Source organism: Odocoileus virginianus, chromosome 5 (assembly GCF_023699985.2).
Source record: "Odocoileus virginianus isolate 20LAN1187 ecotype Illinois chromosome 5, Ovbor_1.2, whole genome shotgun sequence".
Lineage (NCBI taxonomy): Eukaryota > Metazoa > Chordata > Mammalia > Artiodactyla > Cervidae > Odocoileus > Odocoileus virginianus.
This window is the reverse complement of record NC_069678.1, coordinates 78933629-79221389: the sequence shown is the minus strand read 5'-3', so window position 1 is coordinate 79221389 and position 287761 is coordinate 78933629. Positions and strand designations below refer to the sequence as shown.

The 287761-nt window shown below is 50.7% G+C and overlaps 1 protein-coding gene across 1 annotated transcript; it reads right to left on the bottom strand.

The window, feature by feature from the left end:
* Positions 1-60798: 60798 nt before the first annotated feature.
* TRABD2B (TraB domain containing 2B) lies at positions 60799-280600 on the bottom strand. The gene is made up of 8 exons (XM_070468198.1): positions 279935-280600; positions 277294-277854; positions 100134-100280; positions 93150-93324; positions 91027-91033; positions 79167-79256; positions 75103-75372; positions 60799-66050 (listed from the first exon to the last, which is right to left on the bottom strand). The coding sequence occupies exons 1-8, from the start codon at positions 280034-280036 to the stop codon at positions 65831-65833; spliced, it is 1572 nt and encodes a 523-aa protein (XP_070324299.1). The 5' UTR covers positions 280037-280600; the 3' UTR covers positions 60799-65830.
* Between the last annotated feature and the right edge of the window lie 7161 nt (positions 280601-287761).

Below are 287761 nucleotides of genomic sequence, written 5' to 3'. Positions count from 1 at the left end.
AGTTCCAGAGAAACATCTACTTATGCTTCTTTATTGACTACGCCAAAGTCTTTGACTGCTTAGATCACAACAAACTGTGATTCTTCAAGAGATGGGAATACCAAACCACTTTACCTGCCTCCTGAGAAATCTGTATACAGGTCAAGAAGCAACAGTTAGAACTGGACATGGAACAACAGACTGGTTCCAAATTGGGAAAGGAGTACGTCAAGACTGTATATTGTCACCCTGCTTATTTAACTTATATGCAGAGTACTTCATGAGAAATGCCGGGCTGGATGAAGCATAAGCTGGAATCAAGATTGCCAGGAGAAATATCAATAACCTCAGATATGCAGATGATACCACCCTTATGGCAGAAAGCAAAGAGGAACTAAAGAGCCTCATGATGAAAGTGAAAGAGGAGAGTGAAAAAGCTGGCTTAAAGCTCAACATTCAGAAAACTAAGATCATGGCATCTGGTCCCATCACTTCATGGCAAATAGGTGGGGAAACAATGGAAACAGTGAGAGACTGTTTTTGGGGGCTCCAAAATCACTACAGATAGTGACTGCAACCGTGAAATTAAAAGATGCTTGCTCCTTGGAAGAAAAGTCATGACCAACCTAGACAGCATATTAAAAAGCAGAGTCATTACTTTGCCAACAAAGATCCATCTAGTCAAAGCTATGGTTTTTCCAGTAGTCATGTATGGATGTGAGAGTTGGACTATAAAGAAAGCTGAGCACTGAAGAACTGATGCTTTTGAATTGTGGTGTTGGAGAAGACTCTTGAGAGTCCCTTGGACTGCAAGGAGATCCAACCAGTCCATCCTAAAGGAGATCAGTCCTGGGTGTTCATTGGAAGGGCTGATGCTGAAGCTGAAACTCAAATCCTTTGGCCACCTGATGCAAAGAACTGACTCACTGGAAAAGACCTTGATGCTGGGAAAGGTTGAAGGTGAGAGGAGAAGGGGTTGACAGCGGATGAGATGGTTGGATGGCATCACTGACTCAATGGACATGGGTTTGAGCAAGTTCCAGGAGCTGGAGATGGACAGGGAAGGCTGGCATGCTGCAGTCCATGGGGTCACAAAGAGTTGGACACGACTGAGTGACTGAACTGAACATACCGTTGTTGTTGAATTGCTCAGTTGTGTCTGACTTTGTGACCCCATGGACTGCAGCATGCCACGCTCCTCTGTCTAATGCTCTGTACATTTTTCTTACTTATTTTGTTGACCCTGTTTTTCCTGCTAGGATGCCAACTCAAGGAGGGCAGGGGTTTTGTATTGCTTTGTTCCCTGCTATATCCCCACAGCTGGCATATAGCCTGCCCACTAAATACGTAATGAATAGATAGGTGCCCACTACATATGTATGTACTGAATGGATACATGGAGTGAAGTCTCCAATCCAGCCTCTTCTCTCTGTCTAAAAGCTGCTATCGCTATCTTGTCTTGCTTGGACATTGCAACAGCCTCCTCCTTGATCCTCAGCCTCTTCCTCACCCTAGCCTTCTCCCTGACCTCTCAGCTTCCTCTTGATCCCCAGATGCCTCTTTGATCCAGGGTGCTTTCTTCTTTGATAAATATGACCACATCATTCCTCTTCTGGAAACTCTTTCCTATCCCCCTTTTGTTTTCTCTTGATTCTGTCTTTCCTGATCCTCTAAAGTGACATACAAGGTGTGTCTGACGCACAGCACACAGAAAGTGGTAGGTCCTGTTATCCCTGAAGCGAAGGCATCTGGTTGAAAGTGGGTGAGGAGGGAGGGGACTGTTTCAGGGTGTTGGGGGTGTGCAAACAGCATGGACAAGCATGCGGCGATGGCAGCTGGGTGCCACGAGCAGAGGGGCTGTGGTTGACTGGGCTTGCCGGCAGGCTGACTTCAGTAGGAGAATCCTGACCGCTGGGTGAGGGAAGCAGTTGGGTCAGATCCCAGAAGGTATTGACTACAAAAGCAAGGAGCTCTGTCCCGTTCTACAGGCATAGGAAACCTCTGAATGCTCCTTCACCAACTTTGAACAGTTTGCAAAGCTGCTGAGGAGCCAAGTGCTGCAGTGGACTCTTTTCTTATACAGGGTTCGGGAGAATCCTTATAACAGTCCTTTGAGATCTGTTTTATTGGCTCCATTTTATGTATGGGGAAACCAACACTCCAGAAAGGTCGAGTAACTTTCCCCAGACAACCGGATACAGCAGATATTTGAAACCAGGTGACCTGAAATCTTTGTGTCTTTTTGTCCCCCAGGAGCCTTTGTTATTTTTTGTTATTTAGTCACTCAGTCATGTCTGACTCTTTATGATCCCATGGACTGCAGCCTGCCAGCCTCCTCTGTCCATGGGGTTTCCCAGGCAAGAATTGCCATTTACTTCTCCAGGGGATCTTCCTGACCCAGGGATTGAACCCATGTCTCCTGTGAGTCTACTGCATTGCAGGTGGATTCTTTACCACTGAGCCACCGGGGAAGCCCTCCCCCAGAGGCCTGTATGCAAGCATGCTAAGTCACTTCAGTCGTGTCCGACTCTGTGCAGCTCACCAGGCTCCTCTGTCCATAGGATTCTCCAGGCAAGAATACTGGAGTGGGTTGCCATTTCCTTCTCCACCCCCAGAGGCCTAGTGCTCATCAAATGCTTGTTGACTGAATTCCAGTTTTGCCACAGAGCTATCCCCAACACCCAGGAGGGTGATGATGCTTCACCCTAACAGTGGCGCCTGCCTTCTTCCCAAAACAGCCTCCAAAGCTCCAAGCTGTGAACTGCGCCTTCACACCACCTTCTGTGGCTTTGGGAGTCAAGGGGAGAATTCACAGTACTTTGGAAAACACATTTTCTTTTAAGGAAGAATTTTTTGTTTTCATTTCAAACAGCGCTGGCTGGTGACGAGTGGTGAGGAGAGGTGCCCTGTTTTCCATCCTCACGCCTGTTTCCAGGTGGGGGCAGGGAAGGCTCCAGCCCGAAATGTTATTTCAAAACCTTTCCGGGCCTTGCAGCTCCATTTCCAGGCCACATGCCTCAAAGAAAAGCACAATTTCCCATTACGTCGTGTTTTGCCCTTTCTGGTCTGAGCACCTTTCAAAGGGGGACGACCCAGCCTGTTCCAACACTCCCTCCTGCCCCATAAATAAAGCCGCATCGTGTAATGTAGGACACCCGATGGCCCCACTCCCGATAGGCATGCTTGCCAAGAGCCGCAAACTCAGGTTGCTCCTCCCAGGTCCTCAAGAGAGAGAAGACAAAACTGGTGTGACGTGAATGCTCCCTGCCTGCTCTCTGCCATCTGAGGCACATTCCTGAAAGGAGCAAGGCCAGCAAAATCTTGTCATCTGTCGGGGGTGTGAACAGCAGTAGATGACGTGCTCCCTGCCAGGGAAGGCCACGTTCAGACACTCCCGGATAGCCAGCTGCCACTTTATTAACAGAAAATATCCCCATCTGAACCAGGCTGGGAAAGAAAATATTTATGCTCGCCTGTCAGGAGGACCTTCATTTTTCTTCCAAGGGAGCCAGCCAGGGTGCTGGCCCAGGGATGAAGGAATGTAACATGTCTGTGGAGCTGCTCCAAGATCTTCTGTGGCCTGGGGTTGATGGAAACTCCAGAATATCCTCAGGAGAGCTCTAGACAAGTACGAGGCGCTTCAGGAGGACTGGATGTGGGAGCCCAAGAGAGGCAGGGTCAGGGCAAACAGAACACACCCTGGACCCTGTTAAGCTGTGAATGAGATATCTGGATGTGGATGTGGGAGCTGCAGTTAGAGATCCCATCCAAATGCGTCTTGAAATGACTCCAGTATTGATTAAAAACACGGAGCTACATTAATCTGAGGAGTGACTTTGTGTGGAGAATAAAGTAATCTTGCAGCGTTAGAAACTGTCAATACAGGAGCTGAACCCATCATTTAAGCTGGGTACATATTAAATCCAGTTTCTGTTATTGTTCTGATCACGGTCATTATTTTGTACAAAAGTCACAACCAATTCTTTAACAATTTCAGGGATACCTGTGGATCTGAGCCTGGGAAACCGTGTAGCACTCCTGGAGACAACTTCACATACTGATGATGGTGATTGAGTAATAACGCCCAGAGCTGCACAAGCCACATGGCCCTGGGGAATGGAGGCTTTGGCCTCGTGGGCATAGGATTGAGAGGCTCACCTCCCCTAACTCCCAGTGCTCGATGGCTTATTCCCAACAAACATGCATATTGGAGTTAGGAGAAGTGTGTTACTTGCTCAGTCATGCCCGACTTTTTGCGACCCCACAGACTGTAGCCCTCCAGGCTCCTTTGTCCATGGGATTTTCCGGGCAAGAATACTGGAGTGGGTTACCATTCCCTTCTCCACGGGATCTTCTCGACCCAGGGATTGAACTCTGGTCTCCCGCATTGTAGGCAGATTCTTTACTGTCTGAGCCACCAGGAGGTCAGGAGACCTGGGTCCAAATCCCAACTCTACCTTGTAGAGTTGTGCAACTAACTCTGAGCACCTTATTTAAGATTTAATCTCTTTGATGGGATGGAGCTAATAAATGTCTCCCTCAGGGGGAAGGGGGTGCGCTAACGACCTCTGTAAAACACTCTAGTACAGTGAGAGCTCAGTAAATGATTCCAGAAGCAGTGGCAGGAGTGGCACACCCATTACTCCCCAGCTAGAAGGGTGTCAGTAACTTTTGCTGGTATATGAATTAATACTTGCAAATGTGTGCATGCGTAATTCCTAGTTTGTACCTGTATTAGTCTACTTGGGCTGCTATAGCAAAAACTCACAGATTGAGAGGTTTAAACGAAAGACATTCATTTTCTCATAGTTCTGGAGGCTGAAAAGTCTAAGAGCAAGATGCTGGCAGATTTGTTCCTGGCTTGCACTCGGCCACCTTCTCACTGTGTCCTCACATGGTACAGAGAGAGCAGCTCTCATCTCTCTTCCTCTTAGAAGAACACAAATCCTTCCACAGGGGCCCCGCCCTCATGATTTCATCTAACTTCATTGCCTCCCAGAGGCCCCACCTCCTAATACCATCACATTGGGGATTGGGGCTTCAACATATACATTTTGGGGGAGGACACAAATATTCAGTCCATAATAATATCTGTATGTGACATCTGTTAATTCTTATCTGTATCTGCTTATGAACTGGTGTATTGTCTTAATGTCCACTTATGTCTTGTAAGTTAAAGAACAGTGGTGGAACAGGGGCTTATATACTTTAGTGTGTGCCTCTGTGTAGATCTATGTGTAGATGAGAGCCTAGCACAGGTGGAAGTCATGGGCTCAGGCCGCCTGTGCAAGTGATCCATGTGGGCTGTGTGTCCACATGTGTGTATGAGCCTGGGAAGGGCAGACTCAGACTGCTGCAGGCAGCTGCCCTTTGCCCAGCCTGGCAGGGCTCCTGCTCCTTTCAGCCCATAGCAGCTGCTGAAAGCAAGTGGGCAGAGGGGCGTGGAGGCTCTCTGGGACCAGGGATCTGTCAAGCCTGAGGTCCTCAGCTGCAGGTCTGCCTGTTCCATGCTGCAGAGGAACCCAGCCTGAGAGCACAGCGTGCCTGGAGAGGGGACATGGAGCCTGTCTTTGACATGGGGAACTTTATCAGCTCATCTTCATCCAGCAGGAGACCCATCTTCACCTATTCAAATGAATCATTTATCTCATTTAGAGCCTTCAAAGCTTCAGCCCAAATGACATTTGCTTAGCAATTGGCCTGTTTGAAAAGCCGATGTATTAGAGCCAAACGCTGCACCATCTTTCTGAGCTGGGGGCGCGGGGAGACAGGCCCGTGGGATACAGCAGGAGGGAGGTGGGGGGTGTTCAGTCGGTCAAGGATCCTGTGGAAACAGGCAAACACATTATCCACTCCAATACAGGCAATTTCCCTGCCCCCCCCCCCCCCCCAGAGTGGCTAATTAGCTGGTGGCTGCCCGGGCTCTGTACTTGACTTGCAGAATTAGAATGCTCAGCACAGAAATCCGTGTTTATGCTCAAAATCATCGTCCCTCTTCCCCAACCGGGAGAGGAGCTCTGGCTGCGAGTTCTGGGTCCTGGAGACTGCTCAACTGGCATTTCAGGGGCCTGGATGGAGCTCCTCCTCCATAGAAATGCCTGCCCAGTTGGAGACCTCAGAAAATGGCAGGCTCACCAATGCAGGCACACAGGACATACACATCCACACACAAGCATAAAAATCTCCTCATGTATGTAAACATGATGCTGAGGCACAGCCACAACAAATTCACCCAGAGGCATAGGTACCCACACATCCCAGCACATCTGTTCACAGATACCCAGAGACACCCTGAGACCTGTACCCAGACACACACAAGGAAACACACACCTGCACGTGTGCAAGCAAACACATGCCTAGACTCACAGGTATGTGGTACATACACCTTCACAGGCTCCCTGGAACAGGACATGCTTGGAGACAGGGAAGCTGCTTAAATCTGTAGAAACAAAAATTCTCAGAACCTAACCTCAGTGATTCTCAGTCAGAATCAGGTATCAGAATCAGGTATGGGATTATATGTGAATGATACACCAGTGGAGATAGCTGGTATCAGATCCAGAAATCAAGCAAATCAGGATTCTCCAATCAGAATCACCAGGGAGTTTATATAAATCTTCATACTGGGCTCCCCCAGAATCTGATAAGCCACTGGGTGAGGCTTGTGATACAGGGGTTCAGTTCAGTCGCTCAGTCGTGTACGACTCTGTGACCCCATGAATCGCAGCATGCCAGGCCTCCCTGTCCATCACTAACTCCTGGAGTTTACTCAAACTCATGTCTATCGAGTCGGTGATGCCATCCAGCCATCTCATCCTGTCGTCCCCTTCTCCTCCTGCCCCCAATCCCTCCCAGCATCAGGGTCTTTTCCAATGAGTCAACTCTTTGCATGAGGTGGCCAAAGTATTGGAGTTTCAGCTTCAGCATCAGTCCTTCCAATGAACACCCAGTGTGGTGAATTTTGAAATGTTCCCTTGTATAATGAACAAAGAACAGTTTTATCATTAAAAATAAAATTAAATGGTGCCTTGCTGACTCTTAGGAGAAAGAGCAGTTTGATTGAGAACTGTTAGGACTTTTAAAAAAAGGGATGGCTTTTTCCTTTTGTTGTTTCAAGAACACAGAATAATTCTGAACTTTTTCCTAGTTGGCTTCCTTATGTCTTTATTGAACAGATAGGAGTGGTGACGACAGATACACCTTGCCTAGATTTTGATTCAACTACAGATGTTTCAGATTCACTGTCTAGCCTGGAGGTCCCACCCCTTCCTTCTACAGAGAGGGAAACTGAGGCCCAGGCAGCAAACTACTGCGCAAACTCATCCAGCTATTAGCGGTTTCTGTGCGCTAATGCATGGCACGCACACAGTAGGAGCTCAACAAGTGTTAGCTGCTATATTACGAAGACTATTGTTAATATTACCGCTATTCTAATCATAAGTCATGGTCACCAGCAGAGCAAGACTAATCCAGATCTTCCTCCTGTCTGGTTTATGGTCTTAGGACCTTATGGTCTCAACCTTCCCAGTTGAGAAAAGACACCGAGGGGGTGGCAGAATCTGGGCACACTGCCCAGTCCCCTCTTCTCCAATTATGCCCCTGTTTGAGGTTCTCCAATCCTTCCAACTCCCAGGCAAAGGGGCAGAGGACGGTTGCCAGGAGTGGTAAGGGTGGCAGGATGAACTTTGAGGGTAGGGAAGTTCTCCCTCTCAGTCAGGGCTTCGAAGGACAGAGCTGACTTCTGCGTTTGGAGAACTACACTGCCTTCTGATAGACAACATTTGATGTCCTCTGGGAGAACAGAGAGGCTGCAGGTACCAGGACTGGGAGTGCCCTTTCTCTGCGCGGCTTGCTGGGGAGTTTCTTCAGGCCAAGGAAAGCTTTGTTCTAACCACTTCGCCCTGAGCCAGGGCTGCTGGGTGGTCTAGGGGCAGAAGGGCAGGATGGGGGTGGGGCAGGGCAGGCCCTGGGTGCGGAAGTATGGGGTCCAAGACTAGGGGTGGGGTGGGGTGGGGGAAGAAGGGGGTGGAATCTCTGTGTGGGGGCTGGTGGGGGCTGGTGCAAAGGGAGAGCAGAGGTCAGCATAGGAAGGTTTGGAGGCTTCGGGAGAGGAGGGTCCAGCAGATGCCAGAACCATGGGAGGGACCAGGAATTTAGGTGGGGGTCTATCAGGGTGAGGGCACAGACGAAGTCCCCCTCCCTAGGCTCCGCTGTCCCAGGTGGCTAGCGGGAAGGGTCCACCGCGTGGCGCTCAGCCCCCTGTATTTCGTGTCTGAGGCTACAGAACATATGGCCGACCCGCCCCCCCCCCTCCCCCTCCACCCCCGCCGAAGGGCTGCCATTTGGAACGCATTTGCAGACACATGGATTGTTTTTAAGTTAATGCTTTTTAATTCACTCTGTTTCCCAGTTGTCGTTTTTTATTGAAAAGGCGGATTCTGCCCGTGTGTGTTCTTTTGCGGGGGAGGGGTGGGGGGGGATGCTTCACCAACAGAGATCGGAGGAGAGGCAGAGACAGAGACAAAGGCGGTGCGATACACCAGGCAAGGAGTCAGTGGGGTCAGAGAGCAAGAAAGAAGAGAGACTGGACACGGGAGCCGGGACAGGGGACACACAGACGCCAGGAAAGGGGAAGGGAGGGCAGAGCAAGTGTGCTGAGAAATCCTGCCCCGGGGGACCGGGGCGGACCCTGCCACTTGCAGCTAAGGCTCCTGGGGCTTTCCCCGGCTCCCTGGTTCCCTTCTGCGTAGACCAGGCGAACTGACCGCAGGGAGTGGGCTGGAAGTCGCCACGGATCGAGTACGCAGGACCAGGGTCTTCGAGGGTTAGGGATCCGCGATCCGACAAAGAGGACCCGGGAGTGGAAGCGTTCTGCTCCCGTGTGCGCAGTTCTGTTTTAGAGCCGAACCCAGTCCTGCGCTGCGGCTCTCCTGGCCTGCTGCGCCGCCTGGAACGAGCGCCCCGAACTCTCTGAGTCCTGGCTCTGCCACCTGTGGACAGCGAGGCCAGCTGCTGGCCGAGGGACTAAACGGCTCGAGGGCGTGAGGAGCAGAGCTGCCTCGACAACACCGCGGCTCCGCGGTTAGGGCAGAAATCCTGGGATTTTCGGTCTGGGCCGCTGCCCCAGGGGCGGGGGCTCATGTTTATGCAGGACTGGCGGGACGGGAGACAACGGGGCCCGGGCGCTTCCTGCCTTCGCAGCTGAGAACCATTTGATTCTCCTCCCGCCGCGCCACCGCCCCTCTCCCTTTCCGCGCCAGGTTCGTGCTCAGACGCGTGAGTGTGAACACACGCCCGCGGACACACAAAGACGCTCACAAGCCAGCACGTGGCGGTGGTGTAGACGCTGGGTGGTGGCTTGGGCACACAGGCGACGCGAGGTCATAGGGACTGGGATAGAGCCGCTTCCCTGGGCGAGAGGGTGCGTTCACTCCGGCGTGGCTCTCAGGCCTGGAGCCTACGAACTGAAAAAGCCTGGGATAATTAGAGCTAATTACACGTGTGCACACAGCCGCAGCCTCGGGCGCAGACGAGGGGGCCGAACAGGTCACCCCTTTCACGGCCTGACCCCCGCAATCCTGCCCAGCGTGGCGGGGGGGAGGGCTTCGGGGTGCGGCTCGGAAGAGGAAGGATGGGGGCCCGTGGGCGGAGAGCCCCCGGCATCCGGAGTCGGGGTGAGCCCTCTGCCTCCAAAGAGAGGCTCCCATCACACACCGGGTGCGCTGCAGCTAGGGACGCCCGGGGATGGCGGTGTGGCCGAGCTAGAAGATAGGACCAGAATTGAGGTCCGAGTACCCTTGGTCTTGTGCTGAGCGGGCCCAAGCGGGAGGTCCGGAGCTTTGGGGCCCTTTGGCTTCGATAGTCTCAGACTCCTGAGCACGCCGGTCTCTGCAGAAGGCTCACAGGTACCCAATCCGCAGAGGTCAGTGCTGCCGGGGACCTGAGGCCGCTGGACCAGGGAGGGACAGTCCGATGCTGGTGTCAGGAGGCCATTCCGTGTATGCCCGAATGAGCCACAGACACCCTACAGGGCGACCTCTCCGAGCCTTCGTTTGCGCTTCTGTAAAATGGGAATGCGGAGATCCCTGCGTGCTGACTCCGAGGGGCTTCGGATGCAGAGTCCAAGAAAAGTGAGAAAGGAGCAAATTTCTACGTTTGCATGAGGGTTTACAGTTTGCACTGCTAGTCAGCATCAGCGATCTCATTTTGTGGTTTCAGGAGCCTTTGGCGGACTGGGTTAGAGCAGCATCGGTGGAGGAAGTTCTATTTCTGTATTTTATACGTGATGCTCAGAGAGGTCAAACGTCTCAGGGGAGGTCACACAGCGGGGAGAGGCAGCTGGCTTTCCGGACTTCAAATTTCAAATTCAGACTCGGCGCAACTCTCCTCCACCCCACCTGGTCGCCCTTGGAACGCGGGCTCCTCCCGGCGCTCTGCGGAGCTTGGTTGCTGCGAGCAAGAGCACGGAACGCGATCTCTCGCGGTGGGTTCCGCCGCCCCGGCTCGCTGTGAGCCCACGGCGCCCCCTTGCGCTCGTGGCTGGAGGCGCACCCGGCTCCTGGCCCGGCCCCTGCCGTCTAGCATCTGACTCCTCCGCCTCAGTTTGCGATGGTGCTGGAGAGGGTTGATGAGCTTCAGACAGGCTTACTGGAGGTCACACAGGGATGCGCTTCGTAGACCGTGTACTTCGTAAACTGTAAAGCACGGTACGCACTCGGTCCCAGCGTTTGGACACCACCACAGTTTCCCCTGCGCTACCCAGTGAGGTTGGCAGGGCAGGAATTACTATTCCCCGTATACAAATGGGGCAGCCGAGATAGACCCACAGCCATTAAGGAGTGGAGCCATCATCCAGGCTGCCTCTGCTTTACCGCCTCCCTTTGCTCCTTGCTCCAGTGACGGCCTTCTTGTTCTCTTGGAGGTTAAGGAAGAGGACTTTGGAGTTAGATCTGGGTTGGAATTTCCTTCTTTACTGGCTGTGAGATTGCAGTCAAACCACAGAACCTCTCTGGGCATCAGTTCTGAACCTGTACACTGGGATGCGGGTGCTCCTCGGACTGTTGGGGGAGGGGTGGATTAATGAGACAGGGGTCAAAGCTTCCTGAGCATGGAGTCAGGCAGCTGGTTCTGGAACAGTAGGTGCTTTCATCAGGGAAGATGGCAGCTGCTGTGACTACCCCACTGGGAAAGAGGAGGGGTGGAGGACTGTGCCCCTCCTGGGGTGGACGGTGAGCCTGGCACCTCAGGGGTCTGACCACTTGCTGGGACTTGAGGAGTAGTGCCAGTGACCTACTGCCCACTGCGTTGCAATCCATTGACCTTGTCCAGGACCGTAGGCAGGTTCTGGGAGGTCTTCTCCTCCTTACGAGCGGGGACATGCAGGCCCTAAGGAAGAAGCCACTTCCCTAGAGCCACACAAAGATTTAGGGCTTGCCCCAGACACATGGAGAGTGAGGAGGCCGGGTGAGTGAGGGCTGGGTCTTGGTGGGGAAGTGAGCAAAGTAAGAGGTGGCAGGTAGGGTCCCTGCTCTGTACAAGTAAGACCCGAGAGGCTTCCGGGGGGCAGTCTCAAGGGCAGCAAGGGGTGACACAGTAGAAAGGCAGGAGACATATTTGAGGCAGGTGATAGGAACTGAAAGGGCGGTGAAGCTGTAACCCCTCCCTCTTTGGGTAGATACTGGGGCTCTGGGGCAGGAACCCTCCTCAGGGTGAACCAAAGTCAGTGTGGGGAAGATGGGGCTTCCTGAGCTTGTCGGAGGACAGGTAGTGTGGATGCGAGGAACTAGCGTCGTTGAACCCAGTGGTTTACAATCTTCTGAAGCATCAGGATCACAGGAGGATTGCTCCCGCTCCAGAGTTTCTCATGCAGGTCTGGCGTTAGAGTTGACATTTCTAACAAGTTCCTGGTGATGCTGCTCGTCTGGGGAGCAGAGACTCCCCAGAATCCTCTCAATTCTGAGACTCAGAGAACTTACCCTGAGGCTCTAAGGCTCACCAGCTCCACAGTCAAAGCACATGAGTAACTCTTACTCTGATTGGTTTCAGAGAGCACATACTGGTTTGACCCATCCTCAGAAGTGCAATGTGGCTGGGCCTCCAAGCCCCTTCTCCCAGTTCCAATGCTACAATGGTTCAACGAAGAATAACTTCTTCATCTGCCAGATGGGGAGTGTCTGGCAGGCTTCCTGGAAGAAGTGGATTGAACTTGAAGGACTAGTAGAGGGGAATTAGGGCAACAGCTGACCAGAGGCTGAAAGGTGGGGACTGAGACAGAAGAAGACCCTCCAATGATTATGGATAGTATAGCAGGGACTTGGGGGTCCTGCTCCAGTCTACCCCTGAAACACACATAGTCCAGGACTGGGAACGGGGGCCAGGAGGACTGTAATAAACACTAAAATGAATGAGCCCTTGCCAGCTGGTCTGGCTGGGACAGGCTGGGGTGGCTGTAGGGTCCTTCTGATGGTGCTTCTAACAGAGTCCAGGCAGAACTGGCTTCAGCAGCCACCCTTCCTGCCTTGGTTTCTCCATCTGAGGAATAAGAGTCATGTGTTTGCCGTTTCCCTGACCTTCCCAAGCTGCCAGCAGGATAATATATGGAAATTGCTTTGACCTCCTGAGAAAAGAGGGTCTCCAGGAATAGAAAGTTCAGCCACTAATCCCGTCCCCCCAGACTTCCCACTAATTCCTGCTTCCGATGTCAGCCTGGCAGGTTGAGTTTAGCAAAAGAAAGAACAACTTAGAGGGCTGATGGTTTTTCTAATGGCCCCAGTTCTCCAAACACATCCACACACAATCAGCATGCACACACAGCCTGGTCACAGGCCCACCCTCACCACAGCCTTCCCCCATGCTCACTCAAACACAGGCCTCCCGCCGAGCAGTCATAATTGTGGAGAATAATTCGAACTAACATTTGCACAGTGCCCTGCCGTTGACAGAGCAGTTCCACCCTGTACTTTTGTTTAATCCTCACAACAACCAGAGAGGCAGGGATTATTGCTATTATTAACTGAGGCTCAGAGAGGTTAAGTGACTTGCCCAAGGTTGCTCAGCTAGTAAATGATAGGCGCGGCTCCAACTTGGGTCTCCTGACTCTAAATGCTCTCCTCTTTGCGCTGCGCCATGCTCCTTGCTCCATGCTTTCGTGCACTTTCCCTTTGTTTGCTCATGCATTCACTCATCCACTCCACAAATATTTATTGTCAGTCATGCACCAGACTCTGTACTGCACGCTATCTGCTTTCCTACATCTTCCCACTTAATCCCAGGACAGACTACTGAACTGCAGGCACTTTTGCCATCCTGATTTTACGGTAGAGGAAATGAGTACAGAGAGACTGAGTAAGGAGCAGAGTTGAGATCTGAGCCCACAGTGTGACTCGAGAGCTTGGGCCCCTGTGCCCTCCTGTGCTCACGTACACTCACACCCGGAACCACTCACACACACACACACACACACACACACACACACGCCTCTGCCTGTGCATCTGTATGCACATTTCTAGTCCCCGGTCTCCTAGGCAGGGGCTGTGGCAGCAAGCGATCTGTCTAGCCCCGCGTAGCAGAGCCTCCAGCCTGTCCCTGTCACCCAGACATTTCAACTGAACCAGCCCAGAAAATCAAGGATGGGATTTTCTCCAAAATGCCAGTGGCATCTGTGGGGACACAGTCACATTTTCCTACTGATTACACAACACCGTAGCATTTACAATAGTCACTTGGTCCGTCAATACCAGTCGGAGGCAGCAAGAAATGTCCCCCCCACCCCCCACTCTGTGCTGACCCAGGCTGAGTGCAGAGGCAGGATGCACGGAAGAGGGGACATGGCCCCTGCCCCTCACAGGGCCTGGGATGAAGGAGAGATGTATCCCTCAGGGGTGGCTTGGGGTTACTGTCACTAATGTCCATGGATTTCAGAGTGACACAGGCTTCGATTCTGATCTAGACCCTCACCCCCTAGTCAGTGACTTTGGGAAGTTCAGTTACTCTCCTTCTAGGATCCTGAGTTTGTGTGCAAAATGGGGACAAGGACACATCCATGCCAAGAAGGTCTGTGCAAACTGGATGGGGACCCAGTTCTGAGCACTGGGTGAGCGGGCAGACTTGTAGGCTGGTCCAACTGAGCTGAGACAAAGTCTGAGACCTCTATCCTGTCCTCTCTTGGGAGGGCAAGGCTGACTGTCAAAGGGAACTGCCCGCTGTCTCCTCTGCGCTGTACCCCAAAGAGAGTCTAAGTGAAGGCTGGTGATGAAGGAGGGGGTGACATGTGTCCATGCACTGGTCATGCCAGGATCGCCTGGGGCATTTTGGAGTTTTGAGTCCAGATGTTTCTTTTCCTGAGCCATTGGGTCAGGAAGTGCATGAATTTGTGACCTGATCCAGGCAACATCAGTGAGAAGAGATGGGATAAGACTTTAAAGACAAGGGACAAAGGGCCCATGTCACAAAGACCATGTGTGTGCATACCCAGGTGTGTGTGTCTGTCACTATGAAAACAACATGGGTTTCTGAGGCTTGAGTTTCTCATTTATTTAGTAATGTATGTGTATATTGAGTAAGTTTATATTGAACACCTACTGTGTTCTAGGACTGTTCTAGATGCTGGACCATGAGCAAGATGGGCAAAACTTCAAACCTCTTGGAGGCTGGAATCTAGTCCAGGAGATAGACAGTGTTCATATAAACACAAACACATGAATCCTCACTTTGCTGTGTGTCTTTGAGCAGTCCGCTTAGGCTCTCAGCATGAATGTCTCCATTTGGGATATGACATAATGACTCCTGCCTCACAGAGCAATTCTGAGAGAAGGTATAGACACTGAAAATGTATTGCAAACCGGAAAGTCCTGTGCTCACATGCATGACTCTGGGTGTATGTAAACGTGTGTGCTTGCCAGCACCCGTTTTCCTTGGCTCCGTGAACAGAGCACCTGTGGGACTCCGGAAATAGTCCCAAATTCCATAAAATCCACACCCCTCCCCCCAGAAACGTAGGGAGGAAACCATATGGCTCTGATATCTTGACTTGGGGTTTGGTTTTGCCCCAAGACAACACATCCTTCAAGTTTCTCTGTTTGAAACTTATTCCTCAAGACTCTTGCTCTAACTGGCTTCATTTTAAGGAGGGCAAAGGACGTTGAACTGAACACTGGACACATCCTAAGCCTGGGGATAGGCCAGTTTGCATGAAGTGGGGATAAACCTGGTCCCAGGTAGTGGAGCGGATGCCCAGTGAGGGTGCACTGACAGAGATGTCATTCTCAGCAACACAGTCGTCCTCCAAGTCCTCCTTTCCTAGCTCCCACTGAGCATAACTCTCACTCCATTGGTTGCAAAGAGCTTGACACCAGTGTCCAAGTGTCAGCCCCAGAGCTGCTCCCAGCCCGATTCACCCATCCCAATCCAACCGCTCCAGTACCTCCCAGCCCAGTTGCATTCAGCTCAGCCACACACTTCCCACACCTTCCGATTCAACTCAGTCCAACTTGCCCCAATCAGGCAACCTGGTCCATCTCCACTTATTCCAACCACTCCCCACTTAGCTCAGTAGTGGTAGATAGTATGGAGCAACTCATTCAGTCTCTATTCCTCTCTCCTTGGACTGTGCCTTTTTATCCTGCAGAGGCTGAAAAGCTAGAAACTACATTTTCCAGACTGCCCTATAATTAGAGTTTAAGATGTGATGTAGTTTTCACCAGGTGCCATGAACTCCTGCAAGGCAGTTCATTCAGAAATGGATCAAATGGTCAGAGAGGCCGGGCATGAGATAGCCATCAATATTTGCAATAATACTAGAAATTTTCAAAAAGATGCAAAATTAGAAAAAGCAGTATGGTGTACAATTATGAACATCTCTTCTACTTTTGTGTTATCTAGCCAAAGGATTTCCTTATCATACTTTTTTTTTCCTCTGAAGATAGACCTTGTCATCTTTCATACTGAGTTGTGCATTTCTGCTGGTGTAGACATACAGAGGAGCATGTTTCTGGAGCCAGAAGCTTGGCTAGTGGCTTCCTGATTGGGCAGATGGCTTCCTGATGGTTTTGCAAAAGAAGCAACTGCCTTGGCAGTACAAGTCTGCAGGGCAGTGTTGGGAGCTGGTCCTGAAGATACAGCCTAGAATCTGCTTCTTCAGCTCTTCAACCATTACTGTAAGCCATTAAAAACCCATTCACACATTTATTTTGGCTTAAGCAATCCAGGGCTTCCCTGGTGGCTCAGATGGTAAAAGATGCGCCTGCAATGTGGGAGACCTGGGTTTGATCCCTGGGTTAGGAAGATCCCCTGGAGGAGGGCATGGCAACCTACTCCAGTATTCTTGCCTGGTGAATCCTCATGGACAGAGGAGCCTGGTGGGCTACAGTCCATGGAGTCACAAAAAGCTGGACATGACTGAGCGACTAAGCATAGCACACAAGCTATCCAGAGTGGATTCTGTCTCTGCAACTAAACACTAACCAATCCCCAGCTAACTCAACCCTCAACTGGGTCTAACCTGCTCCAAACCTTTCCAACCCATCCCAGCCTGTTCAGTCCAGCCTGACCCTAACCAATGTAGCCCAGCCAAACCCAGCCTCAACCAAGCCACCCCCCAAGAAAGATAGATGTCTTTCTATCTCAGTTGATCTAAACTCCATGCAACTCATCCCAATCTAGCCCACACCAACACTCTATCTAAACAAGCTGCTTATTTCCAATTCGACCTGTATGATCCCATCCAACTCATTCCAACTCAGCTCTAATCCCAGTCTACCCAGTGACTCTCAACCCAGCCCATTCCATGTGAACTGGGCAGCACAGTGTGTTCACTACCACGTATTTTATTTATTGGGCATCTTTTAGGAATGCTCACAAGGAAGCAGAGCCAACTTGAACTTCTCTATAGATGTAAAGCCTATTCTTTTGTTAAGATTTCTTTCTACCTCTCTCTTTCTTGTCATCCCCACCCTCACCCTATAAACCCTGCCTCCTTGCCTGGGACCATTCCTGTTAGCCCTCACAGTTCTTTCTGGGTGTTCAGGGCCCCTGAAGGGAAGCCCCTGTCCATCACAGTCTGATCTTCCTGGAGGATCCCCTTAGAACCTCTGCTCTACAAAGCCTACGCATTGCAGTGGGCAGAACCTCTAAAACAGCTTCCCAGAAATGTCCTGTCTTAATCCTGGACCTTGTGAATATGATAAGGCATCACTCCTGTGATTACACTATATTTTATGGTCCAGGTGACTTTAAGATAGGGACATTATCCTGGATTAGCTGGGTAACCACACTGTAATCACATGAGCACTTAAAAGCAGTGGACTTTCTCCAGCTGGGGAAGAAGGGGAAGTTAGAGGTATTGGAAGCCAAGAAGGACTTGCCTCACTGTTGCTGGCTTAGGAGATGGGGGTGATCATGTGAAAAAGAACATATGTGACCTTAAGAAGCTGAATTATTCCAGAGACTCCCCTGAAAGACCCTCACTAGCTGACACCTTGATTTCAGCCTATGAGACATTGAGCAGAGGACCCAGGTGAGCCCACCTGGATTCCTGGTTTACAGACTGTGAGATAGTGAATTGCCTTTTTTTTTTTTTTTTTTTAAATATTTGGCTGCATTGGGTCTTAATTGTGGCATTACCACATGCAGCATCTTCACTGTGGCATGTGAACTCCTGGTTGCAGCATGTGGAATCTAGTTCCTGACCAGGAGACAAACCTGGGTCCCCTGCATTGGGAATATGGGGTCTTAGCCACTGGACAACCAGGGAAGTCCCGAGTGTTGCTTTCAGTTGCTAAATTTGTGATGATTTGTTACAAAAGAATAGAAAAGTAGTATGCCCATCTTATGTCCACTCTCTCAGAATTATCTTGACCTTTATCTTAATCAAGATGAGCAATTAAATATTATAGAATATTGAACACAGATACACCTGGGTTCCAATCCTGGCTCAGTTACATACTAGCCACGTGGCTTCACCCAACCTATGTCATCTTTCTAAGCAGAACTTTATTCATTAGTAAATAGGCAGACAGTAACTTTTCTGGTCACTTTCCTTGGAAGATTACATATAATACACATTATTACATTCCTGACACACAGCAGGGGCTTAACTATTTCTTTTGTTTGGGATAGCACTGAGCTAATATTAAGTAATCTGTTCATAGATATTAGAGTAAGTGAAACTGTTGTTTTTCACTACCATTGCTAACAGTAAGGTAATTTTAATAGAAGCGCCCCCCTCCCCCTCCCCCAGTTTAAGCCAGAGGAAGAGCTAACTGCGGAAGGTAGGGCCCTGATGTGGAGGGGCTCTGCGGGGATCGCCGGCTCTGCCTGTGTTTGAGTCCAGGTCTTGGACTGGTGGGCTGAGAGCACTAGGGGACTAGGCCACGGGGGAAGGAAACGAGCCGTGAAAAGGAGCCAGTGTTGGATATATAAATGAGTAAATGCAGTGTTTACGAAATGAACCCACCTGGTCATCTTGTCCGGATCGAGGGACCAGCTGAGCCCAGCCAAGGCTGTTTGTCCTGCAGGCCCTCAGAAATGCAAAGGAAGCGGATATTGTAGCATCTTACTGATCACCCAGGATGTTCCTGCCCCGCCCCTCCACCAAGTCTGACCTCTACAAATCATGGGGCAGTACACAGAATGAGCAACTTGGGCTGCCAGAGAAGGATAGGTAGGCCAACGCCCAAGCCCTGCAGTGCTGGGAAAAAACCGTGATGACCTGAGTATGTGGAGCAGAAAGGCCCTTTTAATCTCAGAGTTCTCCCGGGTTCCACATTTGTCTGGCCCTTTTTCCTTCCTGTGCCTCTGGGGCAGGGACCAGCTAGAGGTCTCCAGGCTGTCATGGTCTGTGCTGTAGTTGGCCATGTTCTAGAGCTGTCCATCATATCTCTGTCTAGCTCTGCCCTTCCGTGACCTCCCTTTAGTAGCTTGAAGTTGGCCATGAGGAGTCTTTACTCCACAAAAGGTGGCAAAGGCTACAGACCAGGCTTTATCCCCTCTGGCAGCTGGTGGTAGACATTCAAGAACACCAAAGCTTTCTGCTTTGGTGGACTGCAGGGGGGAGCTTCCTACTCTTTTCTGGGCCTCACTTTCCTCCTTAGTCAAAGTGTGTGGGCTCTTTGGCTACCTCTAAAGGGCTTTGTCTCTCCACCCTCTTCCCTGTTTTTGTTTCTCTTTTTTTAGTTCATTAGACACCAAGGAAAAGTGAGGGGGTACTAATAACAAAATGACTATCTTCCTGGTCATACTTAAACAATAAAATTAGTGCTCATAATACTCATCTTTGAATTTTCTCTTTGCCTAGCCTCGTGCTACATACTTCATCTCAGTCTTCTGTCTTATTCTGACCATGCACACCCCTTACTCAATCATCCAGTGAGTTCCTTGGTGCAGAAAACACATTACCTCTTGGCTCTGAAATTTGTACACTGGGATATAAATCTGGGCATTACCTGTTTCTAAGTTACTTTGACTAAGGTATTTAATTTCTATCTCTGTTTCCTGACCTTTAAAATGGGAATAATAATAATAGCTTCTACTTCTTGGAGCTATGTTAAGTGAGAAAATCATGTCAAATGCTTAGGATAGTGCTAGTCATATAGTAGCGCTAATTCAATATTATCATCCTTGCACCTGTCCATGGTAGGCACCCAATAGATGTTTGTATAGGAAAAGAAGGAAGGACTGTGGATAAAAGATGATGCAGAGAATATTAATTATCTATGATTAATTACATTAATTCCTTATACTAATAACTAGAATCATTCACATTTACTTTCCGCAGTCTTCCTGTTTATTTTTACTTACTTATCTCACTATCTAGCACCCTTAGAAATGGATGTTTTAGAAAGAGTTGGGAATTCATTCATTTAGGCACTCAGCAAAACTTCTGGTGCCAGGCTCTGGCTCAGAGCTCGGGAATGAGTTCTGGGTTCTGCTCGTGAGTCACCGAGCCCTCTGGACTTTCAGTGAGGGGCTCAGTGAGCTGCCAGGCCTGCCAGAGGCCAGGAGCTTTGCTGATAGAAGTAGTGCCAGGGTGCCCAACTTCTGGAATAGGGCTGTGTTCTCACTGTAACCTGCCACTGTGAACCCAAGGTCAGGTGGTCCTTGGTTTGAACCCTGGCTCTGCTATCTTTGAAGCCATGGTTTCCTCACAGGTAAAATGGGAGTAAAAATCTGCCATGCTGTGCTTAAAGTTTGAGTCTCCCTGCAGGAGGAAGCAAGGGTGCTGCAGGCTTCTGCAGCCAGTGCCCACTTTTCCTGCCTGTGGGCCATAGTCTGAGGTCAGGGAAGGAAGCTGACTCTTGTTAAGCACCTTCTATGAGCTATGTACTTTAATTACAGGCTTCCCTGATAGCTCAGTTGGTAAAGAATCCACCTGCAATGCAGAAGACCCTGGTTCGATTCCTGGGTCGGGAAGATCCCCTGGAGAAGGGATAGGCTAACCACTCCAATATTCTCAGGCTTCCCTGTGGCTCAGCTGGTAAAGAATCCAACTGCAATGTGGGAGACCTGGGTTTGACCCCTGGGTTGGGAAGATACCCTGGAGAAGGCAAAGGCTACCCACTCCAGTGTGCTGGCCTGGAGAATTCCATGGACTGTATAGTCCATGGGGTCGCAAAGAGTCAGACACGGCTGAACAACTTTCACTTTAATTACATGAGAATTTAATTCTTACGATGACCTACCTGATATGCCCCCCATTTTGCAGATAAAGCGAGACCCAGAGAGTGGAGAAACTTCCTGAATTTCCCACACTTCTCCACTGTGTGTAGTGGGGAGCAACATTCCTACCCAGCTCTGGAGTCCAAGTTCTGCCCACAGTGCGGGGGCCCCTGCCCAGGCGGGAAGAGAAGCTGCCAGGGACCCGGGGCTGGAGGAAGTCACCAGATCTGCTGGGCCCAGGCAGGCAAGGGGCGTCGAGGCCCGGCCTGGTGGAGGGGGGCGGGGGCGGGCCTGGTGGAGGGCGGCGGGGGCGGGCCTGGCGGCAGGGGCGGGCCTGGGGCTCACTGGGGACATTCTGGGGCAGGTCTTGAGTTTCACTTTTTGCCAGCTCAGCCCCAGGGTTGGGGCTGCCTGAAGTTCAGAGAGAATATGTGACTCAGAGCTCGAAATTCAGCTGAGAAGTCATCCCTAGGCCCCTCGGCTGGGAGAAACATGTTCAAGCTGTTCCCTCCTCCCCGGGGCTCTCTCCCTCTCTCCCATCCCCTGGCACTGCTTTATGGTGGGGGCTTGGGCTGGCTTCAGCCCCTCCTCCTGCAGGAAGTCTACCCTGAACACTCCCGTTCCCACCAAACGCCCTTCACTCTGATTACAATGAGCACATGGTACATGCCAGGCTCTGGGCCAAACACTGAGGATGCTGAGATGGATAAAACCCTATCAGGTAAAGAGAGCTCATGAGCTGGGCAGGAGAAGAGACAAAAACAGGTGTCCGTACAACGTGATAAAAACTAAGAGAATTGCAGCTTCTACTTAATGAGTCTTGTTAGGAAGTATAGGTTTTCTATGTTTTCTATCATTTGATCTTCAGGAGAAATAGAATCCCCGCAGAGCAGTAATTCCATTTGACAGTTGAGGAGACCGAGACGTCTGGAAAGCAGCTTGTCCAGCTCCAAAGCTCTGCTCTCTCCACCACCTGCTTCTGCCCAGGGGGTGTGGGAAGCCCAAGACCCTCATCTGGCTCCAGGGAGGGAGCAGCACTGAGGAATGTCTCCTGGAGGACATTGGACCTGTGCTGTACTTCGAAAGATCAGAAGTGGGCTGGTTGGAAGAAGATGGATTTCAGACAGAGAGAGGAGTTTGTGCAAAGGCCTGGAGAGTTAGCACTCATCCCCTCTTGGGGCCATGGTCTGTTGCTCTCAGCTGGTTTCTCTCGGGTCTTTTGCTGGCTTGTCCTCTTGTCCTGGGCCCTTACCTTTGTCCTGCTTCTCATCTCACCCCATCCTCCTTCCCTACACGACCTCATCATGCCCTTGACTTCAGCTCTCTTTGCCAATGACATGTCTCTCTCCTCTCAGCTAAGAATCACACAGGCTACTGCCTACTCGAGCTCTTCCCTTCTTAAAGGGACCTGAAACACAAACAGACCCCAAACAGAATGCCCATGCCAGGGATCCTGTTGGTCTCTGTGCCTGGCACCGCAGCCATCCTCAGGACAGTCAGCTTGACACTTCCTGCTCCCTCACCTCCCCACCGAGACCATCACCAGGGTCTGTCAGCTCGCCCTCCATCCACGCCACCCATGCACACCTCTGCCACATCTGAGCTGTCATCTGCGCTTGGATTCTACCATCAACCCCCGTCACTGGGCTCCCCTTTTTTCTCTCGCCTAAATGTGTTGCTAACAGGATCTTTTGAAAATACAGACCTTCCCGCTGCTTATGTACACAGCTTGCTAATGCTTTTTGGATAAGACTGCAACTCCTCCGTGGCTCCCAGGGGCTGCTGACTTCTCCAGGTTTGCCTTTTGCTGTAGTACCATCAGGCTTCCCCAGTGGCGCTAGTGGTAAGCCTTGGGTTGGGAAGATCCCTCCCTCCCCAGGAGGGCATAGCAACCCACCCACTCCAGTATTCTTGCCTGAGAATCCCAAGGACATAGGGTCGCAAAGAGTTGGACACCAATGGAGTGACTTAGCACACACACAGGTAGTACCATCACACCACCCATAGTGGACTCTTCCTAGTTCTCTGAATGTTTCAGGCTGCCTCCCACTCAAGGGCCTCCCAATGCACAGATTCCACCCCTAGGAATGCCACTTCCACCCTCAGGCCAGTCCCAGTCTTGTTAATTCCTCTGTTGATGCTAGTTACCTCCTTAGGAAGCTTCCCCGGGCCCTCAGAATAACCACCCTCGCTGGGGAGCTGGGGCCTGGGGAGATTGGAAGGAAGGCATCCAACCCCCAAAGGCCACCTATTTCCCTGGCTCCTCAGAACTTCAGCTCAGGTCCTCCTGGGCTCAATTGGCATTTCGGTAACAGCATCCCAGGGCCACCCACTGTGACTAAATGTCCCCACACATTCCCTAATGGCCCTGGGGGTAGATGCCAACCCCTCTGGCCCACTCCATCACCTCTTCTGCTCAGAGCCCATGAGTCCAACTGCCTTGGTGTGTTGACTGGGGACGGGGCCACGAGAGGGCCAGAGTCTTGTCCCAGGAGACAGCAAAGCACACATGTCCCAGTGGAGAGACTGCCTGGGTCTCTTTCCCCTCCAAACCCTCACCCGGGTCACATTCACATTCTGACAGCTGCCGTCCACAACCAGAGTCCCTCCCTCAGCAGAGTCACCACAGGCAGCCAGGACCTAGCCAAGCAGCACGCTACTGGGGCCCAGCCATCAGGGGTTTCGTCCCTGCTCCGATGCTGAACAGGCTTAGGCAACTGCCTTTCCCCCTCTGAGCCTGTTTGCTCAGCTGAACACGGGAGATAAACAGATCTCGAAAGAGACCAGAGAACACTACCTAAGCACCCGGGTGGGTGCACACAGCATTTTGCTTACATCCTTCCTGCTGAGGATGTGGTGTTTAAAGTCACCTGTCCCTGGGGTTAACCAGTAGAAGCAGCAGGGCGTGGAGGGAGAATACAGTTTGCATCCCTGTTCCTCCAGTTCCTGGCTTTGGTGGTTCTGGGAAAGTTGTTCTTTCCCCACTCTGTGCCTCAGTTTCCTCATTTGTGAAAAGTGGAGAAGAGAATAGGTGTGAGGATGGAAGGTGATATCACTGCAGCGCTGGACACTTCTGGGCGTCAGTAGGTATGAGCTCAGACAAGTGTCCTCATGTTCACAGGTCGAGCTGATAGATGAAAGAGCCAGAAGGTGCGGGTCTGTTGGCGAAGGTGTGGGTCTGCTGGGGCAGGTGTGGGTCTGCTGGGGGAGGTGTGGGTCTGCTGGGGGAGCTGTGGGTCTGCTGGGGGAGGTGTGAGGTGCGAGGCTGCTGCCCTGATGTGGAGCAACAGGCCCCAGTGGATTCCCAGCAAAGAACAACGACTCTGACCTACTCAGACCTGCTGCTGCCCCTGGTCCAGCACTATAGTCACAGCAGGGGCACAGCCACACCCATGTTCATGCACACAGCCCATGTGTGTCCCCACACTGCCCAGCTCCCCTCAAAGGGAGTGTGAACACTTCCTTGGGGGTTCGGGAACAGGCTCCCCCGGCCCAGCTGTTTCTGGGTTGAGTCTAAGGCTGAGAAGGGAAAGGGCCTGGCCCAGGAAACAAGGCGATGGCAGACTCAGAACTGCACCAGGCTCCTGCTCCCCAGACTGGCCCGCTCCTGGTTTACAGGGGTGAGGCGCGCATCCAGGCACTCTGGCGCCCTCGCCAGCAGATCAAGCATTCAAGCGCGAGACCCTGGTATCACACACATACCACATCACCGGGATCGGAGTGCCTGAAGCCCGGCAGGGGACACGGACCCAGACCAGGGCACCCCGGGGCCCAAAGACCACCACCCAAGGTTGCCCTACTCCTCCCCCGCGCACCAGTGCGAAGGCCTCCGCTTAACCTGGGAGCGCGGGGCCGGCTGGGCCGGGGCCATTATGCGGGCGCATGGCCGGCCGCGCCGGGGCGCAGAGCAAACTTAACCTTCATTTGGGAGCGCCCAGCGGCCGGAGCGCGCGGCGCGGCCATCGATCGCCGCTAATGGCCTCGTCTAAATGCGGAGCCGCTGCCTCCTCCCCCCGGGTCAGCGCGCCCCCGCCCTCGCCTAGCGCTGTGTGCAAAATGGTGTTTACCAAAGTCAATATTGGCTGCCCGCACCACCCAGGGCCCCCGGCAGGCAGCCCCCGCTGGCCTCCCAGAGCCCGGGGCCGCGTCCGGGCTGCCCAGGCCTCGTCCTCGCTGTTGCAACGGACGCCGCCCCGAGGGGATGCCTGCGAGCCTGACCCGGCGGGGCCTCACCCAAGGTTGCCCAGGGCCCTGAGTCCGTGGACCCTCCAGGCAGCGCCCACCGTGGAAAGAGGGGACTTCGGGTTGACTCCTGGCTGGGGTGTCTGTATTATCTGGGCAGGTCCCTTCACCTCGAGCGCTCCGGGCTCGCATTTTTAAACGCCTCCCCCAAAGGGTTTGTGAAAGGATCACATTAGAGATAGTGCAGGGCAGGTGCCCAGACAGAATCCGACAGGCGGGGGGTGGGGGGGTGGCGATGGGGTGGGGTGCGGGGGATGGGGGTGTGTTTTGGCGAGTGGCGGCTGTAACTTCTGAACTAAGATGTCCGCTTCCACTTTTGTCCTTGTCTCCACTCCCCTCCCCCCCACACCCCACTCCCCACCTATGCCCCACGCCCTACCCTACACCCCAAGCCACACCCCGGGTCACACACCAGTGCCGGCCTCAGCTCGTGGACAGAGCACACCCTAGAATGTTCTCTGAATCCCGGCCTTACCACAGAAGAATCTGAGGCAAATCCTTGACCCCTTAGATCCTCTGCTTTCTAATCTGTAAACATGGTGATGATTCCTGCCCTCCCAGAGGAATGGGTGTCTGAGCTGGTGGGGGGTGGGGGTGGGGTGGCAAGGAGGACCATGCGGCTCCCAGACAGCAGGGCAAGCAGCCGATAACCTTCGTGAGAATCTCCGAGCCTGCTGAAGCCCTGGGGTATGGCTCCCCAGTTCCAGTTACCTTTTCAGGCCGAGCCATTAAGTGTTTATATGGCATCATGTTAAGCTCATTTGACAATAAAACCACCTCCCTGCTCGGGTCCCCTTTAATTCCTGCATTGTTGATCTTTGGATTGATAAGAAAAACATAGTAATTGCAGTTTTCCTTCCCGCCTCCTTTACTCTGTTCCCATCAGAGAAAGGAACTTTTCAATGAGAGCCCCAGAGAAGACTTGGGGGCTGGATCCATAACTGAGTTAGGGCAGGACCTGTAACCCGAGACCGCCATCTGGTGGCCACGGCTATGCTGACACTCCTGCAACTAGCATGGGATGCAGGCGGCCTGTGCTGCGCTATGCTCAGTCGCTCCGCGGTCTCTGACTCTTTGCGGCCCCATGGGCCCGCCAGGCATTTCTGTGCATGGGGATTCTCCAGGCAAGAATACTGGAGTGCATTGCCATGCCCCCCTCCAAGGGATCTTCCCAAGGCAAGGACTGAACCCAGGTCGCCCGCACTGCGGGCAGATTCTTTACCGACTGAGCCACCAGACTCATGGGTGACATGGGAAGGGTCACAGAGTCTTAGAATCACAAGGAAGTTTGCTCTTAAAATCAGGGAGTTTTAGATGCTTGAGACATTGTGGGTATGGAACTCTAGAAGAGTAAAAATAGCTACCAGAGGATGAGATGGCTGGATGGCATCACAGACTCAATGGACTGGAGTCTAAGAAAACTCTGGGAGATGGTGAAGGACAGGGAAGCCTGGAGTGTTTCAGCTCATGGGGTTGCAAAGAGTCTGACATGACTTAGTGACTGAACGACAACAGCAATAACTACCAGAGAGCTTTCTCAGTGCCAGGAACTATAGCAAGTACTTTTTAAAGGCTGTTTCTTTTCCTCCTCTTCACAACATCATCCGTTTAAGCTCTATTGTGTAAGTGAGAAAGCTGAGATTCTTGTTAAGCAATTTGTCCAGAGTTGCACTCTGATAAGCAGGGCGGTTGAAATGTGAACCCCAGGTCTCAGGACTCCATATTTGTGCTGTGAACCACCATACCTTGCTATAGAATCTTAGGAGAGTACAATCTAAAACTTCAAAATGTTGGTGTTATAGAATCATAGGGCATTAGAATCTTAGAGAATCTTAGGATTTTTTAGAATCATGAAATACCAGAAAGAGAGTATCTTAGACCTGCAGCCTCAAGAACCACACATGGTTAGGGCTGGGAGGGTCCTTGGGGGTCTCTGGTTTTACACATGAGGTCAGACAGGGCAAGCACCTGCCTGGATGGTGTGGGACAGGGTGGGAAGTCTGGGCTTCCTGTCTCCTGACCCAGAGTTCTTTCCGCTGTGGGTTTCTCAATCAAGGCTTTTCCAATCATGTTCTTTTATAGCCACTGCAATAAAGCTGTGGACTTTTGCTCCAGAGCAGCACATAAAATATCCCATTATTTGCCTCTTAACCTGAGCTTCTGTTTTACATCTTAAGTCTAAAGTGTAAGCCTCATAAAAGGTAATCATCTAAGGCCTGTTCAAAGCGAAGTCATAAATTGGCCATTTAGCCCAATCAGTCTTTATTGCACTCCTACGGGCACCCAACCAGTACAAGCCTGTACCCATGGAGAGGACAGGGGAGTGTACACCCCAGAGGACTGTGAGCTGCTTAACCCTCCTTTGGGAAGGACCACAGAGATGCTGAGTCATTCCAAAGAGCATAAATGACAGGGCATGTCATTCCATGGTTACATATAAAGATGGGAGAGGCCAGTGTGGGCTGGGAAATAGTAAAAGCACATGTGGGAATTTTTGTTTGTTTGTTTTCTTTGCTACTAATTGGTAAGTAATTACTATGCACTAGTAAGTGCAAGTATGCCAAGTATGTGAAATACATTATCACAGAATCCTCACAATAATTGTATGAGGTTGATATATGGGCAAATCAAGGCTCAGAGAGGTTAAGTGTTTCACCCAAATTCACTGGACTTCCCTGGTGGCTCAGTGGTAAAGAATCCACCTGCCAAGCAGAAGGCGCGAGTTCCATCCCTGGGTCAGGAAGATCCCCTGGAGAAGGAAAGGGCAACCCACTCCAGTATTCTTGCCTGGGAAATCCCATGGACAGAGGAGACTGGTAGGCTGCAATCCATGGGGTCACTAAGAGTCAGACATGACTTAGCCACTGAACAGCTACAACGACAGTGACTTCTGGATTTAAGATTTGGACCTGGGTCTATCTGATTTCAAAGCCTTTGCTTTTCATCACAATGTCACACTGCTTTGGAGTTGGGCCTTGAATGGCCACAGTGGTCATTCTAAGAATGGAGGTCACATGGGATCTGCGGATGAGTGAGGCTGGTCTATGGGATGAAGGCTGGCTGTGCTAGAAAACACCTCCTCCACACCAGCTGGCCTTGCTCACTCCAGTCTCATTCCTTGCTTCAGTGCCTCTGAGTTGATCAAGAAAATAAGTCTTCTCCTAGGCCTGGGAACCCAGAATCCATTCTCACCCTGAGGCTGTCTTGGCAGGGTGTGGGCAGCCAGGCTCCCGTGGGCCATCACTCAGGGAGTACTCCAATCCCTGTTCCAAACCCCCTCAGTAGAGGGGCCTCCCCTGCTGACTCCCGTCTCTCACCTCAACTCCCAGTTCTCTCCCCAAGGCCCATAAAGGTATATGAGAGCCCAGGGTAGGGCCCGCTGTCCCCCAACAGGGGGGATGTGCAGGAGTAGAGTTTGGTCAGCATCTCATCTCCCTGAAAGCATCTGCCATGGGCTCTGCTTGTGACTGGGGGGAACTCTGGCCCCTGAGGCTGCCCCTGTCTCCACTCTCTCCCTCACACCCAAAGGGCACCAGATCTGCCCACCTTCCTCCTGAGTTACTCGCCAGTCCTCTTCCCCCTTACTAGTCCCCTAAGTCTCAGCCTTGATTCAGGCCTCATTATTTCATACCTAGAATAGTGCATGCATCTTCACTGTCTCCTGTTTTACCCTCTGCACACAAATGTGCATACAACCCAAAGGAGAGCCCTCCCATTGCCCTCAGGACGTCCTCCAGCTCCTCGTGGGGTTCAGAATCTCTTCACCATCTACATCTGTTGACCTCTGTATGCTTTCCTCTCTTTCGGCTCTTTTGTGTACAGGGTGTAGCCCTGGATTAGAATCTTAGCCTCGCTACTATGGGCAGAATGATGTGGATCAAGTTACTCAACCTGTAAGTCTATAAACTGGGGATAATAATAGAACCTTCTTCATAGGGTTGCTGCAAAGATTCAATAATAAAAGAAAATGTAAAGTGCTTATAATGTTGCCTGGCACCTAGTGAGCACTCAATAATACTCAGGGTTATCCATCATCGCGGACATCATCCTCATCAACTTACACTGTCATCCTTCTATGTCAGACTACCTGCTATTCTCTTAGCTCACTCAGCTATTTCACACTCTCTTTGCTATTTAATGGTTGAGGCAGATTCAGAATGGCTTCCTTGGTCCCATTTCCTTAAAGAGATGGAGTCTGTGTCCTCTTTCCTTAAATGTGGTCTGGCTTGTGACTGCTTGGCCAATAGAACATGGCACAAGTAACACTATTCCAGTGCTGGGCCTGACTTTATTTATTTATTTTTTGGGGGGCCTGACTTTAAAAGAACAGACAAGTACTGCTTTGGTCTCTAGAAACCTCAACCTGCCATGTAATAAGTCTGACTTACCCTATAGGAGAAATCACGCAGAGAGAGACTCGGAGACTTCATAGACAGGGTCCAGTTAAGTTCAGCTCTCCAGCCATCCCCCCTTAAGACTCCAGGCATCTGAGTGGATGTGTCTTGGATCCTCTATCCCAGCCTAGTCACTAGCGGAATACTATATAACCCCAGTTGACACTCTGTGGAGCGAAGGAATTGCCCTGTTTCTCAAATCTGAAATCAAAAGAGAAAATAAAATGTTGGTTTAAACCACTAAGCTTTGGGATAATCTGTGCACTGTAGTAGGTAACCAAAACCATAACCAAGGGGCTCGTGGAGGAAGTCCCACCACTATTGGTATTAACATTTAAAAATATATATGTATATCATTAAATACCTAATAATATTTCTTAGTTAAAAATATGCTTTTAGTTAACTAAGTATATATCTTTTCTTAAACTGTAATTACAAACTTTGTAATTTATTTTTGAATCCTCCAAACTCATGAAACAGATAAAATATACACAAAACAGAATTATTAAAACTTAACGACTATGTTGACATTTATCCTTATCCTAAAACATCTGTTCCATGGGTTAATATATTTCTTCATGATTTTTATACTTCATTTTATGCCTTCCTAGTTTCTAAGATAATTTATTTTGACAGGTAGTGAGGGTTGCAATAACTTTATAAATTGAAAAGTAATACTGACACAGACCAGAATCTGGGTTTCCAAACATTTTGGTTCTTGACTGGGCATGGAGAATGAGTACTTCTCCCAAAGGCTTTGAACAAGAGTTGCCAGTCAATAGATTGGGCTGTTTCTGTTCTTTTGATTTAATCTTCACTTGTTTTATCAGGAGGATTTGTACAATCAGGCCTTTCACATAGCCTTCAGTTTTCTTCTGATTCGGTGTCTCTCCTCTAAATTTTGCACGCTGCAAATCTTACTTGGTCAGCATCACATAACTCATTGTCCTGTTATTGTGACCAGTGGATCTGCTCCATGAACTTTATTTAGGAATTCTTCATTATCTTATAATTAGTGGGGTCATACAGAGACTTCACAGGAGGTGAGGGACTGGGTCTGCATGTTTTTTCTCCTCTATAAAAGGTTTAACTAACCCATCACCATGGACACCTGGCAGAATGCTCCCACTGCTCTGTTACGGGCGTTGCATGCTGGAGGGGCCAGCTCACCTGCAGGTGTCTTCTACCTGGTTGTTAGTGAGGCCACTGTCTGGATTCTCAGCACACTTCCTACCTTTTCCATGGTTTCTTGACTTACTCATGACTCCCTGCGACTTTTTCTTTCTTGTTTATGTAGAGCTAGAAATGGATACATGACAAAGCTTTAAAAAGACATATGTTTACTAGAAAAATAAAACAGGTAAACATTCTCCATGAAATAATAAAAATGAATGGATCTTACCACATTTTAATTACAGCCACCTTTTTATATTGCTTTTATATTGACTTTTAAAAAAGAGTCCTGAGTTCACAGGCTTTCATTAACTTACCTTGCTCTCTCTCTCTCTCTGTATACATATATATATATATATATATATATATATATATATATGTTAGTCGCTTAGTCGTGTCCAACTCTTTGTGACCCCATGGTCTGTAGCCCACCAGGCTTCTCTGTCCATGGAATTCTCCAGGCAAGAATACTGGAGTGGGTTGCCGTTTCCTTCTCCAGGAGATCTTCTCAGCTCAGGGACTGAACCCAGGTCTCCCACATTGCAGGCAGAGTCTTTACCATCTGAGCCAACAGGGACATCCCTTACCTTGCCCTAATAAACTCCATTTCTTCCTCTCCTCTTCCTGTCTCTCTTCTCTTTGATGTTCAGATGATCACAGTTTTGCCAGTCGAAGGCTCTTGAAGCAGACCCCTTATCTTTTTAATGCTCCATTGATATCCTTTGAGGCAATCCTGCTTTCTGGCAACAGCAGGATACTGCATATCCATCCATACTGTTCCTCTTTTTCTCCAGGATATAGAACTGTCTGTCCTCTAGAACACACTGATTCCTTCTAGTGGACAGCAGTGTTAGAGACAGGATGTGGGTGCTACATGGACAGATGTCGGCTTGGTGCTGCTGTGACCCCAGCGCTTCTGTTTGGGACTCATGGGATGCTACCCCATGGAGACCAGAGGCAATCATGCCTCAGACCCACAGTTCTCTGTTAGGACGTGCTGTTGGCTCTGGGAAGTGATGGACACACTCTTCCCTTTACCATGCTGTCTTAACTGTCCCTTAATCTCTTACAGAAATCCAAGATTTTCTATAACTTTTGATTGAAGGCTCGGGGCAGTGGAGGGGCATTCACTGGAGAATTATATAATCTCTACTACTTGTGGATTCTCTTAGAGCCCTAAGGCCTACATCCATTCTAAGATCATTTTCAAAGCGTCGCTGCCATGTCCCAGTTTGTCTCTTCAGAGGAGAGCCTAGCTCATACCCTGCCAGCCCCTGCCCCTAAGCAGGAATCCACTGAGACGTCTTCATTGGGATTTTGGACCAAACATCAAAAGGCCTGATGAGTATAGGACGCCAGTATCAGATTCTATGGCTGCCCAGATGATTGGCAATAGGAATGTCCACTTCCTAGCCTTATTCACAAGGGCGAGTTCTGGTCCTAAGTGCTGCAAAGACAGTCATATCGGAAAGCAACAACTGAACAACAGTCAGTACGTTTCCCAGATTCTGGGTCATTTAGCTTAAGTAGCCTGTGGAGGAAGTTTCCCAGGTGGCTCAGACAGTAGGTGCCTGCAATGTAGGAGACCCAGGTTCGATCCCTGGGTCGGGAAGATCCCCTGGAGAAGAGAATGGCTACCCACTCTAGTAATCTTGCCTGGAGAATCTCACAGACAGAGGAACCTGGCAGGTTATGATCCATAGGCTTGCAAAGAATCAGAGATGACCGAAGCGACTTAGCATGTGTGCAGCCTGTGGAGGACATCTGTAATTAGTTCAGTTTGAGCTCTGAGTCAGCCTGGATAATTGTTAGCACTGGTCCTGCAAATACCGCATCTGAACATCTCTGTTTTCAGCTTAGACTGTCTGGTGAATTATTAAATAAGATCACACACACACATATACACACATACAAGCACAATGAAGTCTAACTCATAGAAAACAAATAAATATTCATATTTTTTCCATCTTTTTGTTTTAATAAAAGAACAATAAAATCTACAGAAATGCAGCACTTACCATTCTGCTTGTGACAATTGACTTGACTACCTACTTCAAGCTAATTAGACATTCCCTATGAAAGGATTTCAGGCAGATTCTTTACTGTCTGGGTCACCAGGGAAGCCTACAAAAGGAATTGGGAGTATTTGCTTTATAAGATGTTACTAAGTGGCCAGTTCTTGTGTTTTCCTCAAATAATTAATTGATTATTTTGCCCCAGAATTATGTAGAGATTTTTTAAATGTAATGCATGCCCATGATGCCAACTTCAGAAGTTACAAAAGGATACACAATGAAAAGTTTCCATCCCACCCCTGTCTTCAGCCACCCAGCCACCTCCACCCAGAGAATCTGTCACCAGTTTCCTATCCCCTTTCCCAGAGATATTTTATGCATTTTTGAATGTATAATTTTGCAATACACAAAAGTTCTACACTATCTTCTGCATCTCATCCTTTTCACCTAACAATGTATCTTGCAGATCATTCCACGATATCTCCTAAAGACCATTCTTTTATTATTTTCCATGCCAAAGAGTAGCATTGATGAATATGCCCCAATGTATTAACTATCTCCTATTGATTGACATTTAGGGTTTCCCTGGTGGCTCCTTGGTAAAGAATCCACTGGCAATACAGGAGACTCAGAGATGCGGGTTCAATCCCTGGGTTAGGAAGATCCCCTGGAGAAGGAATTGGCAACCCACTCCAGTGTTCTTACCTGGGAAGTCCCATGGACAGAGGAGCCTGATGGGCTCCATACAGTCCATGGGGCTGCAAAGAGTTGGACAGGACTTAGTGACTGAGTCCAGGACACACAATACTATTCCAATCAAAGCTACAATGAATAATTTCTGTGCACACACACTTGTATATGATCTATCTGCAGAATAAACCCTAGAGGTGGAGTTGCTGGGACACAGGATATATGCAGATGTACTTTGATGTTGCCAAACAGCCATCTAAGGGAACTGAATGAGTTAGCATTCCTTGCCACCCCGCCCCCAGCCCCCAGCAATGTGGGCTGTTGGTTTACCTATATCTTTGGGAACAGTGTATACTATCAAACTGTGTAATCATGGCCAGTCTGATAGGTGAAAAAAATCTTAGAGAAGTCTCAATTTGCATTAATTTAACTATTATCATGAATATCTTTTTACAAGTTTAAAAGAAATCTATGTAGTATTTCCTTTTCTAGGAATTATTTGGTTTATCCTTTGCTTGTTTTGGGGGTGGGGTGGAGTGTTGATCTCTGTAATTGATTTTCTGAGCTTATATTTTAAAGGAAATTTACTTTTGCCTAAGATATGAGTTGAAAGTATTTCCCCCAGTCCACTATTTGCCCTTCAATATTATAGCATGAATATTTTTGCATACATACTTTTCCACATGAATTTTAGAGTTTGTGGAGTTAAAAAATATCCTATTGATATTTCTAGGAAGTCTTTTGGCCATGAATAAAATTTATATTTTTGTGAAGTCAAATTTATCAACCATCTTCATTTGTGGCCTCTCAGTTTGATCATATTTACAGAAGTCATCCCTGTTCTGAGACTATAAAACCATTCTCCTTCTATGCTTCTTATAGTACTTTTAGGTTTTACATTCAAGTTTTTGATCCTTGTAGAATTTTTCCTCGGGTAACAGCTTCCACACTGTTGTCTCCTGGGTCTGCCTTGCTCCTCTCAATAGATCACGGGGCTCTGCAGCAGGCACTGTGGCTGAGATATGATGTCTGTCGCTAAGATCCAACTATATTGCTAAGCACCCAGGAGATGCTGGCTGAGTCCATGGCAGGAGGCAGACTGACCCAGCTTTCTTGACCTTAAATCTGGTAGATCTTAGAGACTTCAGAGCCCTGTCTATTGAGAAGAAATAGTTCAGAGACTCCCAATCTCTGAAGAGAACTTTTGTAAACTATTCAGAGACTATTTTAACCCACATTTATTCTTTTTTCCCATTTTTCTTTGCTCTGAGGTTATTCTGGTAAATTGTGGGGTTTGTTCCAAATAGTAAAAAAATAAATAAGAAACCAAACTCTTTACAAAAGTTTTAGGAAAGAAAAGGGGGAAACAACCCACTAGGAATATTTCAGTCTTCACTCATAATATTTCACTCATAATCTTTCCCCATATATGTCTTCATTCTATATAATTCAGTAATACTTCCTATACATCTCATCTGCTTTTTTCTACCACAAAATGGCTTATAAGTATGTCCTCACATTATCCTAAAGCGTTTATCTGCATTATTTTTCTTGCTTCATACTATTCAGACAAGGGGATGTGCCATGACTTACTTACCCAATTTCCTATTGTTGGGGCACCAGACCTATTTGTCATTACACACAATGATGCACAAAGAATCTTTGTACATAAAGCTCTGTACACAAGATGAGATGTGTTGGAATGCTTTTTAAATGACTTAGTCCAAACTTCCAAAATAAAGCTTGTATTTTTAGAGGCACAGAAATGACAACTGAGTGCAAGTGAAAGACTTGCTTCCATTCACATCATTTCCCCAGTAGCCCTACAAGTTCCCCTGGAGGAGGAACCCTGCATTGGTCCCCAAATATTGTTGTTGCTCATGAACTGTTTACAATATTTTAATAAAAACTGAAATTATAATGTTAAGTAGAGAGGACTAGAGCTAGAGAGGGGAGAGAAAAGATAGACTGAAGTTTAGAGGAAGGTATCGCTTTGAACCACAGCCCCTGCCCTCCTATTTGCTGTGATTTTCTATCTTAAAGTCCCACTAGGCACTTAGGAGGTTGGACAGATGACATTGTCTCAAAGCAAGGAAAAGGAGGTGTGAGAACTCAAAATGTATCCAGAACACTTGGGGAGCTGGCGGTGGCAGTACTGGGCTGGGCTGGACAGCGGTCAGCTCTCCTAGAATTGGCCCATCTCAAGGATGGACTCTAGGTGGCGCTGTGGCTGCAGGAGTTTGGGGTGAGGAATTTTTGGCAAAGCTGTTAGGACTCAGAGGAAGGCAAAGGAGAGAAGCAAAGGAAGAGGTTAGTGGACTAGAGAGAAGGAGGGTAAGGGAGGGATAGAGAGAGAGTGTAAGAGAGAGACACAGATGAACAGAGACAGAGAGACAGGGGACAAAGAGGCTCCAGCATATGCTTGGTCTACGAGAAATGAGATGAGCCGAGGGTGCATTCCATTCATTCACTCAACAAGCATTCACCAAGGCCCGCCCTCTACCTGTCACTGTGGCAGACAACAGGGGTGAAATGCTGGGCTGAGAGGCTCATCCCCGGGGTCACGTTGCATAGGAAAAGTGAGAGTGACCGACATTAATCAACCCACGCTAAAGTGACCAGTGGACACCGTGGAGATAGGCTGCGAAGGAAGGAATGAGGGCCATGACTAAGGAGATGACCTGGTATGGGAGGAAGGGAAGGACTGTCGGAGGTGAGAGCCCAGTGAGCGTTCTCGAGGTGAGATCTGAAGGCGGTCAAGAGTGCAGGAGTGGGGAGGGGAAGACGGCCATCCAGACAGGACAACGGCTGCAGAGCTGGTGTTGAGAGGAGATGGTGGGGAGAGGAGACGGGGTGTATCTGAGGACGTGAGAGGAGAGCTGGCCGAACCAGAGTCAGGGAAGGAGGAGAGGAGGCTGCGGGGCGGTGGGTCCAGTCCTTCTGGCAAGCACCTCATTCACACCAGAGGTTTTGATCTCTATCCTAAGAACATGGAAAGGGGTGGAGGCTGACATGTTCAGAGTTGCTTTTAGAGGTCACTCTGGTTAAAGTATGGAGACAGAGTGAAGGACTTGACTAGGCACAGGGAGACCGGCTGGGAGGCAATGCAGTAACCAAGTGAGAAGCTTCAGCTAAACAGTGACTGTGGAAATACAGGAGACTCGATGAGCCCAAAACACTGAGGGGTAAGGTTGGAAAAACACAGTCAGCAAATAAGGTGATCCTACTGCTGACTCCTGGCATGGGCACCTGGAGGGTTACCTACGTCATGACTGATAGTGGATCTTGGAAGATGACCATATTTGGGGAAAAGATCATGAGTTGGACTATGGACACATTTGTGGAGACAACCAACCTCTCTTCCCAGTGTTCCTACATCATAGAGTGGGTGCCCCCACGCTTTCGGAAGAACCAGGAAGAAAGTCTTCCTCCTTTTCTGCCTCCTCCTTCAGAAGGAAGTGAAAGTGAAAGTCGCTCAGTCATGTCCAACTCTTTGTGACCCCACGGACCGACTATACAGTTCATGGAATTCTCCAGGCCAGAATACAGGAGTGGGTAGCCTTTCCCTTCTCCAGGGGATCTTCCCAACCCAGGGATCGAACCCAGGCCTCATGCGTTGCAGGCAGATTCTTTATCAGTTGAGCCACAGTGGAAGCCCAAGAATACTGGAGTGTGTAGCCTATCCCTTCTCCAGCAGATCTTCCTGACTCAGGAATCAAACCAGGGTATCCTGCATTGCAGGCAGATTCTTTACCAACTGAGCTATCAGGGAAGCTCTTCCGAAGGAAGTAGATAGGGACTTACCTGTTAGTGAAATGACAACAGCCAGGCGTGACCCAGCCACCTTCTCTTTCTTGTCAGGCTCTGCCTGCAGGATGGCTGAGCTCTGCTCCCTATTTCACATGGACAGCACATGGGACAGAGACTCACCTGCTTCTAGAGGTTATCTGGAGGCCAGACCCACTTTGGTCCCATTTTCCTGGTTCAGTGTAAAGATGTGATTCTGCAGAATTGTGTTTGCTCAGTTGATCCAAATTCCCCCCAGGTGGGTCACCCTAAGGACTGGAGTCAAGGTAAGTTTTAGGGAGCAGGGTTGTGGCTACATATTCAAGCATCATGTCCTGTCCAGATTCACCAACACTAGAGCTGCCATGTTTATTGTCACCTCCATGATTCCCGTGTCTTTTTCTCAGTTGGTTCAGAATGGAAGAGATGGTGTGCCTTATTGCCGTTGAGACATCCAAGTGCAGATGTCAAACAGGTCTGAAGCTGAGAGAAGAGGTCTGGGCCAGAGAGATAAATGTGAATCACCAGAGAAGAGGTCAGAATGGAGGAGAGAAGAGGCCTTTAGGCTGAGTCTTGAGGAGCTCCGGCATTTCAAGTTTGGAGAGAGTGGGGGTGATCTTACAAAGTAGACGAGACAGGAGCAGTAGAAGGAGAGTCAGGTGGCACTGAGGAGGGAGCCTTGTCCCTCCAAAAAGGAGGGAGTGGCCAACAAGGGGCGTGTCTGTTAGACTGTGACAGGGTGGCCACCAGTGACCTTTGTCATCCATGTTTGGAGAATGATGGGGACCACATAAGCTGGGCTGCAGTAGAAGAAGGGGGTGGGAGGCAGAACAGAGTGGCTGGTGTAGTCCACTCTTTGGAGAAGTTTGTGTGAGCTGTAAATGTCGACACCTGTCATTTCCCTTGGTTGCCCAGTAGCTGTCTCACCTCCCTGTATTTGGAGAATTCTCTACTTATGAATCTTGCTGAGAAACAGGGCCTTCCCCCCACTGGAGATGAGGAAGGTGCCAGATACTTGTCTGTCCAACTGGTTTTGAGCTGGGATGAGCAGAGGACTGGACTTGCCAAAGGACGTGCCAACCAGAAGCATAACTTGGAATCAGGAGTTAGTGAAACACAAGGGGAGGGACACAAGAGGAGTGTTTTCTGAGAGCAGTGGTGGTCATGAAAGGAAGAGTTCCTGGGCTAGCGGACCAGCAGGGCTGGTTGGTGACAAAGGTGTGAGTGCGCCTAGATATGGTACCAAAAGTAAGGGTCACAGTGGTGATGGTGGTTATAGAAGCAGACCCAAGCCAGTCTTTTCTTCCTGGCAATTCTGTAAGCCAACCAACTTCTCTACCTACCTATTATCTATCTGTTATCATCTAGCTATGTATCAGTGGTAAAGAACCTGCCTGCCACTGCCACAGGTTCGGTCCTTGGGTGGGGAAGATCCCCTGGAGGGGGAAATGGCAACCCACTCCAGTACTCTTGCCTGGAGAATCTCCATGGACAGAGAAGCCTGGCAAGCTACAGTCCATGGGTTCACAAAGAGCGGACACAACTGAGTATGCACGTACCTCAACGTGTATCTATAACTTTTAAAATCAACTTTAGTTATGGCAGTTTATGTACTCAAAATCAACTTGAGGCATAGTTTAATGAGTTTTTAAAAATGTATATGCCTGTGTAACCACTACTCTAGTCAAGATTTAGAACACTTCCATTACCCCCCAAAAGTTTCCTGTGGCCCTTTATGGTCAACTGCTCCCCCACCTCTGGTCCCAGAGATGTTTCTATATCTTTATAGCTTTACCTGTATTAGAACTGTACACAAATTCAATCAGTATTTTGGGTCTGGATTCTTTTCTTTACCTTAATGTTGTTTAATATTCTTCTGTGTTGCTATAATGTTTACCAGTAGTTCATTTCTTTTTGTTGCTGAGTAGTATGCTAGTCATTAACATACCACACTCACCTATTTGTGCACTCACCTGTTGGTGACTATTGAAGTTCTGTCCAGCTTTTGACTACTATCAATAAGGCTGCTGTGAACATTTGTGTACTAGTCTTTTTGTGGACATGTGTTTCAATTCCATTTAATCAGTTTATCAGTTTCATTTTTTTTTTTTTTTGTTTAAATCAGCAAGAGTTGCCTTCCGGTACTTGTAGCCAAGAAATCTGACTGCAATAGAAGGTGAGAGGAGAAGTGAGCTGGCAGCTAGAAGGGGATGTTGAATCAAGGAGAGGCTTTTATTTTCAAGATGCAAAATACTTAAACATACTTAAATACTGATGCTCATGATCTGCTTGAGAGGAAACTATTGAGACAAAAGAAATTGGTCACATGAATCTATGAAGGTGGGAAGGGAGCAGCTCTGAAGTCCAGTAGCAGGACTGGCTTGGATAGGGGGAAATAGAGCCTCAAATGGAGCAAGGGGTATACCCAGAAGATAGAGTAGGTGGGTATGTAGGTAAGGTAGTTGGAAATTCAGGGAGATTTCGTCTGAGAGCTTCAACTTTTACCATAAACTAGGAGTCAAGGTTACACACCAAGAATAAGGGAAGAGTTAGGGTGTCAGAGGTTAGAGGATGGGGGGAGATATGAAATGATCATTGTAAGGAGAGTAAGAGGGTAGTGATCAGAGAAATGAAGTGGACTTACTGGACAGCACAGAGGGCTTGGTTAAGACTGGTGATGATGACATCAGAGTAATACCAACCAGTCCCTCTGATGACTCCCCCAGTCACCTCTACATAGGTGCTCAGAGGCAAGCCTCTAGGGAAGGGGCTGAGTGCATGGAAGACTTCAAGAAGTTAGGAGGCCTAGGATCTAACACAGCACCCTGCATGTGGCAAGTTAAGTATTTGTTGAATGGATGAACGAGTTTAGAGGGCAGGAGAAATTAGAGCTTAGCACTGGTCTGGCCCAACTTCCTCACTGTATAGAGGAAAAAACCTGAAGTACAGAGAAAGGAAGGGACTTGACCAAGGTCAAAGAGCAAGCCTGTGGCAGAGATAGGATTTTTTCCTCAGGTCTGTCTGATCTCAAGTCCAATATTCTTTCCACTAGTGTTTAGTCACTTTGATTGAATGGACAAAGGTCTGCTTTCAGTTCATGTCTCTGGCACTGGCTCGCTGTATGACTTTTATAAGACACTAACAATAAGATTAAATAGCCATTCTCTTTGCCATGTACTTTTAAATTTTTTTTATTTTATTTTTCTAATTGTGGTGAAATATACATAACATAAAATCAACCATCTTAACCATTTTTAAGTGTCTGATTCGGTGGCACAGTGCACATTCACAATGTTATGTAGGTATTGTCACCCCCCTCCATCTTGAGAACTCTTTTCATATTGCAAAATCAAAACTCTTTAGTCATTAAATAATGACTCCCTATCCGCCCCCCGCCCCTGCTGCTTCCCTAGCCCCTGATAACTATCATTCTGTTTTCTAAGAACATAAAAATGAAATCATATAATCTTTGTCCTTTTATGACTGATTTATTTCACTTAACATATTGGCCTCAAGGTTTATCTGTGGTGTTTCCTGTGTCATGATTTTCTTCCTTGTTAATGCTGAGTAATATTCCATTGTATACATGTACCACATTTGTTTATTGCTTCATCTGTTGAAGAACATGATGAACATTTGGGATGCTACCACCTTTGGGCTATTGTGAATGATGCTACTGTGAATATAGGTGTGCAAGTATCTGTTTGAGTTCCTGGTTTCAATTCTTTTGGGCTCATACTGAGAAGTAGAATTGCTGGATCACATGGTAGTTATTAGTATATAGAAATACAACTCATTTTTGCATATTGTTTTGTATTTTTTGTATTCTACAACTTCACTTAGTTTATTAGTTCTAACAGTTGTTGTTTTTTTGTTTTTGATTTTGGTTGAGTCTTCAGGATTTTCTATGCTTTATCACAAATGGTGTTGATTTTTGTTAAATGTTTCTCTGCATCAATCAACATGATGAGTTTTTCTCCCTTTATTCTGTTAATGTGGCATATTTCATTGATTCATTTTCTAATGTTGAGCCATCCTTGCATCCCAGGAATGCATTCCATTTGGTCATGGCATATAATCTGTTTGATATGCTGTTGATTCTGTTTGCTAGTGTTTTTTTGAGGATTTTTTGCATCAACATTCCTCAAAGATATTGGTCTGTAATTTTTTTCAGTGTCTTTGTCTGGTTTTGGTATCGGAGTAGAATGAGTTTTGAAGGATTTCCTCCTCTTCAATTTTTGGGGAGAACTTGAGGGGGATTGGTGTTAATTTTTCTTTATGCCATGTACTTTTGCAGTGAGGAGAGGATACTTCTTTTCATTGACACTGGGTGTGGCTGTGTGACTTGATTTGGCCAATGGAAAGCTGGTGAATTGACATAGGCCAAACACTTAAAGGAGCTTGGCTTCTGGTGATTGTCATGAGAAGAGCAGCTGTAGAAAGCCACTGTACCTTCAGCCTACAACACATAGATCAGACCTGAACCCAAGCTGCAGCCTGAAGTTCACCCAGATGAACTTCGGCTTGAGCAGATCTACCCAGACTAAACAGTCAATCTGAAGTTGACCTGAAGTCTCATTAGCAGGGGAATAAATGCCTGCTATTTTAAACCACTAAATTTTGGGCAGTTCGTTTATAGTATTATTGTGGTAATTATAATTAACTGATACAAGACCAGATCCTTTGCTAAGTGCAGACTTGGGTACCAGAGATGAATCAGATATTGTCTCAGTTCTCTGGAGCTTACAGTTTAGTGAAGATGAGGATGGGATAACTCAAAATAATTTTTAAATATAATTCTAATTTCTAAAATTCATATCTAAATCAAAGAAGCTTATACAAATTTTCCTAATACTTCTTTTATGGGCAACCTTAGAATATACTTGGAAGGTAAAGTCAACAAATTATAAAAATATTATCCAGTGCAGAAATGGCAGAATCTAATTTGTGATCACAAGAGGCTTCCAAGCTGGCAAGTACCTTTCTTGTATAGCACATCTAATAGCACATTTAATGAGCCTAAAGGCAAACAACTGGTTTAATGATTATGGTTAAGTTGACTTTCACCCTTGAGTTGTATGAAAACATAGATGCTAATTATTTGGCCATTTTTATTTGTTTTTGTTTTGTTTTTACTCAATGTTTAATGATGATGTATGTGAAATCATGTTAGTTTGCAAAATGATTGTTAGCAATTTTCAAGAAAACATGAGTTTTTGGGTGAAGGTTGAATTCACTGGATGAATACATGGCTATATGTGAGCAGGGATAGGTGGGGAGGAAGGGCTTGCATTTAGGCCACTGCATGTGCTCATTTGCTGAGGGTACCTTACCTCTGTGGGTCTGCCTCCCAGTGTTAATGGTATCTTCCAAAGGAGCCCAAAGAATGGATTTTATTAAAATATGCAAGTAGTGATTTTATTGTTTATCTCTTAGAGTAAATTGTAATGAGATTAGAATTGATTCTGAAAGCACAGATGCTCTTTGGAAACCTCATAAGAAAAAGCTTGTCAATGTCTTTAATCTTAAGGTCAAGTTGTTTTATTTGTTATTTCCTTGATGGTTGGAAGAAGTGGTGTGCTGAGATGGAAGGCACTTGAGCCTGATTTTACACAAAAGAGAGGAGCTGAAGAAGAGGGAGAGGCTGAGGATGAAGGAGAGGGAGAGATTGACGGGTCAAGGCCCTGAAGGGGATGAGGTGAGAGTGTTCAAGAGAAGGGACCAGCCTTGAAAAGGAAAACTGATCCCCATTAGCTGAGACTGAGGCAATGATATGAAGTAGTTAGTTTGACATATCTGGGTTGGGTTGGAGCAGGGCAGAAAGTTGAAGAATCCCAAACCAAAGGCCTCAGAGAATTAGGAGGCAAAGATCTCCCCTTGTGAGTGAAGGCCATGGGAGAAGGGGAAAAAAGTAAAGGAAGCAGTAGCAGAATGAGAGGATTGTCTAGGGACCAGGGGCTGAGAGAGGTGCAGCGGGGGTGGTGGGTATCCTGATGAGGCTGCTGAGTTTCTACCTTCCCGTCTGCTCGGCTCTGTAAGTTTGTTTTTTCAGAAATGCTTATTCTTCATGATTCAGCTCCTGCAGTGCCTCCTCCAGGAAGCCTTCTATGATGTCATTCCTGTATATGTATATATACACACACACACACACACTGGGTAGGCTCCCTCTGGGATGCCCTGGAAGCTCCAAGGATTTCTTTCTATTAGTATCCTTCCCAAAGTTTGCAGGCCCCCTTCAGCTTTGCATTCCAGCCTGTGCAGGACACAGATGTGAGCCAGTGCTGGGCCGTTGCTAGTCTGGAAGGGAGGCCAATGCAGCCCAGTCCTGCCTTCCATCAGTCAGACCCAGGCTGAATGGCTGATGCAGGGCCAACCTGCTTTTCCTATCCTTCCCCATCACCTCTCCCACCTCACCTGGGCCTTCTGCTTTCTCTTCTTATATTGACTCTCCCCTTAGCCCTCATATGAGGTGAGTCCCATCATTCCTGCAAGGAGCCCACATGCTTGTCCTCAGGGACTTAATTTTCCCATCTATCAAATGGGGGGTAATAAATGCATCCTGTTTGGGGTTGCGGGGAGATTAAAATGAGGCTTCAAATGAAGGACAGAGCACAGAGTCTGGCACAGTGAAAGGGGGTCCCACTCCCCTCAGCTGCCCCTCATCCCCTTCCCCCTGCTCTCTGGTACCATCACTAACTCACACCCCCTTTCCCTTTCTGGGCCTCAGTTTTTACTGGGAAGATGATCTGTAATCTGTAAATCACCACCCTCAATATATTTATTTACTTTTTAGAAGGAAATTTTTTTTGAATTTCAAATTATTTTTAAAATTATTTTTGGCTGTTCTGGGTCTTCATCACTGCACCCGGGCTTTGCTCTAGTTGCCGTGAGAGGGGGCTACTCTCTAGCTGCGGTACACAGGCTTCTCACTGCGGTGACTTCTCTTGTGGAGCACGGGCTCTAGGGATGCTGGTTCAGTAGTTGTTGCATAAGAGCTTAGTTACTTTTCAGGAGGTGGCATCTTTCTAGACCAGCGATCGAACCTGCATGGGCAGGAGGATTCTCAACCACTGGACCACCAGGCAAGTCCAACATATTTAGTTATGCTTCAGTAGACTGTGAACCCCTTGAGGGCAGAAGAAACCCTGCTGTTAACTGGTGATCCCCTCACATGGGGCCAGAAGGCAAGTTCTTTACTTCAGAGTCCAGTTATTCTGTGGAGTGTGTATGGTTTACCTGTGGGTCCTTGGGGTCTGGCCAAGGACTGATACAGGGCATGCATCTGAGAGCTGGCCAATGGGTTAGTTCCTGAACTAGGGCCTGGGAGCCAGGCCTTTGAATGTTCTATAATGATACACATTTCTTTAAAAATGTAGCCCTAGTTTTACTATAGACAGAACTTTCAGAATTCAAACCATAAACACTTTTTGAAAGTGGGCTTTGAGCCAGACAGTGGACATGGAGCAGAGAACATGCAGGGAAGGTGTGAAACCCGGGAGCTGACATTCTAGTTCTCATGGGGCTGGTGAGTGGGGGCATCAGGCTCAGGAAGAAGTCTGTCAGGTAAGGTCAGGGAGTGAATGTGATATGAAGAAACACACATGGAATTGGGTTGGGAGGCCAAGAGAGTAGCTCTGGGCAGGGCAGAATTCTGGGTTCCAAAAGGCAGGGGCCGGGGCTGGGCCGGCTGTGACTTAGGGTAGTTGAAAAGGCATGGATTAGCATTTTGGAGACCTTAATTCTGGTTTTTGCAGCCACTCCCTAGCTGTGAGGGCTTCCCAGATATCTCAGTTGGTAAAGAATCCTCCTGCCATGCAGGAGACCTGGGTTTGATCCCTGGGTTGAGGCCCTCCAAAAAGTCCCTCATCTTTCCAAACCTTGGTGTCTGTGGTTATATAGCAGGGCAGGTGGTGCTGATTTCTCAGGGCTGTTGGCGGTGTGGGTGAGAGAATGACACCCAATGCCCTGCCTAAGAACTCCAGGAGAGCAAGGGTACTGAAAGTGGGTGTCGACTGGCCTTTGATACGGGTCTCTTTAATGCGAGACATGAACTTGGATGCTAGGTTTGTGAATCAAACCTAGTAAGTAAGACCAAGAAAGCCATTTACTTACTTTAAGACCAAGAAAGCCATTTTCAAGGGTTTCATATGTAGAGCCCTTTGACTAAATGTTTTACCACGCCGGCTAGATGATGACTCTGTTCTCTCTGGACTCCAGAATCTGAACTTCTAATGGTCAACCCAGTTCAGATGTATCCACACAACAAAACCACAGGTTTTTTTTTTTTTTAAACTTGAACTTTCATTTTGGGAATGAAAATAATACACAGCTTACTACATAGTTAGCACAATGCTAACTGGATTTAGTGGTTCTGAAGTGCGACATTAATGACTTTTGAGATGGGACTTCTGTTTCCTTACTAATGAACTGGTAAGAATAATTATCAGAGCAGCCAAAGGCAGAACCCCTGCCATGGTCTGGTTTGGTTTCTTTTTCACCTTGTCCTGCCTGATGCTGCTTGTGTGGCTGACTCCACTGGGCTGGTTTCCTCATGTAAATTTCTGATTTATCTGGTTGGACCTAGTGGGGTGCAAAGAGGACACAGATTTATTATTTTTCCCCAGCCATTCCCTGCAACTGGCGCTATGCTCCCTCTTCATCCTTGAATGAGTATTTGTGTAATTTTTTTTTTGACTTGGGCCATTTTTTAAAAGATTTTATTGAATTTGTTCCAGTATTGTTTCTGTTTTATGTTTTGCTTTTTTTTTTTTTTTTTTTTGGCTATGAGGCACGTGGGATCTAAGCTCCCTGACCAGGGATTGAACCCCCACTCCCTGCATTGGAAGGTGAAGTCTTAACTGCTGGACAGCCAAGGAAGTCCCACCCCTGGATGACCTTTTGTGGAGACCCATTCAATAACTTTCCTGTCACTATCAGCTATTAGAGGAGTCTTCTTTTCACATATTAAAGACTCCCACCTGATGAAAGTCAATCTAAATTTCCCATCAAACTCACACTGTTCATTTTTCCCCACTGCCCTGTCAGCACAGAGGAAGTCCCATAGCTTCTTCCCTTCAGTGGAGGCCCAATGGCTCCTGCAAGGCTGGACCCAGAGGCGAGCTGAAGGGAGAGACACCGCCTCTGTGTGGCAGGGGGCCAAGTGCTGGCTCTTCCTCTGGTTGGGGGCATACGAGTGGATTGTTTCAGAACTCCTGAGCTCCTCCGTGATGTGGGCCAAGTGCCACCCCCCCCCCCCCCCACCCCCACCCCCCCCACCCCCACCCCCCACCCCCCCCCCCCCCCCCCCCCCCCCCCCCCCGGCCCCCGGCTAACATCATCCATTTCCCCTGAGGTTTCTGCTCTAAAAGTCCATCCTCATTGCCTCCATATCTCCCATCCCTGCTCTGAGGGTCCTCTGGCCTCAATGCTACCCATAAATAGGCTGGTGGGGCAGGGGTGGTCTATGGGTGCTGGGCTAGTTTTGTTTTCCCTCAGCAAGTCCTGTAGGAGTGGTCTGGCTTCCTTTTGCTGAATTGGAACACATCAGTCTTTAGCTTTGAGGCTCAGCTGTGACGCCTAGGCACCAGGAAAAGTTACAAGTAACAGTGAATTACACTTTAGTTTCTTTGTCTCAAATGCTCAACTTTTAAGTGTAGAAGAGTGCTTAAGTGTACCCGTTTTGGAGTCTGACATTGGCTAGGTGACCATGAGTAAATCATCTAACTTCTTGGAATCTCAGTTTCCTTATCTGTAAAGCAGGGGCAATGGCCTTTACTCTCCAGGACGGTGTAAAGATTGAAATGTTCTTTGCCTGTCAGGTGGCACACAGCAAGCCCTCAATATGTGCTATGCTTAGTCACTCCAGTCATGCCCAACTCTTTTCGACCCCATGGATCGCAGCCCTTCAGGCTCCTCTGTCCATGGGATTCTCCTGGCAAGAAGACCGGAGTGGGTTCCACGCCCTCCTCTAGGGGAATCTTTCTGACCCAGGGATCGAGCCTGCGTCTTCTGCATTGCAGGATTCTTTACCACTGAGCCACTGGGGAAGCCCCATAAGGCCCCCATAAGGCTTCCCCACTGGGGAAGCAAGGATCTTTGCATTTCTGAGATGTTCTCACTTCATACAACCCAGACTGGATGTCAGTTGTTCTTGCTAATGCAGAGGTGGCTCCCTCCTGCCATCTGCCTGGTCTGCAGGGCTCTCTTTGATAAAAACGCTTAGCATATATTGAGCATCATTATCTCCTTTACATCTCATAGTAAAACTGCAGGATAGATATTAATATCATTCCCATTGACAAATAACAAGATTCAGGCTCAGAGAGATTGAATCCCTTGCACAAAGTCAAATAGCTTGCAAATAGCAGAACTGGGATTCTGATTCTAAAGACTTCATGTGTTCTACCATTTATTTTACTTTCCTAACCTCCTCGTTCTTCATCTTGTCTTCTCATTCCCTCTGCCAAGAGCTCTCTTTTGCTCTATGGCAAATAGATGGGGAAAAATTGGAAACAGTGACAGACCTGATTTTCTTGGGCTCCAAAACCACTGTGGACAGTGACTGCAGTCGTGAAATTAAAAGGCACTTGGAAGAAAAGCTATGACAAACCTAAGTAAAAACAGTACATGCAATTTGCATTGAACTTAAAAATGAAAAAAAAAAAAAGGAAAGCTATGACAAACCTAGACAGCATATTAAAAAATAGAAACATTACTCTGCTGACAAAGCTCGGTCTAGTCAAAGCTATGACTTTTCCAGTAGGCATGTATGGATGTGAGAGTTGGACCATAAAGAAGGCTGGATGCTGAAAAATGGATGCTTTTGAACTGTGGTGTTGGAGAAGACTCTTGAGAGTCCCTTGGACTGCAAGGAGACCAAACCAGTCCATCCTAAAGGAGGTCAGTCCTGAATATTATTGTAAGGATTGATGCTGAAGCTCTTATACTTTGGCCACCTGAAGAAAAGAGTTGACTCATTGGAAAAGACCCTGATGCTGGGAAAGATTGAGGTCAGGAGGAGAAGGGGATGACAGAGGATGAGATGGTTGGATGGTATCATTGACTCAATGGACTGTGAGTTTGAGCAAACTCTGGGAGGTGGTGAAGAACAGGGAAGCCTGGCGTGCTACAATCCATGGGGTTGCAAAGAGTCGGACATGACTGGGTGACTGAACAGCAACAACATAACAAGTCATCTTTTTCAGTGAGGACACTTCCTGCCTGGAGTGCACCCTGGAAATGGATCCCTCACTGCTCAGTACTATGACACTTCCTGTGTTACATTATAACACATTCCCTGTGGCAGCTGCTTAGAGGTGACATTGACATCATCCGCTTCCTGTCCACTATTACTGAAGTTATATATAGTTGCTTTTTTATGAAAAGCATCTATGTAGCATTGATTCAGCATCAATCTCTTGTCCAACACTGGATTAATCACAAGGGGGAAGGTGTTTTCTAAAATTATGCCTAGAATATATTTTGAAAGATTATTTAATGTAAAAAAGCTGCCAGCCATGTATACAGGAGATCTCTGTGAAGGGGTGTGGGAAGTCAATCCCAGGAGCTCAAAGGCAGAGTAGTCTGGTAGCCAGGTGGGTGGGGAGTTATAAGGTCTGGGAGAGGAAGTCACAGAAGTCTGCCTGGGAACTCTGGGGCTGGTCTGAGCCTTGAAAGCAAGTAGGATTTGGATGGGTGAGAAGGAGGCATGGTTGGTCTGTTTGCAGCAAAGAATGAACAGGGGCAAACAGGCAGGAACCCAGCATGGGCGCCGGTATAGTTCTTCCAAAGGAGCCTCTCTTTTATAACCACGAGCCTCTTTGCTCCCTGCTTGGGGGATTTTTATGACCCCATCCATCTGTTTGCAGTCAGCCTCAGGTTTACTTTGAAATTCAAAAGCTGAAAGCGAAGAGCTGTGAAGGAGCCAGAGCAGCGGGCTGGGCAGCTGTCCTCTGAGAAGGGAGCGGCCTCATGGAGCATAAACCACAGCAGGCGAAGCACCTCTTCTGGTTGGCCTGAGTCCCCGGGAAGCTTCGTCCCCTGGAGGGACTTCTAACACGGGGCTGAGCTGGCAGCCTGCGTGCCCACCCACGAGGGTGCTGAGGCCAAGCGTGGACACGCCAGGGCCCTCTGGTCAGGACTTTATGTCTGACCGGACTGCCCTCCTGTGTTCATTTCTCTGGCCTGCACAGGCAGACGGGCCCAGGCCCACTGTGAGAGCTGGCTCAGCTCTGAGTGCCTCCTGAATTCCCTGGCCCACTGCACCCTCTGCATTCCTCAGGAGCCTTAGTACCCCAGAGAGACACGACTTATTTTCCCATCTTCTCAAAGAAAAGACTTTTCGTTGCAGTCAGTGATCAAATCCAAAATCCATAGCAGGGACTTCCAAGTCATGCTCCAGACCCCTTACTTTCCTGAGCCCCACATCCCCTAAGACCACCTCCTGGCTCAAATCCTTTGCCTGGACCCCCACACCCCCAAACCCTGTCTCTCTGTGCCCTCAGACCCTGTTATTTACCCACCCAGCCACTGGGAGTTCATGCTCAGCTCTTGGGGAAAAATCCTTCTGAGTGGCTTCTCTTACCCGTCCAGTCCACATCGCACACTCCCATGGCCTCTCTGCCTGTCTCCCATTCCAAAGGCTCTCCATGCCACAACCAACCACGGTTGCTGGGTGTGCCTTTGGGCTTGTTTAGAGATGGGCTCTGCTGGAATGTGGTTGGAGTGCTTCTGACATGGAGCTGGAGCTTTTCACCAAGCTCTGAAGAAGTCCAACATCCCTTTAAAAGCCAGTCAAGCTGCTGGGCTGGTAAATGCTAAAGGTGGCAGCAAGTTGGTGAACTTTAGCATTTGATGCAAACCAACTTTGTAGAGGGGGTGCTTTCAAAGCCTGGGAGCTGAGCTGAGAGGTTGGAGGGTGAAGAAAGCTGCCATAGCTAGAAGGCTCTCTGAGGCTCATCTACTCTAATTCCTGCTTTCTTCAAGTAGGAAAACTGAACTTCAGAAAGGGGATGCCACTGGCCTGGTGTTGTTTATGAAATCAGTGGCAGGCCCGGAACCCAGTTTGGGGCTTGAATTAACCATCATCTCCCACTTACACAGCTTGGGGTTCCTGAGTGGAGGTTGGAGGGATGGTGAAAATTCAGGGCACCTGTTTCTTTCCCCTTCTGACAACCATAATAACCTGCATTAATGTGGGCTTTACATATCAAGCAGTTCTGATCTGTTGTTTCAGTTAATCACAATTCCAAACTATAAAGTAAGTTATCTTTGTCCTCATTTCCCAGATGAGGCAAATAAGTTGAGGATTAAGTCACTCTTTCAAGGCAAGATAACCAGTAACTAGCAGAAGCGTCTTCAGCCCAGGCCTGTTGCTCTTTGCAGTAGATCATGCCAGCTCCCTGTCCTTTGAAAGGCACTAATCTCTTGGCAAATCATTCAGAAAAGTCTGGTGTAATTTACGATAAAAGATCGTTAGCTTCAGATTCTAGGGACTGGTCCAACATCACAGTTCTTTTCACTTCTCAGACTTGAAAGACATATAGAACAGGGGTTTTCAACCAATGTCCTCTTTTCTTACAAGTACTTTATAATGCTCATTTTTATGCTAAAATCAAATATCTGGATAATACAAAACACTTGCACATATGATTTTAAAATTTAATACGATGCCCTAACTGTAGGGGAAAAGAGAAATAAAAGGAAAGAAGTTGATAATAAAACAGTATGTAATTTTGTCTGTTAATGTTGAGCATAAGAACACTAGCAGACATAATGCAGTGGTCAAAGTCTCGCACCTGTCAACTGGGGAAAAAAACAAACTGTACAACCTAAAAACTGAGAAATATGTTTTATTTGGCAAACTGAGGACTTAAACCCAGAGACAGTCATCCAACAGTGTTGCTCTGATGCCTCAAATGCACTAGCCATGCTGTCCATAAGGTGGCCTTCAGGAGGTCTGAGGGATTGTTCTGAAGAGGTAAGTGGAGAGCCAGGATATTCAATTTAAAAAAGATAGTTGATTTGCATTTCTCTGATAATGAGTGATGTTGAGCATCTTTTCATGTGTTTGTTAGCTATCTGTATGTCTTCTTTGGAGAAATGTCTGTTTAGCTCTTTGGCCCATTTTTTTGATTGGGTCATTTATTTTTCTGGAATTGAGCTGCAGGAGTTGCTTGTATATTTTTGAGATTAATCCTTTGTCTGTTGCTTTGTTTGCTATTATTTTCTCCCATTCTGAGGGCTGTCTTTTCACCTTGCTTATAGTTTCCTTTGTTGTGCAAAAGCTTTTAAGTTTAATTACGTCCCATTTGTTTATTTTTGCTTTTATTTCCAATATTCTGGGAGGTGGGTCATAGAGGATCCTGCTGTGATTTATGTCGGAGAGTGTTTTGCCTATGTTCTCCTCTAGGAGTTTTGTAGTTTCTGGTCTTACAAACCACAGTGAGGTACCATTACACACCAGTCAGGATGGCTGCTATCCAAAAGTCTACAAGCAATACATGCTGGAGAGGGTGTGGAGAAAAGGGAACCCTCTTACACTGTTGGTGGGAATGCAAACTAGTACAGCCACTATGGAAAACAGTGTGGAGATTTCTTAAAAAGCTGGAAATAGAACTGCCATATGACCCAGCAATCCCACTCCTGGGCATACACACCAAGGAAACCAGATCTGAAAGAGACACATGCACCCCAATGTTCATCACAGCACTGTTTATAATTGCCAGGACATGGAAGCAACCTAGATGCCCATCAGCAGACGAATGGATAAGGAAGCTATGGTACATATACACAATGGAATATTACTCAGCCGTTAAAAAGAATTCATTTGAATCAGTTCTAATGAGATGGATGAAACTGGAGCCCATTATACAGAGTGAAGTAAGCCAGAAAGATAAAGACCAATACAGCATACTAATGCATATATATGGAATTTAAAAAGATGGTAATGATAACCCTATATGCAAAACAGAAAAAGAGACACAGATGTACAGAACAGATTTTGGGACTCTGTGGGAGAAGGCGAGGGTGGGATGTTTTGAGAGAACAGCATCGAAACATGTATATTATCTAGGGTGAAACAGATCACCAGCCCAGATTGGATGCATGAGGCAAGTGCTCAGGGCTGGTGCACTGGGAAGACCCAGAGGGATGGGATGGGGAGGGAGGCGGGAGGGGGGATTGGGATGGGGAACACATGTAAATCCATGGCTGATTCATGTCAATGTATGGCAAAAACCACTACAATATTGTAAAGTAATTAGCCTCCAACTAATAAAAATAAATGAAGAAAAAAGGTAGTTGGAACATCAAGAGATTACTGTTAATTAAAGAAAAACTAGACATCACAAGTTAATGAATTTAGCACTTCTCTCTGTATGGGAGGATGCAAGAATCTGGGCACATTCCTTTGATGGGCACCTTAACATGACTTTGAGCAAGCTCTGGGAGTTGGTGATGGACAGGAAAGCTTGGCATGCTGCAGTCCTTGGGGTCTCAAAGAGTCGGACACAACTGAACGACTGAACTGAACTGAGCTATCTAGGGCTGGTATCCTGTTTTTCTCCGTCCTGAATCCCCACAGGGTGCACTGTCTGATGGCTACAGTGACTGATGGCTTGAGGGCTGAAATATCCTGTTTACTGATATGGCGGGAGACATTCTCTGTCCACACCCCTTTTTGTTGAATCACCATGAATGTGACTGCTAAAATGCAGCGGGATACAGGTGTGTTGCTCTGATGCTTCAAATGCACAAGCAGTGCTGTCCATAAGGTGGCCTTCAGAAGTGGTGAGTAGCTCTTGGTAAGGTTTGGAACAAAACAACGTACATTTGTCTTTCAGTGTGCAGGGCAATTGCATTCCTGTAAGATGCAGTATGTATATGAAAAGTTTGCAAGAAACCCCACAACTTTGTGTTTACATAAAATGGTTTTAGACTCAGATAATACAAATGGCGTTTTCTCTCTTGACGAATGTCTGGCAAGATGTGCAAACACTGTGCAGGATAGGGAATAATTCTCTTTGTGGAACTCCTTACAGGACACCGAGCATCCCTGATCCATGATCACAAGCGCCCTCCCAACAAATATATGAGAGCCCAAATCCCCCTGCAGAGTTTCAAAACACCCTGTGGGTGGTGATATTATCCCTATTGACTTGGAGAATTTCTCTTAGAAACCATGCATACAAGAGGGAAGACTCAGACCTGTGTTGTACCCAGAGGTTTGCATTGCTTTCAGTTTTGCTTTTGATAAAATAAATTCTGTGCTAATCTTGGATGGTACTTAATCTTCAGCTGTAAAGTTAATGAACTAGATATCAGTCACAGGTCCTCTATTTTAACGACTTCACTTAGGGAATACAAGGATGAGTAAGGTCTCTGCACCATGGGCTTTGCCTTTTTTTTTTTTTATTTAGAGCAACAAGACATAAGAAAACCATAATCTAAGCCTGCTTATATGAAGCCCATGCTTCAGAAGAGGTGTAAATTGTGAGGCTGGTAGGCCAGGGAAATGTCTATGAGGAGGTAGAACGAAATGAGGTCTTGGAGAACAAGAGGAAAATTTCAGGCAAAAATAGGGAGAATGGGAAATTATCTCTGTAGGGGACAGTGGGGGCTGGTAACTGGAGTCAGAAAACTGGGGCTCTGTCCAGGGAATCTTGAGGAGTTCTATGTGGCAGGAGCGTGGATTTGTGGGGGGAGGGAAGGGGACATGTGGCTGGAGAGATTCGGTGGGTGAACTGGGAAGCGGGATTAGTGGGGACGGAGAGGGGAAGGAGGCTTGAGGAGGAGGTCAGTGTGCTTCCAGGTCGACTCTGAGTCCTGAGGCTGGCCCTGCCCTCAGGGTAACATCACCTGTTGTAGTGTTATTCCTGGTGCCAGCATCCCCAGAAGCGGTGGACTCTGGGAGACAGGGAGGACCAGTTCTCTAGCTGGGAGCTCAATGCACAGCATGATGCAGTCACTCAATAATACTCCACTGAGAGTGTTAGTTGCTCAGTCGTGTCCAACTCTTTAGGACCCCATGGGCTGTAGCCTGGCAGGCTTCTCTGTCCATGGAATTCTCCAGGCAAGAATCCTGGGGTGGGTTGCCACCTTTCTTCCTTCAGGGGATCTTCCTTGACACAAGGTTTGAACCCAGGTCTCCCATGTTGCAGGCAGATTCTTTACTGTCTGAGCCACCATGGAAACCCATTGGGTGCATGAATATTTCTGAAGAAGTTCCAAACATAGGGCCTGCCCTCCCTGCAGATTGGAGCTCACTGGGGGAAGGTGTTGGAAGCTGAGGTGAACCGGATGCTGCCCACTGCCCTACATCCAGGTGAGCCACAGTGTGCTGAGACCAGGAGGGCACCTGGGAGACTGGAAATCTAGACTCAGCCTCCACCTTGAATGTGCCAACAGGACTTGGGTGAGTCTACTCTTGGTGGTCTTCTTCTCTGTTCCCAAAACCAAAGGCAAGCCTGATCCTTTCCAGTTCCCAAGCTGAAGCCTTGCTTTTCCAGGTCACCTGTTTGGAGCCCAAGGTCACAGGCCGGGCAACACCGCCTCCTGGTGGCAGTTATGAGACGGCAGGCAAGCCTTCACCAACCAGCATGATCCAGGTTCAAATCCCAGCTGAGGTTGCCCTGGAAGGCTTCCGGTTCTGCACCTTTGGGTCTGGCCCAGGGGGACTGCTCCTCAGAGAGTGGGGAAACAGAGCTTCACAGTCAGTCATTGTCAGGGTTCTTCCAATATAGAGTGGCCCATGCCCTCCCACCCTGCTCCACCTTCACGGAGGAGAGTCCCTGGGACCATGAGACTTCCTGTCATTGTGTCCTTGCGAGCTGCAGGGCCTGGGGGGAGGCAGGGCTCAGTAAATGCCCTCCTCCTTTGTCATCTTCACTACCTTCTTTCACCACCACCACAAAGCACTCAGAGCACTTAGGTTCTATAAGCACAGGCACATCCGCTTGACCCTGAGTCATCATGGGAGCTCTTCTAGTTTGCTGATGGGAACAGAGACTCAGAGGGAGGAGAGACAGGCCCCAGGCCATCAGGCTTTTACACGACATTGCACTGCTTTGTTCTAAAGCTGCCCGTGGCTTCTGCTGCCCACAGGGCAAAGTCTTAGGACCTTGCAGGTTGCAGCTGCTCACACCAGACCCCAGGCCCTGCTCAAGCCCAGCCTCCTGCTGCAACCTTTCCTGCATCCTCCAGGTCCAAGGCAATTAGATGTCCTCAGGCCCACAAGGGCACAGATCCCTATGACAGTGGGCACATCTCACCCACCCCACATTTGAGAGTGTGGGGTCAGAACCAGGCTCAGGCACAGATTCCTTGGGGTGAAAATAAGGGCCAGCCTTATCCCTCCTCCAACCTTCCCCTTCCTGCCCTAAGCCAGGGTCCACCCACCCCTAAGGCTCCTCCACAGGACAGAAGCTTAGTCGTTTTTAGTCGCTAAGTCATGTCTGACTCTTTGCGACCCCATAGACTACAGCACCCCGGCCTCCTTGTCCTTCCTTCACTATCTCTTGGAATTTGCTCAGACTCATGTCCATCGAGTCAGTGATGCCATCCAACCATCTCATCCTCTATCACCCCCCTCTTCTCCTCCCCTCAACCTTTCCCAACATCATGGTCTTTTCCAGTGAGTCAGTTCTTTGCATCAGGTGGCCAAAGTATTGGAGTTTCATCTTTAGCATCAGTCCTTCCAAAGATTATTTAGGGTTGACTTCCCTTAAGATTGACTGGTTTGATCTTCTTGCAGTCCAAGGGACTCTCAAGAGTCTTCTCCAACACCACAGTTCAAAAGCATCAATTCTTCATCACGCAGCCTTCTTTATGGTCCAGCTCTCACATCCATACATGACTACTGGAAAAACCATAGCTTTGACTAGACGGACCTTTGTTGGCAAAATAATGTCTCTGCTTTATAATAAGCTGTCTAGGTTTGTTATAGCTTTTCTTCCAAGGAGCCTTTTAATTTCATGGCTGCACTCACCATCTGCAGTGATTTTGGAGCTAGGGTGACTTGCAAAATCAAATACCATTATGCCAGGGGAACAGAAAACTTGAGTGACATGCTCTGGGCCACACAACTGACCCGTTGGTTCCAATTACCTCCCTGATAAAGCACCAGCTTCTAAATGTGTGCAGTGAAGTGGTCCAGGTCTGCGCCTCTTCACCACTCAGGCCACTGCCCTTGGCTGTGCCTGGACCTCACCTTCCAGGGCTGAAACACTTCCTGGCCTCCAGTGGCAGCAGCCGCTTCCCGACCCTGCACCTAGCTGCTGGTCTCTGCAGCCCGCAGGGGCAGCAATAACAACTAACCATGTATTGGGGCTTGATTTCCATCCACTATCTCATTGCAACCTCATTGCAACCTGTGCCAGAACTATGTTTATTATGCCCATTATAGAGATGAGGGAAATGGGGCTGAGAGAGGGACTCCTTGGGAGTGGGGGCAAGGTCAGGGCCAGGCCCCAGGACCCCTGAAGACCAACCCGTGACTGGGGCTGAGCCTGAAGAATCTTTGTGGAGGATGAAGGGTGAAGGGACTGCTCTATTGAATGGGGAGATCAAGCAGGGAACTTGTGTTTTTCAAGTTTCCCTGTGGGGAGGAGGCTGCTTGCTCCCAGGAATGTCCCTAGAGGCCTGTGTGTCTTGGCCCCTCATCCTGGGCAGCAGTCTGTACAGGCAGCCCATGCTGTGGCTGCCTTGCTTTCACTGAGACCCTGCTGTGTTCCGACTCCAGGTGGTCTGGTCCCTCCCCCTGGATCCTCTCTCATCGTCGTTTTTTCTTTCTCTCCACGGAAGCCTCTTCTGACTACTTTTTCCTTCTCCTCTTCATCGCTCTCCAGCATGGTCTGTCTGTTTCTCCCTCTTTGTCTCTGTCTCTCTCTCTGCTGATCCCTCACTCCTGGATCCTCACTCCATCTTCTGTACAGTTTTCTCTCTTGTCCACCTGTCTCCTCCTGTGTTCCTCTCCTCTCTCCGTATTACCATCCTGCTCCGTCCTCTTTCCACGCTTCCTGAGTCTCGGGGAACAGGAGGCAGGTGAGAACTAGGGAGGGATCATCTGGGAAGCCTGTGACTCTCCAATCCTTGCCTGGGGACTTGTGTCTCCAGGTTGGAAATTTTATCATTCTTTTTTTGTGACTGATCAGGGAAGAAGAAATGAAAAATACAGAGAGAAAGCGTAGGAACTGGTTTGCAAGCCCAGAACTGTCATAAAACAGGGTTTTATGAATATTTTCTGAAAAATAATTCCTTTTTATGGTGCCATTTAACAGTGGCTGGCCTGGTTTGCCTGGCTTCCTGGCTGCAGCGAATTGCAGCTGGAGGCCCCCAACTCTTCTCGCACCTCCCAGCCCTGCCAGGAATCAGCCAGTCCAGGGTGCTACCTCTGCTGCAGCGGTCCGGTGTGTACGTGTGTGTGTGTGTGTGTGTGTGTGTGTGTGTGTAACGAAGAGGTCGGGAGAGGGGAGGCTGATTCCTGGACAGCTCCCCAAACCCTCAACTCATAGGAGCCCAAGGTGGGCAGGTCTAAGCTTGTGATTTGTGTCCACTCATAACCCAGACACGGCCAGAGCATTCTGGCTCCAACATCCCTGATTAAGATCGCCCTGGACACCGGCTCCATGGCTGACTCCGAGTCAGTGGATTCCCTAGGGCTCACACTCAGGTAGGTGGTCCTCCTGGCTTCCAGCTCCCCGTTGTTTAACCTCATCACCTCTGCTTCACTCCATGTCAGCTGGAGGGAAAAGCCCCTCCCGTGGTCCCCTCATCCCAAACTGTCACAAGCAATGGAGGCTATACTTGGGATCGGCAGAGCAGGTGGAGTTGGGGTTCTTGCTGCAGCCAGGAAATGACTGCAATCTGCAGGTTTTCTCTCTGCCTAGGAGGTGCTGTGCCTACTTCCCTCTGTTTCTCTATCTTCCCAGCTCATCCTTCCTCTTTCCTTCTCCTCTTGCCATCCATTTCAGAAGCAACATGACAGCATTGCTCCCCTGGTCATAAAGATCCTTTTTCCTCCACCTCCTTCCTACCTCAGGCACCCGCAGAGGAATATCTCCACATGAAAATGGAGGTTGCTATTTCTCAAAGGAATTTTAGTGACTACAATCGGCTCCACCTGCTTTCCTGTAAATAAGGAGGCAGGTCCAGAGAGGGGCGGAGCTTGCCCGCAGCCGTAGTGCTGGCCGCAGCAGGGCCTGCAGCACAGGGCTTGCGTCCCCGATACAGGGTCCATGTGCCACAGGGACACTGTGCCTCTGCAGGGTTGGCTTCAGGGCCCTCGATGCTCAGGGCCAGGAAGGAGGGGCCTCGGGGGACATAGAAAGATGGAGAGGGCCCAGAGGGGGAGAGATCAAAAAGAAGAGTCAGAGTCGGAGGGAGCTAGAGATGGCCAACTAGCCAGCCTTTATCCTGGGGTGGGGATCACTTCTCCATGGAGACTTCCTGTCCCCTTGCACACACCTCCCAGAGGCAGAGGACCCTCTACCTCCTCAGCATTGTGTCCTGGTTCTGGGAAGCTTCCCCAACTCCCTGTAGTTTCCTCCCTGGACCCAGCTCTGATCTTTGTAGCTGTATGGAGAAAGCCTCTTATCTGGGTCACTCTACAGAGAGGTGGGGCTGAGATGGGGTTCTTCCGAATCTAATGATCTATTATCAGAAGGAGCATCTGGTTTCTCCCAGGAAAAGCATGTCAACAGGAGCCTGCCCAGAGCTCAGGGCAGGAGAGGTGGGCAAGGCTCCCAGGAAAGGAGGTGCAAACACATCAGTGTACCAGGTATAAACACTGGGTCTCCCCTCTTGCCACCTTCTGCCATGTGGAGAGCAAGGTGTCAGGGGCTCTGATGAGTCCCTGGTCCCCTTGGTCACTCTTTCCATAGTGTCTGAGACCCCATTCCTGGGCCATAGTTTCTTGAACTGAAGACCACATCCCCCAAGGAAGGACAAGGGCTCACTTTCCCACCGTCTAGGCAGGTAGACGTGTGGCTTCCTTTCCTGAGTACAACCACAGCTCGTGGGGCAGAGAACACATGGTCACAGGCTACAGCTGCGATCTTTACACTATTGATGCCAACTCTAAAGACCATCTCAGTGGGGAAGGGAGTGGGTGGGGAGCAGGAGGCTTCCTATCAGGAGCTCTGTCCAGAGTCAGTGGCTGGGAGAGAGGTCTGGGCTGGCTCCAGGACACAGAAGAGGCATTGGGCCTCAGATGGGACCTAACCTCACCCACTGCCCTGTGAAATGGGGGAGGCACTGCCTCCTTGCTCACCTCACAGGCTGTAGCCAGCACAGCAGAGCTTGAGTAAAGGTTAAGAAAACAGTCCTGGAGCTTAACTACTTGGGTTGCACTCCTGGCTCCAGCATTTATAAGCTGTGTGATTGTGAACAAGTTACTTAACTCTCTCTCTCTCTCTCAGTTATTTCATCTATAAAATAGAGATAAGGAAGAAGAGTTGTGAGAATAAAATAATTTAAGACAGAAATGCTTGGAACACTCTCTGATCATAATAGATGCTCAATAAGCATTTGCTTGCAGTTGCATTGTCACCTTTGTCTCTGGGGCGGGCTGCCCAAGTGCAGTCCACATTATTCTTCATAGGAGCCAGTAAGGACTCATTACTACGGTCAATGAATTGGCTCTGTTGAAGGCTCTGGGATTTCAAAACTAGAAACTTTGCCCACGCCAAACCTCGTGGTGACCTGCCCCCTCTGCCACCGAGTCCCAGGGGCCACGCCTCTTCCCTGGTGGATCCTTATAGCATGGTCACCTTGTGCAGAGCCTATCCAGCTAACACTGTAATATATGATATAAAAGCTCTATCATTTACCTGAATGCTTCCCTCCCGTTCTGCTTCCTCCCCTCCTTCACTGACTGTGTCTTTCTTCCATGAGCACTCACTAGATGTCAGGTCCTGTGCCTTGACAACACAGAGATGACCAACCACGGTGCCGGCCTCAGGAAGTCAGGGGAAGGACAGCCACATGCAGGTCATTTCTGCACAACCTGGCTGCACAGCAAATGGGGTGCTGTGGGACAGAAGGACTGACACGGCTTGAGGATTAAGGGAAGCCTTGTGGAGCAGATACCGCTGGAGCTGGGTTGTGCAGGATGTACAAGAGCGATGAATGAGGGGTAGAGATGCAGAAAGACAAGGAGCACCGGGGGAAAGCGTGTGCAAAGGCAGAGGACGGAGATGAGTAGGGTGAGTTGAAGAAACACGGAGATGACCGGCAACCCTGCAGTGCTAGAAACCAGGAGAGGAATGGGCAAGATGTGAATTTCCTGCTGGGGACATGGGCAGGCTGGAGTTATCAGAGCGCCTTGTGTGACCTCGACTTGTGTACTGGGAACAGTAAAGACGTGGATGAATTTGAAAAAGCCAGGGAGGTTTGTGGTCATTGTTGTGGTTTATAGAGCTCACTTTGGCTGCCGGGGTTGTGGGGTTGGTGGGCGGAGTGGGCCAGAGAGCACACAGCCCTAGTTGGCAGGGGAGAGTGAGGACACCTGGACTGGAGTGGAGCTGAAGGAGGGAGAAAGGTGGGAGTGTTAGTGAAGTTGAATCAGTAGGTGCCGAAGAGTGAGAAGTGAGAGAGGGAGCCCCAAGGGTGAAGACAGGTTCCAGGTGGATTGTTCAGATGAACAAGGCTGGAGAGGCTCCGCGGACCCCACTTGGTGGGTCCTCTCAAGCCACTGGACACCTGCCCAAACACACTCCCAGAACCTGCCTGCATTTTTACATGGAAAATGGGCCCATGCCAGGAACTCTGCACCACCGCCTCAGGTCCTGGCCCTCTGAGCAAAGGTGACTCCCCACACGGTCCCCTGCAGGAGGAGGGGGAGCCATCGGCATGCAGAGACACCATCACACTGAAGTCATCATATCTTTTATTAATATATTATGCTACAAAAATATTTTTGGCAAAATAACATTAATAGCATCTTTCTTTGTTTTCTATTATATTCTTAAAGAACTCTTCAGGATAATTCACAGAGGTGAGAGGAAGAGGTGATTAAAAGCACAACAACAGGAATACCTTTCCAATACATTAAGATCTGAAGCTGTGTCACACAGTGAGAGTCGGGCCAGGATGTCCTGCAATCTCTGAGGCCCAGGAATGGCACAGGGGCTCTGGCTTCCCTTGCTCTGGGCTGGAACATCCCTTGACCAACAGTCACCTGCCGCCCCAGCCACTGGGGGTCCAAGATGGCTGAGAGCCCTGCCAGAAACTTCTTAGACTGAGAGTCTTATTCAAAGTCCACTTTCCCGCAGTGGGACTTGGGATGGAGGGGCCCTTCAAGGCGTGCTACTCTGTCACCTTCCTTGCCTGCCACATGCTCCTGATCCCATGGCAGTCCTCAGGTGCTGGGAGGAAAGCCAAGCCCTGGGCTGAGGAGGGGGGATGCCTCACCTTTGTGGAGCCCCAAGATTGCACGTGGCATTCCCCAAGCAGGAAACGAAGTCTCCATTTGACAGATAAGGAGGTGGAGGCTCAGAGAGGGGCAGGGACTTGCCCAAGGTCACTCAGCAAAGTGAAGGAGTATCTAGGCTATCTCTGGCAAGGAAAAGCCTACACTTGGAGAAAGAGCAGGGCGAGCTGAAAGGCTTCCCCAGTGGCCCATTGGTAGAGTCTGCCAGTGATGCAGGAAACGCAGGGGACATAGGTTCGATCTCTGGGTCAGGAAGATCCCCTGGAGGAGGAAATGGCAACCCACTCCAGTATTCCTGCTTGGAAAATCTCATGGACAGAGGAAGCTTGCGGGCCACTGTCTAAAAGGTTGCAGAGAGTCGGACACGACTGAGCACACACACGTGAGGGAGAGCTTAGGGTGTGCTGATGCTCCTGGGAAAGGGCCAGGCGAGGCTCAGTCGGTTCTCAGGGCCCCCCTTTCTCTCCCCCCAGTGTTGGGGGGGCGGTGCAGGGAGGGAAGGAGTTCTGGGCTGGGAGCAGGGGCCTGGGTTCCGGTTTAGCCTTGCCCCACAGCCCAGAAGTCCCCCTGCCCCAGGGCAGCAGGCAAGCGTGCCAATTCGCATCGGGCCCAGCTGGGCTGTTGAAGAATGGGGGTAGAGGGTGGGGGGAGTGAGGCTGGACTGATTTCTGAAACTACTGGTTTAGAGAGCCAGCCCGGGTGATTTTTTTGGCTGCTTAGATGAATTTTTGGAAAAATAACAATGTTCAAAGAAACTGAGTATTAAAGAGCCAGGAGGGACCCTACCCCACTGCCTTGCCAAGACTTCAACTCTCCGACCACATCTCCAGCCAGTGGGCCTACTGCCCCCGCTCACACACCGCTCCTGACAGGAAACTCACCACTTCTAGGGACACCTGCCATCTTACGACAGCTTTGGCTTTGCGGAGACCCTTCCACCAGCAGAAGTAAGGTCTGCCGCTCTCCTTTCCTTCCTTCACTCCTTTCTTACTCTGTCCTTCTCTACACAGCTCTTGGGTGCCATTTTCGTGTCCAGTGAGGATACAGAGATGAATTCACAAGACCGTGGCCACCGAGGAGCTCACAGCACGATAGGAGAGCAGAGACACAGTCAGTGCAGAGGGCTTCCTGGAGGACGTGCTATCTGAGTTGATCCTCAAAGGATGAGCAGTTAGGGGTAAAGAAAGGCATTTCCAGGCCTGAGAAACAGCATGTGTGAAACAGCTTGTCTGTGCTGGGAAGGACAAATATGCTTCAGTCTGGCCACGCTTCATAGACTCCAGACCTTTGACTCTCAGAGCTGGTGGGGCCCTTGGAGGGAGATCAGCAGACAGGGCCATGCTGACCTGATCTAGAAAGCCCCTTGGTCATTCAGTCAGCTGTTCTGGGGGACAGGACCCAGGGCCACCAGGAACATGCTGGCTCTCAGTCCTTGATCTCCTCTGCCTGCCTCAAGGTCAAAGGTAATAGTCCTAAGCCAGGGACTTGCGATCTTAACAATGCTTTTAGAGCAACAGGGGCATTTTGTGAGGAGAGGCACATATCACATGCCGGAAAAAAATGTCAGCAGTGGTGGGTGGATTATTCCAAAGGACGTGAGTGATTGTGGATGGAATGATGGTTCCCTGGCCCAGGAAGAGAGAATTCAAACGCCCCAGCTGTGCAGATTTCTGTCCATATGCCTCTGGTCTTTGGGGGTATAAGTCAGCAAGTTCTCTACTGCTTGGGGAGACTTTGGGATGTAAGTTCCAAATCCTGGCCAGTGGGTGGTTCCTCAGGGACCAGTGGATGTGGGCTGCAGATGTCTAACTCACACTGGCTCTGGCTGTCCCGTCAGCACCTGTCTACCTGATCAGGCGGCCCATCCGTCTGCTGCCCATGTGGCTTTCTTTAAACACTTGAGTGCTTGGTGGAGGGAGAGCTTGGGATCTCCCAACCACCTCAGAGGAGGGATCTGGGGGACCTGCCTGTGGTCAGGGGCCTGGACAGAATGAGCTGTAAAGTTCCTTCTAAGAACCTGGGATTGGGCTGCTTGTTGCCTCTTGATGATGAACTCCTCTAGGCCAACAAAGGCGGCTAGATTTGGCCCCAGCACAGAGCCTGGCACTGTGTGTGTTTGATAATCACACACTGCATTAATTTACCTCTTTGGCCCCATGCCTGGCACAGATCTGGGCATGCGGTCAGGTGCTTGGACTGTTTACCAAATGCTTCATCTTTAATTAACCTCGGGCTCCATCTCAATACATCTCATGCCACACTCTGCCCTTAACAGAGGGAAATCTGGCCTCTGTGTTTCTAATTCCTTTACACTTATCTCATCCAAATAGCACTCCGCGCCATCTATTTGATGTCCAACAGGCCTTCTGAGCCTGCTTTAAAAGTCAGTTAAGCCCCTTCCGGCTCAGGAATAGGAAGTCACATTTCTGCTGAGGATAAATGGACTCCAGCCTTGGCCGGGGTCAAGTTCAGTTTACAGTGTGGTACCCACGGGGCTGGCTGGACCCTATGAAGCAGAACTCAGGGCTCCTGCCAGGTCTCAAGTTCAAACATATTCATCTGGGTCAGAACTGAAGAGAATTCAGCTGCTTGCCAAGATGCCGCGGGACTTCTGACCATCCAGTGGGTTGCCCAGAATCCTACTGTCTCAGAAGGGAGGCAGCTGCCAAGCTGGGCACAAAGGCACTGATGCTAATCAGACACTACCAGGCCTGCTAGGGAAGCCCATGGTGTGGCATCACTTAGGAGCACTGAGCTAGCTGGGGGTCAGCAGACCCGCCCGGTTGTGCAGCCTTGGGAAAGTACCTCGCCTCTCTGGGCCTTAACTTCTCACTGTTCTTTTCTGTCAAATGAGGGACCTTTCTGCTCTTGCATTCCAGGACTCTGTAGCTAACGAGCTGCCAAACCCGTGAGGGCTCAGGGCTGGGACGCAGCCAACCTGGGCCCTCTGTCTTGGCTATCACCTTGGGGACAGAGGAGCCAGTCAGTTTCTCTGAGTCTCGGTGACCTGCCTGCCCCCGTTTGGCTGCTCTGTCTCTTCAGGCCCATCACAACTATCCTCCAGCCTCTCTGATTTGGCAGGAAAGCCTCTCATTGGCTCCAGGATAAGACAAGTTGGGGCATGGGACACGTGGCAGAGCCTGCTGCCAGAGCCCTTTGGCTGGAGGGACCAACGGGGTGACTGTAGCCAAGCGGTCTCTCTGGCTGCAGTAAGAAGCGTGTGCTGGCCCATCTGGGTGAGATCTGCCTCCCTTGGAACTTTCCTCTGCAGAGAGAACCTGACAGATTATGGTCCAAGAGACAGCGTTACTTTTGAATCACACTGATCTAGGGCCAGGTGCTGGCTGGGTGACATTGAACAAGTCCCTTTATCTCATACAGGGGCTCAGTTTCCTCATCTGTGAAATGGGGACAAGCACATCTCATGAACTGGCGTGAGGATCTGTGATAAAGTGAGTGTGCAAAATGCCTGCCACACTGCAGACTTTGAACTAATGGCAGCTCTCATTACAAGTATCATTACCATGGAATTTCTAGAGGCCCTGTCTCTAAAACTGCCCTTCTATACCCACTCCTACCCTTTGGCTCAGCTCACTGCATTTGGTGATGACTTCAACAGCCTCTCCTGTACGCCGAGATGGATTAACGATACCAGCCAGAACAGAGGGGTCTAGACTCACACCCCGGATCTCCCACTTGCTTTGTGACCTTGGGCAACCACCTTCTTCTCTTTGGTGAATTTAACCATCTTAGTTTAACCATCTGTCACTTGGGGCTGGGGGGACCACCTCCCTCAGCACCAACAGCCCTTGCCCCACCCCAGTGCTTTGGTCGGAACACTTACCAAGAGTTCTGGAGGGCCAATTCACAGACACTCAGGGTTTTCAAAATAGCAGCATTCTCTTTCCTAAAGTACCTTCCCAGCCCCAGGATGCATCCAGGGGAAGGAAGGACCGTCAGCGTTCACATCTCTGGCTCCCAAGTCCAGTTTCACAAAAGCTAAGCCTGTCTGCCTGCCTCTCCCTCTGAGGACTCCACGGCGGGAGAAGCCAAACCCGCACGCTGGAGGACTCCACTGATCCAGGAGCAAGCCAGTTCAAAGCCACGGTCCCTGCAAGGTCGCAGTTGTCCTGGCAACCTGGGTCACCTCCTGGGTTGGCGATGGGGCTAGTTATTAACATCGGCCACATAAAAATAGTTTTATCAGTAGAATAAATACATTTTTCTTTTTTAATATAGATACATATTTTACAAAAGAGCCCCATAGCACTATGGGAAATTAAGATCCTTCTACAAAAAAGAAGATGTAAGTCAGGTACAATAAAGCTCTAGTGTTTTAACGGATCCCGTCTGGACTGCCCGAGAGGTGTTGAGCACCCCTGGAGGGTGGCAGGGGCAGTGGGTGCGGATGCAGACCTTCCCGTCGGTTTCTCTGGCTTCTTCCTCTGCACCGGGCAGGCATGCGGCCGAGGTCAGGAGGGTCTGAGGGTGTGCAGCAGGAAGGAGGCTACTATGCTGGCAGCAATGGCGGGGAGCAGGCCCAGGGCGGACGGGGAGCGGCCGGGCGCTGAGCTGCTGGCGGGTCTTGGCTCTTCCTGCTGCTGGAGTGGGTCGGAGAGCTGGAAGGGGGGCTTGGCGGTCCCGGAGCTCTGCGTGGTCTGCAAGGGCTGTGGGGGTGGTGAGGCTGTGCTGCTGGAGGGAGAGAGATACATGGAATGTGGAACGGCCGCTCAGGAGCCTTGTCCTGGGCTGTAATCTTAGGGTTCAGATCCAACTTTTTGTTGAATCTGGTTTTTCTTCCCTCATAAAATGGAGAAGGAAACAGAGGGCTCAGACACGGAAAGTGAGCCACCCAGAGCCACACAGTCAGCCTCAAGTGTGACCGCTCAAGAGAACTGAGTCCCGGGCAGAAAGCAGTGAAGTGTTTGGGGGAGACCCATCTGGGGTCACACTGCAGCAGGCAGCCCTCACACCTGGGTATGCAGGGGCCCCTGGCTTCCTGCTGCCCTCCCCTCCCCAGTCTGAAGTAAATAGAAAACAAAATACACAAATAGCCGCACCATCTCACCTTCATTATCATGGCCACTGTTAACTGAGCACCTACTGGGATTCTGCACTTTACTACCAGCAGTATCTCTGGTCCTCAAAACAAATGTTCATAGGGTCTCAGCAGCCCCTTTCACCAGATGAGGAAACTGAGGCTCCACAAGGCCAGCTCAGAGAGGGAGTGGGGTGGCCCCTCTGGGGGCAGAAGCCCTGGTGACCTCACTCTGCACAATCACAGCGAGTGTTGGTGAAGGTGATCCCTCATGAACTGATCAAAATAGAAGCCAGTTTGGGAGGTCACAGGTGAGGCTTTTGGCTCAAGAGAGCCCATGGGAAAGAGACATGGAAGGATAGAGACAAGAGAGTGAGATAGAGAAATTAAAAGAGGTGAAGTACAGAAGGAATTGGCGGGCCAAGGCCAGCACTTGGTGGCATTGGGAAGTGGAGGGGAGGGTGGGGGGGGGGGCCAGGACCAGGATACGGGCTCAGATCCTGGGGAGATAGGAAATGATGAACAAAGAGAGGGGCAGAGGGCAAGGCAGGGACCGGGGAAGACACAGGACAAGGATGGAGGCATAACAAAGAAAGACCCAGGGGGAGAGGCTCCGGATGAAGGAAAGGACAGGACCCCACAGCTGATGGACCTACCCTTGCCCTGTGCAGCCCCAGGCAGGGGAAGGCAGGTGGAGACGCAGGTGGAGGATCTGACAAGCCCCATCACCCCCAGAATGTCAAGGCTGGGAGGGAAAGGCCAGGGACACGCAGAGAGGCCCCAGTCCAGCATGGAGCCAGGATGGCCTCGCGGAAGAGGTGACACTGTGAAGGCAGCGAGACCAGCTTGCTTATGGCTGAGGGCATCTCCAGGGGTGAGAAGAGCACTTACAAACTGAGGGCCCTGCAGTTGTGCCAGCATGCAGCTGTTGTTGTTCAGTCACCCAGTCGTGTCCGACTCTTTGCCACCCCATGGACTGCAGCACACCAGGCCTCCCTGCCCCCACCATCTCCCGAAGTTTGCCCAAGTTCATGTCCATTGCATCAGTGATGCCATCCAGCCAATCTCATCCTCTGACGCCCTCTTTTCCTCCTGCCCTCAATCTTTCCCAGCATCAGTAGGACACTGCTAATCCTCAAGACAGCACTATGAAGCAGGCAAGACTATTATCCCATTTTACTTGTGAAGAAACAGTCAAAAAGAGGATAAGCGTTTATAACTCGCTCCAGGGCCCACAGCAGGGACAGGATCTGAACTGGGCACCCAGTGGGTGCTCACCAGCAGCTGACAGCTCGGCAGGGAGCCTGCCCCTCTCTGTTTGTCTACAGGACAGGAAGCCTCCTCTCTGTAGAACACTGCCCGCTTTCCAGTGCTTACCCCTCTCTCTGATGGGCCGCTCACGCCCCAGGTCAGCCAGGAGTCCCTGTGGCATCTTGGCTGTGTTCGCACGTGCTGGGCATGAGACCCCAGTCACTGGCCACATCACTGTGGTGAGCCCTGTAACCATCACTGCTGCAGCCCAGCCTCATCTCTGTCCCAGCTGGACCCTCTCACCCACCCTGGCTTAGCCCCGGTGGGGGGTGGGGGGTGGGCAGAGGAGCCCAGGGGTTACAAGCACAGCCTTGCCTGTACATGGATTGGGACCTCTGATCAGTGTTTGTGTGTACTCAGCAGAGAAGGGGCTTGTCACTCTCTGCCCTGACCCTCCGTCTCTGCCCTACTCCCAGTCATGCTGTGGCCGCAGGAACCCACCACATCTTTGCATGAGGTTCTTCTCACCCTGGACTCTACAGCTGTGACCTATGTGTTCCTCTATCTTTAGAAATTCCCTGAGAACTAATCAGGAGAGGAGGGTGCAAATGCCTGTTATGCACCATGGATGGCAGGAAGGTGTTTCTGGGCAGAGACTGTGTGGGTGGCACAAGAAAGGGGGGGCAGACAGCTCTGAATGCTCCTTATGACCCTCCCAGCCCCCCGCCAAGTCTGGCCTCTCCTGCCTCCCACCCCGTGCCAGCCTCCAGAGCACCTGAGACCTCTCACATGATTTGGTGTGGGCTGACCTCACCGTCCCAGGCTCTCTCAGGAACACTACCCTCCCCAGTCACATCTAATGTCACTGCCGTTTTCTGACTTACCTTTGTAGGTCTGATTCAATATCCCCTCACCTGGAGATCTGTTTGACATGTCCTCCAAGCCCCAAGACCCCTGGAAGAGTTGAAGCTCCTATGAAGCCTTTCATATTTCTCACTATCCACACTGCCATTGGGACCTATTTCTGCACATGAGGCTTGAGGGGGTTTTGTACAGGAGGCATTATGTACAAAAAATGCCTGGTGCACTGGGACTGGCATTGGCTGTTTTTAGCATGATTATTACGTTTGTGTCTTCATCTCTCTCACTAATAGCGTCCTCCATGTATGGAGCACTTCCTGGATGCTGGCAGACCCTGTGCTCAATGCTATACACGTGTCATCTCATTATTCCCACTTCCAAGATGGGGAAACTGAGCCTGAAGATGTGCAATGGGCTGTCTGCCTCCCCAGCCTCAGGTGGACTGAGGTGCCACCCCTAACTGGGGAGATGGAGAGCCCGGGAGTGAAGCTTCCTGTCGAGACCTCACACACCTGCGGGTGGAGGCTTGCCAGGGTCAGAGAGGACGCCCCCTGTGGTCTCAGCCCTGGGAGGGGATCTTGCCCATACCCAGCAGGGCCACTACCACAGCCCCTTCCCTCCCTTTCTTTTCTAGGGAAAAGGCCCTCCCAGCTGCTGCCCTATCTTTTTAGCTCAAGCAGCCAGGAAGGCTGGCCTCAGAAGGGAGGCTGGGCTGTCACCTGGGATGCCCAGAATAGGAACCAAGGCTGGCTGCAGCCAGCCCCCCTGGAAGAAGGCAGCCAAGTAGAGATCTTGAAAACTATGTCTCACAACGTGCCCAAAGGCATTTGCTTTCACACTTTGAAAACCAAAGATGCAAGCTCCCCCTTGGAGCCTGAGTAGGGGTTTTATATGTTTGGAAGGAGTCCCAGGGAAATGGAGTGAGGTTGCTGGGGGGGGAGGGGGTGGTGGTCGCGGTGGACAGAAATCCTCTCCAGATGCCCCCACTTCTTGGGCCCCCTCTGCTCACAAAGCCCAGGCCCCAGTCCAGATCCCAGCCCTGCCCCAGGCCCATGCTGGGGAAAATCGTCTCATGGCAAAGCGGCCTCGAAGCCAAACCAAACACCCCGAGTGTTCTCAGGCTTTGCAGACGGCTGGCTCCAAGGGCTGGGTGTGCTCGGAGCTGACAGGGACCCTGGTGTGGGCAAGGGCCCGAGGTCCCTGTTCCCTGCATGACTTTGGGCAAGTCCGGCCCTCGAGGCTTTAGTTCCCCTGTGTACAATGAAGGAGCAGAAACAGACCCTTGGCTCTAAAGTGTTATTGAGCAGCAGAAGCCAGAAGTGGGATCACAGGCAGAAGCTGAAGGTATAATGCACAGGAACGCAGGGCTGGTGGCTGAGATGGGGCAGCTGGCTTCCCTGAGGCCCCACTGCGGGGCTTCCTGGAGGAGGGCCCCATCCCGGCACTAGAGGGTCCCTAAGAACCACCCAGGACTGGGTCTGGGGAGCCTTGGGGCTGTGGCTTTCTTGCAGTACAAGCCTGTGGGCTCCGCAGAGGGCTCCAAGGAGACCCAGTGGAGATGGAGCTGGAGGCATGAGGGCCTGGCTGATGGGTGGCTCTGCTGGCTTGGTGTGGCCCTCGCGAAGTGGTCAGGCTGGAACCATCTGGGCAGACCGGGCAGATGCAGGCAGAGATCTAAAGTGACTGGCATGCCCACAGCTCCCTGTCCTGATATCTAAGGCCCACACCAGCCTCCAGGCCGTTGGCCACATGGTCTTCTCTGTCAGGACTGCCTTCACTTCCTCTCAGCTTCCCTGGGTCGCTTCACCCCTCAGGGTCCCCTCACTGGACCTTCCTCCCCTCATTGGCTGGATTCCCTGCTGGGCACAGGCAGACGGCCGTGGCTCCAGGGCTCTTTCAGCTGCACCGTAGCTGGGAGCGGCCCCTGCCTGGCCGTGGCCCAAGGCCCTTCCTGCTCTAGTCCCCATCAGCGCTGGACGTGGGCTGGGCACCCTGCGTGTGGCCATCAGGCTCTTGTTTAACTGCGTGCTGTTCACCCAGGGGCTCATTTAAGCCTGAGCTGCGCTAACAGCCCAGGAGCCGTCTCCTGCTGGGGGACGGGGTGAATGGCACCCTAGACCCGACTCTGAGAGTCAGCCACCAACGGGGGGACAGCTGTTCCTGAGTGCCACCAGCGGCCTGATGCCAGCTCACCACTTTACAAGCACCATCTTCTCTAAGCCTCAGACCAAGGCCAAGGAGGGGCTGGGGATGCTGCCCAAATTCATCTGAGCTCCCATCCACTGAGTAATCTTATTCTCTGATCAGATGGGGTCCTGGCGTCATGAAGACACGCTGAGCACCCTGTCTAGTCCTGGGAGACAGCCTGGTTGTGCTGTGAGAAAGCTGAGCTGGAGAACCTCAGGGCAGGCCGGCAGGCCAGCAGGAAGTGTGCAGATCCCTCCCAGGGGCCCAGGGCGAGAGGAGGTTCTCTCCTCCTCTGCGGGGCCTTGGGCCATCTGCTCAAACCTTGGGGGAAACCGAGGCCCAGGAGGCTAATGACCCCCTGCTTATGTGTGTCCAGCACCCCCACCCCTGTGTGGTGGCACCCACACGGTTCTGTGTCCACCACATACAGTGCCCACCTCTGTGCTTGGCTTCTGGCCATGCCCAGGGCTTGGGAAATGCTCTCTCTCCTGCACCTGCTCCCTCATGCCTGTCCCAGCGCCATGCTCCCTCATTCATCCAAGTCGCCTGCTCCCTCATGCCTGTCCCAGTGCCCTGCTCCCTCATTCCGCCCCCCGACAATGTCCGAGCACACCCGCCCCCCCCCCCCCCCGAGCAGCCCAGCAGTGGACTGGGGAACAGCAGAGCTGGTGTGACCTACAGAGGACAGCCAAGGCACTGACTGTGCAAAAGGAGAGACCGAGGACTGTCCCAGATCTGACCGACCGGGCAGTGGCCCACACAGAGCCTGCGTGGGACTCGACTCCGCTCTGACCTGGCCCCTGCTGGTCGTGCCACGGCCCTGTTGCCCCGCCATCCGGCTGTCAGACGCAGGGGGTTCCCTGACACGCTCCACCATGGCTGCTCAACCATCTGCGGACGTGTGCCCCACCCCTTCCTCGGGTCCCCATAAATCATCCTGCCACGGGCTGCCGCTTCTCTAAACTTCCTTCGGGGTGTTTACATCTGGGGTAATGAGGGGTGAGGGGAGGCCAGCCTGCTCCAGGTGGCGTCCTGTCGGGCTCTTCGGCCCCCTCTCCGCTCTCTCGCTGCTTCTCTGACTCATGCATGCAGTCAACAAACGCTCCGCGAGGCCTCTGGTGACTTGAAGTCCAACCCAGCTCTGGTCCCCAGGGCCTCCCAGCCCAGACAAGTGAGGAACTGCTGTCTGTGTGAGAGCATGCCAGGACAGGGGCACCCATGAGGCACCCATGGTCGGTGCGGGTGGGGTGAGGAGGGGGCTGTGGGAGCTGGGGGCAGGGGGAAGCACCGGGAACAAGATGTGTGGAGGAAGGGGAGGAGGAGGGGGACGCTTGCCAGGCGAAGACAGCAGGGGCGTCTGCACGGTGCTGGAAGATTGTGACTCTCAGCATCTGACAGACCTGGCTGCAGCTTCTGACTCCCTCCCTGACTTGAATCCTGACTATTCATTGGAAGGGCTGAAGCTCCAATACTTGGCCACTTGATGCGAAGAGTAAGACCCTGATGCTGGGAAAGATTGAAGGCAGGAGGAGAAGGGGATGACAGAGGACCAGATGGTTGGATGGCATCACTGACTCAATGGACATGGGTTTGAGCAAGCTCCGGGAGATGGAGAAGGATAGGGAAGCCTGGCGTGCTGCAGTCCATGGGGTTGCAAAGAGTTGGACATGATTGAGCGACTTAACAACAACAACAACAACCTGATTTGACACACGGTCTTGGGCAAATTACCTGACCTCACTGAGTCTCAGTTTCCTCTTTAGTCAAGCAAAGCTGACTTCTGGGACTCTTGACAGGACTGGGGGTTGTGATGGATGTAAGTGGCTGGAGCTCCTGGAGCTCAGCAAATGTCCACTCGTACCCATTCCCCCCTCAGAGGGAGAAGCAAGGACAAAGGTGGGGGTGGGCCATGCACAGTCCGCTGGGGGGCAGCACACAGCTCAGCCAGGACAGGGCCCCAGGGGTCCCATGGGAGGAGGGCAAAAGCTCTACATCCAAGTGTACCCGGTGAGGGGTGGGGCGGCGAGGGAAAGCACTGAGAATCTCAGACTGAGGAGGGCGCTGTGCTGGGGCGTGACTGGGGCTGGAGACCCAGGAGGACCCCGCTTCAGGATCATGGGTGGAAGATGAGGTCAGGGAGTGGGAATGGAGAGCAGAGGACGGAGCCAGTGGGGTTGACAACTGTTTTGTGCTCGGTCGTGTCTGACTGTGCGACCCCATGCACTGTAGCCCGCCAGGCTTCTCTATCCGTGGAATTCTCCAGGCAAGACTGGAGTGGGTTGCCATGCCCTCCTCCAGGGGATCTTCCCAACCCAGGGATCGAACCTGGGTCTCCTGCATTGCAGGCAGAGGGGGAAGCCAATTGAGAAAACCCTGAATGGAATGAACACTCCAAGGAAAACAGTATTGTCAGAAGGGCTACAATGGACTCCAGTCCCCTCCAGAGAGCTCTCCTCTGCTCCCTCTTGGAGAATGGGAAACTTGGGAACTCTACGAGGATGAGTGGGGTGAGGCCTGGGAGTGACGGAAGCGGGGCCCTTGCACTAGGTTCTTGGGGACCTCAGAGCTGGCTTCCCCATGAAGCAGAGAAACTTGCAACAAACAGGCTGCCGGTTGGTAGAACTCTCCTCTAATCCAACCAGATGGAAGAAAGTTATCCAACCACAGCTTATCTATTGGGACTGAGAAGGGATCCCTCTAGTCAAAGAAAAAGCTGTTTTCTTCTCCTGAAACCAGGCTCTGTATTCCAGAGAGACATTTTGTGAAAAGGAAACCGTTTGGAGTCATTTGCTGAAATTTACCTTTCAGACATGGTTAGGAGCTGGGGGTCTGTGGCTGGAGTTGACAGCCCAGCCTCCCTGCCATCACCCCAAGGGCCAGACCCACTGCTGGCCACGTCTGGTCACCTGGCAGGTTGATTGGGGCCCTGGGTGAATGGCCTGACTGGGGGGTTTCATGGGCTGCCAGCCTCTCCCTGGTGGCCTGCGAGCCCTCCCCAGGGCTGAGGAGCGGCTCTTGGTAATGCTGTGTCCTTGTTCCTGCTTTGAAAGAGGCAGACCACACTGGGCATAGGAGCCAAATGTGTCGAGGCCACTATAGCTACAGCAGTGACCCCGCCTTGGGCAGGGCAGGCCCATGGGACCCCTGAAGAAGCGTGTTTCTCAGTAACCCAAGGCAGGCGCTCTGAAGCCAATGGAGGCCCAAATGAGCAATGGACTCGACTCTCACTGGCTGGAAGGCTCTTTAAGACACTGCACAGGCCGCACACTAAGGTTGTGGACTGGACTATGTCAGCTTTTTGTCTATGACTCAGAGACCTGGGTGAGGGAGGATCTTGAAGGGAATTCCTGTGTGACCCTGGACAAGCCCCCACCCCAGGCCTTGGTTCACCATCGGTAAATTCAGAGTTGGATCCACATTTCCCAAAGCTGCTCAGAAGACTCTAGCGCACGTTCAACAAGCAGCTTTCCCAGTCCCGATGCAACATGTCCCCATATATCAGGTCCACGATGGGGTCTGGGATATCATTTAACAAGAACCCATGGAAATTCTATCTAGGGATGCTGAGGAAAACCCAAGATAATGATCTTTAGGGTCCAGGTGGAGACTCTGAGTCTCCAAGGGCCAGGTGCTGGGCACCAGTGCTGGGCTACCGCAGTGGGCAGGACTCTCCCCGGCGGTCACTCCCTGGGACATCCTGGCTGCTCTGGTGACACTGTTCACCAGATGTGGAGATTTCCGCCCCAAAGTGGAATCTAGGGAGACCACTCAGTACTGAGCCTGCTGGTGGAGGTTGGAAGGCAGCATCTTGGTTACAGCAGGAGCTGTGAGGACAGACAGGCATGGTGCAGGGAGACATGGCAGAGGACAGAGAAGAATCAGTACAGTAGGACGACTGCAGTACCCGCCAATCCTGAAAGTTATCACAAAGCCCTCAGCCCCTCCTGAGAAGGAGCCCACAGCCATCACCTGCCATCTCTCTGACCCACTGCAGAGGTGTTGGCTGCTCAGACCATCCAGGTCTGGAGAGCTCAGAGCCTTCTGATGTAACCAGCCTGTTCCATTTTCTCCTACTTTCCCTTCTGGCCCATGGGACAAATGGGGTCTGCTGTGCACTCCAGGTGCCTCCAGGAAAGCTAAGGGCAAAGCAGAGTTTTGTCCAGTACACCTGAAGGGAGCCTCTATTTGCTCACCTTTAACTATGGGAAACTGAAAAGTCAGGTGTGAGCATGCTCCACAAACCCTGCAGGATGAACAGGGCCAAGACTGTTGCAATCCAGCACCCACCTGCCCCGCTTCCTTAGAGCCAGACTTGTGGATAACAGAGTGTGTCTGACCCTGGGGGGGTCTGAGGCAGGCTGGCGAGAGAGAGGCCCAGCTCCCAGCAGACCTGCCGTCCCAGCTCACCTGTCCTCGATGCGCACCCAGAGGTCATTGAACTGCCGCGGGCGCTGGTGTTTGTTCTGCCTCTTGTGCCACTTCTTCTGCCGCCCAAACTCCTCCAGCTGGCTGAGGCTGTCGGGGAGTAGCAGGTGTGGGGACAGCGCTGGGTCCTCCTCCTCTGGCGGGGCGGTGGGGGGTGCCGAGGGGGCCGCGGGCACCGCAGCAGCTGGGGTCACTGGCGCGGGGCTTGCCGAGGTCCCCTCGGGTGGAGGTGCGGGGCTCCCGGCGACAGGGCTGGAAAGGGGCAATGGCAGGTGAGGCATGCGCATTGGAGCATGTCATTCATGTGTGACAGGGCACGCAATTCAGTGGGTGGGTTGTCATGGCAGAAGGTGCCAGGGTGCCCCGCTGAGAGTCACCCGGGAAAACCATCGCCTGGTGTTAAGAGAGAGAGCTTTGATTCCTTCTCTCATTTTTATTCACTCAATGTGTGAAAGTGAAAGTCGCTCAGTTGTGTCCGACTCTTTGCAATCCCATGGACTATACAGTCCATGGAATTCTCCAGGCCAGAGTCCTGGAGTGGGTAGCCTTTTCCTTCTCCAGGGGATCTTCCCAACCCAGGGATCGAACCCAGGTCTCCGGCATTGCAGGCAGATTCTTTACCAGTTGAGCCACAAGGGAAGCCCAATATTGATTCAATAAATATTTATTAAGCATCTATCCTGCACCAGGAACTTTCCGGGCAGTGAGTGTCAGTAGTGACCAAAATAGGCAAAGGTCCTGCCTTCTTAGCACTAATATTTCAAAGTGGGAGACAGAGAGGAAAACGTGCATGTGATGTCAGATGGTGGTAATTGCTGAGGAGAAAAATAAAGCAGAGTCAGGAGGGACAGCATGGGCCATGGGGAGGGGGCTGGCAGGGAGGACAATTTGGTCCCTGTTGGTGACATTTGAGCCCAGACTAGTAGGAGTGAGCCCTGAGTGGGCATCTGGTTCTGTATCTGATCTTGGTCAAGGTCTTGTTCATTCAACAAGCTCTGGCTGAGGGGCTTGAGGCGAGTTACCTAACTGTAATGTGCTGCACCTCAGTCTCCTGCTCTGGAAAATGGGGATATTACAGCCAGTGCCTCATAGCTGCATCACAATGATTTTGTGAGCCAACAAAGGCAAAGCACTCAGAAATGGTGCCCGGCAAATAGCAGCTGAAACATTCTAGTAATTAACATCCTTAAATATGAAATATTAACATTGTTGCTGTGTCAACATGTGTCTAACACGTCTAACAGGTGTCTCCTGAGCACCTTTTCAGGGGAGGCAGGACAGCTTAGAGCAGGTTAGAGCACAAGCTTTCCTGAGCTCTTAACGTGGGTTCACTCCCCGGCTCTGCACCTTCCAGGCTGTGTGGCTAAGGGCAGGGACACAAGCGTCCAAGCAGCTGCTGGCTATAAGCGGGAGTTAGTACTACTCACTTCATAGGGTTGTCACGAGGATGAGAGAGATGAGGTCTTAACACAGTGCCTGGCACAGATCGGGCCTCTCTTTAGTGTCTCCCACAAGGGAATGGAGCTGGCCGCAGCAGGCTCCGACAGGCAGTGAAGCGTGTAAGTGGAATCCATATTCCATGCAGTGGTGCACAGACACTCTTCAGCCTGGAAACACCCTCCACTCCTCTCCCTTTTATTCTTTCACACAGAATTCCTGCTGGGGACATCTGACCGTGGGGAATGTTGGGCATGGTCCCAAGAATTGTAAAGGCGAGGTGGTGCCCAAGGGAGTCTGTCCCCCGACTCCATTCCCCGCATGCATGAAAGGGGTGAGGGATTTCTCCCTCCTTGAAGGACAGAAGGCCATCAGCTCAGCCTGTCCTCCCCCAGCCCCCACGGCAACCCCAGATTCCCAGGGTCCAGGAGATGCCGCAGCTGCTGGGGAGATAATTCAAAACAGGCAGACAAAAAGATGGATCCAGGAAGCACCTGTGGCCAATGATGGCTTTTATTGTTGGGGCCTCCTCGGCATCCCCGCCCCCTCACCCCACCCGCAGGATTTCAGCAGAGACTCAGGTTGAGAGCGGGCCAGGGTCCATGGGGGCATCCCCCGACTACTGCCTGGGCTCTGAGATGAATAGGAGCCGAGGCAGCATTGCTCAGCTTCCCGCACCCCCTGCCCTGTTGGGACAGACACAGTGAGCTTTGAGGCGAAGGTCCTTAGGGCCTGTGGGGAGGGGGAGCTTGAGGAAGGCCTTGTCCCCGAGGCTACCTTGGGTCCCTTACCCTTCAAGCACATGCCTGCCCTTGACCCAGTACAGACTGATTTGTGCTGGGCTCAAATAGTCAGGAAGCAATCTGGTCAGGCTGACTCAGAAGATAGAAGGGGGAGGAGTCCAAGGTTTGTAAGTTCCTCCAGAAGTGCCATGGAGACAGGAGGGCATTGGCCTGGAGCTGGGAGACCAGATGTTCCAGGCTCCAGGCCCATCGTTGCAGAGTGAAGAGCAAGGCCACAGTCATTTCCGAGTACCTCCCACTCTTGAGCCCCACCCCAAGCCCTTGAGGGAGTAAGGGTTGTGGTGAAGACCTCAGGAAGGCCCTAGAGCCAGATTCCCATTGAAAGGAGGTCTGTGTACTTCTGAAAGTGGCTTCACCTCTCTGGGCCTCAGGTGCCTCAATTTTAAGGTGGGGATACTCATTGTTCCTGCCTCATGGGTTTGTCATTAGGATTTGATAAGCTAAAAGCACTTAGAACTCAGTACACAGTGAGTAGTCAATAAACATTAGCAATGATTATTCAGGGCTTCCCAGGTGGCACTAGTGGTAAAGAACCTAACTGCCAATGCAGGACATGTAAGAGATGTGGGTTCGATCCTTAGGTTGGGAAGATCCCCTAGAGGAGGACATGGCAACCCACTCCAGTATTCTTGCCTGGAGAATCCCATGGACAGAGGAGCCTGGCAGGCTACAGTCCATGGGGTCGCAGAGAGTCGGACATGACTGAAGCAACTTAGGAGGCATGCACACATGACTATTCAAGCTTCTTTTGGACTCTGGATGCATCACAGAAAAGGGCCTAAATCGCTCTGGCCATTGCTGTGAGGAAGGCTCCTGCTCAGGTTGGCCTGGTTTGGGATTCTGTCATTGTCTTCCAGGGCCGCCCAGCATGCGCTGACACCTCTCTGTGCCCAGCCTGGTGCTGGCACTGTGGACCACAGGTAAACCCAGCTGACCTCTTCCCGTAGTCAGCTTCCAGCTTAGAGGGAGACAGGAAACCCCCACAGGAAGAAAGGATGGCCTCTATCTGGCTCTTTGGGCTGAGTAAGTATGCCCTGGCAGGAAAGTCAGGGGTGAGAGACCCAGCCAAGAAGACAGCAACAAGCAGGGATAGTCAGAGGAGGTGGTGAAGACAAGGTTTGGGTGGGGCTGAGACTCAGGGAAGAGGCCTGGCCACTGCGTGTTGTCACTATGGCCCCATCTCGATTCAAGGCCAGGGCATCCACCAGGTCTTCTAGGCAGCAGCCCAGAACTCCTACAGAGTCCCTGTACCCCACCCATCACCAGTCTCTAAATCTTGAAAGAAAGAAAGAAAAGAAAGTGAAGTCGCTCAGTCATGTCTGACTCTTTGTGACCCCATGGACTGTAGCCTACCAGGCTCCTCCATCCATGGGATTTTACAGACAAGAATACTGGAGTGGGTTGCCATTTCCTTCTCCAGGAGATCTTCCTGACCCAGGGATTGAACACGGGTCTCCCGCAGTGTAGGCAGATGCTTTACCGTCTGAGTCACCTAAATCTTGAACATCTCTCAAAAAGTGCTCCACCCATTCCCACCTCCACTCTTCCCCGCTGTCCTGACCTCCTGCCAGGATTACACACTAGCCTCCTTCCTGGTCTCCCCACCTCCAGCCTAGCCCCCACTCTTGGGTGCCTGGTGAAGGCCGGTCCCTAGGAGGCCCCCAAGGCTTCATCATGACTCTGCCCTGCAGGCCTAAGCAGGAAGGCAGGGTAAAACTCTCCGTGCAGCATGCGGTCAGGCATGGCCTGTGGACCAGTAGCAGTGGGCCAGCCAGTCCCCCGCCCCCAGAGGCCCTGGTTACTTACCTATGGATGGTCTGCCCCGCAGGTGTGTGCTCCACCTCCAGCCCTGCCTGCCGAAGGACATCGATGACTGTGTTGTTCCCCAGAAGTGACCTGGAACACAAGAGACAAAGTGGGCTCAGCCACATACCAGGTCACTGGTGATTGGAGAGAGCCTCAGGCCGACGACCTAGGCCAAAGTTAAGGGCCAGACTCCCTGAAAGGCAGTGTGATGTAGCTGGAAGATGGGCCAGTGCCACCCTGCCTGGATCCAAACCCCGGCTCTGTCGCTCATCAATTGTACCTCCCTGTGCCTCAGTTTTCCCATCTGTAAAGTGGTAATGATTGTACTAGCAGCCTCGAGGGTTGTTGTAAGGACTCCAGGAACACTGGCTGGCATGCAGTAAAGGCTCACCGTGTTTCCTGTTGCATCACTGTCCTCCAGACCATTGAGCTGACCCCAGCCGTGGGCTGTCCAGGCAGGGACAGCTTCCAGGAGTCACACAAGGATCAGCTCTGAGAAAACCTCCTCCAATAGGCCTCAAGGTCCAACAGGTTTATGGCTTATCTTTGTCAGTTCCACCAGCAACTCAAGTCTCCCTCCCTAGCAGGGAAACGGAGGCAGGGTTCTGGGTGTACATGTCTGTTTCCTCACTAGACTGGCAGGGACCACATGGCCACTGCCCCACACATGCTTACTACACGTTGTCTGGATCTACGACTTTGAAGATTCATTTGTTCACTATCTACCCAGTATTTATGGACCACACACTATGACCCAGGCCCTGAAGTGGTCCCTGAAGACTCACTTAAGTGTAAGATTCTGGGGAAGGAGAAAGTAGTAGGATTCTGTGTGTTGGGAGACAGACTTCCCAGGTGGCACTAGTGGTAAGTAACCTACCTGACAACGCAGGAGACAGGAGAGACACGGGTTCAACCCCTGGGTCAGAAAGATTCCCTTGAGGAAGGCATGGCAACCCACTCCAGTATTCTCGCCTGGAGAATTCCAAGGACAGAGGAGCCCGGAGGGCTATGGTCCATAAGGTCTCAAAGAGTCAGACATGACTGAGGCGACTTAGCACGCACTCATGTGTGTTGGAAGGGGAGGGGACCAGGTCTCCGTCTCACCCTCCACCCACTAACCATTTATCCAACAGACTTTTAGGACACACTTGCTGTGACCAGCCCCAGAGCAGACACTGAAACACAGAAGTGAATCATTTGATCCACTGCCCCAGACGAGACCAGGTTTGGCCCTCAGGCGGGATGCAGGTTTGAGATCTGGGAATACGGTGGAGGCTCTCCCAGCTTCCAGTTAGGGAGACTCCTCGAGAGGGCAGTCCCTGCTGGGAGTTGGCTCCCAGGCTGGCCCCTCCTCCATGCTGGACCTCAATCTCCCCACTGTTCAATGTAGGCAGAGTGGTGGTGGGCCCTGCACCCTCCCAGCCCGAGTCCTGCCTGCAGCCCCACACCCGTGGGCACTTCGCTCCTCTCCTGCTCACCATTCACCCCAGAACCTGAGGGGAAATTCTTGTACTATCACTCTAATTGCCTGTGATGGATGGTGACAGGTGGGAAGCTGGGAGGTCAGCATGTTGACAGCCCCAGGGAGATCTAGGGAGCAAGGACAGGAGGTGGACAGGCTGCTGGGGAACAGAGGCAGGGAGGTTGGGACTGCACAGTAGCTGGATGCGGGAGTGGGGCGGTGAACCCGGGAGCACCCCTGCCAGCCAGGCCTATACACCTCTGGGCTGGCTTCACGATGCCCCAGCAAGTCCCCCACCTAACAGTCTCCCTTTTGGTGACCTGCCACAGTCCCTGACACCCCACCTCTGGGTCACTTTGAACCACAGGTCTGGGAACAAGAGTCTTTGATGGAACCCCCCACACTCACTCTGGGGCCCTGGGCACCCGGGCACTCTCGGAGTCTCTGTGGACAGGGAGGGACTGGGCTGTACCACAGGCTCCCCTGGCCCACGTTCACGGGAAGGCGTTTGTTTGACCCCAGAGACCCTTAGGAAATTGTGCTCTCCCTCCCTGCTTTTCTGTGTTTGTTCACTGTGTTTATCTGAAGAACACGGACTGAGTGCATATCCAGAGCTGGATGGTGGTGAACAGGTAGGGACCTGTTCAAAGCACTCACAGGCTTGAGAATCAAGGTCTTTTGATCTGGGGTATGCACGATGCTAAGGGAAGCACAGGACGTGGTGAGGGCGCCCAGGAGGTGGTGAGGGCGCCCAGGAGGCATCTAATTCAACCTGGGGGCAGGGTGGACTTCCTGGAGGAGGCATCGCTAGCTGAGGGATGGGATCAGAGTTAGCTAGGTGAGGATGAGAGTGGGGCAGCGGTGGGATGTTCCAGGCAGGGGTAAGGGCATGTGCAAAGAGGAGGTCAGTGAGGCTCGTCTGATCCAGTGTTAGAGACGGTGGAACACAGAAGATTCTGCCAAGGCTGTGAGTCTCCCATATGTGATCCCAAGCAATCAGCTGCCACCTGCCACCTGCCTCAGTTTCCCTGTATGTCAGATGGACCTGGATCCCGGTGGCTGCCTTCTCAGGGAGGCTATAATAAAGTCCTAAGAGGCAGGAGGAGTGACCATCCTTTGGAAAAGCCCAGCATGCACCTTTGAGCAGACTGAGCCAGCCCTGGGCTGGGGTCTGGTGAGTCCTGGTGAGTTGACCCACCCTTGTCTGCCCCTGAGCGTGATTGGGCTGGAGGGGCACTGGGTGTGGCAGCCTCCAGAGCACAGGCTTCAGGAACTCCCTACCCGCAGCTCTTGGAATGCATTCCTGGCAGCAAAGGCCATTCCTTCCCTGTGTCCATGGAGACCCGTTTAAAGACAGGGGCCTCTGGGCCCAGCAGTGGTCCACACAGAGACGTCAAGAGCCACAGGGAAAACAGGGTACCGCAGGCTGCATTGAAGCAGATGGCCGTGTGGCCGCTCTGAAAGGAGCATTCCTGGAGCTGGCGGAGGGGGCATTCAGAGGGGCCCAAGCCTGACGGGACACTGGCTGGGTCCTGAGCACTGCCTGGCAACATTTCAGTGTCTGGTCTGCATCCTGTCTGCTCCCTCATCCTCAGGAGTTCCAGACCCTTACTGTGCCTGGTAAGACCCCAAACAGAAGACTTCAGATACTTCAAGAAGTAGGAAGCGATCAGCAATGATTTTTTTTTTCCAAATTCCTGTAAGCTACACGGGCCTTCATCTCCTTCCCTCCAGGGCGGTGGGGGGGTGCCTGCCCTCTGCAAGGGGCAGCTCCTGCAGGAGGCCCCGCTCCTATGGGGTTCCTGCCCCAGGACTGTCCAGCAGAAGCCCTCATTCCGACCCCAGGTTCCCATTGCTACTCCCTTCCTCTCCCTCTTTGAGGCCTGGTGTCACAGGACGCCACAGCACAGTTCTATCCTGTCCTGTTTTCTCCATAGCTCTCACCGCTCCCTCCCTTAGTGGGTCCCTCTTTCCCTTGCCTGATAAATGTGGGTGTCCCTGTGAACCCCGTCCATGGCCTTCTTTTCTTCTCGCTCTATTCACAGTCCAGGGAATGTGAATCCATCCATTCACATGGTTTCAGTGACTGAAGTTTGGTCACTGAAATGTCACTGACCACAGCTGCTATTCAGGACCCGCTGTCCTAGCCCAGACCCATTTGTCCAGTGGCCTCCTGAGCATCTCCCACCCAACATCCCCCAGAGCCTCACCCTCCCCGCCTGGGTGTGTCTCAGCTGAGCTCAGCTACCCTTGTCAGATGGACCCATCTTTGCTCTTCCTTCTCTATCATCCCATCCCATCAGTTTCCAGAGTTCCCCAAATTTTCCCTCTGAACCATGCTCGACCCTGGCCCAGGTCACCACCACCTTCTGTCTGAATCACTGCATGTAGCATCCTCCCCACTCTCTCCAGTTCACTCTCTTCGCCATGGCTGGAATGAGCTCCCCACACCTCAGAGCTGCCTCTGTCAGAACAAGTTCCCAACAAGCCACTGGAGGGGAGACCAAGAGCTTTGAGAAGGCAAGGGACCATGCCTGATCTATCGTTGTCCCCAAGGCTAAGATCAAATCTGGCACATGGTGGTGGCTTCATGAATGTTTGCTGAATGAATGAATAACAGGATCTGTTAGTCCATATCCCTTCCATGATCTCATCTTCTCCCCAGGAGACCTGAGCTCAAGGATCCCCTCCCCTTGTAGCCCTGGCCCGATCCCTTGGTGATGCTCCCCGCAGATTCCGTCAATCCTGGGAGCTTGGCCCTCAGAACAGCCCCAGTCAGGGCCCAGGGCACACTGTCCCCAGGGGTTGGCAGACAGGGTTTGGGCTTGCCTCCAAGGTCACAAATCCTGAAAGAGGCACCACACCCATCCTGGAACCTGCAGGGAAGGTGTGGAAAGTTTCCAAAGGGCCCCTCGGCGTCGGAACTTAGCCTGCTCAGCTTGCCCAGGCTCCCGGGGTCTCCTGGCCACCGCTCCACAGCTCCTCCCAGCACTGACAGCTGCTCCTGGCCAGCTCTCTGCAGGAAGGCACATCCCGTTTCATTTACTGAGGCTGCGTGGAGCAGGAGAGGAGGGCGGAGAGGGGGTGGGGCGCACAGAGCCACCGGGACAGAGGAAGGGAGAAGGATACACGGAGACAGGCCCAGAGAGGAGAGACTCGAGACAGACCGGGACGGGGGAGAGCTCCAGAACACAAGGAGACAGAGAGAAGAAGAGACGAGGTGACGGGATGGGATGCAGGCTACAATCGAGAGCCAGAGACCCCGAGACAACAGTAGGGAGAGAAGGAAAAGCAGAGATGCCGTGACAGCGAGAAAGAGAGACAAAGAGAGACAGGAGAGAAGGGAGAAAGAGATGAGAGGCAAAGGAGAATCCAGCAATGAAAACAAAGGGCATGGAGGAGAGACTGATACACTGGAGCATCAGGGAAGGCTTCCTGGAGGAGGAGCCCAGGAAGGGGAGGATTCAAACAGATATATGGGCTTGGTCAAGGGGGACAGGCAAGAGAAGGAACAAGGGCTTGGAGGAGGCTTAGAGATTTGACAGATGGTGGGCTGGTTTGGTGGTTGTGTCCCCTGACCCCACAAGCCAGAGCGCCACTTAAAAGACGTCATATACAGTCAGGAAAGGGGTCTGGCTCTGAGCAGGCAGAGTCCCATAGTGTTTTAGTGCAGAGACAAAGGTTCCCCTTCTTCCAGGCATAAGCAGGCCTGTGCCAGGGCACAAAGCTGTGGGCAGAGCCTAGGCTGGGTCTAGTCCCTATCCAGGGCTTCCCTGGTGGTTCCGCCTGCCAATGTAGGAGACTCGGGTTTGATCCCTGGGTCAGGAAGATCCCCTAAAGAAGGAACTGGCAACTCACTCTAGCATTCTTGCCTGGAAAAGTCCCATGGACAGAGGAGCCTGGTCGGCTACAGTCCATGGGGTTGCAAAGAGTGGGACATAGTGACTAAGCAACAAGTCCCTACCCATCAGCTGGGCACAGTCTGACAGCCCCCCATTAATCCTCTGAGACGAAAGACAGGGTAGGACAGAGCTAATAATCTGTCCTGAGGTTAGGACAGACAACCTGGCTCGAGTCAACCAGCTGTGTGACCTCAGGCAGTTTCCTTCCCTTCTCTAAGTCTCAGTTTCCCTGCAAAGGTCTCCAGAGATCTCCCACCTTCATGATTCTATTGTGTGATGACTTGAACATAACCTCCTCCTCCGTGAGTCTCCTGGGCCACAGTAATTTTCAAACATTAATTCATTTCATCCTTGCCGGTACCCCCAGTTTACAGACGAGGAAATTGAACCTCAGCGAGGGGACAAGGCCTGCTCACGGTCACACCGCTGGCAAAGGCAAAGCTTGGACTTCCATCCAGAGATGTCCTAGCTCGCTGCATGCCCAGTACACCCACTCTGAAGTGCTGGTGGCTACAAGGGATCCCGAGCTCATGTTTTGGGGTCAGGGCATCATCAGAAACATGTGTCCCTTGCTGGGCTCACCAGATCAGAGAGGAAAGCATGTGAGTGTTCAGTGCAAAGAATACTCCAATTAACAGGCTAATTTTAAGACAATGTTGGGGGGCCCGGCAGAGGGGAGGAGGGGGAACCAGATGTTCCCACAAAGGCTCCAGAGTAACACGGGCTCCCCTTGGCCAGCACACATGTTTCCTCTCCAGCGAGTCCAACGGGTTTCCAGTTTTCTCTTCCTGGTAGAGGGAATCCAAGCCCATATTTATGTTCCGTCTGAAATTAATGCAAGGGGAACTTTTAAGTGCTAATCTCGCTGCCAGGATCAGTTGCGGGGTATCAAGCAATGGCAGTGTTTGTTTTCCTAAGGAAGTGTGGCAGGAGGGCGAGACGGATGAACCTGGGGGTGGACGGACAATGAGGGATACCCTGGGGCTTCGAATCTCCCAAGGAGAGTCCACCTGGGAAACTGGCAGCGCGGAGCTTTCTTTCTCCAGCTCTGTTGGCCAGGCAGGGCTGGACTGGGGCCTTGTCAGTTCTGTGAGGATGGAGACGATGTCTCCCTGCACCCCGTTCTGTGCCAGGAACTGAGGCGCACGGTCCCCACCCTCCATCACAGTGCCGAGGGGAGACGGGTGCACAGTCACAGGACAGAGTGAGCCAGGCGGTGGCGGAGGGGTGCCAGGGGCTACAGGGCTGAAGAGCAAGGGACAGGATGCAGCCTGGGGGAGGGGCCAGCCTCCTCCTTGGGCCCCACTCTTGTCCCATGGTGAGGATGCAAGCCCGGGGTTTTCTGATGAACCTGCACCGTCAGGGCCTGAAGCCACAGGGTTTCCTCTACAAGCCTTCACTGGGTCTTCCTACATGTCAGGCATGTGCTGGACTGGGGGACCCTGAGATAGGTCAGATATTCTTGCCTTCCCCTCCTGGGGTCTGACACCGCCCCAGATCCAGGCAGACCGTGCAGAGTGACTGGAAATCAGCAGGAGGCACTGTGGAGAGAGCTGCGGAGACAGACCCTGTGATGGGTTCTGTGAACTGCAGGGGGCAGTGCCCAGCGCAGGGCTCCCTGAGTCATGGTGACTGCTCTTTTCAACATCCAGAGGCTCCTTTCCTAGAATGGGAGCACCCAGCACCCCAGGAGAGCGCCTTGTTGGCCAACATGTGGGCAGGGACACTTCTGGAGCCTCACTGTACCTTGGAGCTGAGACTGGCAATGGGGGTCTCTCTATAGGGTCCCAGCTGGGTCCTCAGGGGCCACTGAGCACTTCTGGCCCTTGGATAGCCCTGCTCTCCCCTGGAGGGAGTCCTGTTCCTGGGGGCCTCTGGGCTTTGAAATAATACTGATGAGGCAAGAGCTCATGTGTGCTGGGTGATGGCATTGCACCATGTCTTGAGACACACATGTGCTGCCCAATGCCAGGCTCCTCTTAGATGGACTCTGAGGGTCGAGAGAAGCCAAGCGCCTGGTCTGCCCAGGCTCCTTCCTATGAGGAGAGGCACTGGGCTCCTCATGCAGGCAGTCTGAGTCTGAAGCCCAGGGACACACTCTCTTCTCCCCCTGCCTTCCCCTCACGCCCAGCAGGAGTGCTGAGCCCGAAGCTGACATTTGGACCCCCTGGCTCACAGACACAGCTCTAAGCCTAGTCCAGAATGCAGGGTTGGCTCCAGTTAGAGACAAGCTAGCAGATGGGATGTTCGAACTGGCTGGATGCTCTGGGCTGAAACAGGAAGGGTGACTCTGGCCAAGGACTGCAGCCCAGAGCAAGCATGCCAGCTGCCAGATGTATATACGGTGGGGCGGCAGGGCCCTTTGAAACACCGTCGGAAATTCTGAAACACTTCTGGATGCTGTGTGGCCTCATGTTCCAACGTGAGTACAGCAGGTGATCAGCGTTTGCCCAGAAGAAGAGAAAAGTGGCTGGGCATGTGCTGTTTGCTGCACCCCTTGTTTCTAAGGTTCCCAGGGCCCTGCATGGGCTGTGTGTGCTCTTCTCTGCTTGGCTATGAGCTTTGAGGGGTTTTGTTTCTGAAGCATCCAAGTGGACAACCAATGGGGGAAGGAGGTGGGTATGGGCCTTGCCCTGAGGACTGTGGGGATGAACTGGAAGAGGAACTGGAAGGCAGCTGAACCTGCATCACGGATATTTCAATCAACCAGTTCTCACCTCCTCCAGGTAGCCTTCTCTGACTTACCTTCCCTCCTAGAAGAGTAGATGACAAATGTGCTCAGCTAGAACAGAGCTGTGTTAGGAAATCCTGTGGGGCTGGGAGAATCCCAAAGAGGAGGTCATGGAAGGCCCAGGCAGGAGAGGGGAAGGGCATTCTCAGGTGAACAGAGTAGCAACTAAATGCTTTTTGGTGGAGACTGCCTGTCTAGTCATTGTTGAGCACTGTTTCACTCAGTTCTAAGATTCTTGCTCTACTTATCTGTACCTCGATTTATCCACCCACCAAAGGGAATAATAAATACCATTTCGTCTCCCTCCAAGAGGCACTGAAGACATGAAAGCCACATGAACTGATGGATTTGGGTGTTCTTCAAGCAGGATGGTGCCCACTCTCCAAGGAGCAACGGCTGCTGTTATTAATTATTAAATGTTACTGGTGTTCAGTGTGTTGGGTTTCTGTCTCTCCCTTCCTCAAGCCCAAGTCTTCATCATGAATCAACTTCCGTGTCTTGGCCCCAAAGGTGTATTTTTGGTTATGGGTCTGCTTCATTTGGGGTGTGAGAGAGGCTGGCCTGGCCCGGAGGTTGGATGTGCGGGTGCTTGGGGTAACAGCTACAGTACCTCTGTCTCTGGTGCTCCCACAACCTGACTTCAGACTCTAAATCCTGCTTTAGATTTGAAGAAGCAGATTAGATTTGAAGAAGCAGAAGCTTGGACTTCTGCTTCCTGTGGTAGGGGACAGACAGGTGGCAACAGTCCCACGTGGAGGGATTTCCAAGCCCTGGAGGGCTCTTAGCTCTATCCTCCTTCCAAAGAATTCAAGAGTGATTGACGAAAACTCTGTGAGGGGGTTAGAATGCTATGATGATGGAAGGCTGGGATATGAGAACCACATAATCTTAGAACAACAGGCTGTTGGGGACCAAGGAATTTGGAAAGTCAGAAGTTAGTATTATATTCAGATTGTTGCATGCTAGGGTTACAGGATATATGACAACCACTGTTAGAATTCAAAATGAACAGGCCCTGCAGGTTAACTGGTCTACCCTTGAGTTTGGCTCGTGTCTCCAGCCCAGGTCTGCCAACCAGCCCCTACATTATGCACTCTGTTCCAGATTCTATCTTAAGAAAAAGTGGGTGAGGGGGAAAAATAATACAGTTACCAACTTTCCATTTTGCCGAGGAAGGTCTTTGAAAGCCCCATTTGTCTCATATCACCATCATTTTTTCTTTAAAGCAAAAGATGTTTATCTTCAAACACAGTAGAAAGATGATTTCAGAATATAAGATAAGCCTATAAACTGAATGTTTCATTAATAAAAAATTTACCACCTTGTACTTATTTTTCTCAGTTATGTGTAGACCAGAGGAAATCCAGGGATACACTTGGCTCTTTGAGGACCCTCAGGCTCACCTTGCCAAACTGCATGGGCCCGGCATTTGGGAATCAGCCCTTCTCTCCCCCAACCCCAGGCCAATGCACCCTTCCAATGCAGGGGCCTGGATCCTTTCAGAACATCTGGGGTTGCACCCTGGCCACAGCCACCTCACAGGGAGGCGGGGCTTCCATCTGGGCCTGTTTAGAGTTGTAACACATGTCCATACCCTACTGCCCCTGAACCTGCTAAATAACCTCCAGAAGAGGTCAAACAGTGCCTGGATACAGAAACATCACAGACACCAAGGGCAGTACTCTTCTATGGGATGTGCCAGATAGAAGGACACTTTCCAAAAATATTGTCAACCTTTCTGGAAGTACACAGCAAGGGCACCATGTCTGGGCAGTGGGGGGCAGGGTGGGGGTGGGTGGGGAGGTGGTGGGGGGGTAGGCGGGGAATGGCCTGGAAGAAGACCCAAGAGGCCAGGAATCAGGTTGAAGGTCTGCCTGCCTGTGGCCTTGAGGAAGCCATTCATCCTCCCTGGGCCTTATTTCTACCTGCAAAGTAAGTATAATAGCTCCCATCTCATGGGATTATTGCAAAGAGCAGGGGTGATGCAATCTAAGAGCCTGGAATGGTGGGGCTAGTCCTCAGTAGAGCCTTTTGGATAAGGGTCCATCCACCGCAGTAGAGAGTTTAATGCTGCTACCTAAAGCACATCTAGCACAGTCCAATGAGGCAGGCGTATTATCCCCATTTTACAGATGAGAGATTGAAGTCTTGGAGGTGAAATGACTTTCCCAGTTTCTCTGAATTAACAGTGATGAAGCCTGGCTTTTTATCAGGCAGACTAACTTCAAAGCTCTCACCTTCTGCATCAAATCCCCCCTGGAGAGCAGACCAGAGGAGAGAGCAGTTGGCCTACAGCATTGGGAATCCCAGTCTGTGCTTCTGGATTCCCAGGAAGGGGTTCTAGAGCAGGGCTGAACTGGGGAAGATAGGTGCTGATGGACCAGGCAGGTGGAGACTCTTTCTCTCTCTCACCCAGCGAGCCTGAGGCTGGCCTATGAGGCTGGTTTGCTGTAGAATGGCAGAACCTCAGGCTGTAGAGTGATAGAACCAGCAAGGCTGGGCTGGGGATGGTTGGGAGTCTTATAATTATGTTTCTGTATCCTAAGCTATTTCCTAGGGACATCCATGAAACTGGATTGAGAAAACTTTGCACGAGCAGACACCTGTTGGGGTATAGAGAAGCATATTTCCAGGTATACAGACCCTCCCTCCCACAGCCTCAGGGGCCCTGCACCTCCTTTGAGGGCTCGACAGGGCATGGGCCGCGAGTCAGGCTGACTCAGGTCCCCAGTGCCCGGGGGTCCTGGAAGGCCCGAAATGGAACAGGAACCCAGAGGGTGCCGTGGAACGGGCGAACCTGCAGTTTGCAGACCACCAAAGAGCGCTTAGCCTGTCCCTGCATGTACATCCTCAGCCTGCCAAAGGACACGGGACTCGGGAGCTACATGGACATAAGGACACAGAGAGACAGGCGTGGATTTTTGTCACCACAAGCTATGTAGGATGGGTCCCATGCCGACGCACTGGCTGTCAAAAGTCCACTCAGCTGGCTCCCTGCCTGCCTGCCTGTGAGAGCAGAGCCCCTGACCACAGCTCCGGGCCCAGGCACCCATCCTGGCTCTGTCCCCAACTCACCATGAGCTTCACCCACATCCTGGCCCCTGTGGAACTCAGCCTGCCTATGGCTGTGATGAGGTGGGCAAGCTCGAGCTTGGAAGCTGAGTCCAGCTTTGAAATTCTTAGGATGAGGGTAAATGTGCAGCACTGAATAGGCTTTCTGCTCCAGGTATGGCTGAGCCAGAAGAGGCAAGATCGGCCCACACCCTGGGCCTGCTGCTACAGGGCACAGGGTCTCTGAGAGCCTGGGTGGGGCTCCCATTGCTCTGGCTTTACTGCTGGCCTGGCCCAGGCTCTCCAGGCCCAGGATACCAGATCAACATTCATCCATCTATTCTTGCCTTCACTCATACATTCCTCCATATATTCATCGAGCTGGAAACCTATCAGGTGCTACTGAAAACACAGGGATGAGTAAGTGGAGTGTGCCCTTTCGGAGTTTAGGGCAAGGGTGGGAGATGGACCCAGCACCGCTCACCCACTCCACTGTGGGAAGCAGACGGGAAGCAGGGAGACGACCAGGAGGCTGGAGCTGATGGAGCTGATTGGGCCAGGGCACTGGCAGGGAGGATGGACAGAGTAGACAGGTGTGAGGTCTTTTGGGCGGTCTGCCCAGAGAACTGACCAGGAATCAGAAGGACTTCAGAGATGGGAAGAAACTGGAGGTGGGCCGAAGGCTTGCATGCTGGGCTGTGCCTGAGTGGACACTTGTGCCCTCGTGGGCTTGGGGTTTCAGTGTCAGGGGCTGCCCAGGCCATTGTGATTTTTAGCTCTAGGCTCTCCTGTTCCTACACCCACAGAAAGGAGCTGCTGTTAGCTAGCCCCGGCCCATGAGTGCCTGGTCCTGAGCCCGGGGACAGGTGAGGCAGGTGGAGCGTGCAGAATGCTGGTCCCTTACTGGCCTCCCTCAATGACTGGGCTCTCTAGGGCTTCTCTTGGGCCAGTGGGGGAACCTGGGGGCTGGCTGAGCTCTGAGTGGCTCCTCTTTTGTGGTCAGCTGTGGGTCTTTCTAGCCCAGGAAGCACTACCCAGATGCCCATGGGGGGAGGGCGAGGATGATGAGTGAGGGGCTCAGAAAAGGAACTTGGGGAGCACTTCCTTTCCTGCATGGTCACCAAAACTGTGCCAGGTCCCCAGCAGGAGTCCTGCAGTCAAAGTCCTGCTTCTCCTGCTTCCTTCAGGAAGCCCCTCCCACCCCTACAGGAAACCCTCCCTTCTCATAAATCTGTGTTTGAATAGCTCCTGGAATCGCAGATGACATGATTGAGTCCTGGCTATCTACTCATGATGAGTAGATAGTAAAAGCTGAGTAAATTGGCTGCTGGGGCCAGGGAGGGGAGGGTAGAGGCCACAGTGGACCATGGCACAGCCTCAATGCGAGCCCAGAACTCTCTGTCCAGTTGTATGTGTGGCCCTAAAGAGGCCGTCACAGAAGTCTTATGTTTCTGAGGCCCTCCCGTGTGTCTCTCCTGTGCTGAGGGCTGCAGGGAGGGAAGACAGGTGCAGACACATGAGCCTTGGCTCTTGTCTTTTAGCTATTTGGGGTTGAATGAGTGAGGATGGGGAAGATTTCCAATTATGAATCAGAATGTTCATACAAGCCCTTCTGTGTTAGATAGACCGCTTGGCTTGATCCAACTCAGCCTGACGTAAGCAGGCAGCATGTGGGTATTCAGCCAGGGTAGGGAGGGGAGAGAGCACAGCCAACCACCTCATTTAATTCGCACAAAACAGGAGGTGAATTCATTCAGCCCAAACTGTAAGCAACATGAATAAGAAGAAATAACGTTTGTCTTATAGCTCTGGAGCGAAAGCTTGACAAGGAGGCAGACGTGGTATCCTGGCCCCAACGTGGACAGCTCTGTCCTCAGCAGAGACAGCCATGGAAAAGAAGGAAAGAAAGAGTGAGAGAGAGGCAGCAGGAGGCAGAGAAGAGAGGAACCGGGAGAGCGATGCTGAGCAGGTCCCGCACCTGAGCATCTGGTGATGATAAAGTCTGTATTCACTGCCATCATCATGATGACGCCGATAACTCTGGCTGCTGTTATGAGTTACTGCTCCGTGGTACTGATCTCTGTGACTGTTCTACAAGGCGTGAGTGTGTGACAAGTTCCTGCAGTCATGTCTGACTCTTTCTGACTCTAGGGACTCTAGCCCATCAGGCTACTCTGTTCATGGGGTTTTCCAGGCAAGAATACTGCAGTGGGTTGCCATTCCCTTCTCCTGGGGATCTTCCTGACCCAGGGATTGAACCTGTGTCTCCTGCATTGGCAGGCAGGCTCTTTACCACTAGAGTCATCTGGGAAGGTAGGTCTTTTTGATTCATCACATAATTACTGCCATCACTGCCCGTTCATAGAAGAGAGACTTGAGCCTCTGAGAAGTCCTGGAGCCTGAGGAGGCCATGCCACCCAGAGGGGGCTGGGATCTGAAGCCAGGGCTATGGGATGCCAGAGCTGCCCTCTTCCCCAGTGGGCCACGGGGCCCTCACCATCTTGGCCTTGGCTCCGCAGGGTGGGCCCAAAGCTGGGCTGGACACTGGGAGCTGGCTTCAGCTCTGGCCTCTCAATATGGCCTCCAGGGGCATGAAGGGGTCATAGAAGTCACCCTGCTCTTGGCAGCAGTCACTGCCCTTGCCCATGGGGGCTGTTACAACAGAACCCTAGACCAGAGGCGGAGGACTTGCTTTGGATCCCAGCTCTGCTGAACACTAGGTGGCTTTTCCTGCTTATTTTGGGCCTCAACTTTTCCTTTTATAAAGTAGAGAGCCCAGCAAGTCTCTCAGCCCTGAAGGATTCTGCAGACAATCCCTTCCCCACTCCGGCCCAAACCTGCTCCGAAGGCAAAGAAGCAGATCTTGTCTTCGTTCTCCTGCAGAAGCGTCATGACCCTCCTCCCCATGCGCTCATTCCTCTTGTAGATGAGCTCCTGGCGGAAGTAGCTGTCAATCTCCTGGGCCGTCACCTGCTCGTGCGGCGGGAGGGTGGTGTTGATAAAGTTGGGCAGCTGTAAAGGCAAGACAGAGGCTGCCTTCAGTTCTTTCTGGAGCAAGGAGGGCTTCTAATAAGCACACACAGCCCAGTGTGGGGCCAGGTTGAAGTGAAAAGTAAAGTGTTAGTCTCTTTAACTCATGTCCGACTCTTTGGGACCCCATGGGCTGTAGCCCGCCAGGCTCTTCTGTCCATGGAATTCTCCAGGCAAGAATACTGGAGTGGGTTGCCATGCCCTTCTCCAGGAGATCTTCCTGACCCAGGGATTGGACCTGGGTCACCTGCTTTGCAGGCAGACTCTTTACTGTCTGGGCTACTTACCTTTATTAAGATATTTGATGTTTTTCATCAATTCCAAGATGCTTTGAGATGACTGCTGTTATCCCAGTTTTATGAATAAAGGAAGAAGAGCAAAAGGTCCAGAGGCAGGTGGAGAGTCACACAGCTAGCTGAATAGCAGAGCCAGGCTGGGAGCCCCAGCTGCCGCCCTCACTCAACTTATCACTCCTGCGCCTCTGCCTTGTTGAACTTCAGCTTCCAGACACTGAGGTCCCGGGAGGCTCTCCCTGTGGCACTGACCCTGTCACTGGCATGAATAGCGAATCTGGTTCAGCAAGCAGGTGTAGCAGGTCAGCTGAGCTGCCTCCCTGGTATAACAGAAAGGCTGATCTGGGCTTCAGCCCTGGTCTGATGCTGTGGGACTTTGGCCAAGTTACTAAACCTTTCTGAGTCCTGGTTTCTTCATTTATAAGGTGGGACTGAGGCTACTGTGGGGGATTGCATGACATGATGGGTGCTGTTGTGGGCACCTTTTAGCCCATCCCCCTCTAAAGAGTTTCCAGGAGGAGTCATAGCCTTTGATTTCCCAGTGTATGAGCCCTGGTTGACCACTTTCCATTGCCACCACTATCTTCCCATCCCCAGCTCCACCATTTCCCGGGGTATAACCCAAACCCTCCATCCCTTCTTGAAAACTTCAGCTCCAGGACCAAGGCTTCCTCCCATAATGATGGCTTGTTCAACAATCTGGCTTGGAACTATCCATATTTCCTGGCTCTCAGCCCCATGTCCACACCCAGCCACGTGGTCCAAGGCCAGCATCTCTGACGTGTTCTTGAACGAGGTACAGAGCTCTCTGAGTTCAGGGACAGCACAGCTGTCATTCCTAGGCCCTCAATGCTCAGCACAAAGTCGGTGACCGGCACAGGTTTCTGGAGCCTTGAGTATAAAGATGTACCATCCTTCCTCACTCCCAGCGTGTTGCCTCTCTAACCTGGATGGTGGATCCAGGGCTCCAGTACTGTGTCTTTCAGCATGTGGGTGAGGCAGGAGGGGAAGCCACGGACCGAGGAACCTGAGGCCATGAATCAGAATGAACCCTCTTTCCCCACAACCCACTGGTGTCACTGTAACCTTCAAGCCCTTGCTCACAGAATGTCTTCCACCTGGAGGCCCCCCTTTCATCACTCTGTCTCCACCAACCCAGGCCCAAAGCACAGGCCCCAAGGCCTCGATGACTGGTGGACTAGCCAGATGGAGACTGTGGCATGGGAAGACTAATTTCCTGCAGGTTTTAGCCCAGTCACATGGCTTCTAGAGTCACTGATGAGTTTTCAACCCTCTTTCTGAGGAAAATGTTGGTATCTGTGGAGGCTGAACCCAGAGGGACTCGGGAGGCTGGGAGACCTCTGCCTCTGCTGTCTGCTGGCCAAGGATGAGTACATTCCCCAAGAGAGAGGGGAGGGTCTTCTCTGCCAGAAAGGCCTGGTATGCTGTGCCGGGAGGAACACGACAATGATGTGACTGGTGTTCCCTACACTTGCTGCTGCTGCTGCTGAGTCACTTCAGTCGTGTCCGACTCTGTGTGACCGCATAGACGGCAGCCCACCAGGCTCCCCCGTCCCTGGGATTCTCCAGGCAAGAACACTGGCGTGGGTTGCCATTGCCTTCCCTACACTTGAGCAGTGCACAACCTGGTGAACTGTATGCAGCAACTCTCCGAGTGCCCCATCAGAGTCGGTGCTTGGGGACTGTTTGGTAAATGGATACATGAGGGAATGGAGTTCTTACTCCCTCCCCTCATCATGGGAGAGACTTTCGGCATCCCTGACAAATTGGGCCACGCCTGGACTTGATGCCGCTATAGGAAATTCTTCAGACCTCTGAGTGGGGCTGGAGCACAAGAGAGACTGACTCCGAGGGGTTATTTCTGGAAACATGGCTCTCACAGGCTCCTCTCCATTCCCTGTGTATGGAAGAGAATGTGGGACAATGTTGTACCAAACAATAAATATTTTTTCAATGGGTGAATGCGTGGATGAATGAATAGGCTTGAAGGCAACAGCTCTGGAGATAGTGAATGGGAGTCCTGAGGTCAGACAGCCGGGTCAGCTAAGGCTAGAATCCCTCTTTTGCCATTTACCAGTTGGGGGGCTACTGTAACTTATAAGTTACTTGGCCTCTCTGAGACTCAGTTTCTAAATTGGTCACATGAGTGCTATATACATTGTCATGGTAGAAAGGAAATCTTGACTAAACATCAGTACAACTAGCTTATCACAGTGCGTGGTAGAAAGGAAATCTTGACTAGACATCAGTACAACTAATGCAGAGGATGGAGCTGGCTCCTTCATCTTTCCCCTCTGATGGCAGAAGCTACAGAAAATGGTGGCCTTGCACAGAGATGGAGATGACAGAAAGATGGTCTTCAGGATCATCAGAGACCACAAAGGCAGCATTCCGCTTCCCTTCTCCTCTTCCAAGGGTCCAGGCATATGCCTTCTTCCTGGGACCTGTGATGTGTCCAGCCCTCTCTCCTTGTCTCCCTAAGTATGAGTGTGCATCTGTGGAAGCTGAATCTCCATCTATTCTTTATAGAGATTTTCTTTTTAAAAAAGAACAAGAAGCAGAAAGTCCAATGTCAAAGCTGTGAAAAGGCTGGGTTAGCCATTCGGTTCCCTGAGCTGCCCAGCAGCTGGCTGATATTCTCTGCATGTTTCATGCTGATGGGCTCTGGCTTCATGCCAAGGATGAGGCCAGTCTGGATGGAAGCAAATTAATGATGTCATTAGGTTTGTTGGGAGCCTTAAATCTCTTGCGACAAGTTCAAGTGCAGGACGTATGAAAAAATTTTAAAGAGGATGTGCCAGGTCCCCAGGGCCCTAGAATGATGGATCCAAGATGGAGTGATGAGTAGATGGGCCTGGCAGAACTGGAACAGGGCCGTGAGACTCCCCTGACTCTCAGCTAGGACTGGGTGGTTTAGAGGTCAAGTGCTCAGGTCTGCTAATGTCACAACCTCATCCCTTCTCTTTACCTTATCCATCCAATAGACATTTTCTAAGAACTTCCATGGGTCCAGCCCTCTGTCCACTTAGGAGGCCAGAGAAACCTCGGTCCAGAGAAACATCAGACTGGGTCTGCTGCCCTGGTTGAGGCTCCTGGCCAGTGTGGGGATCAGAAGACTGGGGGATGTGTGCTTTCAGAGAACAGTGAGTGATGTGGGAACATGGACGAGGCCCCTAATAGGGTGGTCACGTGTCTTGGTTTGCCCAGGACAGTCCTGGTTCATGGCTAGGGTAGATTGCTGCATGCTAATTATTCTGAATCAATTATATTTGACCTTTCACTCTCAAAAGTATCTGAATATGGATGATATATATATATATATATATATATATATATATATATGACTATTCTACACCTAACGCAAGCTAGGGGGCTCAGAGAAGGCTTCCCAGTGGATTGCCCTGCTGATCTGGGACATCGACAATGCTAGTGATCGGAGAGTGGTGGGAGGCCAGGGCCTCAGCCATTTCTGAAGGTGGGATGTGGGGTTAGGCGGATGAAATGAAGCAGATCAAGAAGCAGACCAAGCGTGAGGTGTGCCTGGTCCCTGTCCGCCAGAGTTATCATCCTGGGCCCTGCATCAGTCCAGCCCCGGCCTCCAGAGGATCCTCCAGCAACCTCAGCACTGCAGCCAGAGGAAACTTTCTGATCACATCTCTGTCTGGCTTAAACACCCCAGAAGTTGGCCCCTCAATGAGCATTCTCACCCTCACATGGTCTGCCCTCTGCTTTCTGGTCATTCCTCAGGACCCCCCACCATCCTGAGCACTGGCCACACAGCTGGCTCTGCTTGCCAGTCCCTGCCTTCATCTGCATCTGGCAGACTCTATTGTCAAGCCTGGTACTCAAGACTCTACTCTCACATCACCTTCTCCCTGAAGCCCTCACCAGCTGCAGGTGGTGACTGCTCCCCTCCAGCCCCTGGATCCTGCAAGGCCTCCAGCTGCAGAGCCCTTCTCTGTTAGCACATGGGCCCTGGATTTAGCGTGGATACCCTGATGCCAGGCTTGTCTGTGTCTGGGGGCAGGGCTGCCTAGTCCCTCCTGTGAGGGCTAGACTCTGCTTATGCACCCTGGGTGCAGCCTGGATTGCTCTTCTAATCTGGGTGGGCGAATCTATCTGTGTCCTCTAACGCACTTCAAGTATAGGCACTGTGAAGAGACCCCCTCCAAGGCAGTTCACCTGCCAGAGATGTATCAGTGGTTCTGGACACAGGTGCAAAGAAACTCTGAGCTTGTCATGCCCGGGGGTCGCCCCACTCTTCCCCGTCTCAGTTGAGTGTTATGCTTTGTGGCCACAGCTCTGTCCTGCACACTCCTTGCCCCAGGTTCCCCTCAAGCATACAGCTCCCTGGCTGCCCAGGGCTCATCAGCCTCTGCCCAGCAGAGGATGCAGGGCCAGGCGCTATCATGGTGTGACTGGCTGGTGATGCAACTCTGAGCCCTGTGCTGCCAGGGTTCTCCTCCCTCTCACCTCCAGGAGCGAGAGTCAGAGCACCCGGAATCCCAGCCTCCTGTGCAGGGCCTCCTGCACTCTCTGCACCGAGGACAGCGCACGCCTGCGTTTGCCCTTGTGGCATCGCTCACTGATATTCGCTCTGTGCCACCCCCTGCGCAGGGCAGCGTGACGAGGGTGGGTAAGATGCCCGTGTGCTAGTGGGGTCCCTGGTTATGCCTCCAGCCTGAACTCTCACCCCTCCTCCCTCTCTCTCTTGCCTCCAGCTCATCCGTATGGTTTCCTCCACTGGCACATTCTTCCGCCTCCTGTCTGTGGCCAAGGCAGGTTTCTTCTCTGACCTTTCATCTTGCAGAAATGTGTCCATCTCTGCCCAGCCCTGCTCCACCCGTTCCTCCAAGCCCACCTAAATTCCTGCTCCTGCCACAGGCTCCAGGGTCATCCTCTACTCTCCCCTGTGGCAAGGGTCATGCTTTGTGGCACTGCTTGTTGAATCTCCCCTTTTCTCTTAAGAGACCCCCAGTCCCATGAAGGCAGCTGTCTCTAGCTCCCTGCCATATCCCTTTCCATATCCCTGTGACTGGCACTTACAGATTATTTCTTTCATTCACCCAATATTTACTGAGTCTTGTTCTCTGCCAGGCTCATTATCAGTGAATAAAACAGACCCCAATTCTTGCTCTCAGAGAGTTTATGCTTTAGTGGGAATGGACAGATAACAAATAATCACTGATCGATGAATCAAGATATGTAAGTGTGCGAGAAGATGATAAAAAGCCGTGACGGAAAAGCGGAGCACAAGAAAGGTGACAGATGGGGAGGTGGGAGGTAGGCTGCAATTCTAGGCCAAGGAAGTTGGGCCTTCCTCACTGAGACGATGATATTTGAGTTCTATTTTGAAGGAAGAGAGGTGGTGAACCATGGTGAGAGGTTGGGAAAGGCCTTCCTGGCAGAGCAAATAGCCAGTGCAAAGACGAAGTGTGCAAGTGGGCTCATGGGTCAGCGGGGAGGCCCATGTGGATGGAGTGATGTGTTGGGGTAGGCAGAGGACATGGGGTGAAAGACACTTGGTCCACCATGGTGAAAGACCATGGGGCCATGCAGGTCATCACAGAGATTCCAGCTTTACCCTGAGAAAAATGGGGAGCAATTGCAGTGTCCTGAGCAGAGAGATGGCCTGTTCTGACTAACTCAGCTGCCTCTTGAATGAATGGATAACTGAGCACCAGACGCAGAAAGCACAGGGGACCTAGAGGGGCCCAGGAGAATATCTAACTCCATCCAGGGCATCAGAGTGGTTTTGAAGATATGACACTAGACCACAGCCACATGGGAGGAAACCCAGAGGGAGAAGGCTGAACAAAGGCAGAGCAGTGGGAAAGGGCAAGGTGTGTGGGGGTGGTGGAAGGGCTACAAGTGGCAGAGGTCCTCAGAATGAGGCCTGTGTGGTAGGGAACCTGGGCTGTGATGAGGTCCACAGAGGGATACAGACGGGGGTCCTGACTGCCTACGAAGTACCTTAGAATTATCCCAAGGGTAACAGGAGACCTGGTGGAGCCATGGTCCACTGCTTGACTCCCTCCTACTGTCTGGCCAGCCTGGGGTTAATCTTTGCTCTAGGACTCGAATCGAGGCAGAGCGCCCTGGACTGGACTCAAGCCCAAGCTCTGAGCACCTGTGAGCTTTCCCTTCCCTGGGCTTTAATCTTCCCAGATGCTGCACAGAGCCTGGACAAGGGTTCCCTATTCTTACAGGGTAAGCTTGCAGAGTCTAGGTCCCAGAGCCACACATAGCAGGCGCAAGCGGGACTCTTGACGACTTGATAACAACAAAGTGATATGGCCTTGAGCAAGTCTCTTCCCCTCCCTGAGCCTCAGTTTCCCCATCTGTAGCAGGGATGCCAAGAGCTCCTGCTTACCAGCTGCATCTGGCACACAGTAGGTGTCTAATAAACGCCTTCTTAGAAGCCTTGGTTATACTGGCGCCCTGGAAGCTGCCTGGGCCCGGGGAGAGGAGCCTCACCTGGGAGGTGTCGTGGTTGAAGATGACGGCGTTGAGGTCCCCGCAGTTGTAGTGTTTGATGAGGTCCTCGGTGGTGTAGGGCGCCTGCAGGCTCCCAGCCCGCACGCTCTCGTGCTGCAGCAGAGTCTGGTTTAGGGCGAACAGCACCTGAGCAGAGGGAGGACAGGAGTCAGGGCTGCACTCACAGTCCCTGGCTGAGGTCCCCGATCCCGCAAGGATGGGCCCTCCACCCGCCGGGCTTTGGGGCCACAGGCCTGAAACAGGATATGTCAGAATGACGGGAGCCTGACATGAGCTGGTGCTGCTCGAATGCTCCACGGCCTCCGCTCTTCACTCACTGGCCTCTCACCACACTCAGCCTGCTCTCATCCCCAGCCCTTTGCCCTCACTGGTCCCCACTCCTGCTCTGGCCATCAACAGCTTAGCGAAGAAGGTGGCAAAGGGAATCCTAGTTGTGTCAGGGTTTTGGAACGATGGGCGAGTTTTTTTCCTCTTTTCTTCTGTTCTAGAAGAAGCACAAACTCATTTTGGAATCAAAAAGCACCCCAAATACAGCAAAACAAACAGATGAACTAGGAATCAGAAAGCCCATTAGATATAAAGGCCCAATCCAAATGCCACCTCCTCCAGGAGCCATCCTTAAACCAGGCAGAGGGCTTAGGAGCTGGGACCTGAGTCAGCACGTGTTTCCTCCAGCCCCTCTCTGCTCTGGGCCACCATGCCAGGCCCTGGAGACACAGCTGTGCCCAGTCAGACCGGATGGCATCAGGATCACTTGGAGGTACAGCCAGGCTGTGGGTTTTTAACAGGCTTCCTGGGAAATTCTTTAGCAGTCTGATGGCTTCATGGCATTTGAGCACCATGGCTCTAAAGGCACATGGCCTACCTAAGGCATAAGGCTCTGAGAGATGATCTAAAATGTCTCATTTTAGGTGGGGAAATTGAGGCTCAGGAGGGGAAGGGGCATGTCCAATTCTGTATGGCTGGGACTAGAGCCAGCTCCATACAACTGTGCACCTAGACTCCTTTGGTCAACAAAAGGGAGGAGCTTGACCATAAAGTGGGTTATTTAACACAGTGAGAGGGAAAAACAATTGCAAATCCTGTGCGAAGCGTCAGCAGGTAATCTCAGGCCTCCTGTCTTTGTTGTTTTTCCAGCTCCAGTCTACCTGGCAGGGCTCAGGCCCAGCTCATTCCGTCTGGAAACAGGGCCCACCCCAGCCTCTTGGTACACATTGATTCAGGCCCAGGCATCTCTCACTGCAACTCATGCTTTTTTGCAGACCCTCTCCCTTCCCATCTATACCATATTCTTCTGCCACAGCTATCTTTTAAAAACACAAATCTGATTGACTTTTTCTCTTTTTTTGCTCAAAATTTTCATGGATGCCTCCTGCCCTGGAGATAAATGCCTAGCTCTTCACTGGAGCATGCAAGGCAGTGACCTGGCCCCTGCTGTGGTCAATGACCTCATTTCCAGCCCTAGTGTCTCCAAATACTCAGCTACTTAGCAATCTTCTGACTCTGTGCTTCGTACATGCTGTTCCCTGTGCATGAGAAATCTCCCACCTCCGCTCTCTACTACTTGCAGATCTAGACTTGATCTTTCAGGCTCTGCTTAGATGTCTCCTCCATGAAGAGTCTCTGACCATTGGGGGCTGGGTGAAGGCCTTCCCCTAAAGCTCTCATAGTCTCCCTGCATGGTAGAATGACACAGTCATGACCTCAAATCTTAACCTCTCCCTATATACATATAGTGGGCATGTTTGATTGTGAGAGCTGGACTGTAAAGAAGACAGAATGCCAAAGAATTGATGTCTTTGAAATGTGGTGCTGGAGGAGACTCCTGAAAGTCCCTTGGACAGCAAGGAGATCAAACCAGTCAGTCTTAAGGGAAATCAACCTAAATATTCACTGGAAGGACTGATGCGGAAGCTGAAGCTCCAGTATTTGGTCATCTGATGGGAACAGATGACTCGTTAAAGTACCTGATGCTGGGAAAGATTGAGGGCAGAAGGAGAAGAGGGTGTCAGAGGATGAAATGGCTGGACGGCATCACTGATGCAATGAACATGAACTTGGGCAAACTCCAGAGGATGGTGAGGGACAGGGAAGCCTGGCGTGCTGCTGTCCATGGAGTCACAGAGTCAGACACGACTGGGCGACTGAACAACAATATACATACACCTGGCCAGGGGCCTCGGTAGCTCCCTCACATTCTGACTCTGGATTTGCTACATGACAGATGGAGGCCAGCATCACAAGCCTCCGTAGATGAATGGAGAAAACATTACACACGTCCGGCTGCCACTGCCTCTTACATGCCCACATTGTCTTGAAAGCAGCCCATACTGGCCTGCTGGAGGGTGAGAGGCGTGCAGGGCAGAGCCCAGCCGCTTCCATTGTTGTCCCATCAAGGCCGTCTTGGTCTGGCCAGCCAGCTCCCAGGCAAGCAAGTGAGCCCAGCTGAGCCCGCCTGCCTGCACCTGGGCCCAGACATCTGAGCGAAGGCTTCACGGCACAGCTGTGCTGAGACATGAGCGACCCACCCTGCTTCCTCCAGCAGGGCGTGAACATCGGATTGTAACCACTATTTCGCTACCTCTCTCCCTACTGAGGTCATGAGCAGCTTGAAGATAGGAATTACATCCTATGTATTTTTGCATCGGCAGCACTCAGCACTGTGCCTGGTAAAGAGAGGGTGTCACCCATCCTTTCTTTAGCACTTTGACACCTGCTGTGGTCAATTCATCATTCAAGGTTGCTCCATAAATCCTTCACATTACCCCCTACAACGCTGGCATTCCATCAGCACTGGGGGCACGCTGCCACCACGTGGTTCCAGAACACCTAATCTGAGCAGAAAACTCAGGCCATAAAAAGTCTGGGGAAAATACTGTCTTGGGGAACGGGACCAAGCTTGCGCTTGTGAGATCACCTTTGCCCATCCCACTTTTGTTTCCAGCTGGGCAGGGGAGCTGGAGTGCATGGATCTGTGACAGCACAGGCTACTCCCCCTAATAAGCCGGCTGGAGATGAGGTCACGCCCCACCAGCCTACCTCCGGGCCTTCCCCGGGCCTCCAGGTTCTGGCTGTTCCCCCTGAAATCTGATCTGCAGCCACCTGGTGCGGGGTGTCGATGGCGGCTGGGTGGCTGGGGATGGATCACAGGAGGCAGTGGCCCTGTTGGCCCAGACATCGCTAAAGCAACAGGCGCTTCCTCCCGCCCGGCACATGCCTGGGACGAAAGCATCCATGTCGGGCTGGAGTGCGCTCCTCCTCTGGGGGGCTGGGGCACACAGACTTCCTGTGACCACACCCTGTGCTGCACACACCTGCCCCACTGACTCTCAGCGCCAACACCACCTGGCCTGTGCTGAGATCACCGGCTCAGGCGCCCAGAAGACCTGGCTGGAGGGGAAATGGGCCCCCTGGACCCTCAGACATACAGAGTCACTTCCGCAGACATGTAGCCCTCGTGGAGCTGGGAGGTGTTCTAGTGAATGAAGCACATCACAGTCTGTAGGGTGCTGAGAACAGTCCTGGCATGTAGTAAGTGTGGAATAAATGCTTGTCAAATACAACTTGGAAGAAAATATTTAGGCCTAAATATTCTTGGATTGGAGCTGGAAGATCCCTTAGGGTCCAGTGGTTTCTCAAACCTTTTGTAGCCATGGAATCCTTTCCTGATGTTATTGTTTTCCAAAGAAACTTTGCCCGGAACTCAAAATGCATAGTGCATAGAAATGAAAACTTCCAAAACAGCCCTCAGAATGGGAGAAAATAATAGCAAATGAAGCAACAAAGGATTAATCTCAAAAATATACAAGCAACTCCTGCAGCTCAATTTCAGAAAAATAAATGACCCAATCAAAATATGGGCCAAAGAACTCAACAGACATTTCTCCAAAGAAGACATACAGATGGCTAACAAACACATGAAAAGATGCTCAACATCACTCATTATCAGAGAAATGCAAATCAAAACCACAACGAGGTACCATTATACGCCAGTCAGGATGGCTGCTATCCAAAAGTCTACAAGCAATAAATGCTGGAGAGGGTGTGGAGAAAAGGGAACCCTCTTACACTGTTGGTGGGAATGCAAACTAGTACAGCCACTATGGAGAACACTGTGGAGATTCCTTGAAAAACTGGAAATAGTACTGCCATATGACCCAGCAATCCCACTCCTGGGCATACACACCAAGGAAACCAGATCTGAAAGAGACACGTGCACCCCAATGTTCATCGCAGCACTGTTTATAATTGCCAGGACATGGAAGCAACCTAGGTGCCCATCAGCAGACGAATGGATAAGGAAGCTATGGTACATATACAATGGAATATTACTCAGCCATTAAAAAGAAATTCATCTGAATCAGTTCTAATGAGATGGATGAAACTGGAGCCCATTATACAGAGTGAAGTAAGCCAGAAAGATAAAGACCAATACAGCATACTAACGCATATATATGGAATTTAAAAAGATGGTAATGATAACCCTATATGCAAAATAGAAAAAGAGACACAGATGTACAGAACAGACTTTGGGACTCTGTGGGATAAGGCAAGGGTGGGATGTTCTGAGAGAATAGCATTGAAACAAGTATACTATCAAGGGTGAAACAGATCACCAGCCCAGGTTGGATGCGTGAGACAAGTGCTCAGGGCTGGTGCACTGGGAAGACCCAGAGGGATGGGATGGCGAGGGAGGCGGGAGGGGGGAACGGGATGGGGAACACATGTAAATCCATGGCTGATTCATGTCAATGTATGACAAAAACCACTACAATATTGTAAAGCAATTAGCCTCCAACTAATAAAAATAAATGAAAAAAAAAAAGAAGAAATGAAAACATCCCTGATTGATTTAAAGGAAGCAGGCTAGTGCCTGCCTGAAGTCTCACTGGCTCAGTGACCCCTTGACAAGCTCATAGTGCTTCTCTGTGGAACCCACAGGTGCCCTGGAGCCTCGTTTGAGAACCACTGGTCTCTTCCTATGCCCTCTTCATATAGAAGAGGAGAAAGGACAGGGGTTCAGAGCAGGCAGGATGAAGCTTGCCCAAGGCCCCACAGTGAACTGGGGGCACAGTGGGCTCCCTGTTCCCCAACCCCCAACTGAGGACCCTTTGCTGTGCCCTGGACCATGTCTGGGGCTGGATTTCCAGATGGCCACTGGCACAGTCCGCATTTATCCCACACACCTTGCCAGATCCATTTTCTTTCAGAGCCTTGAGATAGCCAGAAACAAGCAGGAAGTGCTTGTTATTAACATGATAGAGACAAATCACTGCAATCAGACCATTCAAGAAGCACCCCTAGGGTGGCACAGCTGAGGAGTGATGAGACTGGGGCTGAAACCCAAGCCTGTCATTCCAGACTCCCCTCAGCCCCCACCACAGACCCCCAAGCTCCCCTTGGTCTTGGCACTTATCCCACTGAAGTGTCCATATCAGGTAATTCCCTGTTCCCTGTCTAGACTGAGAGATTGGGGTGGGTGGGGAGCCTGCCTCTCTGGTCACAGCTGAAAAGGGGACAGTCAAGAACTACTTCAGAGAGTAGGATGCTGACCCGAATCCCATGTGTGACCTTTCCCCAACATCCCCTGTCTTGTACCCATCCTCTGCAATTTGTAACTCGGTCCTCATCTATTTATCACTAGGACAAGTACATTTATTGAGCACTTATCATGTGTCAGGAACCCTCTAAGCCCATATTAACTTATCTAACCTTTACAACAACTCTGAGATAGGTCTAGTATTAACTCCATTTAATAGACTGGGGGAAAAAATTGAAGCAAAGAGACAGTGAGTAACTCATTGAAGGTAACAAAGCTGGAGAAGGCATGGCAGATGCACTGGGACCCAGCCCTCGGACCCAGCCCTGGACCCCATCACCTCAATTCACCACTGCTCTTTGGGCTTCCCTCTGCTCTCCCTGGGAGAGCCAGCAGGGACAGTCCTTATTCACAGATGGGAAACCAAAGAAGCAGAGGGGAAGAGGACCTAAGGCCACTTGTCTCATAAAGGACAGATGCGGGCTATGAAATTTACTTTTGTCTGGCTCCAACCAGGTTCCCACAACCAGAGCTTTAAAGTAATACATGCTTCTTCATGAACAATCTTGGCACTTCCAACAGACATAGGGAAGCTACACTCATTCAGTCATTCAACAAACATTTACTTTCTGATTTTCTGCAGGTATCTGGGATGGCTGGATTAATTGGACTTGGTTTCCACCCACATGGAGCTCCTTTTAGAGGCAGAAAACACCCACTGGCTATTACCATGGAGCATGGTTTGTAAGTGGGGCTTATAAGGCCGAGCACACGGGCATGAATCAGTGCCCTGCCCTGCTTCCTGCTTCCTTGTCATTCATCCTGAATCCCCAAGCCTGGCCCAGCTCAGACTCCCAGGCCTCGATGCCTTCTGCTCCCGGCCACTTTAGAATAACAAACCCTCCTCGCCTGTAGCCCTGGTGGCCCACTCTAGGATAATGTTTATGATAAGCCTTTGACATGAAATAACAAACATGGGGTGAAGGCAAGAGCCACCTCGCTCCCTTGGATTGCTGTATGTGGAGGCCTGGCCACCAAGAGCCCCGAGGGTCCCGGCATCCCCCTCCGTGGTGCCTGCAGGCCACGAGCTGGTCCACAGCGTCTGCTGAGCGTAGGCCCGGAATTTAAACACATCTTCAAACACGGGCTTCGGATGGAGGGAGGCAGGCGCCAGGAGGGTGGGAACAGGTTTATTGTTGGAGATTAGTCTAGTAAACAGTCCTAGAGGGGCTGGAAGGGTGAACACCACGACCTGTGTTCACTTGTCGGCCCAGCAGCGTCATGGTGAAGAGAAGTAAGGACCCGCTTTGTTAGGAAGGCATTTGAAACAGGCCTGGCTCTCAGGCTGGGGCTGCCACTTCTCACCCACCCTGAAGCACAGGGAAATCACAGCCAAGGCCCCAACCCACTCAGTGGAGCAGCCAGCATGGGCCACACGCTGTTCTAGGTTGGGAGATTTAGTCAGGGACAAAACAGACCTAAATCCTGCTCTCTGCTGGAGAGGAAAAGGAGAAAAATAAAATAACTGGCAAAATGTTAATATTTAGTGAGTTAAAGACACAACAATGGTTCCATTTAACTGAAAGTTCAGACCCACTGCCCCCTGTCACTTTGGGCTCCTCGTGCGTCTTAATCAACAGGCAAAGAAGGGAGTTACTGCGTGGGCTGGGGGACTGGTCCTGATGACCGGGGGGAACCAGACAGCTCTTCCACAACAGAGGTGAGGACGAGCATGTCCCCTAGGCAGGAGATCCCTTACGGCATCTCAGATTACCAGGCCCTGTGGGTAACTAATGTTGATGGGAAACGACAATGACCCAATGCAGGCAGGATGTCTGATGGCCCAGACCCTCCAGGAATGAAGGTTTGGGTCATCCCACCAGGTAAAGAACCATGACCAGCTGAGAAGCTTGCAGAAGGCAAAGGGAATGGGTAGTGGTGGTGCTAACAGATGAAGGCAGTTATAAATACCAGCTTCGACCACATGACCAGTTACAGAAACAAGGACTGTCCGGAGTATTTCATTAATTTGTTAAGAATGTGTGTGTGTGTGTGTAAAATCTTTGTTTTCTTCTTTCTCTTCTTTTTCTTTCTGTCTCTCCCATCATGGTAACAGAAGACATATTGACTTTGTGGTTAAATACTGTTAACTCAAGTACTTTAAGTATCAATTCAAGTTATGGTACATCAAGAAGAGTAAATAACTTCCACTCAAAGATTTTGCATTCTCTTTGGGGGAAGGCAGTAGTGTGCTTTGGTTTATGTAGAATTGTTGTATCATGTTAGGATAAATGAGGCTTCGTTATTATTTATTTGGAGATTAGGTACCATTTTAAGGAGATACTGTATGAATGCCACTTGACAAGGGGTGGACTTGTGATGGTTAATTTTGCCAACTTGACTGAAATTGATTGACATGCCAGGTTCCATGGGCCATGATAAGGATGTTGAGAAACTATCCTACACCATAATCCTTCCAGAGAACGGGTTGTTATTCCCATACGACACTTGAAGAAACTGAGGCCTTGAGGCTGGTGAAGGCACTAGCATGAGGTCTCACACTGAAGAATTGGAGCTGGTATTCAAACTCAGGTCCAGCTGACAAGTCCTGGGCCTGACTTGCCAAGCTGCTTCCAGCTAACCAGACAGACAAGTAGGGACCAGCCTGTGAAGCCCAAATTCTGAGCAGTCAGTTGGGAAGGAGCAGGTTTGCTAGGACCTCAGTCATGGGGTCTGCTCAGAGCTGGCATATGAGGAGAGCAAAGAGGTCACTTGGCCAAGGAACACCACCTGGAACGTGGCCTCCTGCTGTTTCTACTCTTTGCCCTGCCTGATGGAAACTTATTCGACTCCTCTCTTATGCTGAACTCTTCTTCTCAGCCTCAGGACCTGCCCCCTTGCTCCCCCTTCTCCCTGGAACCCTCTTTCACCCACCAGCTCCCACTCCCCTTTCACTTGGTTGCAGAGGCTCCTGTCTCAGGAGGACTGTCCTGGGCAGGGCCGGGTGAGTTCCCTGCTTAGTGTCCCCAAAGCACTGTCGCTTTCTGAACCATTGCACTCCCCCTGCTTCATTGCATTTTTGTTGTTGTTTAGTTTATTTATTTCTTAATTTTTGGCTGCACTGGGTCTCATTGCTCTGTGCGGGCTTTCTCTAGATGCAGAGTGGGGGCTACTCACTAGTTGCAGTGCATGGATTTCTCATTGCAGTGGTCTCTGTGTAGAGAGCAGGCTCTAGGTACACGGGCTTCAGAAGCTGCAGCATGCGGGCTCAGTAGTTGTGACCTGCTCACTCGAGGGGGCACGGGTTTTAGTAGCTGCAGCACGGGCTCATTAATTGTGGTTCGCAGGCCATAGAGCATGCAGGCTTCAGTAGCTGTGGCTCTTGGGCTCTAGAGCACAGGCTCAGTAGTTGTACACACGGGCTTAGTGTGCACAGGCCTGTGTAGTGTGCTCTGTGGCCTGTGGAATCTTTCCAGACCAGGGATTGAACCTGTGTCCCCTGCATTGGCAGGCGGATTCTTTGTGCCACCAGGGAAGGCCTGTCATTGCTATTCAATGCTCATTCTTCCTGCTCGGTGGTGAATGCTCGAAGGGCAGGCAAATTGCTTTTCTTGGTCTTGGCTGTTTCTCCAGCAGAGGGCACAGAGCCTGATGCTTACATAGTAGATGCTTGAGAAATACTTGTAGAAAGAGCGAATGGATACATGGATGAAAAGCTGGACCACTCACCCCAGGACCCCATCCTGAACAGCTCCCTGCTGGGACCCCATACCCTCAGGGCACAGAGGTGGCAGCTGAGCCCCTGGACCCTGGGCCATGTGTCTGTCAGCACCGATGTGGTTGGGGTGAAGGGCAGCTCTGCCTTGCAGGAAGGTTTCTCCAGCCTGGGGGAGATTTCCTCAAAGGTTAGAGCTTGCCCGACTCTGACTGAGATTTATTTATTTATTCTCCTTGCCCCATCGGCAGGACCAGAGCAGCGCTGACAAGTTCCCTGCTTCCTTCTCAGTACATTGAGTCCCCTGGCCTCCGGCACAGAATCCTGTCTCCTGACACTGTGCCACTGAGCAGCAGGCCTCCTGCTTTCTGGAGCCGGGGCCTGGCTCTGGGCTGCCAGGTAGGACCAGAACTCCCAGCGCCATCTTAATCTCCACCATAAAGCCCTGAGTGAGTCATTTTCCTTCCCTGGGCCTTGGTTTACCCACCTGCAAAAAGGACCCACTCACACATTCATTGAATAAATATTTATTGCGCACTTAAGTATCAGATGCTGTTCCACGCCCTGGAGGAACAACAGTAAACATAGCAATTAGAGATCCTTGTCCTGACTGAACTTTCATTCCAGTAGCAAGAAGCTGACAATAAACAAAAACAACTAGTAAAATATCTATGTTAGGGAGTGAATGTAGCTAACAAGAAAATAAGGCAAGGAAGATAGGAAGAGTGTGTGTGTGTGTGTGTGTGTGTGTGTGTGTGTTGGGGGATGACATTTTACATGAGATGTCCAGGAAAGGCACAATGAGAAGTGACATTTGAGAAGAGGTCTGAAGGAGATGAGGGAGGCAGTCATGGGACTATCTCAGAGATGGAAGGGTTTTCTGGGCAGAGAGAAGAACAAGTGCAAAGGCCCTGAGGCAGAAATGGGACTGATGGGTGTGAGGAACAGGAAGGAGGCCAGTGTGGCTGAACAGGAGTGGGCAAGGGGGACCTAGTCGATGAGATCTGTCTCAGGCAGAGACCCAACAGAAAACAGATAGTGCACTGCCAGTGAAGTGAGCTCCAGTGAAGTAAGTTCAACTGATTGGGTAACTGAAGAGCACTGGATGATGGGAATATCCACAGAGGTGTGGACAGGGGATGGTGGAGCGCTGAGGAGCAGCAGCAATGGGAAGTTTTCCTGCTCCTGAGCCTTAAAGGGAAAGGAGGGGTCAGAGACCCGAAACCAGCCAGAGCCACAGCCATCAAAAAGGGTACAACAGTTGCTGTCCCATAGTCTGGACCATGGTGGCTGGTTGGAAGGAGGAAGTGGGTGGCGGCAAGAAACATCCCAACTTTCTTCCCCTCCTGCCAGTTCATCCTCTGCCTGTGCTTCTTATTGAAACCAGGATAAGACAGGTCAAGTGATATTTTGTCAGCTCTAGGCTCAGAGAGCATGCAGAGCAGAGGGTTGAGCTGGAGAGGCGAGGGGGATTCCCAGGACACGGGCAGAAAGATGGGGAGCACATCCTGTGGGGTCTGTGGGCCCTGAAGGCCTCTGGTTTTCCCTGAGGGGAATGGAAAGTCCCAGAGAGGCCGAGCAGAGGTAGCTGCATGGAATCTGGGGAGACGGTGGCGTGAAGCAAGGAGATGAGGATGAAGATGAAGGCGGCTGTCTTCCTCCTAAAGAGGAAGTGCTGAGCACGCGCCTCCCTCCCCTCGCCATACACACCCTGTCCCCAACCCCAGCCACAACCCAAGAACTTGGACTTGTCTTCTAATGCAGGCGTTCTCCGCTCCGTGGACGCCCACCGGTTAGACCTCGGTGGAGCGGCCACATCCTCCGTCTGCCCTGCAGTGTGGGCTGGCGGGCCCTCTGCGCTTTCCTGGGCCGGCCGCGGAGGCTGACTCACCCTTGCTTTCTTCCCTTCTTTTCTCTGAATGCCTCATTTCTCCACCCAAAGACCACCCTTCAAGATCCCAGCATTCCTCTTCTGTCCTTCAAGTCATGCCAGGAAATGCTCATAAATCCGGAGCCACCCACAGGAGGAGATTAGCATTCTGCTGGTAGGGAGGCTGATAGCTAGGCTGGGGATCAGGCTGGGGTGGGCGGTGGGGACAGGGCCGGAGGCTTGGGGTCTTCAGGAAGGGAGTTTGTACGGGAGTCGGCTCTGGTGGACGGCAGAGGGGTCCCTTGGTTTTCGGTTTTAGGCACAAGTAAGCTCAAGGGAGGCTGAAGACCTAGATTCTGTTGCTGTGGGCTCTGAACCCAGACTAGGCGTTGGCCCACTTTCTGGTCACAGGGTTTCCCTCTGAAACACGAGGGTGTGGGAGTATCCAGCTCTGCCTGCCATGTTCTATGAGCCCAATATTTTAGGACAGTGACACTCCACTACCTTGAGATTTAAACTGTCTATGGTTCTAGGCACTTGGCATAAGAAAGTTCATTTATTCTTTATAGCTGTCCTGTGAGGCCAACATTATTGACTCCAGTTTACAGACGGGGAAACCAAGGCGCAGAGAAGTAAGTAACATCACATGCAACCCCACTGTTAAGGCTACATGACCCCAATGACCCCAGCCTCAGCTGTGCCGAGGCTTAGCACTCTCTGACCTCAGCATCGACTGTCTGTCATGAACTATTTTTGCTCCTCAGTAACTACTTCAGATCTCCTAAGTTGAATATACACCACGAATGGAGGGAAAAAATAAAAGTGTATCAGGATCCTCTAGGTCTGCCTATTTTCAGTTATAAACTTTTGAGGAACTTCAAGGTGGTAGAGGAGTTGGACAGAGAAACAGGCAATTATAAAACACAGGGATAAGTTAGTGATAAGAAGAAAAAACAGGGAACTTTGGGTCTTAAAGAGGGTTTGTGATGCACCCTGGGAGTTGGTGAAGGAATCGGGCTTTAAGCTGGACTGTCCAGGATAAGTAGGGTTTGCAGAAAAGTCTATTCAAGGTAGAGGGGCTGGGAAGTGCATGGCATGTTTTAAGATGTGTCCAAGAGTTAGGCCAGGAGGGGACCCAGTGGTGAAAAGCCTTTAGTCTCAGGCCAAGGGCTCTGCGCTCCACCCAGCCCTCCCCTGCTGGATACTCAGAACCCAGCCCTCCCCTGCTGGATATTCAGACAGTGGGCTGGTCACCTGTGGAGGAAAAAGTGGGTGGGGAACCACAGATGAACAGATTGAGACCCTCAGAGGGACAATGCTCTATGCGGCAGGCAATCAGTTGGCGGTGGCCATGGTTACCACCATCATCATCATTATTGTGAAGCAGCTGCATCCATTGGTTGGCAGCATGTCATTTTTATTTTTCCTGCTGTCTCAGACCTGCCTGCTGACACAGCTGCCTAGACTTCAAAAGGCAAGTCTCCATTTTCATTTGCAAAATCAGTATGAAATTCCTAGAGGGCTTGTCTAATTCCTTCTGGTCTGACCACACAGCAATTACCAATTTGCAAGGAGGAGGGGGGGAGCCTCGGGGGCCCGCCAGCAGGGAGGGGACCTCTGTTCTGCCTTGGGCCTGGGCAACGGCCAGGGAGGAGGGGTTAGGGGTGGGCAGTTCCAGGTGGCCTGGGGTGGGAGGTGGGGGCTGGCTCCGTGAGCACTCGGTGCTGATGACTGAAATCGTTTCTCTGCTAAGTCACAGGCTACAAGTGTTCAGAGAACAACCACCCAGAGCAGCAGAAGGGGCAGGGCTCTGACACTGACTCAAATCTGGGTCCTGGTGCATGCAGACGGTGTGAAGTTGTCATTCTTTGGGTGGTGTGCTGCCATAAGAACATGGGCCAGACCCTTCTCCTCTCCAGGTCTCAGCTGACCCATCTGCCAAGTGGGGAGAATAATATTTGTTCTCCCTGCCTAGGGAGCTAGCACCCTAAAAACCTTGGAAAACACTACTGTTCTTCAGGGCATTTTAAGAAGCTTCTGTTCCCTTAGCAGCGGTGGGGTGGCTCTGGGTGCAAGGGGAAGGAAGGAGACAATGTACATGGACTGATTCCTATTCACCCCTCAGTGATCACTATGGATTTGTACCAGGCCTGGTGCTGGGGCCATGGAACAATGTCGCACCATTTCTATCCTCAAGGAGCTCAGGGTCAAGGATGGGGTAGAGTAAGGCTGGAGGTACCCAAGGAAGGCTTGCAACGCTGATGTCACTCGTGAAGCTGGGCGCAGGGATGGACACAGTGCTGTGGGAGCCCAGCTAGAAGGTGAGGCTCATCCAGCCAGGGGAGGACCGCACCCGGGACTCATAGAGGAGGCGCTCCGTGGTAGGAGCACACATCTGCCACACAGAGGAGAAAGAAAGAAGAGGAATTCCAGGCAGTGTCAATGTCCATGCAAAGGCTGGCTGAGGCTGGCAAGTTCAGGGGAGTGCCAACGTTCTCCTGGGTTGAGTATAGCATGTGTGGCTGGTGAAGGGCGTGAGCTCGGACCAGAGCAGGGAGACGGGATGAGATCTGGAACTCAATCTTTATCTGAAGGACCACAGGAAGCCCTGGAAGTTATAAAGCAGGGAACAACCATTCAGACTTTTAATTTAGAAGCTGCCCTCTGGCTGCTTCACTGAGAAAGGATCCGAGGAGCCCAGGCCACAGGCAGAAGACAGTCTTAGACCTCTTCGGGCTGGGAGAGGTGAGAAGGCCTCACCTGGGCTGGGGGGGCTTTGGGGATGAACTGAGGAAGTGAAGGCAGGCTAGAATTCCAACACCTTCCTGGCTTGGATGATCTAGAAGCCTACAACTTAGGGCCTGGAGTCTCTCCCCTTGCTTACCACTGGTACCTCTCCCCTGCCCCAAATTTGGGGCAGGGTCCTTACCTTCTCTTCCATTTTAGGAAGCCTTAGTCACACTTGGGGAAGCAGCTGGATGAAGAGGAGCAGGCTCAGAATGGCAAGAAGGAAAGCAGACAGCATGGGACTGGCATGGGACCTGCAGCCTTGACGGCCCAGGGGATTAACAATCTTGCTAGGGTACCTCAAAGGTGACAGCTACACAGAATTTGGCCTCATGGACAAAACTAAAACACAGTCTTAAATTCTCCCGCTTTTCGCCGGTTTAGTCACAGGGGACACTTCTTGGCAGCAAGAGAGCAGGGACTCTGGCTCTACCAAGAGAATGTCAGGTGAGGGAGGGTCCTTAGTTCCTCCATGGGATCTCATTGTCAAAAGAGGACGTTGTTGCCCAGAGAGGGCAGGAAGGTGCCCAAGGCCACACAGCAATCAGGAGGATGAAAACTAAGATAGGAATGAGGCTTTACTTGGGCAGCTTGGGTCTCTTAGGCCCCCTTATCCTTTTCTTCTCCCCACCACAGAAAAGGAAAATGTTTTTTAGACCCAGGCAAAAGAATGTGAAGCTGAAATCCGAGCCCTGGGTCTTGGGAAAAGAATACAGAGAAGTCAGACATATTCTAGAGGAGCAGAGATCTGCTTACCCTGCAGACAGGAAATACTCAGGGCTGTCCAAGGCCTCCTCCTGTGCAGGTCAGAATTGGGAGGGCAGGCCGAGTGCGAGCTGATGGGAACAGGGAAGTGCTAGGTAAAGGGCTAGTCCACCGTGGGCAGAGGGAGGGGTGCTTAGCCTCTCAGTTCCTTACCTGTAACCTTCTCTTGGGGCCTCAGGCCCAGGCTGGCATATTCCACTGCCTAACCTGGACCCGTTGCCAGGGCCCTGCCAGATCAGGGGCAGGGGTCCTTGCTGGCCCCCATTTAGCCACACTCACAGCCTTCCTGCCTTATCTGGAAGCTTACCACATCTAAGAAGGAATCCCTTCAACTCCAGTCTTTGTTTGTCTTCTCTTTTTGCGTGCTTCTGCACTTGAGGAGGGCAACAAAGGACCAGAGTTTCTTTCTGCCTTGCAGGGTCTGGGGCTCTAAGAGTCTGCGGGTTCTGTAAGGATATGCGTGTGCACGTGTGTGTGAAAAAGATGGAGACAGAGATAGATAGACAGCTGAGAGATTCAGGACAGGAGCATGGACTGTCCCGTGTACTATCCACACTATTAAGAGCCCTAACCACAGACTTACGTTCACACATGTATCAAACAACAAATATCCCATCTAGGCCAGGTGCTGTGCAGGAGACCCAGGAAGACGCAAATAAATGTGATTTAGTTCTGTTCCTTGCTGACACCACAGGGCCCTATCAACCATTCTCCATGGCCAGTCTTAGGCTGGCCCACCAAGGTTCTCTGTGATCTGGCCCCTACCATGTTTGGGTCTGCACCTTCATTCCCCTTCACTCTCTTCCTTTTAGTTTTACTTACGTTTGCTGTCAGAGGGCACTGCACAGGAAGATCTTGAGCTCGAGCCTCAGTGTCTGGACTGTTCCTGGCCCTGAGTATCCCTAACCTGATGCACGCCCACTGGTTCTGGTCTAACAGGAAAGGGGATGCTATGTATGGTCATGATCTTTAAAAATACATAAATGAGGCCAGGGCACTCCTGGGCTTAAATCCTCATGGCTCTGCTCTGCTCGAGGAATAACCATGGACTCATTCAACACGCCTCTCAGCTCTGCTTGGCGGGCCCTGCCTGCCTCCTCAGATTTACCACGCTTCCTGCCCTCCTTGCTCTGTGTTTTCAGCATGCTGCATTGACAGGTTTTATTTGAATGTGTTCTTTTGTTCCCACCTCAGCCCCTTTGCACATGCTGGTCCTTCTGTCATGCGTGCCATTCCCATCACTGCGCTCTTTTTGGCCCCATTTACTCCTAATTATATTTCTGTTAGTGGTTTAAGTATCACCTCCTGAAAACATCTTCCCTGATGCCCAGATCAGCTCAGGGTCCCCATTCAAGTCTCTGCTATACCCAGCATCTTTCTTCAGTATGCTCATAATAGTCTGCCTTCATATATTGACATATATAATCATTTAATGCTTGCTTGAAAGTGTAAGTGTTAGCCACTCAGTCACATCCTACTCTGCGATCCCATGGACTGTAGCCTGTCAGGCTCCTCTGTCCATGAGATTCTCCAGGCAAGTGTATTGAAATGGGTTGCCAGTCCCTTCTCCAAGGGATCTTCCCAACCCAGGGATCAAACCCAGGTCTCCTGCATTACAAGCAGATTCTTTACCATCTGAGCCACCAGGGAAGCATAATTTTGACTTCCTTGGATTAACCATTTGTTCAATGCCTGACACTGTACAAAGCTCTTTCATTTAAGCTCCCAATAACCCTCTGAAGTAGTTACCATTTTTATCACATTTTACAGATGACGCAAAGGAGGCACGGAGTTGCTAAGTGTTTTGCCTGAGGTCATACAACCAGAAAGCAGTGGATAAATCAAGATAGTCTGGCCATTTTAGCCATGGGCCAATCCTCTGCCTATTGCTGTGGAGACACGACGGGGGTGGGGACCATGTCTGCTATGCTCATCCTCACATCCCCATAACTAGTTTGGGGCCTACCACTGGCAGCCAGCCCATTAAAGGGAAGGATGGAAGGACAGACTGGAATGCCCATTGTTGGAAAGATCTCCAGGAACAGCCTTCAGAGGCCACATCTGCCCTGCTTCCTGGCTCCTGAGTAGAGAGAGTAGTGTTCAAAATCAGTAAGTGTGAATGCTCTGTGGTGACATAAATGGGAACAAGAGCCAGGAGAGAGGGGACATATGTAAATACATAGCTGATTCACTTTGCTGTATAGCAGAAATGAACTCAACATTGTAAAGCAACTATATGCCAATAAAAACTACTAAAAAAAAAAAAAAAGAAAGAAAATCCTATCGATTGTTCAAAAGTTGATATTTTACAGGTTTCCATGTCTAGTCACAATCCAATAAAATTAGGAATAAATAATAAAAGTTGATCTAGAAAAAAAAAACACAGTAAGTATATTTTTGTAAAAAAGATGGAGCATGCAGAGAATGCAGACATGGAGCCAGAGCTGGGCAAAAGCCCAAATGTGGACCAGAGCTTCAGGGTTTTCTGAGGGGCCTCAGAAATTGTGCAGTCCAGAGCTTCTCAGCTGCAGGGTTTCTTTTCAAAATCTGTTCACTCCAGGCGCCTGCCACATCTTCCCAGGGAAACGTGGCAGGTCCAGGCTTGTCCGTGTAGTGGCAGAGGCTTGTGTCTGCCTGCAGGCAAGGCTATCGCAGGGCCGAGATGTGGACCATGAAAAGGGCATTCCTTCTACCGTCCTGATGTCTGCCTCCTGAGAGCTTTGCCTCCTGCTGGAGGAGCCAAGCTGCTTCTGAGGCTGGCATCTGTTCTGTAGATGAGGTTCCAATCCCTTTCTTGGACATGAAGAGGGCCCCTCACTGCCCTCTCCCTCAGCTGCACCCAGGCTCCGGCATCAGGAACAGGCCTGGGCGGTCAGTAAGCCTGGGAGGCTTCCCCCCAGCTCTCCGGCCCCCCTTTGAAGGGGATCAGGTTCCCCCACAAACATAATTGAACAAAAATATGAGAGAGAAAAGGCCTTTGTTCTCCCATTTACAGCGTTAGAAAATATGTAACAAATTAGCCGTTTATGAGGTAAGAGAACGGGGCCATGCGTTGCGGCCAGGAGGTGCGGCCGCCACACAAGGGGGCCTTTCAGCACGCCGAGCGCGGGGGGCAGTCAAACCACGAAGGACGGCTCACTGGGTCTGGCACCGGTGGGGCAGATGGAGGCCCCACCTGACCCCTAGCTCGGACTGGGTGAAGCTTGGCGAGTGGACACAGGGCGCCAACCAGGCAATGAAGAATGGGGCCCTAGGAAGGACCGGGCGGTAGGCGAGGGGAAGGGGGGACCTCGGGAAGCCTGGCTTCCCCACCCACCTCTGACCGGCTCCCCAGAGTGACCCTGATGACCTACTCTGTGATGTGGACTTGCTTCTCCATCCCTAACAGGGGAGCCTGGGCTATGCTCTCGCGGCTCATATCTACCTACAAAAAAGCCTGGTGATGGCTTCCCTGCTGGTTCCTCTGAACCTCAGAACTGGGGAGGTGGCTCTTGGCATTAAGTAGGATTTTTCTCTCAAATATATTTAAATTTTTCTTTCAGGGTCTGGTCAAAAATTCCAGCTGCAGCACCAACAGAGGTTATTAAGGTCAAGGGGAACCAGTGAGGGGATGGTTGGCTGAGCAGGAAGCTGTCCCCTCAGAGGGAAGATGGGGAGAGCGTTTCTTCTTCTTCTTCTTGAGTATTTATTTATTTGTCTGCTCTGGGTCTCAGTTGCAGCATGTGGGATCTTTAAACTGTAGCACGAGAACTCACAGTTATGGCACGTGGGATCTAAGTTTCCTGACCAGGGATCGAACCTGGATTCCCTGCATTGGGAGCATGGAGTCTTAGCCACTGGACCACCAAGGAAGTCTCAAGAGAGCATGTCTTTCTTCAACCTTGTCCTGGCCATTATTTGCTTCACCAGTGTGTCCAGAGGAGCAAAGGGTGGGCTGAGAGCATTTGGAAGGGGCTCCTTTGGGCTATCCTGCTTGGTGATTCTCATAGCTCAAGATTTCACATGACCTACTTGTCCCTCTGTGGCCCTGAAGCCCTACGACCTCAGCAGTTCACTTGTGTTCTATGGTGCTGGCAACTCACGACTTGGTATTAGATTCTGTAGTTACCATGTGTTCCCGGGGCCTGTGTTTCCCCACGTCCTTCACGCTGCTGCAGGGCTAGGCACACGGCAGGCCAGTAAATGTCCTGCAGTCACTCACGGCTGGGGTCTCCCCTGCGGCAGCCGGGTCACGGATTCATGGAGTCACGGTGTCTGTGCTCACCCTGGCCTGCGCTTTCGTCTCTTGTCGCACAGGGGCAGGAGCCCATGACAGCCCCAAGCCTCTGAGAGCATAAGCTAGTGAGATCATGGGTCCATGCCAGTCTGGGGTAAGGCATCCCCATGAAAAGCGGGGTGCTGGGCTTCGGCATGAATATCCTGAGTGTTTCGTCTGCAGTCACAAACACATCGCTTTCCTGGATCTGATTTTATTTATTTTGATTGGATCTTAACAGTTCTTTACAAGGTTGAAACCGAAGCCGCCTGAGGTCCCTGGGAGACTTGCTAAAACTTCAACTGCACCCAGTTTAGCAGAGCAACTTGAAAGTCAATCAGCGGTGAGGGACAATTTGCCTCATTATTTCCAGCCCTGGAATTTGGCAGCAGACAGAATTCTAGGCCTGGCGTGGACACGGCGCAGGGCGATGAACACAGCAAGTTCTGTCGCCCCTGGCTGTGTCTGAGTAGGGTCTGGGGCCAGTTGGGCTGATAGTCCCTCTGAGGGTGGGTGGTGCCAGGAAGGATCTCCTACTTGGGGAAACAAGGGCAAGAAGCCCCTCAGACCCCAGGTTCAAGGCTGCTGCTCCAGACCTGTGTGGATCAGTCCTGTAGGTACAGAATTCTGAACACCCATGTGGGCTGAGCCCTGGCTGGGCTCTGAAGAAGCACAGATGGAACCGGACGTAGTTGCTATTCTCCAGAAAGCAGCCGGGAGACACTGGGGCAAAATCTTACAGCAGAGAGCAAAGGGCCCTGGCAATGCCCAGGAAGGAACACCATCTCCATCCTCTCCATCAGGCTTCCTTTTCTCTGTGAGGTCCATGCTGACCCCAACCTCTGTGGGGTCATCAACCACCCCCGCCCCCCACCGCTTCCTAGGCACTACCATTTTCTCCACTTGTCACTTGCTAATACACGATGCTAATCACTCACTTAACACATTTCCTCCCACTAGAAGGTAGAACAATGAATGTTTAGCATGTGAATTAATGAATAATCCTGGTGGCTTTTTAATACCAGTGACCATTCCTGGGACCTCGGTTGCAAGTCCAGTGCCCCAAGCCTCCATCCCTTCAGCAGCAGGATGCCAGTGCTGGGGAGAAGGGAAGGTGGGGCTTATATACCATCACACCCAACTTCTCAGAGAGGAGCAGGCATCTGTCCAAGGTCACACAGTGCAGGAGACCTCAGGATGTGCTGGTGGATCCTTCTGCTCCCTGGTCGACCAGTGAGGGCCTGGCCCACTCCAAGCTCACCAGGGCACCAGGAAAGAGCCTGTGTAAGAAAGGAGGACCAGAAGCCCTTGGCAAGGCCAGCAGCAGTGGATCCCACCTTGCTTCCAGCCATTCTGCCCTCCCTCCTGGCATGAGAATAACAACAGTCAATGGATACCATTTATCAGGTACTGAGAAATTTGTACATGTACACACTTTATAAAATCTCAGATCTCTTGTCAATCCTAGAATAATGAATATTTCAGTTTGAAAAAATAACAAAACTAAGGCTCAGGGAGGTTGAACACCTTGTCTAGGTCACACAGGGCATGTTCTTTCCTTGCTCCAGGCACTTGTGGTTCTTGGTCTGGCATCCCTTCCCCATCCCTCCTCTTCTCCTGCAGGAAGTCCCCAGATGAGTCTAGGTTCTCCCCCTCAGCTGACAGGGGTCAGTGTGTGAGAAGATCCAGGGCAACCGTTTCACACGATGGTGCTAATTGCTAACTGCTAATCACAGGCAGTAAGGGAGTCGGGAGGCTCCCGGCAAGTGAGCGAGTGCTGTTCTGTGTGAGGCTGTGCTGCGGAGCCTCAAGAGGCTGGCAGAGCTCTGGGTTTGAGTTATAGCAAATCAGGTCACCTCTCTGAGTCATCATCCCTGTCCTCCTCTGGAAAGGGGACAGAAGAAAGCCCAGGGCTGTCGGAGGAGTCGTGGGGAACTGGTGGGAACCTGATTCAGCACAGGACTCGGCTCTGGGAGCTCAGACTGGAGCTGTGAGCACAGTCGCGGCTCTGACTCTCAGAACTGGAAGGACCCCGCCTGTCTTCCCGGCTCAAAGATCCTTGCAGAGTCCCTGCCTGGCAGGCACGAGGTGGGGTGGGTGGGGTGGGTACCACACTCTGGGGAAGACTGGGGGTTCCTGAACAGCTGCACCCCATCCCAGGCCACTACAAATTCTAGAAAGTGCTTTTCACACTGAACCAAACCCTGCCCACCATCTCAGTCCAGCCTGCCGGCACCCAGAACCAGTCTGTGCTCTGTGACCTGGGAAAGGCTGCAGAGGTTTGAGGCAGCAAACACCCTGTGTGCATGCAACCCGCCTCTTCCATGTAGACGCGTCTCCTCTGGGCCAGCATGACCTACAGACCCCCCAACCCAGGCACTCACTCTGTACACCCTCCAGGCTGTCAGCATCTCATCCCAAAGCAGACATTTGAAGAAGACATTCCACAGAGGTTAGAACAGTGAGGTGCTGCCAATTAACTCTCAGCCTACCAGAAAATGTCATTAACCTCACTGCCCAACCCTAGCGCAGGGCAACCTGGTCTCTCTGACCTTCACACAGAGATGTGCTCATGTGAGCATACACACATACAGACACACATGTGCATGTGTACATTCCCACTCACATACATACTCCAAAACACACCAAAAGATCCTGCACAAATTCTCCTGTAGACACACACCTAGATGTACACAGGTCCCCAGACATAGACACAGACACACACACACAGTCACACTTAATTATACACACACTCACTGTCACCGTCTCACACACATGGTCACAACACAGACACACACACACTTAAACACAATCATACACACATTCATACTGTCTCACACACACACACACACACACACAGTCAGACACACATTCATCCTGTCTCTCACAGACACAGTCACACACAGTCACATACACACACAGTCAGATACACATACTCCTTGGGGGAGATCCTGCTTGACCCTAGGTCCGACCCACCTGCTATGCTCTTCCTGCCCCCCCACACACCTGTGGGCTTGCCCTGGGATAAAATCTCTCTGCTCTGGGGATCTATGATCCCAGAACAAGGCCACTGCTCAGGCAAAGTGAAACATGTGGACCTCACCTCAGCTATCTTTGGCTCTAATAGACCCCTTCCGGTACACCCCCCAGTGACATCCTCATCACAGTCAAGGATGCAGGGAGGGGACATTCATCCTACTGTAGAAGTAGGACAAACTCTTACTCACTCAGTGACCTTGGGCAGGTGCCTAGATCTCTCCAGAGCGTTTCCTCATCTGTAAAATGGGGACAGCTTTCTTGCAGGGTTGCTGTGAAAGTTAGAGATAATGTACATACCACACTTTTTATTTAATTCTTTTAATTTCCTTAACAACCTTATGAGATGGGTGCTATTATCACCACCTCTTAAGATAAGGAAACTGAGGCACATGGAACTTAAATAGCAGACATGCTAGTGATCACTGGGCTTCCCAGGTGGCTCAGTGGTCAAGAATCCACCTGCAATGCAGGAGATGCGAGTTCCATCCCTGGTTTGGGAAGACCCCTTGGAGAAGGAAATGGCAACCTACTCCAGTATTCTTGCCCGGGAAATCCCATGGACAGAGGAGCTTGGCGGGTTACAGTCCATGGCGTTGCAAAAGAATCGGACACGACTCTTTCTCGGACTAAAGGCACAGAAAATCTCATCTTCTGACTTCACTTCCAAGTGGGAATGGAGGGTTTGCTGCCCCGGTAGGGTAAGGTCAGGGTCACTGTCTGGGGCAGGAGATTTTGGATGACAGGGAGAGGTCTCAGATGCCCTGCTTGATCTCCCTGACCCGGAGCATGGGCCTCTGCTTGCATTCACCTTGTGACGGAGTCTCACTAAAGCCTAGGGCTTCAGGGAGGATGGGTCTCTGGTGGGCATGCTTGGTTCTCAGGCGTGTGTTTGCTGGTACAAGGTGAGCAGGGGCGCTGCTGGTCTGGGAGGAGAGAACAGTGTGATGGGTGAGGCCTTCAGCCCAGGTAAAGCAGTATCAAAGCTGCAGAGACCTGTGAAGGTCTTCCCTCTAGCCGAATCCTCTGGGTTTTCACTGGGTTGGATGGAGGCCTAGAACCAAAGCCACTGAGTTCCTGTTCAGAATTTCTTCCTCTGGGAACCCATGTAAAGGGTGAGATCAGAGGGGCTCTAGGAGTCACCCCACTTGCAGGAGGGCTCCCCAGAGCTGACCAAAACAGTACGCTGCTCCCTCTTGGGAGCGTGGCTGGTGTTGTGCGGGCAGCTCCCTGGGCTGGCCCCTTGGTAGGCAAGTCCTGTCCTGGGGCCTGGTCCCTGCTGCTGGCCCCGGGAAGGTTACTGGCAACTCTCTCGTCCATCCTGTGCCTGCATTTCCTCATCTGTAAAGTGGAGGCTGTTAAACTGACTCCCTGGGTCACTATGAAGGTCAGCGACACACAGGAAAGCAGCCGGCACAGGGCTTAGGAGAGGACCCTGGCTGGGTGTGGGGTCAAGGACTGTGAGGAAGAGGCTCGCCCACAGGGCCTGCTGTAACTGGGAGAAACAAGGCTCCGGGCCTGGTCATTCTTGGTCCTCTTCCCTCACTCCTTCTGTCCACCTGCCCAGGCAGGCGGCCTTCTTAGGCAACACAGATCTGTTAGGTCTAAATCCCGCCAACACCACAGATGCAGGGCTGGTGGGGGATCCTCTAATGATGAGGGTTATTAGCTCCCCCTCAACATTCTGCAAATTCAGTCCTAGACGGAACCTACTGACCATCCACATTGGTGGTGGGCGGGGGGCATTGTGCTCTCTAGTCCATGATCTCAGTCATTACAGGATCCTTTGGGTGGACAGGGTTGACCTCCCATTTCACAGATGAGGAAACTGAGGCTCAAAGAAGTGCAGCCACTCACCTAGGCATACAGCTCACCTAGTAGGTGGGGGAAGAGGCACTTAAACTCATGTCTAAAACTCACGTCCCAAGTCCATGTCCTATTTACTCCCTCTTCAAACTTGCTGGAGGATGACAAGGATGACAGCTAAGGGCTGTGTGGCAGAGGGGTCCCTGAAACTAAGAGGGCCAGCATGACATTTGAGGCTCCTGAATCTTCAATAATTTCTACCCTTCTACTCTGTTCCATCATTCCTGGGCCCCGGTGCTGCCCGCAGAGTGGCTAATCGTGGGCAGTTACCGCAACAGCACATCATAAACAGTCTGTAAAAGGCCCGGTAGCTTAGCTCATACCACACAAATCCAGAGAGCACCCCACCCCCACACGCATACACATGGTTGCCCATGGGAGGAGGCCAGCCTGGCCAGCTCAGGCCCTGGACCTGCTGGGTACTCACCTCAGAACAAGGCGCCATGAGGGAGACGGACAGTCAGCCCAATTTTTCTGGTGGCAGGTCTAGGGCTCAGAGAAGAGGGCACCTTTTCCAAGGTCACAGAGTGAGCTACGGGCAGAGCAGGACTAGGCGTCTTGGTTTGAAAAACACATGAGCAAGAATAAAGGTTGACACCACTGGTAATTTCCAAAGTACTTCCAAACCTGTGTTCTCACAAGTTCCCACAATAGCTGTCTTAGAAAGGTAGAAAGTGAGTCTCAGAGAAGGAAGGCCATAGTCCATTCCTAGCCCAGGCCCTGGAGTGACCTTCCCACAGCATGAGCCCAACCACACCGCCTCACTCCCAAGCCCCTTGTGGCTCCCACGGCCCCTCATGCACATACCCGACACCTCCTTCCTTAGACGCACCTCCCACTCACCCGAGTTACGGCTCTGAAAGGGGGACTAACTACTCATGAGTTGCCCAGACACCAATCTCTTTCAGTCCTCCACACTTTTGCTTAAGTTTTGCCCTTTTCTGGGACAGTTCTCCTGCCATGCCTCTACCTGGCTGACCCCGCCTGGATTGAGCATCTATTCCTTACGAGTTTCCACTGAAGAATTCCTGGCTCTCTGGGACTGGATGCTGAGCTCTACGAGGGCGGGAACACCTGGCCTGGTATGGAGCAGGTGCATAGGAAGGCTCTCATTTCTGGGAGCGCTGCCTCTCCTCCCAGGAAGCACCTAGCCCCTCAGCCCCTACTAAAGGATTCCCTATGGGCTTAGGGAACCCTCTAGGGGAACAGAATGGGGGAGAAGCTGCTGAGTTCCTGGCATGCAGTGCCACCCCTTCAAGGGAAGCCCACTCTCTGAGGTGGACCCTTGGGCTGGGAGTCAGGAACCTAGTTCATATTCTGCCTCCACCACTGATTTGCCGTGTGGCAATGAGCCTTGGTTTTCTCGTCTGTTCCATGGGGAAAGGTCTGAGGCTCCAAGAGAACAGAGATGAGGTCTGTGTCTGTGCACCCCTTAGAGTATGCCCAGTGCCCTGCAGGTGGTAGAACTCAGCAAACACCTGATAACCCACCAGCTGGGATTCTCAGTGGGGTGGGTGCAGTGTTGGACTCTTGCTGGGGGTTGGGTGAAAGGTCACACATACTTAGAGAGTCATGCAGCCCAACTGGCTTCAAGTGGCCTCTAGCAGGCTCCATCTATCACATACGGGCCAGGGCAGAAGGGTGGCCAGCGCTGAGCCCACAGACATAACAACAGTTGATGGAGAAATGTCTGTCTTCCAAGATGAAAAGCTATTCTTAATTTTACCACTGCTTTTGGTTTATGGTTGAACTCATGATATGTAATTTAATATAAAGTCTATTTAACTCATGATATAGAATGTATTTTACATCTGTCATTTATTTCAAATGATATATTTATTTTGAATAAGTAAAAAAGGGTCTGAGATGTTCATGTTGAGTGAGAAGGGACCATGTTGTTAAAACGCAAAGAGTGGAGAGACACTGTCCTGGGTAAAGGGATGCTTCATGGGTCCAAGTTCCATGAAAAACCAGGCAAGATGGATGGGTGACTGCTGGGTGGGGAGGAAGGGGGTGGGGCTGTCCAGGGTGCCACCCAGGCTTCTTATCCCCCTTTAACACCGTGCATCCCAGCAGGCTCCCCAAAGTCAGCTGCTGACGTCTGAGAACCGGAAGGCGTGTGATTGGGGGAGGCAGCCAGGGAGTTCCTCAACCCACTAGCTAGGGAGTCCGGAAATATGAATGGATCAGGGAAGTCTGCAAGCGGGTTGTCTGATTTCTCAAATCAGCAGGCGTAGTTAGAGCATCCGCACACGCTCTGCAGTGACAGCCTTGGCTTCAAATGCCCATGTCACCTCCTCTGTGTGGCCCATGGCGAGTCCCTTGGCCTCCCTCCTCTGCACGCACGGCCTTAAATTGTCAGGACAAGAAGCACAGCGAGGTGGAGATGGCTGAGGGCACTCCTGGAGGGTCCGGAGCCCGGAAGAAGCATTTCCCTCTCCGCAGATTCCTGAGGCACCCGACCTGCCTGTGATGGGGGAGTCAAGGCCTCTCCTGGCCCAGAGAAGAAACAGGGAGGATGGAGAAGGGGCCTATAAGGGAGGAATCATCTCAACAGCACAGAATGGGAGCTGAGGCCCCAGCATGTGGGCAGCCATCAGCACTTTGGCCCACAGAGTTGTCCCCTCCTTTTTTTAATAGGAGGAACTTAAACAATTTACTCAAGCTGGGGTCATTGCTGCCTTGGGTCAGCCACCCCAAAGGTGCCACTTCAGGGCTTGGTCAGGAGAGCTGGGGCACTGGGGCTTCAGGAGGTGGAGTCCCAGCAGCTTAGATGGGCTGGGACCTCAGGCCAGGGCCTTGGTTTGGAGTCTCAGTTTCTGCATGTTAACTCGCGGAGGGTGAGCCCTTCCTTACAGGCTTGCATCTCACAGCAGGTGCCCCGAAGGGCAGATGCTCCCTCCGAGGCTCAGCTCCCACCAGCTGTGTTCCCATCCCAATGGGGTGGCACTTTCGCCCTTGCTGGCTGGTCCCCTGGAACTCTGAAGGCTTCTAAACTTTATCTGCCAAACAGGCCCCTGAGTTGAAAATCCCTCCCCCAGGCCAGATGGGGGTCTCTTATTCTCTGATTTGGCCTCCACAGAGAGGGAGGGAGGGCTGTGCACACAGGAGGAGTTTGTCACGTCCCTTCCACCCACCTGCACAGAAGAGGGTGGTTGTGAGTGGAAGGCACACTCGGGCCACTTGGCCAGCAGCAGCTGCAGCCTTTGAGGAGACACACGGGCTCAGTTCACAGGAGCAACAAAGAAGAAAGAATGGTCGGCGAATGGTGCCCTTTAGTGGCTGGGCTCACAGAGGCCGGAGGCATGAGCCTGCTCCACCAGGGCCTCTAACTGAGCGGCTCCTTGCCAGGGTGAGGGCTTCCATAGGAGCCCCCTGTGCTCAGGCCTCTCCCCAAAGCCGCCTGTGGTCTGTACTATTCTAGATGAACTGAATATAACCCAGTGACAAAGTGAGCCCCAACGCCAAGAGCCTACATCGAGAAAGGAAGGCCTTTGGAGGTCAGGGGGCTGCAGCTCCTCAGGGCACAGGTGCCCCCTATCGGGGTGTTTCCAGTGGGCAGCAGAGGTGGGGGCAGAACCCAGCCCCTTTCCTCCCTGGGCCCTCAGCGACAACAGGCTGCTCCTGTCCCGCACCTGCTGCTGAGGTCTTGTCAGGTGACAGGCACTAGCCATGACAGCAGTCCTGGCGGGGACTGTGATGGGAATACCATGCTTTCATCTGATCCAATGCCACCCTGAGTCTGTGACACGGGCAGGGCAGGGAGGGTCATTACTGCCAAGGAAGCTGGAGCCTGGAGAGAGAATGACCAGCCCAACGTGACCCAGAGACCTGTGCGTGACCCCTGCCGGCCTGTTCCCTTATGCTCGGACATCAGGACTGGCCTGGCCTTGACTTTCCAAATTCTTACAAGAAGCTAATTTTAAATATCCCCCCTGGGGGGCAGGAAACAAGGAATGTGCTGGCTTCTCAGATCTCAAGGCTGCCCACAGCTCTGTTTGGCCTCAAGAAGAAGTGTTCAGTTCCTGGGGGAGGCCTAGGCGTCACTCACCCCCTCCCCAGCAGAGGTGCTCAGCTTTGGCAGGGTGGAAGGGGAATGGGAGGAACTCAGGCTGTGGCTCCAGGGACTGGGGGCTGCAGCTCAGCTCCTGCCCTGATTCACAGGGGTACGCTGAGGTACAGCTCCCCTATGCCCCAGTGTCTTTAGTGGCCATACAGGGCTCACAGTCTAAATCCACCTGCAGGAGCAGATGCAGCAGCAGATGGCCTGGGGGTCTTCCTGGTCACCATCCCCCACTGGACCCTCAAGTCCACCTTCCAACTCTTCACCCCACCACTCCTCTTGGCTCCTGCTTGCACGTTCGGGCCGCCTCTTGGGTCCTCCTTCCCTCATCCCTGTCCCCTCCACTTCTTTCTCCATCAGTTCTAAGATCCGAATCAGGACACAAATACAAGGGTACAGTCAATGAACCTTGCACAAATGAATCCCTACATAATACCTAAGATCCTCATAAAACACACTGACAGTATTTTCTGTACCCCATCCTTCTTAGGAGTGGAGAAGGAAATGACCACCCACTCCAGTATTCTTGCCTGGGAAATCCCATGGACGGGGAGCCTGGTGGGCCACAGTCCATGGGATCACAAGAGTCGGACACGACTGAGTGACTGAACTACCACCATCCTTCTTGGCACAAGGTCAAGTCATCATCTACCGTCAGGGATCTGGCCTCTCCCTCCTCATCACTCACTACTGCATACCCCACGTTATGCTTCACTGCTCTTTTAAAACCTCAAGCCCTCTCCAGCCCCTGGCTCATGAACCTGCTTTTCTCTTCTATGCCTTCTGCCTAACTTCTGACCATCCTTAGAAAGCCCAGCTTAGGCCCTTTCTTAAGGCCCCTTCTCACCAGGTTGGAAATCGTCCTATGTGCTGAGCACTTCAGCTGGTCTTTTCAGGGTCTCACTGCCCTGCCCCAGGCAGGACCTCTTCTTGGACCGGACCTCTTGAGAACAACCCAACATGACCCAGGGAGACCCTGTGCTAGCCTGTTCCCTTATGCTCGGACATCAGGACTGGCCTGGCCTTGACTTTCCAAATTCTTACAAGAAGCTAATTTTAAATATTCCCCCGCGGAGGGCAGGACACATGCCTCCCTTATTCACCCCTGGTCTTGTTCCCAGTTCCAGGGACAGACTTGGCCCAGAGGATGCCCTCAATGCATCTTAGAGGAACAAATGAAAGACAGATCTCTTGCAATGACATCAAATACAACAACCCTGGTGGGCAGCTGGGCAAGGGAGTGCAGGGGTTCACACAAACCAGGCATTTGCTTTGCTACTGAGAAATGAAGTGACTTAATACACTCTTTTTGGATGAGAAAACCCTCCACGCTGGTGATCAGAATGGACTGGGTTCAAGCCCCAGATCTGCCTCAAAGCCAAATCACCTCGCTTCTCCAGGGCCTCAGTTTCCCCTCCTAACAAAAAGGACATGACCCCACTTTGCACTTTTTAAAGGATCAGACAAGATAATGGTGGTGAAAGGGGCTTTGACAAGTACAAAGCTCTAGTTAGACGTATAGGGTGACGGATATTATTCAGGCACAAAGAGAGGTTTCTCTAAAGCCTGTTATCTCGTCTTTATTTTCTTTCAAGGAAATCAGACCAGCCCGCCTGCATTATTGTTGGCACTGTGCACCAGGGGGAGAGGGAGGCAAGAGAAGGAATCTTTAAGAGAGACTCTCTGGGGGACACTAATATTTTTAATAGTTTGTGGGTTATGAAGAAAATCTCTGTTCTCCGTATTATATATCTCGGCCGAGCCTGAAGAATGTTTCCAGAGTCTTTAATGAAACTGAAGCAGTAACCCAGCAGAGAGAGAGAAAGGAAGAAAGAGGAGATTTATTTGCAGAGATGTTTGCTCAGAGAGAGGAGAAAGCAGTCAGAAGCAGGGGGCCTGACTCGGCCACATTCCCCTGCCATCGAGTGCCCTGATCCTGGCTCTGGTCACTGCCAGACCACCTGTCCTCACCTTTGAAGAGCATAGGTGGTGGCCGAGTCCACGGCCTCTTTTCTCCAGGGCTGGGGTTTGTTGGGGGGGGGGTTTGCTGCTTTCCCATCTAATGGTCTGGAGAGGAGGGCGAGCTCGCCAGCAGCGGGGAGACTGGCTTTTACGGCACGTAAGAGAGCCGGCTGCAGCCCAGGGCCTCGGTGGGAGAGCGGAATTATTAATAGATCCTACCGAGGCCTCGGGAAAAATGCAGGACTACGTGGAGTTTAAAAGGTCAGCGTGAATAACAAAAACAGACTTTCTGGGGAGTCAGAATGGGTTTAAAATACACTCAGAGGGGCCTGGGGCTCCTTTGCCACGGCGGGCGCAGCAGGACCGGCTTTGTGTGTTTGCGGGCGTGCGTGCACACCTCTGGGTTCTGGAGACGTTTGTCAGCTCCCAGGGCGCCAGCTGGAGACTTCAGCCTCACAGCGTGTGTGCTCTGGGCAACTTCTGAGTGCCAAGAATGGCAGCTCAGGGGCTCAGCTGCTGTGCGCTGGGGCGACCACGCATCTCTCTCTCTATAAAGCGGGGAGAGTGGATTAGTTGGGCCTAAGAACATTCCCCACGTGGATAGTCGAAGCGCTGGAGGATGGGAAGACCTGGCCCTGGCACTGCACGGACCTGGGTTCATGTCCTCAGCCATCACTCAACTGGTGAGGGGACTCTGGGCAAGTTGGTTTTTTCCTTTCAGCCTCTGTGTGTCCTTCCCACCCACAGGGTTACTGTGGGGATGAAGCAAGCAGAGTGTTCAAGACATGTGGTTCTGTGGCTCTTTCTCCTCATGCCAGGCCTCTTCTTTCAGTCCATCATCACCTGTCCTCTCTCTGCATTTTAGAAGGTTCATTCATTCTATTAGACCAATATTTATTGAACACCTACTATGCTCTTGGTGCTGTCTGAGGCCCTGGGATACGGTTAAAACCTCCTGTCCTCTGGAGCTCACATTTTATGATCACTGGTATCCGCCTGTTCTGGGCTGATGGACTCAGACTCTTAAAGAGGGGGCTGGAGGTCAGAACAGAGGCTGGGATCCCCAGGGCTCTGGTCCAGTCAGATTTACATCATCATGATACCAGGTTAGCAGGAAAAAGGATACATCAAAAATGAGAAGATGGTGTCAGTTTTAAGATAAAGTCTCAGGTACTACCTGGCTGAGCAAGTCAAGAGTTACAGCCTTAAAGAGAGACTGAACATTTAAAGCTAAAAACAGCTTCCCCAGATGGAGTAGTGGCATTTGGTTGAGTTCAGATACCCAACACCCCAGACAAAGGTCCGGTTAGTCAATGAGCACTGGGAAAAGAGGTTGTCAGGTGACAGAAGATGCTGGGATGGGTTAAGATACCTTTCCTCTTGTCGTAACAACCTAGCATCCCAACTCCTCTTGCAACATTTGCTTGTAATTCAGTCTACCTTGATCATACCTTTCTGAGGACTCCTATGACATTCATTATAACCATGTATTCTGGCACCTGGTAGATCTTCAGGACACCCCACTTTCCCCTTCATGCCCATGGATACTTCCTCTAGCAAACATGCAAGGAGTCAGACATCACCAAACTGTACAGTAGAGTAAGGACCTCTCAAAATTCTCTCCTCAATGAAAGCAACAAGAACATTGGGGGAAAAAAGATCAGAATGAATTTTTAGAGAAGTACGGAAATTAGCCAAAGGATTGCAGGAATCCAGGAAGCAAGTATTCAAGAAAAAGGAGGTTACTATAGAAAATCTTTTGGTATTTCAACTTTTCCTATTCTCAACCCCTATACTCCGTTGGTGGTAACCTTGAAAAACAACTGCAAATACAGTGAAAATTAGCAGTTTGGCAGTCACTGGAGAGTACAAAATAGTATTGAGGGAGCTCCTTTATAAGCCTCATTTCTAGAGAACTGCCATTCTACAACCTGCTGGTAATGACTAAGAAGTCCCAACTCTCAAGGTTGTCTGTATGTGATCTGACTTTGAGTGCACCTCATGCTTACCGCCTTTTCCCCAGGGATGTTTACTGGGAAAAAAAAAATCAGAGCAATTGCTTAACATCAATGCAGTCTGAGGCAGTGGATAACAGTTGAGGCAAATAGGGCTTCCCTGGTGGCTCAGTCGGTAAAGAATCTGCCTGCAATGCAGGAAACCAGGGTTTGACCCCTGAGTCGGGAAGATCCCCTGAAGAAGGAAACAGCAACCCACTCCAGTATTGCTGGAAAATCCCATAGACAGAGGAGCCTGGTGAGCTATAGTCCAGGGAGTTGCAAAGAGTTGAACACTACTAAACCACTACCACCACCACCACCACCTATAAGCTAATTTGAGCAAAGACTTCAATTGACCACACATGACAAAGAATACACACTTCATATAACCATCTCAGGAAAACCACAAAGGAAACAGTAATAACAACAAACAGCCTGAGGAGAGGGAGAATCTGATTTCCAGACTTGTCATTTTGCATTATTTTAAATGCCTAGTTTTCAACAAAATACACAAGAAATTCATAGAAACAATTTTGCCCATAAACAGGGGGGAAAAGTGATCAACAGAAAGTATCCCTGAGGAAATGCAGTAGTTGTACTTACTAAAAAAAAGACTTTATCTATTTTAAATACATCTAAAGAATTAAAGATGTCTAAGGAACTAAAGGAAAGTAAGGGAATGATGTCTCACCAAACAGAAACTATCAATAAAGAGACAGAAATTATTTTTATGAAAGAAGCAAATAGATAGTCACATATTTTATAGTTGAAAATCACAATAAATAAAATGAAAAGTTCACTAGAGGGACTCAACAGTAAATGTGAGCAAGTAGAAAAAAATGTGCAACCCTGAAGATATGTCAATTGAGATTATTCAGCCTGAGGAACAGAAAGAAATAAGAATTAACAATGAACAGAGACCCATGGACACCATCAAGGTACCAAGACAGGTATAATGCGGGAGTCCCAGAAGGAGAGGGGACAGAAAATAGAGGCAGAAAGAATATCAGAGAAATAATAGCTGACAACTTCCTATATCTTATGGAAAACATTAATCTACACATTGAAGAAGCTCAAAGAACTTCAAGTAGTATAAATTAAAAAGGATTGACACTAGACATATCATAATCAAATTGTTTAAAGCCAAAAATAGAGAACCTTGAAGGCAGCAAGAGAGAAATGTCATTACATATCTAAATAAAACTAATTGTTGATTTATCATCAGAAATCACGAAGGCCAGAAGGCAGTTGGATGATGTATTCAAAGTCCTGAAAAGTAAAGAATATCAATGAAGAATTCTGTATCCAGCAAAACTATACTTCAAAAATGAAGTCAAAATTAAGATATTTGTAACAAGATAAAAACAAAGAATTTGTTGCCAGAATGGCCCTATAAGAAATACTAAAAGGAGTCTTTCAGGCTGAAATGAAAGGACACTACACAGTAACTTCAATCTACATGAAGAAATAGAGCAATGGTAGGTAGTTTTATAGGTAAATATAAAAGATGATATGCATTAGTTTTTTGTAACTTTCCCCCTACCATCTCATTTAAAAGGCAAATGCATAAAACAATAATTATAAATCTGTGTTGATGAGCTTTATTATACCTAAGGATATAATTGATAAGACAAAAACAAAACAGGGGCAGGAGGGAAAGAAGCTATGTAAGAACAAAGCTTTCTATACTATTGCAATATAAGATGATATTAATCCGAACTAGGTTGTTTTAAATTAAGATGCTAATATATAACCCCCAGGGAAAACTAAGAAAATAACATGTAAGTAGTCTTAGACCTAGGTTGTATACCAGGCCACCCAAGATGGCCATTCTCTTGCTCTCTATACATCCCCTGTTCAACCAGCCCCTGCTTCAGCTGCACCCTACTCACATGCCTGACCTTCCTTCTTAATGATAGAGCCTAATCAGTAAATGCCTATATACTTGCCCCAGGCCCCAGCTAGTGACTGTTCTAATTATGAGATCAGAACTATCTCCACTACAATAGTTTATCAAAGGGGTGATTGAATGATGGGCCCCTCTGCCATGGGTTCCATGGTAACCAGTGAGCCAAACTGACATCAATTCCCTCTATAACTGGTAATCTCCTTCTCTTTCCCAAAACCCACTTCCCTGGAAGTAAAGACTGCTGCTATGTTCTGCCCGCTATTTGCTGCACAGGGTGAAGTATCATTCCAGGACCTTGCTTCTGATGTGTAAGGTCCCTCATCTATTAAACACCGATGTCTCTGTCATTGCCTCCAGGCTCTTTCTTTGGTCAGAGAAAGACCAAAGCTGAATTTGCCCAGCTCTTTGAGGCTTACAGGCCTGTGGGGTACAGTCCCACGTAGGCTCACACGCTAGGGCTGTCATTTCACTGCTAGATGACCTTTGGCAAGCTACTTCCCATTTCAGAGTCTTAGTTTCCTCAATGGCTGTAGTTAATCCACACATTTATCCAATCCCCCAACAAGGCAATGGACATGCTGTGAATATCGAAGAGAAGATCCCTTCCACTGGATGGTGGGGGCCACACCTGTAGCCTGGTTGTGAACTTGTTCCTCAGCCTTCTTAGTTGTATGACTTTGGACAAGGTATTAACTTCTCAGAGTCTCAGTTCCTCCTGTTACAGTGGGGACACAACAGTCTATAAGGAGTTAACTGTGGCCATGTGTACTGTCCTTATCCGGCAGAGTGCCTGGCATGTAGTAGTTGTTGCTGGTTCAGTCACTAAGTCGTATCTGACTCTTTGTGACCCCACGGACTGCAGCATGCCAGGCTCCCCTGTCCTCAGCTATTTCCCGGAGTTCACTCAAATTCATGTCCGTTGAATTGGTGCTGCTATCTAACTATCTCATCCTCACATAGTAGATATCCAATAAATGTTGGTGATTACTCTGAACTGTGAGCAACCAAAGGGCAGGGATGTTCTTTGATCATCTCTGGGTCCCCGAAGTCTGGCACAGAGTAGCTGTCCAGTAGATGGAGTGTTCACTCAACTGAACTGAAATCCACTGTCCCTTTTGTCATCCAAACAGAAGCCTAAGATACTGTGAAAGTTCACACCACAGGGAAGGGGCTTGGGGCTCATGAGGCCAAGGTTGGAATTAGGAGAGAAAAGTCATTGGTGGGATCCATGTCTGTTCCCTGCTGGGCTCTGAGAGTCCAGGGCCAGGCCCGGCGGGACCTTAGCAGGAAATGTCATAACCTTGGCATCAAGAAGGGGTGGATTCGCGTTTTTCCCACATTAGGACATCTTGCTAAGAATGGGTTCCTGGCTCTGAAAGATATTTGGGATTCAAGGGTAATGAGGCCTCATTTAAAATTTCTTAAAGGGACCACGTACTCCCATCACAGTCACCCTTCCTGACAGTCTCCTCCTGACCTCTCCCTGTCCTTTCTGTGTCACTCCATCTCCCTTCCATGGTCTCCAAGAGCCTCCTCATGATTGAGTCCAAGCTGAGCACCTTGGGGCCACCTCCTGCCCTACTGTGTCACCTGTACCATCAGGCCTCTGTAGGGCTTAGAGAGGGGCTAATCGGGCTTCTGGGGTAACTCAGCTTCCATGAGTGGAAAGACCTCCCGGGAGCTCCAAGAGTGATGAGCTGAAAAACATCCCACAGGGCAACACTGCCCAAGACTCATGCAGTGGGCCAAGGATCAGGGAAGCAGGAATCACATTGCTTGTTATGAGCCCCTTCCAGGCCCTTCCCATGGGAGTCCTCACTTAATACTCAGCAGTGCTAGAAGGCTCAGCATCCCTTGAGGAAACTGAAGCCCAGAGAGGTTCAATACCATGCTCAAATCACAGAGGGAGGGAGTGGATCCAGGACTGGCATCCACACTGTCTAAGGGTAGAGGTCACACTCTCAACCAGAACCCACATAGCATCTCAAGGTAGGACATCTGCCTGGGAGTTGAGGGAGGGCAGCAGGGCCCCCTAAGTGGCTTAATTTAGGGTTAATTCACAACTTGAGGGGTTGAGTTTCAGGAAAACAAACAGCTTCAAAGAAAGCAGCAGCAGGAGAAGCAGAATGAGAAAGAAGGAGAGGGTGCAATTTGTTTGCAACCAGAACTGGCCTTTTCCTTTCCTTCCCTGCTAGGGACACTGGCTTCCCTCCTGAGACACCCACAGCTGGGCCCTGAACCAGGCTCACTTTTCTAGGAGGCACTCGCCCAGGGATCTGGAGACATCTTAGCAAGAAAGAATGTAAACTGTCCTGCTCGGACAATGGGGCACGAGGAGGGAAGGCTGAGGCCTGGAGGGAATTACCCCACATCTCTGAAAGGGGATCAGCAGCATCTGCGCCCACAAGCAGTGAGACCACAGATCATCTCTGAGGCTCCCAGTGCCTGCAGCTTACTGGGCGTCCTCGGGCACTTCATTCACCCTCTGCATCTCCTGTTCCCTGCTTAGAAACATGAGGCGTTGAAAGATGCTTTCTGCAGTCAGTGACTGCTCGCAGGGTTAGCTATTCATGGCCAAGTCATTTCCTGGAGAAGACTAGACCCCTTGGCAGCACTTTTAAAGAGATGTAGTGTAACACACAAGCCAGCAGCAGCAGAAGGGACTCGACTATCCCCTGGTACAACCCCACAACCAGCAGATGGGAACCAAGGCCCAGAGGAACAGGGACTAACAGAGGGCTCTGCAGCAGACTCAGCACGTTGGGACCTCGACTAAGTGTGGAGGAAGTAGATGGAGGAATGAGCTGCTTAACCAGAGAGTCAAGGCTGACCCCCAAGTGCTTCCAAAAGGCATCAAGGAGGAGCGCAAACAGGGGGCTCCAGTGGAAAGAGCACAGGGCCTGTAGCCCGGGCCAGATCTCTGTTGGCCCTGGATGCCCTCGGAGAGCCTCATGGCAGGGGGGCACTGGCTAGGCGTGGTGACCATCTATCAGTCCTGCTTTGTCCTCTGCCTTGAGTGAGCCACGCCAGGCTTCAGGCTCTGGGAAGGGGCTGGACGTCCACTCAAAAGTGCGGGAACACTGATATGAAATGCTCTCATGACAGGACATGTCACAAAATGTAGTAGGTGTTACTCAAGAAGTCTCAACTCCACCAGAGTCTGTCCTCAAAGAAGAGCCCACTGTGTAAAGAGAAGAGCTATGACAGGCACACCGTGACCAACTGCAGGGGCGCCAGGGGACATGGGGGACCCCCATACTCAGATCGTCCCCCACTGCACGTGCAAGGAGCCTTGAAGTTGAAAGTGTTAGTTGCTCAGTCGTGTCCAACTCTCTGAGACCCCACGGACTGTGGACTTTGTTCATAGACTTCTCCAGGCAGGAATACTGGAGTGGGCTGCCATTCTCCAGGGGGTCTTCCCAACCCAGGGATCAAACTCGGGTCTCCCGCATTGCAGGCAGATTCTTTACCATCTGAGCTACCAGGTCTCTCCTTTAATCCTACCCCCTCCAAACGCACAGACACACACACACAGACACATACACACAGACACACACTAGAGCACTGACATGCACATGCTCAGGCACTCACTCACACATGAATACACATGTGTACACACACTCACTCATCTAACCAGTCTCCTAGTCAGGCTGAGCTGGCCTCTTAAATGTCTGGATGCTAAATGTCTTAAATGTCTGGACGCCAATGCCTCCAGACCTCCTCATTCTCTACCCAGACTAGCTGATTGACCTCCTCATCGGGTCCCTGCAATCCGTGTTCCATCCAGCCTGCAGCCAGAGTGAACTTTAGGAAATGCAAATCACACCTCTGAGAGGAGGCAAACAGAAAGAAAGAACTAAGGACATTCAAGCTCTGGAGCAGGCCCAGCTCCTGTGTGAACTGCTGGGTGACTTGACGAGGCTGGCAGTGTTCCTCCACCCCTGTGATTCTGACTGCTAGCAACTCAACTACTTACTGAGCACAGTCAAAGGGCCATGTGCTTAGCATCTGTGGCACTACTGAACCTCTCCCAGACTCCACACAGCTGTGGAGCGGAGACCCTGTCCACCTGGCGGGATAAAGGGGAGGAAGATGAGCCAACAGGTGGATGGCGTGGAGTGAGCTATCTGGTCCTCTGTCCACGGCCAAGCCTATTGCTGTCACTACCATCATTCTTCCTGTAAATCTCGGTTGGTGTGGTTTCCCCATGTAGACTGCTAGTTCCAGGTGGGGGGGTTTACCTCCTCAGATTCAGTGCTGGGCCCTGGGCTGCAGATCGAGCCTGGCCACAGATCAAGTTTGCTGAATGAGTGAATCTTTGTCAGCTCATCAGAGCTCAAAGGGGCAGGAAGAGACCAGAATGCAGAGTTGGCAAGTTCATTTCACAGATGAGCAAAGTGAGGCTCAGAGATATTTCAGGATGGGTGTGTGCTTCCCCTGGCAGGTTATCCTTAATGGCGGGGTAGGTTTATCCTTTTACATATGGGTGCTCTCATGCTGGGAACAAGGAGGTTAGGCGGGCCTATTCCAGGGCTGTCCTGTCATTCCCCATGGACATCTACTGCACGCTGAGCCCTTTCATGAACATTGTCTCGATTAGCCCTAAACACATCCTCTCCATTTTCAGAAGCAGAGACTCAGAGACTCTGAGAGTTTCAGGAACGTGTTCAAGATCACATCCATTAGGCTGGAAATGGTAAGAACCATGATTCAAACCCAGACCCCCCTGAGCCTAGCATTCTTTTCTTAGATCACAATCCTATAGCCCAGCTCCTTGGAACTCCTCAAAAAAAGACAGGGTGTAAAGCCAGCCCCAGACTTGGTCCTCAGCATCCCCCAGAGCACTCATGTTTGAAACAGAATTTGGCAGGCCCACTGGGATTAATTAATTACAGGCCTATCTCCAGGGTGGCCCTGTCGGCTATTGAGGCTGCTGCATACCTGTTGATTACATAATCCATAAATACATTTGACATCTTTAATTGGAATCAGGCCCCCCAGGCCCTGCCCACAGTTGAGTTACGAGCTCCAAACTCCCTGTTGGCAGCCTTGAGCTTCTGCCTGAATCAGGGCCCAGGGAGGAGGAATCAGTTAGGGGCTTGATGACATTTCTCCAGGATTAGGAAGCAGAGAAAAAAAAAAAACTTCTCTAGTGTAAGGAAGGGGATTATCCTCAAGCTCTGTGGCTGTGGGTCACCTCCAAGCCCATCCCTCCACATCCAGAAAGCCTCCCATGGACCTTCTGCATCCTGAGCTGCTGGGATCACACGACAGTAGCACAACCATATTGGGTTGACATGTGGGGATTTGGGGCATTCTTGCTGAAATCCCACAGTGGTCTGCCTTACCCCTCTCATCTCCCAAGGTAAGCCCAGCACCTCCCCAGCCTAACATGCAGATCCTGCAGGTACAAGTAAGATGCTCAACATGCCTGGACACTGCAGGGGTGCCCGGGCTTGTCTGATCCTGGAACTGTCACCCACCAGGTGGGTAACTTTGCACAAGGGACACAACCCGTCCATGGTTTTGCGCCCTCATTCCCTTCCTCCCTCACGCAGTGTCCCTGAGTGCCTTCCACCTGCCAGGCTGTCTGAGGGGTGTGACGCAGGGTGGAGGGGAGCTGTATGTGTTAAGTACAGTCCTATCTGGAGGAGCCCATAGCCCAGAGGGCAGAGTATGGGCACAGTATGGACAGAGGGGTGGGGTGACACAGGGCCCGGATGACCACCTCAACTTGGGGAGGGTTGGGAGGAGGGAAGAGAGGTTCCCTAGAACTGAGCTGGTCTTTCCGGACAGATCCTGCAGGGCCTACCCCACCGTCTCTTCCGCCTTGCTATCTTTTTTCTTTTTTTAACTTAAAAATATTTTTTTTTGGATGTGGACTGTATTTTTTAAAATCTTCATTGAATATGTGACAATATTATTTCAGTTTTATGTTTTGGTTTTTTGACTACGAGGCATGTGGGATCTTTGCTCCCCGACTTGGGGTCCAGCCCCACACACTCTGCACTGGACGGTTAAGTCTTAACCACTGGACCACCAGGGAAATCCCCGCCTTGCTATCTTGACAACAAAACAGTTGCTGTGAAAATTTACACAAAAAGCTTGTGGAAAGTGCCTGGTATAATACAGCTGTATTGACACTAGGTTCTAAACTTTTTTTCTTTTTTTTTTTAAAAACACAAATAAATTTTGGACTCCACCACTTAGATGAATGTGCCATGGACCAGTCCACTTTACTTAGCTATCCTGATACTTAAGCCAGGTTTTGTGTTCTTTAGTCACGGGGATGGGAGAGAAGAGAAGAAAGACATTCAGTTACAAACACCAGCACTTCTTGGAAAAGTGGTATCTTAACCTAGGAGCTTAAAATCAGCCCATTTCTCCTGGCCACCATCTTTGATTCACTTTGAGTCATTTCATTTCCGTGAAAGTGAAGCCGCTCAGTCGTCTCGGACTCTTTGCGACCCCATGGACTGCATGCAGCCTCTCAGGCTCCGCCATCCATCGGATTTTCCAGGCAAGAATCCTGGAGTGGGTTGCCATTTCCTTCTCCTCTAAACTTTTTTTCCATGCCACATGGAAAATAACAATATTGGGCACACTGGGAAAAAAGGCGGGGGCCCTAGTTACCCCAATCTTCACAGTAACGTCCAGAAGGCTCATCTTTCGGGAAGCTCTGCCTCACTGGGGGACTCACACCCCCAAGTCTGCCTCTAAGAGTTTACCAACCAAGCCAGAGCATCACCCAACCTCCTGCCTTGCTTTCTCACTCTACCTTGTCCCCCATTGGGGCTGGGACCTCCCAGAGGGAGGGGTCTGATCCCACTGTCTCTTCTTCTCCCCCAGTACCAGATGCTGCAGAAAGCTTCCATGGTGTGGAAGTCCAAACACCGGGAAAGAGAAGGCGTGTTCCATGATGGGGCACGGGAGTAGCCAGGGCTGAATTTAGCTCCCACCATGGCTGTGTGCTGGCTGTTCCAAACCGGGCAAGTGGTTTACTTCTCTGAGCCTCCTTTTGTCCTCACAATGCTTCCTAATTGGTTGGCTGGGTGATTCATTCACAGGAATGTGTCTACTCCATTCAAAAATTGTTTTAGATCCTGGGGATATGGCAGGGAACAAAACGAACCCTCTAACATGTTGAAATTACTTTCTAGTGGCAAGGCAGGAATTAACGAAACAAGTAAATATTTTGGATGGTGGGTGGCGAAAACCACCGGGAGAACACAGGCAGGGGGTGGGAGACCAGAAGGGTGTGTGTGGGGCTAGTTTAATTAGTGTGGTCAGGGAAGGCTTCACCAAGAAGGGAACATGTGGGTTTCCCGCTCTCACTCATTCCCTCTCACTCACTCTCCCTGAGGGCCTTCCACCTGTCAGGCTGTCTGAGGGGTGTGACACAAGGGTGGAGGGGAGCTGGATGTGCTGAGCACAGCCCTATCTAGAGCAGAGATCTGAAGAGGGTGTGAGGGTAGCAATGGGGGACACCTGAAGAACATTCTAGACAGAAGAAGCCTCCCAAACATGAGGATGGAGCACCGCTGGCCCGTCTGAGGAACCGTGAGGAGGTCAGTGTGGCTGAAGTGCAGTGACGGGGTGGGGTGAGGAGAGGCATTCGGTGGTAAGCGTGCAAACGTGGGGTGATCATGAGCAGGACCTCGGGCCATCGTGAGGACCTTGGCTCTTCCTCATGGCGAAGCAGGAGGCACTGGATGGCTTTAAGTCAGGGGTGGTGAGACCTGCATTTTAGAAGCTGAGGAACCACTGTGCGTGCCTGGCTGCTGACCGACCCCTTGAACAAAACTCAAGGGGACAAGGCAGAAGCAGGGAGCCCAGGAAAGAGGCTACCTCCGCGGGGCGGGGGTGGGGTGGGTTCGGGGCCAGGGAGGTGGTCTGGACTCACCATGGAGACAGAGACAATAGGATGTGCTGACTAAATGGACATAGGATGTGAGGGGAAGGGGAGTGGAGAACAAGGCCAGCTGTTTGGGCCTGGGCACCCATTGGGAAAGGTGAAAGTGTTAGTCATTCAGTTGTCTCCGATTCTTTGTGACCCCCATGGGCTGTAGCCCGCCAGAATTCTCTGTCCAGGGAATTCTCTAGGCAAGAATACTGGCAAGGGTAGCCATGGAGTTGGCAGCCATGCTCTTTTCCAGGGGATCTTCCCGACACAGGGATTGAACTCAGGTCTCCTGCATTGCAGGAAGATTCTTTACCATCTGAGCCACCAGGAAAGCCCATTGGAAGTGTGACTCCATTTCCTGAGATAGAGGAGAATGTGGGAGAAGGAGGTGTGCAACGGAGGGGAAGACTCAGAGTTTAGTGTCCGGTGGCTAATTTTGGGGTGCCTGCCAGACAGACAGATGCAGGTGTCACACAGCACAGTTGAACACAAAGCTCTGAGGTTGAGGAGGGAAGTCTAGGACAGAGAGAGACGTTTGGGAGATGACTTCAAAAACAAGTGAAGGTGGAAAGGAGGTTTGAGGATGAGCCTGGAGCCCTGGATGTGTGGATGTCAGAGCTGTGAGGAGCCAGGCCACTGCGAAGGAGCGCCAGGCAAGCAGGAGGCAGACAGGGGCGGCCCAAAATTCAAGTATTGTAGAAATTGCTTCAGAAAGAAGCAGCTCTCCATAGAGTCAAGGCTGCTGACAATCAGATGCCCTCGCAGGAGAAGATGGCTGACGTAGGTGTGGAGCCTGAGGAACAGAGGGACCCATATATCAGGTCATTTACCTCCCCCCTGGGACACACACCCAGAATGGGTCTTTTGGGAAATGGAATGGCAGGGCTGTGGTATCTCTCTAGATGGGCTCCTGGCCCCAGGCCCACAGCCGTGGAAGAGAGCCCCAGCCGAGGCTGAGCAGAGCCCTAACTCTTGGAATGTCTTTGAACCCCACAAGGAAAAGCAGGAGCTTGGGAAGCAGGTAATTTTAGCCAAGTGCACAGTGTTTGCTTAGAGTTCGGGTGCAGCAACCAGTTAATTACGTAAGTAAATCATGTCACGTCCCTGCAGCCGCTGTGCAATAACACCAAGCTGACCACACTTTTAAGGGTGATAGAAGCCTCTGAGTGCGAGCTAAGAGGTTTTATAGGCCACCTTGAATGGGCCTCTTTCTCCCCAAGCCCACAGGAATCATGTGTGTCGATGCCCGCTCAGCAGCGGGGCTGGAGGGTGGCTCTTGAGGGCCACCTTCTTAGACAAGGTCCGTATGACCTGGCACCAGTCTAGGGCTTGCTGGTAGCCCAGTTGGGAGGTGGAGAAGTCCATCTTGTGTGACCTTGCTCATGTCATCATCATCGTGATGTGTTTCCTTCACTGCTCAGACACCGCCCAACCCTCCAACTCAAATTCACGTCAAGCCAACAAACATCCATGGGGCCTGGCCCTGTGTATTGCACTTGGAACCCAGGGGCTGATGTATATCCTTCCCTCCAGGCAAATGCAAGAGATGGGCAGAGACTCTGCTCCTAGGGGATTGCAGAATGAAGTCAGTGCTTCATAAGAGGCAACAGTGTAACGTGATGTGAAAGCCCAGAGCAAGCCATGGATTCTGGGATGGCTGTTCCTACAAGGACAAGTGGGATAAGATTGCAACCGATGGGATTTGGGGATAAAAGGCTTGCAGACAGGGAAGCAGCATGAACACAGGCCCGGGGACAAGCTTAGAACTCTTGACTCAGACATTCAGAATCCAAGAATCTCAGGCTGCTCCATGAGTCACAGACTAATGAGTCCATAGAAAGGCAAGGATTTCAGCTCTTTAATGAAGACAGAGGTTTCCCTGGTCAGATCTCTTCACTACCCCCAGAGCAGGAGATCCTTCCACCAGTCACCAACAGGTGACACCTTCCAAGATGGGTGGACACGTGGGTCAGGGTTCCATCCTGCACTGGAGTTCAGTCAGCATCTTTGTCATCATCCATCAATCTCTAGACACTGACCAGATGTGTTCGTGTCACCAGCTTTGTCCCACGGTGTTCCAATATCTCTGCCCTGACCCTTTGTTCCAAATGTGAAGTTCCCCTTGCCACCAGGGCTGGTGTTTCTGTTGTGGGTCAGGGAAGGGGCTGAGTCCATTAGCATGCTAGCAACTGATAAAAGTCTAGGACCTCAGTTAGGAGCTTGGCCTCTGGTCTAACCATACCTTGACATATTTGACCTCTCCTTCCTTAATATTAGGATAACACTGGGCACCACGATGGTATGTCACTTACCTAGAGCCAGACATCCTGGAGTGTGAAGTTAAGTGGGCCTTTAGAAGCATTACTATGAACAAAGCTAGTGGAGGTGATGGAATTCCAGCTGAGCTATTTCAAATCCTAAAAGATGATGCTGTTAAAGTGCTACACTCAATATGCCTGCATATTTGGAAAGCTCAGCAGGAGCCATAGGACTGGAAAAGGTCAGCTTTCATTTCAATCCCAAAAAAGCAATGCCAAATAATGTTCATACTGCTATACAACTGCAATTATTTCACATGCTAGTAAGGCAATGCTCAAAATCCTTCAAGTTAGGCTTCAATAGTTCGTGAGCTGAGAACTTCCAGATATACAAGTTGGATTTAGAAAAGGCAGAGGAACCAGAGATCAAATTGCCAAGATCCACTGGATCACAGAAAAAGCAAGAGAGTTCCAGAAAACGTCTACTTCTGCTTCACTGACTATGCTAAAGCCTTTGACTGTGTGAGTCACAACAAACTATGGAAAAATTGTAAAGAGATGGGAATACCAGACCACCTTACCTGCCTCCTGAGAAACCTGTATGCAGGTCAAGAAGCAACAGTTAGAACCAGACATGGAACAATGGACTGGTTCAAAATTGGGAAAGGTGTATGTCAAGGCTGTATATTGCCACCCTGCTTATTTAACTTATATGTAGAGCACATCATGCGAAATACTGGACTGGGTGAATCACAAGCTGGAATTAAGACTGCTGGGAGAAACAGTAATAACCCCAGATACGAAGATGATACCACTCTAATAGCAGAAAGCAAAGAGGAACTAAAGAACCTCTTGATGAAGAGGGGTTGCAAAGAGTCAGACAGGACCAAGAGACTGAATGAAAACAATACTGGGCAATTATTTTGCTCTTACTAAGTGTTGGTATTGGGTTAAGAGATTTACAGACATGATATCTTCTAGACAATCTGTGAGATGGGTACTATTACTCTCTTCTTTTATACTGAGAGACTGAGACAGAGAGGTAAAGTAACTTGCCCATGGTCACCCAGCTAGTAAATGGTGGAAGTGGGATATGGACCATGGAAGTCTGACTCTAAATATGCTAGTAACGGCAATAATAATAACAACACATCCTTTCCCAGGAGTACATGCAGCAAATTCATTGAACAGGTGGTGTTTGAAATCTGTCTTTAGGGCCTCTAGGTATAAAGAATATGAGTATATGGCCCAAGGCAGTGTGACTGCTGAGAAATTGTTATTTTTTTGTAATTATAAATACATTTTTTTATAATCTGAGTAATTTCCTTCTAATGTGTTTAGTCCCCATTAAACTGTGCACTTCTTTGGGGAAATAAACATGCTGTAGTCAACTTGAAATCCCCAGAATGTAGCCCAGCACACAGTAGGTACTTAGTATGTATGCGTATTATGCGTGCCCAGTCACTAAGTCATGAAGTCTTTTTGTGACCCTAGGGACTGTAGCCCCACCAGGCTCCTCTGTCCTTGGGATTTCCCAGGCAAGAATACTAGAGTGGGTTGCCATTTTCTTCTCTGGGGGATATTCCCAACCCAGGGATTGAACCTGTGTCTCCTGCATTGGCAGATTCTTTAGCACTGAGGCACCTGGGAAGCCCAGGTGTCTGGAAGTTATTTGCTAAATGAACTGGGCCTCCTCCCAGACTCACACAGTGGGTTTCTTTTCTCTGGGGCTGACCCGCGTGTCTGGCATGTCAAGGGCTGGAGGGAGTGCATCTACTCTTACATATTTACACTGGGGGTCTGGTGTGTGACCAGGCATATGAACCTCCCAAAGCTGGCTTTATGGCAATACTTTAACGGCTTCTGTGCAAAGACTCCTACGCCTCTCAATGCAAGAGTTTAAAAAAAAGACCTAATGTAGTATATAGCTAAGATGTGGTTAATAACATTCAGCACGCCTCCCCCTCCAGTTAATTAGAAAACTTTATTACAGGAAAGTTGAAGTGGCTTTTTTCTTTTTCCCAAGGGAAATGTACCAGCTTCTGAGAAGTGGGAAAGAGGGATGCCAAGGGCTGCTCCATCATCTATTCCATCCCACACTCCTCTGGGACTGCTGACGCTCACCCAGCCACCCATCCAGTCTGGCTCATCTGCAAAATGGTCTCAGCTCACGCCTGGACTGTGAGATGGAGCAACCTGATAGAAATGGTGTGTGTCCATTCAGGAGTCAGAATCCTGTTTCTCCAATTTGCTGCATGGCCCCCACAAGCGATACAACTGTTCTGGGCTTGGTTTCCTCACCTGTTGAAAGGACTGGCAGCTGTCCCTACCTTTGAGGAGCCTGGGTGGTTGAGTAAGACAGTGAGGTGCATGAAATACAGAGTCTGGATCTCTGGGAGGTCAGTACATCTGGTCATTTCGGGAGACAGAAGAAAAAAAGTTCCTTGCAGGAGCTCGTTAGGACTACAGACTAAGCATCTGGGGGACTCTCTGGGTTTTTCACTTCAGACCACTGTTGAGCTGCTACACGGTCAATGGGTGACCAGAGGGGGCTGTAACACCCACCTAGACTGGGAGTGATTCCCATCCCATAAGAGATTCCAGCTTAACATAACACAGGCTAGGTTGGGTTAAAGCACACACACTCACTCAAAAATGAAGGTTGGGTGCCCTCTGACCCTCAGTTCAATAGCTACCTCCCGGGCAGTGACGCTCGGGAGACAGGAGAGTCCACATCAAAGGATGGATGGGAGCAGATTTACGGGTGTGTAGGGGCTTCTCCCAGGTGTTTCTGCTCCAAACCCCTCCCCAGTGGGGCATCTGGAGGGGAGGTATTGGCCTTGGGATGGGAGGCCAAAAAGGGCTTTCCCTGAAATCAGCTACTCCTCTGGGGTGTTGCAGGGGATCCTGAAGGGGGTCCTGCAATCAGGGGAGCTGTGTCCACAGCCAAGGGGACATGACCCTAACTGACAAACCCTGAAATGGGTCCTTTCTGGCCAGGCAAAACGCCTCCCCTTCATGCTGGTCTTCGCAAGTGTCTCCCCCATGAAGCCCTCTGTGGTTCCCACAGGAAGGAAGGATGAATCTCCTCTGTGTCCTGAGCACATGTAACTCCTTTTATAGAGCTCCTCTTGGAGGCCTGTATTTAACTCACCCTTGTGCCTGCAATGCCTAGCACAGTGCCTGACTTGGGCAATTATGTACCAAGTAAATGTGGGGCTGCAATGATTGCAAATGTTCTTGACAGAGTTATGGAGACTGATCTAATAGCGTCCTCTTCACTGGAAAGGTGCGGAAATTAAGGCCCCGGGGTAGGGGGGTGGTGGTGGGAATCACTGCCCAACGTGGCTGCCGGCAGTCAGCCACCGATGCATGACGGAGCTCACGACTCCTTCATGCCGGCTATAGAGCTGGTGAGCAGCTCCGGCAGGATCTGGTCTTGAGAAGCAAGTTCTCCCACTTTGCCCTGCCTGCATCCACTTGACTAGGCTGCGCACAGCCCAGCCAGAAGAGGGAAATGTTCACATTACAAAAATCATACGAAAGAAATTATGGATGGAAAAATCATTACCTTATAAATCGGCTGAGCTGTTCAGAACTTGTAGGAAACAGGGCATATAAAATTCATATGGCACATTGGGGCTTTGCTAGAGCCTCATTACAGCCCTCAGACTCCAGTGAAATATGTCCTCACCCAGAGAGGCTAATTTTCCTTTATTAATGACATGGGGCGGGGCTGACACCATAAATTCCAGCTACCTGAGGGCCCTGGAGGTTGGGACAAACTCTTTTGAGTGATGAGTCTCTCAAGGCTATACTGGTCCCACCACACCCCTAGACCCTTTCGCACCCCCAGGAAGCAAGGCAGCCTCCCTCTGCCCCAGGTCCCCAGTCTGAGAACCACAAAATACAATGGAGAAGGCGGAGGTTGGGGGCTATCTTTTCTCTGATGAGGGCCTGACCTGAAATGTTACATAAATCAGCCCCTTAATGGGAGATGGAGCGCTAAGAGTGGGATCCACACATTACTTCCAATTCTTGGTATGATTCCTATAACAGAAGAGTCATGAACAATGCCATCTGCATTCCTCAAGCCTGGTCTATGACCAGGGTCAGTCTCAGGCTGTGACCAGTCTCAGGGCTCAGGCTGTTCCAAGTGGGCAGAATGAGACTCTGGTCACAGGCTCATAGAGGATCCAAGAATACAGAGTCCTAGTCATAATATCAGGGAACAGTCAGCCAAGCCTGGTCCCTGGAAGCACACTTGGCCCCTAGCCCATGTTTTCGCCTTTGTTACAGCTGTGGTCAGCACCCAGGGTTACACAACTGAGTAATCTTCGAGGTTAAATCCTCTCCTCGCTCATGATACAAATGAGGAAATGAAGGGCTCACCAACATCCCTGGATGCAGTGAGAGTGAGCCCAGGCTACCTGCCCCCACCCACTGTGGTTTCTCCAGCACCCACACTCCCGTTGCGACAGAGGATGAGGGTAAATGTGCAGTCACAGCCTGGCCCACGGTCCTGGCTCCCAGCTCTTCTTGACCCTGTGTCCCTGGGACAGAAGGAAAGTGAGAGCTTGTCTGTCTTCCCAGATAATCCATCATACATCCCCAAATGTCTCCCCTACGGCCATGGCTTTCTGAAATGCCCCAGCTGCCTTTGTCCCTTTGGGTCCACAATCAGCAATCTTCACACATAGATGTGGCATTCACAGGCTGCCTAGTCTTTGACCTGGGTTAGAGGCAGGAAGTCTGAGAAGCAGAGTAGTTGGGTGGCTGCTATGGGCTGAACTGTATCTCCGTCCCCAACTTCATGTTGACGCTCTGACCCCAGGGACCTCAGAAAGTGACTGTATTCGGAGATGGAGTATTCAAAAGTAAAGATATAACTTTGACAACAGAGATCCATATAGACAAAAATACGGTTTTTCCAGTAGTCATGTACCGTTGTGAGAGTTGGACCATGAAGAAGGCTGAACACCGAACTGATGCTTTCAAACTGTGGTGCTGGAGAACACTCTTGAGAGTCATTTGGACTGCAAGGAGATCAAACCAGTCAATTCTATAGGAAATCAGCCCTGAATATTCATTGGAAGAACTGATGCTGAAGTTGAAACTTCAAAACTTTGGCCACCTGATGCGAAGAACTGACTCGCTGGAAAAGGCCTTGATGCTGGGAAAGAGTGAAGGCAGGAGGAGAAAGGAACAACAGAAGATGAGATGGTTGGATGGCATCACCAGCTTGATGGACATGAGTTTGAGCAAGCTCCGGGAGTTGGTGATGTACAGGGAAGATGAGCGTGCTGCAGTTCATGGGGTCACAAAGAGTCGGACATGACTGAGCGACTGAACAAGAACAGCAGCTAGTTAAAATGAGATCTTCAAGGTGGGTCCTAGTTCAGACTGACTAGTGCCCTAGTAAGAAGAGATGAGGACACATGGAGAGGCTGCACACGTGCATGCAACATGGCACACACGTGGGTTAGAGGGACGGCCATATGCAGAGGCAAGAAGAGGGTGGCTACCTGCAAGGCCAGGAGAGGGGCTTCAGAGGATGCCAACCCTGCCAGCACCCTGTGATCCCAGACTCCATGGGAAAGTAGACATCTGCTATTGAAGTCCTCAGTCTGTGATATCTGTTACGGCAGCCCACACGGACTGAGGGAGGTTTACCTGAGATTTGCCTAGACCCGAACCCAAGTCTTCTGACTCTTAGTTCTGACTCTTCCCTACTGACCAAGTAGGCACCTCTTGATGGCCCAAGTAGCTAGAACATGATTGTTCTGGGACAACAGAAGTTGCATCTTTGCTTCACTATATCCATCATCTGGCAGACAGTGGGGGCTTCGTAAGTGTCTGCTGCTTTGTTGAACTGTGTGTGAGCCTGTGAGGTTTGTTTGCTGGATGAAGAGATGGACAGGGCTGCCCTGGGAACTGGGAGAGGGGAGGAAGGACAGGGCACACTTGGCCCCTCAAGGCTAACCTGGACCCTGCCTGGTGCTTTTGCCTTTGTTACAGTTGCAGTCGACACCCGGAGTTACACAACTGCCTCCTCACTCAGTCCCCACCCCCTTGCAGCCGAAAGTGGAATCCCCTGATGGGACATTTGGCACAATGTGGGGTTTCACAGGCCTGTTCCTTCCAGAAGGAGATGCAGACCCAGCCAAGGCTGGCCCACAGACTCACAGGAGAATTGCAAAACCCAGGCATTCACCCCAGATCAAATTCCCTGGCCCTGGGTCTCTAAGCTACTTGTTTATATAGAAGAAAACCTACTTCCCACCCTCAGCAGGGAGGCGACTGGACACACACACAAATGTGTCATTGGGCCATGGCAGAGGAGGGATGGCTTCTTAGGGAAACTTCTGCCATTGTAAGTCCTCAGAGGATGCTGCAAGCTTTGCTCCAGAGCTAGTCCAGGCCCTTTGGCTGGGGCACGGAGCAAAGGCCTGGACACAGAGTCAGTGGACACAGATAACAGTGATGAAGGACTGTCTTGCAGTCTAAGCTATCTCATCGAAGAGCAGGCTGCCCCTGGCCAAGCTGAGTTTGCCAGCAAGGCAGTATGAAATGACCAAACATCACATGGCATGTTGGCAAATGACCCCAAAGACTTCTTCTGGCCTGGAGAGAGTAGGAGTCCAAGAATCTAGATTCATCCGTTCAATGAACTTTCATCCAATACCGAAGCCATGCACTGTGACATATGAGACTCTGCCCTAAGGAGCTGGTGGGAGAGAGGGAAGTGGATGATTATAGTCCAGAATCATGTGTGCAGTGGCACACGTCCAAGACACTTCCGTGGTTGACCCTGCCCACGTCCCACCATATCTCCACTCCTGGGCAACTTCCAACTTCCAGCCCCTGTGTGTTTTTGCCTGAGGCTTTCTCTGACCACTCAGGTCTACCCCACCCTGAGCCAGCCAGTGCTGGGGAAAGAATGCCATCCCCTGGACCAATGACGGACAAGAGCCGGGGTATTAATACTCCAACTCCCCTGCCTCGTGGGTGGATAATTGTGAGGTGCTTTGCCGTTGTGAGGTGTTGATGCGATTCTCAGGGTATCCCAGCAGATTGGGCTTCCTCTGCCAAACTCACTTCCCCAACGCCCTGGGTCCAATCTCAAAAACAAGACTTGTATTCAAATCCTTCACTCAGGGTCTGCTCAGACTTTAGAGTCACAGACTGGAGGGAAGGGACAGGAAGGGAAGTAGAGAGAGAGAAGGGGAGAAGTTGCTTTTTGACATTGCACTCAGCAAGAAATGTAAGTCTTCTTTTGCGTGACACGTAAGCTGAAGAAATGTCAGATAGTTTTCTGGAGTCAGAGACTTCCGGTGGAGCCCTTCTCTGTTACTTGCCAGGTGAGTGACTTTAGGTGATGATACTCAACCATAACCAGAGTGATACTTCCAACTCCATAGGGATATGGAGAGAATTAAATGAGAAGAACATGTGTGTGTGGATCTCACAGATGCTGACTAAGTATCAATACTGCCACTGCCAGTGTTAGTCACTCAGTCGTGTCTGACTCTTTGCAGCCCCATGGACTGTAGCCTGCCAGGCTCCTCTGTCCACGGAATTCTCCAGGCAAGAATACTGGAGTGGGTTGCCGTGCCCTCCTCCAGGGGATCTTCCCGACTCAGGGATCGAACCCAGGTCTCCTGAATTTCAGGCAGATTCTTTACCATCTGAGCTACCAGGGAAGCCATGTATCAATACTAGATGTGAGCAAATTACTCCACAATATTGCTCTCCTGACTCCTCCCATCAACCCTAAGAGGCGGGGACTATTACTATCATCATTTTATTGATGAGGAAACTGAGGCTCAGAGAAACCAAGTGAACATCCCAAGATAACTCAGCTAATATGTGCTGGAACTGGTGGCTCTAGAATCTATGCTCTTAATTAACGTGATGAACATAGTAGGTCCTTGAAATAACAGTGGCGCAACCAGAAGCCTGCCTGAGTCAACGCAAGGGAAGCTGTCAAGAGCTGTTTCAGAGCTCTGTGCTAAGGGCTAAACTGAGAAAGCTAAACAGAAAGACAGAAAGTGTCCAAAACATAACCCCGAATCCAAACACCCACAAGCCACAATGGTGGTCCCTGGCATGGCTGGGCTCCCAGGAAACCTCATGGGCTCTGGAAGCAGAGCTGGGCCCAGACTGTGGCCCAAGGAGGGAGGGTAGGGCTCAGGGCACAGCTGCTGGAGGAGGCCCGAGGGGCTCTTTGCCCCAAGGAGCCCATCTCATTAGGGCTGGAAGGCCACCTCTGCTGCTGTCAGAGACCAGGAATTCCAGGCCAAAGCGGTCTAACTGACCATGACCAGAATTGAGTGTGGGTCTCCCCCCACCACCTCCCAACCCATCGTGGGATCCATCTTCATGATCCCCTTGGAATGGTGTGAGCTGGGGAGAGCTAGAAAGGGGCCCCTTGGGGCATGTAGCACAAGGAATCGCAGCTGTCCCTGCAGCCCCCCTGGGCCACCACTGCCGGACAAGACTGGCCAGGCTCCTTGGGAACCTGATGTCCTGGTGGAAGCAGCAAACCCTCCAAGTGCACTGTGACTGCCTGTAGCTCTCCCTGGTGCAATCCATTTCTGCTTAAAAGCGCCAGCTATATTCTGGACACTTATTAAATATTATTTCACTTAATCTCAGAGGAGGGGCTACTACTGCTGTCTTCACTTTGCAGATGAGGAGATGGGGTGGGAGGTGATGATGTTAAAGTTGAGTAATTTATCCAACTTCACTTTCCAAAGTGTCTTTGACTCAAAGGCTCCTAACAGCCATAATACTTGCCCCCAAGCCGAGTGACTCAAAGTGTACTGGTTGGTCATCTTTAAAGTGGGGATGATGGGATGATGGTACCTCTCGGAGGGCCCGCCTGACTTGTCATATTCTCTTTGATGTTTTAGGGCTTTACTTCCATGACTTGGCAGAGGCAGCCAGAACCAGGTGGGATAGGTAAATGGAGGGGCCGGGTGGGAAAGCCCCCTGCACATCCTGGAAACATGCCAAACAGAGAAAAACCTTTTCTAATGAATACAGACTAAGCAGAGCGGCCCCTGTGCAAATATCCTGAACAGGGAACTGCTTGGGGATCGGGCTGAGGGCCACTCCCTGGGTGCTGTCAAGCCGGGGATGTCAAGCTCTGGGAAATGAGCAAACAGATGCTTGCAGAGTCCACATTCCTTGGCCGGCAGCCTAGGGCCCAGACCCAACAATGCGCCCTGGCATTGTCTGGCAGTGGTCCGGTTTGGGAAGAGGGGCAGGATCAATATTTGCTGGTATATATTGGGTCATACTTTCAGCAGCATCTGTGTTTGGACAGCCCTGCCTCCCACTGCCCAGCATCTCTTTCTGCATATACTCTGGGCCCAGAAGGTTCCCACAGGAGGGTGGAGGGTGGCCATTAGACTTGTTGGCTGTGGGTGGGGAAAACTCTGGTAGGATTTCCTATAGTGTCTGACTTCTAACATTTCACGTATTTCAGAACAAGGAAAGTCATGCAAGCAAGAGTCTAAAAAGATCTTGGGAAGCCTGGCTCAGGGCCATCTTGCAGACCATGTTATTTAATATGAGTTATTCCTCTTCTCTTCTTTCAGACCCTACAATCTGTCCATCCATTCATCCATCCATAAATCCATCCATCCATTTATCCATTTATCTATCCTTCCAATATTTATAATGCTCTACATACCTTTGAAAGTTTTATTTCTTCTCAACCATCACTGGTCCTGCCCAAGTCCAAGCCCTTCTTGCCTGGATAACTGTAACCATCTCCTACCTGGACTCCCTGCTTCCCATCTCCCTCCCTGCAATTTAGTCTCCAGGTGCACCTAGAGAGGACTTCTGAATCACCAGAATGATCATGTCTCTCCCTGCCCAAACCTTGCAACAGCTCCCATGCCTGCAGGACCCAGCCCAGCTCCTCAGTGGCTTACAGTGGCCTTCACGCTTTCATTACTGCATCTTTCCCCCTCTGGTCTCATGCTGGTCTCCTCTCCACAACATAATGTAACGGTTATGAGCAGGACTTTAGAATCACAAAGACATGGCTTTCAACTCGACCACCTAGCCATGTCCCAGGTCACTTAAATTCCTGACCCCTGTAAAATGGGATGGGCTCTTGGTATTTCAAATTCTTAGCACAATGCCTACCACCTACAGAGCTGGCCGCCAGCCAGAGAACAGGGAAAGGGACACACGATGATGTTTGAGTGCCTCACCTTCTCCTGAACTCTGTCTGTGAAAGGAGATGTTCACAGCTTAGTTCTCTTCCTGCCTCTGATTTCTCCAGAGATTCTGGTTCGGTTTTGATCAGGAAGGAAATGATAGGAATGATGCTTGGGTGTCTGAACTAACATTTCCCTCCTTTGAGGTTGTATAATCAATACGCAGCCAGAGCAGAAATGTTTTATCTGGCCAGCGAAAAGAAATCATTTTGCCAATTGTTTAGAATAAGCCACAGTCCTCTACAAATTGATGGTGAGGGTGAGTGGCAGGCACCACAGGCAAGTACTTTTCTACATATTAACAACATGGACAAGGGCAGTTATCCTGTTAGGGAAGCCACCACGGTGACATTTGCATTTTGCCCTGAGGGCAAGTGAAGCTCCAAGCGGATAGTAGTTCTCAAAGGTCAGAGTCAGTATGTAACAGAGGCAAGGTTCACGTCAGACTCTGAGCTGGTTTTCATTTTGTTTGGTGTTTGTTTGTTTCAGTTGATTATATTTCATCAAAGAAATGCAGCTCCGATAGGTGGTGAGATGTGGAGGAGAGACCACAGCTTCAGAGTTCGAAGCTCAGATTGTCCACCTAAAGCTGTGTGACACTGGGCAAGTTACTTGCCCCCTCTGAGCCTATTTTCGCATTTGTGAATGAAGATAATAAGCCCCCTTCTTGGAATGGGGCAGATTAAATGTGAACGGGTTTAACAGAGCACCTTCCACAAGTCTGGCACTTCAGAGGCCCTTAGACTGCGGTTCATGTGGGTTTTTGAGTCAGACTGTCTGGGTTTTGTTTAAACATCTTATTTTTTTAAATGAAATATTTAAAACCAACAGAAAAGTACAGAGAACCTAGCAAATGCCTATGTATTTATCATTGAGATTTAACACACATTGATCTTCTATCATCTTTGCTTCACATATGTTTTAAAATAAATAAAATTATAGCATCAGAAGTCCCTTGCCCCCTCCTTGATCCCATTCACCTCTCTTCCCCTCCAGAGGTAATCACTTCTGAGTTTGGGCTGTATCCTTTTTGTCTGTATTCTCATTCTTTTATTACATGCATATGTGTGCATAAACAATATGCAATATTGTTCCTTCTTTAGATTTGCATAAGTGGTAGAAGACTGCACGTATTGTTCTCTGATTTGCCTTTTTAACCCAATATTATGTAAGTGAGATTTACCCATGTTGACACATGTAGGTCATTCATTCTAACCACCATGTTGTGCTCCATCACAGGGACAGAGTATGCTTTATTTATTCACTAGATGGACAGCTCCCAGCCCCCGGTCCATGCTGTTTTCACTAAACTATCACGAGGAAGACAGACAGGAGAAGGAAAGCCACTTTCCCTGGAGAACAGACAAGCCACCTTCCAAGTGTGTGGCTGGACACAAAGAAAGTCCCCTTAAATGCTGATCAGCCTGGGTGAGGGTTACCAAGGCAGCCCAATATCTCCTTCCCCGATAAACACAGTCTTGGTATTCTCTGCTGGGGAGAGAGGGAAGAATGGATAGGACCTCGCTCTCCTTCTGCTCATGCTCCCCTCACACAGTGTGGAGTGCTCCTTGCCCCTGCCCTGAGGTCTTTCCCCTGCTCCAACGGGCCCAGGTGCACCTTCTGCCGCCCTGATGCAGGCTCTGTGCTGACACATAGTAGGTGCACAGCAAACATTAGTGACAGATGCAGAAGAGAGTGACATAGAAATGAACGAGCACATATGAATGATGGGGGGACTAGTGGATGAGTGTCATTAGCCCTCACATATAATTCTGGGCTTAGGGAGCAGTCTCCGTTGACCTTGGGAATGCAGACAGGAGCGGGGCTGAAATTCCATCCTTGGTTCTAGACCCAGTTCTGCCACTGATGGCCTGTGCTCCCCCACACAGCCAAGTACCCAGCTGTGAAGTCCAGGACTCCGAGCTGTGTCCCTGCTCCCACACACCCACCCCCATGCCCGGGCTGCACTGTCCTGTCGGCAGTCTCTGCTTTCAAAGAGCACAGTCTGGGATGAATTCCGCCGATGGTAAAGGAGATTTATTACCCCGCAAACTCTTTTTATGCTCCTCCCTCCCAGAGACTTTGATGGATTTTATCTTGATAAATGAGGAGGCCTGCACCCTGCGGGCGGGGACAGAGGTGGGCGGGGAGTGGTGAGCCTGAAAAGGAGAAGGAAAAGTAAAAAGTAAAAAGTACCAGAGGCTCTCTGCTGTTGCTGTGCAGTAGGGGCTGTCACTCAGAACTCCTCCAAGGCTCAGAGATGGTGTCTGAATAGACTTTTGGACCACTTTGGCAAAGTTCCAACTTTCTGGACTTTGGACTTGAATGTTATAAAGGCACCCTCTGCGTCTAAGTGGTCAGTCTTGGTGGAAGGCAAGGATTTTCTTCAAGTGCCGTCTCCTCTCACACCTGGGCCTGAGGAGGCATTCCCTAATCAGGGACCTATTTGAGTCCTGGGCCTGACCCCTTCTTGAAGCCCCAAGGCTGTTGCTTTTGTGTTCAGACTTGGCTGGTACCTGACTCAGATACTGGAGCTGGAGGCCAGACCACAGTTGTAGATTCGGCCTTGCCGTACTGGGCGTACCTGCCTGGCATCCTCCTGCTCACGCTTTCAGGCACAGGGCCACAGACCCCTCCTCAGTACCTTCCCGGTTATCCCTCCAGCTCCCTCCTGACCCCTGTGCCTGAGGCCTGAGGGTACACCTGTCTCTCCAGGCTGATCCCAGAGTCCAGGACAGGCAAGGCACAGAGAAAGCCCCCAAGAAGGCACAAAGGAGGTGAGGACACAAGCGAATTCTCCCTGGGGCCCTGCCCCTTCCTCTGCGGGCTGGCTCCCTGGACGTGGGGACCGTCCTTTACTTCTTTCAGCGTCATTTATGTCACGCATTGCTGCTCAGCCAACGGTAACTGCTGCTACCAGTGCCTACGTGCAACACTGCGGCAAGAACTTTATTTCTCAGCGAACACTCTAACAGCGTGCAAATTAAGAACTCCTCCCATGTGTCAGTCAACGTGGGTGAGCCCAAAAGGGGGAAGCAACTTCCAAAATTCACCCAGCTCCGAAATGCAGGGTCAGATTCTAACGTGACCCCCCAGCCCCGCAGCCCCTGGGGTCTTCACTCTGCCTTATTCTGCACTGGTGGGCAGCGAGCAGCCACAGACCTTCCAGGAACCTGCCAGAAACCAAAGACTCTCCTTTGCCTTCCGGGAGGGGCTGAGCCTGCAGGTACCCTGGGGAAGGGCCTCAGACTGGTGGCCGGGTAGGGACTGGAGGGCACAGTGGGGAGCTTCAGACTGGGAGGCGGACCAAGGTGACTTGGTCAGGGCGGTGGCCTTGTCGTCTCCCTAAACCAAAAGCAGCCACAACTACCTCCCGCCCCGCCACAGACACACATACACTGTCCCCTCAACCCCCAACACACAGACTCCTCGAGCTTGCTGGGAGGTGGTCTTTGCAGCCAGGCAAACTCAGTGAGGAGCCATGGGGCTCCTGATGGGAGTTCCCCATTTTCTCAGACACAAGGCTGTCCGTCCGTCCATTCCAGCAGACCCAGCTTTGCGGGCCTGACCCTTTTGCTTCCCATCCTTCCTTCCTTTCTCCTCCTCCTGCCATTCGGCCTGCCCCCGACTCCACCTCTGGATGCCCTCCCACTGCCAGCGCTACGGTCCTGATGGCTACCCAGAGTCAGCCACACCCAGCTGGGAAGTGAATATAGTGACCAAGGGCCCACCCAGCCTAGCTGGTCTAGGCGAGCTTGAGTCCAGCCCCAGGCCCTGTATCCAGAATCAGCCTCCCAACCCCACTTATAATACCTCCTCTCAACAAATGTGTCTGAGAACAGATTCATGGGCCCCCGGGCATTGCTGGCCTTGGTTTTGACTTGTAAAGCTCTGGACGTGGAATTCAGCAGTCTTCCTGCAGCAGCCCCTTTCTGGCCTGGCCCTGGGTTCACGGAGGCTTCTGCATGCACCAGCAGGCGCTCGGGCAGAGCCAGGCAGGGTAGAAGAGCAGTCCACGTAGGTGGAGAAGCGGGGATCATGCTGCTTGGCCCAGGGTGGCTGGTTCCCCACCACCCTCACCCGCCTGAATGGCAAGAGGCTCCTCCCAGCTGCTCCCTGGGGAGTCAAGTTCTCAGCCCCTTCCAGTCCTGATGCTTCTGTCTCAGTGCTGATCTCATCCGACTCAGAATGATAACCATCATTCTTCATGCTGGGCAACTCTTTGTGGTTAACCACACTCTCGGGGCTCCTGATCTCATTTAGCCCTCACACAACCCTGGGGGGGCCCTGCTGACAGGTGGAAACGCAGTTCAGGGAGGCATGGCCCAGCTGGGATGGAGTGGGATGAAGACATGAATCGCCTCATCAGACGGTCTTTCCGGGAGCCCCCGCAGCATCCTGGTTCAGGTGTCGGGGACGTGATGCTGCAGAAAGCAGGCCCTGGTCCTTGGAGTCCTGTGGCTCCCACTCTCCTGGAGAGCTAAGTGCGAGGGGATCTGAGCTGACCCAAATCACTGCCTCCCCTCCTTCAACTCTCCTTCCTCTTCACAAAGGCTCAGCTTAAGTCTCCTTTCTCCAAGAATTCTTTCCCGCCATGACCTGCAGCCCCTCCAGGCCTGCACAGACAGCTGCACAAGCTCACCTGGTCGTGTGCAGCCAGCCTGTGATCGGCGCTGAGCGGAACTGTCTGGAGCGGTCCTGTCTCCTCCTCCCCTCTGTCTCTTAATCTGCACCTCCTGGCACCTGGCACAGGGCTAGGCACCCCTGAGAGGCTAGCCAGGGACTTGAGCCTGGAAGCAAACAGTTCCAGCCTCTGAAGCCTTGTTACAAGTGACATGAAGAAGTGATGAGTGACAGCAGGCACCCTCCTCTCCTCTGGTCCCAGCATCTTCCTAGCAAACCAAGGGTCTCACAGACCGACGGAATGCTAGCTTTGGGGAGTATCTTTCAACCCTCCCATGTGACAGCTGGTCTGACCTAGGTGAGCCCAATAATCCCTTCCAGGTTGAAATTCTGTGATTATCTACAACCATGATTCTCAATCTGGGGGCAATTTTCTCCCTCTGACTCCCTAGGAAACATTGTCTGAGGGCATTTTAAGTTGTAATTAATGCAGGGGGTGGGGTGGGGGGATACTCTACTAAGAGTATCTTTTATACCTGGTAGAAGAATTGGGCATCTTCTATTCCTGGTAGAGGCCAGGGATGCTGTACTATATCCTACAGGGCACGGGACAGTGTCTACAATGAAGAATGAGTCCAATAGTGCTGAAGCTGGTCTAGGCTAAGGAAAATGATATGCTTTTCTCAAAATTTCCTTCCTCCTGTATCTGTGATTTTTCCCCCAGAGGGGTTTGAAGCGATCTCTGTTTATTTGTTAGGAACAGATGGTGTCAAACTGGATTTTTTTTCCTCCTAGGAGTTGCATTCAAAATTCACATGGCAGCATCTCCTGGAGACATGGTGAGGTGGCAGAGACAGAGACATAGAGGTGGGGAGAGGCCCTGCTTCCAGCTGAGAGGGGGCAGGACTGGAGGTACTGATGGGGGTACCTCACGAAGGCAATGAGCAGCGAGACCTGTGTTGAAATCTTAGGTTTCCCACTCACAGCTGTGTGTCCTTGAGCAAATTGCTGACCTCTCTCAGCCTCAGTTCCCTCATCTGCAAGTTGGGCATGAAATCTTCCACCTGGGGTTATTGTAAGGGTCAAGCACGATGCCACTGTGTGTGCTGGGGGTGCAGAAGCCTGTGCTAAGCCCCAAGCTGGCACCGAGCAGCTGTTCGTGTGGTCACGGGTCTCCAACACCTCCATCTCCCATCCTTACCCCGCTCAACACTCCCAGTTTAGCCCTGCCTGGGTTTCCACATTTCCTACCAAATAAAGAATTGGCGAAAAGGTAGGAACCAAGGCATCACCTTCCCCTCTTCTCTCCCTTCTCCATCTCTGACCAGCTCTGGCAAGTTCTGAGGGTTTTTGTTTTTTTTCAGAAAGGCTATACGGGGCTGGTCTCTCCTCTCCTGTTCCATCACCACCATCCTCTGCAGGCTCATGTTGCTCTGCTCCTGGCTGTGATTCCCCGACTCTCCCTCCCAATTAACTCGAAGGCCTCCCTCCTCACTCCCACCATCAGGCTGCCCTCTGAAGGCCCATTTGTCTTCCCCGAGAAGAGCTCCCATCTTGTCCAGGAGCCTCTGCCGGCCAGCCCTGAGGTGCGGGAGAAAGTCCAAGAGTTCCACTCAGCCTGGAGGCTCTGCCTTTCTCCTTCAGGTCTCATCAGCCCAGCCCCAAGACGTGTGTGCACGTAGCCTCCCTGTGTGTGTTGGCAACTACCCCAAATGCCTTTCCTGTCTCCCAGCACTGTGAGCAGGCAGCACCCTGCGCGGTGTGCCCACCCCCACTGCCCATGGTTAGGCTGCGGTTCACCCTGCAGCATCCACTTCAATGCCAAGGACGCTGTCAGCTCCCAGACTTCCCAGGCCCTCCAGGGGACATCGCTGTCACAACGGCCACTCCAAGTTCTGATGGGCCCAAACTGTGAGCTTTCCCAGGGCATGGGCTGTGCCTTTGGGTGTGTCCAGGACTGTGGAGAACATGGCACAGTGCAGTCTGGACAAGTGCCTGTAAGCGGCATGACTTGAGGACACGAACCATGAGTTACACTCTCTACCATGTAGCAAAACTGCCTTCCGTCTGCTCTCTTTGACCCTCACAAGAGCTGCATGTTTACTACAGAAGCGACACACCAAGGGGAAGAACCAGAAACTTCCCAGTGATTGGAAGTGGCACTTCTTTTTTGTATCAAAAATAGCTCTCTAACAAAGCCGTCCAGGAGGCCAAGGGGACACTAAGACCTGGTGTCATCTGGCCAAAACAATAACAGCAGCTGGCAGAGTTCCGCTTCCTGAACCAGGCATCCCACGTCATGCCATCGACTGGCATGATGGCCCTCACAGGTGGGTGGCACTGTCTCCATTTCACAAATAAAGAACTTGAGACTCAGAGAGGGGAAGAGACGTGCCTGGGGTAACACAGCCCGTGGAACTGAGGGTCAAGGGGAGCTGCCCTTCCCACTTGGTACCTTGCTCCCAGAGGGGTAAGTCTGCCAACTTCAGGCAGAGGCTGTCACAGACCTGTGCCAAGTGACCTTGGCTGGAGTCAAGCATGATGCATGGAGGAACCTGTCCATGCCATCTGCGCGGAAGGAAAGCCTGTCCATGCCATCTGCCTGGAAGGAAAGCCTGTCCATGCCATCTGCCTGGAAGGAAAGCCTGCCCTTCTCTTTCCTCTTCACCGGTTGGGCACAGGTACCCCAGCGGCCTCTGGTCCTCCCCTTTTCTGTTCAACAGTCATTCCTGAATCTCATCCCCATGCCCCATGCACACCACCTGGGGCCAGATGCCTGGCCTTGGCCTCATTGCTCTCAGATCACGGTGGGGCAGGCCAGATCTGCAGGAAGGCCCAACTGTTGTGAGAGAGGAGGTTACAGGGGTTCCTGGGCACAAGGGCTAGCAATCTGCTCCTTTCCTGGGAAGCGCCTCTCTTTGAACAACACCTCTGTGAGATCCCAGCCTCCTTCAGCGTCACACTCTGTCCCAGCCCTCCCTTTTGACAGGCCATCCCCTTGGCCTGCAGCAGGAATCAGGAAACCAGGAGGTGTCTGGGAAAGGAAGCCTGACCTCTCCTCTCTGGTGGGCTTCCTACCACCGCCAGGCCTCCTTTCTCCACTCTCTCTCTTTCTGCGAACTAATCTCAGGGCCTCCCTCTCCAAAGTTCAGGTTTATAGGGATTGAAGTCCACTCCATCACCGGTACTCAGACCTGCTGGCGGACTCTTTATTCACTCACGTTCCCAACAAACTTCACCCAAGGTTTAATGATTAAATGGAATTTCGTTAGACATTTGACGGTTCACCTTTATGGGAAAGAATAAAATTTTATGGCCTGGGCAGTGTCCCAGAGTTCAGGAAACAGGTTTGTGGGAATTCAGAAGAGAAGTCAGGACACTGGTTCCTGCTGTGGTCCTCACCCCCTCTTTGAGACTTGTTTTCTCACTGGTCAAGGAACAAGTTTACACCAGTTGGTTTCTAATGGCCTTTCAGCATCCTGGGCCCCGGTCACTTCCTTCCCATGGCAGTGATAATTCTGGGTAGACCAAGGCCAGAATAAACATGCAGACTAGTGACAGAGGCAGACGCTCTTGGGAGCTGGAAGGACGCTACTGTGCGCTGTGGGTTAGGAAGCTGTCAGGTCTGGGGCTCAAATCTCAACTTGCCACATACTGATGGCTACTTTCACTCCTTCAGTCTCTTCATATTTGATGGGAGATGCTAAGGACTGTGTAAGAACTAAAAGTGAAATGAGGTCTGGACCTAAACGGTCTGGCACACCGCATGACTTATGATCACTAAAGTGAAAGTGTTAGTCACTCAGTCTTCTCTGGCTCTTTGCAACTCCCTGGACTGTAGCCCTCCAGGCTCCTCTGTCCATGGAATTCTCCAGGCAAGAGCACCAGAGTGGGTTGCCATTCTCTTCTCCACGGGATCTTCCCAACTCAGGGATGGAGCTCAGGTCTCCTGTATTATAGGCAGATTCTTTACCATTTGAGAAACCTGGGAAGCTGTGACAATTGTTAAGCCTCATCACAGCTCAAGGAACTCATTCATATAAGCCCTGTGAGTGGGAAGGTGAACCCTGCTCACATGCTTGCAAGATTCTCATCTGGCAGGCAATCAGCCTTGCCTAGAAAACATCAGACAACAGGCAGAACTGTGCAAACCCAAGTTCTAAATTCAGCATCTGAACGCATGGTCTGAAGGAGGCAGACAGGCCAGTTAGCTCAGCTCAGGGCTGGCTAAGACTGTCAAGAGCAAAGAGAATGAATTACTATGTAAGTCTCAAAAAGGAGCATTACTTTCTGGGAGATCAGAGAAGGCTCAAGAGACATAATTTGACTCTGGAAGTCTCGGCTGTTTCTCTATACCTTCCTTCCTCCAAGGATACTGTGAGGCAAGGGGGCCCGTCATGCCTACTTCCCAGAGATGAGCACTCTTGTCCTGGGAGAGGGATGCTGGTCCCGTAAGGCTTCTGAACCAGCGAGTGGCCCAGACAATCCCACTATCACCAGCACAGACCTCCCAACCCTGCCTAGTTCAGGAGAATCCTGGAAAATTCCCAAGGCATGTGCTGGGACGAGGGTGAAGGATACGCCAGAGGAGGCCCCTTGGCTGTGTTCCTCCTGTGCTTGAGAACTTGGCTAGGCCTGTGATGCAATTCAGTGGACCCCTCTCCACCCACCCTTCCCGTCCAAGCCTGTTATCCCCTGACTTTCTAACAAGCGCCCAAATGAAGGCAGGCTGAAAGGCCCTGGGGGCCTCAACGTCCAGGAATGGGCTATTAGTGGATTTCAAAGGCCCAGATCTGACTGCAAGGCTGCAGCCAGCTAGACCCTCACTCTCAGGCCCTGTCACAGCCAATCGGCCCCTCACCAGCTGGTAAGAGGTTTCCCTACACTCAGTTCTACTGTCAGACTTCAGAGCCACCTGCCTGTCTCCTGCAAGGAAGCAGAATGTGTAATAACAACTGCATTTACAGAGCTGCCCTGGATCACGGACCCAGATGCTCTGAAATCATTCTTGGCTGTAATGTTTGCAGTGGCACATCCGCTTACAAATGAGAAAACATGGTCTTTAGCTGAGAGAGAAGGAGAAAACGTCAGTCCTTTTTTGGCTTGCACCAATATCCTTTTCTATAAAATGGAAAAAAAAATGGTGTGGCATCAGGCTGTAAACTATGTCATTGGTGGACATGAGGGACCATGTAACTAAAGATGCAGCAAGATGAAGACTGCATCTGGTGTTTCCTTGCTGGGCAACCTGGGTCAAGTTCATCAGCTTTTTTGAGCTGTTGGGAGGATTAAATAAGATAATGTTTGCAAAGTACTTAGCATTACATATATTGGCTTCCTTCCATCTTTCTGAAAGGAAGAGGGAAGGATGGAGGGAGTGAAGAAAGAAAATGGTGATTCCTTCCAAGGACAGGCAAACATGCCCAGTGGACATCAGAAGTGTAAAATTGTGTTTTTGCAGGCTCCAGAATAACTTTCCTGTGACATTTTGGGTTTTAATGGATTCCAGAAACCTGAAATTTTCTCCACAGTCAGAACAGGATGTTTAACTTTCGTCCTTCATGAAAAAAACCCGATGCACTCTCTAATCTCTTCATTCACTGGAAATATGTGGGAAACAACAAGAAATCGGGCTTTAAAAAAAAAAGCCAACATGAAACGTTCTGTTTTTAAATATGAGCAAACAAGAGTGTTGCAGAACATGGCTGGAATCAATAACAAAACTTTTGGAGATGAACCATTGAGAGTGATGCTTTATTAGGGGCAAAATGCTTGGGAGGTTCCAATTCTGGAGGCCTTAAATGGAGTTTGACTTCCTTTAATACCTCAAGGGCAGAGAAAGGAAATGCTTTTATCCGAAGTAGATCGGAGGTGAACTAGCTCACCAGGAAAACACCACCTCCTTGCTTTTTTTTCTTGAATTCTTTCCTAACGTGAAATGGGGAAAAGGAAACTATTTCACAGAAAATACCAACATGGACAAACTCAGCTGTCCCCAAGCACCACTGACATTCGGTACCTACAGGCATAGTATCATTCTTTAGTTTTAAAGATATGTGAATCCTGAATTAGACACTTGATGAAGCTGAGACCTGTTGACCTGGCCCATCAGTGTTCCCAGAATCTAACAGCACCAGACACAGGGCTCGTGCTAAGGAAACACTTTTGAATGATGAGAGGAAGGACAGAGGGAAGAAGAACTCACTGAGACCACGAGTGGGACGCTGCTTTGTAAACTTGAAGAGAACATTGCATGTGTGCTCAGTTGTGTCTGACTCACTGTGACCATATGGACTATAGCTTGCCAGGCTCCTCTGTCCATGGAATTTTTCAGGCAAGAATACTGGATTGGGTTGCCATTTTCTCCTCAGGGGATCTTCCCAACCCAGAGATCGAACTCAAGTCTCCTGCATTGACAGGTGGATTCTTCACCACTGAGCCAGAAAGCATGACCCTAATTGGGGGATATTACTCTGCTCAGCTGCTATCAGCCTGGAAACAGACGGGGATTTAGAACTGTGGGGCCTCATCTTTCCCAGCTTGGCAGATATCCTCGGTTGCTTTCGTAAAAATCCCAATGCCCAGTCTCATTCATTAGTAACCAGATGATTCTTGGTCCCAGTCGATCCCTGTCCCTGGGGTCTTACTCTGACTTTGCCTGTGTGCATCTCACAGTGGTCACGGACAGGTTTCATGCCTCTGGAAAGACTCCTGACTGGTCTCTCTTCCTCTCATTCTCTCCTTCCCCCAAAGAAACCTCTATCTGTGCCTCCCCAAAAGAATTCTATAGCATGCAATGGCCTCCTGAAGCATTTGTTTCTCCTGCCTTGAGGACAGGAGCTGTTTTATATATACTCATATCTCCACTGCCCAAATTTAATTTAGCAATAAAAGTTTACTACATAGATAGATACTGCTATGTTCAGCAAGAGAAAGAAAAAGAAAACTCTCAAGACTTGTCAAACACGAAACACATCAAAATATTTTCTGATTTTAAGCTATAGAACCACCAAGCTCTGGACAGTGAACTTGACCATCAGGACAGTCAGCCAAGACAAGCAGGCGTGTCTCCAAGAGAAAGTGGTGCTGCCCTGGTGTCGCCTGGCCTCCATCCTGGATGTCCACAGTCTCCTAGGCTCAAAGATGCAGCTGGGGGCTGTTTTGCCAAGTGTTGGGACCGTGGAGACCAATTCTCGGCCAGGAGGGCTGCTTCTGTCAAGGCAGGGAGGGGGCAGGAAAAGAAGGCTTGGAGAACGTATTTCTGAGGCTCAAAAGCCATCAGACATCGCTCCAGATCACACTGCCTTTGAGCACAGGGGAGCTGAATCAGAAACACGTGGCGCACGTTCCCTCCCAGTTACACACGGCTTGAGAAATCAAGGCAAGCAAACCAAAGAGTACTTCGAGGCCACGGAGGCAACCGGAGCCGGTCCCAGCGGCTGTTCTAGGGAAGCAGGGCAGGCTGGGGAGGCGGATGTTCTCTTCAGGCTGGATCCATCAGACTAACGAGAAGCGGGGTCCCAGTATATAAGTTAGGATCCAATCCAGAGATAGATACCATAGAGACTGAATGATTATGACCCTCCCCCAAGTTCATACTTGAAAACATGATCACCAGTGGGGTGGTATTTGGAGGTGGGCCTTTGGGGTGATTAGGTCATCAGGCAGAGCCTTCAGGAATGGGACTGGTGCCCAGAGAGCCCTCTTAGCCCCTTCCTCATGTGAGGACACAGTGAGATGACAGCTGTCTCCGAACCAGGGAGCAGGCCCTCACTAGATGCTGAATTTGCCTGTGCCTTACTCTTGGACTTCCAGAGTTGTGAGAAATGCATTTTTCTTGTTTAAAAGCCTCCCAGTCTATGGTAGTTTCTTGTAGCAGCCTGAACTGACCAAGAGAAACCACATAGAAATCTGATCAGGTGTAATGAGCACATGGGTGAAAAGTCTGTACTAGTATCTGTAAAACAACTCACACCTTCAAAGCACTTTCATAAATAGCTGACAGCCCACAACTTTACCTCATCTTCCCAATTCCCTACCTCCATCCTCCCCTACCTCAATCAGGATCCGTCCCTCTCGTGAGTCCCCAGCTCGTCCCTCACTCGGCTCATCATCACCATGTGTTACAATCACTACTGCACATACACCCTCCTGTCGTCCAGTGAACACTTAAGAAAAGAAATAAACATTGCTCACGTCCCCTGCCCCAGTACTTGTGTTTAAGTTAGAGACACAGAGGTAAATTAATCACTATGGAGACAGACAGGTGGGGAGGTGAAGTACCAGTCCGCACGATAGACACCCAGTGCCATCCAGGCACAGCAAGCAGTACAGTCAGGAGGTAGTCAGCTCATCCACTAAGGATATTGGAGAGGATGGACCAGATTGAGCCGAATCTTGAAGGATGAGTAGGGGTTTTCTAGACAGATCAGACAAGGAAGGGCATTTAGGCAGAGAAAATAGCATATGAAAGGCAGACATGGAGTGATGGAACTTCACAAACTATCAGAACAGCAGGGGGATGTTCTCTGGGGTTAGAGCGCACTGCCTATGATAAGCATAACCACAGTAGTAATGATAGCTACACTCAGATATTTTGTATACCGTTTTCTATACACCAGCCAGGATTCTAAGTGACTCACATTTGATAACTCTTTTAATCCTCACAAACAAGTCTAGGAGGTAGGCACTATTATTTCCATTTTCCAGTTGAGGAGACTGAGGCAGAGCTGCTCCTCTAAGGGTACACCAGTAGTAAGGGGCCGAAGTTACCAGGGTGGGAGCTAGAGAAGTGGGCAGGGACAGGGCAGGTGGGGTGGGGGTGAAACTCAAAGGACCCAGGAAGCTCCCTCTGCACCTGCCGACCAGAGGGGCTGAAGAGAACGACCTGGATCCTGGAACAAGCTTGCTGGCCCCCTTTCACCAGAGGTGGGCTTCTTCCTGCAAGCCTCATATAAGCTGCTCCCACACTGGGGCGGGGAGGTGGGCAGGGCAGGGGGAAGATGTGTCAGGCGGGGCTGGGTGTGCACCCCTGTTGCTGCTTCAGAGATGGGGAAGTGAGGTCTGGAGAAGGCGGCGGTCCCCATGGGCCCGAGCAGGTTCCTCGTAGAGTCTGCTCCAGGTGCCTGGTCCTCGGAGCTGCATTCCAGGCTCTCTCTTTACCTCATTTGTCCAATCCCTCCTGCCGGCTGGAAGTCAGCTCTCAGCACTGGTAATCCTAGCTCTTGGAACAAACAAAGGCAAAATGGCATCTACGATGGTCAGGGCTTCTCTGAGTTGGGGGGAGGCTGGCAGGGTCGGGGGGAGGGCAAGCAATGATGCCAGTGTCTTGTGCACTACTGTGCCCTCAGGAATGCCTGGGAGATGAGTCGTTCCACATCCCCGCCCCTGGGGGAACCCGTGTCTCCTGGAGACCCAGTGACTGTGGGCTCCCGGGGGGCATGGCTGTTCTGGGCATGCTGTACCTGTGACGCACGTACGCTGCGGCCACCGCAGGGAGGAGGGCAGCACACAGGGGTCACAGCAGTGCTGCCCCATCCTCTCAGGGGACCCTGACTCCATCGGCTCCGTGTACTATCTAACAACTCCGGTCCTGCTAGGCCTGTGTCTGCTCTCCTGCGATGACCCAGGCTCCTATAGTTTCAGATGACCCTAACCGGGATGCTTTGTCCCTTGACCTCACAGACCTCACAGACCCCACGCTGCCACCCACCCTGCCACCCTAGGGAGATTTGCAAAGAATAAGTGGTGGAAGGAGGAATGGATGGATAAAGAGATCAATGGCAGGTCCAAGGCCCCATTAGGAGCAGGGCAGGCAGCCAAGGGTCCCGGCTCCCGGTCCAAGCACTTGCTTCTACTCCCTGTGTACTCTTGGTATCTCCATTTCTTCATTTGTAAATTGGGGATAATATCGCTGCCTACCTTATGGGTTTTCTATATGAAATTAAATACTGATGAAATTTTAAAGAACTGAGACAGAGCCTGGCACCTGCGTCCGACGAGCACACACTCTCATGATCAGCAAGGAAGCGTGGAGCATCGGTACTGAGTCTCCGAGAGGCACCAGAGGGTGAATATGAAGCTCTCAGCCCACATCTCTGATCCCCACATGCTGAGCAGGTCCCACTGACACCCCAGGACCACTCTCGGAGGGCCACACTGGCTCTGGGACCATCCCCAGGATGCTTCCTCAGGACTGGGACAAGCTGCATGGATGCCAGGCTGCCCACTCTGTCTGTTCCCTGATGTCACTGGTATCCGCAGGCGTTCGCACTTTTGCCTCCACTGGCTTCCCAAGAGCCCCATGAGGCAGGCAGGCCATAGTGGTATTTACACAAGAAGAAAGTGAGGCTCCAGAAGGTCAGACAACTGGCTCAAGGGCAGCAGAGCTGTAAAAGTCCCGTGAAGACTGGAGGAGTTCTAGTGCTGTTTGGAAGTACCAGGAAGGCGCTATAGAAGAACTCTCATATGAACCGAGTCTTAGAAGTTATCTTCCTGACCTCAAAGGAAAAGAGAGGCTTGGAGAGAATCTGGCTCCCTCATGGGACAGAAATCCTTGAGCAGCCTGAAGACTGGAGGAAGGAAGGTCAAGGGTAGTATGTGGAAGGCTGAGGGGTGCTCAGGTCTCTTGTGCCTGCCAGACCACAATGCTACTCATGTCTGAGTCCAGGCCCAGGACAAGGAGGGGCTTCCCTGGCGGCTTAGACGGTAAAGAACCTGCCTGAAATGCAGGAGACCCGGGTTTGATCCCTGGGTCAGGAAAGCCCATGGAGAAGGAAATGGCTACCTACTCCAGTATTCCTGCCTGGAGAATCCCATGGACAGAGGAGCCTGGTGGGCCACAGTCCATGGGGTCAAAAAGAGTTGGACACGACTGACTAATGCTTCACTTCACTTCCAGGACACGGAAGGGGGCAGTGGGCGGCTCGTCCAAACTTACGAAGGAAGCTTTCTGGATGCTGATGCCAGACACACTGTTCACATGCCACTCTTCCCTGATCCACTGAGTGGAATGCATCTACTTCTGGCTCCCTGTCTAAAGAGCTCGAAACACACAGCCTTTACGACCCACAGGAGCAGGGGCAGCAGCGGGCACGTAGCCGGGGAGAGGGGACCATTTGCAGGAGCATACACACAGGGAAGTGGGACGTCAATTGTGATTCAAAACACAGCATCATCTTCCAGATGTGTCTACACCGCCGGGTTTTCCTGTCTAGACCACGCGACTGCTTTCCCTCTCCCCATGGAAAACTATGAGAAGGTCTGAACACATTCTGAACAGCACAGGGCCTCCAGTGGCTCCTGAGACTGTCCCACACCAAACCCCGACTGTGTGCCGGGGCCCTGGAACTCGAACATTGCTGTGCACACGATGCCACTAGGTCAGAACCTGCAGGAAGGAAGGCAAAGGGCAGAACCCTGGCGCTATGTTTGGGAGCCATTCTGACACTAACTAAGGTTTGTCTTTGCTTTTTTTTCCCTTTATAAGATAAAAGCCTGGATTTCTACCTAAGAACGCAGGCTATGAGAGGATGCTGATGCCGAGGAAAGGGTGGTGGGAGAACATGTTGTCACATGTCTCAGAGCAGGCCATGGCCAGGCTGTGACCTTGTCTTGGAGAAAGAAGGCTGCCTGTCTAGCAGAGGTCAAGACGGAGGTCACAACTTGTGAAACTGGAAACTTGCCAGGACGGAGCCTTGTCTAGCACGGGGCAGGGGGTGTGGGGAGGGGAGAGAATTTGCAACAGGCAAAGTGGATAATGAGTGAGCAACTCAGCAAGTTACTGGGCAGAAGAGGTCAGAGGAGGTGGACCTGTGAAATGGACTTTACAATCAAAGCAGTGTCTCAGCAGATAATGAGGTGGATGGAGGACTAGGCCATTTATAAATCAGAGTGCACTTGAACGAGAACCCTTACAGGTTTGATGCTTGGCTGGACTGAGACAAAAACCACAGATTATCTCAGCTGGGCTTTTGCCTTCTGGATGCTTCAGATGGGTACCCACGTAGTCTGGCAGCGTACAGAGGGTGGAGACAGTCAGGAGGCCTGGCGCCAAGCCTAGCTGCTGTTCAAGGAGATGTGGGATCCAGTGCAGAACCTCAGTTTTCCCAACTACAAAACGGGAACACAAGTTCTATGCTTCACACCTCATCACCTCTATAGCGTAAACACAGCTCATTAGGGTCTTCTGCAGAAAAAAAATAAAAGGATAGATATAAACACCACAATGGGAGGTCTTTGTAACACACTTGCTATTCAGAGTCTAGGGAGACACGGAATAGTTGAAAACCAGAGCTGAGAGGAGTCTCAGAGATAAAGTGTTCAATCCTCCTTGTCCTTCCACTTCAGAGATGAGAAAACTGAGAACTGGGGTCCAGAGAGGAAAGTGATTCTTCTTGTCTCATCACTGCTTCTGAACCCAGGAGCTCCTCAGCCCAGTACCTGTTCACACAGCTGCTCACAGTGACTGTACCGAGGGGAGGTCAGTGCTGAGGGCTCAGGGCTCAGATGGAGAGGTTTGGAATGTGGCTCTAGGGCAGGCTGAGCCTTAGGTGTTAAAAGGAGATCAGTACTTCCCAGATAGGAAACAGCCTCTGCTCCAAGTTGTGAAAAGCCTGTTAGCACTCCACCAAGAACTCTTCCTGCGTCCAGGGACGCCTGACATTTTCCTACTACAAAAAGGCAAGTGCTCTTTACTTCTCTCTCTCTCTACACATGTGTGCGTGCACACACACACACATTACCCATACCTGAATACATTACCCATAGAGCCTAAAGCTTACAGCTTAGATGCCACCAAGCTTTCTTTTCAACCAGAAGCACAGTGTGACTGATGATTCTGTCCCTCGGGAGGAACCCACACCTCCTCACGGTCCCAAGCCCCTTGAGAGTTCTGATCCTGGACCCCCAGTCAAGATATGCACCCACTCCCAGACCAGCAGCAATGCTGGCCACCATCTTGGCCTTTACATACATTCACAACTATTCATGATTTTGTTTCCCACTGAACCTCCTACCATGCTGTGCATCATGTGGGCACTCAATACATATATATTTACAAAATAACGTGTTGAAAGAATAACATCGCAAATCAAATCCAAGACAGTTGGACATGCTCTTTCACAAGACGTATGGAACACCCAAAGGAAGTGGTGTTCCCTCAAGCCCAAGAGGACTGCAGGAACTGAGTTCATCCATTCACTGCCCCTACAGTAACAGTAACAGCCTGGATACCACTCAGGTGGCTGAGTGGTAAAGAATCCGCCTGTCAATGCAGGAGATGTGGGTTCGATCCCTGGATTGGGAAGATTCTCTGGAGGAGGAAATTACAACCCACTCCAGTATTCTTGCCTTGAAAATCCCATGGACAGAGGAGCCTGGTGGGCTACAGTCCATGGCATCACAAGGAGTAGGACACAACTGAGCAGGGTCCAGCGACATAACAGTCATGAAGAGAAGAGCCTGCATCGGACTAGCCACCTTTCGTCCCAGCTGTGTAGCCCTGAACAAGTCAGCCACTCTCTCTGAGGCTCAGGGCTCAAGAGGAGCCCTGAGATCTTGGGACTGCTGGAAAAACTCAAATAAAATGACCCATAGGGAGCCGTTCAAACCCTGACTTACCACAATGTAATGTTATTATTGCCATGAGCGTGAGCATGAGATCCAGTGACGGGGACACCAGCCCAGCTGACCTTGGAACCATCAGTATTTCCTGCTCCTTGGAGGTCTGGGGATGGAGGCTGATTCTGTGGATGGAGAGCCACAGGGAGGCACCCCCCTCCAGGCTGAGCTCTGCTCTTGAACTTTTTATCTTCTATTTCAGGTATTGGCTTCTGTTCCTTGTCCAACTGTCTCACACCTTTCACTCCCTTCAGCCTCTACAGAAAAGGAGGCTCCTTCAAGGTGTGAATAAAGAAATGAATAGATTCACCAACCCATCTATCAATCACAATACTCCTTTGGGAAGAAAGCTTTTATTTTTCAATTGGGAAATAATACAAGCATGCCTCATTTTACTGCATTTCATTTTACTGTTTTTCACAGATATTGCTTTTTTTTTTTTTCTCTCTTTTTCAAATTGAAGGTTTGTGGCAAGCTGGTGTTGAACAAATCTAGCAGCATCACTTCTCCAACACCTTTGCTCATTGGATGTCTGTATGTCACATTCTGATAATTCTTACAAATACATTTGTAAGAATGTATAAATGTACCATAATGTATAAATACACTATGGTGATTTGTGATCAGTGGTCTTTGGTGTTACTATTGAAATTGTTTTGGGGCACCACCAGCTGTACCCATATAAGACAATGAACTAAACAATAAATGTCGTGGGTATTTTGACTGCTCCACTAGAAACTGTTCCCCCATCTCTCTCTTTCTTCTCAGGCCTCCTTATTCCCTGAGACACCATAATACTGAAAGTTAGGCCAATTAATAATCCAATAACGGCCTCCAGGTGTTCAAGTGACAGGAATAGCTGCATGTCTCTCACTTTAAAACCAAAGCTTTCTAGCTTTGGTTTTTGATTAAATTTAGCAAGGAAGCCATGGAGATAGCCAAGACAGGCCGAACTCAAGGTCTCTTGCACCAAACAATTAGCCAAATTGTGAACGCAAAGGAAAAGTTCTTGAAGGAAATTAAAAGGGCTGCTCCAGTGAACACATGAATGACAAGAAAGCAAAACTGCTTATTGCAGATATGGAGAAAGTGTTAGTGGTTTGGATAGAAGATCAAATCTCCCACAACATTCCCTTAAGCCAAAGCCTGATCCAGAGCAAAGTCTTAACTCTTCCGTTCTGCAAAGGCTGAGAGAGGTAAGAAAGCTGTAGAAGAAAAGTTTGAAGTCATCAGATCGGTTTGTGAGGTTTAAAGAATGGAGTTGTCTCTGTAACACCGAAGTGCAAGAGGAAGCAGCAAGTGCTGATGTAGAAGCTACAACAAGTAATCCAGAAGATCAATCTGAGATAATTAATAAAAGTAGGTACACTAAACAACAGAGTCTCATGTAGATGAAACAGCTTTATACTGGAAGAAGATGCCATCTAGGACTTTCATAGTTAGAGAGCAGAGGTCAACGTCTGGCTTCTAAGCTTCGAAAGATAAACTGACTCTCTTGTTAGGGGCTAATGCAGTCAGCAATTTTAAGTTGAAGTCAGTGCTCATTTACCATTCTGAAAATCCTAGGGTCCTCAAGAATTCAGAATTAAATCGACTCTGTCTGTGCTCTATAAATGGAAGAACAAAGCCTGGATGACAGCACATCTGTTTACAACATGGTTTGCTGAATATTTTAAGCCCACTGTTGAGACCTACTGTTCAGAAAAAAAAAAGATTCTTTTCAAAATATTACTACTCACTGACAATGTACCTGGTCATTCAAGAGCTCTGATGGAGATGTACAATGAGATTAATGTTGTTTTCATGTCTGCTAACACAACATCCATTCTGCAGCCAGGGATCAAGGAGTCATTGCAACTTTCAAGCTTAGTTTTTTAAGAAATATATTTCATAAGGCTACAGCTGCCACAGACAGTGATTCCTTGGATGGATCTGAGCAAAGTAAATTCAAAATCTTCCGTAAAGGATTCACTGTTCTAGATGCCATTAAGAACATTCATGACTCATGGGAACAGGTCAAAATGCCAACATTAACAGGAGTTTGGAAGAAGTTGATTCTAATCCTCATGGATGACTTTGAGGGGTTCAAGACTTCAGTGGAGGAAGTAACTGCAGATGTGGTGGAAATAGCAAGAGAACTAGAATTAGAAGTAGAGCCTGAAGATGTGACTGAGTTGCTGCAATCTCATGATAAAACTTGAACTGATGAAGAGTTGCTTCTTAGGGATGAGCAAAGAGAGTGGTTTCTGGAGACGGAATCTACTCCTGGCAAAGATGCAGTGAAGATTATTGAAATGTCAACAAAGGATCATTTAGAACATTACATAAACATAATAAAGCAGCAGCAGATTATGAGAGGACTCTCAACCTTCTTTCCAATTTTGAAAGAAATTCTAATGTAGGTAAAATGCCATCAAACAGTATTACATATTACAGAGAAATAGTTCATGAAAGGAAGAATCAATCAAATCAGCAAACTTCATAAGTGTCTGAAGAAACTGCCACAGCCACCCCAACCTTCACCTTGATCTCTCAGCATCCATCACCTGGAAATAAGTCTCTAAGTCAGCAAAAAGTTCACAGCTTGCTGAAGGCCCAGATGATGGTTAGCATTTTTTTTTTTTGAGCAATAAAGTATTTTTAAATTAAGGCATGTACGTTGTTTTTTCAGGAAAAATGCTATTTCACACTTAATACAGTGTAGTGTAAGCTTAGCTTTTATAGGTACTGAGCAACCAAAAAAATTCATGTGACTATAAATTCACTTGTTGCAATAATTGCTTTATTGTGATGGGTGTTCTAGAACTAAACGCGGAACATCTCCAAGGTATGTCTGTACTGATACAGACACTGTGAGAGAATCGGTGTTCGGTTCCGTCTCCAAGTGTGGGGTGTTGTTATATGCCTAGGACAGCGATGTAAGGTCAGAATTGAGGCCAAGAAAGGACAGAGCAGGAGCGGTGCGTGGGGAAGGGGTGTGGGCAAACAGCATGTACACAGGTTCTCTGCCCCTCCAAGCCCTCCACAGGGGGTGCCTGTCCCCTCCAGAGCTATACATTCATTCATTGCAATAGTTGCTTTATTGTGATTTTTTTGTCTAGAACTGCGTGGGATGGCCCATCCCACTCTGGGACCCAGGAGTAGGCCTCTTTGCCTTTCACAATAAGCTGTGAGCTTCAACTCACAGTAATCAAGAACTTTCTCAGCAATCAAGATTCTTTTCAGCCCCTGTCTGCCATCCTTTCTCAGATGTTCAGAACTGGAGGGGCACTGCTCATGGGGAGCCCCCATGGGGCCGTTCTGGGTTGCAATGCAAGGAGACAGAGGCAGGGGCAGAGCATGGAAGTCTGTGAATTTCAGGCTCAGGAAGGGAGATTGGCTCTTGGCCAGAAGGCCATGGGGAGCCACAGAAGAGTCTGTGTTTTAGTGGCTGGAAACCACACCCGCAGCATGTGGCTCCTCAGCCAAGAAGGCCTTTGGTTGGCCTCAGCTCTGCATGGCGTGGCCATGTGCTGCCATCAGCCGGGGCTGGGCTGGTGGTGGGGGGAGGAGAGAGAGGGTGTGAGCACAGGTCGGGTCCAGGCAGACTTATCTGTGAGCCCCAGGGGACGCCTCTGTGGTCTTTCTGTGTTCTCATGCGTTACTTGGTCCATTTGTGTCTTTGTGTGTCTGAATGTCTACGTGCCCACGTTCCCATGTGAGTGCACAACTGGGATGGTGTTGAGAGTGACTGCTTTTATCTAAGGTTCACGGAGGGCTTAGTGAGCACCACGGGCTCTGCTAAGAGCGACTGTTCATTTTCTCATTTTTATCCTCACAACGACACCACGAGATTAGTACTTTTGTTATCCCATTTGATAACAGAGGAAACAGAAGCACAGACAGGTTAAAAAACAAGCTTCAGATCACACTTCTAGCTAAAGGTAGATCTAGGAGTAGACTAAGGCTTTCTGATTTGGAAGCCACGTGCGCATCTCCACGACTGTGGGTGTAGGACCATGAGCTATGAGTTCCGAGCGGCACATGTGCCAGGTTTATCTGAACATCTTTGCCAAGCTGTACTTGCTCCACTGTGTACCCATGAGCACCTACGGCTCCGAGTGTATTTAACTGGGTGAGGCTCAGTGGGCCGATGCTTCATCCTGCGAATCAGCATGTTTCTATGTGCCTCCGGCTGCTGGGATGTGCCCCTCCCTGTTCTGCACACATCTGGCTCCGACACGCTGCCTGTGGGGAGAGTGGCAGCGGCTCTAATCCTGCCGTGTGTGCCTGCAAAGCTGGGAGAAACCCGACAGACGCAGGCAGGCGGCACACTGCTGGGGGCCTGGCTGGGTTTATTTTCAGCAACCGAGAAGGCCCCGAGGCATTTAATTAATTCCACTCCCTATGTAAACATCAGCAAACACAGGGTTCCAAAGGCAGAAGCAAGTCCCGCCTCACACCCCCTGCGGCTGCCACTGCTCGGGGACATCGCTGTGGGGCCCGCACGTGTGTGCCTGAGCGCCTGCCAAGAGGGGTTTGGAGGTTCTGCTGCAGCAGCTCCCTGGGATCTGCTCCCCAAGTCTGTCTCCTCACCCCATCTTCCCGCCCTGGCTCCAGCCTCCAGTGCTGGCCTAGATCCCTGCAAAATCTGGGGGGTGGGGGGGGGTTGGTGATCTCTGTTCCCAGCTCCTTCCAGTGGTCTACTTTTCTCAAAGGTAGACTAAGAAAGGACCTTGCATCTTTTTAATGCGCACGTAATCTTTTTAAATGCTCATTCGTGGGATGTTTGGAACAGTTATTGACCTTAACATGCACATGGGGTGTCTGCACATGTGGTAGTCACCTTGTGGGTAACACAGAGCACCTACAGCAGGAGAAGCAGAGAGGACCCCGCCACAGTCTCAAGGCCCCAGGGCCCAGTGCTGGCTTCACTAGGATAAGCTCTGTGAACGCTGAAATACTGTGCAATGTAGGGGAGAGGGGTTGCACGGGTCTCTAAACCTTAAGGAAACAGCGATTAGTGAGTGGTAGTGGGGAAATTTTTCTTCTGAGGAATGAGGAAGGTGGGAGTGAAGTAAGAGGTACCTGGGAGCCAAAGCACGGATGGATATCAGGGAGGAGGCAGGTAAGAAGTCTCTTGAGGGAGTTGGTGACCAGGGGATGGAGAGGAGTCTAGGGAAGAAGCTATTCCTTCTCAGAACACAAGGCAGATCCTACCCCACTACAAGTACCAACAGTACAACTTTGGGCAGATCACTTAGTAACCAGCATCCTTTCCCAAGTGCAACTGTGCCTTACAAACATAGATGATGTATATGTTTGATGACACATACAAACATCTAGTAGCACTTACTTCCTAAGACACAGTACCAGTGCTTTCAACATCTTATCTCACTTACTTTTTTGATAATCACAAAATACATATCTGACACAAGTTTTATTTCTAAAATACATGAACTCCTACAAATCAATAATAAAGAACAACCCAATAAAAAAACTCCGCCAAAAGTACTCACAGTCTTAGTGATTAGGTTAAAAAGGAAATCAGCAAATAAAAAAATGCACTGAGATACCTTCAACAGTCACCAGAGTACTTTTTTTTCTCTTTACTCTTACCTTTTTTTTTTGAAGTATAATTGCTTTAAAATGTTGTGTTGGATTCTAGAGTCTGTCATAAAGGGTGAAGTAAGTCACTCACTCTCCACAGCACCCCTATCCGCTCTCTGCCTCCATCCCCCAGGTTGCAGATGGGGACATAGGGGTTCAGGGATGTCAACAGTCTTATCCAAGGATACACCCCAGTTAGGCAACAGAGCTAATCCCAAGATAGGCTTTGCCCAGAGCTCCCGCTCTCACACTGCCTCAGTTTTCTTGGCTCAAAACATGAGTATTCTAACTTGAGGTTCATGTTCGTGTTCAGTCACCTTGGAAACTTTAACTCCACTGAAACACAGACCTTTTGGCAACAAGATAGAGACATGACTAGTGGGTAGGGAGGAGAGAAGGAAGATCAAGAGAGGACAGAGCTGGGAGCAAGCCCGGCCCAAGAAGGGGGTGTCTTGGGGCTGCTCTTCTCAGACCCTGGAGGACCAGGAGCCTGAACCCCTCGACTATGTCACAAAGGCAGGACATCTGGTTGATCAGCCAGACCCAGAATAAATAAAATGCCCAGGGGCAAGCATAATATCTACACCAAAGCAAAACACTTCAATAGTCATTTTGTTCCAACTACAGGGAGGCCAAATGTTCCAACAGCTCTGACAGAGGAACGCAAACCAAAACCCATCCTATCTCCCCAGCGTCTCACTGACTGCCATCGGCTTTCTCTTTATTTAGCACATTGCTTTTACTGCTCATTTTAGTCAGAGTAAAAAATATGCATAAAGCATTTGGGAGGTCCATGCCCACCTCTCAACTGTCCCAGGAACTCTGAAGTTCCCAAACTATTCATTCTCTCTCTGTGGGGACTTCCAGGAGCTGAGCCTGGTGGCTTGGAAGGGATGACTGTGTGCACCTCCCAGGACCAATGGGAGCATGAAATGCAACCAGCTACAGGGAAAAAAATTCTAGAAGCAGTGGATGAATCCTTGTGATGGTTACATAAAGGGCAAGTTGCAGAGCCAGCAGCCTCATGGTGCTGGTCGTTAGGGCTATATCCATAAACTGTCTGGTTTTCCGGTCTTCCCAGAGCGGGTAGCACTTTCCTACCCATTGCTTTGCATTGGCCAAGCAGCCATTGCTTTGGCCAATGAAATGTGAGTGGAAATGGTGTGTGTCACCTGTGGGCGGCAGCTTCAAAACCAAGTGAAAGCTGCCTGCTCCCGTTGTCTCTCCGTGTTCCACAGAGTGGCTGCTCTGAGGCCTCCGGCAGCTTTGTGACAATCACATGGTCACATGGCTGAGATAAGTGTCTGCTGTTTGAAGCCACTCAGAGTTTCAGGGCTGCTCCTTGAAGCAGCAAAACTTAATTATCTTGACCCTAACCTCCCACAGCCCACACATCTGCTGGGGGTCCGCAGGTACAGTGCGAAAGGCATCCTGCTCACCCCAGTCCCTCCGATGGTGTCCACTCTCAGTCCTACTATCTGCTATCCACACAGCAGCCTTACTCTCCAGGCCACTCAAAACCGCTTAACAGGATAAGGTTAAGCTACTCACGGAAGTAGCTCCAGCTCACCTGTCCAGCCTCAGCTCCTGCCACCTCTGGCTTCATACCCTCAGCCCCATTCAGCCCAGAGTTATCCCCATCATCCAAAGGTGCCGTGCTTTCTCTGCCCTCCATAACTCTGCAGGGGCTGTTCCCAACACCCAGAGTACTCTTCTCTGTCTTCACTTAACCAATGTCTACACCTCCTTTGGGCCTCAGCTCAACTCCCACCTCCTTCAGGAAGCCCTCTCTGACTTCCAAGCCAGACTAAAGGCCTCCTCGGTGTCTCCACTCTTACAGTGTCGGTCACTGCATACTGTCTACTGACTAGCATTTCCTATATCTCAGGCTGTGGAATGAAGGCAAGGACTGTATATGTTTTTTCCCCCGTGTTATCCCCAGCACCTGTCACAGCACTGGCCACTTTGTAACTATCAAGCAAAATTAAATGTAAGGATGATGAATTCCCCTCACCCCATGCGCAGGTCCTCTGACTGTGGGAAGGGGCAGCTGTCTAATGATGCAGGAGCAGTGTCCATGTGCACCTTGCCTCCTCCACCACTCCTGCCAACTTGAAGGTGAAGGCAAGGAATCCTTGTGATAAATGGAGGCCTTCCAAGTGGCTCAGTGGCTAGGACACTTGGAGGGCAGCAGCCTGGGGAGTAATGGTTTTAGGAGCAGTTTAGCAAAGAGTCCCACAAACAGCTAAAACAAAACATAACCCCTGCAGACCCCCTCTGTCCCGAGTGCTCAGCTCAGAGAGCACTCAAAGGGCCTTAGTGAATTATTACGTCCACATTTCTTGCTGATAAATGACAGTCTCATGCTCCATTACCAACTGCTGGTTGTAATATTTAATCAAAGTCTAGTTTCATGCATCAGTTGGTTTTGGAAATAATATTTATGGGCCTGGAATGCCTTCAACCTTCAGGCATATGGCCAAAAAGAGTCACTGTGTGGCAACTACTGGTCAAGAATATAAGAAGTGAGATAAAGAATTTCCAAAGATCATTGTTGCCTGTTCAATGCCAGCTCCCCTACTGGATGTTGGAGATGCCAGGATGGAGACAAACTGGTTCCTTCACACCCAGGACCCATCCTCAGATCCAAGCCTTAGCCCTTAGGTGCTTCCATCTTCTGCCAAACCCGATTCTTCATCTAACCCATTAGTTCAAGTCTCCTCTCCTCCACAGAGCCCTCCATGACTGGCCCGCCCTCCAGGGAGCTCTTGTTCTCTCAGCTCTGCTTGTTCTCCGCTGGTCACACAGGCCTACTCACTGTTCTGCACCCTGGATGCCATTTACCCCTGGGAGTCCTGCCATCCCACTGGACTGCAGGCTCCCCCGGGGCAGACAGGTTTGCTTCTTACTTCTCCTCTCCCCACGCCAGAAACCTACTGGTGTTAGTGAAAGTCCACTTGATTGGAATGAATGAATTTATAGCCTCTGGACCTTGTACACAAAGGAAGTTTAAAAGTTTTGATTATATTATAAATCATGCTCTAAATTTTTCTCTTCTCCCTGTGCTCCCTATTTCAGTGAATATGCCAAGCCAGACACCTGGAAGTCATCTGGGAGTCATCCTTCTGTTGCTTTTAATCATTCATTCATTCATTCATCAATTCACTTAGTCTTCTATTCTTCTGTAATTACAAAAGAAAACATGTAATATCTGCTTACATGGCTGTTAGGCCATGTGCTAGGGGCTGGGGACAAAAAATGATGAATTAATCAGAAATGAGTCTAGTGGGATTTTACCCTCTGCAGAGCTATTCATGTTGGTTTTTCTCCTCTACACCCCCAAGGCCACTGCCTTGGTCTTGTTCTCTTCATCCTTAATGGGCTTCTAACTGGTCCTCTGCCTCCTGCCTCCAGCCTTCTCCATCATCATACCCGATCAAAGTTTCCAGAATGTAGAGGGGGAAGTAGGGTAGGGTAAAGAGAGCACTGAATGAGGGCTCAGAGGGCTGGCTTCTAGCTCCCTATGTAAACCTGGACAAGTCATTCTCTAAGCTTCAGTATTTTCAAACGTAAAGTCAGCCAATAATCTACACTTTAGTGCGAATCTACCTTGGGGGCAGACCTGGAACCAGAGGAACTCTGTGCTGAACAAGCCAAGCACATGATACATATTAACTCAATCCCCCCAACAATCATGGGTGGGCAGCAATGCCTACTACTGCTTTGCAACACGGAAACTGAGGCTCAGAGAGGTGAAGTGGTTTACCCCGAGTCACACAGAACTGAGATTCCATACACAGGACTGAGCCAGAGCCCCAGATCTGAACCTGGACATTATACTAACTCTTTCAGACTGTGAGGGTGTACTTATTATGGCTAAAGGCTTTATATTGAGTAGAGTGTGGGGTTTTGGAATCATGACTCGGTTTCCCCTAAATATAGAACTACAGATATCCTATCTTGGGAGGTAATCACACTTAAATCTGTGACTTATCAAAATATTTTCAGACTCTTCACCATTAAGTGAAAGGTAGGAAAGCCCCAGGAGTGATTATGTGATAAAGCCAATAAAACAGCTTTAACCTGAATTAAGCACGTGGATCTTGCCAAGGTCACCAAGTGCCCAATGGTATCACTGCAGATGGGGGCTGAAGAGCAGTGCAGACAGGGTCAGTCTGGAGGGGGAGGGGGCCAGATTCCCCTCTCCCAGATCTGCCTTTAGACTCCTCCCCCCCAAACCAGTCCAGGGTGCTCCCCGCCACCCCACCCGGCAGCTTCCTCTCTCATTAGGATTTCCCTGACAACCCCCAGGATTTACAATGTGAAATGTTTCCATTTCCCTGACATGATGTCTCCGCTTCAAAGCACCCGCGCCTGCCCTCCGGAGCCCAGGATGGAGGTGATTTTGAGAGGGAGACAAATGAATCAAGGGGTTGACACCCATCCCTTTCTTTTTCCCCCATAATACATCTGTTTATTATTGAACGGGGGCTTGCATGGTCCGTGATGAATCGTCTTCTCCTCCATAGCCGTGTCCCCAGACGGCTGGGCAGGCTGAAGTGTCTTCCAGGAGCATCTGCTTTTGATCTCTGGTCCTTTTAAATCTCGGGTTAAAATCTTTAGCCTGACGGGTCTGAAAGGCAGCTTCTAGCGGCAAAGGAGCCTTTAAAACCCTCAGAGAGGATGGTCTGTGTTCTCTCTGGAGAGAGTCCCTGCAGGATTCCCTCGGACAGGCTGAAAATAGAGTGAGGGGCCTTTCTGCCAGGAGGGATGCCCCCGCTTTAGTCTTGAAGATGCAGCTTTCGTCTGCAGGCGCCGTGCCTCCTGGGGCCCCGGGAGGGGTGGAGGGGTTCTCTGGAGGAGTCTCTGTGATATCTGCCTTTCTCACTAAAGTGTCCTCTCCCAGGTAGAGACTGTCTCTCTCTCACCGCTGAAGATGTGGGCCTAACAGAGCACCTGGCACACAGCAAGAACCCAGGAGGCTGTGGTAGGATGACAACTGGTTGGGAGATGGTAATCCTTCCAAAACCCACGATACTCCTTGGTGTCAGAGTAGAGGTACTGGTGGGAGCTGCCTGGAATATGAAGCCAGGGGCCCTGATTTAGACCCCAGCCTTGACTGGCAGGAGCTGAGTTTCCTTGGTCATTTCATGTCACGTCCCTAAGCCTCAGCTTTCCTTACTGTTCACTGGAACAGGCAATATTCCCACCTCCCAAGGAATTCTTCTTGGGGAAGAATAAAGAATGAGGAGAGTGTGCCTAAGGTCACATCAGCGCAGGTACCTGAATCTTAGAATGCCAAGGGTAAATGGGACCTTGGGGTGGCCTGGTGCAGTGTTTGTTCTCCCATAACAAATAGTACAGAAGGTAAGGCAGGTGTTATCCAGAGACGGTCAAAATAAGACCCAGAGAGGCTGAGCTACTAAGTCAAAGGTCCACAACTGCTGAGACTCAGTGACCAAGTTCAGTGGGAGAACTGAGATCAAGGTCTCTGGAATTCTGGACCAGGGCAATACACCACATCAACACACCTTCCCTGAGCTCTGAGGCAGAGGCTCTGGAGCCTGGCAGTGCCCTACCTCTGACCATCTGGGCAATCTCAGGCATGACCTCTATGCTCTCTGAGCCTCAGCTTCCCTGGGTTAGAAGTAAGGGAGATTAAATCACCATCTTAAAATCATCATGCAGATGAGTTAAAATTCATGAAAGCGCCCAGCATAGTATCTGATCTAGAGGAAGCCCTCCGTAAATTTCAGTTATTCCTTCACTTTGATCTCTGAGTTCTTTATGACCCAGATGGCGTTGTCTGAGTTGCTCAACATCTCTGCCTCAGTTCTCCTTTCCCTCTTCACTGCAAGATGCCTTGCCTACCTCCCCAACTTGCCGTGACTGTCACAGCAAGCATGATGTCACCCTGTTGATGAACTGCATGGTATTCTACATGCATTAAATGTTAAGATCATTAAGAACAACAATAACTATGAGTGGCAGTGATAATAATACCAGGAGCTGGGGCTAGAATGGTAGAGAGAATTGTACTGGAGTTGGGTTACAGCATCAGAAGTCGGGGTGGGCCCAGCAGCGGTGGTTGTGATGGAGGGCACAGCGGTGAGGGTGACAAACCAGGGCTGGGGGCATGAAAACCCTGGGAGGAAGCGGCAGTGGCGGGTGTGTCGTGGGTGGGTGGGGGGTGGAGGTGGCAATTTCAGTAGAAGTGGCAGTGGTGACAGACAGGCTGGTGGCAGAGGTGGTCACTGTGCTCAGACCACACTGCCCTGCTTCCTGTTAGCAGGCCCTGGCCGTCTGCTCTCCTGGGAGACGCCTGTGTCCTGGCAGCCCGTCCCCAGTCATTGCTGTATAAGGGGACCAGGTGGTGAGAGGGCATTCCTTCAGGCTCCAGCTGCTAGGGGAGCCTAGGTGACCACAGATGACTGAGCACCCACAGGTGGGCCCGCAGGTCCACGGACCTGATGATTCTGGCCTCTGGTCTGCCAAATGCCTCCTCAATGGCTCGGCCACAGGGACCTCCTCCAGGAAGCTTCGAGAGTCCCCCAAACAAATTTACAGGTTTTCTTCTCCACTGTCCCTTACCACACACGGATTCATTCAATAATTATTCTCCGTGGACCCTGGAGAAGAAGACCCTGCCCGATGGTGGCAGGCAGTTTTAAACAGGTCACAGTCTAGGCAGGATCTCCGGTGCCCTGGACTGGTCCAGGCAGGGGGCTGCTGCATTTGGGATGCTTACTGGGCTGTCCTTGATATTCTTAGAGTCTGGTAACAGCAGCCACTTGGTGGCTGGATTTATATCACCCAACAGATACTTCTGGAGCAGCTACCATGAAAGGGCATAGGGTGCAGTGGTTAAAAGCCAGGTCCCTATCTTGGCTCTGTATGATCTCAGGCAAGTTTTTCAATCTCTGCCTCAGTTCTTCAACTTCAGATGAGGACCTAGTCCACAGGTTTGTTGCGAGGACTAAGTAAGTTATTCTTACAAGTAAAGTATTCAGAATAGTGTTCAATGCACATAGCGACGTTGTAGGGAGTGTAAGCTGTAAAAAGGTGCCAGGGATCAGGCTGGGGCACTGGCCATACAGCAATGAGCAGAAACCAAGTCCGAGCTCTCACGGAGTTTACATTTTAGTGGGGGAACAGATGATATGTTTATGTATATGTACATATGTATACTCAGGTGGTAAAAGGTGCTATGAACAATACAGCAGGATATAGAGATGGAAAGGAACAGGGGCTACTGTGGAGGTAGGGAGAGCTTCTCTGAGGGTGTGACATTTGAGCAGAGGCTTGGGTAAAGTGAGGTACAAGCCACGTGACCACCTGGGGAGAAAGGGTTCAGGCAGAGGCCATGGCAAGTGCAAAGGTCCTGAGGTAGGAACGTGCTTCGTATGTTCAAGGACGAGCAGGAACCAGTGTGGCTGGAGTGAGGGGGAGGTAGGAGGTGAGATCATTGGGGTAGCTGGGCCAGGTTAGGCCAAAGCTTTCAGGACACATGAAGGACTCGGATTTTACTAGGAGTGAAATTGGGAGCCAGTGGAGGATTTGAAACAAAGAGTGTGAATTGATCAGACAATTTTTCGAATGACTGCTTTAGCTGCTGTGTGAACTGCAGACTCCTGGGTGGGAGAAAGGCAACAGGAAGGGACCAGGTGGGGGACTGCAATCAGGCTCGGTGATTTGGCTGTGGGTCTGCTATAGCAGAGGATGAGATGGCTAGGCAGCATCACCAACTCAATGGACATGAATCTGAGCAGACTCCGGGAGATAGTGGAGAACAGGGAAGCCTGGCGTGTTGCAGTCCATGGGGTTGCAAAGAGTCAGACGTGACTTATCAACTGAACAACAATGAGGCAGGAGAGGTGGTGGGAAGCAGTGGGATCCTGGACATATTTAGAACATGGAGACTACAGATTCTGCTGACTGATGTAGGATAAGAAAGAAAGGGAACATTCAAGGATGACCCTAAGGCTTTCAGCCTGAACACCGGGCAGAATGGAGCTTCCTCTGCTGTGCTGAGAGGCTGGAACGAGAATCAGGCCTGGGATGTAGTGTCAGGGAGAACCCACTGGTTTTAAAGTTCTTAAGCCTGAGACACGCATTCACCATCCAAATGGAGATTAAACCAGATATCTGAGATCAGGGAGTTCACAAGAAAGGAGAATTCAGGCTGAAGATAAAAAGGCAAACCTCCACCATACAGAAAGAAGACCAGTAACATGCAGGTAAAGAAAAGAAGGTTTGGGACTTCCCTAGTGGTCCAGTGGCTAAGACTCCACGCTTCCACTGCTAGGAGCTTGGGTCTGATTCCTGGTCAGGAAACGAAGATCTCACATGCCAAGTGGCAGGAACCAAAATAAAAAAAAAAACACAAAGATTTCTTGAATTGAGTTAAAATGAAAATGCAACATATCAACTTGAAAACTTGTAAAAAAAAAAAAAAAAAGAAACAAATAAGAGAGAAAAGGGCCGAGGATTGAGACTTGTGTGTGTGTGCATGCTCAGTCATGTCTGACTCTTCGTGACCCCGTGGACTGTAGCCCACCAGGCTCCTCTGTCCATGCAACTTTCCAGGCAAGGATACTGGAGTAGGTTGCCATTTCTTCCTCCAGGGAAACTTCCCAGCCTCTGGGACCCTGCAAAATTCAGAGGTCAAGGAGAAGAGGAGGAAGTAGCAGAGGAGAAGAGATGGTATGTCCAGTGAGGAAGGACGAGGGCCAAAAGAGGGTGATGTTCTGGAAAGTAAGAGAAGGAAGTGTTTCTGGAAGGGAGGTGTGCTGATAGGTTGAGTAAGATAAGGACTGAAAAATGACCATCGGATCTATCAATGTGGATGAATGGCCAGGAGGTGATAACAGCTGGAGGAGGAATCACAAAATCTGGAGGAAACTGAAGCCACGATCTGAGTGCAGGCTGTCTCCGGGGCTCCTGGAAGTTCACTGAAGCAGCAGGCATGAGCCGTGTCTCCAGCTTAGCACCCTGGGAAGCACAGTCTGATGTGCAAAGCTCTTCAAAGTTTATGAGGGCATCCAGAGGCATAGGGAGGGGAGAAGAGGTCAGCAGACGGGGCCTGATTTACACTTCGGAACAACATGAAAAGTGCTGGGGTCCTGAGCACCCTGCACAAGCCACCACGAGGTCAGCGGTGGAGGGTCTGGTGGAGCCCATGAGGAATGGTTTCTGGCCAGATGGTTCCTCGGACAGAGGATGGTCTCATCTCCCCAGGGTTCCCAGGAAGAGGGGATAAATTTACTGATTTCTTATTTTCTGTTTCATGATTTAATTCCGTTATTTGTATTGATATATACAATTTTCAAATACCTAAGAAAACTTGTTTTCTAGGAATTGTCCTCCTCATTCCAGTTCCTGGCTTTACACAGGACACGGATGCTTCCACATGTCTGGCCAGAGGGAGCGGCCAGTGACAGATATTTTCTGAGCACCTAACAGATGTCTAAGAGCGCCAGGGTGGGTGGGGCATCAGAGGAGCAGGACAACAGGGATCTCTGCTATGCCTCCAGAGAAAGGCAGGACTCTGGGGTCTTAAGTTTGAATCCCAGCTCCACCGCTTCCTCAGTGTGAGCCACTGTGTGACATTTTCCTTCTTTGGGCCTCAGTATTCCCATCTGGAAAATGGGAGCAATGATACTTCCTGCTACGAGGCGTGGAGGGTTGACCAACAATGATAAGAGTGACACTGCCAGTGTACATCCGCTGCAAATGTGACAGCCTGTGTAAACTTTCCATGGCATCAGACCACATGTATACTACTGCATAAAATAACTCTGGGGACAGAGACCTCAGTTCCAGATCCAGCCCTAACCGTCTGCTAGCTGTGTGTTCTTGATTGGTCACATCTCATCTCTGAGTCTGAATCTTAGCATCTGTAATGCGGGTTCTTGAGGCTGCTGGAAAGACTGAGAACCAAGTAGGAAGTGTTTCTTCCTGGGTCGTGAAGAGCCACCCACGTCTTAGCAGCTGCTGTGACTGCAGTGGATCATTTGACACAATTGATAAGGGCAGGTAACGGGGCTGCTCCCTCTGCCGGGGACGGATGCCTGGGGGTGTAGGCACTTCCTTCATTTAAGAATTAGGCTCCAGGGTGGGAGGGCACCCGGCACTGGGATTATTCGAAGTTCTGTATCATGCTGGTTTTGCACAAGACTCATAACCAATTCTGCCCCTGCAGAAGAAGCACCGTGGGCATGCAGAAGGAGATTTTGCATAAAGGGAAGGTATGATGCAGAGAATTAGAAAAGGAAGTGTGTCTCTCTGGTCGGTCAACAGAAATTTCTTGGTACCTGCTAGGAGGAGACCCCGTGAATGGTGTAGTCGGAGGTCTAGTCTCCCTGACTCTGGGTTCCCCCAAAACTGACCCTGAGATAAGCACTCAAGGAGCTAAAATTTGTGACATGAAGCCAGGAAAGCTGGTGGAAAAGCAAAGAACTGAGACAGGGGAGGGAAGAGCCAAGAGAAGATCTGTAATGAAGCACTTTAGTCCCACTGGGAACTTGGGAGCGCATGAAGAAAGTGACCCTCCAAGTTATGTTCCTCTTGGGACCAGGGAGCAGGAGTCCTCACTGGCCAATCCCCCTCAATCACTTCATGAGGGTGTTCCTGGGGTCCCTGCTCTTGGTATCCCCAGCCTGCAGCAGCATGTGGCAAAGTAGACTCCAGGAACAGAAAAAGTTCTCGAGGAAAGAAATGCAGGAGCAACGGCTAGACATCAGGTCGGAATGCACTGACAGGTGAGGACAGGGAGGCTCCACTATCTTCAAGGCAGGTACAGCTTTCAAAAATTACAGAATACAGTAACAGAAAGCCTCGACAGAAGACTGCAGGCAGTGACCACAGCATCAACAGTACCGCAGTAACCCCGCCTAGTTCCAGGGTAAGGGCAAACTCAGATGCTATGCATTTATTATTTGTGGTTTCTTTCTTAAATTTATCACTTTTAAAATACTGTATTGACATAGAACATACATGAGAAGTATTCAGAAATCATCAATTATAGCTGGATGATGACATCAAACCCGTACCATGATCAAGAGGCAAAACATTAGTTCCCCAGAAGCAAGTTTCCCAAAGCATAACCACTATCCTAACTTCTAAAACCGTTGATTAATTTTTCCTGTCTTTAAACTTTATATGGTTAGAACTGGAGAATGTGTATTCTTTTGTACTGAGCTTCTTAAAAAAACAAACAATTCAATATTCTGCTTGTGATTCCTTCACATTATTTCATGTAACTGTGGTTCACTTGCTCTTGTTGCTGCATCATATCCCTTGTGAGAATCCACTCTACTGTGGATGGGTACTTGGGTAGCTTCAGCTATTAAGAAGAGGGGTGTTAACAACATTGCTATACCATCTTTTGGTGGATATAAATAAGCTTTTTTTTTTTTTTTTGCTCTGAGGAGTGGACATCCTAGGCTGAAGGGTATACTTAGCTTGCCTTTGGTAAATCCTGCCAGCTCTCCAAAGTGGTTGTACAAATTTTGCACCCAGCTGTAGTATGTGAGAGTTCTGGTTGTAAAGGAGGACACTGCCAGGAGGAGAAAGAAGAAAATGGAAACAAGGTACGTGGATGTGGAAGTGAGCACATAATATCACTCATTCAGCAAAGAGATGGCATAGATGTGCTTCAGATGAGACTCTGGAGATCAGGGCGATGGCGAGACATGACCACAAAGGAGAATAGCAGGTAGGGAGATCTCAGGGCAAAGGGCTGGGCCCAGGGAAGGACAAGAATGAGGCTCTTGATCTCTTGCCTGATCATCCACCAGCCAGGTCTAGCCCAGGTCCTCCCTGTCTTGGGAGTTATCTAAAAGTGCAACTTAAAGAGGCTGGCAGAAACTCAAAGAGCCCTCAGACAAAAATCAGCTCTTGTAACTCCTGTCCCATCCCAAGGCTGACAATTTGACATTCTCCAGGGAATTCCTAGGAGACGAGAGAGACTTGAGTTTCAGTGGATAATCCTCATCACAGCTTGGGACCCCCGCTTGGACACAGAGGATGAGCCCAGCAGAGTGGACAGCCTCCTGTGGTCCACCCAGCCCAACACCCGCTTCTCACTGGAGTTACCATAAAGCCCCGCCTGCATCCGGTCACTCCCCGTGAGCACTGCCGGGAGCTGTGGGTTGCCCTGTTGAGCTGAGGAAAGCGCACGCACTTCCAAGTTCAACAACCTGGCTGCCTGGCAGTGGGTGCCTTGGGACTGCCCAGCCCTGGACCCTACTGGCCCCTCCCGCCACAGTCAGAGAAAGGATCCTTGTTGCAGAGAGGAGCTGCAAGGCTGCCTCCGTGTCTCATTCCCCCCCAAGGACCAGGTGTTTTGCTCGGCAGCAAACCAGACCTGTCCTGGAACCAACCTTGTCCAGACTTTGTCACCCCGTCCATCACCCTGGCTTGGCTGCAGGGCTCAAGGTGGCAGGAGACGAAATTCGCTCCTCATTTATTTTCAGAATTCCCCTCAGGGGGCGGCGGGGGGTGGTGTGTGTGCTGGAGTAAAAGTCTCCTGCAGTGACAGTGCCTGAAAGCCCTTGGGTAATCCTCTCTGCTGATGGGGACTCAGTGGACAGAGATTCCCACAGGTCCTGTGACGGGGGAGGGGGGCAAGGATGGAGCTGGAGAAGAACCCATGCTCTCCCTACCTGCCAGCCCTGCCCCCTCGTACCCAGCTTTGCCTTTCTCCAGAGTCTGCCCAGATTTCCCATTGCTGGGTCTTGCCACAGCAGTGGAGGGAGAACAGTTACCTGGTGCCTGGGCCCCAGGCGGCAGGACTCTTTCCAGCCATGGCTCTCGGGGTGCAGCGCCCGGCACAGGACTGCAGAGGCGCACACCGTGATCTCCAGCCCCAAGCCGCAGGCCGTCCCTGCATCTGTCAAGTGCGATCTCTCCCGGGCTGCCGCTGGCCCCTCCAAACAAGCTATCTTTATGAAATGAAATGACTGCCCTCCATATATTAAAATAACACCTCCCCAGGAAGGACCTCACGTCAGGGCTGCGCACAAAGCGACATTCACAGGCTGGCAGAGGGCAGCCGGGGGAGGCTTGGCTCAGGGCCCAGAGGGAAGAGAGGATGGGGAACTCGGGGCTCTGGGGTTACAGACAGGAGGGCGGGTTGAGGAGAGGCAGGGCTGGGGAATGTGGAGACTCAAGGCTAACAAAGAAACTCTGGGTTCAGCCAGGCGGTGCAGCCCACTCTGGGCTGATGGGCACGCCAGGGCTCCCTCTGACCGTGACCTGGGGTCTGGCCCTTTCCACACTGGTCCATAAAGCTACGGCCTACACTGCCTACACTGCCCCCAGGAATGCAAGCAGGGACCCTGGCAGAGAGATGGGGGTGGACACGGTCTCAGAGGCCAGGACTTGCTTACCAAAGGTGCTGTAGCGAGAGTGGGCACAGAGGCCAGCCCGGGGGCCCACAGAACTCAGGCGGGCTTATCTGCATCCTGCCCACAGGCTGCATTGTGCAGGCACCTCTCTGAAGGTGCCTCCACCTCTCAGCCTGGGAATGCAGCCCCAGATTCAGATTGATCCGGGTTTTGGTCCTGCTACTGCCATTTTGGGGGCAAGAAATTCCATCTTCCTTGGCATCAGTTTCCTCATCTGAAAACTAGGGATCATGGCAACTAATTGAAAAGATTCATCATGAAGGCTGAGTGAGAGAGTGCAGTGAGAGTACTGCACATAGTAGGCACTCATTACTGGTTTTCTGTTCTTACACTCCCCCATGGATCAGGATTTTTAAATAAGCTGAGATATTTAATTCAGCTCCCAGAGTTCCCAGCCTCGAGTTAGTTAGCAAGGTTGGCAGGAAAATTGAAGACCTACACACATACACACAAAGCCCTGAAAATGCAGAGGAAGAAGGCATGAAGTGAAATTTATGGGACATCAGAAGGGCATCATGTATGAATTAAACAAATATTTACTGAGGCCCTATTGAGCCCAGCTCCAGTATTGGGATATTCAATGTACAACAGACTCCAACCCTTGCTCTCCTGGATCTTACAGTCTATTGTGTGTCAGGGGTTGAGACACTGAACAAAAGACACGGTATAAGTTGAGGGCAGCTGAGTATTTCGGGCCTCATAGACCATGGAGTATTATGGGCTTCCTCAGTGGCTCAGTGGTAAAGAATCCGCCTGCAATGCAGGAGACGCAGGAGACTTGGGTTCAATCCCTGGGTTGGGAAGTTCCCTTGGAGGAGGGCATGGCAACCCTCTCCAGTATTCTTGCCAGGAGAATTCCACGGACAGAGGATACAGAAGGCTGAGGTCCACAAAGTCCGACACAACTGAAATGACTAAGCACAGCACAGCACAGAAGACTCTACAGCTTCTAACGTCCCTGAAGAAGGACACAGAATGGCCTTTGATGGCTGAGGAGGAGTTCACTGGGCCAGGAAGTAGGAAAGCTCAGAAATGTATCCCGCGATTAGACTCTTCCACAGATAGAAGGCCCAGGAGGGAGGCTGGCAAGATGGAAGCAACATTTAATAAATGTCATTTTTAAAAAATAAATGTCATTTTGCATGTGAGGAAGAAACAGCTTAGAAAAGCATAGAGGTGGTGGCCCACCACTCTCAAGATGCTGCATTCACTACTTTGTTTCCCAAGAACTCCCCTGCCATCACCTCCTTCACAGGCTTGTTGGTAAGGATTAAAGTAACGCTTGCAAAGCACAGCATCCTACACAAAACAAAAGTATTGCATTGACCTGATACAACAGATATATAACTGAAGTTTACCTTTCTCTTAAAAGGGTTTTTCTTTAGTATCTACACTGCCCCAGTTCACTGAACAATCACAACACTCAGTCATGTGGGTACATGGTATGTGCTCAGACATTTCTGTTGAATAAATGAATGAAGAGATGAAGGAAGGAAAGAATCCTTGTATAGAATCACGTAGTCTCCTACCCTGGGAAGGTACTGGTGAGAGATGTGGAGGAGGCAATCCGTCCATCAGGGGCTAGGACCATGCCGAAGCCCCGAGCCTTGATGATGGCTCAAAGATAGGCACAGTGGCCCCCAACCTCTGAGCCCAGGCTGCTCTGGCTTGCCCTATGATAAAAGCCACTGCCCTCCTACTTAGCAGGTGCCATTAGAATCCTAATGATATGTGATTAGAAATGGTCTGAGACTCCCATTTCACTGACTCCAAGATGGCAGAGATCTGTCCCGGAGGAAGAGGAAAGACACAGAAACAGGAAAGACACAAGGGACTGGGGCCCAGCTCAGGGTCTGGGGGGAGCCAGAGAGGCACAGGGCAGTGCAGTCGGGGGTGAGGACGGTGCTCTGCATCTTCAGGAGGACTTTTTGAAGCTAGGAAGAACCTGTTGGTCACAGTACAGTCTTTACTCTCTTATTGGCATCTTAGAATCCAAGAAGCTCTGAAGAACCATAGGTCTTTGGTAACCTGGCCTGAATTTGCATGAGGCTTCCCTGATAGCTCAGTTGGTAAAGGATCCACCTGTAATGCAGGAGACCCTAGTTCAATTCCTGGGTTGGGAAGAACTGCTGGAGAAGGGATAGGCGACCCACTCCAATATGTTTGGGCTTCCCTTGTGGCTCAGCTGGTAGAGAATCCGCCTGCAATGCTGGAGACCTGGATTCCATCCCTGGGTTGGGAAGATTCCCTGGAGAAGGGAAAGGCTACCCACTCCAGTATTTTGGCCTAGAGAATTCCATGTACTGTATAACCCATGGGGTTTCAAGAGTCGGACACAACTGAGTGACTTTCACTTTACAGAGTCTTGATAGAACCCACTGTTCATGGATATTCATGTTTCACTGCACAATCACTGTGTTTGATCATGGGTGCTGTTTCAGACCCCAGTGAGGTATTAAATAACACATGGATGTTCACCTTCATTTGCCCTCTAAAATCCAAGAAAGTACAGACTTTTGAAACAAATGCAGCTTCTAGGGTTTTAGATAAGAGGCTGGGAATCTACTCAGTGGCTCTCAATCTTTAATCGGTTGTCATTCATTCACTCAACCCATTCATCCATTCATTCAGTACGCCTTCACTGTCTTTACTGTGTATGTCTATCGCTTTGCTGCTGGAGACAGAGGCCCTGGCCATCCACTCACTCAAGTGCACCTGAACCAGCTGGGGGTGAGTCCCGGAGACAGGCCTGAGGGGTTCATCTCTCACTTCTCTCTGTTATTGAACTTGCCCCACAGAGCTATGGTTCTTTTTCCATCTGACCTCCACTCCAGGCCAGAGTTCCTGTGCCCACAGAGCTGAATCTTCTGCTTTGCTCACTAGAGCGTGGCATGTACTTGGATTTCAGCAAATCAAGTGCCCACAAGGATCCTCTCATAGAAATAGAGAAGGCCCAGGCCCTGCTCTACTGTGAGATTCATGCACAGCTGGGGACGCAGGTCACCCAGAATGAGACCTGGAGGAATCACAGACTAGCAGGGCAGGAAGGACCCGCCAAGGTCACTTGGACGCTGACTGTTAAGGCCCACTCCACTCCACACGAGGCCAGCTACAAAATGCTCTGCTATTCAGTAAAAGGAAGTCCACCTTCCTGGCATTCTCCCCGTGAATCTTAGGAGTGGTGAGAGAAGCAATTTGTTCCAATAGGTGGGCGAAGGAGAGAAACCAAGGAAGGCTTTCTGGAGGAGGTAGTAATAAAGCATTTTAAAGAAAGGGTTTTGAGAAGCCTGACATGTTTGTGTAATGGTGGTCCTGGGTGTGTGTGTACATGTGCCAATATGTGCTAAGTAGATATAGCATTCTAAGGGAAGCACTTGGGGACAACCACGAATCCTGGTCGTGGAGGATGAGAGTGATGCGGCTCCGGACCTCACTCGGTGAAGGACTTGCTTCCCAGCTGCTAGCACTGGCCCTGGAACTGTCAGCCCTTTCAGGGCTCGCCTCAGCTGCAAAGTCACCTCACTCAAGTCCTGCCCTTCTAGAAGCACTCACATTCAATGATGGATCAAGGCAAGTGTATAAAGACCCAGGCAGTTATTTCAGATCCAAACTTCCCCATGGAAAGGCATTTATGCTTCCTTCCCAACTCCTTTCCCAAAGGTTGATCCCAAGGGCTTCCTTCATAAACATTGGGCACACAAAACTGCCTTAGAGTCTGCTTTCTGGTGACCTCAAACTGTGACACTGGGGGGCTCAAAATAGGGTGCATGAGAGGATTGTCAGAACCTAAGGCTGGAGAGGTGGGCAAAAGGTACCCTGCACTTCCAATGACAGGACCCACCCATAATGCCCACATCTTCAAGCAAGTTTGGGGTTCTTAGCATAGGGCCAACAAGCTCTCACAGGAATTCAAGGGGCCAGTCTCACCCTATGAATTGGCTCTGGCTGAGCACATGTTCTTTGCACACCTGTTATTTAATGGGATCTTCACAGTGGCTTGGCTAGTAGGTATTATAACTCCTTATTCTTAATAGATAAAAGAACCTGAACACCAGAGACATTCAGTAAATCAAACAGCTAGAAAGTGGCAGAGCCTGGATTTAAATGCAAGTCTGATTTCCCCAAAGGTGGCCCCCACCCCTCTGCAGAGCAAAAGCACCGTGGTCTCTAAGGTCCAAACCTGATCTAACAGTTTATTCTCTAAATGGAGGGAGTGAAAACCTAGCTTTCTTCTCCTGGTTCCAAGAGTGCAGACTGTGGCCAGGGTCAAGGCTGAGGCTGTGGCTGGTCAGGGCTCAGTGCCTGACTAAGGACTGAGCCCAGGTATGTGGGGGAGTTCAGGTTCAGTCTGAGACCACAGGACAATGTTTGTGTCTGTAAAATTAACAAACCGTGACTTTACTGGAGCCATCCTTCCCTCTCATCCCAAACACCATCTTTTAAGCGTTAAAAAAAGCAGAAAGGGGTGGGAGCGGGCACCAAAGAGTATGGAGACAGATTTGAAGGGTTTCCATTCAACCTTTTATCCATCATCAAAACCCTCCATCATTAGAATAGCTGTGCCCGTCTGTCCCATAACATTTACAGACAATCATAAAAGGGAGGGTAATGACTGCAATTACAACTGAAGGGCTGGCTTAATGAATATTAAACAGCTTTGAACATCAAAGTATTGACTGAAGTGGAAACCTAATCTCTCTCCTCGCAGCCCCTTCCGCCCTGCGAAAGGGCAAGGCAGATGGCCCGGCCTTCTGCGAGGCTGTCAGGAACAATTTGTGAGAGTCACCAAGTGGCACTTTGAACAAGGATTTCTACCTCAAGGCCGGCCCAAGAAATAACGGGATCTACCATGATCTTCTCGGGCATCAGTCAAGCGGCGGGGGAGGAGTGGGTCCATCTCACAGAGGAAACCTGGAGCCCGGGGAGCAGACAGGATGCCCCTCCCAACGGAGGCCGCTCAGGTCGGAGCAGAGGGGCTCAGCAGCAGGGTGGAGGGCTGTGCGCCTGGCCTGCCTCCCCTCACCTCCCCCTGCCCGCCTGGGCCCCTTCCTGCTTCCATCTGCCCACAGGCCCTCTGCCTCCAGGCAGGGTTGACACAGAACCACCCCCTCCTCCTGCCTTCACTACCGTTCAGGCAGTTAGGGAGCTGAACGAGACGGCCCCTGAGCCGAAAGGAGCTCATAGTCTAACGGTGGATCCAGAGATGATTGTTGCTGTTTAGTCACTAAGATGTGTCTGACTGACTCTTTGCGACCTCATGGACACGTAGCCTGCCTGGCTCCTCTGTCCATGGAAATCCCCAGGCAAGAATACTGGAGTGGGTTGCCACTTCCTTCTCTGGGGGATCTTCCCAACCCAGGGATAGAACCTGGGTCTCCTGCTTGGCAGGTGGATTCTTTACCGCTGAGCCACCACCAGGGAAGCCCAGATACAGAGACACAAACAGGTAATTCTGATGCAGAGGGGGAGCAGTGGGGGCCGATTCATGAAGAAGCACAGTCAACCCAGGGAATGACCACAGTTAAGGCAGGTCTGGGTCCTCAAAGCATCCAAGGTTGAGTTAAGGAGACAGACATGGCAGTAGTCCGTGAGACGAGTGCCATGTGAAAAGCCAGGAGACAGGCAGTTGGGGCTCTTTAACCCATCAGGGAAGACTACTTAGAGGAGGTGACCTTGGAGCTGAGCATGACAGAGGGAAAAACTGATCTGTAGGGCAAGGAGGCATAGGGCAGCCCAGGAACAGACAGACACTCTCCCATGCTACGTCCTCCTCCTGATCACTTCCACCAACTCCCACTCCCCCAGCACACGGCGCACTTGGCCGGCTCCCCAGGGCTGCTCGTTCCCTGTGGCTCATGAATTGTCATGAACTTTGACCAAGCCTCCCACAAGCTGCATCTTCTGGTTGCAGCCAGCAACCTGACCAGCCTCTCCTGAGAGTTTTATGGCGGGGTGGTGTGATGGACAGGTGCTCTGTTTGCTGCTTGCTCACAGACCCTGACAATCTCAGAGCTCTGACATCTCTGAGGAAGCATCTGATCCTTCTCCAGAGGCCAGGCTCCTAGGCATATGCCTCTCTTGTAAACCACGGACACGGGGCACAGAGCAAAACTTCATACAAGGCCAAGGAATGTAGGAGCAACCTCTGTGCTCCAGCGCACGGAGGTCCAGGGGAGAGCTGACTCTCTCCTCCCCTAGGAAGGAGCCCAAGGTCCTTCACAGATCACTCAAGGCTCCTTGCAATCTGACCCCAGTGACCTTGCGGGCTCTTCTCTGGGGATCCCTGCTACTCTACACTCTAGTGCCAGTGCTGGACAATCCAGTTTCCTCTAATGATGGAGATTATTTAATCCATCAGCACTACTAGCCACACCTGGCTGCTGAGCACTTGAAAGGTAGCTTGTGTGACTTAAAGATTGATTGTAATTTTGTTTAATTTTAATGAATTTAAATGGCCACATGCTGCTAGTGGCTACTATACTGAATAGCACCACTCTAGCCACAAACACCGGAGAAGGCAATGGCACCCCACTCCAGTACTCTTGCCTGAAAAATCCCATGGATGGAGGAGCCTGGTAGGCTGCAGTCCGTGGAATCGCGAAGAGTCTGACATGACTGAGCAACTTCACTTTCGCTTTCATGCATTGAAGAAGGAAATGGCAACCCACTCCAGTGATCTTGCCTGGAGAATCCCAGGGATGGGGGAGCCTGGTGGGCTGCCACCTATGGGGTCACAGAGTTGGACACGACTAGCATGACTTAGCAGCAGCAGCAGCAGCAGCCACAAATACAGCCACAAATACATCATGGTCTCTCAGATTTTTCTCTATGCCTCTGGATCTTGGTATACATTATTCATTCTGCAGAAAATGTCAATTCCCTCTTCTCTGTCTGGTTTCACATTGCATCTCAAGACTGCTTTCTTGGAGAAGCCTCCCCAGGCTGAGTGAGGGGACCCTTCCATTCCCCACAGCCCCTGGGCCTCCTCTGGTCCCAGCACACACATACGCATCTCCTCTGTGTGCAGCATTTGTCCATTTCAGCTTCCAGCCTTGTGAGGTCTGTGACAGGGTGCCCTCTGACAGTGTGCAACAAATCCCCTGCAGGCTCTGTACCCCTACACCTGGGGGCTTCTGTACCCCTACACCTGGGGGGTTCTGCACCCCTACACCTGGGGGCTTCTGCACCCCTACACCTGGGGCTTCTGTACCCCTACACCTGGGGGTTCTGCACCCCTACACCTGGGGACTTCTGCACCCCTACACCTGGGGGTTCTGCACCCCTACACCTGGGGACTTCTGTACCCCTACACCTGGGGGTTCTGCACCCCTACACCTGGGGACTTCTGCACCCCTACACCTGGGGGTTCTGCACCCCTACACCTGCAGGGTTTTGCGTCCCTACACCTGGAGGGTTCTGCACCCCTACATCTGTAGGGTTCTGCACCCCTACACCTGGGGGCTTCTGCACATCCCTATACCTGGGGACTTCTGCACACCTACACCTGGGGGGTTCTAAACCCCTACACCTGGAGAGTTCTGTACCCATACACCTGCAGGGCTCTGCATACCCCCAACCTAGACAGTTCTGCACCCTTACACCTGGAGGATTCTGCACCCCTACACCTGGAGAGTTCTGCACCCCTCTATCTGGAGGGTTCTGCACACCCCTGTGCTCTGCCTTCTGCAAAGACCTCACTGTGCCTTTCCTCCTCCCCAGCTGATTCCCCAGGGTTTTGATGACTAGCTGTGAAGTGCTGGGCAAGAACAAGATCTGGGAATCATTTCTCAGGGAAGATATGAAAAATGAAGGGATGTCTTTGGAAGAAGAAGCTGCATCTGCTCAGGTGTGCCCCCAGTGCCCGGCACAGAAGCAGGCACAATGAAGGAGTGAGAACTTAGTGAGGAGGGAGTGGAGGGGCTGTTAGGAGCTGCCTGGGGTAGAGGCTATACTGGAGAGCCCAGGAAAATCATTAGAAACCCAAGCTCCACCTCCAGGAGGTTTCTGGGGCTTCCTGGTTGGGGCAGTTGAGTCTGGTGGGGGGTGGGGCTCTGATGGCAGGTGGAGTGAGCTCCCTCCCCTAATCCCCCAGGGTAGCACATGCCTCCCATTACCATAAATGAGAATGTCTGCTAAATCCCGCATTAGGCTAAAAACTTAACACCCAGTAAATATTTATTAGTCACATGGACCCCTGATTAACCTGTGCTGCACCAGAGGCTGCAGCAGGCCAGGCTACAGGGTCGCCCACTTCCTGGGGTTGTTCTCCCTCCCCCACAGGCACTGCGTACACTCTGGGCCAGGCCCGCCACGAGGAACCCACGACTCAGAGCTCCCTCAAGGAGCTCACTCTGGGGAAGGAAGGAGATGAGTTCAATCCCCCCAAACCCAACTTAAGCATAAAACAGCATGAGACACACAGAAGAAGCTACAACAGGGCACTGAAGGGGGCGGGGGGTGGCAGGGGTGGGTACTGGCCGTGGGGAAATGAGAGAAGGCTTCCTGGAGGAGGAGGGATCAGAGTCTAACCTAGAAGGATGGGGTGAAAGGATGTGGTAATGGGTCAGAGTCAGGGAGGCCACTGAAAGAGATGGGAATAGGGTGACTCAAGGCTGGGATGGGGGAAGTAGAACATGCGGGCAGGAGGAAATAAGGGTGCAGTGGTTGGCAGAGTCCAGGTCTGAGGACACCAGGCTTCAATCTGTAGATGAAGACATCATTTGGTTGAGTTCTTTCCCATTCAGGGCAAACTCATGGGGCAAATCCCCACCCTCTGCAGGAAGCCTTGTTACTGTGGTCACAGCAGTGGAGCAGGAAACCCCAGCTGCACAAAGTTCCCCAACCAAGTGCCTAGGATGCGTCATCACCTCTTCCTTCTTCAGGTCAGCCTGGCACAGGGTGGAGAGTCCCAAAGCCATGTGGGTCCACTCACACCCTTGTGGACGATTCTTTTCCAATATGCATCCCTGCTCTTCCCTCCAACAAAATGCTCCCAGTCCATCTCCCAATCACACCGGCCTCCTGCCAGAACCCCACCGTTAGTGGCGATCTTCCACTTGAGTAAGCATTGCCCTCCATATATTATGTACTCTGCTTTCAATATATAATTTCCTCCCTCCTCCCTCCCAACAGAGCTAACTCTTTAACTCTGCAAATCACATAAATTAAATTCAGTAAGCCTCTCTCCAGATTAATCAGATTTAACTCAACATAATTTAATTCAACAGAAACCAGTCAACATGCTGAGGCTGGAGCCTGGGGCTGCAAAGACACAAGGGGAACCAGGGGCTGAGCCTGTCCTCGAGTAGCTCACAGTCAATGGGGAGGAGAGGGCATGCGGCTCAAATAACCATGGATGGAGGGAGAAATTGTGAGAACCAGATGAAGATTCATGGGATAAGGGAGCTTGAAAGATCAAATTAAGTGAGACAAGGCATGTTGAAGTGCCCAGCTCATGCCTAGAGAGTGTGAGACTCTAAGTAAATGGTTGCTAAGTTTAACATTTTCTTTCTTTTTTTGTCCACACAGCATGCAGGATCTTAGCTGTCAGACCAGAAATTGAACCCCTGCCCCCTGTAGTGGAAGCTTGGAGTCTTAACCATTGAACTACCAGGCAAGTCTCCGGTTGCTGTGTTGAAACTCCATTCGTTCATTTCTCAAAGGGTCCAAGTCTTGGGAGAACATGGTGGGAGGAGCAATGAGAACCAGCTTCCCAGAGGAGCAGGCCTGGCCAAGTAGCAGCTGGGGGTGAAAAGGGGCACTACCCCATAAACCGGAAGATGTCTGAAGATCCCCCCAGCTCAGCTTCCCTCTTTGGGCCGTTCTTGGTCAGTTTTCTGGGGAGTAAGTGCCACTACCTCCCCATCCCTGGCAGAAATGAATCAGTGCCCTGCATCTACATGGTTTCTCAGGTCTCCCGTGGCTCTCTCTGCGGTGTGTATGTGTGAGAGAGAGAAAGCATCAGACAGTCATACTGGGAGGCATACCTCACATGTCTTCAACACTGAGCCAGTTTCAGGGGTTAAGAGCAGGTGCAAGGAAAAGCTTTCATTCTGAGGATGGCTTCCCTACTGGGAGGTCCAATCCTACCTGGAATCCTGCCAGCCCCCACCCCTGCACCTGCCATTCTTAGACCCAGGCACTCCCAGTTATTCCTGGGCCTAGGGGTCATCACAGCACTACCACCATCTCTCAATTTTCTGTCACCAGGAAAAAGTTAACAAGGGCTCAGAAAGTGGCTTGGACTTGCCTGAGGTCACACCAGGGACGGCGGCAGAGCCAGGATCAGAAACCTGGAGTCCTGACTCCCAGCTCTGAGCACTCCTTCCCCCTCCGAGGGCCCGCCTGTGGCACTCAGACCCCATGAAGGAAACATCTGAGTGGAGTTCGGTTGCCACAGACCAGGCACTGGACTCACTGCTTTGGATCAAAGAAGATCGCGACTCAGTTCATCTTGGAAAATGATCCTAGGAGGTGGATACTGTATTAGTATCTCCCTCATCTCACAGATGAGGAACCTCAGGCTCAGCAAGGTGAAGGAACTTGGTATGGTCAACAGCAAGTACAGGGTGGGTGGTGGAGCTGGACTTAGCATGGGCCCCCTAGCACCACGCTCCATATCCTTGGTCATGGTGTGCTAACATCTTTCTTTTTATAAAAAATATTCGTACCTATTTATTTGGCTGCATCAGGTCTTAGTTGCAGCATATGGGATCTTTGTTGTTTCATGTGAGATCTTTCGTTATGGCCCATACACTCTCTAGTTGGGACGTGTGGGCTCAGTTACTCCACAGCATATGGGATCTTAGCTTCCCAATCAGGGATTGAACCTGCGTCCCCTGCTTTGAAAGGCTAATTCTTAGCCACTAGACCACCAGGGAAGTCCTTGCTAATACCTCTCCGATCAAGGCCTTGTGCTGCCCTTCTCCTCCAGTTCTCAGCTCTATTGCCCCGTGATGGGGCCTGGGTGTGACAGGGTTCCATCCAACCTCCCTGTGGGGACAGGACCGATTCCCCAAGTCTGGACTGGCTTTGTTGCAACCCCACTTGGTAGCAGCCTGGCTGGGGGCTGTCAGCCAGCTGTCAACTACCCTGCAGGGAAAGCGGCATTTCTCCACAGCTGCTCTTGCAGTTCAAAGGAACAAGGGCCCAGAATCTTGGCGAGGATGGCCTGTATTATGACAGGTCCCAGAACCCTAAAAGCAAAAGACAGCTTAATAACGCAGCAAAGAAAACACGTCTCTTAGCCTGGCTCTCGAGGGCAGTCAGGAGCTTAGTGGGGGGGAGCTGCCAGAGCCAATCCCTTGCTCTGTCGGTCCCCCTCTGGCAACAGGCACGATCGCTCTAGAAACACAACACCTCGTGCCTGCCTAGTTTCAGCCCCTTCCACGGACAGTTCGGAACTGTCCCCTGGAATCGGCTTATGAATCTCAAGCATGCACAGGACAGGTAGCCAATGCGAGCATTGGCCAGCACTGGTGTGGGGAGGAGATGGGCAGAGTCTGGCTCCAATAACACACATGTTCCAGACACAAAAGTGTGGCTCTTCAGGCAGGAATACCATGACCTCCAGAAGCTGAGGCTGCAGGGCCTGGGCTGCCTTGGCAAACATGCTTTTGTGCTTATTGGAAACTCTTTCATGATGGGGAATTTGTTCATTAGTTCGCTGGGCGTCCCAGGTGGCTCCGTGGTAAAGAACCCACCTGCCAAAGCAGGAGCCTCCGGTTTGATCCCTGGTCTGGGAAGATCCCCTGGAGAAGGAAAGGGGAATCCTTCCCAGTATTCTTGCTGGGAAATCCCATGAACAGAGGAGCCTGGCGACCTACAGTCCATGGGGTTGCAAAGGGTCAGACATGACTTAGTAACTAAACAACAACAATGGACTTAGTAACTAAACAACAACAACTTACACAGCTTTCTACAAGGGAGCCGATAGTCACTGGGTCCTGACTTCTAAGCTCTCCTCAGCCACTGAATAAAGGGGACATTTAACCAAGAACAGGTGGGCCCACTCTCTTACAGAAAATTATCTGAGGATAGAAACATGTAATTTCAAAAATTATCTGTTGAGTACCATTCCATTTGGTGCCATATGCTCACCAACCATCCTTCAGAGTCCCTGTATCCTACCCACTTAACAGATGAGGAAACTGAGGCTCAGGCATGAATCAGGGCCCTATAAATAAGGAGGGGAGGAATTTGAACCTGGTTCCTCTGACTTTGGGGCCATGACACTATGTCAGGGTGGAGAGTGGTTGGTTCCCCAGTGCATTCATGTTTGTTCTCACTCCTTATCCATCTGAAGGTGGAAGATCACAGGCCCCTGAGGCCATGAGAAAAGCAGAGGAAGGAGTCCTTATCACAGAAAGCAAGATAGTAGGAGAAAACTCACAATGTTTCATTTGAACTTGTTTGCCTTCTGTGCAATAACCAATTGAAATAAATGAGCTGTGAGAGTCCTTCCAGCAATAAAGTTAAGTAATTGCAGGATTCACTGGAGACACAATGACGGCTTAGAACTCAGCCGGTAAGCCAGGTCAGGGGAAAGGTAGCTGGGTGTGTGCAGGAAAAAGGAAGAAGGACTAGTTAAGAGCTTTGGTCTCTTCTTTCACTTCAAATTTTCTTGATTTTTTTTCCTTTCTTAGTAAAAAGTCACCTTGATAAGTGTTCTCTCCTAGGTGACTGTGGAAGCTTGGGAACAATCTAAATGTGTCCTGTGGCCACTAAAATAAACCATGGATATATTTTGACTAGAGTAGAAAGATGTTTTTAATATATGATGAACTGAATAAAGGAGGTTTCTGAACAGTATGTATAGTAATAATTCTGCTTTTATAGTTAACTATTCATCTACATGCACATACATAGAGATGCAAATGGGCATAGGGAAAAGTCTGGAAGGTACTCATTAAATGTTAATAACAGACTGAAGGCAGGAGGAGAAGGGGACGACAGAGGATGAGACGGTTGGATGACATCACAGACTCGATGGACGTGAGTTTGAGCAAGCTCCGGGAGATGGTGATAGACAAAGAATCCTGGCATGCTGCAGTCCATGGGGTCGCAAAGAGTCAGGCATGACTGAGCGACTGAACTGAACAGCAGTTATCCCACTAGATGGTGGAATTTTATAATTTTTTGTTTTTGCCTTTTATAAAGATTACATATTCTGTAGTAACATATGCTAATATCATTTAAGAGCAGAAAAACAAAAACCTTTGGAATCACATCACTGACTGTGTGAACTTAGGCAAGTCACAAAGTCCCATGATCTCAGCTCCTCGTCTGTAAGTGGGGCTCATACCCCTACCACCAGGCTGCTTCCACCCTGATGGTCTAAGGAGCACACACAGTGTCCTGTCCAGCTCCTGTTCTTGGGCCCTACCTCCTATCTCTTTTCCACTCCTGGTCTCTTCCTGCCTCTGCCCCGGTTTCCCGCTTCATGCAGTCTTCTCTCCTCCGAGCTTCTCTGGCCTTCACTCCAATTGCTGCCATCCTCCCTCTGAGACAGTCTTAGGGACGACAGTCCCCATATTCTGGAACTCTGCCCCTTGCTGCCCTTTTCCATGCCTACTCTGCAAGGAGGCCATTCCCTGGCCAGTTCCACCCTAAACTGCAGCTTCCAGACAGGAGGAGCAGACTCACTCTACAAGGTTGAGGGCACAGGCGGAAGCTGGCAGAGAGGGGCTGGATGTGTGGGAGGTCTTCCTGACCTCTCTGCCTCCTCTCCTGCTGCCCCAGCCCCATCTTCCAGTCCAGCCTCCTGAGGGGACAGGAGGTGGATCACCACTCTGGCTTTGCTCTAGCCATTTCTTCTGCTAGGTATGCTCTGAATAATAATTAACATTATTAAATACTTACAGATACTTGTCATAATCCTCACTTTAATGTGTGAGGTGGGTGCTCTTAACAGCCCATTTTACAGATGTGGAAACTGAGGTTGACACAACTGAGCATGCATGCACTGTTTACATCTCCGGGTCATTTTAGGATAGAAAGATACAGACAAGGGTAGAGGGCAAATGTCTTTTATTTCCAGGTGGGAAAAAAGGCCAAAGAATCCTCTGGAATCACATAGGACAATACACCATCACTTCTCTATGACAAACATCCATTTGACAAACACCAGCCACACGTGGGCAAAGCCCTGGTCTTGGGTCCAACCTGGACCCTGGCTTAGAAACAGAGGAGGCGTTCTTGTGAGTGCCATGTATCCCCAATAAGGTCACATGCTCACAGAAGGCAGGCCCTCACCTCCTCTATCCCTTGTCTCTCCTCCAGGGCCGGCTGCCCAATGTGCAGCACCCCGTGCAAAGTGAACATATAGGGCCCCTTATTTATAAACTCTTAAGAATTTCAAAACAGTGACAGCAAAGCCCTTAAACAAGCACGCAGGGTGGGGGTGGTCTCATGCCTGTGGAGCTGACCTGCCCCACTCTGCCCAGCCCCGTGCCCAGCACAGAGTAGGCAGACAGCAAGCAATCAACCATAAAAATGAATGGAATCTGTGCAGCTCATGCAATCGCAGAGCACTCTGGCCTCTTCAAGGCAGCTGGGCTGGAGGTGGTTTGGATTTTCTTTTTCCCAGCTGCAGTCCTTTCCATCTCTTGGAGGAGGGGGTTGAGGGAGGCACAGAGTTCAGGGACTATAGTTCACATAGAAAACACACTTGCCTGGACGGGCGAGGGGACAGGAGGGAGCAAGAGGCATTTCTGAGCTGTTCTCCTTGTTTCTTGCCACAAGATATAAACTAATCTATTTAGTTAGAAAAACATGGTTTATTGCAATCTAAGTAATTTGTATTTCTTTTTCTACCACAAGATGTAAACTAATCTAGTTAGCTACAGCAAGTTGGTTTAACTGAATTCAGAGTAATTACACTGCAAAGTAAAGCGATGTGTGTGTTTTTTTGGTTTGCCCGGGCTTTTTTTTTTTCCCCTCCTTGCCAGTATTCAAAGGTTGAGACATATATGCATTTATGATTAAATAAAACCCAGCCGTCTTTTGGTTTGCCGGGGCCTTGGCTTCTCTGCAGGGTCTCAGCCCCCATCACCACCACCTGGGATTTCCCGAAAATGTGCTGGAGGTGGCATGGAAAATCTAGTATGTGCTCTGGTGGAAAAACAATTTGTAACAACATTTCCTGGAGCAGTCGAGCTCCAACTCATTGGGAGGGTATTTACCAAATGCTAGGAGGGCTGAAGGGGCAGCTCAGGGCTGGGGAGAAGGGACACTGGGCTTCGTCCTGGTCACTTCAGGGTGGGTAGGGGGGCTCCAAGGCAGCCTCTCTGTGTGCTGGGCCCTGAACTCCCTCCACCCAGGCCTGCCATGTCCTGGGACTGGCCAGGGCACATTGCCCACTCCCTAACCATTACCGCCCCACCATGGGTCAGGGAGAGGATGGCTGGTCACGGCCGGGAAATGACCAGACTGAGGCCCCAGAGCAGGAATGAGCTCAGGACAACTAGGCAGCATGGCTAATCCCAGAACCCCCCACCTTTCTAACAGGGGCCAGGCGACTGACACCCACTGGCATGCCCTCTGCGGCATGGTTTTGACCAGTGCTCCCAGGGCTGGGCAGCTTGACCCTGAGAAGTTCTTCCTCACTCCTGCTCTGCTTCTCCATCAGGCCCGGCTCTGGCTTCTGTGACCTGGTCTTTCCCTTCTGCTGCAGGACAGCCCTGCAGATATCTGGGGAAAGTGACCTTGTCCTCCCCAAGCCTCTCTGCCCGAGTCCGACTCCAGGCTCTTCCCATTCCAGTAGCTCCACTCCCACTGTCTCCGCTAGACACAGACCCCCTCTCTCCTCACCACCCATGAGCACTGACGAGTGCCCAGCCTTTTCTCTAAACTGCCCTGTGGGCTGGAAACAGGGTTTGGCTGGGCTAAGCCGGTAAGGTATCCAACGGTGATCCCATGGAAAGAGGGACACTTTGAAGGGACCCAAGTGACACTGTTAAAGGTAGAGAGATGCCCGATAGGATCCCTCTGGTCTGGCAGATCCAGCTGGCACCTGGCATTACTGTGCCCATCATCTTCAGACCAGGTGTCCCCCTTTCCCACCTGACCTTAACAGATTAAATTTTTTTTTTTTCTTTTTTGCCATGCCTTGCGGCATGTGGGAGATTTGTTCTCAGCTAGGGATCGAACCCATGCCCTCTGTAGCAGGAGTGTGCAGTCTTAACTACCAGACTGCCAGCGGAGTCTCGACAGGTGAATTTCTAAGTGGCTGCTTTTTTGTCCCCTGAGACCCCAGCACAGACACAGGTGGGAACACACAGGGTGGCCAGCACCTCCTGGATATGAGCTCCTATCAAAGCAAGAGGTACACTGCAGAGTTCCCACTTCCCTCTCCCTTTCCTCTCCCCCGTCACGCTGCCCCATCACCTGGCTCCACGAGCAGAGTGGACATATCCTTTCTGGTTGAAAACATCTGGAGAATAGCAGTACACAAGTAAAGGTACTCAGTAAGAGAAGGAAAACCTCCTCTGTGCCTACACAGCCAAATGTTACCTTTTAATCATCATATCATCCTCGCTGCCATTTTACAGACGAGCAAACTGAGGCATAGTCCAGCAATCTGCTCAAGTTCAGCAAATGGCAAGGCCAGGCTGGAACCCAGCCCTCCCCTCCCTGTCTATCCTGTGTCACCTCCACCACCCCACATGACCTCCTGCCTCGGGAAAGTGCTAAAACTCCTGTTTCCAGGCTTCCAGACTCTTCGTATATTTCCAATGTTCCCAACAAACCCTACCTATGACAGGACCTGGATAACTGAAAATGGGGGGAAGTCACTCACTTTTGGAAAAACTTCGGCACCTGGCAGGTGAAGCTGGGAGCCCCAACCCCAGGCTGTGTCCCTGAAGCCAGCCAGTAACCACAAAAGCCTTCCTTCATGGTCACCTTGCCAAAGTGACTCCTGGCCCAGGCCTCCGAAGGCCAGAACTAGCCCCAAGGTTGCAGGCATGAGGCCAACACCAGAGCATCAGGAAGGGGAGGGATCTGACCCGAGACGGCTCACAATCACAGAGGTGTTTCTTAGGGCATTTCCTGCTCTCAGCTCTTCTCTCGGGTTCCCGTCCTGGTGACCCGGACAGACTCTGCTGGGCCAGCCGTGGGAGAGAAGCAGGCCTCATAGGGGATGGCGAGGGTGCTGGGCGCTGCATGATGGACAGTTGGAATTAATGAAGGAAGGGGCTCGGAGCCAGCGTGCTTGCCCGTCGGCAATTTTAGCAGCAGTGTGCGATTGGATAATTGAAATCAGGGGTGAGCACCGGTATGCAAGGCACCAGCTTCCAATACAAATATCAACGACCACTCCGGCACCCACCCAGCCTCTCTCCCTCCACAGCCAAATCTTCCAGGGTGTCTGGCTCAGCCCCCACTGTGGAGAGAAAGAGTGTTGGCGTTGATGAGGAGGCCGAGTCAGCAGAACCTCAAAGTGGCCCTGCAGGGAGGAAGGAGATGGAGTTACCCTCTCCATCAAGGGCCAGCGGGGAGCTGAGTCGGCTGGGAGCCTACCAAGCCCTCGGCTGGATGCTGGGGGGTCGGCGGTGAACAGACAGACGCGGCCCACTATGTACCGTGCTGAGGGTACAGACCTGGTTAGACGTGGCCCCTGCCCCCCAGGAGCTCGGTCATGGGGAGAACAATCTCACATGCAGACCCCCAATACAGTGAGATAAACCACGGGGCAGCGGGGGCCAGAACAGGGGTGCCTGGGGCAGGCAGGGTCTGTGTGGCCGTGTACCGGGAGTCCTCGGAACATTCCCTGGTCTTGGGAGTGAAAGGAGTGAGACACGGGGAAAGCCTTCCAAGCTGAGGAGCATCGCCCGCAGAGGTTGGGAGGTGCCGAGACGGCGTGACCTGTGCAGGAGACCCGGCCTCAGGGGGTCAGGGAAGGGGGCAGAGGCTATAGACTCTTCCTAAAGGCCTCAGAAAGTTGAAAATGCCTGCCTGAGTTCAGACAGTCCCTCAGGTTTGGATTCAGAGCCAGAGGCATGGGGCTTACTTTTAATAAACTATGTGCATCGTACTCCAGGCCCTGCGCTGGGTCACTTGCACAAGTGCACACACAAGCGGCTTCCCCCAGTCTCCTTCCACAACCCACCGAGAGACTCTTTACTGACCCATTTTACAGGTGAGTCAAATAAGACTCTAAAGGAAAAATTAGGTCCCTAGGCTCACACAGCTTGGATTAAGCAACGATGAAGGCCAGGTGGTTGGGACATCCACACTTTCACTCCCTGGAGCAGAGCTCCAGATGAGGCAGGGCAGCGGGAACAAGGGCCAGGCCTGCGTTCATGCCCAGCTGTCTCCTCAGGGCCGGCCTATCTGGACCCAGAGCTCCCTGGCTCTGCTGGCTTGGGAGGGGGCGGTCCTGGGAGTCACAGTCTCCTGGGACAAGGGCATGAAGTGGCCGCTGCGCCCCGTGCCAGGCTCTGGGAGCCAAACACTCAGGGGAGCCCTGCAGTGCCCCCGCCCTCCCCTGCTCCCCAGCGGTGACCCTGAGCCGCGGCGCAGCCACGGCTGACAGGTCTCTGGGAGACACCTGTTTCTCATTGCAAGCCCCTTTGGCTCTCTGGCAACGACTGTGTTTGTTTTGGGGGCGGGGGGCGGGGCAGGGTGGGAGCGGAGAGTTTCTACAGGTCTGCGAGGCCCTGGGGTTGCTGGGGAGGCCACAGCTGGCCCTGAGGAAAATGAGCATGGGGAGGGCAGCCCGGTGCAGCACAGACCCTGGCCTCACTCCTGCCCTCACTAGCAGAGGGGCTGCAGACCTAGCGGGGAGCAGCAGTGAACAGTCAGAGGCAGGGTGGGAGGCAGACAAGAGTGTGGGGGCCAGGCCCGTAGAGCAGCCTCTCCTGCCTCCCTGCCTCCCCCCAGAGTCATCTACTTGTCCGCTCATTCAATGCGGGAACACTCACTGAGCTGCCGCAAGGACCCACCACTGTTCGGAGGCCTCAGTCACAGGCCCCTGGGTTCAAGGGGCTCACAGTCTGTCTGGCGGGGGGGACAGCTGAGCAAACAGACTAGACATGTGATGAGTGCCGTGAAAAGGGCAGCAGCTCCGGGGGCTGCGAGGGGCATGCAGGGCGGAGGGGCTCAGGGACAAGATCAGTCAAGGAGGGCTTTCAGGAGGAGGGGGCGTTGTACAGCGTCTGCAAAATGACATCTCAAACAGGGTGAGGAGCAGTGGCTGAGGGAATGGCAGTGGAAGAAAACTGCACGAATGGCAACAAATTCCACATGGCTGGAGAAGAGCCAGGACTCAGGTCTGGAAGGAGAAAGGGGGCAGGTTGGGGGACTTTTTATCCCCTCCTTTAATGCCCCCCCATCTGTCCCCTTCTCTCCCCCTAGTCAAACCCACTTCCCTTTCTTGTTCTTTTTTCTCTTTTCCATTCTCTCTTTTCAATCCTCTCCTCTGTTCCAGCCCAGCGGTGATAACGAGTCACATCTTGAGAGCACCTTCTGTGTCTCAGGTGCTGGCTACAGCTCTTGACACAGTTTAATGTTTGCCTTAAAACTTTTACAGATGATGACACAGGCTGTAAGAGGCTAAGTAATTTGATCAAGATCACCCCACAGCTTCTGCAGAGCAGAGTCAGGGTCACAGTCAGAAGCCCCAGCTTTGGTGTCACAGACTGAGTCCAGTCCCCAAAGGGCCAACCCCAAGACTCCCCTGGACGATCGTGGACCAAGACGCTGAGAAGAAACAGTTCCACGGGCCCTGGATCTGATCCCATGATGAGCACACCAGCCACACAGGAGGTGAGCCAGGGCCGAACCTCCTGAAGTGCAGCCCTAGAAAGGAGCAGGGGTCCTGAAATGGTACCTGGTCAGGGCGAGGCAGCCTGGGCGAAGCGGGCTGGAGTCTCAGCCTTCACGTAAGATCTCTAAGGAGGGGCTGGGGGAGGTCAGGCAAGGCTTCTGGGAGGTAGGGACATGGATGCTGGACTCCAGAGGGCACACATGGTGAACTGAGATGCTGAGTGCTTATGCCCAAGATGCCCCTCTGGGCCTATCTTTCCTGCCACAATCAGGATCCTTTCCCTCCTGTTGGGGGGTGGGGAGTTGGACAGCAAAGAGAGACGCCATTGATTGCCTCAGTGCTCATGAAATATTCTTCCCAAGCTCCAGTGACTGAAAAGCCAGTGTTACCGCTTCCCTTCTGGCCTTCCCTGGGCAAATCCTCCTGAATTCCTGTTATGATCTGTGACACGTGTGTTGGCATGTATGCGTGTGCTTTGGGGAAGAACTTTAGGGTCAGGATGAGCAGGTTTGGATTTGTTTATTTGTTTGTGATAAGTAGCTCTTTCCCACTACACAGTCTATTAACATGCATTGTCCTGCCTTGTTCTCACGATAGTTATTATTCCCATTCAGTTGAGTCAGAATAAGATAATTTATTAGTCTGAGGTGCAGTTTGGACTCAGAAAAAAGAAAATTTCCTACTTAACTCAGCTTTCAAGTTCCAGTTAGAATGTCACCTTCTCTCTAGAGCCTTCCAGGGAATTCAGACCCAGGCTCAATCACCCTGCTTGGAAAGCACAGGGCCTGGTGTCTCTCCCAGTGGCTGGGCTGCGAAGGCTTTCTTTATCTGGACCCTGAGCACCTTTCAGGCAATGTAACACACAGGAAGGGCTCGACAACCATGCAGCAAGTGCATCTTAAGACATTAGCCGCTATATTTTGAGTACCTACAGTGAGTCAGAATGGACATATAAATACCTCCATCAATGCGGCAAGTTAGATGCTATTACATTTTGCAGAGAAGGAAACGGGCTCAGAGGAACCCATCCGAGGTCACATAACTAGTAGGTCCAGCAGAAGCTGAATCCAGATCTGTCTGATGCCAAGCACAGTGGCCCAGTGGCCTTGACTGCCATCCTCCTGCATGAGGACACTGCTATTGACTTTACTAATCCCCCCTCTCTCCTTCTTCTTTTCCAGTAGCAGAGGAGGCTATGTGGAAGTATGCACCCCAGGTAATCAGCTGGAAGACAAGCCATAATATCCAAGATGGGGCTGGAGAGAGAGAGGATCCGGCTCTTTACACTCAACCAGACTCACCACCTCCTACATCCCCACGGCCCAGGGAGAACCAGTGACCATGGCCACAGAGTTGGGGCCAAAGCCGAGCAGATCCAGGAGCTCAAGTTCCATGTACTCAGGCTGCCTGGGACAGAGGGCTTTGGGCAGCTCAAGATCTAAGTGGCTCCTCATCAGGAGCTAAGGGACAGTCCTCCCTTCTCTCTCACCAACACTTTCCTGCTCATCCTCAGGGGCCACTTGGAGGCCCTCCGCTGGGGGGTCTCCTTGAAGCCCACTTTCCCTGAGTCAATTGCTCCCTCTGGGCTCCCCACTGTCTAAAACAATCATTTTGTGTTTGGCTACAGTTTTATCAGTTTAGAGTCAGTTAGAGTCAGTTGTGTGTGTGTTAGTCGCTTCAGTCATGTTTGACTCTTGGAGACCTCATGGACTGTAGCCCACCAGGCTCCTCTGTTCACAGGATTCCCCAGGCAAGAATACTGGAGTGGGTTGCCATTTCCTTCTCCAGGAAATCTTCCCAACTCAGGGATCAAATCCAGGTCTCCGGAATTGCAGGTGGGTTCTTTACCATCTAGGCCACCAGGGAAGCCTTCAGTTGTGTGTGAGACTTAGTGGGAATAATCATGGTGCCTATATTTATAGGGTTTTCCTGAGGACTGGGTGAGGTTATGTGGACTAGTAGCAGGCACAGTTAAGAGCTCAGCCTCCCTGGAAGGCAGAGAAGGCAGGGTCACCACCTTTCTTGCACAGTGAGGGCAGTGAGATTCAGAGGGGAGGCAATATCCCCAGGGTCACACAACTACCCTAGGTCTCTGGATTTCCTGCCTTCAGACTAATCCCCAGAAAAAAATCAATGGTCAAGGTGCCATAGGTTTAAGAGCCTAGCCTTCCCTGTCAAAATGATGCATGACCTAGACCTTATGACTCTGTGTCTGAGCATTTTCCTCCCAAAAGAGATCTGCCCATTCAAGGGGGCCCCGGGGGAAGCAGGGTGATTTCCTTAGGAGGCTGTCACCCACCTGCTGGGGGGAGCTGTGGCCTCTTCAGAAGCCACTCTGGAAGCCAGAAAGCATCCTCAGGATGGCTCTGAAGAGAGGTTTGGGCCTGAGTCTGGTGTCTAGCATAGCTGAGGCTCTTGTAGTCAAAAGCTTAGAGAGAAACAGAACTCAGTCACAGCATGCCCTGCGCAGAGCTCCCAGCAGCTCCCTGTCCTGGGCCATCATTCCCTGGAGGACGGGACCCTATATTCTACAGCGCCCGGCACAGAGCTGTGCATAACGGGCCTCGGGAATGAAAGATCAATGAACAAATGACACAGGGGGAGGCCTGAAGGGGCTTGAGAGACACCACGAGGTCTACCTCTCCTATACAGATGGCCCAGGAAGGAAAAGGGGCTTCCCTTAGGCTCACAGAGTCAGTGCTGTATTCAGAACCCCAATCCACCCTCCCGGACCCCAAGCACAGTTCTCCTCCCACCGTCCAACCTGCGCTGACCATGGACACTCCTGGTTTTATTTCAGAAATCCAGTGATGCCACTGAGGTCTGCATCCCCAGCACCGCACACGGCCAGCCATACACTTGCTGAATGCTTATTGAACTGGACCTCAGCATCTCATCTGTGCTCGGAGCTTGTGAAACCCCTCCGTATCTCCCATCTCTGGACTCCCCAGGCATGACAGATCAGCCAGGACCAACAGCTGGGTCAGTCTGACCTATGACGGACTTCTAGAAGTAGAGGCATTTCCAGGCTGCAGACGATGACCTCTAAAGATATGAAAACACAAACTCCCTCTGCCTCCAGGGCTGGCGGTCCTGGAAGACAAACCCATGGGAGGGCTGGCAGGCTGAGAAGAAACTTGCTAATCCCTCCCTGGACTCCTCTCAGCACACACCAGCCTGAGAGCACAGCATCCATCACAAGAGAGAAAACACAGAGTCATGGTCTTCCTCCTGGTGTCCCAGATGGAGTCTCTGTGATGGGGGCTTTCTCCCCACTCACCCACACGGTGCTGTGTCAGCTCCATTTTAAAACTGACTGGGTGTTACATGTTGGATGTATCCCCTTGATGTTAAAACTGATTGGATGATGTATGCTGGATGCTGCAAAGATGCTTCTGAGAACCTGACAGTGTGGGAGTCAGTGAAGTCAGCTATCTCCGAAACCTTCCCTGGCTCCATGACCTTCATCTGCAAAGCACCTACTTTGTACAAGGGGGTGTGTTGGAAATACTGACTCAATGCCAGGAGATGCTGGCTGTCACCTCGAATATCCCCTGAATCTATTATAGTAAAGGATATCATATCTATAGTGGGCTTTCCTGGTGGCTCAGCTGGTAAAAAATATGCCTGCAATGCAGGAGACCCCAGTTTGATCCCTGGGTTGGGAAGATCCCCTGGAGAATGGCATGGTAACCCACTCCAGTATTCTTGCCTGGAGAATCCCAGGGACAGAGGAGCCTGATGGGCTATAGTCCATGGGGTCCCAAGGAGTCAGACATGACTGAGCATGCAACATACCCTATACAAACAATATCTCTAATCCACACCTCAGTTAGGAAAGTATGGCCTGGGATTCCCAGTTGACAGGAAACATGTTCAGAGAGGCAAGGTAAGCTGCCCATGGCCACACAGCTAATAGGGCTGGGTTCAGATTCGGGGCAAAGTCATGTCTTATCTGCTGTCTGCACTTCAGCCACCAGCCGACCATTTAGCCGGTGAGGTTATTGGCATCTCCAGTCTTTTCTGGCTCCCTGGATAAACAGCAATGTGAACTGACCACAGGGCAGGGGCTGGAGTGTAACTAGCCCAGTGCTAGGCATCGAGCAGATGCTTGCTGTCTGTCTGGAGGATGACAGAATCAAGGGGTCTTGGGTAGGGCTCCACCAGAGGACAAGACCGGGACTGAGTAGGTGGCCAGGGTCAGGGCCTGCTCTGGGGCCAGATGGGGATTGCTTAGTCTGTGGCAGAGGCCACAGCTTAATCCCAGGGTTAGGGCTGAAGCCTGTGGTCAAGAACTTGGAATGGACAAGATGGATCACAAATGGAACCTAAGCTTAAGCTTCATTAGCACCAGGGAGAACTCAGCTGCATGGAGGAGAGCCAGCTAGAAGTGAGACAGAGGTGGAGCACAACAGCCTGGGCTGCAGAACTTTGAAGGTGCTGGTCCTCAAGATTGGGCAAATCGCTGGTCCCTGATCCTCAGTTTCCCATTCATAAAACAGGGATCATCACATGCATCTTTGATTGCTCCCTGCTCTTCCCAGATCTACACAAACATGACGTGGATTTGACCTCCTAAATGTTCCTCAAATCTATCCTCTTCTGTCCACCTGCACAGTGCCTCTTTGGCTTAAGTCCCTATGGTCTCCCCGCTGGAAGTCTAGAGTCATTTCCCAAGGTCTCCCTGGATCCACTCTGACCTCCCTCCAGTCTGTTCCCTGCAGTCTAGTGACAGTCACTTTTTCAAAAGGACCAATCTGCTCATGGGACTCCTCTGCTTCCAACATTTCAGGGGCTCCCTAGTGCCCTTCAGCTGAAGGTAGAGATCCTGGAAGGGCCTAGAGAGCTCAAGGTTCATCCTCTGCCTTCCTCAAACAGGCTGCTTACTCTGCAGCCTCAAACAGGAAGGACCTCCCTCCCTTGCACAGTGCACAACCTGTGCTCACTTCCAGCTTCCCTCTGAGTCTCAAATGCTCCAAACCCTTTCACACCTCACCGGCTTCATATACGTGGCTCCTTGGCCTGATACCTTCTCCTCCACCATGGTCCCCACCCATCCTTCAGGTCTCAGCTTGGACCTTGAAGTCCCCTCCTCAGAGAAGGCCCCTCCAATCCTGACCCTGGGCTGGGTCCTATGCCAGCGGTCCCCATATACCCTGTCTTTCTTCTTTATGGGACTCACCATCTGGAAACACAATGATAGATTTGGGTAGCTATTCATTCAATGTCTGCCTTCACCACTGCCTCCTCAGGAGGGAAAGGATTACAGGTGACTTGTTAGACTAACCTAGGGCCCTCGTGCAAAGTCAGAATTCAATGCAGCACGTTTACAGGATGAAACAATGAATCCTGGTCACTCTGACTATTCCTCAAGGCTGTCGGAGGATCATGCGACAGGACGGCTGAGAGAGGGGTTTTTCATTGTCACTGATTCTTCAGACAGGAAGCAATGTGATGCTAATTTGTTGTGTTACTTTTGGCTGGATACTCAGATATTTGGTCAAACGTTATTTTAGATATTACTGCAAAGGTAATAAGTTGAGAGGCTCTGACTCTCCCCCAGCCCTCTGAGATCTAATCTAAACCCAAACAGGCCCTGTGGCTCCAGCCTCATCGGCAGTGTGGACAGTGGGGGTAACTGTGTCTCTGGACTGTGTTCAGTGATGACTAAATGAAAGAATTCCCAGAAGATAGAACTTAGGATGCTATTAGCTCTCAGTAAGTGTTAGCTGCTGCTGCTGCTCTTACACTGCAGGCATTTTCCCCTTTCACTCTGAGATCAGTGCTTGAATCTCATAAAGTGAAATAGTGACCAGGGATATTCTCAATATAAAGTACAAAAGTCCTCCTTCAAACCCCTGTTCTTTCTCATTCCTTTTTCAATTTATTAATAATTCCCTGATGCTTTTTCAATTCTTCTGAAAGAGGAAAGATGGCTCTGTGGAGTGCCAATATGTCTTTGAAGTATGTTTTCATACTGTTGTCATGGAATGTGTGAGAAAACCAGAAGACGGCACAGGGATGTTTTGAAGGAAAGTAAGAAGGAACTGGAGGTGGGGGCCAATAAAAACTGGAATCAAGAGAGGTTTCTGTCCTATTTTATGATGTAGGGAGGCTGACATTTCAAAAGGGCCAGGTCGGTTTGCTGGAAACATTAAGGGAATGATTCAGTTACTTTCTGGGCTAGATGACTTCTTTGGAATCAAGGCCATCTGGGGTCACAACCTGACACTTGACCCTGGCCCCAGACTGAGCCCGAGTCCTGGCTCTGGTCGCAGGGAGAGCCTTGCCCTTTTTGCCACTGCAGGTTCTTAGTCACCAAAGGGCCAGCACTGACAACGGCAGGGGGAAGGCTCCCCGCGCCCTTCCCACCTCCAGGCAGGGGAGCACCCGCCCTCTGCTGAGACCCAGAAGAACCTTCTTTCACTGAAAGCAGCAGCTGTGCAAGTGGAAGAGTGGGAGGAGGCTTTGAGCTGGCGTGTTCTGTACTTGGTTACTTTTTTCCTCTTTCCGGAAAAGTGCACGCAAATTTCTGCTCTGAAGGCACCATTTGTCCGGCAGTTCATCTGGGGTTCCAAGAGCACCCACCCCAGCTAGGGGTCAAGGAGGAGATGGTGGGAGCTGGTCAGAGAATGGAAGGGCCCTGGGTGCCTATCTGGGGGGCGTCAGATGCTGTTTCCCCAGGGTCCCCAGGACCTGGATGCTACCCAGCCACTTAGCACCGAGAGGGCCTGAGCTCTCCTTCTCTGTGATTCTGCCCCATGGCCAAGGCACGGCCCCCTCCTTGGCTGCAGGAGCCAGGAAGAGGTGTGCCCACCTCTGGAGAAGAGCACAGGCTCCCAGGGGCTCTGGCTCCCAGGAGTGAGCACCTATGCCTGGACCCGGCTTGGCTGGCCAGGGCGCCCGCGCTCGGCAGCACTATGGCCTGAGCAGACCGAGGCCAGCCTGTCCTTCTGTGACCTCGCCCCTGCATACCACCCACGCTGCGTCGGATCCTGCCAGGGCACTGAGAAGCTGCCAGCTGCTCCCAGAGCAGGATGGCAGGTCCCTCCCAGTGGAGAGGTGCAGCCATTGCTACCCTGCAGCCTTGTGACGGGGGACAGGGGAGCGTGAGGGGGGTGGAGGGTGGGCCACAGCTTCCAAACATATTTATAGAGGAGGGAGGCCAAGGTGACTTCCGCGGGGCCTGTTGCACCACAGGCTGCGGGTGCAGACCTCTCTGCCCCGATCCCGCCCTCCTCCAGCTCCTTGTGCTTCAGCGACCCCATCCTAACAGCCTTTCCTAAGTGCTGATTGTATGCTCAGCTGAGAAGCAGAGGCAGTGTGAACATGAATCCCCAGGTTCAGGAAGTGGAAGGAAATCAAGATCCACCCACAAGCAAGTCCATGAAGTTCATATACACACAAGGTACAATGGCAGGCAGATGCTGGACTGTTGGACGGAGGCCGAGTTCACAGAGAAGGCAGGCGGAGGTGGGAGAGGGGGAAGCCCCCTGGAAGGATGTTGCAGGGCCTGGAAGGATAAAGGTTGAGAATGGCAGGCCAGGAAGGAGACTAGCGTGGGCTATGGTGGGGGCAGGGGCTGAGTTGGCCTTAGTGGAGGCCTGGCGAGGGTGAACAGTGGCCCCAAGGCTGGGTGGGCTCAGACCACCAGAGGTGCCAGGTGCAGCCTTACTGCCCTGCGTGACTCAGTTCTGCAGCCCCGTCTCCCTGACAATACAGGTAAATATGAGGCCTGCAAATCCATTCTCAAACATCCACTCTTCCGGTGCCTTCTACCTTCCAAGTCAACAAACTCGAAGCCAAGGCTGGGAGTGTGATCATGGCAGTGCTTGGCTGGCCTGAAAACAGGCTTCCCAGAGGGGAGGCTTACTCCTTTCCATGGGCGCCTCCCTCCAGAGAGCCACACCCTTCTCAGGCCCCACAGGCAGCAGGGGAGGAGTAGGCTGAAGACCCAGCAGGCATTTAGGGTGCTGCTCCTTCGTCAGGAGGGCCCTCCCCATGAGGGGAAATATGGGGCCATCCACATTGGAAGGTACCTAGAAGAAAAGGCTGCAGAAGGGAGAAAGCCCCCCAAAAGTTAGGAAGTGTGGGGAAGAGCACTGGCCAGGCATCGCCAGGAGTGGACAAGCCCTGAGTCCTCGCTGAGCCTCTGGTTCTTCTATAAAACAGGAGATGTTCTACTTATTCTGACCTCTGCCCAGAAGCTGAATGGAATGGAAAAGATTTTGCAGGAATGATCTTGGTTTGAGAAGCGCTTCAGCTCCTCTCCCTAGCAGGAGTCAGTCTTCGTGGATATGTGGGCCCTGGGCGATGGTCCAGAGCTTGGCACTCCACGGGTGGTCCCTGGACCAGGAGCATCTGTATCACCTGGGAGCCTGTCAGAAGGGCTGCCTCTTGGACCCCACCTCAGTTCTTCTGAATGAGCATCCGGATTTTACTGAAGTCCCCAGGGATTCCTATGCAGAGTGAAGTTTGAGAAGTCTTGTTCTTGTCCATCGAGTCTAGCCCCTCATGTTACCGGTGAGGAAACTGAGGCTCACTCAGAACAAGTCACTTGCAGAAGGTTATACAGTTACTAAGTGAAATTAAAAGACAGTTACTCCTTGGAAGGAAAGTTATGACCAACCTAGACAGCATATTAAAGAGCAGAGACATTACTTTGTCAACAAAGGTCCGTCTAGTCAAGGCTATGGTTTTTCCAGTAGTCATGTATGGATGTGAGAGCTGGACCATGAAGAAGGCTGAGTGCCGATGAATTGATGCTTTTGAACTGTGGTGTTGGAGAAGACTCTTGAGAGTCCCCTGGACTGCAAGGAGATCCAACCAGTCCATCCTAAAGGAGATCAGTCCTGGGTGTTCATTGGAAGGACTGATGTTGAAGCTGAAACTGCAATAGTTTGGCCACCTGATGCAAAGAGCTGACTCATTTGAAAAGACCCTGATGCTGAGAAAGATTGAGGGCAGGAGGAAAAGGGGATGACAGAGGATGTGGTTGGATGGCATCACCAACTCAATGGACATGAGTTTGGGTAGACTCCAGGAGTTGGTGATGGACAGGGAGGCCTGGCGTGCTGCGGTTCATGGGGTCTCAAAGAGCCGGACACGACTGAGCAACTGAACTGAACTGAAGTGTAGACACAGGCCCCGGCTGCAGTGTGGTACAAAGGAAGGCTTATTGTAGCTGAAATCAGGACAACCTGAGTTCAAATCCTGCCTCTGCCATAATATGGTCTATGACGTGGGAGAAAGCTAGCAAATTTCTCTGAGCTTTAGTTTTCCCATCTCTAAAGTGGGTATGATAATGGCTACCTTTAATGAATACGTTGAGGATTAAAATGAAATGACATATCAAATATCTTACACCCGGCATTCACAGTTTTACCTTCCCTACCTCCACTATCTCCAAATCCCATACCCCATGAGCACCAGGACCATGAGTCTGTGAAAAGACTGCCTCTTCACAGACACAGTTGCTGAATTGATAGGAGGACGAAGGACAGGAGACAGGGTAAGCAAGGCTCTTAAAATTTAGATTCCTTTATCCTTTAAATTCTTAGATGTTCCCAATCAAATCCTCCAGCAAAAAGCCAATGTGAAGACAGGTGCCCACGGTAAGAGCCCCCAATACCGAGCTGGGTCAGTTTGATGACTCTGTGGCTGAGCGGTCCCTCAGGCCCTCACTCTGAGCTCAGGAATGATCACTTTTTCCACTCTCATCTGCCTGGGCTCTGCTCACCCAAACACCTTCAGCCTCAGGAACTTCATGCTGACTCCCTTATAATGTGCAAGGCCCTGGCTACCTCTCAGCCTCACTTTCTGACCCTTTGGCTAGTAGACCAGATGACTGACAGGTCCCTGAGCAGGCATCTCTTGCCTCAGGGTCTTTGCATAGACTATTCCCTTTACCAATTATGCTCTTTCCATAAAGCCTCCCCCTCATCGAATTCCTGCTCAACCTGACGCTTCAGCCTGCATGTTAGTTTAGACACAAATTTTCCCCTGCTGCACCAGGACTAAGGTGAGGCAAATGACGCATCAAGAGCACAAAATTCAGAGGCCCCAGCTCTCAGGGGCCCAGCCTGCACTTGCATGATCCTGAGAGACTGAATCTCCTTACACTGAGTCCCAGGTGTCCCCACATCTCATTCACTCTAGTCCCCTCACTGTTTCCCTGAATTTCCGGCTATTACCACACCCTGTTCTGTGCTGTCCCTTCAGCACACCCTTTCCCAAAGAGTACTGCAATTGCCTGGGTGTTTATCAGCCCCCACCCCCGCCTACCCCCCACTAAACTATAAGCTCAAGAACCAAGACTCCTGCAACTTGCTCAGCTTTTTATTCCTGGAGTCAGCACACAGAGCAGGCACTGACCCTGTGCTTGCTGAATGGACAGAAAACTCTAGTCTCCCTCCTGTCTTCTTGAATCTCACTGCAGCACCAGTATCATAGCACCTGGGACCACACCTGCCTTCCGTTCCATAAAGCTGCCCTCGTCTCCCTGGATGCATGCCTGGGGGCCAGCCCTCACCTGTGCATGCCAGGGACCAGCACAGGGCCCGCCTCAGCGGAGGTGCTCATGGGTGGGCTGGACAGGGCTACGCCACATGAATGATGCTTCAGTGCTGGCACTCTGGGTGTTGTGAGCCGCTGGAGCTGGGCAACACCAACAACAGCTTTCCTGTTTCCTCACCTCCAGCCTCTCCTTGTCCAGCTCCTTTTCAATCAGAGGAACCCATTGGAAATACACATCTGTCTATAGTTCCCTGTTGCTTAAATTTTTGCAACAAACTTCCAGGTCTTTGAGTAGAATTCAAGCACGGCATGCCAGACCTTCTGTGAAACCTACCTTCCCCACTGGCTTGCCAGTCCCAAACTGCCGGCCCTTTCTGCTCCTGCTGTGCCACACACACATGCTCACACACCTGTGGCATTTCACACACCTGTGCCCTTGCCCACTTCAATCCTTCTATCTGGAATGCCCTCTCCCCAGGCCTCCCATTCAGACTCCAAGGGGGTACCTTCTCCTCCAGGGAGCCTTCCCTGGCTCTCCTCTTTTGCCTCTGGGTTTGGCATGTTATTCCCTTGTATACTCTTCCTGTTGTTTTTCATCTGTCTAGCTGCTTCTCATCCTTCCACTTCCTTGAGCCAAAATCCCATCTCACTGCACGAACTCCAGTATGAAAATAGCAGATTACTGTGCAGACCTCACTTCCTACTCCCTCCGTCTTCACCCTTTCACATATTCACCGCCTATGGCAGTGCTCAGGGGTAATGGGGGACCAATCCTCCCCCATCTCCGATTCCCCAGGATCCATCCAGGTGGGCACTCAGGTGTGGAGTGCAGGCTGTTTGAGCCACAGACCCTCCCAGTTCCTGGAGATCACACCACGACCTTCCCCTCCTCCCTCCCAGAAGGTGGATCCCGAGCCACGGTCAGCCAAGGTTGAGGGTCCAATTTCCTGAGTGCCTTTTGGTGTCTGACAGAAGACGTCAAAGAAGAAAAAGACCAGGAGGCCAGTGATTTATGAGGGAAGTGTTGGCTCTGACAACGTTTGAGCCCCTGAGATTAGGACAGGCAGGAGCAAAGTGCGCAGTCCCTTCCTGGGGGGCAGGGGTGGGATTTTTCTGGGTATCTGCACCTTGATCCCTTTGGATCAACGCTACATTCTTCGTTGCCTCCAGCACCGCCCCAGCTTCATGTCCTGAGTCAGAACAAGGGCCCTGGCCGTTTGGGAGGTTGGAGGCAAGGGAACTGCGGTCTCAGTGATGGTTAACCAGGCCTGCTCCCCGCCCCCCCATCCCCCACCCACCACTTTGCCCTCAGAGGCAGCTGGTGGACAAAGGAGACTCCCAGCTCACAGTGTGACAGGAGCGAGATGCACACGAATCTTGGTTTGAAAGCTGGTGGCATACGGATGGAGGTTAATGTACCTTTGTCCCCTGGCCCCCCAACTCCCCACAGCATCCCTTATGCTGAGAAAAAACACCTTGAGGCTTCAAGTCACCCAGGTCCTTCTCCCTCCTGGCAGCTCTCCTCTCCAAGGTCCAAGACACTTAGAGTGGCATCTGGGGCCAAGTCTCTCACTTTACTAATAGGAGCACTGAGGTCCAGAGAGGGAAAGAAACTGACCTAGGGTCCCACAGCAACTTGTGAGCACAGCTGGGACCAGATCCTACATCTTATGACCCAGGGGCTCCCACATACCACACCCCACAGGTCTTCTCGGCACACCTGTCCAGGTGGAGGAAACATAAGGAGCGTGGCCACTGGTGAAGGGAAGAGAAAGGTCTGGCCTTGAGTAGGGCTGAGCTGGAGGCCCTCTAAAGTTTGCCCTGTTCTAGAACACTCTAGGACTCCAAAAGAGAAGGCAAGACAAGAAAACCATCTCTATTTTTTTCAAATAAGGAATTAGAACTTAACATAAGGTGCTGGTTCTGCACATAACTATTCCTTCATTCATTCACTCACTTGTCCATTGTTCAGATCCCTCCTATGTACCAGGCACTGTTTTAAGTGTTGGAGATAAAGCAGTGAGTAAAAGAGAAAAGGTCTCAGCCCTCATGAAGCCTGCCTTATGGTGATGACACAGGACAGATAAGAGTAACAGATGACACACTGGGATGTCATGCAGCCAATCAAGGGCAGCCCCAGTCTTCGTCATCCCTCCCATCAACAGGCAGGTCTATGTCCCTGCTCCGGGGATCTTGGGGGGTCTGTGGCTGCCCTTAAGACACAGTGTGGAAGTGCTGCTGTACCCCCTGCCGCTCTCCACCTGTCTCCGAATGTCACTCTCCACCTTACGTCCCTGACCTGTCAGCTCAGACCTTCTCCAGGGAACCTTCTCCCTTAAGGCCCATTTAGACGCCCTTCCTCTGGCCCTGTCTCTTGGCATTTCTCACACTGAGCATCTCTGCTAGTAGAAGGTGTGCTTCTTGAGGGCCAGGGAAGAGTTTCTGTCATCTTTGTAACCCCAGAACTGGGTCCAGTGAGTGGCTCCTGGACCACACTTCTCCCAGGTCGTAGATCGGGGGCAGCCCTGGCCCACAGAACTTGCTGCAATGATGGGGATGCACTGTGCCTGCACCACCCCCTTCAGTGACCACCTGGCACATGCTGGCTTACCGAGCACTTGAAATGAGCTAGGACAATGGAGAAACGAAATGTTTTAATTCAACTGAGTTTAAATTTAAACAGTAACAGATGGCTAATGTCTGCTATATGGACTGCACAGATAGAGGCTAAAAGGAAGGAGCTGGGGGAGGGCTGACATCATGAAGCACTTAGTATGTGTCAGGTTTTTGACTCTGTTTAACATGTTAATCTTCCCTGTTATCCAGTTTAAGATGGGGAATACAATTATTCCCATTTTACAGACTAGGAAATTGAGCCTCAGAGAGAAAGAGGTACTTGCCATGATCCCTCAGCAGGTCTTCTGATTCCCAAATCTCTGATTCTTCCTACTCCTCACTTCCCCAGGCAGACTCCACACCTCTCCAGAGTCTAACTCTGAAGATGCTTTAGTGGGAGACCCCTCCCACCCTGCTGCCCCCGCCCACCCCCACCCCCCTGCAGCCACAGTCCCTGCAGCGTACACGTGTGAGGCACAACCACAGCACCCGCTCGCTAGCAGACGTCTGGGGACACAGCCTGTGTGCGGTGGGGCAGGCGGCCCTGGGCCTGCCAGCATTCTGCTCCTTGGACTCCTACTCGCGGGAGTAGCGCTGGGGAGTTCTCTCGGTGCTGTTGTAATTTATTGTTTCTGCTCTAATGATTGCTCCATGTCTGATTATAAATGCCTTCTGGCCAGGGGCCCAGATTCAGAAAATTCCCATGATCTGCTTCCAGAGTTGATGGAGCCACAAACGGGACCCAAGTCTCTGTTTCGTCATCGGCCGCATTTCCAAGGTGGGTGGGGGTGGGGGGAGATCAGGGCCAGACACAGGGTTCGGAGTGGGGCTGCAAGAGGAGGCCTCTGATAGCCTGGAATTCCAGTAAGAGTCCCGACAGGGTATCACCTGCATCCTGAAGAACCTTCGAGGTGGCTCTCAGATAAGCCCACTGCTCTCCTCTCAAAATAGAAGGCAGAGTCTGAGTCAAAAGAAGAAAATGACAGAGCTCATAGTGAAGGGGCCACCGCCAACACCCTTCTCCTTAGCCAGCTGGCAAATCCCCACTGACTCTTCAGGAGGCAGCTTTGGTTTCACCTCCTGTAAGAGGCCTCCTCGGACACCCCTTCCCCCTGCCGCTAAGCACAGCACACACAGAGTCACCATCACACCTGCTATTTATTGATGCTCTTCTCTTTGCCCAAGGCTGTGTTGAGTGCAGTATGTACCTTATCTCGTCTAATCCTCACCCCATTCCTGTGGGAGGCATTTGCTTTACCAGCACTTTATAGATAAGGAAACAAAAGCTCAGAGAGGTTAAGTGACTTGCAGAAGGTTCAAACAGCTGTCAATTAATGGAGTTGGACATGAAGTTGGAGGATTCCAACTCAAAACTTTAAACTCACAGTGTGTGCTTCCATACTTGTCATCACTACATTGCAATGAGCTGTTTCATCTCCCTTTGCTGGAACAGAGTTTCTGGGGGTGGGGGACAGGTCCGATCCCACACAAGGTGGGGTTCTGGAAATGATCGATGAGTGAACTTCACGTGACTAGAGTCCTGCTGTACAAAGTAGGTAATAAAACTAGGGTAGGCATCTATTTCTGGCAGGACATTTAAGTAGACTCCAAAAGCAGGGAATCAATGCTTAATGAGGATGCAGGACATGACTGCAGGGACAAACGCTCCATCTCAATGGGGACTGAAGGACCTGAGTGTTCTGGGTTAGTCCTCATTTCAAATGTCATATCCCATGAGCTACTTATGTCACTGTAATGGCCTAGAAATCCCAATATCTAGGGATCTAAACTGTACTTTTTAAACACTTTCTCATGTCCAGAAGAGGCATCCCAAAGGGCCCACCACATCTTGTAATTTTTGATTTGGGACATAAAGCCACAGAAGGAAAGACACCGATGTTAAAGGTAGGCAGACTCGTGCTCAAATTCCACTTGCGCCACTTGTTAGTTATGCAACCTTGGACAAAGCATTTCCCTTCTTCGAGGTTCAAATGCAAAAATGGGGCTAAGAGCTGCTGCCTTGCAGGGCTGTTGGGAACAGAAACAGGAGAGCATATGGCAAAGCATTCAGCAGGGACTTGAGATTTACAAGGTCTCTCCCTCTCTCTCAGAGGAGGTCAGAGAAGAGTCATTCTCAGCAACAGACTTGGCTGAGCACAGAGGGTGCAATGCTCTTGTAGATCAAGCAGCACAGAGAGAAGACTGGCTTACCTGGGGCTGGGATTGTTAACTGGATGCTTCATTATTTATAGATGCACAAAGAATGTGGGTCAAATGATAGTCCACCCTAACACCAGCCCAAACTGGGGCAGAAGGAGAGAGAGATGGGTAAAATCCTGCCTCCCTCCCAGCTACAAGCTTATGTGCACTGGAGTGGAAAGGAGAAGAGAGGAGCTGGCAGGTGTGAGGATAAAGGACAGACAGACAGACAATGTGAGGACCAGAAGCTGATGAGGATCTCTTCCAGGCCTGGAGAAGTCAGGGGAGGCTCATGGAAGAGCTGAGTCTTAAAGAATGGGTGGAACTTGCACAAAAGGGTGTCTCCAGTTACAGAGGGACAACATATATACAGAAGAGAAAACATGCAAAAGGATCAGAAATTTTAAAAATTAGATTGCCATTGCATTTTTAGACTTGGAAGGAAGTTTAAAAAATCCATTGCACTATCCTTGTTGTCAAAGATATTCTGCTTTTCTCATGCAGGAGCTGCGTGATCTTGCCAAGTTAATCATCCAAAGCCTCAGTTTTCTCATCTGGAGAAAGGGGGTATTAATGGTACTCACCACACTGGAATGTTGATCAATAAACAAGGATCATCATCTTCATCATTATCACCACCATCTTTACTATCAGCATCATTTTCCTTACAGATGAAGAAGCTGAGGCCCAGAATTTGCTCAGGGTGACTCAGAGGGTTAGACACAGGTCTCAACACTTTTATTTTTCTAACAAGAACAGGAATTAAAAAAAAACCAAACTTCCTGTAACAAGTGGAAGCCCAGAGGTCTCTGACTAGGGAGTAGGGGTCATGAAGACTGGGCCAGTGCTTGTGCAAAGGCACCTTCTCTCAAGGTCCATCTCTGCCTGCTGCCCTGCTGGTGCCAGCTGTCCTTCAGCCAAGCTCTCACCATCTCCAGTTGATGGCAGAGGGCAACATCCCAAACCCAGATGCCAGGGAGAGGAAGCACATGTCCCAGACTCAGGAAAGGACTTGGCGGGCGGGGGGCACACACATCTGTCGTGACTTCCTTGTTCCAAGAGGAAACAGGAAAAAACCCCGGCTCCTACCCCAATCCCACAGCGGTCTCCAACAATATCATCATTCTCCGCTTCTACTGCTCATTATATATTTTGCCAGCCGCAAATGGGGCCTAAATTACATACCATAGCCACCAAACCTCGGGTGCGGGCATGCAGAGCAAGGCTGGAGGGAAATTAGGGGAGGCCAAAGGGAACTCAGGCCTGGAAGAGGCCAGAAGCCCACAGAAAGGGATGAAAAGTCCACTCCCAGAATCCTTCTCTCCTTGGGGTGTTACAGATGTGATGGGGTTCTGGCTACAGGTGTGGAGGGGGCAGGGCAAGTGAGGGAGGAAGTAGGGGCAAGAGGAAGAAGTCAGAATCACAGTCACAAAACCTCTGGGCTACCCCAGTCACAGCTCTACCCCTCCTTGGAATACGGTTTTCTGCAAACTTTTCCCCCTTCCCGTTGTTCATCTGAAAACGATGGTCTCTTCTGTCCTGAATCCTGGGTAAACAGGAACAGCAGGTGGGTGGGGGGCAGGGGGTGGTATGCATGAAGACACGCGGTTCAGTCTGTCTTCTCTCCGGCACCACTGCTCTCTGGGACGGGGAAAGGGAATGGCAGGGTCTCCCACCTTCCTTTCAGTGGAACCCTGGGTCCTTATCTGTAAGACAATGGAGTTGGGCCGGATTCAACTCCAAGTCAAGCATGAAGCACACAGCGCTTGGGCCTCTCTGGGTGGAGATGATGCGCACAGCTGCGGAGAAGCTACGCTACATAGCAGTCCCTGTAATAGACAACCAGAGCTCTGTGAGAGCGCCCCGGGTGAGAGTCACTCCTTCTGGGAGCAGAGATCTGAGAAGGCTACTTGGAAAAAATAGGGTAAGAGGCTGACATGGATGGAGTCAGAATTGCACACACAGAGAAAAGAGTGTGCGCCTTTGTGCCTCTGTGTGTGTGCACATGTGATAGAGACAGGGAAAGAGGCAGACAGACACAGGGTGTTGGGGGAAACCACTCAGAGAAAGCTTGGGAGGCAGGAAGAACTTCCCAACCTCACTGTCCAGGGTTCCAGCATTGAGGAAGAGAACCAGGACTAAGACCCAGGAGATCAAACAGTGAGCACCTTGAATTCCTAGTGCCCCTCCAAGATTCTCTAATAACTGTTAATCATCTCTATTTTGAAATAATTGGGAAGATGGGACAGAAAGAGCAGGCAGAGACTTTTTAAAAGTTTTTTCAAGTCCAACAAAAGCCAACATGACAATGAGGAGCAGACACTCCAGGAGCAGCTTAGAGCACAGTGGATGAGGAGGGATATTGTGATTTAACTTAGGGAAGTTCTATTTAAACACTTGATTATCATGGAATGGAAGGAGAAGATTCTTAATGATAATAATAGTGATAAATAAATTAGCCATAAGCAACACTAATGAGAGCGGCCAGTTAAGTAGGTTTGCTATCTGCCAGGGGCTAAGCTGTGTTTTGTCTGGATTCTCTCTTTTAATTTGCTCAACAGCGCATTGAGACAGGTTCTACTGTTAACCTCTTTTGTGGATAAAAGTCACAGTGGCTCTGAGAGGTTAGGTAACTCACCTTGTAAGAAACCAGGTTGGGAGTCTAACTCTGATATTAATCACGAGAATATTTCAGTGTCTTTGCTTCAGATGGAAAAATCTAAGCCCCCAGAGGATGAGTGACTTATTCAAGGTCACACACAGTCTATCTCCTCCTTTCCAAGTCATTCATCCAAACCTCTCTTCAGAGGAGCTTATCTATCAAGGCCTGCCTAGCTCAGGCATCTGGAACCCCTTTTCTGGACTATTCCCCAGCCTCCTCCCTGCCTCGAGCCTCTCCTTTCTGCTCCATCCTTCTATACTGCACCCAGAGTGGTCCATCCAAGATCCAAGCACAGGTTAAAATCTTGCAGGGTTTCAATGCCCCAGGAAAAACTCTGTCACTGAAGGCCCATCACAACCTGGTCCTGGTTTTCCAGTCTGTTCTCCCACACCAGCCCTGACACTCCCTTCATCCCAGCAACATCAGGCTTCCCCACCACCCCAAGAACTCCCCCAGGTGACTGGGCTCATGCTCTCTGCGCCTCTGTTTACAAGGTCCTTAGGTCTCTTCTCTGTTCCATCAACTCTGACTCTTCAAAGAGCAGCCCTGGAAAAGCTCCCCTGGCTCCCAGAAGGAATGAGTGGTGCTTGCCAGCCCCTGGCTCCCTACAGGATTCTGTGCGGCAGGATTCCACTTCCACACATGTAGCAGGGGGTTCCCTGCTGCACCATCAGGCTGTGGGCATCTCAAAAACAATGAGCAGGCTGCTGGGCTATGCTTAGGGTTAGTGTGCACAGATACTATTATCTCATCAGTATCTCATTACTCTTCTCAGTATTATTTTCATTACTGTTATCAGCTCATTTCTCATTCATAAGAAAGGAGGCACAGAGAGGCAGATCTGTACAGCCTGTCCAGATCTGTACACTTGGAAAGGAAGAAGTGAGCTGAAGTTGATGGCGTCTCTCTGAAGCCCAGGCCACATGCCACCCGTGTGTCACTGCTGACCATCACTACATGTTTCCTCTAGAGAACTGGAGAGCAGCAGTGCCAGCCCGGAAGCCTCCTGGGGCCACTTGTGCACCCTGTCCCCATCTGCCACAGGCTGGCGCCCGGGGCCACTGCCCAGCCGTGAGCCGAGTCACATCGCCCCGCTCACATGTCCCCCGCACAGACAGACAGCAGCAAGACCTGAGCCGGCTTGTCCGTGTGCAGTCAAGGGACGGAGGTGGCACGCAGGAATAAAAATAGACAGGCTTCGTCAGAGAGAAATAAAGTGAGCAGTGTGGGAGGGGAGCTTCGGGGGGCATGGCGATCCAGGAATTTGGAGGAGAAAAATGCCCATAATGGCATATTTTCCAGCAGTGAAAAACATTAAGACCCACTTTAAAAATGTAGTTCTCACCACAGCTATTCCTGGACTCCAGCCCAGGAGAGCAGTTGGGCGTATGAATGACACTCCCCGCCCACACTTCCCTACTCTGGCCGACTGTCTTGGTCCCAACATCTTGTTCTTGGGGCACCTCCTCGGTGCAGCCTCCCTGCGCCCATCCCGTCCTTGTTCACTATGGCCTGTCAGCAGCGGAGAGTGCCACAGAAGGGCAGAACCTCTGAGACCCTCCTTGCCCATCACTCACCCTAACTGAGGCTGGGGAGAGGGGAAGGAAACTGGTACAGTCCCAGGACCCTGGTGGTCGAGCCAGGATGCATGCTGAGGTCTTCAGGTGAGACCCCACCCACACTCAGGGTTACCATCAGCCAACCACCCCCTCCCAACACACACACACACACCTGCATGCACATACACCCATGCATCCATATGCAAGCACAGACACGCGCACAGAGAAACATGTGTGCCTCTGAGCACACACAAACGTGCATGTGCACACCCACAGGCCCCTGTGATCACACACAAACACCCAGAGCAGGAAAAAAGTAAATCACCTTAAGAGCCAGGAAATCTGAGTTCCAGTTTAATCTGACTATGAACTAGATGTGTGAACCTGGCCGTGTATGTCATTTCACAACTCTGGTCCCCCTCATTTATAAACTAGGCCAATGAGCCTTGGCTATCTCTCAGGGCTATTGGGAAGCTGAAAGAAGGCCTGAGACGGGGACGATGCACTGATCTGCCTTCATCTCCTGTGAGGCTGATGGCACAGCCGCTCTGAAGCCCAGCTACTTGGATTTAAGTCCCTTCTCTGCCACGCAACATCTATGTGACCCTGAGTGAGTTATTTCACCTCTGTTTCCTCATCTGCAAAATAGAGATAATCCTAGAATTTACCCACTGGGTTTTAATGTGAGGATTAAATGAAATAACAATTAGGAAGCTTTTAGAACAGCACCTGGAATGTTATGTGTTTAGCGTTAGTCAATGGTATACAATTGTCCAAGTCGTATTACGTATTAACTTTGTTTGGCCCAGTGCAAAACAGGAGTTCAGGAAATGTTTGTCCAAAGAATGAAGGAACATGATCAGGGGAGGGAGTCCTGCAACCAGTCCCACCTGTGCTGGAGCTGTTGTTGGTGTTGTGTAGTTCCTAAGTCATGCCCGACTCCCTGGGACCCCAAGGACTGTAGCATGCCAGGCTCCCCTGTCCTTCACTATTTCCTGGAGTCTGCTCAAACTCATGTCCATTGAATCTGTGCCCCCTTCTCCTCCTGCCCTCAATCTTTCCCAATATCAAGGTCTTTTGCAATGAGTTGACTCTTCCCATCAGGTGACCAAAGGATTGGAAAAAGTATAGTGCTGGAGAACTGGTCTGAAATGATTTCTTCTGGCCCCTTTTGTCCTCAGACTTCCCGGTTCACTGGGGACGCCAAGATCTCGTGCTCTGCCGTTCACACGTCACCCTCTCCACCTCCGGCTGAGCAAAGCCCTTCCGCTCCTGGAGAATAAGCAGGGCACTTCCTGGGCTCAGCCGCACGGAGCACTTAAGCACTTAAGCCAGAGCAGGACCAGGGCTGGGAGGGGATGGATTGGGGTGAAGGGGCCAGAGCAGGGGAGGCAGTGTCTCCACAGCTGAGGTGTTTATACATTTTCAGGGTCCCGCTCCAGCAACCGTCAAGCATTCTCCAGGAAAAGCTCTCAGGCCAAGCAGGACTCAGGCGCCTCGTTGCTCCTCTTCATGAGTCACATGGGCTGGACTGCAGCCTAGCAGCTACGATGACAGTCTCCAGAAGGACATCCCCTGCCACCCACCTAGCGCCCTCCAGGGCAGAGAAGCCAACAGAAAGCCGCCAGATCCCAGGCTTGGATTGAAATAACTCTGACGACAACAATAACAACGATAATAATTCCCAGTGCTTACTGCATACTTAACCAGGGTGCCAGGGAGGCACTCCCATAAGATCTCTATGCAAATTAACTTATTTAATACTTACAACAGCCTAGGAGGTAGTGACTACTGTTATACCCATTTTACAGATGAAGAGATGGAAACCGAGGAGGCTGAGGAACTTTCCCAAGACAGGAAGGCTAGTAGGGGATACAGGGGAGATTTAAACTAGACAGGCTATTTGAGAGTTCATGCTTCTTACTTTCAATGCCCAAGTAATCAGTGACTTGTTGTTTCTAAGTATTTTAGACTTTTTATTGGGTTTTTGCTTTATTTTGAAAACCTCAAAAGAAGAGCAGAAGTGTTGGAGCCAGGGGCAGAGGGCTCAAACACCCAATCACTTGGCTGTTCCAACTTTTGGAAAAGCTTCTTCCTCTTTCTTGGTCTTGCTTTCCAAGTCAAAAATATGATGATAACACTGGTCACCCCAGAATAGGGTTCTAGAGGTTCAATGTGGACAGGCACACAAGGTCTCCACTGGGACACTGGCATACAGCCAGCAAATAATACATGTTCATTTTCTTCCCCCACTTTTGGCAGGAAATTTCAAAAGTGGGTGAAACATACCTAAGTTTCTCCACAGGTACATTGTAAAATGTAGTTAATATCAACTTCTAAGGGATTTGTTGAACATCTGCTCTCTGTTATTATAAGTCAATCTGATGAACCCTCAGAGCTCCTAGAGAAAGGATGTGGGAAGTAGAAAAAGCAAAGATAATCTCAAAACAAAAAGCAAACCCAAGTTCATCTCTATTGGCTCTGGACCTTATTGCAAAAGCATAGCTCTATAAGGGCTGTGGAAACCAGAGTCTGAGTTTCTACTCCAGATGGTGAAACTGAGGCCCAGAGAAGGACAGGATCACACATCAAGCTATCGGCAGAGTCCCCAGCTGGCTAAGGAGACATCAAGCTATCGGCAGAGTCCCCAGCTGGCTAGGAGACCAAGGTCTCCTGACTCCAGGCCCACATGTTGCCAGGCAACGAGGCCAGTACATCTGTGTCCTGTGTCTCAGGAAAGACAACAGAATGCAGTTTGCACCATCTCTCTCTTCTCCAACTATATGTATGATGCATCAAGGGGAAAACAAAAATGCCACAGAATACAACAGAAGGAAACATCAGCTCCAATTTGTGAGATATGCCATCACAAGGAATTTACTGGAAATCAACCATGCACTTTTACCATGCACCTACTGCCTGCCGGGCCGCATGCTTATAGCTTTACACACATTACTGCTTCTAATCAATCTTGACAAGTCGTGTGAAAGTCACTCAGACACTCAACTAGTAATTTCTGCACCCTAACATATGCTATGCACTATCATGAGCTGTCACCAGAGCCAGCTGCCATCAACCTGAGACTTGCAGAAGTCCCACATGGAAGGAGCTACCTAAGGAATAAGAGGTGACATTGCAAGACCCAGTGCAAGACATTGCAATACAGGCATTGCATGTATTGGGAATGGAGGGTCATGGGACATGGAATGGCTATGCAGGGTTGGGGGAGGGGGCATGGTAAAGGCAAATGAGGAAGACGCAGCTAGGTGCAGCATAAAGACAGCAGCCCGGGCACTGAGCTGTGGATGCGGGGGTGGGGGGGGGGATACCGTGGACTGGAGGAATGAATGAATAAATGCATGAATTAAGAGCCAGTGGAGAAAGAAGGAAAGGCTAACAGGAGAAAAAGGAATAACCAGGGAGAGATCCTCTAGGAAACAGCAGCCAGGACAGAGGCAGATGTTCTGCTGGAGCACAAACACTGTGCTCTGTTGGCTGGCCTCCTGGGAAGAGTATGGACTTGGTTCTGCAAGGCAGACAGATCCCCAAGGCACTGCTGCCTCTGGAGGCCTTCAGGGCTCTGTGCTCACTGGCAAGCAGGGACCCTCCACAGTCAGAGATGTGATAAATGCACTGACTGGGGTACACTGAGGAGGAAGCATGCAGCTCTGTCTCAGGAGGGCTCCTCTGGATGAAGTGTCTCAGGGGAACCTCGGAGGTTGAGAAGATAGAAAAAAGGGGGCTGGAATTCCTGGAATAGAGAACAGACCACCCCCCAAAGGCACCAAGGTGGAACCAGGTCCAACTTGGACAGCAAATACAAAGTAGTTCAGTGTCCCTGGAGCTTAGGAAGGGCCGGGAGAGTGAGGGGTTGGGGGAGTCAGTCATGAGGGCCCTCTGGGCTATGGGATGGATTCAGACCTCACAGCAAGGCCAAGGGGCGCCCTTGAAAGGAGGGGTTGTGTATGTATTTCCACCTTAGATCCTGGGGCAGCACGTGCAGCAGCGGAAGGTGGGAGGACACCCAGGAGGTTGCCATCCTGTTCCAGGGAGGTGATGCAACTCCACAGCAAACCCTGGATTGGACAGGGATGCAGTCTGAGAGAAGGAGAGGTCAGAGGAAAACCTGGGAAAGGCAGGATTTCCCAGGGCCAGCACATATTTGCGTGCCATTCATCTACTCTGGAGATCTTAAAGCTTTACTAATCGGCTCTTGGGGCTTTAATTTTTTTCATTTTAAGACAGTTTGCATACAGTAAAATAACGGTACAGTGTATATGTTTTAACAAACACATACAGTCCCATCAGCCCCTAAATTGAGATACAAAGAAGTTCCAACACTCCAAAGAATTGTGCGTCACATGTAGTAAGCCCAGCCCACCCCCAACCTGATAGCTGCTGCTGTTTTCTGTTCCCCTGGTTTCTCCCTTCCCAGAATGTCACAGAAATGCACCCCACAGTCTGCAGCCTTCTGAGTCTGACTTCTCTCACTCAGTCTAACACATCCGAGCTCACCTGTGCCACCTGCATCAGGAGTTCTCTCCTTTCATTACAGAGCAGTATTCCATTTATGGACATACCACAGTGCAAGTATCAGGTCCTCAGTTTAGGGAGATCTGGACTGTTTCCACCTTGGGGTTACTCTAGATAAAGCAACTATAAACATTTGTGTACAGTTTCTGTGTGAACAGAGATTTTTTATTTCATTTGGGTAAACACTTGGCAGTGGGATTTTTCAGGTGTGGCGAGCATTTAACTGTATGGTGGTTTAGTCGCTAAATCATGTCCAACTCTTGTGACCCCATGGACTGTAGCCTGCCAGGCTCCTCTGTCAATGGGATTCTCCAGGCAAGAATACTGGAGTGGGTTGCCATTTCCTTCTCCAGGGGATCTTTCTAACCCAGAGATCAAACCTGGGTCTCCTGAATTGCAGGCAGATTCTTTACGGACTGAGCTACCAGGGAAACCCCCTCGAAATTTAACTGTATAAGAAACTGAAAAACTGTTTTTCAGAGTACCATTCTGCATTCCCAGCAGCAATGTATGAGGGTTATAGTTGCTCCACAAACTTGACAACATGTGGTATTGTCAGTTTTCATTTTAGCCATTCTAATCAGCATGTACTAGTATCTCATTGTAGTTTTAATGAGCATTTTCCTAATAACTACAGCCATTAAGCATTTTCTTCATGTGCTTATTTGCCACCCATGTATCTTAAGTATTCAAATATTTTGCTCATTACTAACTGTTTTTATTTTCTTATTATTGAGTTTTAAAAGTTCTTTTATATTCTGGATACAAGTCCTTTTTCAGATACATGATTTGACCAGTTATTAGGGAAAAGTTGGAGAAGGCAATGGCAACCCACTCCAGTACTCTTGTCTGGAAAAATCCCATGGACGGAGGAGCCTGGTGGGCTGCAGTCCATGGGGTCGCATAGAGTTGGACACGACTGAAGTGACTTAGCAGCAGCAGGAGCAGTAGGTAAAAGTATTCAGTTTTCACCATTATGTTTAATGTTAGTTGTAGGAGTTTTGCAGATGTCCTTTATCAGATCAAGAAAGTTCCTTTCTAATCCTAGTTTACTTAAAGTTTTTTTCATGAACAGTGTTGAATTTTGACAATGGCTTTTTCTGAATCTATTGAGATGTTAGGAATTTTTGCATCCATCCACATTAACGACACAAGGAGGATTGCTCTATAGTTTTCTTTTAATGTCTTTCTCTGGTGTTGGTTATCAGCATAATGCTGGTCTCATAAGGTTAGGAAGTGAGTTAGGAAGAGGAGTCCTTCCTCCTCTCAAAGCTTTATCTTTTTCCTTTCATTTCTCTTTGTCATCTTTTCCATCTGATTTATCAGTTTTGCTAATTTTATTCACTTCAGGGACCATACTGTGCTATACACAGCGGCCAAAGGGGTGAAGAAAAAAAATAAAGACTAGGTTTCTTCCCTAAGTAGGTAAATGGAAGCAATAATAAAAGATACCATTTACTGTGTGCCTGCTCTTTTCTGTGCATTTTACTAATATTAGCATGAGAAAATTGCTGTAATCCCATTATGCCAGTTTGCAGGATTTTAAGGATGAAAATGTTGAACCTTGGGAGAGTTAAGTAGCCTGCCTGAAATCACACAGCACTCAAGGGGTACAGCTGTGGCTTGAACCCACATTCAAAGTTTATGTTCTTCTCACCTTAATTTACCATCTCTCCTAATATTTATGAGCATCTACTAGTCAAAGCTACGGTTTTTCCAGTAGTCATGTATGGATATGAGAGTTGGACTATAAAGAAAGCTGAGCACCGAATAATTGATGCTTTTGAACTGTGGTGTTGGAGAAGACTCTTGAGAGTCCCTTGGACAGCAAGGAGATCCAACCAGTCCATCCTAAAGGAAATCAGTCCTGAATATTCACTGGAAGGACTGATGCTGAAGTTGAAACTCCAATACTTTGGCCACCTGATGTGAAGAACTGACTCAATGGAAAAGACCCTGATGCTGGGAAAGACTGACGGTGGGAGGGGAAGGGGATGGCAGAGGATGAGATGGTTGGATGGCATCACTGACATGATGGACATGAGTTTGAGTAGGCTTGGGAGTTGGTGATGAACAGGGAAGCCTGGCGTGCTGCAGTCCATGGGGTCAAAAAGAGTCAGACATGACTGAGCAACTGAACTAACCGAACTAAGCACCAGCTACTTTAAATGCTTTAAGCCTAGTATTCTGCTCATTGCTAATCACAGCAACTCTATGAAGTATGTGTTCCTTTCCCCATGTTCACAGTGAGGAATTAAGATTCAGAAAGGCCAGCACCCTGTCCGGAGGTCAGTCAATGCTATTTGGCACCAAAGACTCATGAGTGACGGGAGACAGGAGGTACCAGCATATTAACACAGTTAACATGCAGGTGTACAGAGCCACTGTGGCAAGTACTAGGGTAGAGGCATGAATGGAGGGGGAGAAACAGGGAGGGATGATCCTGATTTGGGCTCTCATGAAAAATGCATTGGAAAACAGGAAAACAGTGAAACCAGGCGAAAGGGCTGAAGGAACTGGGGAGTGGATTGAGTTAAAAATCTGAATAAACAGCAAGGGTAGACACAGCCCACGGAGTAAATGGAAGCCAAGACAAGCAGGGCACGTAGCTGGATTTTCCAGTGTCACGATGCTGATGCTGAGCAGGGCTGACAGGCACTGAAACCAGAATAGCTCACATCTGCGAAGCACTTTCCATTCCAACACGATATCTTCCAAGCCCTCGCCAGCGTCCTCTGAGGCTGTTTGTTCCTCAGATTTTAAAGGTGAGGAAACCGAGCCTCATCCAGGTGAACATCTTGTTGGTGGTGAAGCCCCGAGGACCACAAGCCCCGCGACCAGACCTGATTCCTGGTCCAGGATTCTGCCAGGGGCAGGATGACAGGGGCCGGGCAGATCAGACAATTGGGATGTGAAGTCAAGGAGGCACCTGAAAGGCTCCACGACTTTGGTGATATGGGCTCTGAAAACTAAAGTGCCAAAAGTTATGGAATTTGAGGGCCATGGGCTTTGCAATCTTGAGGTCAAAAGCTCTGAAATCCTAATGAAACAGGCTCTACGGTCAAAGATGATGAATGTCGGGAGGGGGCTCTGAGATTGTGGGGACAAAGACGCAGGCACCAAGTCGCTCAGTCCTGTCTGCCTCTTGTTAACCTATGGACTATAGCCCACCAGGTTCCTCTGTCCACGGGATATTCCAGGCAAGAATACCGGAGTGGGTTCCTTTGCCCTCCTCCATCTTCCTAACCCAGGGATTGAACCCGTGTCTTGAACCTGCATTGGCAGATGGGTTCTATACCATCAGTGCCACCTGGGAAACCCTCAGACACCTGGGGCAAAGGTTATCCTAGAAGCTTTCCCTGTCCATGGCAAGCTGTCCTTCGGGGGGAACAGAGACTGGCTGAAGGCCTATAAGCAAATGGAGTCATAAAAAGTAAAAGGGGTTGAGTTCAATATTAAGCTTTCAAATCTGTCACCCCAGCCAACTTGCAGTCCCTGGAGCATCAGGCATGAATTCACTTCTTTCAGGTCATCACCTTTTCACTTCTTGATGTCCTGGACCAAAGGCATAGAGGACAGCCTTCAGATTTGAACCCCAAGTGTGGAGACTTCCCCGCCTCTCTCTACTCCCTGGATTTGAAAACAAATGGAATCATACTTGGATTTCCAGGAGGGAAACAGAGAGGAAGCCCAACTCAAAGACCTCACCCCAACTTCTTAGCACTTAGTTTGTTGGGAAGAGGAATGTAAAATTCCTATCCCTCTATAAGGTTCCAAAAGCCCTCCAAAGAGAGAGAATAAGAGCCTCTCTCCCTTCCTCCTTTTCTGGCACCTTACTCTCTGTATTCCTTTCCTGAAATTTCATGATGCTCCCCTTCCTCCCTGATTCTCTGCCCCTGAATCACCCCCTCTTGTTGGCCCCACCCCACCTCTGGCCAAGCCTGCTCACCCTCTCATTCACCCCTTGAGTCTCCCTTCTTCTGGCCATTAAGACTCCAACTCCCATGACTTTACTAAGCATTTGATGTGCATTTTTCCATTATATCCTCATGACAAATCTATGAGGCTAGTATTCCATCATTAACTTTATTTTGTAAGTAAGAAAATTGAGGTTTATAGAGGTTAGGTGACTAATATAAGGATACAAAGGTTGTAAATGTCAGAGCAGAAGCAAATAATAACTGTATTACTACTAAGAATAGTAATAGTAGGGACATCTCTGGTGATCCAGTGGTTAATGCTGTGGGTGCGGGTTCAACCCCTGGTTGGGGAAATAAAATCCTACACACCGTGTGGCCAAAAAAAGAAATTAAAATAAAAAAATACTAAATGTATTTTAAAAGTAATAGTAAAAATAGCTAATAAATAATAACAAGAGTAATAGTTTATAATACTAACATAATGCTTGCTACAGCACCAGCATTGTTCTAAGTGTTTTTTATCTATTGACCCATTTACTTCTCAAGACAGTTCTTGAGGGCAGGACCATCAGAAGTCCCATTTTACAGATGAGGAGACTGAAGCAGAGAGCCTACAGTGCCACAGTCTATTTGACTATGAAGCCTGGCTGCCTAAATGCTCTGCCCACCTCTGCTGCTTCTCCCCAGCAATCTCTCTATACCTTCCTAGACCACAGTTCTTCAGATCTGTGTTCCCAAGGACCCAGAAACATGCTAGAGGGAACAATAAACTATTCTGAGAAGTCCCTGAAAATCAAGACACAACGTTTTGGATTTCACTCATTCATTCAAAAAAATACATATATTTACTAAGTTCCAGGAACACACCAGGCATGGAGCTTACATCCTGGTGGGGGAGACAAAGCTCCAACAAGCACATCAACATTTGACTTCAGCAAGGGACAAATGATACACAGTAGAGTAAGTTAAGGCTTTAAAGAGCGTGGGTGAGGGGAGACCGCAGAAACCCAGAGGCCCCCTTACGTGTCAAGGACCACCAGCCACCAGAGGAGAGAGCTGCAGGCAGACGAGCTGCGAGTGCAAAGGCCCTGAGGCAGAAATGAGTCTGGGGGGCTGAAGACACAACAAACCCAGAGTGAGACCAGAGAGGGGGAGACGGGGAGCGGCATTTGGTGAAGCTGGGGAGGCAGACAGGAGCCGATTACACAGGGGGAGGGCTGGACTCTGGTTTTGTTCTTGTGTGTGATGGGAGGCTTCACCAGGTTACAAGCGGAGTAAGAGGAGAAGATTGCAGACAAGCAGGCAGGGGCCTGAAGGCACCAGCAGAGGCTGCCTTGGTCACCCTCAGCCTCTACGGACCCACCCGGAGCAGCAGAAAGGCACCCTCCCCCCCGAGCACTCAGTCAGTAAGACCTCAATGTGTGTACTTGGCAGGTTGGCTACCCTCTTAGAGCCTCCACTTTCCCATCTGTGAATTGGCAGAGGTGTGGGGCCACCAGGGCTCACCTGAGACCTGAGCCTCGGACCTCAATCCAACAGGGAGAAGGGCTTCCCTTCTGTGGGTACAGTGCCTGGTGCAGAGCATGCCCTCAACACACACCAATGGACTAGGGCTCCAGGCAGAGAGACTGGAGGATCACAGGGGCATGGTGGCCTCTGAGGGCCTGCTAGGCTGGACTGGGCTGATCAGCTAGGGCCCCAGGCGTCTCCTTCCCTTCCTTCCCAGCAGCCAAGTCAAGCGGGCAGCGGCAGGCCCACTGGACCAAGGGCAGACAGGCGGGCGGGCAGGCGGGGGCGAGCTGTCGGGCACAGGGAGAAAGGAGGGCATTGTCTGCTGAAACCCAACTAAGGGGCCAGGGCCACAATGCGAGGGATTCTTTCGGGAGAAACAGACATGCCTTTCTTTCTACCAACTGCAGCTAAAACAGCCCGCTGGATTTGATTCTCTCCCATTTCGCCCCAAACAAATGATAAATAAATAAACCTCGGTGAGCTGAGAGCGCCGGAGCCAGGACCCTGGGCCCAGAGCAGGCTGGCCGCCGTCCTCCCAGGACGAACATCTCCGGTGCCAGGCGGCCCGCCTGCGCTCCCGCTGCCAGGCATGTGGACCAGTCTGCAGGGGCAGGCTCCAGGCAGCGGCCTGAGGAAGTCCCTCCAGATGTATGGCGGGGCTGGCGGTCTGTGTGGTCCTCAAGCCCGAGTGGACCAGTGATGGACAGGGCGGGAAGCACATCACAGGCTGCGGGTCCCTGGTGGAAGGTTTGCTCTGGCATCGTCTCACCAGCACCGTGTGCACTGTCCTCCCAGGTGCTCAGCGAGGTGACAGAGCCACGGTGCCCCATCCTCCCCAGGCGACAAACCTCCCCAGTCTGAATCCCAGAAGTGATGTGTCCTGCTCAAGGTCATGAGGCAAGGTAATCGCAGGATGCCAGCATCCTTGTTTCCCAGGTGGTCAGACTGCGGCGTGGGGTGGTCACCCTGACCCAAGCACTCAGCATAGCAGGAGCTTCTCTTGACCCTGGGATTCCTCCCCTGTACTCACTCCCCGGAGTAGTGAGCTCCAGCCCCTTCTGAAAGTGCCAGACATTGTGTCACAGACACCATGAGACCTCCCCCCCATCTGAGGCCCCTCCACGTCATGTTCCCATCTGGTCCTGGTTCTATGCTCCTATTAGGTGTCCTCTTGCTTTCCTTCCTACTTATCCAACCCTCTCCTCCCCTGAAGCCTCAGGTATGCCTCCTCCTCCAGGAAGCCTCCCAGGTTACTCCCACCTCCACACACCTCACCCTCCTTATAGCCTCTGCTGCCTGTCCTGAGAGCTGGGCTCCACTGAGACCTGAGTCGGCCCTCAGGTGGGATGCAGAGGGCAGTCACACCCACGCCCTCCCCACACCAGAGTACGTCAGGCAGCTCCAGGTCTTGGTCCTGCCACTGGCCATTGTTTGTATTTAAGACATTTTCCCCTTCTTGTCCTTAAGTCAAACTCCTCCTCCTCTGGGACTCCTTCCTGACACCCAAGACCGCTGGGCACACACCCTATCTCCACACCCATCACCCATGCCAGGACTCCTGAGCATGCCTGTCTCTCCCCCTACATGGTGAGCCCCTCCAGGGCGGGACACCCAGTACCGAGCCATCTGGGGCTTCTACAACCCATACCTGTCTCTGCTCACCTAGGGTTTGCTGACACCCTGATGAGAGAGGGAATGACTCGCTGTTTAGTTGCCAAGTTGTCTCCAACTCTTTTGCGACCCCATGGACTGTTGCCCACTAGGCTCCTCTGTCCATGGGATTTCCCAGGCAAGAATAGTGGAGTGGGTTGCCATTCCCTTCTCCAGGGACTCTTCCTGACCCAGGGATTGAATCAGCATCTTCTGCACTGCAGGCAGATTCTTTACTGCCGAGATACTGGGGAAGCCCAGAAGGACTCTAATATTTATGTAATTGCTCTTCCATACAACCTATCTTCTCCCGAGAGGACACTGTGACCTCCCCAAAGGCAGATCCACTTTTTGTTTTCTGGACCTTTTCTACTGTCAACTCTGAGAGGGGTGGCCTGGGCGTCCTCTCCTTCCTCAATGACAGCAAAGGGACGCTGGGTCCTCACTCCCTACCCCAGGTTCCTGCTCAATCCACAGACCACCTGGCAATCCCCTGCTGTTGCCGAGGGTTGGGGGCAAGGTTTGCTCTGCTCTTGTTTTCTTAGCTCCTGACCATGCGTGATTGAAAAACACCCCTGAGGACAGCCCAAGCAGCTCAGGAAAAAAATGGGACAAAGAAGCTGGGCATACAGGACTTGTCCCAGTGCAGACGAAGCACAGAGGGGCCTGGACCAAGTCCAAGGAAGAACCAGCGGCTCTCTCAGAGAAATCAGGATAGCTGAAAATTGAACACATACGTACGTGCAAAAGCCTAATTCCTCCCTTGGAGTTTTGGAGAGACACTTTCATAGCTTTTCATGACATCATGTCAGATGTTTCCAGACACCCAAGACTGAGTTTGGCCCTAATACTCTGTGTTCAAGTCACACGGTCCTTTGCTTTTGGAATCCTAGGGCTCAACACGACATCCCTTCCCACTCCAGACTTTCCTGAAGGCTCGCTCCCGCCTCTTCTCAGACAAAAGCAAACCTCTTCTATTTCCAGAGGCCTCCCGGGCTGTGGGATGGCCAGACATATAACGTGCTTAGCAGAGAATCAGTGTCGGTGACATTTAAGAAATGCACAATCAGGCAACCTTAACCTACCAGCTTGATTTAGTTACTTCACCCCTCTGAGTTCCCTGATATTATTAAATAAGATGAAGCTGATGAATCAGTGTATGAGTCAGTATCCCAAGGTTGCTCTGTGGATTGATGAAACAAAATGCTATTTGTGAAGGTGCCAAGTCTCATGCTTGGCTGATTCAGAAGATACTCAGGAAACTAAGTTTCGACTGGGGTCGGTGGCTGAGCAGCGCTACAACCCTGACTCCAGCGCTCTTTCTAGTAAATGGTTCAGCCTCCTTCAGGCGTTCAAATGAGTTCAGAGGCTCGAGCAATCTGAGTTCCATTGGAAGGAGCTCTGAGCGGCAGTCAGTTTCTCCTCTTTCAACAGTCCGCGTTTGACAAATGACCACAATCCACTTAAACAAGCATTTTTTGAGGACCTAGCAGTTACAGGAGGAGCTCAGGTCACAGCTTCAAAAGACTGCAGAAACTGAGTTAGAAGGAAAGTCAGGTGAGGGGCACAGCCCGGGTCCAGCTGGACGGTAGGTGATGGGCAATCTGGAGAGGAGGGGGCGGTTCCGGCAGCTGGAGTCATGGGGAGGCATTCCTTCCATCACACTTGCTCTCCTTCCACTTCCCACATGGGCTGCAGCCTGCAAGGCCACAGCCGAACCCTCGGGTACCTGTTCAGGCGTCTATTTGCCCTAGCTCCCTTCTTACGAGAACTCTCCTCAACCAGCTGACACCAGTTCAGGGGCCCTGTGTGCTGTCCAGGGCTGGGGCCCCATGGAGGAAGCAGCCTGCAAAGCTCACATCCGGTGGGGAGATCCTCCATTAAGCAGGTCATTGCCACGTCATCTGATAGGTGCCTGGAGAGGTCGGGAAGGGGCTGCGGGGTGTAGAGGAGGAGGAACTGGTGCTTGGAGCAGGGAGCTGCCCAGAGTTTTCCAGAGGAGAGACTACCTAACCCGGCACCTGATGAGTCATGGGGTTGAGTGTGGTGACTGTGTACAAGCAGGTGTGCTTGGGTGCTTGTGTGTCTATGAACAAGCATGTGTGTATGTGTACAAGCAGGTGTGCTTGTGTATCTATGAATAAGCATGTGTGAGTGTGCGAACAAGCATGTGTTAGTGTGAACGTGTGTGTGTGTGTGTGTGTTGGGGACAAGGATTGCGGCAGAGGGTCCAGCCTGAGACTGGGTGTGGGGGGAGCTGGGCTCTCCTGCTTGCCTCTGATGACATCTCTGGACACCAGGAACCCGCGCTTTGAGGTCCTGCATCCCCTCCGCCCTCTTGGCCCTGAGGATGGCTGCTCTCCCCACTTCTGTCACTGGTCTCCTCTCTTCCTCTCTGTGCTCCATCTCTTCCCCATCTGTAGCTCCAGCTCTGCCGAGGCCTCCTGAATCCTGCTCTCCAGCCCAGGGCCCACTCCCTAAGGCCCCTTCCTGATGGCCTGTCCACTAGGGCCCTTGACACTCACCTTGAGTCCTACGAGATGGAAACAGAACTCACTTTGGACCACAGCTGGCCTCCCCACCACACCCACTCCTTCTGTATCTCACAGCCACCAAAAGCTAGAGATACCATGTTGCTTCATGGTATTTCTCCCATCTTTCCTTCCCTCATTGTTCCTGCTGCCTCCACCCAGGCCTATGCACTGTCCAGGCTCTTCACCACAAGGGCTCAGTTAAGAAAGCTCCTCTGTCAATCTCTTGCTCCTTCCACCACTTTATGATCAGTCACTAAGTTATGTCCGACTCTTTGCAACCCCATGAACTACACGAAAGCATCAATTCTTCAGCACTCAGCCTTCTTTACGGTCCAACGTTCTTATCTGGAAAAACCAGAGCTCTGACTATACGGATCATTGTCAGCAAGGTGATGTCTCTGCTTTTTAATATGCTGTTTAGGTTTGCCATTGATGCTTTCGAACTGTAGTGCTGGAGAAGACTCGTGAGAGTCCCTTGGACTGTAAGGAGAACAAACCAGTCAATCCTAAAAGAAATCAACACTGAATATTCATCGGAAGCACTGAGGCTGAAGCTGCAGCTTCAATACTTTGGCCACCTGATGTGAAGAGCTGACTCATTGGAAAAGACTCCGATGCTGGGAAAGATTGAAGGCAGGAGGAGAAGGGGATGACAGAGGATGAGATGGTTGGATGGCATCACCGACTTGATGGACATGAGTTTGAGCAAGCTCCGAGAGTTGGTGATGGACAGGGAAACCTGGTGTGCTGCAGACCATGGGGTCGCAAAGATTGGACATAACTGAGCCACTGAGCTAAGGTTTGTCATAGCTTTTCTTCCAAGGAGCAAGCATCTTTTAATTTCATGGCTGCAGTCACCGTCCTCAGTGATTTTTGGACCCCAGGAAAATAAAATCTGCCACTCTTTCCACAGTATGCTGCTGCTGCTGCTAAGTCACTTCAGTTGTGTCAGACTCTGTGCAACCCCATAGATGGCAGCCCACCTGGCTCCCCCATCCCTGGGATTCTCCAGCCAAGAGAACCCACTGGAGTGGGTTGCCATTTCCTTCCCCAATGCATGAAAGTGAAAAGTGAAAGTGAAGTTGTTCAGTCGTGTCCGACTCTTTGCCACCCCATGGACTGCAGCCTATCAGACTCCTCTGTCCATGCGATTTTCCAGGCAAGAGTACTGGAGAGGGGTGCCATTGCCTTCTCCAGTTATCACAGTATAGACATACAGAAACTCTAATTGCATCAGATGCACTGCGACAGTGCTCACAAAATGGCCAGTGCTCTTCATTATCAGCTCAGTTCCAAGGTTCCCCTCCCCTGGCCTTGGCTCCTGAGTCTCGTCCCAGGCTTCTCCCTGCAACCCACAGCCTCCGCTCTATTCCATCCTCACAAGTGTGCTTAGATTTCTGGATCTCATTATGCACAACCCCACCTGCATCTTCATTCCATTCTCCCCCTCTGCCCGGAATGCCTCAACTCTGGTCACCCAAGTTATCCTCCGGGGCCCCATCTCAATTTCAGGCCCTCATCAAGCCCCTCTTCACCTCTTTCCTTTTGGGGATCTGGGTCACTGCTGACTCTGCTCCCATGGTCCTCAGACCAAGCCCTGCCAGGCCAGGAGTCTGCTGGTTAGCAATGCCAGTAGCAGAGGCTTATGGTCTGGCTGCCAGAGACCTGATTTCAGGTGTGCCCGCCAGGAACTCTGTGCAACCTGTATCTACTAGGCTTCTGCCTCAGTTTCCCTACTAAGCACTCAAATATATCCCTCAGCTCTGGCCTACCTAGCTGGCTCTGGACCGCCCTGCTTGAGATTGCCTGCTGCCTGGATGTTATTTGCTAAACTCTCACCCATTCAGTAGTGTGTGCGTGTGTGTGTGCGTGTGTGTGTGTGTGTGTGTGTGTGTGTGTGTGTTGGGAGGATAGATGCTTACTAGCTGCTGGCTATCCGCTTTCACCTGTGACCTCCCGCCTCCACTGCTGTAGAAACCTGCCCACCAGACGGGACCTGAGGGCTAGAGAGCCACACTTCAGAAACTCACTCAAACTGACCACAGCCTCTGAACAATCTACTTCCAACTGCAGCAGCCTGCCCTCCCTCCCACCCTTCACCCCTCTAAAAATTGAGCTGCCTAGAGGTCCTGACACCCCACCTCTCCTCTAAATAATAACATGAGAAACAGCTAAGTAATTAGTACTTACTTTGTGCCAGGTCTGGTTCTAAACACTTCACATGTATTGATTCAGTGAGGCCTCATAGCAACCCTTTGAAGTAGATACTATTCTTCCTCCACTTTATAGATGAGCAGATGAAGAGGGGACATTAGCACAGGAGCCTCAGCACTCTGGCTTCAGAGTGTGTGCTCTTTACCTCTCTGTTTCCTTTCTCACCCAGCGGGGCCACTGCACATACTGGTGCGATCTGACCTTTGCCCAAAAGCTCCCAGCCAGAATGAACCATGCATCCCACAAGGGGCCCCATGCATGCACGGGAAGGCTGTCTGCTTCTCTGCCACAGAGAGACATCATGCAGGTGAGCCTGCTGCTTGGCCATGAAACAAGGTAAGCCTGGTTGCTGCTTTACCTCTGAGTTAGAATTAAACTTCTGTAATGCCAGAATCCATTCATTTGTTCATTCAGTAACTACTGATTATATGCCTGCCACTGGCTGGTACTAGCTGCACTGGTCTCAGGGAAGTGAGCACAGACTGACTTAAACATCCGTTTGCGTTTACCTGCTGGATTCTCTCCAAACAGGGATTGACAGGTTCCCGAGAGCAGGAGCCACCTCACAGACAGGTGCCTGGCTACATGCATTCACTAGGAGTTCAAGATGTGTTTATTGAAGATCCTTCCAATAACAAACACATGGATGAGGCTTGGATAGCCTCTACTGCCTCTGCCCCCACGTGACAGGTGGTAAACAGAGAGACCAGAAGCCTGGGGACCAGAACTCTCCTCCTGACTCCCCACTGCCTGGAGCTGCCCTTTGGGGAATAGAAAAGTTATTGCCCCACCAAAGCACATCAGAGAAAAAGAGCAGGCTGGTCCTTTAAACAAGGGCCCAAAGAGCCAGGGCCTGAACAGCTATGAGAGCAACTTCAATTAATCCCTAATGTCGGAAGAATTGTGAAGGTCAGAGGAAGGCAAAAGGTAAGTCGAGAAAAAAAAATTGGCATTTAGCTGTGGAGATAAACTGAGCTGATAAACGGCCTTTGAACACTCGGGTTATTTATTTATTTGCTTTCAGTTCTTATGCAGTTGTTAGTTTCAGGGAGAATTCCCCAGTGCCCTGCTCACATGTGTGGTACATTATATACCCATCTGGCAGCAAAACAGACACCTCCCCTGGCAGCTGCACTCTGAAGTTTAAAACACACTTACATGCTTGTGTCACAACAACAACGAAGGGAAGCACACCCTGGAGTTTACTGCACTGATTCTCTGGCCGGGCTGCTAGTTCAGTGTCTTGTCTATGGTAGGAGTTTGACAAATGGAAGCAAACTGGGACTAGGCCCAAAGTTGGGCTAACTGAGACTGTGAAGTGAAGGGGCAAGGCAGACTCGGGGGAGATGTGGCCGGGGTAACCATGAGGCCAGTGAGGCCGCCATCTGAGTTCCCCTTTGCAAGATGAAGGTAATTGGTTCTCGAGTGTTTTTTCTCACATTCCCTCTGCTTGAACAAACCCTGCTGAAAAGAACTCCTGCTCTGATTGTCCATGGAAAGGTTCCCTGGAATGTTGGACCAAGTCTCTGGAATGTATAGATTTAACAAGCCAATCTGGAAATTAACAGAAATGGAAAGGGAGAATTCTGGTTACATTACACATGGAATTACTACCTGAGTGAGTGCAGGGGCGGAGCCAAAGGTACCTTCGAGCTTCCTGTGAGCCAGCTTAGCACTTTCCAGACGTGAATCTCGACTGTTCTACAAATTTAGGCTTGGAAGAGTCTGCAAAGATCACCCACAGTGTTGTTGAGGGAAGGAACCAAACTTTATTAAGAATTCTGAAACGTTGGAAACATGGTTTCCAAGCTTTTTACTAAGACCTCTCCTTTCCACTCACAGCCTGTTGAGTGTCATGTTTTTTTTTTTTTTTCATTTATTTTTATTAGTTGGAGGCTAATTACTTTACATCATTGCAGTGGTTTTTGTCATACATTGAAATGAATTAGCCATGGATTTACATGTATTCCCCATCCCGGTCCCCCCTCCCACCTCCCTCTCCACCCGATCCCTCTGGAGTGTCGTGTTTTGAAATATTTTCCCTAATGAACAAACGACATCCCTGTCCCTAATGATGTTGCCAAAAATGCAAGTCCTATCTTCTCATCAGGAAAGAGAGAACAGTTTAAGCCAAGGATACTGATGTATTTGGGGGTTAAAGACTTGCCATTTAAGTAATCTCTGCAGTTGGCTTCCAGTTACTATCATATTCCTTCAGTTGTTTGTTAAACATTGAAAAGCCTTGGAATTTCAACCAGCACCTTTTACATAGCTGGGGAACTTGGGGCTTGATCACTTTATCAAGAATCTCTCATGTTGCAGATGAAGTGATGGAAGTCCTGGGAAGGGGACAACATACCCTCTGGGTACAGCACAGGAGGGACCCCTGAGAAGCTCTGCCCAGGCCGGGGCAAGGTGTTGCCCTCGACGGCAGGCACACACCATCTCTCCTCATCTCAGGGTTCTACCTAACTCTTTTGAGCTTTTCCCTTTAGAGCAAGCAGGGCACTGAGCCAGCTGACTCAGTCTTCAAAGAATACGTCTCTTTGTGTAGAGATGTATTCAGGACTATAAGTACCTCACATGATTCTCCCTTCATAGCCTTTGATTTTTCTTCCAGGACTTGATCAAGTGGGTTCAACTCAAGCATCAAGGCCAGGTTGAGGTTTCAACCCAAAGTCCCTCTGGGAATGATGCTCCTGTCAGATGGGGCTGGGGGATGGTAAAAGGGGTTCCAGTGAGGACACAAGTCTGACTTTCCTGGGAACTTGGGGGTTACACCTCCACATTCCAAAGTGATGGGGAATATCTATCTGGCAGGGCCACGACCAGGTTACAGATCCAGACTTGCAGTTAAGCAACCCCCTCCTTGCAAAAGATTGCCTTCCTGACCAGAAGGTCTAATGAATGGCTGTGCGGGATGCTGGGGCAGAGGGAGGCTAGCCTTGGCGGCATCTGACATCTGACGTCACCCTCCCTCCCATGTCCTGAGGATGGCTCTTCAACTGACACTGGTCCTTCCCCTTCCCCAACACAGACCCAACAGACCTCTGGGGGAAGCTGTTTCAGCAGGGCTTCTGACTAGGTGCCTGAGACCTAAACATGACATCACACCCCTATTCTACTTCAGTACGTAGGAAAACGGGATCCCACCTTCTTTCTTGACACTGTGTAATCTGGGGTTGGCTTGAGTCAGCCCGAGTCCCTCCCACCTCTAAACACTCAGGACTCGAGGTTACTGGGAGCCGGGTTCTCCAAAACGGCTTTTGGAGACATGGGCCCCCGAGCCACGAAGAACAGAGCAGGGAAGGAAGAATTCTCTCTACCCTTCCCATCCTGCCAAGGAGACAATTTTGCAGGCAGATGCTCCTCTCTGTTTACAAAGCGGGGAAGAGCTCAAATGAATAAAAAAAGGCCAAGCTGCACTCGGCACCACGGCCACGCGGAGCTCTGCGTGTCGCTAGAGTGACTGGCGCTGTTTACAAAGAGGCCTATTAAATCCTTTTGAACAGCAGCACAGGGTACTACGGTCTGAGCCCTGCACAGTGACTTGGCTGTAAACAGTACAGAGGTGGCAGGTCTGTCCATGTGACAACTGCAAGCGCTTCCCAGGCCATGGGAACCCAGGCGGCTGCTCCCAGCGCAGGCACATGAAGCCCAGCGCCGTGCGCACGCCTTCTGGAAGGCGCTGGGCTATACTCATCAGTATCTACAGCCTTCCAGCTGGGCTCTCGACCTGCCCCGCTGTCATTCGACATCAAAGGAAGCATCACCCATCTCTAGTCATTTAAGACGAAGGTCTCACCTTGGGAGCCAAGGAGGGCGGGACAAAAGGACACTCAGCTGTCAGTGTGAATGACAGAAGGCAGTGCTCCGCAGACTGGCTGATAAACTTCCTGGCAGAGACCTCAGTAATTCAGACCCACCTGGGACCAGGGCAGCTTTCCTAGTCAGTTTGGGCTCCCACAGCAAAACACCATAGACTGAGTAGTTCAGACAACAGAAATGTGTTTCCTCACAGTTTTGGAGACTGGAAGTCCAAGATCAAGGGGCCAGAATGGCCGAGTTCCAGAGGGGCCTCTCTCCCTGGGCTGCAGATGGCTACCTTCTGGCTGTGTCCTCACGGAGAGGAGAGAGAGCAGGCTCTGGCGTTTCTTCTTAAAAGGACACTCATCCCATCATAAGTGCTCTGCCGCCAGAACTCATCTAAACCTAATTACCCCCCAAATACCCCGTCTTCAAACACCATCACATTGGGGTTTAGGATTCAACATACAATTGTGGGGCTTCCCAGGTGGGACTAGGGGTAAAGAACCCACCTGCCAATGCAGGAGACATAAGAGACGCGAGTTCAATCCTTGGGTTGGGAAGGCCCCCTGGAGGAGGGCATGCAACCCACTCCAGTATCCTTGCCTGGAGAATCCCATGGACAGAGGAGCCTGGTGGGCTGCAATCCATGATGCTGCAGAGTCGGACATGACTGAAGTGACTTAGCATGCATGCACATACATTTTGGGAGGATACATTCAGTTCACAACAGTCACTGAGGTGAACTGCAGGTTGCAGTGGTGTGTATATTTACATTTGGATAACATAGCTTTGGCTAATCTTAAAAACAGATTTTAAAAATCAACTACATCAACCCTTCAAATATATACACTCAGTATACATCGAATATACTTCAATAAAGTTGAAAAAAAATTCTAAATTTAAAAATCAGGTCCATCACTTGAGGGATGTTTAAATCCCCTCAACCATGTCCTTAGATGTGTAGTTACCTGGCCTTCATTAGAACAGTTCCATCAGCCCCCAAGGCAGGCGTCCCATGACTGAACTTCTCTACTAGCAAACTCTTCCTTTACTGAGCTGAAATCAGCCCCCTAAAAGCTTTCATCCAGTAATCAGGGTCATAAAGAACACACTGGATCCCTGTATCGAAAGAGAGCCCTTCAGAAACTAAATTAGCCACCCCACCCCACCCCATGGGTCTTGAGTATATGTGAATGAACACAAATACACGCACACACAGAGTAAAACTTCATGAATTTATAAGTTCCATATCTGGTAACTTCCCGTGTCTAGAACACATGTTCAAACAACAGAATTGGCACCACATCGCATTCGTGCACTTGACTCCTCGAAGAATAACTCAGCATCTTCATCTGAAATTAGTTTAGCTTTGGACTTGCTTTTAATAAATCTGGTCCTCTGGCTTCCTAGCCCATGAAATATTTAAAGCAGCCAAAAAGTTGCAAAGGATATTGGCTCCAGGAAGCAAGTCAAAACCTTCAGTCTGACTATAATGAGAGAGAGAGAGAAATGGTTAGCAGAACTCCCAAAAAATAGAGAAAGACAGCAGCCACTGGGGGTCATCCAGAGAAAAGGCGGCCACTGGCATGTACCGTCCAGGCCACCGGGGATGACCCTGAGTCTCCAAGCAAAAGGTAGACCCACGGAAGCGCCTGACCTCATGTGTGACAAACGTACTTCTAAAGAGCTTCCCATCTCAAGTGGATATGTCAGCTAACATCATGAGATCCAAGGGTTATGATTCCATTATCTAAATAATTATCCACCTGAACTTAATGATCTAGATAATTCAATTTTGGTGGAAGAGCTCACGAAACTGACGTTGCCTAAATGAGGTGTCACTGTGTGTTATCCCACAGTATACAATGTGGCTTTCAGGGACAGACAGTACTGATGATTATAATGCAGAATCAGTGATGGGCATGTGGTGGGTCCCACCCTGGTTGACTGATTCCCATGGTAACTGGAACTAAGCAAGAAAGCAGTGCCTAGTAGAGATGCTTACACTACCTGCTTTCACAGAGATAAGAACTGTTGAAATTTAGCTTATTAATATTTGACTCAAAACAAGTAACATTCCTGCCTGGTGATAACTGCATGTTCATGACACATATGCATATTTCCTCATGAATATTTATTGTTAATTCTAATGTGTTCAGTAAATCAAGGCAAAGAAGGTAAACTACAAGCTGCTCCTAGGACAAATACTGTGATCTTACTCCATCTACCACCTCAGGCCCCAAATTCCTAGACTAGCTGCCAGAAGGCCAAGACCCTGGGCATGAATGGCCATGAAGGGACAGTAACTCTTGGTTGTCTGGGCAGCTGGAGGAAGTACAGCTGAGCAACTGAGGCAATTCCAATGGAGTCTGGTTGTCTTAATGTGTGTGGGGGGTGTGTGCACACCTGGGCGTGACCCTATGATGTGATCCTGTGTACCTGACCTCAAGATGTATGACTTTGGATTAACTGTTGTTTTGGCAATAGCTGGTCCTATTTTCCTGGAGGAGGGCATGACAACCCACTTCAGTATTCTTGCCTGGAGAATCCCAAGGACAGAGAAGCCTGGTGGACTACAGTCCATGGGGTCACAAAGAGTCAGACACGACTGAAGCGCCTTAGCACGCATGCACACATGGTCCTATTTTCACAGCACACATTACTCTCCAGCTTACCAGTATATTTACTTAGGATATTTGTCTTTTGCTGCCTTCCTGTCCCCTCTGAATGTAATGTGCACAGGGGTCTTTCACACTGCTAGGTTTTGGAGCCACAGCACCCAGGACACTCCCCAACACCAAGCAGGGGCTCAGGAAGAATCTGTCGAATGAATGATAAGCGCATGGGTGAGCCTGCAGCCCGAGGAAAGAGCTCAGCCCTCACAAGCACTTGGCACGTGTGCCCCCACAACTTCTCCTAACTCATCAGAGTCCAGCGTCTTAGTAAGTCCAACGGAGCCTCAGAGTCATTCTCAACCCAAGATTTCAGGAGGCCACTACCATTAGCACCTCTTTAACACTGGAAACAGGTTCTGGTACCCTTCCTGGCCCAGGCAGTTCTCACTGAAGCCTGGGGGTTCTGTGTGCTTACTTCTCTTTCCCTAGTGAATCCACCGGTAGGAGCTGATGTCTCCTGACCAAGAGCAAGTGAGTCTGCTCACACAAGCAAGGTGCAGCCTTGCATCGGGGGCTGATCTTCATCTCAACCAGCTTCAGGCACTTTTTAAATAGTCCCTGTTCTCTGAGAGTTCACCTCAGCTTCTCTTCCATGTGCCACTCGAGGGACCCTCCCATCTTGCAGGAAAGGAATGAGGACACCTTTCAGAGCCTTGATCTAGTATCGACTCAGTTAAGACCACACAGCCAGAAAGGTGCAGACTTGGGATTTGAATCCAGGCCTCTCAGTGGCCATTTTACAGATGAGGACACAGACAGGGAGAAGGCCAGATGTGCTCAAAGTCACACGTTAGAGATTTAAGAACCACTGAACTTTGTGTTCCTCTAAGCAAGGGGCTTCCCAGGTGGTGCTAGTGGTAAAGAACTTGCCTGTCAATGCAGGAGATATAAGAGATGCAGGTTTGATCCCTGGGTTGGGAAGATCCCCTGGAGGCGGAAATGACAACCCACTCCAACATTCTTGCCTGGAGAATTCCATGGATATAGGGTCCACAGGGTTCCAAAGAGTTGGACACAACTGAAGTGACTTAGCACAAGCAAAGGGCTGGCCCAGAGCAGATGAGTGAATGAAGTGTGGACACGAAGCCTTAAAAGAATGGGCTGCTGCAGCTAAGTCGCTTCAGTCATGTCCGACTCTGTGCAACCCCATAGATGGAAACCCACCAGGCTCCGCTGTCCCTGGGGTTCTCCAGGCAAGAACACTGGCGTGGGTTGCCATTTCCTTCTCCAATGCATGAAAGTGAAAAGTGAAAGTGAAGTCGCTCAGTCGCGTCCTACTCTTCGCGACCCCATGGACTGCAGCCTACCAGGCTCCTCCGTCCATGGGATTTTCCAGGCAAGAGTACTGGAGTGGGGTGCCATTGCCTTCTTCGAAAAGAATGGGCAGCCTGGTATAAAAAAAAGAGGAAGTCCAACATAATGGAAATTCCCAAATCTAGTAACCCCTGCAGAAACAGTCCTGTGAAGTTTCAGCGAGCAGACAAGGGGAACTGTCCTGGTCCCAGGTGAAGCCAGCAGGGAGGATGCTTGAACCTGCTGTGTCCTCATGACTAGGAGCCGGGAAAACCCCCTCCCTCGAGGGCACCACCACCCGTTCCCACGCCCGACTGCCGCGACCCCTAACCTCCTCACTCTCCTGTCCTAGCCCTACCTCCTGGTCGGCCTGACCCCTTTACCAAAAGCTATGGGAAGGGTCCCTCCCCAAGGTCCACCCAGCTCTGCCCTGGATTCAAGTACTTATCCATTTCAAGGGTGAACAAATAAATGGGTAAATCAGTGAATAATAAGGGACTTCTATTTAAGTCTTCATTATCAAACCCCCTTAGGACAATATGTTATACATTTATTCATTCAACAAATATATTAAGTACCTTCCGTATACAGGGTACAGTGCTGGCTCTGGGACAGAGTGGAGAGCAAGTAATAGCAGCTTCCCAAGTCCTTTGGCCTTTACTTCCTCCCCTCTCCATTTTAACTATTCTGCACTTATTTTCAAGTGTACCTTCTTCAGTGGGTTTCGGTCTCACCCACCTAAGTTCAACAACTTTCCACGTCTCCCACTGCCTATTGGAAAATGATCAAATTCCTTCCACTGACATTCAAGACCTGAGATTTAGCCGGATCCTCTACTCCCAGCCTCATCTCCTGCCTCTCACTCCCTTTTCCCCTCCACTACATATGCTGAGGGCCAGCCCTTGCCTGGGATGCCCTGCCTGGAATGTCAGCTACTGCTGTGTTACAAACCACCCCAAGGCTCTGTGGTTGAAAGTAACAATCCCTTCTTTTCACTGTGGGCCAGAGAGTGGTTGACTGGTCTGGGTTAAAGCCAAGCCGTGTGTCCATCTGGGCTTGGTTCTTCACTGCAAGCTGGGTTTCAGGTCTACTGTGTACACCGTGGGATCCAGGCTGAGCAGCCAGCAGCCACACGGGAAATCTCTTTCTATGGTGGTGGCAGACACGTGAGAGTATGAGCCCAACTAAGCAAGCACCTCAAGGTTCTGCTTGCTTCAAGTCTGCTAATGTCTCATTGGTCAAAGCAAGTCCCATGAGTCTAAAATCAAGGAGCCAGGCAGTACACTCTGCCCAACAGGAAGCCAAGGCAAGGTGCGTGGCCAAACCCGGCATCACTGGAGAGTGGCAAAGGGGGATGCTGTGAGTATTTCTGAACGATAGTCTAACACACCCCATGGACTGTAGCCTGCCAAACCTGCTAGGCTCCTTTGTCCATAGGATTTTTCAAGCAAGAATACTGGAGTGGGTTGCCATTTCCTCCTTCAGGGGATCTTCCCAACCCAGGGATCAAACCTGCAGGCAGATTCTCTACCATGTGAGCCACCAGGGAAGCCGTCTAACACACCAACTCTGCCTAATGAAACTGGGCAGTATGGTAAAAGAAAGCAAGCTTTGGAAACAGGAGGCCTGGGTTTGTATCATGCGCATATTACTTTCTGAAGCCCTCCAACACAGTGTGTTCCCAGAAGACTCACTAATTCAATGCACATGCCCCAAAACCCTACTGAGTGTAAGCATATCACCTGGACACTGAGCCAGGCTGGTGAATAAAGAGGCCTGTCCCTGATCTCCTGGTGGTATGAATGAAGCTCTGAGCCTCCAGAGTGCTGCTCCCTCATCCACAAAGTGGAAAGAAACAACCTTGAAATACATAAGAAAACTGGGAAGCTGGCAGGCTTTGAATGTAGTCACAAGTGGGCCAAGTCCTATATCAAACACCACTTTCTTCTGTGACACCCAGGCTAGACGCGATTGCTCATCAGTCTGAATCCTTAAAACAATTAACTACTGTGAAGTTGAAGGCTCATCCAATCAATGGGAATTTATTGAGGTCCTCCAGCCAGTTAGGCCTGCCCAGTCAAAACCCCCTGTCCTCCCCACAGACACATCTCTTGATGGGAAGAAAGGGGCCCTCTTCCTGCGTTCTGACGGCACCCGTCCAGCACCAGGCCCAATTCAGTGTTCCATCCCTTCCACTGTCCAAGACACCAGAATCTTCTCAATTACTTTTCTCACTCCTTCCTGGAAATAGCCTCCAAGACTGAGATCTGCACCAAAGCCTTCCCACTCACCCAGAAAGAAAAATGCAGTTAATCAAAGCAATCTGGACTTCTCTTTCCATTCCCACCGCCCCTCCACCCCCACCCCAGGATGAAACCTCCCTAAGTGATTAAATGTTATAAGAAGGATTTGGCATATTTACCTTGTCAAAGATTGTGCTTTTGTGGTGCCTCATGGAACACAAGCAGATTAAAGAGCCAACAGTGAGATGGACGATCAGCAGAGACCAATGAGGAAAGAAAACAGCAAAACCTCAAGATAAAAAGTCCCTCTTGGTCTCAGCCAATAACCTCTAATCACACACAGACGGGGCCAAGCATATAACTAACAGTTCCTTTCCGGCAAAAATAATGCTAATTAAGTAGTTATAAAAATTATTGTTATTATGAGCTGTATCATTATTATTATAAAAAATTAAATACTGGCTAGAAATTCAAAAGTTTTTCTTCAGGATCTAGTTCCCTCCAGTTTTCTTAGACAGTGGTTCCCCGTGGCCCTGAGAAGACAATGGACTCCTTCACTCTAGCATCAGAGGCCCTGCAGGCAGTGGTATCAACCTAGTTTCCAATCACTCACCCATCCAACAGTCTTTAGTTTTTAGCATCTATTCTGATCCACAAGCTGGTACATGGGTGCTCAGTCCCTTCAGTCATGTCCAACTCTTTGCAACCCTATGGACTGTAGCCAGCCAGGCTCCTCTGTCCATGAGATTCTCCAGGCAAGAATACTGGAATGGGTTGCCATGCCCTCTTCCCGACCCAGGGATCGAGCCTGCGTCTCCGGCACTGCAGGCAGATTCTTTACCCACTGAGCCACCTGGGAAGCGCCCGTATGCCGGTAGATGGGCCATAATCGTGCCCCTGGCCACATGGCCCAGTCCCCTCAGTGCGCTTCCCATCCACAGCTCTGTTTCCATCTCCTCCAGGAAGCCCTCCCTGATACCTCCAGGCATCCCTGGAGACTTGCGCTTTCTTCCCCTCCTGTACACGGATGGCGGTACACTCTTTGTTAAACATGCTACCCACACTCAGTCCCTTCACTGTGCTTACGTCTTAATTTCCACAGAGGCAGGGACCACGGCACCACACAGTAATCGGTGCTGAATTAATACTTGTTGACTGACTTTACCGTGGACATGATTCAACACAAACTAACACGTGCTTCCTTAATGGCAACTGGGATAGGAAAAAACAACTTCCCACGGGCTGGGCACGGGGAGAGGCAGGAAGGCGTCCTGCTCAGTGCCTGGCACATGCCAAGAAGGGCGTGGTGGGCGGACAGGCCAGGTCCACCCTTCACATCCGGATTGCCTGCCAAGGACAGCTGCCCTTTGCACTCACCCCTCAATTGTGTGGACTGAGAGAGAAAGGTGGAAAGTGAGTCAGCAAACATCCCTCCAGGTGTGTGGCGGAACCCAGAGGTGCCACTAACAGCAGTGCTAACAAGGGGGATTCTGTGGGAGCCACTCTAATGCACCCGAGTATTCGCATGTTTGCCTCCTTAACGTGACCCTCTACTTTCGGCCTCCACTACCTTCAGTGAATGGCACCGCCAGGGGCCAAAGCATGCAAGTCTGTTTCAGTTTCTTGATCTCTCCACAAGCAACTCATCGGACGCACTGTCGACTCTGCCTCCAAAATGGAGCCAAAGTGACCCTCTGCCTGCTTTCCCCAGGTCCAAACCACCATCATGCATACTGGTGTCCCAGTTTCCTCCTCTCTCAACTCCAGCAGGGCCCATTCTGCACACCACACCCAAAGCCATCACCGATGTATAAAAAAGAAAATCCAATCTCCCCTGCTCTGAACCAATGGCTTCAAAATCTAAATGCCTTCTTGTGATCTGCAGGCCTCATGAGATCTCACGCCACCTCCTTTCTGCTCCATCTCCAGACACTGTCCAGTACACAAAGGGCTCCGATCACGACATCCTTTCCGTTCCCTAAGCAGGCCTCAGTGCTTGGCATCTGCTGCTCCTTCTGCCAAGAATGTGCTTCCCAGGTTCTCATGGCTGGCCCCTTCTCATTCCTCCAGACTCAGCTTGAAAAGCACCTTCTCCTGGAAACCCCAGGAAACCAGCAGCTGCTCTTCCCCTTCCCTTATCCCCCTAGCACCCAGGTCCCTCTCTGGCCCATTGCCCTTTCCCTATACAACTGATCATGCTCTAAAATGGTCTACTCATTCATTGTTAAACCCTTACTTCCATGCAGGAAAAGAATTTCTGTCTCATTCACAGCTACATTTTTAGCATCTGCGACAGTGCCCAGCACACAGCAAGTATTTGACAAACACAAAGCGTGTGTTTGAGCAGTGCCCAGACACACTGGCTGGATGACGAACAACACTCCCCATGCCTTAGGTACAGCCTGCTCATAGTGACTTCTTGCCAAAGTGGATAGTACGGAAAGATGGGGTAAAACGAGCAGCTTTCAGTGGAGACACCTGACAAAGACTGCCTGAGCCAGGTGATCAAGGTTAGTATCAGCAGGAATAAGTCAGGTTGGCAGTATGTGCCCTCAGCAGAATGTGATAAACATGGCTCTTTATCTCTAGTCTTGTTCTCCTCAGAGCATAACCCCGACTAATCATAAGAAAAACGGCAAAACAAACCCCAATTGAGGGTCAAATATCTGGTTATTACTCAATGTCAAGGTCATCAAAAACAAGACAAGTTTGAGACACTGTCCCAGCCAGGAAGAATTGGAGGAGAGATGATAAGTAAATGTAATATGGGATCCTGGGACAGAAGAAGGACATTAGGGGGAAACTGAGGAAATCTGAGTGAAGAATGGACTTCAGTTAATAGTAAGATGTCAATATTGATGCCTTCATTGTTAGAAAGTACCATATTCTAATGTGAGATGTCAACAACAGGGCAAAGTGGATACAGAGCCCTGTACGATCTTCTCAATAATTCTGGAAATCAGAAACTGTTTTAAATCTAAATATTTATTTAAAAAACACATTTGTTATGTGAATGAATGCACAGCAATAAATATATTTTCATGTCTTTTTGTAAGAATACACTGAGCACAGGCTCCAGTCCGATGCCAGGAAACAAATTCTTGAGTCTGTGAAGCACCGGGGCTGCTCTGCTTACAGCACTGGTTTGTTAACAACATACTCAAGAACACTGTCAAGGAAGACCTCAGCCCTCTCCTAAGTGGACTTCCAGTGGTTCAAGATTAGAAGCACTTAGGTCAACAACAGAAATAACAAATCCTGCTGTCTTTGAAGATGAATCACATTTTTCCAGTGCTCTCGAGTCCATCCAGCCACAAGCATTGCTGAGGGCCTATTGTGCACCCAAGCCCAAGATCAGCTCAGTAGCCAGCTCCTGCACCAGACAGAGGACCAAGTCCCACCCACAGTGAAGCTGGTCCCCTCACTTTCAAAGGGTCAAATGGTGCGATAGAGACTATAAATGGCACAGATGTTCAGAGGTAACAGATCATGAGAACTAGAGCGATCAAGGATGGCTTCCTATAGGAAGGGCCAGACTGGGTCTGGAAAAGGAAATAGGATTTCGAGAGCAGAGTGAAGGAGAGGGGTAGCCAGGGATCACAGCACCAGTAGAGTCAGGGCATCCAAACGCAGCTGCAAGGAGCAGTCTGAATAGACTTGCCGGGTCTCCTAGGGAAGCCATGGAAGAGGAAGTTGGTTTGCTGAGTAGAGGCTGGAGATCCTCCCAGGCTTTTCAGGCCAGGAATCAGCACCTCCTCCAGGGAGCCTTTCCCAAGCACCAAGTGAGCCCTCCCTCTTCAGCGCCCCCGGCCTAGCATCAGGGCTCACACCAGCTTCATCCTTCCTTGTCACGTGCCGTGTGCATCCCCGCGCCCTCTTTCCTGCCCACCTGTAGGCCTCCTGGGGGCAGGATCCTTTTCTGCCTCCTCCCAGTCTGCTCAAGAGAGCTCTGCACATCGTAATGGCTCAGAGAAACATATGCTGAATGAATAAAAAGAACAGTGGATTAATGAGTAGATCACAGTCTAAGAAGCCAGGACTTTACCCCTCACACAACAGGCAGGCCTACAAAATCTGCAGGAAAATACACGATCAAAACAACATTTCCTTCCCCATCTCACCAGCTCCTTCTCTGCTTTCTTTGTCTTTAATACTTAGCCTATCCTGACTTGTTTCTTATCTGTCACCTCTCAGTCATTCAACAAACTTTAGCTGAGTACCTACTACATGCCTGGCCTGTTCTAGGTGCCAAGGATACAGATAACACAGAATTCTCTACTCTCACAGAGCTGACATTCTAGTGAGAGACTGAAGGTCAATAAACAAAATAAGGAAGTAAAATATATAGAATGCCAACTGATGACACCTTCTATGGAGGAAAACAGCAGTAAAGAACAGGAAGTTCAAGGGAGTGATCTGCCATCTTAAACAGGTATCACAGGGAGACAGACTACCTTTGAGCAAAGACCTGAAGGAGGTGGGAGAGAGGATTTTTTTCTTTCTGACACACGCCTAGTATTTGCAGCAGTACCTGACTGGCAGCAGGCACAGAAGAATGAGTGTGTCGAAACAGTGAATTCATTTTTTTCATTAAACTTTTTATTTTCAGATAATTGTAGATTGATAAGCAGTTAGAAATAATACCCTTCACTCAGCTTCCCCCAACGGTAACATCTCATGTAACTGGAATTCAATATCAAACCCAGGAGAGCGGCATTAACACAATCCCCTGATGTGATTCAGACTTCAGAGTTTTATGTGTCCTTGCTTGTGTATATGTATACGGTATATTCAGTGGTATGCAATTTTAAGGCCCAATCTCTTTCTGACAATTAGGAGGCCAGTTAAAGAGTTGAAGGAAAGTGGGATGGAGCAGGCTAGGCACTTCCACACATGCGGGTTCTGTTTAATCCTCACAGCCCTCCAAGAGGGTAGGTGTTCTTATCCCCATTCTACAGACGTGAAGACTGACAACTGCAGGGCTCAGAGAAAGGAACTTGTTGAAAGCCACACAGCTGACAGGTGGAGAAAGCAGAACCCCCAGCCCATGACTGTCTGGTTCCTTCACTGGGGCACATTCCTGCACATAAGAAGGGCCTGAATTTAAAGGAAAAAAAAGAGAGAGAGAAGAAGCAGGGACCCAGAGGAAGGCCTGGCTCCAGGAAGGGAGAGGAAACAGGGGAGGAGTGGATGAGGATGTCACTGGGATTCTGCGTGAGGGAGAACAGAAGTACCATTCATGAGAAAGGATGGAGAGCTGGAGAGTCCTCAGTGCGGGGTGAAGGGATGTCCTGGCTCAGCCGGCCCTGATGTGCAATCTTGGGCAAGTGCGTTTACATCTCCGGACTTTGTGATCCTCAATGAGACCAGGCTGAGGATGGCCACCCAACCCATTTGCTCCAAGGCCGAGGAGAGATGAAAAGGTAGCCCCCTGGCAAAGCCCAAGTGCCAGACCAACTGCCAAAGCCAGGAAGAAGGTGACCCAACCCGACAGCCCAGACTGCCTGCAGTCTCCTGACAAGAATGACTGGCTGGCTTTCCCAAAGATGAAAATGCAGAATTTAGGTCAGCAGGCAGAGAGAAGCTCGCTTTGTTTACAAGAGACAGAGAGCGTGTGTTCCTATTAAATGCCTTTGAAACGCAGCGATGATGAGAGACCCAGGGCTGTTTACCACTTGGGATATTTACTTTTCTCATATACAAATCAGTTCGGGTGCCGTCAGAGCTGACGCCACCTCACACTGCGGCCCTCTGACGTCGCTGTGCTTCCCCGGTGCCCACACATGGTTTGAGTTTATCGGTTTTAGCAGCTTTCATTTATATTGTGTGAGGATCACGGAATGACCAGCAAACAGAAGCTCTGATCCGTGTCCTGGAAAAAATACAGAAGCGTGAGGAAGGGGGGCAGGGGGAGGGCTGGGAAGACGCCTCCAATCCCAGAAGAAGCACTGAGGGCCCCTGTGGGAATGAAGCATCAGCGGGGGAGCATCACGGGTGAGAAGGGGCTCAGTGGGTCCAGCTGCCAAAGCTGAACACCTGGGCGCCACAGTGTGACACACGGGCGCCCCCCTAGACATTCGACCTCCTAGAACTGAACATCTGGAAATCTGGGAACAGAGTGGGGGTCGTTGGGGACTTTCTGTTTTCCACTCAGATACTCAGGCGGTGATGTGAGGGTACAGATGGTAATTTTACAGCTAACCCCAGGATCCCTGGGTGTGTGTTGGGAGCCAGGCCCCAGGCAAACTCAGGTCATCAGATGAGGGTCCCGCCCTCAGAGAACTTCAGTCTAGGGAGGAGACAGACATGTAAACACATTAAAGACAATAAAATTTAAAAATGCCCTTTTCCTGTGAAGTCAGCCAGCAGAGACAGCGGTTTTGCAGCAGCGGGATGCCATGTGTGTCTACCAAGTGCTCACATCCACGGAGCGGGCTTGGCCAGGGAGGAACCTGCCCAGGCTTGTGCTGCTGGACTCCTGATCCAGTGCTCCCACGATGGAAAGACCCCTTACGAACTGCAGATCTTCCCATCCTCCACCTCGCAGAACCACCTGCCTCATCCCACTTCCACACTGAACAGCTGGAATCCCTCCCCCCAATTCTGCCATCAAATGGGCCATACAAAATGCAAGGCCATGTTATGCCATGGTAACTATTTTAGAAATGGGATCAGGGTCTCAGGCTCCTCACAAAGAGCTGATCTTTAACTACACACTAGTCTCACTCAGCAGCCAGACCACTTTTACAATCTTGTTTCTAAGAGACAACACACCCACGTTCCTGTTCCAGAAGCTGAGAGTCCTTCTCCTTTGCCTCGGCAACTTGGAATTATTGAGGGAAAAGACCTTCACATGGGAGCTCCTCCCTCAAGCCAAGGGGCTTGGGAATTTCCAAGCAAGCCTGAGTGAGGCGCTCCAGTATGATGAAAGAGTGAATTACAGAACACAGGAGTGGGGAACAGTGCCCCCCAGTGCACCCAGGATGGAGTCTAAGTTTCTTAAAACAGCTTTAGAGCACTCCACCATGTGGCCCGTGAGCCTCTCTGGCCAGTCCCCTGATCTCCTATTCCACCAGCAAGCACTCTCCATGAGTAAATACGATAGACCGTGAGTAAGGACGGTCCCTCAGTCTGAATATTGATATAGATGGTGATATTGATCACCATCAGCTCCCACCCCCATACTGGTGCTCCTCCTGAACCCTGGGAACACCTGTTTGTCTTTCTATACTGACCTAAGGTGGCACAGTACTGCCAAGTATAGTATGAGCATAGGTTCGAGTTCCTAGCCCAGCCAGGTACTCATAAGAAAGGGGGAATCTGTCTATTGTATACAGTGAGCATCTTCACCAGCAAAGAAAACTCCTGGACAGCAAGGATGCTGTCTCGTCCATCTTGACAGCATCTGTAAGGCCTCCCACGGCCCTACAAAGCCCCAGTTGCAGGTGGGGCTGGGGGCTCAGGGTCAGCACTCAACCACGACAGGCAGACGGGAACTGCTACCCTACCCAGCATGGGCTCCTGAGGCTGGGGGCTTGGGGGTGGCCCTGTGTCACACTTCCTCCTCCTGCGCCTGCCCTAGAGAGCGACAGAAAGTATCCCAGTTGTCCAGCCTGTGCCGTTATAAACTCACAGCCTCCACTCCTGTTGGACCCTCAGTCTGCCCTGCTATTCCTTCACCTGCCAAGGCCAGCTTTGGCTCTCAACCCCTGCCTCCCCCCTCACCTTAGGTCCTGGCTGACAGACCACCTCCCTCTCTCCTTCCCAATGTGGCATTCTTCCTTAGGAGGGAACATCAGAAGTCTATCAACTCCCTGCTGCTCCTAATCTTTCTTACTTCTAGTCCCAGAAGAAGAGCTATGCCTCCCCCATCCACTCCTGACCCCCCTACTGTCAAATTTCAGTCCCTTTTCAAAGATGCAGAGAGTGTGAGCGCCCAGACTTTGCAGCCAGACTTCCTCGGTCTGAATTCTAGGTCCTCCCCTCACCAACTGTGTGACCTCAGGTAAATAAAATCACCTCAGTTTTCTCACCTGTAAAATGGGGTTGAATAATACTATGTCCCTGAGAGAGTGTGGTGAGGATTCAGCAGGGCAGTGCATATATAAGACTCAGACCCATTCCTGGCACTCTGCTGTGAAGCACTTCTCTTTGGGGTCTTTTCAATCCCCCCTTTCCTCACCAGCCCCAGACTTGTGACCTGGAAGTAAGCCTGGTACAGTGTAGTTCCCAGCAGGGTTTGGTAAACAACTGAAGGAAGGAATGGATGGGTGAGTTCCGTAATAACTAATTCAATTCACTGAGGAGATACAGGGTACTTCTCTTTGGGAGAAGAGGAGAGACACATACTGAGCAGCACAAAGAGCACAGCCCACTGAAGAGCTAATAAAGTCCGGCCCAGGCTTTCACCCCAATTCTCCCTATCACTCTGAGTCACTGCTATTAGCATCCCGCCCCCTGTGCAATAGAGGAAAAGGACCCTCAGAGAGGGAAGGGTCTCAGGTCATGCATGAGGCATGCAACCTGTGGCAGAGCTGGGCCTGTGGCAGTCTTCAGCCTAAACCTTTTTTTCCTTTTTGACGTGTCCACACTCCAGGGAGTGGTGGGAAATCATAGGCAAGCTGAACTAGAACAAATATGGCTAGATGGTCAGAAAAAAATAACCACGCTGTGGGTGATCAGGTTGCACGGTCCCAATCAGGCCAACCCCTCACCCTGCTCTGGATGACGCTCACTCTAGAGGAGACTCAAGGATCGAGAACCACCTTCTCTATGGGATGGGCTTCACCTCCAGACACAGACAGTGTGAAAATGGGCCAGTAACAATAATTAAACTGACCATGACTTAAACCACCACAATTAACATCCATTACCTCTGAGGGTGTGCCAGCTCTGTGGTGGATATGCATTACCTCATTCACTCCTCAACACACCAGGAGGAGGATGCTATTATGAGCCCCAGTTTTTCAGATATAGAAACAGACCCTCAGTCATCCAGTCTGAGTTGGTGGAGCTGGAATTCTAACTCCAGCTCAGTCCAGTCCCTTTCTTAAAGTATCAAAGGATCTAAATCCTCACTCCATCATTCTGCACAAAGTACTTAGTCTCAAAAATGATACTTACCTTTCAGGAGTATTTTAGAAATTTACTGTAATAAACCTGAGGTCTAGCACATAATAGGCACTAAATAACAACGGCTGTCTTGGGAGCTGGAGAGGAAATGGAGAGAGTACAGTCAAAGGAAGGAGGGGTAGAAAGACCTTCCTTGAAAACCTTCTGCATTTCCCATCCGGCACTTCTGCCTAACAGTTTCCTTCCCCCAGGCAAGGCCTCTCCCACTTCTATCTCCATGGGTCCAGGTCCTGTAGAACTGCAAGTTCTCCATCAAGAATCCTGCATCCCGTTCTCATCACCCCCTCCATAAAACTACATGGAAGTTTTATGGAGATGGTAGATGGAGATACTGATGGTAGATGGAAGCAGAATAACAGAAATGTCACCTGCAAGACCACCAAAAGGCCTTGGCATGGGGGCTACATAGTACTGGATCAACTAAACAATCAAGCTCAAATGCAGTGACCCTGCCAATTATGGCCACTGAGGTCCCAAAGTGACTCAGTTCAGCCATCCACAGCCCATACACAGTTCTTCAGACTGCATCTCATCCCCAGCAGAGGGTCTGAAGCTCAAAAATATCCCATAATCCTGAAGAATTTATAGCCACCCAACTAGTTCTCCTGGGGGCCCACTAGGAGTCAGAATAGGGGTGATGGGGGGTAGGGACAGGAAACTGGTCCAGCCCCCTTCAAGGTGTTTGTCTGGGGGGTCGGGAGGAATTGCGAGCTGGAGTTATTGCATGTGAAAGACTGTGGAAACTGCAAACCTCGATGCAAATGGTTGGAATTATCATTGCCAATTAGGCTTTTGTCTCTCCTCAAACTCAAAGCAGAGCAGTTCAAGGAAAGGAAACGGTGAGAACTAGGGCAAAAAGATGATACAGGGAAGTATCTGAAAGGCTTTCTCTGCCCACATCTTTTCTCAAAAGCAGTTTCAAATGGGGCTGGAGACTTAAATTACAAACCGCCTAGAAGGCGCACTAAGTTGCCAGGAGGTAAACCTGGTCAGGAAACTTAACAGAACCGTAACAGGGAGGAAGCAGGTAAGTCTTTTAAACAGAAGAGGAACTGGAAAAGGGCTGGCCTTTTATCTGTGCATTTTGGCTTCCCAGGGCTGGCCAGGGGACGTGGGCGCAGCTTGCCGTGTCTCCTGTACAGTCGCCAGGGCTGACCGAGGGGCAGGCGGGGCTGTGTGGAGCGCCTCTGGGAAACGTGCATCTTCGCTAGCGGAATCTCACCAGCGGAATCTCATCTGAGCAAAGCCAACCACACTCTGACCCCGACTGGAGCAGAGGTGGGCAGGAGAAGGAAGCCGGCTCCCAGAGCACATCACATTACCTGCCACGACCAACCCCCCTCTCTTTGCCTACTGCTCCCCACTCCACCAGCCCCCACAGGGTAAGGTGCTTCTGCTCCCTCCAGCCCCACCCTGGAAGGCATCACTGGGGAGCAGCCTCGTCCTTCTTGCTCACTTTTGTATCTCAGCACAAATCCCAGCATCTGGCACACAGTGGGAACTAAAAAACATTTCTGGAAAAATTATATGATGATGCTAATTTAAAGATGCAATAACCATGGGTACCTGGCACTTCATAATCAAGTTAATCCTCATAGCAATCAGATGAAATTGACAGATAGGAAACTAAGACCCAAGAAGGTTAGGTAACTAGCCTTAGGTGACCTATATTCCTAATGAGTGCAATGGTTCTTCTGGGCCCTGCCTGAAAGAGCACTGGCCTGTCCTGGGCCCTGCCTGGAGGCATCCTAGGGGGCTTCTGAGCTGAGTCTGTGCTTTGCTGGGTGAATACTGACTAATTATTGGTTCTGAAGGTTAAGTCAGGCCAGGATGTTCCTCGGAATGAGGAAGCTACAGAGGAAGCTTTATGCAAAGAAACAGGTTCACAAGGTAAGAGCCACTGAGAGGTAAAATTGAGTGCTTTCCCCTGCTCTTCCTGACCTGATGGGGAAATAAGGAATATATATATATTAGGTCATGAATATATATATATATAGGGACATGCCTTATAAAGGGCATGGCAACCCACTCCAGTATTCTTGCCTGGAGAATTCCCACAGACAGAGGAGTCTGGTGGGCTAGAGTCCATGGGGTCCCAAAGAATCAGACATGACTGAAGTGACTTAGCATGCACAGGGGAGGTGGACGGTGGTTAGGGACAGATCTGAAAAAACCCGCAGGTCCCCCTGCCCCAGAGAAGTGACCTTGCCTAATCGAGGGAGGAACACAGGCCAGCAGCAGGTGCCCTGAAGAGACTGGATAGGACTGAGGCCACCACCAGAGACAGCTCCAGGGCCCTGACCTGTGTGGGCCAAGTCTGATGACCTTCTGGTTCTTTTCAAGGCTAGTCAAGCATGCAGAGTGGCCCCGGTACAACTCACTCGCTATTAGAGACTGAAGATTTGTGCCACTCCATCCATATGCTGAAGCCCTAACCTCCGCTATGATAGTATTTGAAGATGGAGACTTTACGAGGGAATTAGGTTTAGAAGAGGTCAGGAAGGTGGGGTCCTCATGATGGGACAGGTGCCCGTCACCAGAGCACTAACTCTTTCTCAATCTCTAATACAATGTCAGCAAGTAAGCCTCAAAACAAAAAACAAAAAGGAAAAAAGAAAAAACTTACAATGCTGAAAGCCAATCACATCATTGCACCTAAACTCAGATTGCCTGAGTTATGATCAGGCAGTATCAGCCGAGAGGGGACAGTCCAATCTGGTGATTTTCATCTTCTCGGGTGAAAGTCTGACTATAAGGAATCATTTGCTTGAAGGGTCCAGGCTTTTCAAATGACTGCCCTTGGGGACCCTTAAAGCCAGACCATAAAAACCAGGAAGGGCTCTCAGGTAGAGGAAAGGCATAAGCAAATACATGGAGGCCCGATCAGGGACTGTATGACAGAGAGGAAAGGAGAGAGGACTAGAACAGGTCAGCAGCACGGGAGCCCAGGCAAAGTAGCAAGTACAGGTGAAATTAAACACTTTTAAGTGAAAATAAAGTGGGGGATGTAGTGACCCTGGAGAAGCTCACATGACCTCTGAGTAGCAAAAAGGAGGAAAAAAAAAAAAGAGGCCTTTGTTTGCAAGGAACAGATGAGGAAGAGAAGACGCCAAAGCATTCCAGGATGGAGAGATAGAGAAATTCAACAGTGACCTGTGGGTGTCACAGAGTCCTCACCAATGGGCCAGCGATAGCACTGAACTGCTTCCATGTCTCAGGTGGGCAGTCTGAGGCTTTCTGTGAATCCAGAGGCCAAGACGCAGCCTCCTGTTAGCATCCAGAGCTGCCAGCACCTCAACCACAGGATACACCACAGGACCCCAACTTCAGAACTGGTAAACATCCAGTCTCATTTTGTAATCAACTTTGAGCATATTTTGAGCTAGGTTTTGAAGCTCGGTTGATTAGGAAAGAAAAGACAGCTGCAGTAATAATTATAATAGAATGTAAAATATCTAAGTGGTGAAAGAATATCATAAAGTGCCATCACACATTTCACGGAGGGAAAGAACAGATGTGGCTGCGTCATCAAAGAAAGCCTTGCACCAAGTCCTCCCAAGCAGATGAGAATTAGAAGCATTCTGGGAAGACTTCCTGGAGGAGGCACAGCATGGAGCTGAGCCTTAGAGATCTCAGAGGATTCAGGAGTAGGAGAGAAAAGAAGGAAATTCCTGCAGAGGGAGGGGGCCCAGCACATGCAACAGCATTTCCAAGCTTGGGGCAACGTTCTGTGTTCCAGCGGATATTCTGCGCAGATTTAAAAGCCTGCGGATCCTGGAGGAGCTGCTAGGCCAGACGGCTTGGCAGCCGCTGAGCAGAGCTGAAGGCTGGGCCACCGGCTGCCTGTGGATTAAGTGGGCGGACAGAGAGCCAGTGATGGGAGATAAAAGGGAGTAAAGTGGATAATATTTAGAAGCAAACTTGAGGGGAAAAGAAACACGGCCGCCTGGCTGGCTGGGCTGCAGGCTCGTCCTATTCTTCAGTTTCCTCCCTCAGAAAGCTGCATTACCAGGCGACCTCTTCCTGGCTTTGAGAGATGTCCAAATGGGAACTATTAACAAAGGCACGCTCCCATTTTTATCTCCGTCACAAAGTCAGGCTTTTCTTTGGCCTGGGGAGGGTGGGAGGCTGAGTTGTGGGGAGGAGATCACTGTGTTTGAGGATGGGACTTCTTGGAATTCTTGAGAACTGGTCCCTTCCAACTCTAAGATGTTAGAAGTCTGTGTGTATGAGCTGAAAAGTCTTCAAAGCTAAGGGGCTAGGATTTCACGATGTGAAGATTCTTCGAGTCCAAAAATGCCTCTGAGGCTAATGTTCTAAGATTTCACCATTCTTAGATTCCCTGAGTCTCCAAGTCCCAGCTCAGAGATTCTTTAAATCAGGAAGACTTCATGCTGTGAACTTCTGATTCAGAGACAAGAATATTTCATGACATCTTGGTCACACCTCCGGCTTTATGGCCTCACTCTCCTTTGATGGAAGGACCTGAGCCATCCTACGTGTCTGCTTCTGAGCTTAATAACATTAAATGTTAAAGTCTGAAATTAACCAAGTCAGGGGAAAAAAGAAAAAAGGACAGAGCCTGCTGTGCTGGCAGGGGCTCTTTGCAAACAGCTCTCTGAGCACACAAAGAAATTGAGAGTACACAGGTCTAGGGGTCAGGCCTCGGGGGTCCTCCAGGTGACTTCCACACCATGTGACAGACATTTGCTGAACAGCTCCTGACCACAGGGCTGGGGCGGGAGCCACAGCGGGTGCGGCAGGCTGCAGAAGCAGCCTACTCCCAGGCCAGGATCTGGAGTTACAGGTGTGGACCAGGCCAGCCTGTGCTCAGAGCCAACACTGACCCCGAAGCTCTCTCTGCGGGTGACACTGGGGAGAAGTTGGCTCAGCATGGTTGCAGGCCCTTAGGGGTGCCCAGCTGGTCTTGAGAACTGTCTTACCCTTTCCATCTGGGGAGGGCACACAGGCCTGATAGGAAGCCACAAATAGGGATGAGCACTATGGACGTGAGAGGCAAAAGGTCAGTGATGCGGTAGCTGCCATGGGGGCCCAGCGGGTAGGGGAGGGGGGAGGACTCAGGAACAGCGTTCTTGGAGGATGGGAAGTGAGAGGTGGGTTCCGTGAGATGGGAATGTATGATGGCGAGAGAAAGGAAGAACAGGCTGTCCGTGTGACGTGCAGGCAGGACACAGGGGAGACTAACACACAGGCTCTCCATGCCTCGGTTTCCTCGGCTGTTAGGAAGAAAGCACTGATAACGCCCCTGGCTTGGCAGTAAACTCCCCAGGGGAAAAATCCAGGCTGCTCCCCAGTGTCTGCTCCCCGTACTATCCTGGCTGACACTAAGATGCTCTGGCTGAATGAATGAGGGAGCCAGTGAGGGAGGAGTCCTGGGGAAGGGCAGGCTGCAAGACTGGGCAGCTGTATACCAGACTGCGCCACGACAGGCTGGGGCTCCATCTGCTTGACAGGCTGGAAGCAAGAAGCAGCAGGTCACCCACTGGAACCAGCAGGCTTCAGGACGAGTAGATTAGGTATAGGCAGCGGCCCGCCAGACACAAGCTGGCCAGCCCCTCCCAACTGCGGAGAATTCAGCCTGGAAATCTCAGGGTGGCCCAGGCCCTCCAAAGTACAAGGACTGCAGAAGGGCACACGGAAGTCAGAACTGGGCCGGTCCTGGAAACTGCGGCGGGACAGAGCGGGCAATCTAGGCCCAGAGAGGGACAGGACAAGCCGAAAGTCATGGCCAAGGTAGAAAGAGGGTAGGGCCAGAGCCTATTTTGTACTCCGCTGCCCGCTTCATTATTTCCACATTTTGTGTCCTTGTAGGATGGTGCTGCTGCTGCTAAGTCGCTTCAGTCGTGTCCGACTCTGTGCGACCCCATAGACGGCAGCCCACCAGGATCCCCCGTCCCTGGGATTCTCCAGTTAAGAACACTGGAGTGGGTTGCCATTTCCTTCTCCAGCGCATGAAAGGGAAAAGTGAAAGTGAAGTCGCGCAGTCGTGTCCGACTCTTAGCGACCTCATGGACTGCAGCCTACCAGGCTCCTCTGTCCATGGGATTTTTCCAGGCAAGAGTACTGGAGTGGGATGCCATTGCCTTCTCCGGTAGGATGGTGAAGAACTATTAAAGTTCAAGGAGGGAGCTTGTGCCATCCTGCTTCATTCATCCATTCCATAGTGCTGGACGAAGGAAGGGAAGCAGGGATGGTCATATCGTTGTTTCTGACCATTCAGTCTCTCTCTACATCCTAATTAAGCACCCCATAGTATGTGCTGTTCCCTCAGATAGATCTAGGACCTCTGACTATAACCAAGGAGACCCTTTATTCAGTTGTGCTGAATAGCCTAGTCTAGCCTGTGTTAGGGGTCCTGTCTTCACCTTGGTCCCTTGGAAAGCTGGGCAAGCCTTTAGAAGAAAGAAAGATAGCATGCTAAGTCGTGTCCAACTCTTGCGATCCCATGAACTGTAGCCTGCCAGGCTCCTCTGTCCATGGGATTCTCCAGGCAAGAACTCCTATTTTAGAATCAGATCCAATTTCTAAGCCAGGGAGAAAAGCAGTTTCAGCACTTTTCAATGATCTCTTTCAGTACATTTTTTTAATATTTTATTTTTTAGCAAGATATGATGATCTCCCTGCACTACAATACACACACACACAAATCACCAGATAATGCCATCTGACTGTTAAAAACAAAATTACATCAGCTCTCGGAATCTTGAAAAACATACTCTGGCATCAGACACACTCACGCTTGAATCCTGAGTCCGCCTGACCTGGCTGTATAATCACAACCGAATGACTTAACCTATTAAACCTTAATTTACTGTCTGTAAAAGAGATACAATGACACGCCTTGTCACATCTCTGGGAGGATTAGAGATGATGTAATTATAAGGTCTAATATAGCACCCCGTATGGAGACACAGCTCAATAAATGATAACTTTGGGCTTTCTAACTCCTCTTAGAGGAGGCTGTAGAATTTTACAAACATCTAGGACACCCTTGGCAGCCACGCCCAAGCCACACACACTGGATGAACAGCGTCGGCATGTGAGTTAAATCACAGCCAAGTTCAGAATGGCAGTGTCCTCGTTTTTTCGTCTTGCCTCGGAGAACCACATAACTTAGAGCGCTCCTCATCCGGTGCCTCTACTGTACTGAGTGGGGGCCACTGAGGCCCCCTAGAGGGAGAAGGAGGTCCCCTGATCAGCCCACTGCATTCGTGGCAGCTGGTACCAAGCCCCAGCGGCAGCCAGCAGAGCTGATTGAAATGGGCAGGTCTCAAGATTGTCACAAGATCTAGACTCGAGACTCAGGCATCCCCAGGCCCCTGAGCGCAGGGGCTACCGCCACCTCCTATTACTCCAGCTTTACTTTGTTCAGCAAAGCACAGGCAGTGGGCATGGCTGCTGGGAGAAGGTGCCAACAAGGGAAGGTGATGCTTCCCATGCATCCTTCTTTCCTTGTCCTGAAGCCTCCCAGACTCTTTTCCAAGCACGGGCCCTATGTCTAGGGAGTCTCTTACCCTCCTGACAACCCCCCCCACAGGTCGTGTCGGTTCACATCCTCACAAAACCAGCTCAGTTGTTTAAAAAAAAAAAAAAGGCTCGTCACTACTGCTCCACTCAAGAGATAAACAAGAATGCCAGAGTTATATACAAGTCATTGGCTTTGGAGCCAGAGCTGGGCCCGAAACCTAGAAGCTAGACTCCCATCCCTCAGCCCACTACTGCCTGTAAACACATCAGAGAAATCTTTAGAGGACCTGCCTTTACCATCCCCGCTCCAGCCACAGAGCCAAAAGAAATAATTTCTCTAGAAGGACAAATTCTCCAAGAAGTAAACTGTTGAGCCCTTTACCCTAAAGGAAAGAAGGATAACAAAGAAAGTACTGAAGGAAAAACTGCAGGACATGAACCACCTAGACGCAGGATGTCCAGGGAATCAACGGAGGGCAGCATGGGGATTGCATCCTTCCCTCAAGTCAGGCAGACTGGCTCTGTTCCTTATTAGCCACGTGGCCTTGGTCAAGTCATCCAGGCTTTCGGAGTGCCCACCTAAGAAAGTCATAGGGATGTGAGACTCCGACAAGATGAAAAAGCGTGCAGAGCTTCCCGCAGGGTGCCTGGCACATGGAGTTGATTAAAATCGTCCCATGGAATGTCAGGGTTGAGTGGCTTGAATGATGACCTAATCCTGGTGTCTCATTTCACAGATGGGAAAAACAAGGGCCAGAGAGGGGAAGTGACTTGCTCAAGGTCACAAAGCAAACACACGGTGATGTTGGGTTCAGCACGCTCAGTTCATATTAAAGACCAGGGCCAAGAAGCTTGATCTTCCAGGCTGTACAGAGACAGAAGAAACTTTTACATAAGTCCTACCTTTAGCTGGTATAGCTTTCTTTCTCCATTTAGCTAGGGAAAATGTGGTATTTCTGACAGAAGAAAATATAAGAATTTTGAGAAATACTAAAATTAAAACTAAAATCCCAGGTCTTAACAAAACGCACTCTCTTTTCAAGCTTTTTTTACCCTCACCGTCTTCTCTCATTGCTTCCCCCTCCCCAAATATTTTGCAATAACAGTAATGCTGGGAGGAAAGAAAAAATAAAAATCTGATGCACTTAACAGATATTTCAGTACAATAATGCATCACAGATGTTCATATCAAACTGTGCACGCGTGCATACAATTTTACTGAGAAGGCTGTTGCATTTCTGACTTTGGGGTTGGGGATCCCTAACAGCTCCATCTGCCCAGGCTCTGGAATCGCTCCCTTCCCAGTTAGCCCATGCCTGCCCACGAGTATGGAGGAGAGATTTCATCACCTTGCTCCAAAATGATAACAGGACAAATTGGCGGGGTCAGGCACTCTGGCAGGTGGTGAAGGGTGTGCAGATTAGGGAACCGAGAGGAATCCTGTTTTCTTTTGTTCAGGACTTACTTCCTGCAGCCCTCTCAGGGAGCTGGACCCAAGAACAATTTTAAGAGTGGGCCCAGGCTGGTGATGGGGTGGGTGCATTTTTGAAACCAGAGATTTGAGTTTGTTTGATCTTCAAACGTGGGCTTTGGAGACTGTCAGCGGGCTTCTTGCTGGCCGATGAATGGCTCTCAGGAACTTTTCCTAAAACATAACCTCGCATGCTTTCCAGCAAATGTTTTCAACCTACCAGAGCCATCCTTTGGTTGCACAGCAGTGTTTCCAGACCTCGAAGAAAGATAGTTTTGTTGTTTTAAGAGAGACAGACTAAAGCCAAGGGCTGTTTAACCAGAGGGTCTGTGTGCTCCCTTCGGTTCTGGTTGGATTCCTCTGTGGTTGGTACAAAGAGGGTGTTGAGAGGGACAGCGGGTCACCCACCTTCCCAGCCTAAAAAAAGACATCGAGGCCAGTCATGAGGCCTCTGAACAGAGAGGCCTCCCACAAACCTGTCTCCAAAATGAGATGGGCGGTGAGCACTGGGGAGCCTAACGCAGATAATATCAGCTCCTGAGGCTGGCAAGGGAAAAGTCACTTCAGAGGGAGCGAGCCGGTACGTTCAGAGGAATCAGTGCTGGGCCAGAGAATGCACAGGATTTTTCCCCGCGGAGAAGGAGTCAGGCGTAGTCAGAACCCTGCGGGGCGTGACTAACTGCCCCAATATTCCTGCCACCGGGCCCTCTGGGTAAGGACTCCACAATTATGGGAGAGCCAGCAGGAGAACGACAAACCCGTCTTTCATTTGGCCGGCAAATCAATCTGGCTTCTTACCTCCCTGGGGACAATATTGCATTTCCCCTGGAAAAACAAAAGCCAGAGATCTCTGAAGGGGGATCAGTTTCTGCTCCTGTTTCCCTGGTGAAGAGCTTGCAGCATCTCGGGAGCACAAGCAGGTCTGGTTCCAGCGGTAGAACTTCTAGGCCAGCCAATTTACTGGGCTGGCTCCTTCCTGGGAAAGCATGTCTTGGGGACCATGCCTCACTTGCGGCATGGGCCCAGGGCCCTGTCTAGGGTCCTTCTTGCAGAAGCCACCAGCCCCTGACTCAGCGCGCCCATTCTGGGACTGACAGCCCGTCTCAAGGCGCAGATGTGAACTCATTGTTCCCAGGGCCTCAGAGTTGAGTTTGGGGCCAGCGAGTTGTGAGTGACCTCTGCCCACAGAGACAGGGCTTTTAACGACACTTTGCTGGGTAAGCTCCGCCCTCCTCCCTGCCCCCATGACTGAGGTTCAGAAATCAGAACTGTCAACCTTGAAGTGAACACATCTCTCTGAAATTACTAACCCCTAAACTATCCTTGCTGACTTTCTTTCAGCCTAGGGAGGCAGTCCGAGGAGCACATGGAACTTTGTAGAGGCCCCTGGGAAATTTGGCAGCTCTTTACCTCAACTTGCAAGCCAGGGTCAGCAGACACCAGGTCCATCGCACCTCTCCTGCTTCCCAAGCCCAGGAAGCACATCTCCCTCTATGCGTCCTCCGTACACGTGTACACACACACACACAAACGGCTGCCCAGATGCATCCTCCCAGAGGCCTCAGGACAGCCTCCTGCTCTTGAGACCCCAGGGCTTCAGGCAAAGTCAGGCACAAACTGGCACCTCTCTGCTTCTCATGACTGTGATGCTCCGAGGGAAATTCTTTCTGCTTGGGCGGGCACAGCAGGTGGGGAGTGTATACATCCCGGCCAGGTGGCACATTGAGACAGAAGCAAACACCCGAACTCTACCCCGCAAGTTCAGCACACACCAGTTTGTCCTCAGACCACCACAAAGGCAGCCCAAGAGCTGCCCCACATCTCGAAAGATCCTCTCCTTTTAAGGGAAGAACAGGATCTGGAAGCAGGAGGAAGACAATCTGAGAAGAGGAGGAAGGCACATGGGAACGGCTGGGCTCTGGGACCCGGGCGCCCCGGGCTTACCTGGGAGAAGTTGAGCCCGTTGAGCGGATGGCATTGCTCCTCCACGCGCTCCACGGCCCCGGTGCTCTTCTTCATCTTCTCAGCCTGCTGGGCTAGGTACAGGTCAAGCACTGGCACGCCACGGGAGCGAACATCGGTCTCCGTGAGCGAGTTCACCATGAGCATCACCCACACCGGCCTCTTGCGCTCCCAGTTGCCCGCGATGGCGTTGAATAGGTAGTCGGCATAGAGCCCCTTGCCCCGCTGCGCGGGTGTCATCCACGACGGCATCATCAGCTTCACGTAGTCCAGGTGGCGCTTCAGACGCCAGTAGAGTTCGCGGGGCAGCACGTCCTGCAGGTTCTCCCCGTGCGGCAGCAGCTGGCAGCTGGCCAGCGCCGAGATTGTGTAGGGGTCGGTCAGGTCCAGCTCGAAGTAGACGCGGGCACTGGCCTGGAAGGCTGCCTTGGAGTTGTCCGGGATGAAGTCCCAGACACGGGTGTAGGGGACGTGGATGGTGCCAAACAGGTAGGCCGGGGGGTCGCGCCGAATAGTCCACAGGAAGGAGTTCAGGTCCCTCTGCTGCAGAAGGAGAGGTGAAGGAAGGCGTTCAGGCTGAAGCCAGCAGAAGGTTAGAACAGAGGGGGCAGGTGGAGGTGGGGACAGAAGACAGAGACCGACCTAGGGCCATGGGAAGGAGCAAGGGCTTTGGAAACTGAGACCCACATTCAAATCCTGGCTTTGGCCTGTCTTGGCTGTCTGATCTTAAGCACACTGTTTCACTTCCCACAGACTCAGTTTCCCCATCTGTAAAATGGGAGCTGAGAGCAGCCACCTCAAAGATTGCTGGGAGAATGAAAAGACACAATCTATGTAAATAAGCCCTGAGAGCAGTGCCAGGCTCAGAGGGAGTGTAAGGCAGTGAAGGAAGCTCTCGTTATGATTGGCTCTAACTGTGAGTGCCAAGGACTGCCACACCACCTGAGAATATTTAATCTTGGCCAAGCCAAACCTTCACCAGCGGTGTTTCATGTGGAGGGTGGGGAGAGGGGGACCAAGAGTCCTGCTCTGGCAAGAAGGGAGGAAGTCATATAACTTTTAAATCCAACCATTAGAAGATACACGCCAAGAGCACTTTGAAAGCAGAACACCTATTAAAAATAGCCTATTTAAACAGCTACTTCCCCATTCAGCAGGGCGGATGCAGTTTTCCTTTTGGAGGGCAGGTCTGGGGTGTCAGCTACTCTGCTCCACCAGCTGAAACCACAGATGAGAAAGTGCTTTAAAACCTGCAGGCTAAGTAAAGTCTCAAGGCCCTGGTTTGGGAGGGAAAGATTCCGCAGAATTAGTCCCAAGAAATGTACATGCTTTCCAGGCTCCTCCCCTTAAAAGGTGTACCTGGGCTCCAAGTCCAATTGTCTGCCATCACCTAGGCTCTGAAGAGGAATGTGTGTGTGTGTGTGTGTGTGTGTGTGTGTGTGTGAGTGGAGATGAAGGAGGGTCGTGAAGACATGGGTCATTTCTCCAATCCAGTTTAGATCCAGGGGTCAAGGGACATGAGAAAGGTCTCTCGTGTCTCTCAGGCAAAGTCATTTTCCACCCAGGAACATCCTGTGAACTGTCCACTGCCAACCACCCTGGAACTCCCCCTGGACTGTCCACTGCCAGGCACCACCTGCAAGCTTTCGGTCAACTCGTAAAATTTTTCTGCCTGATTCTAGTACAAAAGAAAAGTATCTGTTGGGGTGGGAAAAGGGAATAGTACCTTACTTTACTAACAGCCAACAAATGTAAACCTCAGCATCCTGGTGGGAGACGAGCACTGAAGGCTCTGCCTGGCGCCAAGCTCCCTGTTTCCGCACAAGTCAGGTCGCTGGAGGTGCACCTTGCCCAAGGTCAACTAACCGGGCAGCCAGTGAGGACCCTACAGACGGTTTCCTGCTCCCTAGTCTCCAATCAGGGTTATTTTCAAGGCACTAATTTACACTTTGAGGGAGAGAGACTGAGGGAAATCAGGGATTCCTTAGTTTGGAAGGAAAATTAGGAGACCTAGTAATTACTCAACCCCCAAAGAAATATTAGGCCAGCATGTCCTGGCACTTTCTTTCCCTCTCCTCTGGAATCTTCATCCTTTTTGTGAAACCGCGGACACTTGGGAGCGTGGGTGCTGGGGCCTGGGCTAGAGATGGAGAAAGTTTGCCTGAGGTCACCGGCGGGGGTCAAGAGAAAGAGGGGAGCCTGAGAGGAGTCTGAGCGTGTGAACGAGAGGAAGGGGCAGAGAAGAGAAAGGCAAGGAAAGGCAGAAACAGTGTCAGAAGTGGGAAGAGAGGAACCAGAGGGTAAAGACGGGATCAAAGTAAGACGGGAGTCCAAAAGGGCACAGAGCGGCAAGGTCCAAGCGGGACCGAAAGTCCGAGGAGAGCCCGAGAGCGTCAGCGAGTGGAGAAGGAGCTGGAGAGGGAGCGCCCCAACTCGGTTCCCCGCACGGGGCAGGAGCTCGGGCGGCAGAAGCCAGGGCAGGGCGCCCGAGGCAGCGCCCGGAGCGGAGAGGTGGAGCGGGTGGGCCGAGGTGGGTGCGGAAGGCAGGACCCCCAAACCATCGTCCCCGCGGGGCTGGAGTGGCCGGGCGGCCAGGAGAGTGGCCGGGCGGGCGCTCGCTCACCGATCCGGGCGGCCGGCACTGTCCTCCGTCCGGGGGCTGCGGGCGGGCGCGGGCGGTGGCCAGGAGGGCGGCGAGCAGCGGCCCTGCCAGGGCGGCGTGCATCCTGCCGGGCCTGCGGGGCGCGGGGGACCGTCCTGGGCGGCGCCCCCTCAGCGGGGCAGGCAGCCCCCGGCTGGGCACAGAGGTTCCTCCGCAGCGCTGGGCTCCGGACGCGGGATGCCGGGAGCCCTTTGGGGCGTGGCTGAATGTCCCTGCCGGACCCGGGGGTCCCTTTGGGGCGGGGCTCCGTCTGCGGTAAGAGGGGGATCCTCTGGGGCGGGGCCCCCTCACCGGGGCGCGCCGCCCGCTTGGACGAGCCCCGGGGCTGTGAGAGCGCGCCGGGGTCCCGGGACCTGCGGAGGTCCCGGAGCTGCGTCGCGGTCCAGGGGTGCGCGGTGTTCCCGGAGCAGTACCGGGACGGCGGGCGCGCGAGGACCCGGGGTTATGCTGGGGACCCGGGGCGCGCAAGGGTCCCAGGGGTGCGCGGCGCTCCAGGAGGCGCGCGGCGGGACAAGTGCGGCGGCGGGCGCGGCGGGGGCGGGGGTCGGGTCTGGGGCGCCCGGTGGCCCCCGAGCGGGGCTCAGAGGGGCGGCGGGCGGCCGCGCGGCCGCTGCCCGGGCTCCGCCATGCTGCTCCGCGGCCGGGAGGGAGGGAGAGAGGAGGGCGGGAGAGCGGCGCGGAGCCGGGCCGGGCGGGGGGCTGGGGCCGCCGGGGCGGGGGGAGGGGAGGACCCGGCGCGGGGGGCGGGGGGCAGGGGCCGCGCCGGTCCGGGCCGGGCCGCAGGGAGTCCGGGCGAGCTCTGCGCCCGGGCGCGGTGAGGCGGGGTCTGATGGGCATGGCAGGCGCTCGCTCACTCTTCTCCTGTTCCCTCGCTCGCTCCCTCACACACACGCGCGGAGGGAGGCGAAGCCCGCAGCAGCCACTTCCCAACTTTCCAAACTTCCCAGCGCAACTTTTTCCTCTCCTCCCCTGCCCGCGCCTCCTCCTCGATCTCCCTCCCTCCTCCCTTCGCCAGCTCCTCTCCGGGCCGCAGCTTCCGCGCGCGGCCGCCAGAGGGCGCCTGGGCCGAGATCCAAAGGGCCAACTTCAATCTGCTCTGCTCTGGACTCCACTGGCTCGGGCAGAGGCAAATGTGGGGAGATGGACCAGACAAGTCCTGGAGCCTGAATAGCGAGAGAGGAGAGGAACCGGAGTGGGTAGGCGCTCCCAGACTGGCTGGAAGGCAGCACTCAAAGGAAATCCCCGGAAGCTGGTATCTACAACTTTGTATCAAACCACTGTTCCCAATGCTGGCACGTGGTTAGTAGGTGTTCTGCAGACAACTAGCTGCATTAAAACAAAACAAAATGATCTTCCTCAAAATTTCTTCAGACGTAAAACATTTAAACAGTTTTCTCCATCTGTATCTTTGTACCACACAGGATCCTGGTGAGGGGTCCTGCAAGGGTGAGGATCAATATCCCAGTTCCTTAGACCTTAAAAGTTGAAAGAGCCTTTAAAACCAGCCTCCTTCAGTTCTGGAGAGGCAAATGAAACTTAGAGAAGGCCAAGAGGCAAGACCCAAGCCTCTGGATGGTTTCCAGGCAAGAGGGAAACTGAGTCATGGGCACCACTGCTTACTTGTGTTAAGAAGAGTTGGCTGACTCCAGCCTGAGGATAGAGACTGGAGGAAGAATGAGGTGAAGTTGTCAGAGCCGGCAGCCTATGCAGGAGGGTAGATGGGGACAAACTTGCAAACAGGTAATTCAAATATGGACGGTAAGTGCCAGGAGAGACATAAGCACAGAGAAATGGGGACAGAGAGAAGTTTCCTCATTCAGCCCCGGGGCTCAGGGAAGACTCCTGGGAGAGGTCTTGAAGGATAAGTCAGGGGTCGCTGAGCAAAGGAGCAGGTGGGAGAGCGTGGGTACCTGCAGGGGTCTGCTAGGAGTTAGGCATGGCTGGAGCAAAAACCCAGCGGGAAGAACTTAAGTTGTGTCCTTTGGCCAGGTGTTGAACTTGTTATGTACTAGGTGATAGGGAATCATTGCAAGACTTGAAGTAGAGGGTGGCTGGGGCTGATCCATGCTTTTAGGAGGCCTGGAGTGGAGGGGTCAAGCTGAAGGTAGACAGATCATTGGGTAGACGGGCAGTGAGTGGAGAAGGTCCCGGACTCCGGGCTCTCCAATGCCTCCCACTGCTTCAGGCAGCAGTGAGAGCAGGGGGAGAATGGCCACTCTAGAAGCTGAACAGGAAAGATCCGCTGGGCTGCAGGGGCTGAAAAGTTTCTGGAGCCCAGAACCTGGATCTTTGGTGGGGAACCGAGAAGGTAAGGAGGGGCTCCCAGAGACTTCCAGGCTGACTCACCTGAGATCGTCATTTCTGAAGGTCAGAAATAATGACTGTGGGCAGTTTCATCTGGTTCCACCTGCTGGGTGTCAAAGCCGCCTCAGCTCTTTGCTATGCACACATCTGGTGACAGATGCAGATCAGGCCAAAGGGCCCGGATGGTGTGAGAGAACAGTGTGGCTCCGTGCTTCCCACACACAGAGCTCTGAGAACTGCAGCTGCGACAAAAGAGAAGTCCTTAAAGAGCCTCCACTTCTCAAGGCTCCAAATCTCCCTGCAAAGGCAGCACTCCCCGTGGCGAGGATGAGGTGAAAAGCCTGGGGAGTGGGAGGAGGATTTAATTCCACCGAGCATGTGTGTGATGGTCTTCACAGGGACCTAGAACACAAGGCAGATCGTAGGTAACAAAGGACCTGATGAAATTAAAAAGGAACCCATATAGTTAAGTGACGGTGCACATGACTATGTGTATGCGTTTTAAAATGTTCCAGGGCTTTCTCCCTAAAATTATAACCGTTTCATTGGCTAATTATCATGAGAGCCACTTATGACTTCCTCCTCCATGGTCCTTTTCTATGGCTGTGTGGCCAGGTCAAAACAATTAACTTCTCTGTGCCTCCCTTGCTTCACCCCGTTTCTTGCCCTCACTATTTTTCTCAGTCAGTGTGTACAATAATACTTTAGGATCCTCACCAGTATGTATGGTTACTGATACTATTACTGACATGCAAGAACAAACAAGTTTTTCCACTCCTAGGTACATAGCCAAGAAAACTGAAAGCATCTCACAAAAACTTGTTCACAAATGTTGATAGTAGAAAATAGCTAATAGGGAGAACCAACCCAAATGTCCATTAACTGATGAGTGGCTATACCAAATGTGGTAGGGTCATAGAATGGAATACTATTTGGCCATAAAAAAAGAATGAGGTAGTGATACATGCTACAGTATGGCTCAATCTTGAAAAGATTATGCTAAATAAAAGAAGCCAGTCACAAAAAGGCATATATAATATGATTCCACTTGTATGAAATGTCCAGAATAGGCACATATATAGAGGCAGAGAGTCAATTGGTGGTTGCTTCAGCCAAGGAGGAATGCAGAGATAGATGGAGGTTGGTGGGGAGGAAGGACCGTGGTTAAAGGGAACTGTATTTCTTTGGAAAATAATGAAACTATTCTAAAATTTATTGTTGTGATTGTTGTGATGGTTGCACAACTCTGTGAATATACTAAAAAACCCAGTATATTGTATAGTTTAAATGGGTGAATTGTATAGTATGTGAGTTTTATTTCCATAAACTTGTTACTCCCAAAGAAGAACAAACTAGTTTGAGGCCCCAGGAGAGGGTGGTCCCTCCCCAAGAATAGGGGTTTCTGTGTTTTCAAACAATTTTTTCTCCCACCTGGTATATGGTGAGCAGCCCTGGATGAGCTATATTAAAGTCCTAGAGATTCCACAGGCTTCTGCTAACCTCTCCCTAAGTGGCTTCAGGTGGTTGAGCTGTCCTGGCTAGACCTCAGTTACCCTGTCATCAAGACGAACAGCGCAGGGATCAGAGACCTTCAAGGGTCTTCTGTGCTCAGCACTTGAGTCCAGAGTTCCATGGCCACTGCCTACCCAGGGACCTGTAGGCAGGATGGGAAGGGGCATGGGGCTCGGGAGGCAGGCAGTGGACTCAGATGCCTGCCTTCTCTCCCCGGTCACTTTCCTTTGATTGCATTTTAATTGAGTTGTTCAATCAGGTGGGTACTAGGAATCTGAAGGCTATAACAGCCGAGGCAGAAACAGAAGCCTTGTAGCAGAACTAAACCAACAAAGTCTGCCTCTTGAGCAGATCCAGGAGCCCCGGTCCTGTCGAGGGGCATCTCTCAGGCAGGGAGGTGAGGGGCTCCCCTGCTGGGCTGGACCAAAGGAGAAGCTTTGTTCTGAGCCAGAAGGCTGCTTTCTTGTCCAGACATAGCCTTGGTCGTGGGCCACATTGGTATTTTCCAGTGGGCCTGGCGTGGCCTGACTCCCAGCTCCAGCTCTATCTCAGATGTACCCTACTCCTACCCACTCCCAAACTCTGTCTTCCCCAGTCTTTTAAAAAATATTTTCATTTATTGGGGTGAGCCAAGTCTTAGTTGCAGCATGTGCAGTATGTGGGATCTAGTTCCCCAACCAGGGGTAGAACCCGGGCCTCAGACACTGAGAGCATGGAGTCTTAGCCACTGGACCACCAGGAAAGTGCCCTTACCCTTAGTGGGTTGGAAGTTAATCTTTGAAGGTTGAAGGTCATGATGTCCTTGGGAGATGGGAAAGACGGGAAGAGGATTCTGAGACCATGCAGGGATCCGTAGTGCTTAATACACTAGAGTGGTAGAAAGAACCAGAAAAAAAGGCAGAGGCTGAGAAGATTCCAAAAGGGTACTCATTCTCTCACAGGAGCGGGAAGATACTCACCACAGAAGTCCAACCGAGGCGCAAACTTGCCAGATAAGATGGCATTCATTAAAAAAAGAAAGTGCTACTAGATCTGGCCCAGTGGGGGAGCAGGACACAGAGGAATCAGCCCAGAGTTCTGTCCTCAGGGAGCTTTTCCCCCAGGGAGGGAGACAGAGATACCCACAAATAGCACTTTGGGAAACAGATGGGGCTGAGGGAGAGCAGCAACCTTAGGAGAGAAGAAAGTCAGGCTTAGGAGAGAGCAGGCCGGCAAAGGTCTTGCTGAGAAGGTGATGCTTGAGTTGATCTCTCAGGATGAGCAGTATTTGGATAGGCGATGTGAGGAATGGAAAGTCATTTCAGACAGTGGGAGCAGTGTGTGCAAAGGTAGGGAGGTGTAAGTGTTCGGCTTACTGGAAATGCCACAAGCTAGAACTTGAGAACCATTGGGGATGATCAGAAATAAGACTGCACTGGGAAGGGCCATGTATGACTTTGGAAAGCTGTTCATCTTGCCCTTCAGAAGATATAACCGTCTTGGGTTATTCTCCATAAATTGTGCTAACTGAGGGTAGCGAACATGTCAGGTTCCTGAAGAGATGCATTCACAGCCCTGTGTGTGCAGCCATCAGGGATGGAAGAAAAATGGTCTGCATTGACTCTGTTAACTCACAAATAGTTGCGGGCCCTCATGTCTGCAGGCATGAAGGAATACAGTGCTGACCTCTGGCTACTTGCCATTGTTGAACAACACAAAAATTACTTAGGTGACTAGTTAAAATGCATTTCAGTGCCAGGTGAATCATGTAGTAATCGTAAAAGTTCAGGAAAAGCCAGTGAGAACTGGAAGGTCAGAGGCATTAAACCAGGAGGCATGGGATTTGTATTCGGCTATAGAGGAAAGTGGGATTTAAGTAGGTGGAAAGAGCCTTGTTTGTGACCCAGTTAAGAGGAATGATGAGAGTGAAGAGGCAGAGGAGGATCAGGGCCTAGGACATTCTGGCCGAAGGAGGGGGTGATGTTGAGAATGGGTTGTAGTGGGGGTGGGGTGATATGGACCAGGTCTCTGCAAGTGAAGGAGGAGTAAGAGCTGGGGATTACCATAGACCAGTTCTGTGCCAGATTCTTTATCTAAAGCAGGGGACCCCAGCCTCTAGGATCTGATGATCCAAGGTGGAGCTGATGTAATAATGATAGAAGTAAAGTACACAATAAATGTAGTGTGCTTGAATCATCTCAGAACCATCCCTCTGATCCAGGTCCCTGGAAAAATTGTCTTCCATGAAACTGGTTCCTGGCGCCAGAAAAGTTGGGGACCACTGATCTAAAGGATCTCAGCAACACTGTGGGGCAGGTATTTTTACCCCCATTTTAAAGACTAGGAAACTGAGTCTCAGAGGGGACATATGACATATTCAAGTAACACAGCTGATAATTTGAAGGTCTAGATGGTCTGGTTCTTTCTGCTGAACCACTCACTTCCTTTAAGACACCAGTGGGAAGGTAGTGAAAGGTGTTTGAGCCAGACTGGGTGCATCTTGTGAACACACACACATGGTCACTGGAGGACACATTCACACCACACGTGGCACATCCTGGGCTGTCTCTCCTGATCTCATTAGGACAGTGGGACATTTGTCATTTAGGAAACTTTTGCCTTTCACTTTAGCCCGAGCCATCTGAGGCCCTAGTCCTCTATTTAGGCATTAGTAGAAGTATGGAAGGGGAAAAAAGAAATGTGATGCTTGAAACAAAATACCCCATCGAGCTGACCGCTAAATAGCACTTAGACCCCAAGTATACACACAGCTGCTTTATGTAATGAAGGCTGTGGACCATGTTCCTGGATATAAAATAACAAACCACATATAACGTTTTACATAGCTGTGTAATTAGCACGGATCTGTGAGTGTGTGAGCCGACCAGGGTGAGGGAAGGGGGGCTCAAGCCTCTAGTGCAGTGAGCTGGAAGGAAGAGCATGTGCTGTTGGACCAAGAAGATGGGGATTTGAATCATTGCTGCCCACGTTGCAGCACTAAGACCTTGGGCAATTTATTTAAATTCTGTGAACTTCCAGTTTCATATCTGTCAATAGGTGTAAAAGTATATGCCTTATTGCAAATGGATTGACCCTTCTTGCCCCTAGAGGAACATTTGGCATGTTTTAGAAAAAGCAGAGGAACCAGAGATCAAATTTCCAACATCCACTGGATCATCGAAAAAGCAAGAGAGTTCCAGAAAAACATCTATTTCTGCTTTATTGACTATGATGCCAAAGCCTTTGACTGTGTGGATCACAATAAACTGAGGAAAATTCTGCAAGAGATGACGATACCAGACCACCTGACCTACCTCTTGAGAAACCTGTATGCAGGTCAGGAAGCAACAGTTAAAACTGGACATGGAACAACAGACTGGTTCCAAATAGGAAAAGGAGTACATCAAGGCTGTATATTGTCACCCTGCTTATTTAACTTATATGCAGAGTACGTCATGAGAAACGCTGGACTGGAAGAAGCACAAGCTGGAATCAAGATTGCCAGGAGAAATATCAATAACCTCAGATATGCAGATGACACCACTCTTATGGCAGAGAGTGAAGAGGAACTAAAAAGCCTCTTGATGAAAATGAAAGAGGAAAGTGAAAAAATTGGCTTAAAACTCAACATTCAGAAAACTAAGATCATGGCACCTGGTCCCATCACTTCATGGCAAATAGATGGGGAAACAGTGGAAATAGTGTCAGACTTTATTTTTTAGGGCTCCAAAATCACTGCAGATGGTGATTGCAGCCATGAAATGAAAAGACGCTTACTCCTTGGAAGGAAAGTTATGACCAACCTAGATAGCATATTAAAAAGCAGAGACATTACTTTGCCAACAAAGGTCCGTCTAGTCAAAGCTATGGTTTTTCCAGTGGTCATGTATGGATGTGAGAGTTGGACTGTGAAGAAAGCTGAGCGCCGAAGAATTGATGCTTTTAAACTGTGATGTTTTTGAGGACACTTGAGAGTCCCTTGGACTGCAAGGA

Bases quoted from the DNA above. Each gene is read 5' to 3' on its own strand.
- TRABD2B (XM_070468198.1), bottom strand. From the start codon at position 280,036: ATGCACGCCGCCCTGGCAGGGCCGCTGCTCGCCGCCCTCCTGGCCACC. The intron at 277,855-279,934 runs GTGAGCGAGCGC...CTCCTTCTGCAG, and splicing joins AGTGCCGGCCGCCCGGATCG to CAGAGGGACCTGAACTCCTT. The intron at 100,281-277,293 runs GTAAGCCCGGGG...CCCTCTGCTCAG, and splicing joins ACGGGCTCAACTTCTCCCAG to GTGCTGTTCGCCCTAAACCA.